Source organism: Corella eumyota, chromosome 1 (assembly GCF_963082875.1).
Source record: "Corella eumyota chromosome 1, kaCorEumy4.1, whole genome shotgun sequence".
In the NCBI taxonomy this organism is placed as follows: Eukaryota; Metazoa; Chordata; class Ascidiacea; order Phlebobranchia; family Corellidae; genus Corella; species Corella eumyota.
In genome coordinates, this window is record NC_137490.1 from 5,176,742 (window position 1) to 5,458,717 (window position 281,976).

Sequence of the window (281,976 nt, forward strand, 5' to 3'; positions counted from 1 at the left end):
TGTTAGAACTGCACAGGTCCAATTACCGTGTTTACAAAATATTTTTCGAAAATATTAATATTCATAAAAGTTATGAAACTTTTATTAAAAGTTTATGAAATCTCAAAACCTAAAATTTTATATTTAATTAGGCGCGCATTTGCCTAACTAACATTCAAGATAAAACATTTTGCAAAAATTTTCAAGAAAAAAAAACATAGAGGTAATTTTTATTTTGGGTTTCATTAGGTAACGTGATATTTTTGGCCAATGATATTGCATACAAATTTTTTGAAAAAAAATAAAAATATTTAAATCGAAAAATAATTGCTGTGTTAGAATTGCACAGGTCCGATTACCGTGTTTACATAATATTTTTCTAAAATATTAATATTCATAAAAGTTATGATACTTTTATTAAAAATTTATGAAATCTCAAAACCTAAAATTTTGTATTTTATTAGACGCGCATTGGCCTAACTAACATTCAAGATAAAACATTTCGCAAAAATTCTCAATAAAATAAAAGTTTGAGGTAATTTTAATTTTGGGTTTAATTAGGTCACGTGATATTTTTGGCCAATGATATTGCATACAAATTTAAAAAAAAAAAATAAAGAATTTTAAATCGAAAAATAATTGTTGTGTTAGAACTGCACAGGTCCAATTACCGTGTTTACAAAATATTTTTCAAAAATATTAATATTCATAAAAGTTATGAATCTTTTATTAAAAATTTATGAAATCATAAAACCTAAAACTTTGTATTTTATTTGATGCGCATTGGCCTATCTAACATTCAAGATAAAACATTTCGCAAAAATTTTCAAGAAAAAAAAACATAGAGGTAATTTTTATTTTGGTTTTCATTAGGTCACGTGATATTTTTGGCCAATGATATTGCATACAAATTTTTTGAAAAAAAATGAAAAAATTTAAGTCGAAAAATAATTGCTGTGTTAGAATCGCACAGGTCCGATTACCGTGTTTACATAATATTTTTCGAAAATATTAATATTCATAAAAGTTATGATACTTTTATTAAAAATTTATGAAATCTCAAAACCTAAAATTTTGTATTTTATTAGACGCGCATTGGCCTAACTAACATTCAAGATAAAACATTTCGCAAAAATTCTCAGTAAAATAAAAGTTTGAGGTAATTTTAATTTTGGGTTTAATTAGGTCACGTGATATTTTTGGCCAATGATATTGCATACAAATTTAAAAAAAAAAATAAAGAATTTTAAATCGAAAAATAATTGTTGTGTTAGAACTGCACAGGTCCAATTACCGTGTTTACAAAATATTTTTCGAAAATATTAATATTCATAAAAGTTATGAAACTTTTATTAAAAATTTATGAAATCTCAAAATCTGAAATTTTATATTTAATTAGGCGCGCATTAGCCTAACTACCATTCAAGATAAAACATTTTGCAAAAATTTTGAGTAGAACAAAAGTTTGAGATAATTTTTATTTTGGGTTTAATTAGGTCACGTGATAATTTTGGCCAATAAGATTGCATACAAATTTTTTAAAAAAAAATTAAAAATTTTAAATTGAAAAATAATTGTTGTGTTAGAACCGCACAGGTCCAATTACCGTGTTTACAAAATATTTTTCAAAAATATTAATATTCATAAAAGTTATGAAACCTTTATTAAAAATTTATGAAATCTTAAAACCTAAAATTTTGTATTTTATTTGATGCGCATTGGCCTATCTAACATTCAAGATAAAACATTTCGCAAAAATTTTCAAGAAAAAAAAACATAGAGGTAATTTTTATTTTGGTTTTCATTAGGTCACGTGATATTTTTGGCCAATGATATTGCATACAAATTTTTTGAAAAAAAATAAAAAATTTAAATCGAAAAATAATTGTTGTGTTAGAACCGCACAGGTCCGATTACCGTGTTTACATAATATTTTTCGAAAATATTAATATTCATAAAAGTTATGACACTTTTATTAAAAATTTATGAAATCTCAAAACCTAAAATTTTGTATTTTATTAGACGCGCATTGGCCTAACTAACATTCAAGATAAAACATTTCGCAAAAATTCTCAGTAAAATAAAAGTTTGAGGTAATTTTAATTTTGGGTTTAATTAGGTCACGTGATATTTTTGGCCAATGATATTGCATACAAATTTAAAAAAAAAATAAAGAATTTTAAATCGAAAAATAATTGTTGTGTTAGAACTGCACAGGTCCAATTACCGTGTTTACAAAATATTTTTCGAAAATATTAATATTCATAAAAGTTATGAAACTTTTATTAAAAATTTATGAAATCTCAAAATCTGAAATTTTATATTTAATTAGGCGCGCATTAGCCTAACTACCATTCAAGATAAAACATTTTGCAAAAATTTTGAGTAGAACAAAAGTTTGAGATAATTTTTATTTTGGGTTTAATTAGGTCAAGTGATAATTTTGGCCAATAAGATTGCATACAAATTTTTTAAAAAAAAATTAAAAATTTTAAATTGAAAAATAATTGTTGTGTTAGAACCGCACAGGTCCAATTACCGTGTTTACAAAATATTTTTCAAAAATATTAATATTCATAAAAGTTATGAAACTTTTATTAAAAATTTATGAAATCTTAAAACCTAAAATTTTGTATTTTATTTGATGCGCATTGGCCTATCTAACATTCAAGATAAAACATTTCGCGAAAATTTTCAAGAAAAAAAAACATAGAGGTAATTTTTATTTTGGTTTTCATTAGGTCACGCGATATTTTTGGCCAATGATATTGCATACAAATTTTTTGAAAAAAATAAAATATTTAAATCGAAAAATAATTGTTGTGTTAGAACCGCACAGGTCCGATTACCGTGTTTACATAATATTTTTTGAAAATATTAATATTCATAAAAGTTATGACACTTTTATTAAAAATTTATGAAATCTCAAAACCTAAAATTTTGTATTTTATTAGACGCGCATTGGCCTAACTAACATTCAAGATAAAACATTTCGCAAAAATTCTCAGTAAAATAAAAGTTTGAGGTAATTTTAATTTTGGGTTTAATTAGATCACGTGATATTTTTGGCCAATGATATTGCATACAAATTTAAAAAAAAAAATAAAGAATTTTAAATCGAAAAATAATTGTTGTGTTAGAACTGCACAGGTCCAATTACCGTGTTTACAAAATATTTTTCGAAAATATTAATATTCATAAAAGTTATGAAACTTTTATTAAAAATTTATGAAATCTCAAAATCTGAAATTTTATATTTAATTAGGCGCGCATTAGCCTAACTACCATTTAAGATAAAACATTTTGCAAAAATTTTGAGTAGAACAAAAGTTTGAGATAATTTTTATTTTGGGTTTAATTAGGTCAAGTGATAATTTTAGCCAATAAGATTGCATACAAATTTTTAAAAAAAAAATTAAAAATTTTAAATTGAAAAATAATTGTTGTGTTAGAACTGCACAGGTCCAATTACCGTGTTTACAAAATATTTTTCAAAAATATTAATATTCATAAAAGTTATGAAACTTTTATTAAAAATTTATGAAATCTTAAAACCTAAAATTTTGTATTTTATTTGATGCGCATTGGCCTATCTAACATTCAAGATAAAACATTTCGCGAAAATTTTCAAGAAAAAAAAACATAGAGGTAATTTTTATTTTGGTTTTCATTAGGTCACGCGATATTTTTGGCCAATGATATTGCATACAAATTTTTTGAAAAAAATAAAATATTTAAATCGAAAAATAATTGTTGTGTTAGAACCGCACAAGTCCGATTACCGTGTTTACATAGTATTTTTTGAAAATATTAATATTCATAAAAGTTATGACACTTTTATTAAAAATTTATGAAATCTCAAAACCTAAAATTTTGTATTTTATTAGACGCGCATTGGCCTAACTAACATTCAAGATAAAACATTTCGCAAAAATTCTCAGTAAAATAAAAGTTTGAGGTAATTTTAATTTTGGGTTTAATTAGATCACGTGATATTTTTGGCCAATGATATTGCATACAAATTTAAAAAAAAAAATAAAGAATTTTAAATCGAAAAATAATTGTTGTGTTAGAACTGCACAGGTCCAATTACCGTGTTTACAAAATATTTTTCGAAAATATTAATATTCATAAAAGTTATGAAACTTTTATTAAAAATTTATGAAATCTCAAAATCTGAAATTTTATATTTAATTAGGCGCGCATTAGCCTAACTACCATTCAAGATAAAACATTTTGCAAAAATTTTGAGTAGAACAAAAGTTTGAGATAATTTTTATTTTGGGTTTAATTAGGTCACGTGATAATTTTGGCCAATAAGATTGCATACAAATTTTTTAAAAAAAATAAAAATTTTAAATTGAAAAATAATTGTTGTGTTAGAACCGCACAGGTCCAATTACCGTGTTTACAAAATATTTTTCAAAAATATTAATATTCATAAAAGTTATGAAACCTTTATTAAAAATTTATGAAATCTTAAAACCTAAAATTTTGTATTTTATTTGATGCGCATTGGCCTAACTAACATTCAAGATAAAACATTTCGCGAAAATTTTCAAGAAAAAAAAACAAAGAGGTAATTTTTATTTTGGTTTTCATTAGGTCACGTGATATTTTTGGCCAATGATATTGCATACAAATTTTTTGAAAAAAAATAAAAAATTTAAATCGAAAAATAATTGTTGTGTTAGAACCGCACAGGTCCGATTACCGTGTTTACATAATATTTTTCGAAAATATTAATATTCATAAAAGTTATGACACTTTTATTAAAAATTTATGAAATCTCAAAACCTAAAATTTTGTATTTTATTAGACGCGCATTGGCCTAACTAACATTCAAGATAAAACATTTCGCAAAAATTCTCAGTAAAATAAAAGTTTGAGGTAATTTTAATTTTGGGTTTAATTAGGTCACGTGATATTTTTGGCCAATGATATTGCATACAAATTTAAAAAAAAAAAATAAAGAATTTTAAATCGAAAAATAATTGTTGTGTTAGAACTGCACAGGTCCAATTACCGTGTTTACAAAATATTTTTCGAAAATATTAATATTCATAAAAGTTATGAAACTTTTATTAAAAATTTATGAAATCTCAAAATCTGAAATTTTATATTTAATTAGGCGCGCATTAGCCTAACTACCATTCAAGATAAAACATTTTGCAAAAATTTTGAGTAGAACAAAAGTTTGAGATAATTTTTATTTTGGGTTTAATTAGGTCAAGTGATAATTTTGGCCAATAAGATTGCATACAAATTTTTTAAAAAAAAATTAAAAATTTTAAATTGAAAAATAATTGTTGTGTTAGAACCGCACAGGTCCAATTACCGTGTTTACAAAATATTTTTCAAAAATATTAATATTCATAAAAGTTATGAAACTTTTAATAAAAATTTATGAAATCTTAAAACCTAAAATTTTGTATTTTATTTGATGCGCATTGGCCTAACACACATTCAAGATAAAACATTTCGCAAAAATTTTCAAGAAAAAAAAACATAGAGGTAATTTTTATTTTGGTTTTCATTAGGTCACGTGATATTTTTGGCTAATGATATTGCATACAAATTTTTTGAAAAAAAATAAAAAAATTTAAATCGAAAAATAATTGTTGTGTTAGAACCGTACAGGTCCGATTACCGTGTTAACATAATATTTTTTGAAAATATTAATATTCATAAAAGTTATGATACTTTTATTAAAATTTTATGAAATCTCAAAACCTAAAATTTTGTATTTTATTAGACTCGCATTGGCCTAACTAACATTCAAGATAAAACATTTCGCGAAAATTTTCAAGAAAAAAAAACATAGAGGTAATTTTTATTTTGGTTTTCATTAGGTCACGTGATATTTTTGGCCAATGATATTGCATACAAATTTTTTGAAAAAAAATAAAAAATTTAAATCGAAAAATAATTGTTGTGTTAGAACCGCACAGGTCCGATTACCGTGTTTACATAATATTTTTCGAAAATATTAATATTCATAAAAGTTATGACACTTTTATTAAAAATTTATGAAATCTCAAAACCTAAAATTTTGTATTTTATTAGACGCGCATTGGCCTAACTAACATTCAAGATAAAACATTTCGCAAAAATTCTCAGTAAAATAAAAGTTTGAGGTAATTTTAATTTTGGGTTTAATTAGGTCACGTGATATTTTTGGCCAATGATATTGCATACAAATTTAAAAAAAAAAAATAAAGAATTTTAAATCGAAAAATAATTGTTGTGTTAGAACTGCACAGGTCCAATTACCGTGTTTACAAAATATTTTTCGAAAATATTAATATTCATAAAAGTTATGAAACTTTTATTAAAAATTTATGAAATCTCAAAATCTGAAATTTTATATTTAATTAGGCGCGCATTAGCCTAACTACCATTCAAGATAAAACATTTTGCAAAAATTTTGAGTAGAACAAAAGTTTGAGATAATTTTTATTTTGGGTTTAATTAGGTCAAGTAATAATTTTGGCCAATAAGATTGCATACAAATTTTTTAAAAAAAAATTAAAAATTTTAAATTGAAAAATAATTGTTGTGTTAGAACCGCACAGGTCCAATTACCGTGTTTACAAAATATTTTTCAAAAATATTAATATTCATAAAAGTTATGAAACTTTTATTAAAAATTTATGAAATCTTAAAACCTAAAATTTTGTATTTTATTTGATGCGCATTGGCCTATCTAACATTCAAGATAAAACATTTCGCGAAAATTTTCAAGAAAAAAAAACATAGAGGTAATTTTTATTTTGGTTTTCATTAGGTCACGTGATATTTTTGGCCAATGATATTGCATACAAATTTTTTGAAAAAAAATAAAAAATTTAAATCGAAAAATAATTGTTGTGTTAGAACCGCACAGGTCCGATTACCGTGTTTACATAATATTTTTCGAAAATATTAATATTCATAAAAGTTATGACACTTTTATTAAAAATTTATGAAATCTCAAAACCTAAAATTTTGTATTTTATTAGACGGGCATTGGCCTAACTAACATTCAAGATAAAACATTTCGCAAAAATTCTCAGTAAAATAAAAGTTTGAGGTAATTTTAATTTTGGGTTTAATTAGGTCACGTGATATTTTTGGCCAATGATATTGCATACAAATTTAAAAAAAAAAATAAAGAATTTTAAATCGAAAAATAATTGTTGTGTTAGAACTGCACAGGTCCAATTACCGTGTTTACAAAATATTTTTCAAAATTATTAATATTCATAAAAGTTATGAAACTTTTGATAAAAATTTATGAAATCTTAAAACCTAAAATTTTGTATTTTATTTGATGCGCATTGGCCTAACACACATTCAAGATAAAACATTTCGCAAAAATTTTCAAGAAAAAAAAACATAGAGGTAATTTTTATTTTGGTTTTCATTAGGTCACGTGATATTTTTGGCTAATGATATTGCATACAAATTTTTTGAAAAAAAATAAAAAAATTTAAATCGAAAAATAATTGTTGTGTTAGAACCGTACAGGTCCGATTACCGTGTTAACATAATCTTTTTTGAAAATATTAATATTCATAAAAGTTATGATACTTTTATTAAAATTTTATGAAATCTCAAAACCTAAAATTTTGTATTTTATTAGACTCGCATTGGCCTAACTAACATTCAAGATAAAACATTTCGCGAAAATTTTCAGTAAAAAAAAAGTTTGAGGTAATTTTTATTTTGGTTTTCATTAGGTCACGTGATATTTTTGGCCAATGATATTGCATACAAATTTTTTGAAAAAAATTAAAAAATTTTAAATCGAAAACTAATTGTTGTGTTAGAACCGCACAGGTCCAATTACTGTGTTTACAAAATATTTTTCAAAAATATTAATACTTATAAAAGTTATGAAACTTTTATTAAAAATTTATGAAATCTCAAAACCTAAAATTTTGTATTTTATTACACGCGCATTGGCCTAACTAACATTCAAGATAAAACATTTCGCGAAATTTCTCAGTAAAACAAAAGTTTGAGGTAATTTTAATTTTGGTTTTCATTAGGTCACGTGATATTTTTGGCCAATGATATTGCATACAAATTTTTTGAAAAAAAATAAAAAATTTTAAATCGAAAAGTAATTGTTGTGTTAGAACCGCACAGGTCCAATTACTGTGTTTACAAAATATTTTTCAAAAATATTAATATTTATAAAAGTTATGAAACTTTTATTAAAAATTTATGAAATCTCAAAACCTAAAATTTTGTATTTTATTACACGCGCATTGGCCTAACTAACATTCAAGATAAAACATTTCGCGAAATTTCTCAGTAAAACAAAAGTTTGAGGTAATTTTTATTTTGGTTTTCATTAGGTCACGTGATATTTTTGGCCAATGATATTGCATACAAATTTTTTGAAAAAAAATAAAAAATTTAAATCGAAAAGTAATTGTTGTGTTAGAACCGCACAGGTCCAATTACTGTGTTTACAAAATATTTTTTAAAAATATTAATATTTATAAAAGTTATGAAACTTTTATTAAAAATTTATGAAATCTTAAAACCTAAAATTTTGTATTTTATTTGATGCGCATTGGCCTATCTAACATTCAAGATAAAACATTTCGCAAAAATTTTCAAGAAAAAAAAACATAGAGGTAATTTTTATTTTGGTTTTCATTAGGTCACGTGATATTTTTGGCCAATGATATTGCATACAAATTTTTTGAAAAAAAATAAAAAAATCTAAATCGAAAAATAATTGTTGTGTTAGAACCGCACAGGTCCGATTACTGTGTTTACATAATATTTTTTGAAAATATTAATATTCATAAAAATTATGATACTTTTATTAAAATTTTATGAAATCTCAAAAAAAAAACTAAAATTTTGTATTTTATTAGACGCGCATTGGCCTAACTAACATTCAAGATAAAACATTTCGCGAAAATTTTCAGTAAAAAAAAAGTTTGAGGTAATTTTTATTTTGGTTTTCATTAGGTAACGTGATATTTTTGGCCAATGATATTGCATACAAATTTTTTGAAAAAAAATAAAAAATTTTCAATCGAAAAATAATTGTTGTGTTAGAACCGCACAGGTCCAATTACCGTGTTTACAAAATATTTTTCAAAAATATTAATATTCATAAAAGTTATGAAACTTTTATTAAAAATTTATGAAATCTCAAAACCTAAAATTTTGTATTTTATTTGATGCGCATTGGCCTATCTAACATTCAAGATAAAACGTTTCGCGAAAATTTTCAAGAAAAAGAAACAAAGAGGTAATTTTTATTTTGGTTTTCATTAGGTCACGTGATATTTTTGGCCAATGATATTGCATACAAATTTTTTGAAAAAAAATAAAAAATTTAAATCGAAAAATAATTGTTGTGTTAGAACCGCACAGGTCCGATTACCGTGTTTACATAATATTTTTTGAAAATATTAATATTCATAAAAGTTATGATACTTTTATTAAAATTTTATGAAATCTCAAAACCTAAAATTTTGTATTTTATTAGACGCGCATTGGCCTAACTAACATTCAAGATAAAACATTTCGCGAAAATTTTCAGTAAAAAAAAAGTTTGAGGTAATTTTTATTTTGGTTTTCATTAGGTCACGTGATATTTTTGGCCAATGATATTGCATACAAATTTTTTGAAAAAAAATAAAAAATTTTAAATCGAAAACTAATTGTTGTGTTAGAACCGCACAGGTCCAATTACTGTGTTTACAAAATATTTTTCAAAAATATTAATATTTATAAAAGTTATGAAACTTTTATTAAAAATTTATGAAATCTCAAAACCTAAAATTTTGTATTTTATTACACGCGCATTGGCCTAACTAACATTCAAGATAAAACATTTCGCGAAATTTCTCAGTAAAACAAAAGTTTGAAGTAATTTTAATTTTGGTTTTCATTAGGTCACGTGATATTTTTGGCCAATGATATTGCATACAAATTTTTTGAAAAAAAATAAAAAATTTTAAATCGAAAAGTAATTGTTGTGTTAGAACCGCACAGGTCCAATTACTGTGTTTACAAAATATTTTTCAAAAATATTAATATTTATAAAAGTTATGAAACTTTTATTAAAAATTTATGAAATCTCAAAACCTAAAATTTTGTATTTTATTACACGCGCATTGGCCTAACTAACATTCAAGATAAAACATTTCGCGAAATTTCTCAGTAAAACAAAAGTTTGAGGTAATTTTTATTTTGGTTTTCATTAGGTCACGTGATATTTTTGGCCAATGATATTGCATACAAATTTTTTGAAAAAAAATAAAAAATTTTAAATCGAAAAGTAATTGTTGTGTTAGAACCGCACAGGTCCAATTACTGTGTTTACAAAATATTTTTCAAAAATATTAATATTTATAAAAGTTATGAAACTTTTATTAAAAATTTATGAAATCTCAAAACCTAAAATTTTGTATTTTATTACACGCGCATTGGCCTAACTAACATTCAAGATAAAACATTTCGCGAAAATTCTCAGTAAAACAAAAGTTTGAGGTAATTTTTATTTTGGGTTTAATTAGGTCACGTGATATTTTTGGCCAATGATATTGCATACAAATTTTTTGAAAAAAAATAAAAAATCTTAAATCGAAAAATAATTGTTGTGTTAAAACCACACAGGTCCAATTACCGTGTTTACAAAATATTTTTCAAAAATATTAATATTCATAAAAGTTATGAAACTTTTATTAAAAATTTATGAAATCTCAAAACCTAAAATTTTGTATTATATTAGACGCACATTGGCCTAACTAACATTCAAAATAAAACATTTCGCGAAATTTCTCAGTAAAACAAAAGTTTGAGGTAATTTTTATTTTGGTTTTCATTAGGTCACGTGATATTTTTGGCCAATGATATTGCATACAAATTTTTTGAAAAAAAATAAAAAATTTAAATCGAAAAGTAATTGTTGTGTTAGAACCGCACAGGTCCAATTACTGTGTTTACAAAATATTTTTTAAAAATATTAATATTTATAAAAGTTATGAAACTTTTATTAAAAATTTATGAAATCTTAAAACCTAAAATTTTGTATTTTATTTGATGCGCATTGGCCTATCTAACATTCAAGATAAAACATTTCGCAAAAATTTTCAAGAAAAAAAAACATAGAGGTAATTTTTATTTTGGTTTTCATTAGGTCACGTGATATTTTTGGCCAATGATATTGCATACAAATTTTTTGAAAAAAAATAAAAAAATCTAAATCGAAAAATAATTGTTGTGTTAGAACCGCACAGGTCCGATTACCGTGTTTACATAATATTTTTTGAAAATATTAATATTCATAAAAATTATGATACTTTTATTAAAATTTTATGAAATCTCAAAAAAAAAACTAAAATTTTGTATTTTATTAGACGCGCATTGGCCTAACTAACATTCAAGATAAAACATTTCGCGAAAATTTTCAGTAAAAAAAAAGTTTGAGGTAATTTTTATTTTGGTTTTCATTAGGTAACGTGATATTTTTGGCCAATGATATTGCATACAAATTTTTTGAAAAAAAATAAAAAATTTTCAATCGAAAAATAATTGTTGTGTTAGAACCGCACAGGTCCAATTACCGTGTTTACAAAATATTTTTCAAAAATATTAATATTCATAAAAGTTATGACACTTTTATTAAAAATTTATGAAATCTCAAAACCTAAAATTTTGTATTTTATTAGACGCGCATTGGCCTAACTAACATTCAAGATAAAACATTTCGCAAAAATTCTCAGTAAAATAAAAGTTTGAGGTAATTTTAATTTTGGGTTTAATTAGATCACGTGATATTTTTGGCCAATGATATTGCATACAAATTTAAAAAAAAAAATAAAGAATTTTAAATCGAAAAATAATTGTTGTGTTAGAACTGCACAGGTCCAATTACCGTGTTTACATAATATTTTTTGAAAATATTAATATTCATAAAAGTTATGATACTTTTATTAAAATTTTATGAAATCTCAAAACCTAAAATTTTGTATTTTATTAGACGCGCATTGGCCTAACTAACATTCAAGATAAAACATTTCGCGAAAATTTTCAGTAAAAAAAAAGTTTGAGGTAATTTTTATTTTGGTTTTCATTAGGTCACGTGATATTTTTGGCCAATGATATTGCATACAAATTTTTTGAAAAAAAATAAAAAATTTTAAATCGAAAACTAATTGTTGTGTTAGAACCGCACAGGTCCAATTACTGTGTTTACAAAATATTTTTCAAAAATATTAATATTTATAAAAGTTATGAAACTTTTATTAAAAATTTATGAAATCTCAAAACCTAAAATTTTGTATTTTATTACACGCGCATTGGCCTAACTAACATTCAAGATAAAACATTTTGCGAAATTTCTCAGTAAAACAAAAGTTTGAGGTAATTTTAATTTTGGTTTTCATTAGGTCACGTGATATTTTTGGCCAATGATATTGCATACAAATTTTTTGAAAAAAAATAAAAAATTTTAAATCGAAAAGTAATTGTTGTGTTAGAACCGCACAGGTCCAATTACTGTGTTTACAAAATATTTTTCAAAAATATTAATATTTATAAAAGTTATGAAACTTTTATTAAAAATTTATGAAATCTCAAAACCTAAAATTTTGTATTTTATTACACGCGCATTGGCCTAACTAACATTCAAGATAAAACATTTCGCGAAATTTCTCAGTAAAACAAAAGTTTGAGGTAATTTTTATTTTGGTTTTCATTAGGTCACGTGATATTTTTGGCCAATGATATTGCATACAAATTTTTTGAAAAAAAATAAAAAATTTTAAATCGAAAAGTAATTGTTGTGTTAGAACCGCACAGGTCCAATTACTGTGTTTACAAAATATTTTTTAAAAATATTAATATTTATAAAAGTTATGAAACTTTTATTAAAAATTTATGAAATCTCAAAACCTAAAATTTTGTATTTTATTACACGCGCATTGGCCTAACTAACATTCAAGATAAAACATTTCGCGAAAATTCTCAGTAAAACAAAAGTTTGAGGTAATTTTTATTTTGGGTTTAATTAGGTCACGTGATATTTTTGGCCAATGATATTGCATACAAATTTTTTGAAAAAAAATAAAAAATCTTAAATCGAAAAATAATTGTTGTGTTAAAACCACACAGGTCCAATTACCGTGTTTACAAAATATTTTTCAAAAATATTAATATTCATAAAAGTTATGAAACTTTTATTAAAAATTTATGAAATCTCAAAACCTAAAATTTTGTATTATATTAGACGCACATTGGCCTAACTAACATTCAAAATAAAACATTTCGCGAAATTTCTCAGTAAAACAAAAGTTTGAGGTAATTTTTATTTTGGTTTTCATTAGGTCACGTGATATTTTTGGCCAATGATATTGCATACAAATTTTTTGAAAAAAAATAAAAAATTTAAATCGAAAAGTAATTGTTGTGTTAGAACCGCACAGGTCCAATTACTGTGTTTACAAAATATTTTTTAAAAATATTAATATTTATAAAAGTTATGAAACTTTTATTAAAAATTTATGAAATCTTAAAACCTAAAATTTTGTATTTTATTTGATGCGCATTGGCCTATCTAACATTCAAGATAAAACATTTCGCAAAAATTTTCAAGAAAAAAAAACATAGAGGTAATTTTTATTTTGGTTTTCATTAGGTCACGTGATATTTTTGGCCAATGATATTGCATACAAATTTTTTGAAAAAAAATAAAAAAATCTAAATCGAAAAATAATTGTTGTGTTAGAACCGCACAGGTCCGATTACCGTGTTTACATAATATTTTTTGAAAATATTAATATTCATAAAAATTATGATACTTTTATTAAAATTTTATGAAATCTCAAAAAAAAAACTAAAATTTTGTATTTTATTAGACGCGCATTGGCCTAACTAACATTCAAGATAAAACATTTCGCGAAAATTTTCAGTAAAAAAAAAGTTTGAGGTAATTTTTATTTTGGTTTTCATTAGGTAACGTGATATTTTTGGCCAATGATATTGCATACAAATTTTTTGAAAAAAAATAAAAAATTTTCAATCGAAAAATAATTGTTGTGTTAGAACCGCACAGGTCCAATTACCGTGTTTACAAAATATTTTTCAAAAATATTAATATTCATAAAAGTTATGAAACTTTTATTAAAAATTTATGAAATCTCAAAACCTAAAATTTTGTATTTTATTTGATGCGCATTGGCCTATCTAACATTCAAGATAAAACGTTTCGCAAAAATTTTCAAGAAAAAGAAACAAAGAGGTAATTTTAATTTTGGTTTTCATTAGGTCACGTGATATTTTTGGCCAATGAGATTGCATACAAATTTTTTGAAAAAAAATAAAAAATTTAAATCGAAAAATAATTGTTGTGTTAGAACCGCACAGGTCCGATTACCGTGTTTACATAATATTTTTTGAAAATATTAATATTCATAAAAGTTATGATGCTTTTATTAAAATTTTATGAAATCTCAAAACCTAAAATTTTGTATTTTATTAGACGCGCATTGGCCTAACTAACATTCAAGATAAAACATTTCGCGAAAATTTTCAGTAAAAAAAAAGTTTGAGGTAATTTTTATTTTGGTTTTCATTAGGTCACGTGATATTTTTGGCCAATGATATTGCATACAAATTTTTTGAAAAAAAATAAAAAATTTTAAATCGAAAACTAATTGTTGTGTTAGAACCGCACAGGTCCAATTACTGTGTTTACAAAATATTTTTCAAAAATATTAATATTTATAAAAGTTATGAAACTTTTATTAAAAATTTATGAAATCTCAAAACCTAAAATTTTGTATTTTATTACACGCGCATTGGCCTAACTAACATTCAAGATAAAACATTTCGCGAAATTTCTCAGTAAAACAAAAGTTTGAGGTAATTTTAATTTTGGTTTTCATTAGGTCACGTGATATTTTTGGCCAATGATATTGCATACAAATTTTTTGAAAAAAAATAAAAAATTTTAAATCGAAAAGTAATTGTTGTGTTAGAACCGCACAGGTCCAATTACTGTGTTTACAAAATATTTTTCAAAAATATTAATATTTATAAAAGTTATGAAACTTTTATTAAAAATTTATGAAATCTCAAAACCTAAAATTTTGTATTTTATTACACGCGCATTGGCCTAACTAACATTCAAGATAAAACATTTCGCGAAATTTCTCAGTAAAACAAAAGTTTGAGGTAATTTTTATTTTGGTTTTCATTAGGTCACGTGATATTTTTGGCCAATGATATTGCATACAAATTTTTTGAAAAAAAATAAAAAATTTTAAATCGAAAAGTAATTGTTGTGTTAGAACCGCACAGGTCCAATTACTGTGTTTACAAAATATTTTTTAAAAATATTAATATTTATAAAAGTTATGAAACTTTTATTAAAAATTTATGAAATCTCAAAACCTAAAATTTTGTATTTTATTACACGCGCATTGGCCTAACTAACATTCAAGATAAAACATTTCGCGAAAATTCTCAGTAAAACAAAAGTTTGAGGTAATTTTTATTTTGGGTTTAATTAGGTCACGTGATATTTTTGGCCAATGATATTGCATACAAATTTTTTGAAAAAAAATAAAAAATCTTAAATCGAAAAATAATTGTTGTGTTAAAACCACACAGGTCCAATTACCGTGTTTACAAAATATTTTTCAAAAATATTAATATTCATAAAAGTTATGAAACTTTTATTTTATGAAACTTTTAAGTCATTGCACATTTGCTCTCACATCTTATAAATAAATATCTTACTATTTGTGGTGCGTAATAATTTTAAAGAAATAGATTTAAAAATTTTACTTTTATGGAACTTTAAAAATTATTATCGAACATGTTAACTTTTGTTAAATTGTTCTTCCGTTGATATAAGTACGTTATCTAAATTTTTTTAAATCTAAGTATAAAAATGTTAGGAATTACCGCCCTTTTAAACTAAAGTCATAAGACATTAGTTTAAATTGTTGGGGGAGACCCCACGAATCATTGCACATTTGCTCTTACATGTTATAAATAAATATCTTACTATTTGTGGTGCGTAATAATTTTATAAAAAAATAATTTTAAAAATTTAACTTTTAAGGAAACTTTAAATATTATTACCATATTATATTATCAAATGTAATATGACACGTCCCCTTCAATCTAAAGTGATAAGACATTTGATTAAATTGTGGAGTGGGGGTTCCCACAGATAATTGCACATTTGCTCTTATATCTTATGAATAAATATCTTACTATTTGTGGTGCGTAATAATTTTAAAGAAAATAAGTTTTAAAATTTTACTTTCATAAAAACTTTAAATATTATTACCGTATCATATTATCAAATTTAATATGACACGTCCACTTCAAGCTAAATTAATGAGAAATTAGCTTAAATTGTTGACTGGGGGAACCCAACAGATAATTGCACATTTGCTCTTACATCTTTTAAATAAATATCTTACTATTTGTGGTGCGTAATATTTTTATAAAAATAATTTTAAAAATTCATCTTTTAAGGAAATTTTAAAAATTATTACCGTATCATATAATCAAATGTAATATGACACGTCCCCTTCAAGCTAAAGTTATAAGAAATTAACTTAAACTGTTGAGTGGGGGGACCCCATAGATAATTGTACATTTGCTCTTACATCTTATAAATAAATATCTTACTATTTGTGGTGCGTAATAATTTTAAAAAAATAGTTTTAAAAATTTTACTTTTATGAAACTTTAAAAATTATTATCGAACCTGTTACCTTTTGTTAAATTATTCTTCCGTTGATATAAGTTTGTTATCTAAATTTTAAATCTAAGTTTAAAAATGTTAGGAATTACCGCATTTCTACCATATCACAATATCAAATGTAATATAACACTTCCCTTTTAAGCTAAAGTCATAAGACATTAGTATAAATTGTTGGAGGGAACCCACGAATAATTACACATTTGCTCTTACATCTTATAAACAAATATCTTACTATTTGTGGTGCGTAATAATTTTAAAGAAAATAAAATTTTACTTTTAAGAAAACTTTAAATATTATTACCGTATCATATTATCAAATGTAATATGACACGTCCACTTCAAGCTAAAGTCATATGCCATTAGATTAAATTGTTGAGTGGGGGTGGGGCCCACAGATAATTGCACATTTGCTCATATATTTTATAAATAAATATCTTACTATTTGTGGTGCGTACAACTTTTAAAAGAATAATTTTAAAAATTTAACTTTTAAGTAAATTTTAAAAATTATTACCGTATCATATTATCAAATATAAAATGACACGTCCACTTCAAGCTAAAGTCCTAAGATATAAGCTTAAATTGTTATGGGGGTAACCGACAAATAATTGCACATTTGCTCTTACATCTTATAAATAATTATCTTACTATTTGTGGTGCGTAATAATTTTACAGAAATAATTTAAAAATTTTACTTTTAAGGAAACTTTAAATATTATTACCGTATCATATTATCAAATGTAATATGACACGTTCCCTTCAAGCTAAAGTCATAAGACATTAGATTAAAGTGTTGAGTGGGGGGGGGGGGGCCCACAGATAATTGCACATTTGCTCATACATTTTATAAATAAATATCTTACTATTTGTGGTGGGTACAACTTTTAAAGGAATAATTTTAAAAATTTAACTTTTAAGTAATTTTTAAAAAATAATACCGTATCATTTTATCAAATGTAATATGCCACGTCCCCTTTAAGCTGAAGTTCTAAAATATAAGCTTAAATTGTTTGGTGGGAACCCACAGATAATTGCACATTTGCTTTTACTTCTTATAAATAAATATCTTACTATTTGTGGGGCGTAATAATTTTAAAGATATAAGTTTTAAAATTTTACTTTTATGAAAACTTTAAATATCATTACCGTATCATATTATCAAATTTAATATGACACGTTTCATTCAAGCTAAATTAATAAGAAATTAGTTTACATTGTTAAGTGGGGGAGCCCCACAGATATTTGCACATTTGCTCTTATATTTTATAAATAAATATCTTACTATTTGTGGTGCGTAATAATTTTATAAAAATTATTTTTAAAATTTATCTTCTAAGTAAATTTTAAAAATTATTACCGTATCATATTATCAAATGTAATATGACACGTCCCCTTTAAACTAAAGTTATAAGAAATTAGCTTTTATTGTTGAGTGGGGGGACCCCACAGACAATTGCACATTTGCTCTTACATCTTATAAATAAATATCTTACAATTTGTGGTGCGTAATAATTTTAAAGAAAATAGTTTTAAAAATTTTACTTTTATGGAACTTTGAAAATTATTATCGAACATGTTAACTTATGTTAAATTGTTCAAAAATTTTACTTTTAAGGAAACTTTAAATATTATTACCGTATCATATTATCAAATTTAATATGACACGTCCCATTCAAGCTAAATTAATTAGAAATGAGCTTACATTGTTGAGTGGGGGAGACCCACAGTTAATTGCACATTTGCTCTTATATCTTTTAAATAAATATCTTACTATTTGTGGTGCGTAATATTTTTATAAAAATAATTTTAAAAATTCATCTTTTAAGGAAATTTTAAAAATTATTACGGTATCATATTATCAAATGTAATAGGACATGTCCCCTTTAAGCTAAAGTTACAAGATATTAGCTTAAATTGTTGAGTGTGGGACCCCACAGATAATTGCACACTTGCTCTTACATCTTATAAATAAATATCTTACTATTTGTGGTGCGTAATAATTTTAAAGAAAATAATTTTAAAAAATTAACTTTTAAGGAAACTTTAAATATTATTACCGTATCATGTTATCAAATGTAATATGACACGTCCCCTTCAAGCTAAAGTCATAAGACATTAGATTAAATTGTTGAACTGAGGGGTACTCCACAGATAATTGCACATTTGCTCTTACATCTTATAAATAAATATCTTACTATTTGTGGTGCGTAATAATTAAAAAAAAAATTTTTAAATTTAAATTTTAAGGAAACTTTAAAAATTATAACCGTATCATAATATCAAATGTAATACGACACGTCCCCTTCAAGCTAAATTTATAAGACATTAGCTTAAATTGTTGTGAGGGGGCCCCACATATATTTGTACATTTGCTTTTACATCTTATAAACATATATCTTCCTTTTTGTGGTGCGTAATAATTTAAAAAAAAATAATTTTATAAACTTAACTTTTAAGGAAACTTTAAATATTATTACCGTATCATATTATCAAATGTGATATGACAATTCCCCTTTAAGCTAAATTCAAAAGACATTAGCTTAAATTGTTGGGTGAATTTTAAAAAAATTTTAAAATTTAAATTTTAAGGAAACTTTAAAAATTATAACCGTATCATATTATCAAATGTAATACGACACGTCCCCTTCAAGCTAAATTTATAAGACATTAGCCTAAATTGTTATCGAAGACCCACAGATAATTGCACATTTGCTCTTAGATCTTATAAATAAATATCTTACTATTTGTGGTGCGTAATAATTTTATAGAAAATAATTTTAAAAATTTAACTTTTAGGAAAGTTTTAAAAATTATTACGGTATCATATTATCTTTTTTTTCATTTTTGTTTATTTTTGAGTTACCAATATCATGATAAACAAATGGCCAAGATTTAAAAAATAAATAAAAATCTTTAAATTTTAATAAATAAACACCTATTAATTAGTAATTAGTAATAATTAAATGTTGTAAATAGGAGAATGAAAACACAATCTGATAATAAACAACATACTGATATTTTAAAACTGTAAATGTTCACAAACAAAAGTTATTTTAACTCAAAATTTACAGCTTTTAAGACACTGGAAAAGATTAATAATAATAATAATACTGACAATAACAATAATTTTTCGAAATCTAAGATTTCGAACCATAATTAGATCCTATAAGCAAGGAAAATAATTTAAAACTTTGTCATCTACCCTGGAAAAAAATTAGTTTCCTTTACATGGAAATATAGAGAAAGGGTGTTAAAAGCCCTGCAGTTTATTAACTATAGTTTTATAAATCATAAAAGTAATTTAAAATTTTTTATTTTATTCAAAAATTTGTATGCAATATCATTGGCCAAAAATATCACGTGACCTAATGAAACCAAAAATAAAAATTAGCTCAAACTTTTGTCTACTAAAAATTTTTGCAAAATGTTTTATCTTGAATGTTAGTTAGGCGAATGCGCGTCTAATAAAATATAATATTTTATTATTTTTGAGTTATTAATATTATAATATAAAACTGACCAAAGTTTGAAAACCTAATAACGATCTTTAAATTTTAATAAATAAACAAGCAACTAGCAAATAGTGATAATTCAATTTTAAGAAATGGGGATTGGAACACAATTAAATTATAAACAACATACTAAAATTTCAATAGTTATTCTATTTTAAAATTCGGATAAGTAAGAATTAAAGTAATGACAATAACAATATGTTTAAAAATCTAAGATTTCGAACCATAAAAATATTTCAAGAATATATTTTTAGATTACTGAACTATTATTAGAAAGTTCAAAGTTAAATTTTAAAATTACATTTTTTTGAAAAAAAACTTGCAGGCCTACCCAAATTTAATGAACTGATGACGTCACACGACGCAGCATATATAAAACTGGTGTTACATTTGTTCTACTGAATATTTTACAATTTTTTTTTTTAAATGTTAGTTAGGTCAAAAGTCAAAATTAAGTTTTAAAAATAGAATTTTTTAAAAAAACTTTTTTTTTTAAAAAGAGCGGACCCAAATTAATGAACTGATGACGTCACACCACCCCGCATTGCTCAAATATAAATCTTCTGTAACTTTTATTTTACTAAAACCTTAGATTTTATTCACTAACAAATTATTAATTAAAGAATCCTTCATGCTTGACTATTTTATTAATTCACATTTAACTTAAGATCATATCACAATAGATTGGCAAAAAATATATACAACACATTTACGACATTAGCGGATTTAGCATCATAATTAATGTTTTAGTTGTTGGTAATCATCTTCAGATTCATCTTTGGTGTTATCCAAATTTAAAACCCCGTACCCATTTTTACCAGGGTCATTAATCACCTTGTCCTCCGACGCATTCTTTTTTGTATCATTCACGTCATTGTCGGGTGACGTCATATTAGTATTAGAAGCGACGCTGTAAGGTGTATCGAACTCCACGTGATACAAAACGTTGTAGTTTGTTTGTTTTATGGAATTTTGTGTGTTATCTAATTTCCCGTACGCAGCACCTTCCTCAGTTGGTATGGAGGCAAACAATGAATCATAAGTGGCATTTTTGCCGTTTTCTTTTTGTGCTGCAGGCCTTTTATTACTTCCGGCAATTCGGGGATTCTTTACACTAACTTGGTTTGAAACAGGTACATCAATAGATACACTGTATGTGTTATTAGGATCTGCTATAGACCAAAAAAAATATTTACCTTAAAAATAAAGGCAACTTAATTGTTATAAAGTTGCCTTCATAGTTGTTATAAAAAGATTTAACAACGACAATTTACCACTTTGCTTTCTTCTATTCGTTGTTATAAGACTGTCAGGCTTTTGATATGTGTTATGTTGGTTGTTAGGGTTTTGATATGCATTATGTTGCCCAAACCCAGATGTACTATCCAGCGAAACCGGGGTTAAATATAATTTGTCATCGTTTCTATTGTTTCTGTTTACAAAAGAAAGAAGTTATTTATTGATATAAGCATTTAAAAATTTATTTTAAGTATATTGGCTACTTCATTCATATGCTGTTGTGAAGTGAAGGTATATTTAAAATCTATTTTGTTCGAAAGTAGTAGCTTCTAAGTTTTACATATTTATTTTTAATCCAATCCACTAACACGTGCTACCTTTTAATGATATAAATAATAAGAATCATAATTCCGATTACAACTAAACTTCCGCCAATTGCAGCTCCTATGATTGTTCCTTTGACTGGTGAAACTAGATGTTATAAGTATATACTGTTTAGATTTTAATAAGGTCGACGATTTTGGCATAAAAATAATCTGGCTTAATTAAAAAAACGATTAATTTTAATAGTCAGACATATATTTTTGAAATAAAAAAACGTTTTGGTTTTAAAAGTTATGTCCCTAGCATAAACATGTCAATTTTTTTTTAATTTAAATAACAAAATTATAAAATTCATGGTAAACAAATAAAAAAATGAGAATTTAAGTTGTTACAATACCTGTATTGTCACCTACGATAAAATTTGCTGTGGTAGTTATTGAACTAGTACATTCTATAGTACAAGGTTGAAATGATTGCATATTACAAAGCTCAAGACCTTCATCCAAACACTCTTGGGTAGTTGTAATAAGACCTGGTACGTCACAAGTTGCATTGCACGCACTTTCAATAGAAGTATTGACGCACTGACTACATAACGTACCATCGACTTCATCCTAAATGTAAAAATAGTTCAAAATAAAAATATGCAAATAGGCTTTAGGTATGAAAGTACAAACTCTATAAAGTAAAGTTAAGTAACACCAAATTAATCAATTTATGGAAAGTCCACGAACTGTTGTTAAATTTAATGTTAGGCTCTTATTATAAAAAAGACCCGAGCACTTTTTGTAAAAATACCCGAATTTCTATTTGAAACTCTTCCGCACAGTAATCACCCCCATATAAGGTGGGTCTTTCACATTCTCTTCTATATCTTAGTTGACCACTACTACAATCATCACACGCGGTTTGAGTCCAACTACCCCATGTACTTCCTATTCAAATAAACAAATACCAGCTTATACTTCAACCTTTTAATTTAGCTTAAAACTGTAGTTAATTGGTAAAATATATATATTATATATTTTTCCTTTTAATTTAATTTATGAAAGCAAATAAGATTTTAAACAAGCATTGCTTTAACAACTATAAATTTGAATAGATTATTGAAAACAAGCAAAAATGTTTAACTGGTTACACACCTCTTGGTCTTTCACATATCAATCCATATGTATCATTGCAAATGACATCGTATAACTGAAAAGTATCCTCTCTACTTACATACAAGTAAACAGCGCAACTTGCATTTTCCGCGCGACTGGGACGACCTGGAGCCCAAACCGGAGAACTGGAATCCAAGGCTGATGCGGTACCGCTCCATGTAAACAGGACTTTTTTTTGATTAGGTCTTATTTGTCTTTTCAAGTTCACGTAAAAAAAAACGTTGCGACCTTGTAAGGAAATTGTTATTAGTCTATAGAAAATCTGTTTTTTTTAGAATCTTTTTAAGTAAAACGTTAAACAGTCTTTCAAAGATTGAGATTTGTAAAACGGTCTCAAGTCCTCTTTGTTGTCCGGATAAAGTTTCTGTAACTTTTTTATGGACAATTTGATGGCCGTATTAAGGGGCCTTACTTTATAATTCATAAAAAGCGGAATTCAATTCACAAACGTTGTCTGGCGATTGCAAAGGTTTATCTAAACAAAAAATGATGCTAAATAAATTAGAGAACTGCTAACCAAAATCTGCTGTCGTGAATTTTAATTTTTCAGTAATAAACATTCTCTTATTAGGTGTGGTTAAAGAAGCAAGGGTGGCATTTGAATCCCCGCAGAAAATCGCTGCATCTGCTTGGGACATTTTTTGTGAAGAAAAATAAAATTCACTGTCTTCAAATTTTATATTCCACACTGAAAAAATAATAAGTTCCATTTAATATTTCTTTAGTCGAATCTGTTTTCGAAATTGATTTACATTTTAATATGTCAAATTCTAAGAACTAAGGCACTAATCGATTTAACCATAACGTTTAAGCCTAAAATAAATTACCAGCAGCGTTTGTAGTTTTCAAGAAAAATAAACACAATACGCAGTTCCACAAAATATTCAACATATTCACTAAACTATTAAAAATATCACAAATTCTTGAAATATAAACAAGACTGCTAACAGAATTTATAAAGACGTGTTTAATGATGGATATTATAACTGACGGGCTGCTGTCTAAATAAACCATTCTATGTTTATTTTTAACTGGTTAACCACTACGTTCTAGCTAGCATAATACTAATTAGGGATTTATTAATTTTTTAATTAAGGCATAGTTGAGACATAAACATTTTAGACTAGTCCAATGGTTTCCTTTTGATGTTATTATCTTTAGTCGTAAAATAAAATTAATACAATGATTAATGACATAAAAAAACGTGATAGCAACATACATTTGATACAATACATATTTACGCACAAATCTTATATGCAGTAATACTATAGCTAGTTTACTCAACGCACGTTTGGCTGTTGAGTAATAACATTATCCCAATCAATCAGTTATTTTTAGCATTTTTATATATAAACTCTTTTTACATTATCTAGAAAATGTTTGCAATTTACTAACCATATTAAATAAGAATACGACTCATTTTTATGCCCGTGCTGTTAGTCATACGTAATAAACGATTTCTTGTTTCGATATGGTGATGCAAGTTATTAATTAATTCTTGTCCATCCGTCATGAGAATAACTAATTAGGCTATCACATTATAAATAAAAAAAAGTTAAAATTGATGCAAGAAATTAAGTAAAACTAAATATATCAATATGATAAAAAATAATTCATATTTGAAAAAATAAATAAAATATAATTTTTTTTATAAAAATGGCATTACAAGATGTATTTATTTCTGATACAAATAAACATAACAACTTCCTGAAACAAAAATACCATACACAGAATATTATTATGTTATTTGTATTGGCTTTACTTATATATTTACAAAACAATTAATAATTAACTAATAGGCTTATATACATTGTATAAAGTTTTTGTCTTTAAGAGTTAGTATAAGTTTTTTTTCTTATTTAGCAAATTTGTAAATATTATATAGCATAGATTTAGGTAATATGGAGCTAAATATAACTGTGATTGGCGCTGGCATTATTGGTCTGTCTTCAGCATTATGTTTAACAAAGCAATACCCGAATGCTTGTATGTTGCTGATGTATTTCATCCGAACACCACAAGGTAATTTAAACAATAAGCATACGCTTTAAACTTAATAAGATATTTTTGCCAAAAAACGTGCTGGATTGGAATTTTCTAGCAAAAAAAAAAAAAATTCTGAAAACGGTAGTGTATTAAATATGTAAATATATAGCTTTTCATTTTTACCAGTGATCACGATTATGGTATGGTGATTCAGCGAAATATGAACGCCCTAGATAACAATGACGTCATCGACAATTTGCGGAAGACAGCAGGGTACTGCAAACGGATGCACTCGACTACTGCAGAATTCGCTGGAATTCGCCAACGTGAATTTATTTATTTGGTCAACGAACCCGACAAAGAGAAACAACATGACATATGTATGCAAATGTGTTTAACACTATAAGACTTGATGTTCAAATATTTTAAATGTGATTTTAAACAACTGATTTACTCAAACCCAAAAACTGATTAACTCAAAAAGTTACTACATACACATTGATTTTATTTTACTAATATACACATGATAAACCGCACTTCCTATACTATTATAACATACAACATTTACTTTTGTACTTAAGTGGCCGGCGTTGAAGCTTTGAAGCCATTTATAAAGGTCTCTGAAGCTGAGATGAAGCAACTTGGCTTCACTTCATCCAATCAAAAACTTGAACTTATTTTTGAGAACCCAATAACACCCGAATCGCTTCACGCCTATGTATCATCAATTTATGTGATAGACACTTCAAAGTATTTACCCTGGTTACAAAATCAAATTAAAAACAGGTAGTGAAGTTTGCGCCAAGTAGTATAAAATATTTTGTCCAATTATGCAAAACATCTAAAGAGTATATGTTGTGCTATTGAAGAAATAACAAACATCGTGTTATCTTCAAAAAAAGGAAGTTGTCGAGCCTGAATGACGTTAGCCGGTCATGTGACCTTGTTGTTAATTGCTCAGGTTTTGGGGCAAAGCAATTGTGCAACGACGAAAATGTTTTCACGCTAAGATTTTTTACGCTGTATTTTAAAAATAACTAAACTATAAATTTCCCATTTAAATAATTCCATTGATGAAAAATTAACATTAATGTTGAATAATATCAAGTATTATCAATTTTCATTTATAGGCCCGTACGTACGAATACGCAATACTGAAGTAGGACGTATCTACTTGGCCAGTTCAACTGCTATTGTTCCTCGTATTAATGATATATGTTTGGGAAGTTTCTATCAGCCGGACAATGTGTCCGAATTGACCGACCCTGTGGAAACAAAGGATATTCTGCGACGCTGCGAGGCACTTTGTCCTTCGATTACTAAAGATAAAGCAATTGTCGAAGGTGTGGGGTTTCGACCATGTAGAGTCGGAGGTGCTAGAACTGAAGTGGAGTGGATAGAACGAAAACGTTTGGGAACAAATCACGGTGTTGAATTATTGCCTGTAGTTCATAATTATGGGTATTCAGGAAAAGGAATAGGCCAACATTGGGGATCAGCTTTAAAATGCGTAAAACTAGCCGAAGAAGTTTTACGCAGCAAAGGGTCGAAGCTCTAAAAGTCTTTGTTACATAAAAAATATGTTACGCGAAATTTCATAATATTTAATACAAAGAACTATAGTTACGGATTAAAATCTTCTGTTTATATTTTTAAATTGCGTCAATAAGAATGGTGACAATAGTATCAAGTAATAATAAGGGTTTACGGTTTCCTGTTTCTACAGGCTTTTCTCGAATATAGCTTAAACACAGAAAGATAAATGCTGATACATGTAGTAGTAGTAGTAGTAGTAATACAAAAAATACCAAAAATAACTTAATAAATAACTAAGCGCAGTTTGTCTAAATATTAAATGGCTTCCAAGTCAAACAAAACGAAAGGATGGAAAAAAGCGGATATTTGCAGGTATGTATACTAAAAAATAAAAACACGTAGAAAAGACAGATATGTTATTTTTAATGAACAAATATTATTTTACAAAAAAACTATTACTTAGAACCAGCATATTATATAACTTAGGATAAGTATATTAGCAAATAGAAAACTTCAATGATTTAATATTTTGTGCGCAGGTTTTTGGCGCAAATTATATATGCTACAAATGTAACATTTACTTTTATTTTGGTGTATCGTCAAACCAATCCACGTGTACGTTATAATTGTACTTTAGCAACTCAACCAAGAAACTATGAACCAAGCATTTATATAGGTAGGTTTTTTAAAATAATCATTTTACAAGTATATGTGCCTATCAGTAATAAAATCTTAATGCTTTTTAGGTATTATGTCAACAAGAGACAACCTAAACACCCGACTAGATGCTGCGTTGGGCACTTGGTTACAGTCAGATAACAGGCATATAAAAATAGAGGTTTTTGCGAATGGTATGGATTCTACTAGAAAAAATAGTTCAAGCTTTCAAATCGTGAACAGGAACGGAATTCAAGTTATACAACTGCCTGGTGTGAGGGATGATGAATATCCACCGCAAAGAAAAAGTTTTCTGATGCTCAAATATATGGAACGAATTCATTTAAACAAGTAGGTAGTAAAGTAAAATATACACAATCACAAAAACCTGGATTCACTAAGAAAAAAAACTTTTCCTATGTTTGGAAGTCTTCAAAGTAATACGCTCTTAATCTTATATTATCACTGATACATGTAGAAATATTATTTTATTTGTTAAATGGCTAATTTGTTGTTTAGATTTGATTGGTTCATTCGAGTTGACGACGATTCCTATATAAATTTAAAAAGGCTCAGAAGATTTTTATATGGTGTTAATTCTTCCCAACCATTTTATATCGGAAGAGCCGGATATGGGAAGCATGAAGAAGATTTTTTAAATTTCAAGGAAAATTACTGCATGGTAAAACCATAAGCGCCTTTTTAAAAGCTATGAATTATCTTTATCATAGTATTTATACCTTGTCTGCATTTCTTATTGATTAACCTTGAATAGGGTACTATAGTGACAAAGTACAAAATATTTTGGTAACAAATAATCCTAAGTTGCCTGACCCATTGATAAATGTCATTTAACAAGCTGTATTCAACATTAATCCTTTGATTAGTTTTGGGGATTGGCCGACTCAACAACGCTTGAACATGTCCCATTCATGCTTTCAGTTTTTTATAAAAATATGAACTATAAAAATATTTCCTAAAGCCTTTAATTCTTTATTATGTAAACATGCAATTTAAACAGGGGGGCTCTGGAATGATATTTTCCAAAGAACTTCTTCGTCAAATTGGTCCAAAACTCGAGACTTGTTTTCAAAAACGGCTTTCCGAGCACGAAGATATTGAGATAGGAAGATGTGTTCGGAAAATTACAAATATTCAATGTACGGAATCATATGAAACTTTGACACTTTTTCATCAGCACTATGGCAAAGACGGTCAGACTCTTAAAAACATTAGCGATATACGTGGTTCAACATTAGGTATGTACAATTTTAAACGGTAGGTATAGTTAAGTACAGAGTAATATAATTTAAATACCTTTTTGTTAATTTCAGAGCGAGTTATCACTTTTCATGCTATTAAAGACCAAATTTTTGTTTACAAATTTCACAAAGAAATATTACTGAAAAAAATGTATGCCTTACTGAAAAAGGCAAACATGTACGAAAATATTAATAAGGAAATGTTTTTGGAAAAGGTAAATAACATTTTATCTTAACTAATAACCAACTCTTCTCCATTTGATAATCATATTTTTTATGTAAATTAAATTTGATTTTAGCTTAATGATACAGAACCTGACGTCATTTGGAATAGTAAGTCAGGGATGTACGGAAAAGAACTTATTGCAACTTCATCCTATCCAATTCGACCAATAGACCAGACTAAAAAACGCCTTTATCTTACCGATCAATATCATTTAAAAAAGTATGTTAGTTTAAAAAATGTCCGTAAAGTACATTTGGATACATATTTCTACGAGAAACCTGTCGATGTACTTTCTTTGGAAAGGATTTACCTACTCAAATACAGGATAACGAAATTCACGTTAAAGAAAAAATGGAAAATAGTACAGAACTTAACTTTTTTTGAGGAATCTCATTTAAACGTTCCCTTGGATCTTAACTCCTTGCACGACTTTAATGGTAGCAACAAAACTGTATATTTTCTGGTCACTTTAAATAAAAGAGAAGACATATTTCTTCGGTTTATAAAAAAGTTTGAAGAAGGCTTTTTAAAATCAAAGAAAAACGTGAAATTGATTATTTCTGCGTTTTCCTATTCAAACAATAACTCAACTTTTCAACAAAATATTACCTCGAAGGTCCCTATAATTTTAAAATCACTGGAAATTTTATACGATAAATCCTTTTCCCGTTTAATCACATTTAACAGTAGTCAACCCTTTTCAAGGGGCCTAGGACTTCAACAAGCAGCGGACTCAATTTTGGACCCAGATGCTATATTATTTTTTTGCGATGTTGATCTAGTATTTAACGACAAATTGCTTGACAGAATTATGGGCAATACTATAAAGGATAGCACGGTTTATTATCCCGTGTTCTTTAGTAAGTATAATCCAACAGTCGTCGATCAGTATCAAGACAGATACGATTTATATGACAACGACATCAACAAATTGAATGGATTTTGGAGATATTTTAGCTATGGGATGCTATCTATATATAAAAGCGATTTTAGTAAAATCACGGGTTTTGACTTAAGTTTGGAAGGTTGGGGGAAAGAAGATCTACTTCTGGTAAATATTCTTTTAAGTAACATGTTATTTTGCTTTTATAAGTATAATTACAAAACATTGTATTTTTTTAGGCAGACAAGTTGACAAAGACCGGTTTAAAAATATTTCGAAGCAATGATGACTCCTTAATTCACCCTTATCATTATAAATCATGTACTAAATCTTTTACAACGGAAAAAAAAGATTGTGTTGCATCAAAGTATTCACACTACGGGTCGCAGTATCAACTTTCTAAAAATTGGATGGCCAAAAAGCATCAACACAATATTCCTAATATTTCAAGACACAACAAATTATTTTAAAAAGTTGCAATAATTTATTTATTTTATTTATTTACCAGACTACATTTAAAATAATAGTCTTTGCTATAATGTTTATGTACAATTATCGTCTTATAAAAAATCATGCATTGATAGTGGCATAATTGTTTGATAATATAATTTTTAAAAATGTTATTTTATTATTGTTTCTTGTATGATATTTAGACAACTAAAACGGCTTATAAACACCAAAGTTTAGATTTGAAACAATTAATTTATTATATATGTAATAGCAATTATTTGTTAAGTTATATGAATTTACAAAAACAACAACGATATAACATTTTTTAAATAAATTGCCTTGCGCAATTAAGTGATAAGACATATGTTATTTGAATAGGCAGGTTGTTCAAGACGCAAATTCAAATACGCGTACCCTACTTGCAAAGATAGGATAAATGTTATTTTAAATACCAATTCACTGCACTTAGTATAACTCAAATTTTCCCATAGGATTAATTTGTTTCGTCATTACCCGACAGCTGTATATAAATGCATCGACAGTCGTTTAACGAATTACAAAGTAATGAAACGGTTCTCTAATATACCGGTTGTTAGTTATTTTTAACACAAACCTTACGACCAACTAAGCAACAAAAACACAATTTGTTACAAAAATAGAAAAAAACATAAATATACAACCCAGTTTCTACACCAACTGACTTTTGTAAAATAGTTAAATTTATAACCCGCTTAGTAATAATTGAACAGTACTTTAATTTATTAAGTTTTTAAATACAAATAGGGTCGACTGTTATAAATTGTGCAATAAATGCATAAAACATCTATTGAAATAAAATGTCAATATAATATGATTTATCGACTAGTATTATAGCTAGGTATTTTAATTGTTTATATATAACACGACAAAACAACATTTAAAATGTTAATGTGTCAAAAATGTGTCTGGACACCTTCAAAATGTTTTTATCGCACCGAAATACGCAATGGCTATGATCGATAGCTTAAACCATTCGGGGCATTTAACCTATCTTCACATTGACAAGGGTTTAGCATAAGAATGAGCGGCATTAAATGCATGAACCATAGTGAAAATAATTTTACGTCACAAGAGAATATAGTGCATGACTACGTATTTCGATTATGACATCACAAATTTCACAAACAGATAATAACGACGCCGCGTGTCTGCATTTCTTAAACGTTCGAATTCGAAAACTAACAACCAAAAAGAATATAAAATCATGTAGTAGTTTATAGCGTTTTGTATACAAGTAATAATGGCATTGTTAACAAACGAACTTGAAGAAGAAATTAACATCGAAGTCCCTAACGAAGAACTAAGGTCAGTAAAAAACTTGAACAATACTGTAATGCGATTAATAGAACAAGTTTCTAACTGGTCGTGATAATTTAGGCACGATGAAAGCGACACCAATACAGAAGAGATTAGTATGGGTAAGTTTTGTTAAAAAATCTTTTATCTTGAAAAAATCTTATTAAGTACGGACATTACATATGCATTTTATGAGTATGCAGATTAGGTAGTTATATACTAAAAAGACTAGACATAAGCTTACGTTAATCGTTATTAAAGAGGAGTAGACGTATCGATGTTAATGATAAATGCAAGACTAAAAAGGTGTGAATGTATGTCAGCTGCGCGTATGTTGAAGACAGTTGAATAGAAACACTTTTTAAAAGTTTAATTCATATGGAGAAACGCCAGGAAACAAACGTAGCAGCAGAGACTGACTTGCACCTTCTAGGTTTGTACGAACTGACCTCAAGTAGAAATATTACAAATTTAGCCTAGGCTAGTATATAGAAATGCTCAACTAATGGTAGAAGTGAATCCTGAATTAAGTTTTTTTTTATTTTTCTTGAAGTTATATCTTAAGTTACCGCAATTTGAGTATAGTTTTAATATTAAATCACTATAAAATTTCCAATTTCAGTTGAAAACAGGGACTTGAACAACAACAACGCAAGGAAGGCGGGTAAAAATTTATCCAAACTTCTAAAGGACGGAAAGTGCAGAACACGCGGAGGTCGCATGTTTAGGAAAAGGAGAAGAAGATCAGAAAGGTTTGCAATCATTGGCTACGGAACGCAACCGGTAGAAGAGGACAAACACCCAAAAAGCGTAAGAACAGAATAACATCATTACTTGTCTAATTACTTCTAAATTCTCTTGACCTAATAATTAATTTTAGCAACAATTCCATGTGGGTTATATTACGCTATTAATTTTTTTCAAATGTTTTTGGTTTAAGGATTCTGAAACAGATAAGTCGGACTCGACAGTGTTTTCAACATCCTCGGGCGACGATATCCCTGTTTACGACAAACCAGGTCCAGGTAACGTTCTAGAGGTCGACAACAAACTTAACCCATCAGAAAAGGTGTAAATTTTAAATAAAAACTAAAAAATGAACATTACGTTGCAAGTACCTAGGGCGTTTATTAGCATCAATAAAAAATACCTCCTTTTCTTAGGATTTTACTGAATTTAATTGTAATATTTTGTTTAATTTTTAAGATTGTCCAGCGTCAGTTAAAAGGTTTAGCTATGGAAGTCGTTAACATGAAGGGTAAGGGTGCAAAACTTTTTGTAAGACGACAACGCCGCATGGAGAAGTTTGTGGTTGAAGCATCGTCAGACGAAGGTTCCAACATCCCAACAAAACAAAACGGGGCAGTTCAAAGTATTAAAACAAATAACGACAGGTCAAGTTATACGCCCGTTTCGTTTAACAACATTCATGCCAACTGCCAAACTAATGAGCTTATCGAAACTAGTCAAGAATTCAATCAAACATCCAATTCGCTTCAAGTTCACAAAAAAAGTAATTTTGCAAGCGCAGACTGGTCAACTGACGAAGAAGGTAGAAACGAGATACCAGGATTTAACAACATATCCCGCCCACTTTCTGTTGCACCTAAATCGCCATCAAGAAGCATTTTTAAAAGTGTCGTCCCGCCAAGCGCGGCCACTCCAAAAATTTTACTTGATAAGAAACCGCCAACTTTTGCTGAAACGCCTACCGTAGTCTTGCGTAGGCCAAAAGAAATTGCTGAAAACAAATCACCCAAACGATGTTGGTCTTCTGTTAAATTTCAGCCTAAGAAGCCTTCTGTTAGAGTTACAACTCAAGGTAAAAATTAAAAAAAATCATTTTTTCCTTAAATTCCACCGCAAAGTGTAATATACAAGTAGTTTTATTTTTTTGGTATTTTAGATCGACCCAGTCCTATGGTCAACTATCCAGGTTCACCCTCGCCACAAATTCTTACCACCGCATCACTTAATTCTCCTGCACAAATGTGGTCTCCCAAACCTAACCAATCTAACAACAACGAGGTAAAAAGTATTTTGCAAAAAAGTCAACAACAGTCCCCCTTTAAAACTACATCATCCTACTCTACGACAAAAAGTTCCAATATTGTAAAGAAAGAAAGTAATGAAGTAATTGCACTAGAAATGCCATCCAAAGTATCAAAACAAGATACTACGTCGGCACCGTTTGATGCTTCCAAGAGTCCATCTTTGCAATTGTTAAATAAACCAATGATTGCTCGAACACCATCTCCTATTCGAAGTTTCGATGCAATTAAAACGGAAAATCAGACAACTGCACATCACAGCGTTAACCCAAGTGAAGTTAATATTAATAGTTTAAATAAAACTTCTCAAGCTGATGACAGTCTCACGAACGAAATAACGCAACTTAAAATAAACGATGAACAGATTATACAAAGCTCAACCAACGGAACACTAAGTCCATATAATACCACGCATGGTACTGACGTAGACCACCAATACAAGCCAGTATCACCAAATCCTACTCCTTTACCGGACAACCAGCAAATTAACCAAGAAAAGCCAAAGGTCGCAGCGTGCTTAAAGCTATTGGACCCGGCAAAGGGGAAATATGAACCTAAAACTGAATTGGTATACAAACAAACTCCAAATATTGGTGCTAAACTAGACCAAGTTGAACCAGTACCCCGGTCACCTTCAAGAACAAGGTAAGTAAGTTGTACTTTTAGAATAAGTTGTAAGAAGAATAATGTAAATTACAAGCTTGGACCTTAGTATTGTTCTGTTTTTAGTTATATGCCTGTACAACAACAATTCAACAAACCTGTTGTATCACAACAACAACAGTTTAACAGACCTGTTGTACAACAACAGCAACAGTTTAACAAACCTGTTGTACCACAACAACAACAATTCAACAAACCTGTTGTACAACAACAGCAACAGTTTAACAAACCTGTTGTACCACAACAGCAGCAGTTCAACAAACCTGTTGTACAACAACAACAACAACAATTCAACAGGCCAATTTCACAACAGGGACATTCTTACACACCAAATAGTTTTGGAAGTCGGCCCCCATCTCGTAATAGTGAAAAACCTGTTGCCCTTGGTAGCATTGCTGGAGGTATGTTGCACTTAAAACAAAAACAATTAACAACTTAGTTTTTAGATTTAATAAATTGACTTATTTTTATTGACAGAGCTAAAAGGGAAAGGTGCTCGCATGTTTGCAAAACAACAAGAGCGAATGGATAAATACACGAAGGAGTGCAATGGTGCAAAGAAACCCGAGATAAATCAGTCGCAGATGTATTCCCGTTTTCCAAACGTGAAACCAGAGGAAAATACAAAAACCAACATGACGAGCGTTCTAGGAGAATTTAAAAAAGTTTCCAACAGTAATAAGCCGGTAAATATAATTGTTTTTATAAGTAGAAAAAGACATCTAAAGTTTGTGATTTTTAAGTATAATTTGTATTAGAAGAGACCAAGTGCAACGAAAAGAGGAAAGAGCAAAGATCCTTTTCATTACCAGCAATACTACGTCGTGCGTCGTCCTCCGTCATCCGCAGACTTTGTTGAGGACACTCCGTCTGATTCCAACACGTCTGCCACATCTTCAATGACGTCATTTGAGGCGTCGACTACGTCATCGCAGGGCAAAGGTAACGAGATGGAGGCAGAAAAGGGTCCACCACCGAGAGTGGCACCGAAGCCGAAAGTTAGAAGATTTACAAGTAACGAATCAAATCCATCAACACCAATATTAACAGGTAGGCAACAAAATAATTTGCCACAATTTTAAATGTTGCTTAACTTGGTTTTGATAGACACCCACGTAAGGTCAAACTTGCCTGGAAGTTAGAATCACGTTTTTTATCAAATTTTTAAAATGATTTATTTTTATTTCGGTAGATAATGTTTTTGAAGAGAGCAAGAATGTGTTAGATCATTTCGAAGGAGTCAAGGAAGTAGATATTCAAAACAATACAGAAAATGAAGATCATCACAAAAATGGAGATCAATTAATTACTTTGGTAAATAAGCCTGATCAAATAGAACAGGAAGCGCAAGAAATCGCGAATGCTCCAAAGTATAATGTATGGAAGCCAGGTCAGCCCCAACAAACTACTCCACAAATCGACTTTTCGAAGTTTCCACAGCTGCCTAGCTATCATGAGGTCACAAATCCAAGTAATCAAGCTTCAAAACTACCGTATCAACCTGGTACCATAACTAATACCAGCAACGTGGTAAACGGAAACGTTGCACCAAAAAAGTTTCAGAGTGTTTTGGCTCCTAGGCCAAAGTTTACAGCTAGCGTTAAGGTGCCTACTAAATGGCAACCGGGAAATTAAAGTACGGCTGTAATTAAAAGAAAGCTTCTGTTATGTAACTAATGTGCGTGAACTTGAATAAGCTGTGCGTACGGCTTTAGACTATTTTGACACCGTTACGTTTGTGCTTTACGTCAATTACAAAAAACACTTTAGCAAATGACGTTGAGATAATTTAATTTAAAAATTGCTATGCGAGTACGTATTTTAACTATAGGCGGTTAGCAAATGATGACGAATAATTTTTAAAAGTATTTTAAATTGTGATGTTTTTTGTTGTGTTATGCATGCTTAGTACACAAATAATAAAAATGTTTAAATATCTCCTGTTTTAATGTGTTTATGGTTACAAAACGGGTCAAACACATAAGCAAACAAAAACGTTATTAACTACTTTGCTTCACTAAAGCCTAAGACAGCAAATTTAAAACAAATTACTTCACATAGTTTTGTTTCAAATAAATGCTTAGCAGGGCAATTAAAAAGCATCAGGCTACTTAAAAAAGAAAACTTACCATGACATTACAAAGCAGTAACTCATAAATTCCGATTTGTTTCTTGTTAGGCTTTTACATCATGCTTAATTATAAACCAATACTATAAACTTAATAGTATAATTTCAGTTAATATAATAGAACTTCGTATTTAAATCAAGCAACTATTGGCCTTGTTGCATCAAACAAAACTGAAGTTCGTTTAAGGCAAAAAACGCAAAGTAAAGATTGCGACATAGTGCTTAACTGTCGTGTTAAATCCATGTAACGTTGTTCAATTTAATCATTAAGTTATAATTTTAGAACATTATAACATTTTTATTTTTAATATATTGTGTATTGGTTAGGTCACCTGTAGAATACTTTTTAGGGCTGATGAATCAATAATTAGGGAAGTTACGAATTGAAAATACAACGAGATTGCCTGCGCATATTGTTTAATGGTTAGGTATCACAAAATAATTTGTAGCACGTGACCTAATAACCAAGATCACGTGGGAATAAAGCTGCAGTCCCCAGCGACGAATATCTTAAAAGGGACATCGTCAACTCTCGAGTATTACGTTGACGGCTGTGCAGCTAGCATTCAATTTTGACCGCTGTAAAATTAGAACATGCATCATGCGATTTTGAATGCTTTGGAATAGGCTTACTCGGGCTTAAGCATGGTTTCAACTAAGTTTAATTACGACAATGTCGGCGCAAAGAAGTGGAGACCAGTAGCTAGACCGGTACCGAAACAAGACAGGTTAGGATTTACTAAACTCGCAGCACCCGTAGTAGCCTCAAAGCCAGGTGGTAAAGTGTTTGTGTATGTTTACGAAGAACCTGGCGCTAACCACGGCACATACCAAAGAGTGACAAGCAGTGGACGGTTACCGGCAAATGCTCAACTAGTGGTAGGCCAACAGCCCGAACCTGTTCAATACCCTTACGCAAACGAAAATAAGCCACAAATAACAAGTGGTAGACAGACCCCAGAGGTTCGAATTAGAGAAAGATCTAAAAAATCGGGAAAGGGCTACAAGTTGCTTGCAGACGTGGTAAGCTAACTTTGAAAGTTATTTAAATTAAGTAAGTGTGTGAGTATATACAAGGCTGTTGTTACTTAGTTATTACATGTATAATGCAATATAATTAAGTTGAAGACATTGCTTGGGGTTCATCAGTGATTTGGTTGTATATTTTTAGATGCCAAGAACGAACGAGGTCAGAAGTTCATCAAAAGGTGGTCGAATGTTTGTCAAACAAAAGAAAAGAATGGAGCAATATACAACTGCAGGGGCCGCTGGTAAACAGAAACAGGGCGAAGATATAGAACCAAAAACCGACTTTATTGACGATCGACCCACACCCTGGAACATAGCTAAACAGTCGTCAGAAGGCGTATACTACACGCCTGCCAAGTACTTCAACTCAGATCTATATAGAAACATTGGAAAATTAAGGGGCAAGGAAGCACTATCTCGCCAGTTAGGACCACCACCGGCCTGGCGTGCTAAGGTAGAGGCAAACTACGATTTAAACGAAAGCGGTCAGACTCTTCCACCACAGCGGCGTTGGAATGTCGACGATGCACGACTTTCTGTTAGGTCGCGATCTGACTCGGCACCGCCACCTATGGACGACAGCCACTTGGACGAAGCGTCGACAATGGATCAAAACGGAGACATATATCAAGATGATTGGAATACCAGACGTCCACGGTCACAAGTGAAGACATCCTTTCCAACAGCATCGCTTAATTTCAACGCAAGACAGCATCTAGAAGCACCACACAGAAAACAAGGAGTTCGAGCTGGTAGAAGTATATTTTGTACTACACCTCACGTACAACTGGATCTTAATGCCACGCCGGTTGGCTGGAGCAAGTCGTATCAATACTGAAAACATTACAGATTGATTGATGTAGAGTAATAGGAATTGCACAAAACGCAAAAGTTGCTTTAAAATTTAAGACGGCAACAGAAAAGTTATTATCATTGCTTCTCCACACTTGAAATATTGCATCACAATATTGTTCATGAACTAAATACCACTATCGCTTACTTAGTTTAAAAATAAAACGTGTATATAAAAATTGTTATTGTTTAAAGTGACTAGCAGTCCTGCCTTTACAGCATATTATTTTGCACGCTTTATTTCATAACTATACCACATTTAAAATAAACGTGTGCTACCCATGTTCTGTATATTGGCTTCGCATGTTAATTTAAACGAAAAATATAAAAATGAACTGCAGATTAACAGTCAATATTTTGTAACTTAAAAAAAACTTTACAAATCTTTCTAAAACTCGAGACTCGATAAGGCAGCCTGTTACATTAATAATATCATAAACTTTCTTTTAATAAGATTACAATAAAAATTCATCACAAATGGCGATTTCATTTTGACGAATAAAATAAGGAATAAAACAAGAGTTAAAATAAAATGCACGAGAAAAAAAAATTAAACAACGTAGACTGGCCACAGGGGGGCAGTGCGTTTGGCGCTACGATAAATACGACATTACAAAACACGTGGAAAAATTCGGAGTTGGTCAGAAGTTTCGTGAAAAAATATAACCTTGTTTTTTTCACTTGAAATGGTCATGGGTACAGCTCCGAGTAGATTAAAAATGATTTCCAAATTGGTCACAGAATGAAAGAGAGAAGACACGATTGGTTAGAAGGGAGGCACGGATTAAAATGAAATTAATAAAACAAGATTTTTATCGTGGAAATTCTGCCAAAAGCATGATGGCAAAATTTCGACATGATTATAGAATTTAATAAGGGGTAAAATCGTTAGTTTCTCAAAAAAAAAAATTCATTAAAAAAATATTTTAATACGTTCACAGAAACAACAGCCTTTATAAGTAGTGCAATAAACCAGTTAATCTGACCTTCTAACAGTATTTAAATGTACACCTGTCTTATCCTTGTTACTGTAATTTACAAGGGGGCAAAAAACATAATTCTTACAAAAAAAAGATTCGTCGAAAATCGATTGTTTTTTGTCATGAAATCTAGAACAACAACGACAACTACACGCACTTTACATGGAACTCTGCGCGATGACGTCATAGAACCGTGACGTCACAAAAATGGGGAGATTTTACACTTGGGACACCTGCTCCTGACTTTCATGGGGGTCTAAAAATAAAAAAATTAGAAACTACTTTTTCACTTTTATATTTTTAAAAATTGTATTTAAAATTTTATTTTTTTACACACCCATGTTGAAGGAGCGATAATTGGTTGAAATTGGAGATTGATAAATTGAGTTTTGTTTGTTGATATGGTGTACTGCCTCCCGGTATGACGGTAAAGAACCTAACGTAGCAAAAAATCGAGTTATTATACGCTAAAAAAGGTCAATGGTCCTACGACCAAATTAATATATATTTAACTTAAATAAAATGAACTTAAAACATTTTTTTAACTTACCAGTACTGTTTAAGCTTAAATTATTCCGATTAGTCACGTGGCCGTTCTGGAGAAGTTGCGAACTGTCGGTAAACGACGTCCCCTGTCTCGCGGCTGGCGACATCACGTGATTAATCCTAGTTTGGTCTTCTAAGAACGGGGTGGTGGGTGATTGAGGGGGGCTGCTAGGTGGCGTACTTGTAGTACTTAGGCGAAGTTGCCGAGTTCGAGCAATACTTTAAGAAAAAAAGAAAAAAATTTAAATTTTTGATCAATTAATAAAAAACCTCACTTTAAAAGAAATAAACTGTTCTAAATAATAAACTGCTACAAGCTCATGTAATAAAACAATAAAAAATTATTATTATTTTTTTAAATTAAAATTTTTTTTTTTTTTAATTTTAATGCAAAAAATTTTCAAAAATATTTACACACCTGGTAGATCTTTGTGGAACTGGAGGTTTCTTCGAAGGAGGAGCATCCACGACCTCCAACCCTCCTCCGTGGTTGCTTCTGTTTGAAGCTATGTGGAGAGATTGGTGGAGGAGCTGGGAGGACGATTTTGTGGAAAGGGGTGTTGCAGGAAGACTAGTACTACTCCCCCAAGCTAAAAAATAAATAAAATATTTAAAAAAAATTGGAAAAAAAAACTTTTTAAAAAAAAAAACTAAAACACCATTCAATATTTATTATTGTTTAATATTTATTATTGAAAAAAATAAATAACAAAATTAAATATACTGTCAAAAAAAGAACTATATATAAATACCTTTCATGGTCTGTTGTCTTTTCTCGCCATCCAAGTCCGTTTCGCTCCACTCCTGGCTTCCCACTCTATGATGTTGTATGTACTTTAACTTGCTCTGTGCCTCGGCGTTTTCTTGAAACTGACCCGAAGTGTTTAAATGGGGTGAATTGAATTTCGAAGCATACTGCTCGCGGGGGGTGGAATAATGACGAAACGCGTCGTCGTTAAAGTTATTTTCGACACTGTTTTGATGATGGTGGTTATAGTTAGACTGATACGAGTTTCTATGGTGCTGGTGCGTTACCCTTGTTATGCTATATTCCTGATAATGCTCGCCTATCGTCGGCATCGTAGCGTTATGGTTACTTATCTCGTAAGGTGTCCTGGGTAACCCGGCATCGCTAGCCGAACGGGAGTGTTTTTGTTCCGGATATTGCCAGTTAAAACCCATGTCGTCTGTGTAATGCTGTGTTCTTTGTATTGGCGTAGAGGTAGAATGAAAACTGGGTGTTTGCGAGTTGTTCATATACGTCTGCTCGCTATGATTGGATAATTGTAGGTGATTCGGTCGCGCAGTTACCCTTTCCTCGTACTGATGATGCTGATACATCACGGCCTCGTGATCGTGAGTGTGGTGATGACGTTGTCGTGACGTCACCGGTGATGACGCAACAGGACGTGCGGCCTCAGGTATTTGTTGTTCGGGCGTCGATTGTCCATTCAACGCCGGGTCGGATTTACTTAAACTAAAACGCCGCATATCCACAAGGTTGGACTGCATATCTTGCGCGTGCTGACTTTTCCGTTTCACCTTCTGCGTAGGAGGCTTTTGTTTTTGAAGCTCTAGAACAAGTTGTTCCTCCAGCAAGGCGTCCGGGGTTTTGCCGACGGGGTGTCGGGATTGCTGCAACAAGTAGAAATTGTTGTTGTTATTGTTGTTGTTTTGCAACATCCGGTTTCTCATCATAGCATGACGCTCGCATATTAGATAGTCCTTGATGCCCTTAACGCCGCTCTTACCCGAAAACCCGCGCGGGATTTGGTGATTGTGGTGCCCACCGGTGTAGGGCAGATGAGCCACGTTGTTGTGGTGGCTAGGTATCGAGAATTTGCGGTCGACGACCGCCGCAAAATTGTCGACGTAAGCAGGATCTTTTATTTCTGGTCGCGGGGGATCCCACTGGCCCCTACATCCAAATAAAAAAGTCTGTTCAACTTTTTCGTCGCCAGGCTGACCGGGGTTTGGACCCGAGCGAGGCTGCTGGATGCTGTTTTCACCAATCTCACGAGAGTGGTGGTGATGATTTTCGTGATGGTCGATCACAGCTCGTGATTGGTGACCACGGTGACCGCGAGCGAATAATTCCGACTCGTCCGTTTGACTGAAACGAGTAGAATCGGCCGAGACTGACCCAGTGCTCGCTACACCACTGTCCATACTAGGTGTTCGAGGTATTTGTGGAAGGTTGGGTAGAATCAAAGATTGCTGTTAAAAAAATTACCTTTTTTAAAAAGAAAAACAATTTTTTTTAAATAAAATATTTTTTTTTAATACTTACTTGTGATTGAGCTTGGTTTAAAGCCGGAGAGGAGGTCGAGTTTTGCATCTGAGATAATCTTCGATCGGTAGGTTTGGTTGAAATAACAATATTCGAACTTCCAAACGAACTACTTCGTCCGTTGCGACCACTTTTAATTTTTGGTGGCTCGTGGTAGTTACCCTGTTTTGGACCTACAAATTCAAATATTATTTTAAAATTTGATTTTTAGTTTAGTATATATTTTGAACAAGCATATATTATTATACTATCTGAAAGACCTAATATTTTTAAAACATAAAATACTTTAAATGAAATTTAATTTCAACCAAAAGTTGAAAATTAAATAAATTTTAAAAACTCAATCAAGAATTACCAGAAGACTTGATAGTATCAGCTGATGAACTTGAACTTGTTCTTCCTGGACTATTTGTGCTCTTTCTCGAATTATGGAGCAACCTCGGTGATCCGGATGTTGTGGTGGACAAGGACCCCACCGATCCCCACGGTACCGGTGATCCGGACCTCGGACTGTTGCTCCCTCCTCCGAGTGATCCCATGGAGGAGTGAGTAGGGTTGGAGGACATTGTTCCGATGGATGAGGAACTTGCAATGCTGGATCGGGAGCTGGATGTTGCACTTCCACTGTTGATAGTGGTAGGAAAAAACTTGCGATTGATCACAGGAGCACTATGAAGTCCGGATGTTGAATGATCATAACTGATGTCTAGTAAAAAATAAAAAGTTTTGTTAAAAATTTTTTTTTTAAAAAAAGTCAAATGTTTTTCACAAAATAGTTAGTAAAACTGTTTACAATAAAAAAAATTAAACTTACTTGGTGGCAAACTTAATCTGTTATTATTTCGATTTGAATTTTCCAAAGCTATTGTGTGGTTGTTCTCCATACTCTAAAAATGAAAATAAATTGATAATTAAAATAGTTTTATATTTATGATATTTTTTTAAATACTAAAAAGTTATGAAGTAATTGTAAATTTTTTTTTATCCGTTACCGTTTTTCCGGGAGCACGTTTTGGAGACATGTAAGGGGAAGTTGCAGGAGAAATCTCATGACTACTCGTGGAGGCACTTCTTCTGTTCATCTTTGACTTTTTACCACCTTCCTCGCCTCCCTCCTCCGATAATGCCATCAACTTCCGGAGAGCTTTCGGGGAGTTTGCTCCTAAAAAAAAATAATAATATAAAATATTTTTTTCGGATATTTTTAAAAATCAATAATAAAATTCCAAAACACAACACAAACTGTTGACTCTTCAAAAAAATGAGTTTTAAAAACTAACATAGATGGTAAACCAAAAAAAAACACAAGGAGTTTCCGTTATTTTTAAACAAAATAACAAAATATTTAACCAAAACCACAGCAAACCGAAAATACCAAAAGTTTTGAGATGAAAAGTGACATGGTAGCGAAAATTTACACCATGCTTTATGGTAAAAACACACATATGATTTTACCTTTAAATTGTAGAAAGAGTAGAAGGTGGATTTAAAATTTAAAAAAAAAATTTTGAGTGTTGAGTTTACCTTAATCTTATACAGAGAAAAGAAACCTTATTTTTAATACCGGATTTATTTTTTATAAATTATAAAACTGTTTAAACAACGGAAAACATATATATATATATATATATAAATATAGGAACAAAGATATAGACTGAATACTTTATATGTAATATGGCACTATAAAAGAAAAATGAAGCTCAAAATTCAAAAAACTTCATGAGGTAATCAGTCTTTCTTTCCACTGTATCAGAGCATCGCAAATTTCCTGATTTTTAAATTGCTTCCCATTTGTGCGATTACAGTCAGACTTATTAACCCGAATACTTCGGCAATCAACGCTTGCTTTGACATTTTGAACTACTTCAGGAACCACATATTGAACAAACAAAGGACGTGTTAAGTCTGAGTTTGAAACGCCGGAATAAGAGTTACTTCGTTTTAATTTCAGTTTATGAGTTGAGACAAAGTCTGGTTTTTGTTCAGGCAATTGTTGATCGTTATTTAATTCACATTTTGAATTATTTTTTGCAGTGTTTTTAGAGGGAGGTAAATCTTGGTAAACATATTTGGGTTCGGGTTCTTTTTTACCGCTAGGGGGTAGCGATTTCAAATTTTTTACATTTTTCGAATCGTTGTTTTGTTTTCGGGGTAATTTTTCTGATGACGTAAGTTTGGGGAGTTCACCCTCTAAATTCGAACCCCTAAAAGTTCGAGTCAAGGACTTTGACCTGGATTTTATTGACCTTAAAATTGACCTCGAGGTTGACCTTGATGACCTTTGCGGGGTGTCGTCGGTTTTCGACACTACAATTATCGGAACAGGATGTTTAAATGCTATCGGGCCACTCGATGTCCTTCTATGCAAAATTTTTCGTTTTTGCTCAGAATCACTGCCTTTTCGTTCCAACAATTTTTCGTTTAAACTTGGCAATCTTTTTACTAAATTTTTAGAACGTAAAGAATTATCATTTAGCGAGCTGTCATTTCTCTGCTGGCTTGTAGTTCGTTTAAGTAGTTTAGTGATACTGCTTGTAAAGGTTGGATTTGATGGATTATCTGATAACGAAGATCCTTGCAGAATGGAAAGAAAAGAAAACAAGAAAGGTTTAAGAGAATAAAGAAGTAAGAGATAAAAATATCGTTAGAATATTAATAAAATAATTTAAAAAAAATTACATTCTTAAAACCAACACCAAAAAGATAAAAATATTTAAAAAAAAACAATAAAAAAAATTTTTATTAAAATAAATTGAAATATTTATATCAAAAAAATATGATTTATTTTTTCTACAAAACTCACCAAATTTGGGCAGGGAAGAAACAGGGACCTTCTTTCTGCTGGGATGTCCAGGAGCAAGGTAAGGCTCCGAGTTGTTCCGGATGGTGATTCCTCCATTGGAAGCTGATCCTCCCATCCTGTTAGAGGCAGGAAGAGTTTTGGAGGACCTGGTTGGGGATTCGGTGTAAGTTGGTCTCCTCTTTGTTTGTGCAGATGTAGGAGCTAAAAAAAAATTAGAAAAATATTTAAACAAAAATTTTATAGTTCCACAAAAGAAAATTTCCAAAATGTCTGGTAGACATTATTTTTAACAAAAAAACTCTCTTTGTTTATAAAAAGAAAAAAAGTTAAATTTTTTTTTAAAAATTTGTTAAAACCAAACAATAAATACACCAGCCTGACAAACACACAATACTAAAAAAGTATATGACAATACCAAAAAAGTATATACAAGACTAAAAAGTATAGCTTTAAACTAAAACATAAATCATATATTCTTTAAATAACATTTCCCTAAACCTTTCCATACCTGGTTGGGGTTCGGCAATTTTCGACATTTCCATTAACTGATCTTCATCGGTTACAATCTCCTTCATGTATTTATCCATGTATTGTTTAACCCTTCTAACATTAACTTGGTCCTCGTACATTCTTCTCGCATTGTTAAACGATGAACGTCGGCCTCTGCGATTTAAAGTTTGGTATAAAGTACTGGATGTCCCTTTTTCGTTTTCTTTTTGGTTGCTGCTACGATATCTGTATTCAAGAAAATAAAATTAAAGTTAATTTTCTATAGAAAATTATATTTTTTTTTCAGTAGATTTGATAGAAATATTAAAATAAAAAAAATAAAAAAAAATAGAAAAAATTATTAAGCAAATGTGGTAGTATACTAAACCTAAATTTAATACAACTACAAATTGTTTTTCTTTAAAATTTAAAAATCAACGTTTAAACTTACGCCATGGCACTGGGAAGAATTTGTGATTTGTCGACTGCACAGAGTCTAAAAATATTTCTCACTTCCTTCCCAATCATTCTCATTTTCTCGAAATTAATTAATCCATCAACCGAAGTGTCATTGCCTAATAAAAAAATTTTAACTAGTTTTAAATGATTTTAATTAAAAAAACTTTAAATTTAGATCAGTTTAGTTAAAGAAGTTTAAGCTAAAGGTAAATTTAAATAAACTCACCTAATTTTATTTTTAATTTATTCCTATTTAAAAAAACTTTTTTTGTAAAATTTAAGTAAAAATATTTATTACATTATCAAAATTTCGTTTTTTTATATATGCCTAATTAATATAAAATTAAAAATTAATTTTTAATACAAAGAAAACAATTTTGTAAAAAAAAGTACCATGTTAAATAACAACCACCAACAAAAACACATTTTAATAGCTTACCTAAATGAAGAAAAGTCAGGTCCTTCTTTAACACAGGAACGTAAGGAATAACAGGAGGTTGTGAGATGTAATCATTCAACAGAGTTCGATATTTTGACATATTTCTTGATGGATCCATAAGAGCTTGTAGTTCCTCGAACATCTTGTTCATTTTAGCTGGCACTTTTTCCCAAGTCTGCTTCATTCTCGAGACAGCTCGATAACCGAGACCACTAGAAATTAGGTTGTTTTTACATATACAAACTTTATTTTTTTTATTTATTATTAACATACATTTTTTGTTTTCTATATTGTATGTATATATTTGATTTATTATTTTTTTATATAAAAATTTTCAAAATATAAAAAAATAATTTATATATATACACACAACTATTAATTAATTTACAATTTATTATAAGCTAAAAAAATTCCATTACATAAAAAAAAGAGAATTTATGTTAAAAAAATTAAAGCTCTCAATAAACTTGAATAATAAAGAAATAACATAAGTCATCTCCATTATTAAAAACTCTATTTTTTACCTTATTAAAGCGAACGTAGAATTCAAGTTTTTAATAATTTTACACTGATGAGCTATCTTCACAAAATGTTTGATTATTTTCGATCGTTGAATAATATTTGGTTCGTTACAAATTGTAGTTACAACCCAGAATAATTCTTTGTTCACCAAATCTATAAAAACGCAAAATTCTTTTAAATACCTTATTTTTAACAAAATTATGTAATAGAGGTTATGTATGTCAAATTTTGAAGGCATAAAAAATTTAAAACTGCTGTTTGTGGTCCGTGGAAAAATTAACGCCAGCAAATATTAGTTAAGATTTATGGCCTTATCATAACAATTAAAATCCCGACTGTAAGGCTGGCTATAGACCGGTTAAACAAAAATTTAAATTTCTTAATCAATAAGAAAAGTTTAAAAACACAAATCTTCAATAATTCTTCTAAAGATTATTTAAAATTAAGTTTAATGGGTTAAACGGTAACCCAAGACAGTAGCACTAATTGCCGTAAACACAATTACACTTACCTTCAAATTTGTTAAATTTTTCGAGGTCCGACTCGAGATGAAATAAATCCTCGATAAAATTTGCAGGTTCAGTTTGTTGGAACATTGAATAATCCTCTCTTGTCAAGTGTAGTGCAACCTAAAATTCGCAAATATTTTTTAAATAAAATCATACAAAATAAATATTTAAAATAAAACATATCCTTAAATTTTGTTTGAAGGAACATTATTTACATTTTAAACTAAATGCTTAAAGTGTTTCGTTACAGAGTTTTGCAATTTGTATATAGCATGTTAGTTTCGTTGAAAATGAATCACAAAATGGCTTTAGAACCTTTAAAAAATGCCTGTGGTACTTACATTTTAATTTTCAAAAATATTGGAAAATGATTAACATAAAAAACCAGGTTACCATATTTTTTTGTGTGACGTAGAAAGTACCAAGTGGTGTAGTGAATGTACACAAGCTGGTACTTTCTACGTCATCACAAACAGGGCTTCCCTTTTCTTTTTTTTAATTAATTTTAATATTTTTTTAAAGTTGTATAACTTAAAAAGTAGGTGAAATTATTTAAAGTTAAAATCATTTTTGTGTTCAGTGACACCAACTTTATCAATTTTTGAGTATAATAATATCGCTAATATATGACTTTAAGACTTATATAAGTAAACAATATACTTGGTAAATTTTATTCACCTCAAAACAGTTGAGATCCAGAAACGAAAAGTTTGCTTCTTTTAATAACTCTGGAATATTTTCATCAGGTAGAAGCTGCTCACTGTTCATTTTATTCTTCAAATAATATCTGAAAATCAAAATATTACAAAATAAAAAACCTCTAACTTTACTTTATTTTGGCAAAATCCAGGGTACGAATTAACCGTTAAAAAACGATTCGCTAAAAAGGAGGTCGCATTTTGAGAGCAATGGTTAGGTTCAAGTCATGAACTTCGTTTTTGAATAACACTTAACGCGTTGCGTGGCATTTTTAAAATGTAACGTATTGTTAAACAATCGTTAATTATTTTTTGCACAAAAAACAAGACATCAAGACTGTTATGTATATAAAAAATTGCGCAACTACTTAACTAAACAAACTGCGAGAGTGAAAAATACGCATTGTGATCTCATGAAAAGTTTTTGGTACTAAATGCCTTGTAGTAACCTACATTCACGCAGAATTATATTGATGTAATTATAAATGTATGGAACCGGTAAAAATAAATTGAAAAAATACACAAATAGACACGAAAGTTTTAATGTCGGTTGAACTTTTTTGGTTGATTCGCTAATTCTAATATATTTGTGAAAAATGATTCGCTAATTTTAAAAAAACGATTCGCTTTTAGCGAATAGCGACCCGTTATTTCGTTCCCTGAAATCAGATAAAGTTAAAAATATGTTTACCTTGAACCGAGTGGTATGTCAGCAAGTTTAACAAGTGGTTCTGGCAGTTTGGATTGTTTGACAAACTTTTCTCCTTGTACAGAAATCTACAAAAAATCAATTGATATTTACTCCAGAATATACAACAAAGCTATTGCTACCAAAGTTAAAAAATACTTCACCAATTTTCTACTAAAATTATAAAAAAAAACTGCATCAATAAAAGTGATATTGTGAATCTACTAGTTAAAATATTAATATAAATACAAAAAAAAATTTATAATAATTTTAGTATCATATTTTGATGTTTTTTCAGGGTTTAAACTTACCTTATAAAGTGCATAATTTTCTAATTCCTCTGTAATTCCAAATTCCTTACAAGCAGCCATTGCTGCTTCCCCAGCTGTCATATCCCGATTAACAAACAGAAATCTGTGAGATTGATCAGCCCTGTATACCTTAATCACATCTTCAGGTACCTCTGTAATTAGTACAAGTTAAAAGTGTGTTAGTGAAAATTCAAGCTATTATTTTATAACAAGTATGTATACAAGAAAATTTATTAAAATTTTTGTCTTGCCAAAAAATATTAAGAAAGTGTTTTGCATTGTAGTTTAAAGCCCAAATCTGATTTAAAATTGCCTAAATATTCAAGATAACCCATTCTGTATAAAAATATCCACAAAAATCTCCTTCTTTTTGACGAAGATTTTGGTTACCTGGCAATACAGGCATATCCGAACCTGCTTCCAACAAGTCAGGGTTGCTAAGACTTAAAGTAGAGGTTTGTCTAAAATTGCGAGCACTGTCAATCGTTGCCGCAGAGCCGACGCCTAACTTTCTACTCTGGGATTGAATCACTGAGTCATCAAAGGGTCCGGAAGACTCACTTCCACCACTAGAGTGTATTGTGTAATTGTTTTATGTGATGTTTGTGTGATTTCGCACAGGTTGTTTTTTGTTTTAATAAATATTTTTTGTTTTTTAATGCGAGTGTTTAATGATATTTTTGGGCAATTAAAGAATTATTTTTTTAAGAACAGAGCCCAAACCCGCCAAGTAAAGTATAAAAGGATATTAAGAATTTTATAAAAACAACGGAATGACAAAGTTTTAAGAAAGAAATTATAAAAATGGAAGTTTATAAAATATAGGAACACCAAAATTAGATGACAGAATGTGTACAACCCGTTTATTAACATGCGTTAAATGTACAACGAAATCGCGATAACGTTTAACAAAAATGTTGTGGTGGTTTGTGGCATACATTAATGTGATAAAATGTTTTATTTTGAATGATAAAGTGTTCAATGAAATGTTGTTATTTTTTTGTTTGTGTAAATGGTAATGGAAGAAAATCATGCAAAAAAGTTAATGTTAAAACAGCAATCTTTTATTTTTTTATAAAATATTACTCAATAAAACTTACAAAAAATTATTAATTTATTTTAAACAAGTTAGTTTTTAACTTAACATTTAACTTTTAAGTGAACTATTAATAATAATTTTTAATATTAAAAAACATGCATTCTATGTTTAGCAATACAATAACATGAAAGGTTAACAATTAAAATTTTAACATGCATAGACTTTAGTTAAAGTTAGTTTTTATTTTTGATGCAAAGCCGTGCAAAAATTGTTACTCAAATAGGCATGCAATATATTTACAAAAGTCAAATGTTAGTTTAAACTGTGATAGTGTAGAAAATGTTAAATTGTGTCATGCAATATTAAATAATAAGTGAAATTAAGATTGTGTGAATATGTCATTTGTATTTTTTTTAAATATTTTTTAACTGTTTTTCTTATTTTGACACAAAAAACAAAAGAGCCTTTCCAACAAAAAATAAACTTAAAATAAAATAACGACAAAATTGAATAAAAATCACAAAAAATGTCTTGGGAAATAAAATAGTTTCAATCGAAATGAAAGAAAAACTGATATTAAGTGACTTACATCCCCTTTATATAGTCATTGAAAGTAGTCTCTTTTTTGAAAATTTTCTTAATTTTTCTGGTGGCTTTTCGGCCTAGCGTTCCAGCTGTAATGTTAACATGCCATACTAATACAATGATGTGTTGAGGTATTTAAGACAAAAAATAACAAGACTTATAACTATGCCAAAATATCCCCAAAAAAAATTTGGTCTAAATTTTAAATTACAAAAAACTTGAAAAATTTGCACAAATTAAACCATATCGAAAATTGATATTTATCCCTTTACTAAAACAAGCAATTAACAAGTACAACATGACCCACTTAAAAACAACAATTCCGAACTAAATTAGCAATTAAAACTCCTCATCCTAACCCTAAAACAACACAAACCTATAAAACTAGTTTTGTAACATCTGTGTCAAATTATTGTGGAGGTATATGGTGTAATTATTATTCGGTGTGCCATGCTACTACTACCACTGCAATATCTACGTGACAGTTTCACATCCAACAAAACAAAACAACAAATTTCTGTTGGATTTCAACTGATTTGTGCAGACTTACTCGAAAGAAGCCATCTTTGGAAGGACGTTAAACTTGGATATAAATTTTTTCGTTTTTCCGCCGAAAGAGTAACCTTACAATAATGGCAATAAATAATTGCAAAATCACAACTTATTTCAGATCACTACATTTAAAACCCCATTACCAATCTAAACTACAGTACTAATGATACTATGTTAGAAGTATTAAAATGACATGTTATTTTCGAATGCTTTTTCTAGCAACTATTTGCCACCAAAAATTAGGCTTTTGTTATGTTGCATATTTACAGACTTACAATAAAGAGCTGAGATTATAAGGAACGCTGTGTATTTTTTCCATTAAACTTAATTTTCGTTGCCTATTTGCTGAAAAAATTACTTAAATAATATAATAGTCCGCTATTTTGAAAAATTGTACAAAAAAAAAGTACTATGTAAATTCTAAGAAAATATATGTACAACATTTTATGTACATTCAACCTTACGTAACAAAAATGTTTAAAATAGAAAAAAAATGCCATTTATTTTACAGGTCATAAAACTGATATGTTTTACCTAACTACCACTTATCAATAACCTTTTATTTTTAAACTTTTTAATTATATTAAATTGACTGAACAAACCTTTTCTTGGTTTTTCGAACGTTTCACCATCAGGCAGCATAGTAACTGACATTCCCCTACCACCTTTTGCTGTTGGGTAAAAAGTTTTCTCGTCAGCTTTGGAAGATTTTTTATGGGGGTTGTTTAAGTCAGCTATCATCTCTTTGAAAGCTGGAAACAACATTACTTTTAAAATTAAAAAAATAAAAGAAAAAATTTAACTAAAAACATAAAAATATGTTTGACAAATTTTTAGTAATTTTAACATAAATTGATTGCTTACCGAATAAACTAGTTTTTAGTAGAAGATTTAGGTTTGTGTTTTTGTTTAGAATTATAAGTCCTTTTTCAGTTGTGAGTTTCTCGAAATTTTGACCATTACATTGCAAAAGTTGATCACCTTAACATAAAAAAACATATTTTATTAAAAATTCTAAAAAAATGTTTGAAAGCAAAAACAATTTAGTATAAAACAACATTTTAAAATACTTTACCTCTTTTAATCCCCTGTTTTTCTGCAATAGAACCTTCCTGCACAGTTTTAATGAAAATCGGAAAATTATTTTCAGATCCTCCAATTATTTCAAATCCAAGATCAGCCTCATTTGACTCTCTTGTCTAAAAAAAATTACTTAAAATTAAACATTTAATTTTGGTTAAATATAGGATTTTTTAATATAGGGCCAAAGGTAAAAATAAATATTTCTTTAATTAATTATAAAAACAGATGCTTACAAAATAAATAGTAAAACATTAAAAAAAAAATTCATTAATCAAAATATTTTAGCAATAAACTAACTTTCTGACATTGCAAAAAATAAAACATTTAATCGGTATTTATCGCAAAGTAGACAGTATTTAAAGCAAATACTTTTATAAAGTAAGCCTATTTTAATGCAAAATCAACAACAAATTATCAGAAAAAATTCGAGAAACTCAAGCCGCAAGTATTTTAACCACAACAACAACAGCAGACAATCGCTTAAAAAATGCTGAAAATTTTTACCATGGTGACTGCTCGTGGTTTTGCTTTTGCAGAGCAAGCGATATTGAAAAGTTTTATTTCTCCCTTAAGTGAGTAGTTTTGTAATTTGTCCTCGAATTCTTCGAGCAATGCCATCATGTGCCAATCATTTTCGAAATCGTTGAAATGGTTGTTTACCCAAAGCAAAACAACCCTGGTGACCTAAAAATAAAAAAATTCATATTTTAACCGGAGAAAATCTAGAAAAAAAGGATATTTAAAAAAGGTTACTTTCTAGTTGGTAATATTAGGATATAAATACCAAAGCAAAAGAAAAATTATTTAAAATTTTCATTTTACTAGAAATAAAACTATATTTGCCATCTAGAAAGCAAATTTAAAAATTGGCTATAACATTTGTTGACTAAAACTTAATTTTTAACAAAGAGTGTTTTTTAATTAAGTTTATTAGTCAGATTGAATATACTTATTGTGGGTGGTCTTCAAAAAATTAATAAAAACAAAAAATGCATCAATAGTTCTGACTAAGAGCTAACATCATTTCACAAAAACTTATGAAATCATAAAAAAAAACAATAAACTTATTAAAAAAACAAGAATAGAAAAGAAAATTAAAAAAATACGTAATTCTCATGTAGTTGTTAGAACAAAAACAATCATAAAATACGTATTTTAACAATTATTACCTTGTCTCTGAACATTGTGTTGTCAAACCATTCTAATAGTTTGTTGCATATTTTCAATGGCTCTTTAATAAAAGCACGATATGTTAACAAAAAATCTTCTATATAAGTTGAATCAATCGAGTTTTCTTGAATTAAGTGGTTAATTAAGCTATCAGCTGTACCCTGAAATTGAAACAATAAAGTTTATATTATATTTGATACAATTAATTAAAAAATTACATCCACCAATATGAAAGTAAAAATAAGTTAATAAACTTTATTGAAATTATAGAAATTTCATAACATATTTAAAAAAAGAAATTAATATATGTTAGAACTATATCACATAATCTTATAATTAAATTTCCAGAAATTATAAATCGTTTTAATTAGATTTTTAATTAAATATGCAAAGAATTAATCAAAAACAGAATCATTCTTTATTTAATACTACCAAATCTTTAAAAAACTGTGTTATTAATATACAAAAAAGCGAATTAAAAAAAATTCTAATCATAAACCATATAAATATTTACAGCCAAATTTGCAAACAACAGTTTCACAAAAATAGAATTGCATATGACCTTTTGCAAGTTGAAAACCCACAAGTAAATATATTAAGCACTGTCAATCAAATATATCAACTTTTAAAAAAAATGAAACTAACCCTGATAACAATATTTCCCTTTTTCGCACCCCCGTCTAATTCTCTCTTTTCCTTAACCATAATAAGATCACCAGTATCAGCGTAAATATTTTGGATATTTTCTTGACCTTGATGCAGAACCTCGTAGTATTCTTGTTGGGCAATACAAAGAAACTAGAAAAAAATTTGGAGTTAAATTTACTAGAAAGTATTTGTAAAAAAATTAAAAAAAAAAGAAAGTATTTTGTAAAAAAAAAATAAGTCAAACTAGTGAAAAAAAATTTTAAGACATTATTTGGCAATATAAAAATTGTTAACATATTTAGAGCACAAATTTAAAGTAAATATTGCTCAAAAAATTTAAAAAAGCTTAAAAGATAAAAACAAAATTTTTGGGCTAATTCGAAGTAATAGATTTTGCTGTATAAATATTTTTTGTTGACATTTTGATAAGAAAAATTGCTGGGTAAATATTCACAAGATAAGATTGCTAATTACCCATGCCCAATTTAAAATATGTACATGTCAATTACATAACAAAATTTAGTTAAAAACACAAAAAAAAATTAAATTAGATTTAGCACAAATTACTGTAAAACTGTTTAAAAAAAATTAAAAAGCTAAAAAAACTTGTTTTTACTTTAAAAAAAATTAAAAAAATCAATCTACCTGGCAGTCATCGCAAGTAGTAACCATTACTCCTTTATGTTTTTGTTTATCTAATGTTGAATTAACTCCAAAACTATCTCCCATTACCAAGATTTCTTCCTCATTGTTGTGAGTCACTTGAACTTGGCCGTTGATGATTACAGACCAAGAATCAAGCTGTAATTTTTAAAGTTTTTAAGAATATGTTTGTAATTTCTAAAAAAATTAATTAATTTTTTAAATAAACACTAAAATATTAGATTCTAGCTAGATGCTACAATCATACTAAATTTTCTTGGTTTTCCAAAATAGTTAAATAAAACTAGAAAAAAGTAAAAAATGTTTTAGTGTAAATGCTTTTCACTATATTATTTATATAGGCCTATACAATATTTGCCTTAAAAATTACTTTATAATTTAAGATAAACTTACTAATTCATTATCATTTAACACAACAGTTGATTTAGTTTCGACCCAAGCAAACACCATCACTTTACACAATGCTCTTCTTATGGGTTCTGTCATGTTGGAAAATGCCCGCAAACTTTTGGTGAACTCGAGCAAAATTTCTAAACAAAAACATTTTTATTATTCCAATTATGAAAAAGCTTAAAATACTGTATGAATAGACTAATTACTGGTTCAAAACGAGGATTTATTATATATCTAATACATGTACAGTGTAAAAAAATTACTCTTATTTTGATTTTTCAACAATTACCTCTTTAAAATTTTTTTCATTTTAGAAATTATTTTTTTTATATATTCGATTTAGTTTAAATAGTTTTTACCTAGATCGTCCACATTTCTGTCGTTTATATCTTTTTTGAGGACATCGATCACAAGATCTTTGATGTAGATGGAGGAGTTGGAATGAAGAGAAAGAGAGTCTCCATCCATGTCATCATCTTCTTCATAATCTTCGCCCTCATCCTAAAATATTAATTTTTAAAATCAAAATATCCAGAAAAATTAAAAAATTTATTTCTTTTTTTAGATTACAAATGACAGAAAAAAAATGTTAATTAAAAAATACAAAATTTAACAAGTTTATTTTTTTGAATTTATACTGACAATAATTATTTACATACATTTTCCTTTAAACTTGACTGTGATAAACTAGATTGTGAAATATTGTCCAATTGTCCGTTGGCATTTTTAAGTGTTAAACTGTTATTTCTTGATCTGTGCAACGGAGAATCCTGCAAAAGTCATACACAGTTTATTGAAAAACAATTCAAAATACACAATTTTTCAAGTTGTACAATTTTAATTTATTTGTATTTTGGATTAAAAAAATAATTTATTTTCAAATAAACTACAATAAAAAGTAACATACCAAAAAAGTTGTTAAAAAACTAATAATCATTAGTTAAGTTACACATTAGAAAGAGCTACCAAATTTATATTAACCTCAGGTGATGATGTATCTGCTTCAGCCACACTGTCCAGCGTACTTCGTGAGTTTGAGTTTGAACTGTTATGTCTTAATGCGTGAGGTCTTAAACCTACACCACTGTTGTGAAGTGCCATGTCTGGGTAGTCCACCTATTTTGAAAAAAAAAATTAAATTTAAATTTTTTTAAATTAAAAAAAAGGCAAATCAGATTTTAAACATCTTAAAAAAAATAATTTTAAAACAATACAATTCTATATAAAAAGGTTAAAAAAATATTAATTTTTAATTTTTTACAGATATTAAAAAAAAAATAAAAAAATGCTATTATAATTTGAATAACAAAACTACCAAAAATTCCTTATGTTAATTATCTTGTCTTATAATGTGCAGCTTTAAATTAAGCATTGTTTTAGCTGATTAAAAAAACCATAATAAACATATATCCAAACTGTCAAATAAAACAAAAAATAAAAGATGAAAATCTCAAAAAATGACAATTTTTTTTTTGATATCTATCATATGAGATCACACAGATAACAAATCGAAAATTTCAAACTAAAAAACTTTCAGGAAGTTGCTTTTATACCCTGAGGGCTTAACAATAGATATCTTGAGTAGATAGAAAAGTAGCGTTAATAATAGGCCTCAGAAACAAAATATGTTAAAAAATTAAGAAACATGTAATTTAATATTATAAAAAAACTTAATAAATTGTTTAAAACGAAAACAACAGTTTTCAGTGTAAAAAAAAACAATATTCCATTAAAAATTACATTTTTTTCTACCAATAAACAACAAAAATTTAATTTTTTACTTACCGCTAGCATTTCAGAAGGTTCCAGAATAACACATTGACAACCTCTACGTTTGGTGCCTGGAATTTGTTTACCAAAGCTACAAGAAACAATAACAATAAATATCTACACTAAAATCTAGAAAACGTAAACAAAAACTACAGTTATCAAAAAAAGTTTAGTTTTAATTTTAAACACAGACCATAATAGCTTTAATGGTTTATGTAACATAAATTTATTTTTAAAAACAATTCTAAATGTTTGTATATTCTATGTATAAGTTTCTAAGTAATGCTTTCTTCTGATTATAATTTTAGTTCAGTTACGTAAGTACTGTCTTTCAAATAACAAATGCACTGCTTTATATATATTCTAACTGTTAATCCAAATGCCTAAATTACTACTTGGGTTGTTTTCTTTATGCTGTGACTGTTTGCAAAACAGACAAGATAGAGCAAAAAACAACAAACAAGGCAAAACAGGAAATAATCTGGTCATTTACTACATGCAGTCATTTGTATCAAAAGTGGGCTAAAAAGAAGCGTCAAAAACTTGACCTGACTGAATTACATAAATGTTTTGAAGTGTTTCACTTAATTTCAAATGACAAATTATAGTTAAGAACATAACATACTAATCAACTAGATAAAAAGGTTGTGGGAAAAGTTACATATTTGGTAGCATTTTGCTTACAATTTGCGCCAAAATAACATAGTAAGGTTAATTGCAAACAAAATCTATTTAAACAAATATGCTTGTTAAGGTTAGCAATGTCCATGTATTTCAAGGAAAACATTTTACATCCGTCTGTTAGCATTCATTGTTTAAATAATATGTTATACAACAGTTAGTCTGTTACATAACTGTTTCCAAAAACAATTGCATTTACTGCATAAGTTTTATAGCTTAGCCAATTCAACACAATATAAATTGCAAAGTTTGCAGTAAATAATCTGAAACTTCCTTAATAAAAATACATAAAAGATGTTGTGTAATTTATCATATCCTTACAGTATTGTTACAATAAGAGTCGTTTTGTGAAATTATGAATCAAATTAGTTAGCTGGTTAATTAGAATGATTTGTCAACTCCTTAAATGACGTCAATGGGCCAATTAGATAATAGACACGTTCTGAACAGCTCCAATTAAAAGATTAAATAACAACCTTGGCCATTTAAACTTAGAAATCCAAGCGCACGTTGGTTTACGCTTAAATCGCTTTATTATCCAAGGCAAATTGTTACAGAGTGAAACTAAACACTGGCTTAATTTAAAAAGAGCACTATAATGTAATTAGTGTTATGGCCAACGAATCATGTAATTATAATTAAAAATGGGCATAAGTTAATTCAAAATCTGCTGCTAACTACAACCATAAATAATACACAACGGATACCTTATATTATCCTTGCGCTAAATCGTTTAAATACATAATCAAGCGCGTGTCATACTATTTTGACCATTGCAGAGGATATTATCTTAACAACAAGCCGCAAACATGGAGTTAGTATAGTGAGCAATGGTTGTATGCATCAACCTAGTGCGTAAGTCCGGTTTATAAGGATGCCCATTGCACATTTAGTAAGACTGTATGACAGGAGTTTATTTCCCACACGGCAAACAACAAAAATATGCAAAATTTTCTGAATGAAATAATTTTTTAGCAACAAAATGTAAACTGTTATTTATCAATAGGTAAGTTTGCAAATGTCATGTCAGCGGAGTTACTAATTGCACAGCGACGGCAATATTACGTTGATAAACGTTCATACAAAGTGATTAACAAAGGCTACACGAAAAGGTCAGATTGTATCATTTGTAATCGTCACTTTAAATACAACCAGTCATCACTGTTACATGAAGGTTGACATAATGCGTTACAAAGTGACTATTTATAGTAAAACCCCACACATCACAAATCAATAACAACAACTATTAACTTTTATTAACACCAACAAACTAAGGCCATAGAAAATACATTTTAAATAGATGCTCGAAATTTCAAAGCCTGAATAAATATCACCACAATATTGGGCGGGCAATAAAACCGCGAAGTACCCTTTATAAAGCATGAGTAAATACGCGAGTATTATACATCAAAGTTCTAAACAAAAAATGGGAACATTCAAGAACAATTCAAAGGCATGATATAAGCGTTACCGCTGTTTGAAGGCCTAAACTTTTTAAGTGTACGCGGCTTAGGGTGTTTACGAAGAGGTTATTTTGAAAGAGATTAATTTGCGATTTTGGTTGGCATCGTATTTAATAACATCGTGATCCGGTTATCAACTGTCATAATCTTAAACCGCAATTTTTCATTTCTTATTCGTACAAAGTATTTTTCCCAAATATGTTTTACTCAAAATATAAATAAAATGTTTAAATTAAGTAACATAATTAAACCTAATGTGTAAAAAGTGTACATTACACTTTAAAAACATTTTAAGATTTTAGAGTAGTATCAAAGAGCCTATGCCCAACAAGGCATATAATCATAACACAGACACGTAAAAGTTGTGTTGACATTTTTACACATACCTAGGTCACTTTCTCAAAACACTTAGACACCCGTTCGTGTATTTACTAAATTCTAAATCGCCTTTCACTCAGCTTCAGATGCCATAAAAGGCTACCCTGTCCTTGTTTTTCTGTTACTCAAAATTTTACACACAGCTACAGACGGCAGCGCTGTTAAACTTCACCAAACTAGTACTTTAAATATAGTCCGACGAGCCTAATATAAACGTTAGTCTAGACAAAATCGAAAAATATATACAAAGCTGTCTTTGGCCTCAAAATATCGGTATGATAAAACGAACTTCAATCGCTATACTTTATCTGCTAGCTATATCCTAGGTTATAAGCGGATATAAATGCCATTTGGGACTAGGGCCGGGAAAGCGTTATTCATTTATTATCAGAAATGTGAATTTATTATATAAAAGCCACACGTTGACTTGTGGTTAGCGAGTCACTATATGATAAAGCTTTCCAACGATAGACCATGGTAAATAAATAAAGGTTAATAAGACCCTACATGTGACAGAAACTTGACGTTTCATAGGAACTCATCCAAACGCAAATCAAATAAATTTATTTCCAAATGTCGAATTTAAAAATAACTGTCATCTTTTATAAATAATTTTTAATTTAGCATTTTTTTTTCTTATTAAAAATGACAGTGATTTACGAAAAGATTTTTTTTTTAAATTACGTTTTTTTTCGAAATGCCACCTAACATTAACACTTGATCTAAATCCAGATTTTCTTTGTTGTTATTCAAAACAAGATTAACACGAACACACATAATCCATGCTAAAGGCAATTTTCCACGAATTGCCAGTATTTAGGATACTCCACATTCTAAATGTAACCGACATAAAACATATATGCAAAAATCAAAAAAAAAATCTATTAAACCTTTTAACAAAACTGTAGGGAATTTTCCAACAAAAATAATTAACAATTTAATTAACCTATAACCTTTAAATACTTCACTAAAATATTAAATATTTAAAATAGCATTATTTATTTACATATTAGAAACCCTGAAGGTTTTATTTAATAAATTAGGTATCAAAGTTCGCCTATAAATCACGCTGTAGTAGCTGACTATCACTTTAATTAAATTTCAGTTGAAGAAACTCAAAAAAAAGGTTTAAAGACTCTGATTCACAGACAGCTAAGTAATAACTGTCTAACTCTCAAATAGTGAAAAATCAACTACAAATTAAATAGGCTGTAAAAACTGGTCGTAGTAATCCAAATCAGTATGTGAATCACAAATAACTTCTTAGTTCATATTAGAATTACTAAGTATAGGTAAACGGTGAAATCTTGTTAAAAATATGCTGTGGGGCTACGTAACACTATTGTTTATCTGTATACGTGTTAAATCATTTAACGTTAATTAGTTAACAAGGAAGGAACTTGCATATATGCATAACAGTATATATCCCAATGTAGATGTATAGTAAAACTTAACACCCTTAAACTAAATCTGTAGTTTTTGCTGTCTAATATATAGTGCTGTATACAATGCTTTCTGGTGAATGCAAGTTTCGTAATGCTTGCGTAGTCGATTGTTTTGTTAATTTAATTCAAGTAATAAAACGCTTTCAATAGAGTTATACAAACAGTCAGAAAGTAGTTAGAAGTATAAATAGTTCATGCCTAATACGGATACTACGACTGACGTCATTCTAAAACAAAAATCAATTGATGCTGAAAAATTTACAAAAAATACATTTTTGAAATCAATGTAATATATAAGCATTAAAATGGTGATTACATTTCTAAACAATGCCCCTAACTGTTTCGCGTGTTAAAAATACATCCTAAATAGCACTTTATATATAACAAACAAAACTGACTATCTGATATGGTTTTAGTGACCTAATTTTGTACCAAAAATATTTTTGCTGGAAAAATGGCAAACACTGCACAAAAACTTTACGAAGTTATCTTTTATCGCATTGCTGTGCCTATCAAACAAAAGAGTGCCACATACACGATTAAATCGCGAGCACAACTAGTATTTAATTTGCCGTAACGCTGTAATACGCCTGGAGACTAGCGCCAATTACTTACTCGCGTATTAACTCTGCAAGACGATTGCTTATTTAGTTGTACACACTCGAAGGTAGACCGACGATAATTAAGTTTTACACCAAAAACTTACAAATATCTTTGCAACTCTTTTTACTTAAATAACCCTGTTTTTAAGCTAATTAATTTCTCTTTCTTTTGCTGTACAAATAATTGAATTTTCATTGGCTGTACTCCAATCTTGGTTAACTACTTCGTGGTGCAGTGACGTCACCAGTTTTCCTTATCAAAAACTACTGGGGCGTGTAGAAGATGGCGATTATTTATTTATCATTCCACTAACGACCAAATTAAATGGAAAATAAATCTGAAACTGCGTTAAAAGCGAGTTGGGTTCTTTTTTCTCCACTTGCGAACGCCAGTTCTCTGTTTACATTCCGTAGCAGGCCCAGTATTCGTATCACGCATCTCTAATCCTCACAACGATTCGGAACTATCTGTACTCGATCACTCACCGGTGCGAGTGAAGACAATGCTAATTCGCTGGCCCGTAGCGAAAAGCACACACACTAAAGTAAAGGTGTATAGTTGTCTTATCGCGAACCAATACAAACGAAATAAAATCTACCGTCGACTAAAGGTGGGTGCAACGCTATGCATCGCTGACTATTAACCGTGCCAGGTAATCAAGCGTGTCGCTGTAATTCGGGAAAGAAAATCAAATCAAATAGGTTCAATACTAACCGCATATACTACTTCTATACCACGTTATTATAAGAATTCCTAAACAAATTCCTTAATCAGAATTACTTAGTAACCTACTACCACATTGCTCGCAATTTAAGGATTAGAATCGTACGATTTTAACTTTTAAAAGCTTTGGCGAGAAATAAAATTTGAAACATTTTTTTCTTTCGTTTATATATTTTTCTTTTTGAAGATTCGAAAATTGCTGAATATCGGACGGCATTGTTTGAGTTGTGGTATCTATGCGTTTCCGAAACTTGACAGTTTCTTATCTGATTATTAGCTTATACCACGAGGACCTTATTAATGTATAACTACAACTACAGCGTGAACTCAATATCAAGATATAGCAATTTGATTGTATCAAAAATTATCCGAAAAATTGCCGTAACATCATAACGGATGCATTGAACCCTAATCAATTTCACATCAAAAAACTAGAGTTCTTTAAATTTGAATTAGAATTAGAATTGTTTTTATATTTACTAATATATGACGTCAAACCCATTTGGAAATTACCTTTTATTTTAAATTAATTGCTTGACTCGTTCTGCATTTCGGAAAATAACGCAACGAAAATAATGAAGGTAATTTTTGTACAACTGATAATTACACGCACAATAATTGTTCAAAAATGACCACAATTTTAAATTTTTCTACGAGCAGAATTAATTCGAACCACTAAATATTAAATTGTTGTTTTCTATTTAAATTTACATATATAGAATTGATTTAAAATAATTATATACTCTATTCAACACGATTTTAAGAAAATGCCTTAAGTATTTTTCAAATTTTACAAAAAATAAATAATAAATTACATAAAATACATTTTCACATTGAAAATATCTAAACTTTAGCTGGGTTGATATACACATAAACTTTCAATACAGCATCGCTCGTGCAAATCAGGTTAAATGCGTGTAAAACCACACATTCCTTAGGGCTGCTACAGCAAGTGTTTTACAAGCCGATTAAAAAGCTTTCGGAAACTTATAACCACGCAATTCGAGCTGCAATGCAAACTTTGAATGCAAAAACCATACAGTTACTGCAACTAGAAATTAATACCGCAAATCGGGAATTAAAATTTTGTAAATTGGCCAAAAAATATTTTTTTATGCTCGAAATCAAACGGTTCCTGCGCAGAAATGTGATTTTAAGACAGTTAAATGACATTATTGACATATTTCGCACTTTCTTACATAGAGCGTTGTTTTTACGTGACGTTTCCGACACCGGGCCATCACAATTTCATTTGATCACTTCCAGACCAATCAGGAAATTTGCAATACGTCATTTCGATTTGCGAAAATCGAACCCACCAAAAAAAAAACGCGAATTTTTTTGTTAAAAGCAGACGTTGTGTCTGTAAATCCAGGTAAACATTTGCATTTTGCAGGCGCACTAACCTTAACCTTGTCGTCAAACAAAATAAATCAAAATTTAATATTAAAATAATTGGTATATTCAATAAACAAATTATTGCTGGGTCACGGGTATATCGCCAAATGCAAAAATATAACAACCACAATGACTTATTATAATTTTACAAAACAAATTTGCTGTTTATTTTATAGACTGTTTAACAACAAACACGTTGTGTGTGCTTAAAACGCAATAAAAACACCAATTTGCAGCAATGAATGCACTCGCAATTTAACAAGTTATATTATGTGACCCTTTGCAGTTTAAACTTAGTACATCGAGCCACCATTGACGCAATTACATGTCCCGCTTGCCGACAATCGCCCAGGAAGTGTCAGGCAGCGTAATAAATTGCACGAAAAGGTCGACGGCGGGTCAGCATATGAGGTAATGCAAACAATCGCATGCAGAATATTTAACCCGAAAGCAAACGAAAATAACCTGACCGGCGTTTAACATTTAAAGAATAGGGAAGGAATGACGTCACATTTTCGATCTATATATATATATTATATAATGTTGCATGCCGTTTAACACGTATTCATCTATTTTCTATCTCGTTTCATTAAAGTTTCGTCGAAAGCCTGATGTTTTTCATTGTTTTATCGAATTAGAAACTGTAACCTGAAATAGACAATGGCACCGGTTTCTCGCTTCAAAATTTTAAATAAAAAACGATAAACTTTTAGTGATGCCGATACAACGTCACACAACAATGCAAAAATGACAAGTAGTTACAGTTTCTATAGGCTATCAATAAACAAAGCCAAAAAAAGGAAAATTTATTTTCAATAACATTACCATATATGAAAAAAAATTTGCAGTGAGTTTTTTCTCTTTAGTTTTAAATTATGTGTCTCTAATTCGTGGGCAAAAAACAATAAATTTTGACACCTGGGAGAATAATATGAGCCAAAAGTAATCGAAGTTCAAGATAGAGTAGGAAACCGGTAAAAACTTTGACTTGGCGATTGCTAGTTTAATTCGAAAGCGAATTTGTTTACAAAACTTTTACATCCAAATATAGTTTTATACAAAAAATCAAAATCGTAAGCTAAAATGTCAAATTTAATTTAAATTATTAATACTAATTTCGACGTCATAAGCTTTAAATTTAAATATTAAATAAATCGAATTAAATTTAAAAATGCGGTCTCCTTTTTTTAGGCCATGCAATTTTTTTTATGTAGCTAAAAATAGCCCAACCTTTAAATACAGCTAAAAACAATGTATTTTAAGAATTACAGGTTTAATTAATTGCAAATGCCAAATACTGAGCCAAAAACCCCCAATTCGAATTGAAATCCATTTATAGAAAAAGTGTTAAAAAAACGTGAAAAAAATAAAAAAGCGACATTACCATAATTTCAAAAGACAAATAAATTTATGGCAGACACAGACAGTGGGGAACACGATTTTTTAGATTTGTAATATTAATCTTAATTAAGGAAATCAAATAAGGTTTTATTCTTTTGTAATTATTTCCATAAGCGTTGTACGTCCAGACAAATCGCGCAGATTAAAAATGCGTCATGTCTACCCTTTCTTATATTAAAAAAACCCAAATAAAAAATAAAAACACGTGATTATGTTTATATTTAATTTAAACAACTCTGCCACGCCATCTTGCGGCAAAAAAACGACAAATTAAATTTTAGTTTTGTAATTTTAGAAAATTAATTGAAATTTTTTCAAAAAAATAAACTAAAACTTAATAATATATTTTGATGTTATCAAAATTTTACATTTTTAATAATACCTTATATTTAAAGACACTTCCTGTATGGTTGTGTTATATTTAAATGTGTAATCAAGTCATTGATCTAGTCATGTCATGAGCCTTGTGTTTTACATCTAGTATAACTACACTGTAACATTGTAGACTCAACATTGTAGAGGATGTTATATGTAACTTATAATACATTAAACAAACAAAGCGCTTAGCATATACTGTACACCAATATTATACAATTTAATATATATGCCAAACCTATTAAGCCAAATAAAACCTATTTTAAAATTTATGATTCACAAAAAAATTTTGAATTAAGAATCTGATGTTTTTGGCCTTTATTTAAAAATACCTAATAACTAAATTTTAAGAAAGCTTGGCATTTTTAGGTATATGGATTTAAATGTTGTGTCATTTTAACAAATATGACAGCTTCTGGAAGGCCTAAAAAACCAAAATGCCAGTTTAATGTCAATCAATAAGCAAAATCTATTTGTTATAAAAATTTGCTGTATTTCGTTATCCAAAATACATTAGATGAGATCACAGTACTTTATATGGAAAAAATATAATGTTTTTACAAAAAAAAAATAAAATTGTATTGTACAAATACAAGTTTTATTTACTAAAATGTAACACAACCTTAAAAATTTAATACATAACAATAAATATAAGTGCCTAAAAAAATCTAAAATTCAATTAATTTTACAAGAAATAGCAAATCAACGAAATGTGTTAATTTATTTGGGTCAGAAACTACAGTTTTTCTAAACAGCAATATTTTACTGCAGATGCAGTATACACAGACGTTATATCATGATATACGAACAATTAAAAGCAACAGAAATAGCACGAATAGCCTAACAGCGTGATGTGAGTGGTATTAGAGTGGTGAGCATATTTGTTTACGCTCTGGCTTTCAGTCGCAAAGCAACCACTTAAAACCTTTTCAACAGGCCCCTATCCATAGCAAAGTTAACTAACTTTGGATTGTATTACAGTACGGGCAAATATCAAGTATGTTGTGACGCCGATGTAACAACAGTATGGTACGAGAGAAGTAAATCCTCGCCGTGTATTGAAACTGTATCCCAAGTGTTTATATAGTGTCAGTAGCTGTACCATGTTGTACTACAAAATCATGTATAAAACCAATGTCTAAATGATCAAACATTGATAACGGTTTGAACTGTTTTTTGTATCATATTGACATTGTCCAAAAATATAAGTATCAAAAGAAGGATTTCACATTTAAACCACAGTTACACATTTGAAATTACTATTAATTAAGCATCGTATAGTTTAAACAATTAATAGCACATATACATTAGTTTACACGGTGTGTTTACGGTATATTGTGAATGTTGTGATCTAAAGCACTCTAGAAACAACTGTTTTGCTTATATTTAATCATACGACATCATCGCGTAAATTATAATCCCCTTCCCTGTCATATGACTGTGCTATTTTACGCGCACTAATAACTTTTTTCATTCGGTATTTTTACACATTACACAATTGGTATTTCTACTAATAAAGGATCGTTGGTCTAAATTTAAGCTTACGGAAAAAACACGTGATTTAACATCGAGGTGTCAATTATTGGAAATTTAACGGTGCATTTTATATTGACAAATCGATTAGCGATAGCGTTGGCATATAACGTAAACACAGGTGATAGGGTCGATGTAACAAGGTCTGGCAAAGCGATAATAATTCAGATATCGTTTCGCAACTATCAATCATAACGGTAAATCGAGTTTACGACCAACTAGTTAGGGCGCAATTAAATACGTTTATATGGCTTTGTTTAAAAATTAGAGTGGGGAAGATCAAGTATCATTAGCTGACTAGGTAGATACCAACACATAATTGACATACGCGCTCGGTATAAAGTCATAATTAAGCGTCAACCAAAATGGCTTAATGGCCTACGTTTCCTGCTTGTTGAATCTAAATAATTCCTAGTGTCGACTGCTTGTTGAGTAGGGTACCTACCAGCCCAATTGACATAACGATAACTTCTTAATTTGTGGCAAACGTGGAAAAACTTCCGCTGCCGAGTGAGTTTTGGGAAATCGAAATCGTCGCGACTGTTTTCAAATTTTTGTCGCTTTTGAATAAAATCATGAACAATGTTCGGATTTTCTTATAAATGTAAATATGTGCCTTTCTTCATTACTTGGGTTTTTTTTTTATTGTTAGTTTAATTGTTTAAATTGTTACCGTTATTGATGTGTGAAAAAAATCCAAACGAAATTCGTAATTCTCAAAAAATTTTCGTTTTTTTCAGTTACTGTACCACAATTGGCACAAAAAGTACTTATATGACATTTTTAGATTTTTGTTGCTTATTAAACGAGTATTTACATTAAAATTCGAATGAAACAATTACTTGAGTTTTTAAAGGGTCTTGGGGGAATAAATTCCTCGTCATACTTTTCCCAATTTCTCTAAAGCTTAAAACGCTTACACAGTTTTAACAAGAGATTTTCCATTCAAGATCCCAGTGGGACACAAAATATTGGCTACAAATTGAAAAACTATTGGCCTTAGTGCAACGCCGAAAGTTAAGAAGTCAATTAGATCGATTTTACGCAAGTTACATAAACATAAGTCTGTTATAAAATGTTTATTTTACACTTTGTAAAAACTGCGGGACGTATTCGTCATTGCTGTAACGTGCGGTGCGTTGGGGCAATTTAACAAAGAACTGCATTTTTTTACACTGAAAACAATGGGATAAAAAAGTTAACGAGAAAAAAGCGTGCTCACTGTCCATTTGATAATACACGTAAATAACGACTCTGCGTACACTGCCGAAACAAACAAATACGTAATAACGTTAATTAAAGCCATGCAATTAACGTGCTGGCTTAATGAGAAATACTAATTATGGTTTTTAAGAAATACAATAGACAATAAATAAAATTTCAGCATCAATCAATGTAATGAATAGTTCTTTTTCGCTTATAATTTAGCTTCGCAATTCATAAACAGGGCGTTATACGTAATAAAACAGTCATATCAGTCCATGCATATTGCGCATTGCATTACTAAATGTTTTCAACCAAACTAGATAGAAACGCGGAAGTGAGGTGCAATTCACCATAAGGTTATAGAGGCTCGATATTATTTACACCATGCAAAGTTCCCACACGTTATTTCACATCACATTTTCGCTCTATAGGGACCAGCATTAAAATCGTGTTCGATTACGTTTTTATTACAAAAAAGGTTGGTCCCAAAGGTCGATTCTTTTAATAAACTTTAGAAAATATCAAACAAGTAACGCTTTTCAATATAGTTAAGTGATTATGTTAGGAAATAAGCACACTTTACACACTAATGCCGATTACTAATTATTGCCACTCGCTATGTTTAACAATAATATCTTAGGTTTGAGTAGCAAAGTTTAAAAACAACAACTAACAAACTTAAATTCTTACATGTTATTTTTTTCATCCTAATTATTTAATGTAATTTACAATTGCTACACAAAAAAGACATAAACAATGTTAGAATTTTCTTTTTAACTTCAAGGTATGCAGATACCTATATTTATCATTATAAAACGTATTGCCATTCAAAAACGAGAATAATATTATAGTATATTAATAACGAGCAGCATATTAAACCTAAAGATGTCAATGATAATAAAATATAGAATATAGGGCGTGTATTCCTATCCTTCTATTTTACCTTTTACCTTGGACTTAGTTTTGTATAAAAAATTCATAAGCAAGCAATTTAAATATTAATTCACTTGTCTAGCATATGGTTCAAATTGTTTTTTTTTAGTCATGATCTTAACAAACAAAGCACCACATTTAAATTTTCATTAAAAAAAAAAAATTGGTGTTTCAACTTTTACAGCAAGCAGAGGAAAAAACACCACATTTTTCTTAACACGACAACATTTTTTCCGTTTATTTGGTGTAAGCAACATAGTAATAACTGGAATAAGGGAAGCGGGTCAGCATACACATTGTTGTGTTGTTGTATCATATTTCAATGGACCCACATTAATCAAAGAATTTAATATGAGGCGTTTGGTTGTGAAACAAAAAGCGCGCAATAACAAATTGCGAAAACAGAATTGAAAAACAACATAATTTAAATAACAAATTTTGTAATAATATTTTTAATTAATAATAACATAAAAACAAATATATATATATAACTATAGCTATAGATAAATTATTGTATTAATTAATATATTTTTATATACATTGTTTATTGATGTGAAATGAGTTTAATTTTAAATCGTAATATTTATTTTTAGCCTACAATATAATTTACAACAAAACAAATACGCCGTAAACCAATCCTTACGTAATACTAAGGGAAAATTGTCGTAGCTTTTACGACCTAGTTTTAGTTAGAGAAACAAGCGGGCAAAATTTCCAAGGACCATTAAAGCAACATCGTTATAAGCGACTATACACATATATGCGCGCTCGGAAGTCGGTGGGTTTAGTTTACATAAGCAAAAAATAGAAACTGCGATAGTTTAATTATGTGCACTGTACAGCAGGCAATACATGACGTAAGTAAGCCACAATTCCGTGCATAAACACATACTCTGGCCGAGCGATTCCGGTTTATGTATTAATAGAAGTAGCACACTATAATACCGTGGGTATAGGGACGAATGAAAACAATTTACTGCCCTAACATATTTTAAATTTGGTACATTTTAGCGTAAAAGCCTAACAAAAACTATAGCTTTTTGGATATTTAAAATATACTAAGACTAATTAAACATTATTTTAGGTATTGACTATTTTAGTTAACTCCTAGTGTACTAAATACATTTGTAAGTAAAGTATATACTTAAGTGCTAACTTCTAATACACAAAATAAAGCTCAACACATAAATCATGTAGCTATCCCTAACTTTAACTCTAAACAAAACCTTAAAAATCCCATAATGCATGCACTGCCATAGCTACATAAACTGTCTGTCGTTAAAAATCGAACTGAAATATTAATCACTAAATCGAGCATCAAAATGGAAAAGTAATCAAGGTTATACATAATTGATATCATGAATCATGCCACTAACCTTGCATATGGTAAAAACATAGATCCTTGTATAAAGACAGATCCAGACATGAGTAAATACCAGCAACGACAAGGGTCGTCTTTCCTATAAAACGCAATTATATATTAAAAAAACATACAATGTAATGTAAATCTTTTCTTGTAACACATTTTTACGTAAATCTTAACTTAGTAGGTAAAATTATCTGGACCAAAAAAGGTGAATAATAGTTCTATATATTATAAATACAATAAGAAAGTACTACATTACAAAAATCACACCTGTAAAGTATTTCATTTGCCTTGTGAGTTTCAAACCTCACAAAAGAGCACATGCTCCGTAAGTTTTGTTCTTTCATGCTTGACAGTGCTTCGATATTGTTTAACCGGGAATAAATCACATTTAATTCCTGACAAAAATGTAAATAGTTAGGTTTAAATTCAAGATGGCCAACATATTTATACACATACATAAAATTTATTATTGTTTTAACACAGTTGTGCTAATAAATAAATCTTCGTTCACAGACTTTTTAAGTTAGGCTTATGAAATACTTTTATATTATCTTTACAAAACTGTACAGAGTAAAAAATATTACCCTTTGATTACGCTTTTCGCCTGAAGTTCGCAGAGCGAATAAAAATTCATTGTCTAAGGTGCCCAGAGACATTTTGTCTTGGTATTAATATAACAAGCAATAATGTATTATCCAATCTCCGATATAGACATTTTTAAATCTAATAAAAAATGAACCTATGTGCTTGGCCAACAGGCTATTTAATAAGCCATGTTGGCGTTTCTATTTACTTAAAAATTTTAATTCCAGTAATCAATGTAGCTTTTTTTCTCAAGTAGTTTCTGTATTTTAAATTTTAAAAATAAAAGTTACATAAAATGTTGAAATAAAAGATAGATTTGCAATAACCAATAGCATAAAACATGTGAACATTAACTGAATTTCAGTTGTCAAACTAAGTCTATAGAAAGACAGAAAATTTTATGTAATTATAAGAAATAAACAAATTGAGAAGCTCTATTAGCGTCATCCGCGGGCTTAAACCAGTAGTACTAAAATAAATGCAGAAAAGGAGGGAATTCACAAGAGAATATTAGAATATTAGGGTAAGGTAATAAAGAATTCGAACCTTTTCGCATCCCTAAACCTGGCGGACAACGCTAATACAGCTTCCAAATAGAAATACCCCACACCACACAATATTCAGATATTTTAACAGATAAACACTAACAAGTAATAAGTGCTTTAAGTGTTAAGTAAAAGATGAACTCCCCAATCGGTTTACAGTAACCTGTCTGTATTAACTAACCAATTAATATAAAAATATTCCAATTTAAAAAAAAAAATAAGTGTGCTTAAATCAATTTTTAAAATCAGGCATCTTGTCCTCTTCTTACAAATAACTGTCTGACTGACTGCCAAACTGCGAATACTAACTTTGTAGAATATCGTCCTTCTATCAATATTTTGATTCTTCTTATTTAAGGTGAAGACGTTTTTAGATATAAAGATATCAACAGACAAACAATATTAGAAAAACACTCCAAACAACCAAAACAGACTGACATTTTACCAACTGTTTAGTTACAGGTTTTCTGATCCGCTCTACGTAAATGGCGGAGCAGGCGGAGAAACCGGAGCAAACGGAATTCGGAATAATTATTTATGGTGACGTGTTCCGCGTCCCAATTTTTGTAAATATAAAATTTTTATTGCAAATAAAATTAAACAACAAGTATAGATTTATAAAAAATTATTTAAATTTTAACACATTTATCCTTTTTTGGTATCACATATACATTTAATTTTAAATGGTTAAAATTAATTTTTAGATTTTTTAATCATCAAACAAGCTTTTGTTTTTCAATCAGTTTTAATCATTTTTTATTAGATTATACATTAGACAAAACTTTGAATGCCTAAAATTAATTTTTAATTTTAATAGATAAACCAGAATTTAAATATAATAAGCAAACAAACTTCTTTTTAAAAAAGTTTTTTAATTACTTATCTTTTAATATACATTAGACTAGATTTTAAATAATGGATATCAATCTTAGATTTTTAATAAATAAACAAGCACTAAAATGTATTAAACAAACAAAATTGATTTTTACATAGCAACTAGTATTCACCGTAGAAAACAATTTCTTTTGTTGCCAATTGTTACCTCATTTTAGACCCAATAAAAAACCAAAGTATTTTTATTTAACGTATATCTATTTTGCTATGTATTTAATAAAGTTTAGCTATTTCTACTTATTCGAATTAAAAATCAAAAAATTGTTTTAATTGAACTATTTTTAATGCGAGTCGGGGCTTAAATTTAAGATCTGATCGTTTATTAGCAAATTCTGTTTTTCGGTATCTAAAAATGTCTAAATACTTCTTTTAATAGCTTTATGTCAACAATAAACGACAGAAAATAAATTAATAAACAATTTTTTTTTTTAAATAGTGCATTTATTTTATTTCATTACAAAAAAAATCGTAAAATGTATTTAAAATATGATATTTCATGTTTTTTTGTGTGTTAGTTAAAGATATTATTATATAAATAAATTGTACAAGTTCCTCTCAAAGCTATCATACCAAAATGAGGTTACCAACAGCTAAATGGAAAAATATTTGTGTGTGTAAAAAAGTGCAAATAATAAGTTGTATGTTGTCGTTTAAAAAGTGCATTTAAATAAATTGTATGTTGTTGTCTAAGCTGCTATGTTGTATGGGAACCTGTAAAATATAAAAATGAGGTTAATAAGAAAAGTAACTTAAACTTCAAAATGTTAACTTAATTTTGATACATGCAAAAAATAAAATTAATTTTAGCTTGCCCTACCTAAAATCAAGCTCAGAAACAGCAGAAAATCTTTTTCTTTATCAAACCTTCTCCTTGTCTTGATCCTCTCCAACTTCCTCTTCGATAGTGGCCAGTACCATCCAGCGATCTGCATCCAGACTTTTCTTCTTCCTTCATCCCTGCAATAAAAAGAAAGTAAATTTTTATTCAATGACTGCGCTTTGCTTTCATTAATCACTTCATACAAAACACCAGAAATACCATTACTCGAACCAATCATATCAGGCAAACCACCACTCGAACAAACCATTCCAGTCACACCATCTACAACTTCTGGTAACTCCCCAATCAAAGCATTGTCCAACAAGAGGCACACTGCATCCTCCTCAGCAACCTCCGTTAGTGCCGGACTCAAGAGGTCCTTCACGAAGACACCCACAGTCCCACCAAGTCCAACTCCCAAGCAACCTTCTCTACACTTTCACACATCAGTCCTCCCACACCCCCACTTAAACCAACCATACCATCCACGCCACCGCATAAACCAACAATACCAGACACACCACTACTCAAATCATCCAATCCAGACACACAATCTACAACTTCCGGTAACTCCTTAATCAAGGCAATGTCCAACAATAGGCATCCTCTTCAGCAATCTCCGTTACTGCCTTACTTAAGAGATCCCTAATGAAGACACAAACAGTGTCTTCCACCATTTTCTCTCCTGCAACAACTGTTAACGCCTTGCTTAAAGCATCATAGATGAGTACAGACGCAGCATTGTCCTCCAACTCTCGTCTCACTGAAGAGGTCCTCCACGAAGACACCAGCAGTGCCTTCCACGTCCAATTCCCAAGCGACCTCCTCTACCGCTCAACACATCACTTCTCCTACCACTCTCTTCTCAACCTTACCACCTAACTCTGACACCACATCTATCTCAACCCTCTCTCTCACCCTCTTCGCAACTCTCTCCTCTCTAACCCCCTTCTCAACTACTCCTTCCAACTTCCCAACACACTCCTCGATTTTCTGTTAAAAATAATTAATAGCTGGTTACGCGATTATAAGTTACTCTTTAAAATAAAGTTAGCCTATTGTAAAGTATATTGCTTAAACCTAAAATCAATTAAATTACAGATCAAATGACTTCCTAATAGACTTAGCTGCCCTAACTGGGTAAAAATTTACTAGCTCTAGGCTAGGAACTCAATTCTAGTGTCTCTTTTTGCCTTAAAAGTTAACCTTTTCAGGTCTACTACACTAAAGGCTATAGGCCTAGGATAATTTTTTGTACGCCAGCCTAACAATTATAAAAATAAGACTAACCCTCATGGAAACGAGAGAATACATCTCCTTAAACGACACTCTGCTCATGGTTCTCCTTTGAAAAAGGAGTCCTTTGACTCCTTTGAAAACGCGAATAAACTCGAAATTCAAAAAAGATTTGTAAAAAATTTCCGAAAAAATTCGCAAATTTCAGTTTCAGAGTTACTTAGTTACGCATGGCAACGCATTTCAATTTTATTGCAAAACAATGCAATTTGACGTGTAATAATTTTAAACCAATTTCATTGCCTTTTTTCGCACCCCCGTCTAATTCTCTCTTTTTTTTCACCATAATAAGGTCACCAGTATAGGCTTTTTGGATATTTTCTTGACCTTGATGCAGAACCTCGTAGTATTCTTGTTGGTCAATGCAAAGAAACTAAAAAAAAATTGGAGTTAAATTTAGTGGAAAATTTGTAAAAATATTTTGAGGCAAACTCGTGAAAAAAAATTTTAAAAACATTATTTGACAATATAAAAATTGTTAACATAATTTAGGCGGGAATCCAAAGTAAATATTGCTTGAAAAATTTAAAAAGGCATTAAATAGATTACAAAATTATGGGGCTAATTCGAAGTAATAGATTTTGCTGTATAAATATTTTTTGTTGACATTTTGATAAGAAATGCTGCTGGGTAAATATTCATAAGATAAGATTGCTAATTACCCATGCCCAATTTAAAATATGTACATATCAAATACATGGAAAAATTTTGATTAAAAACAAGAAAAAAAACTTAAAATTAGATTTAGCACAAATTACAGTAAAAACGTTTAAAAAATTAAAAAGCTAAAAAAAAACTTTAAATTGTTTTTACTTAAAAAAAATCAATCTACCTGGCAGTCATCGCAAGTAGTAACCATTACTCCTTTATGTTTTTGTTTATCTAATGTTGAATTAACTCCAAAACTATCTCCCATTACCAGAATTTCTTCCTCATTGTTGTGAGTCACTTGAACTTGACCATTGATGATTACAGACCAAGAATCAAGCTGTAAAAAAAAAATCTAAGTTTAAAAAAATAAATTTTTTGAAAAGATTTTTAAAAGATATTAAATAAAAACTAAAATGGAGAAAAAAAATGTTTTAGTGCAAATGTTTTTCACTATATTAATTATACATTATTCGCCTTAAAATTACTCTATAACTTAGTATAAACTTACTAATTCATTATCGTTTAACACAACAGTTGATTTAGTTTCAACCCAAGCAAACACCATTACTTTACACAATGCTCTTCTTATGGGTTCTGTCATGTTGGAAAATGCTCGCAAACTTTTGGTGAACTTAAGCAATATTTCTAAACAAAAACATTTTTATTATTCCAATTATGAAAAAGCTTAAAATACTGTATGAATAGACTAATTACTGGTTCAAAACAAGGATTTATTATACTTAATACATGTACAGTGTAAAAAAAACTACTATTTTGATTTTTCAACAATTGCCTCTTAAAAAAATTTTTATTTTAGAAATTATTTTTTTTATATATTCAATTTAGTTTAAATAGTTTTTACCTAGATCATCCACATTTCTGTCGTTTATATCTTTTTTGAGGACATCGATCACAAGATCTTTGATGTAGATGGAGGAGTTGGAATGAAGAGAAAGAGAGTCCCCATCCATGTCATTATCTTCTTCATAATCTTCGCCCTCATCCTAAAATAATAAATTTTAAAATTAAAATATATATATAAAAAAAATTAAAAAATTAATTTTCCTTATTTAGATAATTTTCCTTACAAATTCTGAAAAAATTAATGAATTTTAGAGTCAAAATTTAATAAGTTTCCTTTTTTTTAATTTTTACTAAAAATAATTATTAACTTGCAGTAATCAAAGTTAAACGATTTTACAATATCGTGCTTCTTATTTTGTAACTTAAAGTAATGATGACAAAATGGAAGGAAGCGCACCAAAAGGCTACATAAAAAAGGAAAAAGGCAAAACGCACCGATACGCGTGCGCAATAAAACACACAAGCTTCGATAATAATAATGTTTACGCCACATAATCCCCCCTCAGAAGCGTCGTAAATACACAAAAAAATAGCAATAACAGTTAAATCAAATAAAAATGTTTGTATTAGATCTTTTGGGGTCTACCACGACCAATATGTTTGGTTACTTGGATCGGCTGAGTGGGATCCGCGTGCACCGGTTTCAAACGATCCACCGAAACTATTTGTTTGTTGGCACCCATTTCTAATTCAAAAGTTTTTGGGCCACGTTTTAAAACTAAATACGGTCCTTGGTATGGTGCGGTAAGTGGCGGTCGATGTAAATCCTTACGAACGAAAACGTATTTGCAAGTCTTTAAGCTGGGGGGAAAATTTGTTTTCAGAATAGCGTGGCGCGACATCGGCTGAGGAACAAAATTATTTACTTTTTCTTTTAAATACTTGAGCGTCGTTTTTGCATCATTTGAATTTGGTTCATGCTTTATTAAATTCCCAGGAACGGAAAGTGGAGTGCCATAAACCAACTCGGCAGACGATATCTTTAGATCTTCTTTCGGCGCGGTTTGAATACCCAAAAGTACCCATCGAAGTTGTTCAATCCAGTTTGGACCCTCTAGCCGTGTCATTAGTGAACTTTTAAGGTGTCGATGAAACCTTTACACCAAACCGTTTGCTTGTGGTCTGAAGGCACACGTATGATGAATTTGTATGCCAAGCGTCTCGTTCATATTTCTCCAGATACTTGAAGTAAATTGCGCTCCGCGATCACTAGACAGGTTGGTTGGTATACCAAAACGTGAAATCCAATGGTATAAAAACATTTTCGCACAAGTTGCCGTTGTTGAATTTTTCATTGGAATATCTTCCGGCCACCTAGTAAAACGGTCAACAATGGTAAGAAGATAAACATGGCCGTCGGAGGGCGGAAGTGGTCCTACAATGTCAATGTTTAAATCACTAAAACGATTCTGGGTTTCAGGATATCTAACCAATGGAGCGTGAACATGCCTTTGTATCTTGGATTTTTGGCAAGATAAACACTGCCTTGTCCATATTCCCACGTCTTTATTAAGCCCATTCCAAACAAACTTTGAGCTTATTAACTTCCGCGTTGTTCGTATAGATGGATGCGAAAGGTCGTGAATAATATGAAAAACTTTTTCACGCCACTTTAGAGGAACAATAGGGCGAGGCTTGCCGGTCGAAATGTCGCAAAGTATTGAAAAATCTTGTTTTTCAAATGTGACGTCGGCTACTTTAAGCTTCGTGTCGGCTGATCGATAACTTTGTACTTCTCGATCTAATTGGTCCGCAGCAAAAAGTTTATAGTCCATATCGATGGTTTGATTGACGTTGAATATATTGGCCCGTGACAAAGCATCTGCTACAACATTACTTTTTCCGCTGATGTGTTGGATGTCTGTAGAATATTCGGATATTGCAGATAAATGACGCTGTTGTCGACTGGACCAGGGATCAGAAGCTTTTGAAAAGGCGAAAATAAGAGGTTTGTGGTCTGTATAAATTGTAAAAATTCTGCCTTGAAGAAAGTAACAATAATGACGCACCGCCAGATAAATTGCCAACAGTTCTCGGTCAAATGTACTATATTTTTCCTCCGCCAGCCTCAAGTGTTTACTAAAAAATGCGAGGGGTTTCCGAGCGCCGTCGATAAATTGCTGTAAAACAGCACCTACTGCTTTTTGTGAAGCGTCCACAGTTAAAACAGTTTTAGCATTGGCTTGGGGATGATATAACATGGCACAATGCGCATGAGAAGCCTTTGCTTGGTCAAACGCGGACTGAAACTGTGGATCCCAATTTAACCTTGATGGCTTGCCAGCTAACTGTTTATAAATTGGAGTCATAATACGAGCAGCATCTGGAATAAAATGGAAATAAAAGTTGATCATACCGGCAAACTCTTGAAGACCTTTAATAGTGTTTGGTGGTTGCAAATTTTGGATAGTTTTTACTTTGTCTGGCAAAGGAATAATTCCATTCCGGCTCACTTGATGCCCCAAAAAATTAATTTGGGTCTTGCCAAATTGACATTTTTTAACATTAACAATTAAACCGTGACATGAAAGTTGTTTGGAAAGTTCTTGTAAATGCTTAAGGTGTTCAGTCTGCGATCTGCTGGCCACTAATATATCGTCCAGATAAACAAAAACGAATTTTAAGTGTTGGAAAATACTATCCATAAGTCTTTGAAAGGCTTGAGCTGCGTTTTTCAAACCGAAAGGCATTCTTTTAAATTCAAAAAGTCCAAATGGCGTGATGACAGCTGTCTTCTGAATGTCTTCTGAAGCTGCTGGTACTTGATGATACCCTCTTATTAGGTCAATTTTTGAGAATACGCAACATCCATCTAATTGAGAGGTAAAATCTTGAAAATGTAGAATCGGATAACGATCCGGTTCCGTAACAGCATTTAGTCGACGATAATCGCCACACGGGCGCCAACCTCCTGTAGCTTTAGGAAGTAAATGGAGGGGGGTGACCAAGGACTTGATGACCGTTGAATAATTCCTAAATTCAGCATTTTAGAAAACTCATGTTTTGCAATTTCTAATTTTTCTGGCGACAATCGTCGCGCTCGAGCATGCACCGGAGGGCCAGTTGTTGGGATGTAATGCTGGACTTTATGTTTGATAGTACCTTCATTAAAACGTGGTGTTGTTATATCAGGAAATTCTTTTATCAACTTGTCATATGATGAATTTATTTGTGAGAAAGTTGGTTTTGAAATATTAAAAAGCTTCCGGCCTTTTAAATCTACAACCAAGGAATGTTCGCGAATAAAGTCAGCACCTAATAATGGTCTCATGACATCAGCAATAACAAATTTCCATGCAAATGTGCCAGTAGGTAAGTGGACACGAATAATTTTTGAACCATAAGTTTGTATTTTTCCACCATTAGCAGCGATTAGAGGGTTTTCTTTGTTTTTCTTGTAGCGTTCATATCTTGTTGGTGGAATAACACTTATTTCGGCCCCAGAATCAACTAAGAATTTTATTTTAGATATTTTGTCGTCCAGGAAAAACAGGTTACTATGCTTGCCGGTTGCTGCTACAGACAACAACCGGCTTTCTAGTTTTCCGAATATTGACATGGTGGGATACATTTCTTAGCATTTTTGCCAAATCGACGATGGTAAAAACAAAGAATTTTTTTAGAATCAGTTTTAGATACCGCATAAGAAGAAAAAGAAGAGGCGCATTTTGTTAGCAAGATTGCAACTGCACGTTGCGCAAGTTTACGCATTATCTTCAAAGTTACTGTCGGCTAAAACCACACGCACGTCTTCAGGTAGAAGCTGCAAAAATATATGTTGAAAAAGGAAACAAGATTTGTGATTCCCTAAGAGAGCCAACATTTCGTCCATTAATTCAGAAGGTTTACGATCCCCTAAAGTAGGCATGTTTAGAATTCTCGACGCCCTTTCTTGTGGAGAAAGGCTAAATGTTCCGAGAAGACGCTGTTTGAGAGCGTCATACTTTCCAGTGGTTGGCGGATCTTCCAGGAAATCAATAAGACGAAGTGCGGTGTCCTGGTCTAATGCAGACACAACGTATAAATATCTTGTTTGGTCGGTAACAATATTTCGCAATTCAAACTGTGCTTCAGCTTGTTGGAACCAAACTCGAGGATGGGACGACCAAAAGTTTGGTAACTTAAGCGCAACGGCATTTTCTTCTTTCATTTTCTTAGAAATTACGTTTCTAAGCGTCGGGGTCACCAATGTAGTAATCAAAGTTAAACGATTTTACAATATCGTGCTTCTTATTTTGTAACTTGAAGTAATGATGACAAAATGGAAGGAAGCGCACCAAAAGGCTACATAAAAAAGGAAAAAGGCAAAACGCACCGATACGCGTGCGCAATAAAACACACAAGCTTCGATAATAACAATGTTTACGCCACAAACTTACATTTTCTTTTAAACTTGACTGTGACAAACTAGATTGGGAAATATTGTCCAATTGTCCGTTGGCATTTTTAAGTGTTAAACTATTATTTCTTGATCTGTGTAAAGGAGAATCCTGCAAAAATCATAAAGAGTTTAAATATAAAAAACAATAAATTAACAAGTTTTTTAAACTATTCAAGAGGTAAAAGAATTTATTGGTAATCTAGATAAACAATAAAAAGCAGCCTTAATAAAATTTTCAAATTTGAATGGTTAAATTTATATTAACCTCTGGTGATGATGTATCTGCTTCAGCCACACTGTCAAGCGTACTTCGTGAATTTGAGTTTGAACTGTTGTGTCTTAATGCGTGAGGTCTTAAACCTACACCACTGTTGTGAAGTGCCATGTCTGGGTAGTCCACCTATTTTGAAAAAAAAAATAAATTTAAACTTTTTTCAATTAAAACAAAAGCAAATCTGATTTTAAACATCTTAAAAAAACATAATTTTAAAACAATACAATTCCATATCAAAAGGTTGCAAAAACATCTATTTTTAACTTTTTACAGATATTAAAGAAAAATAAAAAAATGCTATTATAATTTGAATAACAAAACTACCAAAAATTCCTTATGTTAATTATCTTGCCTTATAATGTGCAGCTTAAATCAATTTTAAAAATAAGTGTGCTTAAATCAATTTTAAAAATAAGTGTGCTTAAATCAATTTTTAAAATCAGGCACCCTGTCCTCTTCTTACAATAACTTACCCTGTTTACATGGACAATTTTTGCGCGACTAATACCGTTAAATCACCACTGTCATTCTGCTAGAATTTTTTTTTTTTTAAATCCTAGCAGAACTCCGCATTTTTCCGCAAAACGTTGTGTTTACATAAAAAAGTTAACTCGGTAATACAAAAATGTTAAGCTAGTAAAGAAATCATTACCTTCTATTATTTAACCTACAATGAAAATTTATTCTATAGATGGTGTTACAGAAGGTGTTTTTTAAGTAATAAGCTGTTATAAAGAATTTATAAGCTAAATTTTGAGTTTCACACTCGTTATTTGCAAAAGTTGTAGAGCGACGAAAAAACATTAAAGAAACCAACATTTGCTCGGCCGTAATTTTAAATGCTTTCCGACGATAGGAGTTGAAAAAAAAATTAACATTGCATAACTCTTATAACAAAGATAAAGTATTGTCATTTTTAAGGGCCACAAATGTTAATTACGTCAGTAGTTAAGCTAAAACTTATCGAAAAAAGTTTGATAAATCGGCCGAACGTCGACATTTGGAGCTATTTTTAAATACTTTCCGACGATAGGAATCGAAAAAAAATTTTAACGCGGCTTGATTGTTTAACAATAATTAAAATAGCAAAGTTTTGAGCGCCACATTTTACGTTTACAGCAGTTATAGCAGTTATTTTTAACGCGGCTTGATTGTTGTGTAATTTTGTATGACTCGGCGGATGGTAGTAATTATTCACTTATTAATCTTATTAAGACCAACATGATTTTCTTGCTTAACGACTTAGGTTTTACCGACGAAATAAGTTTTTCGCAGCGTACGCTTATTGTACAGCGAGATGGTTATAATTGTGGAGCTTGTGTCTGTCTTACAACAGACATTTTATGCGAAAATACAAAAATTAAAAATGTTTTTTTTTAGGATTTAGATTTATACAGGTGTTGGGTGGTTTATACCTTGTTTAAAATTGCAACAAACTATAATTCTGGCATACAAGCTATTGTATCAAATGCACATTTGCGTTTCACAGGCTTATTAAACAGTGACAACATATGTTGGTTTTATTCCGTTATGCATGCTCTAATGTCAATAGTTGAACCATTTTCCATAACCGAAACCATGATAAATACTATAAATTCAGATTGGCTTAATCTTTTTCAATTAATTCATACAATTAGTTTAAACGATAACGTTGATAATCAATTTCATTTAGAAACCGTAAAAAAAGTTTGTACGATTTATAATTTACAATTCGGAAACCAACAGGACGCTAGTGAATTTTTTGTAAAAAGTAGTAATTTTTGTGACTTGTTAAATTTAATCGGCTGTGACACAGAAATTTCATGTAGTTCGGTTTTAACTTGCAAATCATGGAATTTTGTTCGTCCCGCAAACTTTCAAATAACCCCTAATATAATGTTAATTCCGATCAACCCTACAATTAAGGATAGTAAATTATCAAGTTATATTTTTAATTATTTTATAGCAAAAAATGAACCAGATAACTGTCAAGAATGCAACTGCAAAAATATTAATACTTGCAATTTTTTTAATACACCAAATTTATTAGTAATATCATTACTAAGAGCAGGCCTTCAGCTAAAAAATCAAACTACAATTCGTCCGGACAAACATTTAGAATTTTTTAATTCCGCTTGCAATACTCAAAAAACTTATGAGTTAAGGTCTGTAGTAGTGCATTTGGGCGCATCTCTTGTTTCTGGTCATTACATAACTTATAACATTTTGGACAATGGCAAAATTATATATAAATGCGATGACACTGCTGCTAAAGTAATCAAAACTGTTGAAACGGCTTACGACGACATTAATACAAACGGATATATATTTTTTTATACGTTAAAGGGTACTACAATATTTGGTGACAACAATCATAATTGTGATGTTTCCGAGAAAAATTTAATTCTAACTAAAAAAAGTCATGAAACAGAACCAACTAACATTCAAAAACCCGAGAGTTTTTTTTTTGGACTGTAATTACATTTATGCGAAGGATGTTTCTTGGCCAAAAACAAGTAGCCCATTGTTACAAAATGTGCAAAATCAGATTTTAACTATCATTGGATTACCATTTAATAAATCAAAAAACACTGTATTTGGTTATCGTCATTCTTTGTTTTTAAAGGGCCACAATTACAAACTTAGTCAATACAATATGTTTGGTTCCCACGTAACTGAAAATATTTATCGCAACATAACTTTTTTTATTAAAAATCAATTTTGTCTGGAACAGCATACAGAGCATTCCACAAAAAAAATCGGTGACCTCGTTATTCAAACCAGGATTCGTTTTTTGTTTAAACAATCAATCTTAAATAACAGACATGATCTTTATCATTATCTATTAAGCTTCGAGGAGTCAAACAAAGAAATAGGTTATTGTGAAAATTATGTAAGACAAGTTTTAGATTAATAATTTTTTATGCAGTTTTACAGAACAAAACATATACCCAGATCTGCCACGAATGAGGAATTCGTTGCTTAACCTATTGCGACAAACTTGACACATCTAGTTTATAGGTGCGCAACATTTAAAATGCTTTTCTATGGCTTTTCTTAAGAAATCAAAAACTTACTGTTCAGGTAAACGTTTATAATCTGATAATATATCAAAGTGATAAGGGCAACTTAAAACCGAATATTTTATTTTTTAATCGAAATGATTTGAAACAAATTTTTATTTCAGTTTTATATTTTTATTGTAAATTTTTTGCCTCTTATGCAAACAATCTTTTTTTTAATTCCTTTACGTTTAATCTATCTTTTAATTCATATAATTGTAATAATTCTATTATTATCTGTTCTTTTTTTGTTTTCATTTATCTAATTTTTTGTATTAACCGATTGACCTTTAAATTTTTTTACTGCTTTATTACTATCAACAAAACACCTTTTTATTTTTCTATTTTTTCTTCTTTCCCGGATGAAGAGCAACCCCTTGTCGTGGGATCCGGGCTTTAAACAAAGATTGCTCAATAAGTTAACTTAAAATTTAAAATTTAAAGCATTCGGCTTGAAATGCCGACGTTCGGCCGATTTATTAAAATTTGTTTTCTTTAGAAATTTAAATTTCTTCTGAACTACTGACGTAATTAACATTTGTGGCCGTTGTGCAGTGTTAAATTTTCTTTTAACTCAAACAACGATTGTGAAACTCAAAACTTGGCGTACAATGTTTATTTGGCATTACTTATTGATTGTTAAATTTTGGGCTGTATTCTATTGTCGGAATATACTTTCTGCTGGAGAGTGGGATTCGTTTTTTCGGGTAGGAGCGGGCCTTTGTTTCTCTTTTGTTATTTCTCGGGTCAATAACTGCTGTAAACGTAAAATGTGGCGCTCAAAACTTTGCTATTTTAATTATTGTTAAACAATCAAGCCGGGTTGAAATTTTTTTTTCGATTCCTATCGTCGGAAAGTATTTAAAAATAGCTCCAAATGTCTACGTTCGGCCGATTTATCAAACTATTTTCGATAAGTTTTAGCTTAACTACTGACGTAATTAACATCTGTGGTCCTTAAAAATGACAATACTTTATCTTTGTTATAAGAGTTATGCAATGTTAAATTTTTTTTCAACTCCTATCGTCGAAAAGTATTTAAAATTACGACCGAGCAAATGTTGGTTTCTTTAATGTTTTTTCGTCGCTCTACAACTTTTGCAAATAACAAGTGTGAAACTCAAAACTTGGCGTACAATGTTTATTTGGCATTACTAATTGACTGTTAAATTTTGGGCTGTATTCTATTTTCGGAATATACTTTCTGCTGGAGAGTGGGATTCGTTTTTTCGGGTTGGAGCGGGCCTTTGTTTCTCTTTTGTTATTTCTCGGGTCAATAACTGCTGTAAACGTAAAATGTGGCGCTCAAAACTTTGCTATTTTAATTATTGTTAAACTATTAAGCCGGGTTAAAAAATTTTTTCGACTCCTATCGTCGGAAAGTATTTATAAATAGCCCCAAATGTCGACGTTCGGCCGATTCATCCAACTTTTTTCCATAAGTTTTAGCTTAACTACTGACGTAATTAACATTTGTGGCCTTTAAAAATGACAATACTTTATCTTTGTTATAAGAGTTATGCAATGTTAAATTTTTTTTCAACTCTTATCGTTGGAAAGTATTTAAAATTACGGCCGAGCAAATCTTGGTTTCTTTAATGTTTTTTCGTCGCTCTACAACTTTTGCAAATAACGAATGTAAAACTTCAACTTTAGCATAAAATTGGTTTATACCAGCTTATTACTTAAAAAGCACCCTCTGTAAAACAATCTATAGAATAAAATTTACATTTTATTCTATAGCAGATTAAACAATAGTAAGTAATGATTTCTTTACTAGCTTAACATTTTTATATTGCCGAATTAACTTTTTATGTAAACACAACATTTTGCGGAAAAATGCGGAGTTCTGCTAGAATTTATAAAAAAAAAAATTCTAGTAGAATGACAGTGGTGTTAAATCGACCGCATAGTGACGTATTATACGGTTCATTACACATAAATCAAAAAAAGGATAATTTAAGCGGTAGTTCTCTCAAATTGCAAATGACCGCTTGCAGCGGGTTGTCTTAGTATCGGTTGTTTTTGTTTCGGTAATCAACTAATTAGAAATAGTTTAACTGGGGTGTTTTAGAAGGATTGTAGTGTACATTATTTTTATTAAACACACTTTTTACAGATTATACAATTTAATATACAAATTAATACCTTATTCACATATAATTACCTATAAATATATATATTAGTTTCGGTTCGTTTATATCATGTAAACGGAACAAGAACTAACACATGCGCAACAATTGCGGTGACGTCAAAAATATCGGTATTAGTAGCGATATAAAAAGTGTCCATGTAAACAGGGTAACTGTCTGATTGAGTGCCAATCCGCGATTACTAGCTTTGTAGAATATCGTCCTTCTATCAATATTTTGATTATTCAAAACAAACTGACATTTTACCAACTGTTTAGTTACAGGCTTTCTGATCCGCTCTACGTAAATGGCGGAGCAAACGGAATTCAGAATAATTATTTATGGTGACGTGTTCCGCGTACCAATTTTTGTAAATATAAAATTTTTATTGCAAATAAAATTAAACAACAAGTATAGATTTATAAAAAATTATTAAAATTTTAACACATTTATCCTTTTTTGGTATTACATATACATTTAATTTTAAATAGCTAAAATTAATTTTTAGATTTTTTAATCAACAAACAAGCTTTTGTTTTTCAATCAGTTTTAATCATTTTTTATTAGATTATACATTAGACAAAACTTTGAATGCCTAAAATTAATTTTTAATTTTAATAGATAAACCAGAATTTAAATATAATAAGCAAACAAACTTCTTTTTAAAAAAGTTTTTTAATTACTTATCTTTTAATATACATTAGACTAGATTTTAAATAATGGATATCAATCTTAGATTTTTAATAAATAAACAAGCACTAAAATGTATTAAACAAACAAAATTGATTTTTACATAGCAACTAGTATTCACCGTAGAAAACAATTTCTTTTGTTGCCAATTGTTACCTCATTTTAGACCCAATAAAAACCAAAGTATTTTTATTTAACGTATATCTATTTTGCTATGTATTTAATAAAGTTTAGCTATTTCTACTTACTCGAATTAAAAATCAAAAAATTGTTTTAATTGAACTATTTTTACTGCGAGTCGGGGCTTAAATTTAAGATCTGATCGTTTATTAGCAAATTCTGTTTTTCGGTATCTAAAAATGTCTAAATACTTCTTTTAATAGCTTTATGTCAACAATTTTTTTTTTAAATAGTGCATTTATTTTATTTCATTACAAAAAAAAATCGTAAAATGTATTTAAAATATGCTATTTCATGTTTTTTTGTGTGTTAGTTAAAGATATTATCATATAAATAAATTGCACAAAGTAAAGATTATAAAGTTTTAGAGCTATCGAACCAAGAAAAGGTTACCAACAGCTAAATGGAAAAATATTTGTGTGTGTAAAAAAGTGCAAATAATAAGTTGTATGTTGTCGTTTAAAAAGTGCATTTAAATAAATTGTATGTTGTTGTCTAAGCTGCTATGTTGTATGGGAACCTGTAAAATATAAAAATGAGGTTAATAAGAAAAGTAACTTAAACTTCAAAATGTTAACTTAATTTTGATACACGCAAAAAATAAAATTAATTTTAGCCTGCCCTACCTAAAATCAAGCTCAGAAACAGCAGAAAATCTTTTTCTTTATCAAACCTTCTCCTTGTCTCGATCCTCTCCAACTTCCTCTTCGATAGTGGCCAGTACCATCCAGCGATCTGCATCCAGACTTTTCTTCTTCCTTCATCCCTGCAATGAAAAGAAAGTAAATTTTTATTCAATGACTGCGCTTTGCTTTCATTAATCACTTCAGACAAAACACCAGAAATACCATTACTCGAACCAATCATATCAGGCAAACCACCACTCGAACAAACTATTCCAGTCACACCATCTACAACTTCTGGTAACTCCCCAATCAAAGCATTGTCCAACAAGAGGCACACTGCATCCTCCTCAGCAACCTCCGTTAGTGCCGGACTCAAGAGGTCCTTCACGAAGACACCCACACTGCCCACCAAGTCCAACTCCCAAGCAACCTTCTCTACACTTTCACACATCAGTCCTCCCACACCCCCACTTAAACCAACCATACCATCCACGCCACCGCATAAACCAACAATACCAGACACACCACTACTCAAATCATCCAATCCAGACACACAATCTACAACTTCCGGTAACTCCTTAACCAAGGCAATGTCCAACAAGAGGCATCCTCTTCAGCAATCTCCGTTACTGCCTTACTTAAGAGATCCCTAATGAAGACACAAACAGTGTCTTCCACCTTTTTCTCTCCTGCAACAACTGTTAAAGCCTTGCTTAAAGCATCATCGACGAGTACAGACGCAGCATTGTCCTCCAACTCTCGTCTCAATACCGCTACCGTCTCACTTAAGAGGTCCTCCACGAAAACACCAGCAGCGCCTTCCACGTCCAATTCCCAATCGACCTCCTCTACCGCTCCACACATCACTCCTTCTACCAACTCTCCCACTCTCTTCTCAACCTTACTACCAACTCTGACACCACATCTATCTCTACCCCCTCTCTCACCCTCTTCGCAACTCTCTCCTCTCTAACCCCCTCCTCAACTATTTCTTCCAACTTCCCAACACACTCCTCAATTTCCTGTAAAAAATAATTAATAGCTGGTTACGCGATTGTAAGTTACTCTTTAAAATAAAGTTAGCCTATTGTAAAATATTGCTTAAACCTAAAATCAATTAAATTACAGATCGAATGACTTCCTAATTGACTAAGCTACCCTAACTGGTTAAAAATTTACTAGCTCTAGGCTAGGAAGTCAATTCTAGTGTTTTTTTTTGCGTTAAAAGTAAACCTTTTTTGGTTTACTAAACTAGAGGCTAGACCTAGGGTATTTTTTGTACGCCAGCCTAACAATAATAAAAATAAGACTAACCCTCATGGAAACGAGAGAATACATTTCCTGAAACGATACTCTACTCATGGTTTGCAATTTGCTGATAGCTTTTGATGGTTTTTTAATATTTTGAAAATTTGGGACTCCTTTGAAAACGCAAATAAACTCGAAATTCAAAAAAGATTTGTAAAAGATTTCCGAAAAAATTTGCAAATTTCAGTTTCGAAGTTACTTAGTTACGCATGGCAACGCATTTTATTTTTATTGGAAAACAATGCAATGTGTCGCGTAATGATTTTAAAGCAATTCCATTGGTTGAAATAGGATTGGTTCAAATTTTTCGTTTGTTGACAACCGAATAACGTTAATCATAATGTCGTCATAAACATTTAAATATTAATTTTATGAGATTTCTATGTCTTAAATAAATACATATTGGTATGTAGGCGCATTATAAATAAACTTTTTAATTTTGCCATTAATAATTATTACTTTTTGTTTTAATATTAACATTGTTTACCTGGTATATGCTCTTTTTTTGGTTTGTTTGCCTTTAACTTAATATTTTGTTATAAAGTTTACGACCATATTTTTTAAGCAAAAATGTTTGATTTGATTTCCTACAAGTTTGACGTCACTATGAACCAAATCGTTGAGGAACGCCATCTTGACAATAAAATTAATAATTCTAGGCTAATTTAAACTAGTTGAGATTTAAACATTATCAATATGACGCGATTATAAGACACAATTGACATAATGATTTACAGCAATACTACATGCAACAATTACCTTTTTAATTACTTTTAGTTAAAAAAAAAACTAAAAAAACTTTGGTGACGTATTTTATCGAAAATTTTACGCTGAACTAAGCTCTGCACAATTTCCTCCAAAAGCCATTGTGATGTGTTTGCAGGCCATTGACTACAACCTAAATGGTTGATTAACTGCTAAAAAGTTACTCATTTTCGGTATTTTAAATAAAAAAAAAATTGATACGACGACGTTTAATTTTAAGTTACTAATTTTTGCTTGTGTTGGCACTGTTTTTTAAAAGCTTTAACTGTGACATAGCAACGTAAAATAAATACATTTTGTGTGTTGCGAAAAACAGTTTTATGCCCAAAAAGCACAACCGCAAAGTAACATGTAGCTTGCACTTTAAAAACTGTTTTATTCAACACTTAAGCCCAAAAAGAGGCTGTTTTAAGTAGTTTAAGTCCTAAAACTGCATTCCAAGCTACTTCATACGCTGAGGTCCAAATAGCCACCCACTGCCTTAAAAAAGCACATTGGAACGTGCGCTAAATTGCAAATCTACAGTGTACATTATCTACAATGTGACGAAAAATAACCGGTAGTAGAAGACAATTTGTGTTAAAAAGTGTTATGAAAAGTCAGCACAAGAAAATAATAATAATACTGACCAGTAGAAAATTATAGTCCCGATTAGCTTTAGCACCCGTAACATTTTTTGAGATATTAATATTGCTAGATTTGACATGTTTTAATTCAATAAATGTTGTTTTTTATAAGCAAACATCAATCAAAGCACTTTAAAAACAGAATAAAAGCCTGCAAACGCGCAATAATTTTTTTACATCGACTTTATTAAAAAAAAGAAAAAATTTGGTCACACACCCCCTATAAACCCACGTGAACCTTGAAATGCTATGTCTATAAATACAGTATATACTTTCACTTATCAGTTGAGTATTGCGCGTTTGCAGGCTTTTATTCTGTTTTTAAAGTGCTTTTCACTTATCAGTTGAATAGGGAAATAGAAAAGTTGTATGTTTAAAGAGATGGTTCGGTCGCAGAGTTTACTTTTTAATTATGTTAGAATTTTCCCAACTTGCACGAGGATATCATTAATTTAAAAATTGATCAAGTGGTTTTTGAGATATCGGGATTTAAAAGTATTAGGGAAAGTCCCAACGCTCGCGAGTCACGTGACGCACGACGTCATCGCCGTAAGATCATATGCTGGCAGACATGAGAGAATGACCCTATGTTGTCCTCTCTAAGCCGTAATGTGTTTATGTTTATAGGCGGAATAAGTTTGGGCTTATCATTACCACCGAAAACTTCGATGTAAAAGCATTCCCTTTTATTTTTAAAGCTACAAAACAAAAAAATAAGAAAAAAATATAACCGTAAAATTAGGATGTAAATGGGAAAATCGTTTGTGAGTTATTTCTACTGATGTTTTTGTAATATAATAGTACCTGTATCTCTAAATTAGAACTAACAAGCTAAATTATACTGGCAGCGAGGTGTAGTGGTAAGAACACTTGCTACACCACACATAAGATCGTGGGTTCAATCCCCACTGATCTCATGCTGTAGCGCCCTAGAGTAAGACGGTATAAACGGTATGAACTTCTGCTGAGCCAGCACTTAATCAGCAATATAATTATCGGGCAATTATAATCTATAATACCCCAAACTGCCACAGGCAACTCAAGGCTGGGTCGGAGTAACTGATGTTACTCTATGTTTAAGTCGCGCATTCTACCTTTCCCACATCGAGGATAAAGATATATATATACAAAAAAAAATTGTAATTTATTCAACACAAAAAATCTATTTTGCTACATTTTACAGTTACATAAAAAAAAATTATTTGGTATTTAGTTAAAGAAAGATTAGTTTACAGCTCGCTTTAGACCTAAAATAATTTACAGAAATTAAAGATTAAAGAAACTTTATTAAAGAAACTCTATCTTTGATTTTGAAGAACGAAGAGAAAGTACGCATGTTTTGTTTAAGGCTATAGTTTAGCACCGAACGAACATTTTTTCTTAATAACGTTAAATAACTATTAAAATTGCAGCATTTTATTTTTCTTTGAATGGTGGTCCAGGCCTATACACTTAACCCTATTTACCTATTAGCAACATGTATCCTTATAAGTGACAACATCTACAGTTTTTCAAACAACAGTAAAACAAAGTAGTTTTTTGCTATAAAAATAACTAACTGGGCATAATAAACACAATACACGTCACAAACAAAACAAATACTAAAGCGCCATAAACACCACTATCAACGTTTCACAAAAAATTTAAATCGTACATATGTATAAGTTTTAAAATATATTAAAGTAGCAAACGATAAAAACATTAGGCCTTTAATTTATTAAAATAAAAAAATGAACAAGAAAAAGATTAATCATTAGCAATACTCAAAATAAATACTCTGTACCATGTAGTTTAACTGTTCATTGCACAACAAAGTGTAACAAATAAACATTGAGCAGGTTAAATGGTTTTTTAAATTTGTTCAATGTCACAACATACACAGTTTTATTGTTTTTTTAACTAACAAATTATTCCTCGTTGCAAATTATTAACGCATTTTAACAAGTTGTGTTCATAATTAAGGCCATTTATTATAGGTTTGAAAGGTAATTTTACAACAAATTTTAAAAAAAGTAAGCATAACAAAATCTAGAAGCATACTAAGGTTAGAAAGGGTCAAATAGTAAATCAATTAAATACCTAAAATTGTCTAAAAAAAAGTATATGTTACGTTTGGGCAATATGAAATATATTAAAAAATTTTTATGTTAGACATGTTGTATGACAAATAGGCAAAGGTGGGCACTAAACCGTTAATGCGTTAATCGTTAATTAACGAAGTTAAATTTTTCGATAAAATTTAACTTTTAAGTTAACTTTAAAAATCGTTAACGGACCTGTTAACTTTCGTTAAATTGTGCTTCCGTTAAATTAAATCCGTTAATTTAATATTTTTACAAGTTTACCATGGTAATATAAAAGTATATATGTTTTATTTTGCCGTTTATTGGGTTTAATCGTGTCAATTTTAAAGGATGTATTGACGATGTATTGACTGACGTATAAACGATGTATTGACGACGATGTATTGAAATTTTAAACGATGCAGTTTTGAAAACGTCATTTAAACTTACGTTCGTGTAGTTAAAATATCAACTAAGATAAAAACTGCTGTTTTTTTTTAAAATAGGGTCGTTTCTTTGTTTGTTTTATTTAAATTTTAACGTTAACGTTTATCGATAACTACCGTTACATTTTGTTTAAATTAACTTATTAACGTTAACGAAGTTAATATACTATGTAACGAATTACCACTTAACGAAGTTACTTTTTCGGTTAACTGTGCCCACCTTTGCAAATAGGAATATGGAAAATAGAATTTTATAGAAAAAGGTAAGTTTTTTAAAAAAATTTGTTGCTTTTATTTTTATCTTAACGTTTAATAATTTTATTAAATATTAAAGTTTCAACTAAACAATTGAAACGCCTATAAAAAACGGTAAATACGGATCGGAAAATGTTCTATTTGAAGATACTGTCATATGATCAAAAATCAAATACCGACATGAACACTTTTTAATAACCCATAAGTTTACCCCAATTCTCTTCTGGAAAATGCCCTTTAATTTCTAAATTACTATTCGAGAGTCAATGCGGTATCCGCGTTTTCCTTGGAAGTCGAATGCGATATCCGCCTTGTCCGTTTCTTCCACTTTTTGTTTAGTCCAATACCACGTGTTTTTTTGTCTGTGATATTGTATAGTGAAATAAATATCAGTTTTTAAACATAATATTAAAAACCGCATTCCTAGAATAATTTCCTATTGTATGCATTTGTAGTATAATTTTCTATTGTAAAAAATATAAATTAAAAATGACTCTCTCTTCGCAAATGATTGCATATTTAAATGAAATGTTAAGTCCTGATGAGGTAAAATCTTTTTAAAAAAGAATTAGAACCATATTTTAGTGGTAATTGCGTTTTTATATTATTTATAGGAAGAAAGGCTTAAATATTTCCTAAAGACGGAAATCTTGAGAGGCGTAAACTATTTTTCGGTCTGCATTTATATTTTCAGGTAACTTAGCTTTATTTTTTTAAATTTGTAAATTATTCTTATGTCCAAACAACAAATTTTCGAAAACTAAATTTAAGGCCTACGGTAATGAGGTTTTATGACATTTTAACTCCCAACATTCAAACTTTTTACGAATAAGCCCCCTTTAAACCTTTTAAAAGTGAATCTCCTTATTTGAACCCTCATATTTTTAAACACCTTGCAACTAAACCTTTTTATTTAAATAACTTAAGTTTAACCTTAACTGAACCTTTGAAAGTTTAAATATAGCAGTTTTACATGTATGGAATTTAAAAGTAAAAGTCTTATTTTTCTATGTGGTTTTAGTTTAACCAAAATGGTTTACTTGCAAAAGATTTAGAAGTAATAGGTTTTATGAGGAGTGTGGGTAAAATTGAACACAAATCTATAAAAAAAGAGTAAAATTAAAAAATACATAGACATAAGCTTGATTAAAACAGCTTCAATTCAAACAAATTTTTTTAATATTATTTAATTTTGATATGGTGTTTAGTAAGTTACAGATTTTTTTCTCAAGATAACCTTCCTTAGTTGGTTTAATCTTAGTCCGTTTAGAGTCGTATTGTTTTGTTAATTAAACAATCTTTCTTCTATTTGATTTGTTGGTTCATTTTAATAAGTCATGAACCATATTTCTTATTAAATAAAATTTTACCTTTTCGTTTAGTTGTTAAAAGAGAAATTTTTCAACAAATTTTAAAATAAGTAAACTTAGCAGAATTTCAGTTTCAGCAAAGGAGTTAAATAAGGAGTTTATATTTAATAGGTTAAAGTGTAAGAGGATTAAATGCAGGTGCTTATGTAAAAATGTTGAAATTCAAGGAGTTTAAATGTAAGGCATTTAATTAAAGAGGTTTAAATGTATGTTTTTAAGGAGTTTTAAATATAAAAAGTTAAAAAGAGCTTTAGATATATTTTTCCACCATATTTAACGATTATTGTTATTTCAGGATTTATTATATAACGTTGATTGTAAATTGACAACGTGAAAACGTTTATAAAATGCAAACAGTTAAATTCATGATGCTTAAGAACTGTGAAATTTGATAGTTAATAATGCTTATAAATGATTAACTTACAATATATAGTCCTTATACAACTTCAAGCTGTTAAAATTTTTTATTTAGCATTTTATTTTTTTTTTAAATTTTTTTTTTTTTATTTAAATTTTTTAAATTTTTATTTTTTTATTTAAATTTTTTATTTTTTATTTAAATTTTTTATTTAGCAACTCACATGCTTTTGAAGGCAATTTTTTTAACCCGGGTCAATTGAACAATTATAGACTAGGTAAAAAATATGACTACATATTATTTTTTGTTGAAATTCGGGTCTACATAATGTTAGACATAAAGAAATTGTTAAAACCATTTTTACAATGATAAACACTTTATTACTGGTATTGCTTAATTCATACTTTTAACGTATCATTAAAATGTCAACTAAGTTTCTAATGAACGATGGTTATCGTTACAAAAACAAAATAATTTCTGTAATTTTTAGATTTCGCGATTGGATTGCGCCGTGAAATAGTTTATAGAAGGGAACTAATAGATGACTTTGTTGAAGAAATATTGGAAGAAATTGTGGATGACATTAAAAATGGACTTTTCTTTTTGTTAAGTTAAGTGCAAAAAATGTTTATCTGACTTTTGTATTCACAAATGTATGTCTTGTCTATTTTACCTTCTCCAAAGCTATCTAACATATACCATTACAACACCTTTTCCTTTGTTTAAAACTATTATGACTTATTAGGTTTCAACATTATTTGTATATTTTGTACGTTTAAAAAAAGTTATGACAAAAATTTGACATTTGCTGCCATCATTCTATTTATAATCCAAAAACTGTTTTTTAATGGCAAGGTGTAAAATAAACTTTTGTAATTTTATTGTCTAAACTTTTTCGTAATTTTTGTAAACTTTTCGTAATTTTTTTATAAAAACAGCTAAACCCTAATTTAATTTGCACCCAAGCTTTAAAACTAAACGTTTTAATAAAATTATAATAAAAATCAAACATGTTTGGTTAAAAAAAACATTTTTTGCATTAATTAGCTAAAATTAAGAATAAAATTTTTACAGTAAAAATATAAAGACATAAAATCTTATTTAAGACAATCTTAACAGCAAAAATAGATTTTATAACACAAGTTTGGGATTCTAATCATCTATCAGTCAAAATTGAGCCTACAAGTTTTGCCTTAAAAAAACAAAAATTTTCAAAAAATTTTATTAAACAAAACAGGCCGGCTATTTTTTTTTTTATTATTGGTAGTATAATTTTTTGTTAGTGTAAATAAAACTTAAGACCATTATAAATAATCCTTAGACCAAGTACCCTTCGTCTACACTCTCTACTAATAAAAAATCAACCATTAATGATAAAGATCATAGAATCTGTGGTTAAATTTCCTTGAATATTTTAATATCACTTTATTTTAATAATATATAAGAATTTTATTTTTTTAAATCGTTTTTGTTATATATATTTACAACATTGAAATGGGTAAAATTGAACACAAATTTATAGAAAAAAATAAATCAAAACTTTTGTGGTGTTCATTGTAGTTTAGTAAGTATGTTTTGTTTTATTTATTTGTATCTTAAAACTAATATTACATTAATAAAATGTAATAGACCAAATAAAACAAAAAAAACATATATGTAAAAAAACATTATAAACATAACGTAATGTTTTATTCTTTCTAAATGTTAACATTTTAATATTTAGTTTATTTTTTACACAAAGGTTATTCATTTTTTTTTACAAAAGGTTATCCATTAAGGATTGCTTGGTAACTCATTTTTGATTTAAGAAATTTTAACTAACTGATTTGTAACGCTTATGATTTTAAAAGAGATTTGTATAATTACTTGTTACTAGGAATATCACCATAAAGGAAATATCTAAATCTGTTTTTAAACCTACATAACAGTATAGTTTTTAGCGTCTTCCTACGATTAAAATTTTTTCTAAGTTACGTTAAAAATATGATAAACAGAAAAAAATGCCTAGTAGAAATAGTAGCGTTTATGGGAATTCTTAGCTTGACAAATGGCCAGCGCACGTTAATACAAACCGCCATTATCTATGACGAATTCTACATGAATTCTTTACCGAGTTTTCGGTTGGCAATTGATAGATCAAGCCTAACAGTCACCCATACTGAATTTTACCAAGAAACTATGACCAACATTGTCGGTGGGTATAAAGGAATATGATTTAAATACTTGTACATATAAAATGGTCGTATTTGTTGTTGTGATACAGAAACTATCACCGCTGAAAAGGTTTCGAGTTTATTTATAATGACAAAACACATAAACTGCACTGCGATGATTGAACTGAAACAAGCAGTAACAATCTTTTACATCGGTAAAATGAGAGATGTAAGTAAAACGTTTTAAATGAACAATTGACAATTTTAAAAAGCGTATGGTGTAATAGTAAGAGCACTTGCTACGCTACAAGAGGTCGTGGGTTTAATCCCTCACTGCTCCTATGCTTTGGCGACCTTGAGTAAGGCGCTATAAACGGTACGAACTCCTGCTAAGCCAATACTTAATCACCAGTTTAATTATCGGGCAATTATAATCTATAATATCCCAAACTGCCAAAAGCAACTTGATACTGGGTCGGGGTATCTGATGTTACTCTATGTTCAGGTCGTGCAGCAGTCCTTCCCATATCGAGGATAAAGATATATATTAAATAAAAGCATTAACCCATTTTTTAAGCTACAAGTTAAAAAATCGACAATGTTTTAGCACTGCGAACCAGGAGATGACTTTATGATGTACATGTATCCATCCCATTCTGATATAATGAGGGCGATGTATAACGGCATTGAGAAATATGAATGGAAAACTGCTGCTGTATTTTACGACGGTAGCGCAGGTAATTTTGCAACTTAATTTACATTATGGTATGATAACGTGTTAGTAATTAACTAATAAGTTCACGCTCTTTCGAATTGACTGTACTTAGACATTTCTTTTAGAGTTCGCTTTCGATTACAGTGACTTGGATATAGCGAGACAACGTGGAATTAATTTTAAGGTTTGGGTTATTCCAGAAAACCAAGATGAAATGTGGGGAATTTTAAAAGTGGGTTTGCTATTTATGCAAAATTTATTAAAATTATCTGTTGAATTTAAACTCAAAAAACAATTTGTGTCTTTCAAGGCTTAAAAGGGAAAGCTTTGTCTAAAGCTATCGTTGCTAAGTTGGCGATACGCTTTCGATTTAACCAAGTAAAATATTATGGCCGTGAAAACATTAGCTTAATTATGACCGCGAAACATTACATTAATTAGTTTTTGTATATACATTCACACAAGTACGCAGTTAATAATATAAATCCATGGCAATGTCATGGTATCTATGGCGAATTCAGCGCTAATAACTTAATTAAAATTACATAATAAAACAGAATGGTACGTTGGTTCTTTTTTAATATTTCGTTATTGTTTTTTAACAATGTTAACCACGTACTATGTTAAAAATTCAAAATGATCACATTTTTTATGACACAAATGACATTCTTTCACATTTCAGTCAGTTCGCTTACTTGGTTACCGAACATATATATTGCTGTGCGATCAAAATATTGCAACATCTGTGCTGACAAAGGCAGTTTTTCTATCGATGGTCAGCGAAGTTAATCATTGGGTTTTGCCAAACTTGGTAAGCTAACTAATACTTAATTAGAATTTAATTTTAACGAACAAGTCAAGTAATAAACCAAGAAAAATTCGACTTAGTATCTAACATTGTGTTTTTAAATTGTCGCTAGGAAACTCATCCTATATTGCTGGAAGACTTTTTAGAGTCGAGCGTTCGGCTTACAATATTGAGTGCAGTAACGATAAGAGATGTTTTAGAGAGAAATTTCCAGCATGGCATTCCCTTGGCAGTGGCAGCAGACGAAGCAATAACAGGTTAAAATACTGTTTAAAACAATAAAAGAAATATTGCTACTGAGAAAAAAATAAATTTAATTGTTAACAGTTTTTACAATTGTAAATGTGTTAATATGTTTATATAGCTGTGACGAGTGACGCATTGGAACGCATTTCTACATCGTGTCAGAAAGCAATATCAATCGGTTGTTTCGATATTGCCTTATCAGATGACAGGCAATGTGGAGTCGATCAAGGAGCTAAAAGTTTTTCTGAAGGATCGGTAAATGTGTTATTCTAACATAATTAACAACTTTTGCAAACCAATTATTAAAAGTCATACAATTCACCAAAACTTTTTAGTATTGACAAGTTTATTTCGAATAACACGCTAGGTTTTTTTAAGACATGTTTAATTATCCATTAAATTCATAGTTGGTAGTACTCTACAATGCAGACAATAGGTTACCATTGGTATTGTTTTTTTTGGAAATATAAGTCAAATTCAGCAAATTTTAACATTTGTAGTTTTATTCGATTGGAACATGTACTGAGTTATATATGAGAGGAGTAAAAAATCAAGGACCTACAAGAATCGAATATTTAGAGCATCATCTTGAAAATCCAAAAGGCCAGATGTCCCTAGTAAGTTTATAAATAAAACTAAGACAGCTCTACTATTGCAGCTTACAATTTTTAGAGGATTTTTTGTTGTTGTTCCAAAGAATAATTAAAAACAATTCAATTATAGCACGGTTATTGGAACGATGATCCAATCGAATTTATTCCTGGTTACATTCCTTTTGTTCAAGCCGCTGTCGTTTTTCCTGAAGAACCTTTACAAGTTGGAATTGTTTACGTAAGCTATAAATGCAAACTGTAACTGTCGTTTAAAATTAAATTTTAAAATTTTTGTTTATCAAAAATTATCATAACATTTTTAAATACATAAAACACCATTCAAAATATAAATTAGAATTGCAGTTATAAAACTTTAAATTATTTTTTATGTTCTACTAGGAACCACCGTGGGTAAGATGGCATACTAATGAAGTAACTGCAGAAACCACTTACGAAGGTTTTTTGATTGACCTCTTAGAGACTTTGTCGCGTAGGCTAAACTTTAAATACGAACTTCACTGGAACGAGTTAATTGGGCCAGATAAGAACCACACTTTAACTGTAGATGCAGAAGTAGATCGTATGTTAACCAACAAAGAGGTAATTTTTCATATTTTTTACAGCACATTTTCAAAAGAATCGCATAGTTTAATGCTCAGGCCAAATATGCAAGCAGCGTGATGTAGTAGTCAGAACACTTGGCTTCATTACATGAATTTCTGGGTTTGATCTCCACTGCTTTCATGCTGTAGAGCCTTTGAGTAAGGCGCCATACAACGGTATAAACTCCTACTGAGCCAATACTTAGTCAGCAGCTTAATTATCGGGCAATTCTAATATAATATTATGTTTAGGTCGTAAAGTCGACCTTCCCATATCAAGGAAAAAAAAATTTAATATTTATCTTAAGGTTGAATTTGTGCTGTATACTCGTCCAATTTTAGGCGGAAATCTTGGACGACAAGAACAGTCAATCGCCTTCCAGCAAGTGGCGTATTACATGGTTACTTTATCATCTGGTAACGCACAGCCAGTCGATATATGGCAGGTCAGTATTTACGAATATGTACTTTAGAATAGATATGCTTAATAATATTTTTTTCTTTATAGTTTTTAGCGCCATTTACATTTGATTCCTGGATTGTTTTAATCTCGGCATTGGTTGGTGTAAGTATCATGCTTGCGATCGTGAATCGATTCAATCCCTTCGAATGGCGCAAGATGGCGCTAGATGAAACGAATGATGATGTCGACGTGGAGGAATTTAACAAACTAGGTTTTTAAGAACAAATTATTATTAGTAAATTTTTTTGAACTATTGTAAACATATAAGTTTTAACCACGTTTAGGCCACAAAACGCACCTTAAAAAATTAATAAATATATTTAAGGATTTGGAAACAGTGTTTGGATGGCTTATGGTGGCTTAGTGCACCAAGGTGTTGACATTGAACCCAGATCGTATGCTGGTAGAATGATAACCGGGACTTGGTGGTATTTTGCCATGCTTGTAATAGCTGCTTACACTGCTAACCTTACAGCTTTTTTAACCCAAGAATTTTCAGGCGAAGTCAAAAATATCGAAGAGCTTTTAGCGAAGGTTATTTTTATGCTAACAAAATGTCATTAAAAATAATATGTTCCTATTATCTTTACTTCTGAGGTTAATATATTTTTGCAGGAGCATTTTGATTATGGAACAACAGTCGATGCTCACATTTTGAAATATTTTCTTCCATATGCCGAAGAACACCCCTTTTCTACTATTTGGACACATTTAGAACAAAATCCAAAGAATATTTTTAATACAACCGAGCAAGCCTTCGAGCGAATTTCAGAAGGGAGTTTTTACTTTCTTGCCTCATACAGAGATGTAGCTAAAGCCGAGCAGATGAGCTGCACATATGCAAGTGTGGGTGAAGGTAACTTAGAACAATTTTCCTAAGTAAAGTTAAAATAGCAAAGTGAACAACCTAAGGTATGTTAAAATACTTGAATGGAACTAAATTACCAAGTTTTACATAGGATTTTGGGAGTACCAATATGCCCTGCCGTTCCAACTTGGATCTAGGTACACAGGCGTGTTTAGTGACGCTATTGCATCTTTAAGAGATGACGGCACTCTCCAGGAACTGGAAACAAAATGGTTTCAATTCAGGTAGGCTTCAAATATATATATTTTTTGCATTCAACTATAAACTTATCGATTAACACTTAAAAAAGTAAGTTGTCGGCAGCCTGAGGTAGTAGTCAGGACACCTGGCTTTACTACATAAGGTCTTGGCTTCGATTCCCGCTGCTCTTATGCTGTGGCGCCTTTGAGTAAGGTACTATAAACAGTATGAACTCCTACTAAGCCAACACTTTACCAGTAGCTTATAATTGGCGGGCAATTATAATCAATATTATTCCAAACTGCCAAAGTCAACTCAAGACTGGATCGAAGTGACTGATGTTACGACACTCCCAGACCAAGGATAAAAATGTTAAAAAATTTAAACTTAATTATTGTACATGATATTTTCAATGTTACAGAACTGAGTGTACCGAAGCAACATTTGACATCGAAGCAAATCGACTTGGAATAGGAAATCTCGGAGGAATGTTTATTTTGTTGTTGCTTGGTTCGATTTTAGCTCTTTTTATACATTTTGGAGAGGTAATGAATGATTGGTAAAATATGTTGATTTTAAGCCAATTGGCATTTGATATGACTTAACACAGGGTTCAATATATAGATTAGAAAAGGTTCTAATTTTTTAATAGAAAGTAGATGCGGTGTATTTAAGCACGATCTTAGTTAAATTTCAACCTAAAGTCTTTTTATATTCGATTAAAGGTTAACTGGGCAAAGCGTGCCAGATTCAAGTTCTTTAGAAATAAAGATGTTCAAAAGGCGACCAAAAACGACCCGCTCAGTGAAATGAAACGAAAACGAAAGAAGGAAAGAGAAGAGTTGGATCAGCAGATTGAAGAGTGGGAAGGGGGTTATGATTACTGGATTAACAGGTTTTAATATATTATTAAATGTGTTAGCTATGTTTTATTTTAACTTTTTTCAAACTTTTTGACTTATTTCATGTAGGATGAACCAAATAAACGAAACCCTTGAAAACATTGACCAAGAGACAAACAAGCGAAAACCAGAGAGTGGTGGTAATTTTTTTTATATATATATTTATCCTCGATGTGGGAAGGTCGAATCCGCGACCCAAACTTAGAGTAACATCAGTTACTCCGACCCAGTTTTGAGTTGCCTGTGGCAGTTTGGTATAGCAGGAGTTCATACCGCTTCTTAAGGGCACTACAGCATGACAGCAGTGAAGATTGAACCCACGACCTCGCATGTGTGGTGTAGCAAGTGTTCTTACCACTACACCACGCTGCCGGTTTAAAATAAAAAAGCGATTTTAAATAGCACAGTCGTATCAAGCTCACGTCAACTACTTGTCTTATACAAAATATTCAATTTAAAATATGTTTTATACCATAAACGCTGAACTATCTTATTTTAGATGTAAACGAGAAGGAGGATTTTTCATGGTGGACGAATGCTTATCAGTCAATGGTTAATACAATATCCGGAAAGGCACACGCGGCTGCAAAAATAGCAAATGAAGAAGGCTTGGGTAAGACAAAAACACGAACTTTGAATACAAAAGTTAACATTATTTTGCTTATTGGCACTTATAGAGTTAGTTCAATGATTTTGTGACTTTAATGGTGTTAGCTGTTAATAAAAAAATACGTAATTTTAAACTAAGAAACAATTGTTTACAGATATCTCTGATAGTGAAACAATTGTGGAGTCAGAACCTTCAACTGTTGGCAAGTTTTCCTCCACTTTTATTTTAGATGATAGTCGAAATTAGTATTATTTTTTTTAAATTTTCTATTTTACCTATAGTTGAAAATTTTGGAACGCCGAGTGAGTTTGATGACGACAGCGTTTCGAGGTGCGACGTAAAGGACAACAGACCCACGTCATCGGGAGAGTCTGCGTACGAATCAATCGTGACCGAAACTAGTGCGAAGGTAGTACAACCAACAAAACCACGTGGCCGAATCGGAAGAATGCAAAGTTTTAAGGAAAAGCGAAGACGACAACCGGATGACGACATCGTGTAAAATTTCAGCAACGATTTAAATTAAAATAACAGTTTAGTTTTTGTAATTTGTAGTTCTGACTTATAATTTTTAATATATTAATTTTTAATATCAAACGTAAATTAATAACTCAAAACGTTAAGATATTACTTAAAACATAAATAATACTTCATTAAATATGTACAAACAAAATTATAATAACAGTAGTAATTGTTGTAACTTGCAATATTTGATATTGGGTTGGTATATATTCGTTAAATTGTGTAGTAATTTACGTTTTTTTACGTTTGTTAAATGCATGCAGCTTAGCACTTAATTGGGTTAAAAATATTGTTGCAAAAAATTTAATTGTTTTTTAACTGTATATATATAACTTTTTCAAAACATTTTTTATGTGCACTTAGTTTCTGTAGAATTAGTTTAGTCAACATTTCTTACCTTACCACAAAACCAATATAAGTTTGGATAATACATTTAATTCGTTATCGATAATGTAATCAATACTGCAAATTAGAATAAACTTCCAGTAAATTACGGGAGTCGTGCGCGACTTAATTTTTGTAACTTTGGCCGCTATCCAGCTGTACATTTCTAAACAGGTCGGGCGTGAAAAAAGGCGGCAACGACAACAGATTTAAACGCCAGACAGTCAACAACTAATTATATCCAACTGTGTTTGCAATGTTTCGCGAATTGTTAGTCTCTTAACGGATATCTTAATCTGGTTTACCAAAAAACGCGTTGGAATGCGTTTTAATTAAAGGCGCGAAAGTTGTCCTAATGTTTCGCAGTTCGCACTGTTTTACAATTGCAAATCTTACAAAAATGTTTGCCTAGTAGATCAAGTTGTTTATCTAGGCTGGTTCAAAGTAACTAATTTTAGAAAATGCAATTTATTTCAATTCTCATTAATATCAAAAGTGTCAACAGCACAGCAAGCCAGTAGTTTACTTGCAAACGTATGGCTTTTTAATTATTATGTTAGCATGGATAAGCAAGCCTAAGATAGCTAAAAGCTAATAGCCTCTGTCTTAGATAGATACAATACTAATTAATAAAAACCTATACGAAACATACAGTTTTTTCGGTATATCATATTTGTAAAAGGTTAGCAACAGATATTAAGGAAATATAACGCAATAGTAGTCTCACAACATTAAACCATTTTTGATAACAATTTGATTTCTTAGGAATCAGTCGTTTTAAGTTTTTTTTTTCAAGAACAACGTTTATTATTCTGTTAAGCAAGTTCCTAGATTATTGTGGGTATACTTAGTAAAGGCCTAATAAAACCGAGATTAAAAAAACTGTTCAGCAAATGTAAGTCGAAAATTCAGGGCAACTCTATAATTACGACTGCTAATCCGATTTGACCATTTGACGTATATTGAAGTTGCTTAATTTTTAGCAAATAATTTTAACAAGTTGGAATTAGGTTACTCTTATAAAAGGCACATGTTTTTCGTTGCACAGTATTGTTTTACAAGTTGCCAGTTTTCACAGAAACCTATCAAAGTTTGGTTTAGAATTCCAAAGCAATTGGAATTGTAAGGAGGTTAATTCTCGATAGTTTGCTTATTTGCCTGATAAGAAAGTTAAACAGAAAATTGTGTAAGATTGCGGTAATGGAAAATGTAAATTTTTTAAGGTGATTATGGTATATCCAATGCCTGTTAAATCACAATCACGATTTTTTATGTCCATTATTGCGTCGTTAGGTATTGTGTACTAACTTAAAATAGGAATTTTAATATAACTATTTAAATTTCAAGAACGTTACTTTAAATTAGTTTTGAAGTCTATAGAATTTATAAAATTCAAATATTTAATTTTGGAGTACCTAAAACTGTCGAAGTATTCCCACTTTAGAGACCGAGCTTACTTGCAGTCAATCTATCAGCAACTAGTGTTTAGAAAATTGAAAAGATATGTGGCCTCTCCTGGTGAAAATATCAGAACATGTAAGTACTCTTTTATTGGGCAGTATCTTAATATTGTTTTTTTTTTTTAATTTTGTTTTTGTATTGATATAGGTCACAAAATACGGATCATTCTTTGGCCAACTTTGGTACATTTTTGTGTTTTTATATCGGCTTATTGTTGTCATTACAATTGGTGCCCCAGGTAAGCCACAAGTTAACACTTTAAAATTTAGCCTGAGTTCATTATGGTTTTACATTTGTTAGCTAGTAAAGACCGTACCTTATATGTTATACAGAGGTAGGACTAAACCAATTATTAGCAAATCTGTTATATTGTTTTAATAACATATGTGTTTCGAGACGTTAACAACTGTTTTGTGTTTACATCTAGTTTATGGCGATGAACAGTCGCAGTTCCAATGCAGTACAAAGATTGTGGGGTGTCAAAATATGTGTTATGACAATTTTACTAAGATATCGCATATGAGGTTCTGGTCATTTCAGGTATCAGTAATTTTAACTTACTTATTACATTGTTGTTTTGTGTTGCCACATTATAGGTATATTATTACTACATTAGCACTACAAAATCCAGGCTTTCCTAAAAGTTAAAATATCCATTTTTTAATAGAATTTATTTTTAGCTACTTGCTGTGGCGACGCCGACTATTTTGTTTCACCTTTACTCCATACACGTTAACGGGGAAATCGCCAAAGTTAAAGCTTCAGAGGAACAAATGAAACAGTTGGAAGACGGAGGGAATTACAACGTAGTAAGTGTAATATAGGGCGTGAAATCAAAAACGTTAAATTTCACAATGAAAATATATTACGTAATTATAAATAATTCCATTGGAATAGCAATTTTTTGTAAACATTAGGGATATGGACATTTAGATTATGCAAAAATGTATTTTTTATTGCATGACGTTTTTCTGTATAGGACGATTGTACGCTAACTCGTCATGACCTTATGAAGTTTACTACAAAAAAGAAACATCTTGGAAATGTAAAAGTTAAAAAAGTGTACACTGATATGAAACTAGAAGAAGTAAGTAATGTAGAATCTATTATATTCGAAATAATTAATTGTGTTATTTAAAATTATGGTCCCGATATGTGAAATTTACTAAGCTCTATTTATTAGGTTATGTATACGGGCAAACTTCACTTCGCGTATTTTTTCAATATCGTTTTACGACTAGCCATTGAAGGAACATCCCTTTATCTTGGATTTCTATTATTTCGACATCAAAATACAGTGAGTTTAGTTGCATTACCATTTTTAAACATCAAATAAAATCGAAATACATTTTACCAAATTTGAATTAATTTTTTGTTATTTTTTTATAGGTTAACAGTATCTGCAGTGAAGATAATATTTCGTGCTCGCAACACCCCATGCATTTCTTATGGATGGACGTGCCTGGTAAATATAGTTGTGCTGGTCCCGTAGGTTCAAAAGTTTACGATGCGTGTACGCAACATTTTATACCAACACGAGTCAATCCAAATCCTGCTGGATATATTCCCTGCTTCGTATCAAGGCCCTTCGTAAGTTATACACTTGTCTTTAACCTAGCTTACTTAGTTCATAAAGTGCTTTAGCAATCTAAATGTTTTTTTATTTTAAAATTATATTTTTACAGGAAAAAACTGTGTTTTTGCGCTATATGACAATTATGAGCGCACTTTGCTTCATCTTATCAGCCTTGGAACTCTTTGTTATTATTGGAAGAAAATTATTTAAACATAGCATCGAAAAACAAAAGTAAGATACTATAGTATAGTGTTAATTAAAGTTATATTCTAATTTTGTAAAGTATACGAATTTAATTTTGGTTGTTTTTAGCCGAAACCCACGCCACAAAAAGCTGTCTCATCATTCGATTCGCGACGAAGTATTTTTTTCACCGTCCCCTTCGGCTCCTTTAAAATATCACGACGAAGCTCATTTTTATCCAAACTTGGCAGTACCGGTTCGCATTTCAAACAGTAAGTTTTAGTGTTCACGCGAAAAATAATAGGTTTTATTAATTCTTGGTGTACGATATTTATTAAAATTTCAAATAATTTTTTATGATTTAAAGTCTGATAATCTATGCAATAAAAGTGCATCGAAATTAAAGTACTTAATTAACAAAATTAATTAAAAAAAAATATTTTCTTGATAATTAGAAGAATCTCCGAGGGAAAGGAAATCAGAGAAAAAGGGAAACCCCCCAGACGAGGAAAAAGAATTTTCGTCAACTGCTTCGGTTAAAAGCTACGTGTAATATACGACGCACACAAACACAGCATACACAAAATCAAGCAATCCAGAATTAAAACTACGGGCAATATGCTTTCTGTTGTTCAGCAAGGCGCTCAATTTTTATTTAAAATCTTTGTATATTGTAATTTAAATAAAACTCACGCAATACATATTGCAAAATATTCACCCACTGTTACGTTATTGTATGTTTTTTTGTCCAAGTATATTAATGTGTTAGCTGTTAGGTTGTCTTACTTTTTTAGTTCAATGTCGGCAAGTTTTTTTCCGCTGTTTTTTTAATTGAAAAAAAAACCTTTGGGATAACGACTTACTTAAAAACTGGATATCTAGTAAACACATCTGCGTTAATATTGTTATCTTGAAAGTACTGATAACAATTACATAACCGCTATATACTCGCAATCTGTGATTAATCTGTGCCTATTTTTCATACAATGCTAATGTAATGTCGTGTTTAGTCTAATAAAAGAATGCCGTGCTTTATACGATGTGTTTATATTTTAGCACAATGTTTAGTTATCCAGATCTTAAACATTTTTCTTTGGGTAGTAGGAGAATACGAAATCAAATAAATATATTTGTAAAATAAGAGCAACTTGGATTTAATTTTAAAAATAATTGTGAATATTACCAACTATTTTTTTACTCTGAATTTGGCTTTTGAGATAAGTGTAGTAAATATATTAAAATAGATAAATACCATATCATAAAAAACACAATTCGGTTTCTATAGCAACATAAACTTACTTAATTAATTACTAAACAGTTTAAAAATTAGAATCAATAAATTATGAACAATAAAACAAAATATCTTTAAGTGATTAGACAAAATTGTATTGAATAAAACGAAATACACAATAAAGAACTGACATCAGGCTTACATTAAAACAAATGGGGCGTCGTTACATCGATTTTATTGGTATGAATAGTGTCGAATTCTGTAGCTGTACGCCAATTTTGTTTTGTTAAAGCTTGAACCTAATTAACCTAGCGCATACCTTTGCCATTGTTAATTCCGCTTTAAAATCATTTTAAACAATAGGATATAATTAGATATTAGAAAATTTGTCAGGCCTTTAAAACCCAAACTGTACATATACATAAGATAGGCTATAGAAGTTTTAGAATCGTTTGAGAAATTTTAAAAGATTTTATTCTTAAAAAAATTTGCACGAACTTATGAAATGCCTTCCATACCCGGTTTGTCAGTTTGTCTAGGTAAAAAACAGTCAGAAATTTTGACAACAGAGAGTCTAGGAAAGGAGAATTCAAAAGGAAATGTAAGTTATTATTACTAATTAACAGTTTATAATAATTAAATAAAGTTTAATTGTTTGTTAAAAGTAAATAAATAAGAATGCTTGTTGCTCTTATTTAAGTAAAACATAAGTTTTGGTTTCTTTTTTATGATATATGGTTTAAGTTTTATTGAATGTGTTTTTAGTTTTTAACACAACCCTACGAACATGCAATCAAGAAAGCTATTCGCAGCAAGCGGATTTCAAACCTTGAAACTTCGCTGGCCGAAGCAAAATCTAGTGGTTTTATGGCGCATTCAAAAACATGGGCATCAGCACACACTCTGTAAGCACTGCTAATAGTTAAGAAATTACGAAATATGTAAATAAATGGTTTTATTTTTTTGTATATATCTTTATCTTGATTTGGAAAGGTCTACTTCACGACCTCAACATAGAGTAACAACCGTTACCCCGACCCAGTCTTGAGTTGACACCGTTTATAACGCCTTACTTAAGAATGCTACATCATGAGATCAATGGGGATCAAAGCCAGGACCTCATGTATAAGAAGTGTTTTAAACACTACACCACGCTGCTACTACACCACGATTATATTTATTAATGTGAAATTGTTTGTATAGTTTATTAGAATGGAAGGAAGCAGAATCTGGGTTAAAATCAAAAAATGGCATAAATGATTTAAAAGCCTTGACTTTAGCAATTACAGCGTTCAACAAGCTAAAGTTAATAGACGAACATGGATATTTAAAACATGCTAAAGCTTTGGAAAACACTTTGCAGGTAATTAAATTGATTTAAACTTATCAAAAGTTTAAAAAATTGATAAAAAATAAAATATTATTAATGGTGTTATCTATATATACATATAACAAGTATGACTTTAAATTCAGTTTAAAATATTTCAACATTAGGTTATTGATAAACTTCAGCTTGCTATAAAACTGGAAAATTGCGAGTCATTGAAATCTGCACTAGAAGTTTCAGATGACGTCACAAGTCTTGACGGCGAGAATGACTTGAACGAACGCTTTAAAGATTTAGTGACGTCAGCTAAAAATCTGCTCGAAGTTTTAAAAAAGGAAAAAGCTTATGTCGCAGAAAATCCACGATTTCCAAAAGAGGTTTGTGCGCCAATCAGACTAAACCCACAATATTACTTTATTTTATTATTTTTCTCATAGCGATGTTGTTGCACGACTTATGGGTAAACTATTTTTTAATTTACATTGTGTAAAAAAAATTGTTTCGGTGAAAAGTTGACTTGACCCAGGTCTGGTAAAGTTAGGTTATCTATTTTTCGCGGATGAGAACTTTTTAATTTATATCTTTTTATAGGAAATAGAAAAAGCAATTGAATCAAGAGTTGTTATTGATTTAAAAAAGGCACTCACAAGATGGAAGCGAGTCGGATTTTCACGCCAAGATCCAACTTTTCATAACGGAATACGGTAAACTATTAACAAATTTTGATTTAAATTTATACCACTAACACCAATCAAAAAGGTAATTTCTAAGAAATGTTCTTTATAGGGTGATGCGTGAACTATTAGAAAGTCAGCGTGCGGATGTGATAGAGGGGTTACAAAGTAGCCTACAACAACGCAACGTTGAGACACTAAAGCAATTTTTAAATCAAGCGAAAGTGAGTTGAAAACGTTTCTATATATACTAAAGCTAAAGTTAATAGGTGACAGAATAGATTTTCTATGAATAAAATAGTGCGTTAATATGTCTTTTCTAACAGTTTTGTTAAATTTTTAAAAAATATTTGATAGAATGACAACAGTATAAAACAAATAAATTTTAGGAAGTGGAATTGCCAGAGAAGGTAATACGAATATACGAAACAATGGCTTTGCCAACATTGGAAACCACTTACAAGATAGCCGAAGAAATGGTGCTGTGCTTGTTTGAAAGAAAATTCGAGAAACTTCAATTTTTGGTCGAGAAGGACAACGACGTTTTACATTCAATCCAAACGGACGAAGAACCTGTGGAATTTTTTCGCGAGAACAAAAATCCACTTTCCGAGTTTTTAGCAGAATACGGCAGTCTTGAGATTTTAACATCACGTGATGAACTCATCGACGACGTTAGAACGGTAACCTGCTCAATACGCGAGGAATGTAAGTTAATATTTTCCCTCTCTCAATCTATATCACATGGATTCGACTCGCAGAAAAAACAGATTCAAATTTTGGACGACATAGTTTCTAATTTTGTTTCTGAGCTTCAATCTATTGCACACCAATACGGTCATTCTTCTAGTGCTAGTTACAAGTATTCTGAAAGTATAAAATCCAAGTACTTTTTAGAAAACCGACCTATTACTATAAGGGAGTTTATATCAATATTCGTTGTCAACTCCGAATCCTTAACAAAAGCCATCGAAATCGCTAGATCATCGATTCAGGCCTTTACAAATTCGTTTCGAATGACTTTGGAAAACATTACCACATTCTATCGCAAAGAACCTGAAATTCTGAGCTCCAGCGGAATTTTAATTTCAGATTTCACACCGGTTCATGGAGCCGAGGCTATTTTAGAGATAGTCAATCGATATATTGACGTCACGAAATCCCAGAAAACGCTTGGGCTGTTTGCAGAACCGGAGCTGGTTCCTAGAAATTCAGCGGAAATATTGAAAGCTATTTCGAATCTAGAGGGCGCAATATCGACGTTGTGTAATTCAAAGTATTACAGTCCGCCTGACCCTGGATTCGTTGACCTTTGTTACAATCGACCGCAAGAATCAAATATTCTTCTTGCTGTAAATTCGAAAAACGTTGACAAAATAAAACTTGTTTTAAATTCGTTGCAGAGGATTTTTCCCGAAAAATTAATCTTGGAAGACAGAAAGGTGGCTGAGCTTAGGCTGGTGGAACTTCGTCTCCGCCAAGCGGACGAAAATGCCAAACTTAATTCGGCGAAATACGATTTGTGTCAAGCAGTTAACTCGAAATGTGAGAGCGACTTGGTGAGAGCATTACAAAACAATTCACTTTGCAAAATAAACAGGGACGACCCATTACTGCACAAGGCTGAAACAGAATTACAAAAACTAAGGTGTGACAAATCGGCATGTATTGAATATTTAAAGCAAGCTGTTTCAGATAAAAACATCGAGCATCTAGACTCCGGTCTATTTCGTGCCGAAGAACTGGGAATACTGCCAACAGATTCCATCGTCGTGAAAGCGAAACAGGAAAAGGAAAGCATTATTTTTCTACAAAACAGAAGAATGGGCGCACTTAAAGAATTAGGCGATGCCTGTAACTGTATCGATCTTCACAAGCTTCGTTTTGCCCTTGCTCGAGCCAGGGTGTGTTGCATTTCGAACCTTGACCCGGCGTATGTTAAAGCCATGACCATGCTAAAGCGTATTGAGGCTGAATCAGAAAGTATTGCTGTTAACCATGTTAAAAGAATAAACCGACGCATACTTAATGACCAAAAAGACAATTCAAATCCTCTAAGGCTAATTGGTGAATTGCAAGGAAACGCTGAAATGATATTTAACGAAATAATTTCTGAGGAAAGGTATCAAAACATTTGTGGCAATTTAAAAACATTGAATGAATTAAACGTCACAATACCATCTGATATAAGTGCTGAAGCTTTAAGAGCCTTGTCGTTGATACACGACCGACAGGAACAACTTATTAAACTAACAAACGATATGCACAACGCTCTTAACGCGAAGTCTCTGGAAGGTTTAGCCAAAGTGATTTCGTTCGCCGAACAACTTACTCAGGTCTTAGACTTAAACGTTTTAGCTAACGTTAATGAGACTTATGACCTATACGCTACCGTGAAAGAAGTATTCGCATTGGTTGAATTGCAGCACAAACGCGAAGGCGAGCAAAGCAAAAAGAGAGATATCTCTAGCGCTAGACGACAACTGAAAAAAGCAATTTTGGAGAAATCGTGTTCGCGACCACTTCGAGAAGCAGTGGAAGTATTTAAAATGGTTTGCACACCTCGTCAGGATGGTGTCAAAACAAAATCAGGAGAAGTTCTTACCACCAAAAATGTAAATGTACATATTCAATCCCGCAAGCCAGTCATTCCAGACAGCAAACCAATCAGAAGAACTAGAAGCAGTGTAGGTCCGAGGCAACCATCAACCAAAAGAAAAGTTGGACAACAAAATGCTTTAAGTAAATCCAACTCATTTTACATGGAAGGTCGAAGGTCAACTTCACCTCATAAACAACCAAAACAAAATCTAAAAAAGCGGCCTTCCAGTGCATCTCGCGCTACCAGTAAACAGTCTGACTTGACTCCGCTGCGTCTTGTTTATAAGAATGCATGGGAGGACATAGAACAGAAGAACGTTTCGCTTCTTCGTAAGGCCGAGAAAAGTCTTCGAAAGCTGGAAAAGGAAGAAGAAAGTAGAAAGAAAGAAGAGGAAGCAAAGCAAGTTTGGGAGGAAATCCGAAAAGATTTGACAGAAAAATTAAAGCAAGCTATGAAAAGTGGAGACAGGTAAGGAGTGTCGAAATATAATCTAAACTTAAAATCTTTTAAATAACCTATATAAAAGCAATAACATAAAAAATGTATAGTTTGTATTGTCATTTACGTTATTTAAAGCAAAGAAAAACCAAAAGGGTAACAACGTGGCAAGCAAAAGTCCTTAATATGTTTTCTTACTTTAGTTACATAATTAGGGTTTAATATGGTGTATATATTTTTTTATTTACAGAGCTGATATGTGGGAGGCCATTCACGAATTTACTCGATGTTTCGGTTCTGATAATTTAGAGGAAGGCGATCGACTTATACTGAACGATGCACACAAGGCTTTTAATCGTATAACTGCCAACCAGTACAAGTTAAATCTTGAAAACGCTATAAAACAGCGAAACCCAGATAGCCTTGAACACATCTTATATCAGGTTAGTGGTAGGACAGTTGCTATACCTAGCCATTTATACATAATTCTAGCTATTATTCTTTAAATAGCCATATCTATAATTTAAAATCATAAACTTTTTCAGATTGATAATGAATGCGAAGAGTACTTGCCCGAAAATGACGAAGGGAAATTTAAAAGTGAAGTTAAACGAGCTCACCGTCTACTTGAGCACTTAGAAGAGTTTAGTAAACTCAGGTCTTCGGTTGGATCGATGACACGGTCATTGATATCTGAAATTCAGAGCTACCCCTGCCCTCCTGATATTGTAAGAAAAGTGATGTCGGCAACGTATTTGCTATTGGGAGAAGATCAGGCAACAATAAAGGTTGGTTTAAAGTTTTCATGTACTAAAAAATAAACATCTATGGAACTATGTGTTTTATAAATTTGTATTATTTTTGGAAATCCAACACAGAAATAATTTCAACATTTATTTACTGCAGGAATGGAAATCAATTGCTCGCTTAATGAGCAAGGTAGGAAGATTTTCTCTTACTAGGAGAGTTGCTAGTTGCGATGTTTCAACTATCTCCCTCCAAACAGCAAAACAAGCTCGTTCTCACATTACTGGCTTAAGTTTTGACCGAGTATGCCTTATCAATAAAGGAGCAAGCACCTTTTATTCATGGGTAAGCTAGTATGACAAGAGTGGTTATAAATAGTTTAAACTTTTGTTTAAACCGCCATTTAACATGGCGAAAAAACAGTCATGTGAAATTGATACTATAAAAAACGTAATTGTTTTTACTTTATATTAATAGGCTAAATGTACTATCCATGAAGTTATGGGGTGTAATGGAAATAATATCGAAGCTCACCCACCAGATACTCCCAAACCTAAACCAATAAAAGCGGCAGCCAAAAATAGATTCGTACAAAGACTAGCACGTCCAAAAACATGCCAACCTCTGAAGCGTAACTTACCGCAAGTAGAAACACTAACAAAGCACCAAGTTGCAGTGGAAGTAGACGAAGTTGTATCGGACGAGTTTTATCGTCGATTGGCAAGACCGAAATCGGCCGAGCCTGATTACAAACTGCCTCCTAATAAAGTCCCCAAAAAAGTGAATACCGAAACATTGGTTCAACGTTTGGCGAAAGTCAAAACCAGCGACTTTATGAATGGTGACAATATTGAGTGGAGGAAAATAAATAACTTTTTTCCATAACAGATATTGGCATTTTTTGTAAATTAATATTTTTTATAAGACTTCTGATTTATTTATTTATATTGCTCAAAGAGACAATCTTTTAGAATAAATAAATTAAAGTAGTTTTAAAGTAATTTTTCCAAAACACTAAAAAATTTTTTTTAACAATATTACATTTATTCATTAAATAAAAATAATGGCACGTTACCATAAGGAAAATATGTTACAACAAACAAGAATGGGAATATCTCGGAAAAGGTACAGCATCTCTAATGTTATGAATCCCCAGAAAAAAACGCACAAGTCTATCAAACCCCATTCCATACCCACCATGAGGGGCATTACCATATCTTCTTAAGTCTAAATACCACTGATATTTTTCAACGTCCATATTCAGATCATTTATTCGGGTTTCTAGTAAATCTAAGCGGTGTTCGCGTAGACTGCCACCACATAGTTCACCACAATGTGGAAAAATAAGGTCAACTGCTGCTACCTATTATCAACAAAAAAATGGACATGACCACATAATGCCCAAGATCAAAACCTACAATTGACCTGGAATTGAGCTACAAAATTTATTTAATTAAGAATAAAATATCTTATGTTTTTTCTCCCGAAATTTTTTCAATAACTTACAAATGACAACAGCAGCATGGTGTAGTGGTCAGATCACTTCTTACACTACATGAGGTCCTGGGTTCAATCCCCAAAGCTCTTATGCTGTAGTGCCTTAAACAGTATGAACTTCTGCTGAGTCAGCACTTAATCAGCAGCTTAATTATTAGGCAATTATAATCTACAATATCCTTGCAAATGGCAACTCGAGACTAGGTCGGAGTAGTTGATGTTAGTCTATGTTAAGGTCGCGCACTCGACCTTTTACACATCAAGGAGAAAGATATATACAAAAAAAAATAAAAAAGGGTATATTTAAAAAACATATTTTACTTACTGTTTTATTATCAGGATTAGTAAGCATATAAAATGGCTTCACAGTAGCAGGAAAATCAGTTATAAATAATGGTTTGTTTCCACAATATTTGATTAAAAATTCTTCTTGCTCATTATTAAAATCAATACCCCATGATGCTTTGGCTGTCTTTAATTTGACAGAATTGTTTATTAAAATGTCGATTGCATCTGTATATGACATTCTAAAACATTAAATACAATTAAAAAATAATAATAATTACTTAATGTTTACCGGCAGTGTGGTGTAGTGGTTAGAACACTTCCTACACTACATGAGACCCTGGGTTTGATCCCCAGTGATTTTATGCTGAAGCACTCTTAAGTAAGTCCGCTATAAACGATATAAACTCCTGTTTAACCAGCAACTAATTAGCAGCTCAATTATCGGGGAATTATAATCTATAATATGCCAAACTGCCAAAGGCAACTTGAAATTGAGTCGGGGTAACTGATGTTATGCTATGTTTACGTCGCGCATTCAACCTTTCCACTTCAAAGATAAATTTGTATACAAAAAAAATGTCGGTTGTTGTGGAAATTAAAATGGAATCCTATATAACAACACTTGTTTTAAAATTTTACCTAGTATAGGGGGTATTGGTTGTAGCATCAGTTAGCATTTTTGCATATTCTTTGGTGTGAAAATCACCAGTCTCTGCTTCACAAGATTCAAGAGTATCAGCAACACAAAATTTAATGCTTTCTTCCATAATTCTCATTATATCCTCCAATGACTAAGCATAAAATAGTTGTCATATATTAATATAAGAAAACACAAACTAATTACGATTCACAAAAAAATGATTACCTTGGAAAATGCAGTTTCTACTTCTAACATACGAAATTCACTTAAATGATTTCGCGACAATCCTAATTCTCCTCTAAAAGCTGGGTTTAGGGTATAAACCTGTCCTAAACCTATAGCACATGCTTCTAAGTGAAGCTGGCTTGAAGCTGATAAATGAACAGGAGTATTAAAAAAATGTCCAGGATTTTTTTCTTCGGATTTATCAAAATTACTTATATTATCAACACTATCTTGGGTTGACTCCCCGTTATTGAATGACGTGACATTAAACCTTTCACCAGCACATTCACAGTCACTTGAAGTTATAACTGGAGTGTGAATGTGAAGAAACCCATTTTTCTATAATTTAAAATATGTAAATAAAAAGTAGTAAAAAAATATTTTTTAAGTTAATTGTTGGCACCTGAAACTTACCTTTTAAAGTTAAGTCAGTATTTAGGCACAATTAAAATATACTAAGCTATAATTACAGTGATAGTAAAAAAAATAAAAAAAGGTTTAAAAAATTGCACAGTAAGAATAAAATTGCCATGTATGACACAAACAATTGTGATATTCAGCAATTTGGTTAGGCAATATAAATATATAATATACTTATATTTTATGAATATTTTATAAAATTGTAAACATAACAAAACCTGAAAATATTGATGTAGTGACATCTCTAGATTGTTTCGAACACGTAAAACACTTCCAAGTTGCCTCTGTCTTGTTCTCAGATGTGGAAACAATCGTAAATGTTGCATTTCATGATCCTTTTTATATTGAAAAGGGTATTCCTACGATCAGATTCAACACAGAAAATGTTTTGTACTTTTAAAAATATTTTTAACTAATTTACAGCACACTATATTAAGTACACATCAATATGTTGGTTCTATAACAAAAATCCTTTAAAAAAAAGTAAAATACATATATACATCTGGATCACATTGTCCTATTACTGTTATTTCCTTGCAGACCATTTCTATTCCATCCTGATGCAAATTGGTTTCTATAATATTTCCTAGAGCAGCTACACTTGAGCCATATTGTATTTTACTTAAAAAAAATTGGTAGTATTATATATATATATATACAAACAATATAAAATAACATTAAAAATATAAAACCAATGTGTAGTGGCTTTATATTTTAATTTAGCTGACAGTATTTTAACAAATTTGAATTTTTTTTATTAGATAAATCGCCCTTACTAAAAACAACTAAAAACACAAAAATTAGCAATCATCATGTTTACTCAGTGGCGTTACAACTTTTTAAGCAATTTGAACCAGTAAACACTTGTGGACAATTAATTATTTGCCACAAAAATTAAATATTTTTAAATAAAGACCTTTCATATAAATTAGCAGGTAATACAATCTGCAAAGATTGAAAGCTGGAGCCATCATTTACATCAATAAAAACTTTTTGTTTGTGATTTCTAACAGATCTAACCCAGCCCTTAAAAAGTAAGTTAAAGATAAACTTGTTATACAAAATAATCTATTTTTGTCATCTGTTAGCATTTAATTACACTAAAAATAAAAAGTGTAAAAAACTAAATAAATAAACATTTTAATAATAGCAAAATAAAAAAAATATTTGATTATTTTAAAAATTGAATAAAGTTATTTAAAAAAATTAATAACATACGTACTTTTACAAGAGCCTTCGGTGACTTATTTGTTTTACTTAATACATCTTTTATTTTTACATGATCTATCGCAATTTTTTTAGAGAAATATCTTAGAGATCCCAATTTAAACATACTTAAAAATTTAACATATTTTACTAATGTACCAAACAATAACAAAGCACGTTTTGTTCGCACATGTTTGCAGGGTTGTCAGATTATATTTAGAAATATTTCGTTTGTTGTGTCCAATAACATTTAACAAACATATATTATTAATTTATAAAAAATCATTAGTTGTGTGCTTTTTTTAAAATTTAATCGAATTATAATTTTTTTTAAATAATTAAATTAATTCGAAGAGCATTTTTAAATGTAATAGGGGTTTGTATTTGTTATTTTTTTTATACTTTAAAAAAGATTTAATCGTTTTTACTTTTATTAATTAATTTAAATAAATTCTTTGTTTATAACTATCATTTTGTTGGTTTTATGTGGTAATAAATCAACGTAACAAAATACATTTCATTCTTAATGTTGTTGATCCAGATTCCACCGATGCTGTAATTTCATCACATACAGGTTTACGATCAGGCCTCGAGGCAAAAAAACGAAAAGTATTTGTTGTCATATCCACCTATTACTTGCCATGTTATAAGTAGAATTTTATTTGATTAGCTTATATAGTTTTCTATATACTTACAATCTAATGAAAGATTTTATTATATACTCATATATGTAATTGAAGAAAGAAAAATGTATATTATCAACTTTCTAAAGAGTTCTAAACTTTTTTATACAATTATTAACTATTATTCCATTCATGTAGGATTATGTCGTTAATCTCAAGGAATCGTATTTTTTAATGGAACAAGATAAAACAAATTCAGAAAACAAAGAAGAAGAAGATATGAATTCTACGTACGGATTAAAGTAATTTTTTGAATTAATTTAATGCTAATTTAAATAATAAAAAAAATATTGTTTTTAATTATTTTTTTTAGATTTAATCAAATTAACCGTTGTTAACCTAAAAATGTTTAATGATATTAATTTTGATTGGTTACCGTTGTAGTCATTCAAGGGAAAGTACCCCCACGTTTTTTTTGAAATTTAAATGTAGTTTAAAACACTTTTAACTATTTAATCAATGGGTCTGTTTGCCTAAAAGTTTTCTCCTTAAGCTGTTACTGGTCTAGGCTTACAATGCTACATCTAACTTGTTTTAAACGTTTTTAACCATTGAAACTTATATCAAAATTGTAATTTGTTTTAAATGTTAAACCATAGATGTTTTGAACCATGTATTCGCACGAAGCATTCTGGGAAAGTTTTGAGGACTTTAGTCGTTATTTTTAATATTTTATTATGGGTAAGATAAAATTTTGTCAGTATTGACTCTAACTCTTTTGCTCTTAATTCTGAAGTTTTTAGTTTTAAACTCTAACCTTTATTTTTTTATTTTACAAACCTATTCTTAATGCAACTTCAACCTTAATGTTTTTCAAAAATATATAGGCCTATCTGCTGTTTAAAAAAATGTATAGGCCTATCTGTGTATTGTTGTATTGGTTATATCTTTTTTACTATCTTTATTGTTTAGTTTGCTGGATGTGCTGTTCTTAGTATATCAGTTTGGTTGCTAGTGGTTGATCATGGCCCACTTTCCTATTACACGACATTTGAAACATTACAAACAGGTAAATTTTTTTTTTTTTTTTTTGTTAAAAAAATGATGGAGAAGATTTCTTAAACTAGGCAAGTTATGCACATATTTTAATTAACATTGTTTTTATTTATCTTAAAGCACTGTACATCTTGCTGGTGGTATCAATTTTGATATTGGTTATTTCATTTGCTGGAACGTGTGGGGCAAATTTAAAAAACATGCTGATCATGATTTTGGTATGATTTTTGTTTTTATTATGTTTCTAAGCTTTTTTTTATATATAAATTTATCTTCAACGTTGAAAGTTCGAATGCGCGACTTAAACATAGATTAACACCAGTTACTCTAATCCAGTCTTGGGTTACCTTTTAGCAGTTTGGGATATTATAAATTATAATTGCTGGTAATCATGCTGCAGATTAAGTGCTGGCTCAGCAGGAGTTTTTACTGTCTATAGCACATTGCTCAATGGGTTTGGGGTTAAACTTAAAGTTTGTTTTTAAGTGTATATATAATATATAAAGTGTATATATAATATATAAAATGTATATATAATATATAAAGTGTATATATAATATATAATGATTTAAAAACAACTATTTAGCTACAATTAAAACAAACTTATTCTGTTTTTTTAGTCAATTGCTGGTATTTTGTTAATTCTTATTGGAGAAATTGCAGGATTGATTATTTACATACAAAATCAATCGTGGGTAGGAACTAATTTTTCTATAATTTTTTAGTTAATAATATACAAATAAAAGTTTTTTTTTCAATGAATTTTTAGATTCTGACTCAGACTGAAAAATGGTTTTCTGAAGAGTTTATTAAATATCCAGTGGAAAAATCAAGCAGAGAAACTGTGGATAACCTACAAGTATCTGTAAGCAATATCCTAATTTTTATCTAAAATAAAAGCTAAAACAAACTAATAATTGGTTTGTTTTGATAGGCTAAAAAAGTTTTAACAATTTTTTTTTATATAGTATCAGTGCTGTGGTTTAAATGGCCCAAAAGATTTTGAACAACGGTTAGGACAGTATTCCAATATTACCGGGCCACCAGCTTCATGTAAAAAGAGAATTTTAAAACCTCTTCTAATCAGACAAGATTTATTTTCGATTGTAAGTATAGCCTATACCTATTTTAATATATTAATTTATTTATAAATTTTGTATAAAATATATATATACTCTTTTATTAATATTTGTTAAATTTCAATTCTTTTTAATTTTGTATTGAATTTAAAAAAATTACAGAAATGGTCCTTACATTTAAATTTAATACAAAACAATTTTTTAATCTTTTTAAGGGCTGTCTTGAAATTATACAAAATGAAGTCAATTATTTTCTTTATGGATGGCCAATTTGGTTCAGTGTTTCTATGTTGTTGTTTTTTGAACTTGGACAACTTATTTCAACTTTTATTTATCTTTTATATTTAGGTAAGTTTTTACTATACCATTAAAGTTGAGTTCAATAATATTTAAAAAAATAACTTTGGTATTTTTTTTTGGTAAGACTAAATAATTTTTTTATATTCAAATTTTACATTAACCTTTAGGTAGCAGTCTAATGATCACTTATAACAAATATATTAAATTGGCCAAACCATCTTAGGTTTGGGCCAAGTTTGAGTAGGCCACCTTACTAAAACATACCCTTTAAAGTTTTGTTTTTAAATTTATGTTAATCGAATTTTATTGTTTAGTTAAAAGAGGAAAGTATGAATATGATGACAATGACAGTGAAATATCTGGCCTAATAGAGTAAGATTAAAATCTTTTATTGAAACTTTAAACTTATGCTTTTAAATTCTAATTGCGATCAAAAATTTGTAACAATAAATATAACTAGAAATTTTGTGTTTAGTGCAACAGATACAACAAGTTTAAGAGAGTTTGAAGACTTTGGCAAAATTCTTCCAAATATTGGAGGTTTGTTTTAATTTGAAATATTTTCTTGAAATGATTAAATTTAGTGTCATAGAATAATTTATTAATTTGTTAAATTTATTTAGGTTTTGGCTGTGTTACTTTATTTATTGTATTTTCAGATTTACCTCGTCCAAAAATCTACCGAATCATTAGAAAATCTGAAAACGCCGACTTTGGTTTTAAAATTATGTTTGATGACGTTAGAAAGTGTCATGTCATTGTTTATGTTGAACCTGAGTCACCATCTGACTTTGCTGGCCTCTGTGTGGGTTCTTATGTCATTGAGGTAAGAGTTTATATTCACTTATAATTAATTGTATATACATCAATTTAAAAAAAAAAAAAAATCTTGAATAGTTAATAAATTACACAAAGGCCAGTTTGGGCTTGTACATTTTTTTTTAAAAATGATGGGCAACAGGAAATAAATTCACTGTGTTTTATTAAAATTCAATCTTGTTTCTGGTCTTTAGGTCCATGGGAGCTAAAACGTTATTTTTGTTATTAGATAAATGGTTTAATGGCTGATATGGCAACAGCTGAAGATATAAATTACACGCTTGAAATGGCAGGGTCTGAGGTTCGAATCCTGGCGGTAGACCCAATTACAAATGCCATATATGAGGATAACCAAGTTTCAATTAACTTAAAAAATGTTGAAGGTTATTTCGAATTTTTTTGTGTTCGTACAATAACAAAATTTTTGATTGGACTTACTTGATTTTTGTTGCCAGCTTTATAACTAGGCTTTTTCCCATAAAACAAAAGGAATTTAAATTTCAACAAGATAGATTGATTGTTTTTAAAATAAAAACAGACCAGGCTATGCTCGTAAAAATATTCATCATGAATTTAAAAAAAAAATTTTACCCACTTAACAGATCTAAAGTAACATTTAAGTCTTTAGCTATATATTGAATAAAATATTCGATTAATAAATTTTTTTGTAAAAGTTCTTACATAGTTTAAAGATTTATTTTGTACTAATTTAAATCTTAAAATTGAATTTTTACAATGCAGGGGTGACAAGAGGACAAGTTGAGTACTTTCCAAGGTTGTGCAAAATTGTTAAAGAAGAGTCGGGATATGGATTTAACCTTCTTTACCTGGAGGACAGAAAGGGAGAATTTATCGAAGATTTAACTGTGAATGGTGCTGGGTCAAAAGCAGGTAAGATGTTGATTATCTTAATTGTAATCAAGTTACATGTTACACTTAGTTACAGACTATAACAGTCATTTAATAACTTGTTACCATTATCATACAGTAATACAATAAAGATTACTTAGTTTTTAGCGATATGTTAATTTAATTAAAGTTATAAATATATAAGTTTTTTTTTTTGTATATATTTTTATCCCCAATGTGGGAAGGTCGAATCCGGGATCTTAACATAGAGTAACATCAGTTACTCCTACCCAGTCTTAAGTTGCCTTTGGAAGTTTTGGATGTTATAGAATATAATTTCCCGGTAATTATGCTGCTGATTAACGGCTGGCTTAGCAGGAGTTCATAGTTTAAAGCGCCTTACTTAAGGTCGCTACAGCTTGAGAGCAGTAGGGATTAAACCCACCACCTCACGATGGTGTAGCTAGTGATCTTACCACTACACAACGCTGCCGGTAAGTGGTAAAACTATGCAAATTAATTTTTTTTTAATTTTATGTTTTGAGGTTTAAAAATTGGGGACAGAATTTTGGAGGTAAATGGAGTAAATATTGAACGTGAGAAATCTCGAGATGTTGTCGAGCGAATAAGAATAAGTGGAACTGTGGTATTTCTGCTTGTGGTAGACCCCAAAACTGATGGCTATTTTAGGTATTTTTAGATTGATATTGTTTGGTAAAGTGTTTAATACAAAAACACGCTCTCGTTTATTTTTTAGTTTTGTGATATTTTATTTTGGTGTAAAAAGGTTGTCTTTTTTTGTATATATATCTTTATCCTCGATGTAGGAAAGTCGAATACGCGACTTAAACATAGAGTAACATAAGTTACTCCGACCCAGTCTCGAGTTGCCTGTGGCAGTTTGGGATATTATAGAGACTATAATTGCCCGGTAATTATGCTGCTGATTAAGTGCTGGCTCAGCAGGAGTTCATACCGTTTATAGCGCCTTACTCAAGGACGTTACAGCATGAGATCAGTGGGGATTGAACCCACGACCTCTTGTGTGGTGTAGCAAGAGTTCTTACCACTACACCATGCTGCCTTTATGACCTAAACATATAGTAACATTTGTTACCCCACTTAGACTGGAGTTGGCCTTTACAAGTTGAAATATTATTGATCATATAGCCCGATATCAAGCCTGTTGTTTGGTTTTTGTTTTTATTTTAGTGTTTTAATGTAAGAGCTGTTTTTTTTTTACAGAAAGAAGGCTGTGACCATCACTGCCTCATTATCAGCTGACTATTTTAGTGGAAAAGCTGGACTTAATGCACTAACACCTAAACGTAATAATACTTCACCAAATTATTTTAAATTGACTGTTCAATTAAGTTTTTTTTCTATTCTAAGTCAATTTTTTGTTATATTTTTACAGCTAAGAAAAAGAGCAAGCGAGATGTAAAACCAAGATATTGTCGTCTTGTGAAAAGGGCAAGAGAAGAATTTGGTCTTTATGTGGTTATTGATAATACCAGAATTGGGCAGGTAGTTAGAATGCACAAATAAAATAAATTTAAAAGTAGGCCTATTGAAATATTATATCATAGGACTCTTTTGTAGGCTATAAATTTTGTGTAAACAGTTTATGTTTCTTTTTTTGAAATTTAACTATTTTTTATTTATTTTAATTTTTAGTGTTTTTGCACAATTTTGTAAAAGTAACAATTTAAAATTAACCTATTTACAGTCACTAAACTTTATTTATAAAATTCACCAGGTTATAAGATGGGTTGATTGTGGAGGTGCAGCGGACAGAGCAGGTTTAAGAATCGGTGATCGAATTGTTGAAGTAAACGGGCAAAATGTTGAGTACGAGGCTCACCAGCGTCTTATATCTGTTATCGGGAGTAACAAAGATGCTGCTCATATTCTGGTGGTTGATGAAGATTACGATAATGTTTATAAAAGGTTTGTTGTAATATATAATTTTTTGTTAGGATGGAAAAAAAGCTTATTTAGTGCTGTAACATTTAAAATTATTGTAAAAAGATATTTATTTGTTATAATTTACTAGATTTTAATTATTTTGTAATTGTGTTTTTAACTTATTTAAAAAAATTATATTAAAATATTTGTATCGATTTAAACTACTAGTCATTTTAAAAAAGAGCAATTTTTGCCAAAAATTATTGTTATGTACATAAAACAAATTTAGAAACTTTTTGGTAAAATGTTTTGTTATATTTTGTCAATAGAAACAAGCCAAGACTGTGTCGCATATTTAAGGAAGATGACATATTTGGATTCTGTGTGGAATATCATCAAAACAAAGAAGGGCATTATGTAGAGGAAGTGGACCCTCGTGGTCCTGCTGAGAGAGCTGGCTTAAAGGTAACAGCCTTTTGGTTCGGATCAATGATAATCAAAGTTTATTTTTTTAGTAAAATTAATATTTCCTTCATTCCGATGTTTATTGTTTAATATGCCAGTTCATTTTACCTAAACCCAGTATGTGCCTGCGCTACTAGTCAGCCTTTTAACTATTTGGATCATTAATATTTAATTGGTCCAATACCGTTACAGCAAATATTTTCTAGTAGTCATTTGTATTCACATAAGACCTACACATTGAACTTAATTACATTTACATTCAATTAAGCTCTATTATATTTAAAAAACATCTGCTAAGTTTTATTTGTAAGTTAAATGTTATGTTTCGTCATCATTTTACTGATTAATTTTTCAGATCACATCATATTAGCTTATATGATTTTTGTGGCTGAATATTATTTATATTATTGATAACTTGTTTTTAGGTTGGAGATAGGGTAATTCAGTTGAACGGATCGAACATAGAAAGACTTTCCCAACATGAAGTTTTAAACTGTTTGAGAGCTTGCAAGAAAGAGGCGGTGCTTCTGGTGATTGACAGCAAGTCATCCAAACATTACAAGCAATTAGTTCTATTTAAACAAACAGTAAGTAAAAGAAATATTATAATACAAAAGTGTTTATGGCAATTACCTTAAAATGGCTATTTTTGAATTTTTTTAAAGTTAATTTTGGAATTTTTTCTTTTAAGTGTTTAAATGTCACAGTTACTTCAATTTAACAGGGAATGAATAACATTGACTACGATGCAATTTCAATCCCCGATGAGCCAATATTTATTCCAAGGGATAGTGATTGGTACAGTGATACAAGAACTCACCAGTCTTTAAGTATGAGTGATTCTATTTCTTTATCAGAGACAAGAAGTTATTCAACAATTAGAAGTCAAACATCGCTTAAAGGTAGTTGTAATATTTTTATGTAGAGTAAAGTTGTAATTAATGTTTATATGTAATAGTACTGTTAAAAGTTTTAATTTTTTTAGTGTTATAATGATTTCCTAATGCTCTAAGGCTAAGTAAAGAAAAATTATTTGTAAAAATTTAATTTGAAGTATGTCAAATTTATTTTTAATTAGAACCAACACATTTTAAAACTAACAATCATGTCATTAATTTCATTGTTTTTAATTAAAATTCATGTGCATGATTTATAAATCCAGGTGCAACAAGAGATATAAATGGTAGTGGCTTACCGCGCCAATGTATTCTCCAACTTCATGAAAACGAGGAACATGGATTTTTCTTAGCTGTCGATAGAGACAGAAATGGTCAAGTCATCAGAAGGTATAATTAATTAGTATCACTGTTTTTTAGTCTTATAGATAGATATTAGTTTTACATTTTTTTTGGTTATAAAAGGATTATATAAAGTTTTATTGTCAATTTTTTTTATTGTCAAAAAAAAAATAATATGATATGAATAGCATTTTTTTTTAAATACACAACAAATGCTATTTTTATTTTAACAAATTAATTAAAATTTACGACAGGATTGTGAAAGGAGGGCCAGCTGATCAAGCAGGTTTAATGGAAGAAGATCGAATTATTTGCATCAATGATGAGAGGGTGGAAGGATTGGATCACGAAAAGGTTAAAAGAAATTCTTTTGTTTTTAAAAAGTTTACTAAATTATGTTTTTGTTGTAATGTAATTATTAGTCTAGGTTGTTTACCCTAATCTATTAATTCTCTTTTTATTTGATAATTGCAATCAAAATATTTTCTCAAAATTACTGATATTTGGGCATGGTAACTTGCCTCACAAAAAGTATTTTCTAACACTTAAAATTGGACGTACTTACTTTACTTATAAGGCTTTGTTATATAAAAGTTATGTTGCTTGATATTTAAATTTTTGTGTGCTATCAGCTTGCAGTATTTAAATAATTTTGTTATTTTTTCGACAGTATTTTTAAAAACAAAATTTTGTTAATAATTCTCAGGTTGTATCCCGCATCAGAGAAAGTGGAAACAGGATAGTTTTTACCGTCATTGATCAACGATCCGATGAACAAAGTCATCAAGGTCGACCTTATCTGTTTAAAATAATGAAGGACAAAGGTGGATATGGATTTTATTTGTGGTATGATGAAAATGGACATTATGTTCAAGATATCACTATTGGATCTCCAGCAGATAAAGCAGGTAAATGTGTAACTATTTAATGACTTAGATAAAAATCTGTAAATAAAAAAGCTTAAACTTAAGATTCATGCATTTTAACTGCAAAAGGCATATTTACATTTTTTTGTTGATCATTGTTTGTAAGTTTTTTTGTTAATTATTGTTTGTACCGGCAGCGTGGTGTAGTGGTAAGAACACTTGCTACATCACCATGAGGTCGTGGGTTTAATCCCAACTGCTCTCATGCTGTAGCGCCTATTGGTAAGTCACTATAAACGGTAAAAACTCCTGCTGAGCCAGAAGCAAAATTACCGGCAATTATAATCTCTATAATATCCCAAACTGCTAAAGGCAACTCGAGACTGGGTCAGAGTAACTTATGTTACTCTATGTTTGGGTCGCGCATTCGAACTTCCCATATCAAGGATAAAGATATATATATACAAAAAAAAGTTTTAGGTTTAAATTTAAACATATATTAATAACGTAACTTTTACATTTATGTGCTAAATTTGCTATTTTCACAATTTTCTAAAAACCAAATTCACTTTAGGTTTACGAGCTGGCGACCGCCTAATCGATATCAACGGCGTGAATGTTGAATCAGACACTCATGAAGATGTATTTTATCGAATTAAAGCTTGTGTCAACATGGTAACTCTACTTGCTGTTGATGCAAAAACTTATGCTTATTGTAAGAAGAATAATGTTGAGTTGACTGCTCGTACTGCTGAGAGCAAATTTTCTGGCGAAACTGGCTGGAATTCAGGTAAAATTAATTTGTAGTTTTAATTTTTGTTACAATTTGCTTTTTTTATGTTACTTGAATATTAAGTATCATGTTTTTAATTTTTGTAATATCTTGTTAAACATAGGTCATGCTACCGCTGATGTTGAAAAGAAAACGAAACAAAAAACTAAAAAAATTAAACAAGAAATTGTTTTGAAGAAAAGAAAAAGCACAGATGAGTAAGCAATTTATTTATTTATTTTTTTTAAACAATATAGGGTGAATATTTCTTTTGAACTTTGTGGATTAACTCAAACATTTTTAATTTTTAAATTTAGTTATGGGTTCCATCTTGCATATTCTAATTCATTTATGGGCGATGGCACCTCTGGTGGCCATGTTGTTCACTGGGTGAAGAAAGGAGGGGTGGCTGATTCAGCAGGTGTGAGGGACGGAGATAAAATTATATTTGTAAGTTCAAAATAGCTTTAACATAAAATTTAAGTAAAGTTAATGTTTAAAAAGTTTTGTACATGCCTATATTTAGATTACTAACACAAACTTTTAAATAAATACAATTTGTTTATTTACCTAAAATTCATAAATATTTATATTTAAAGTCTACAACATTTATATTTTAAAATTGTCATCAAAAAATTGCAAAATGTTTTTGCTATTAAATTCTTTAGGTGAATGGAGTTAATGTAGAAGATGAAGACCATGAACAAGTTATGGAAAAGATTCATGTCAAAGGAGAAAAAACTCTTGTTCTTGTAATTGAATTTGAAGAAGGTAAAAAAATGGAAAAATAGAAATTCTGAAATGTGATTTATAGATAAACCTGTTTAAATATAACAGTAAACAGCCTAAGCCTAAAGTTTAATTAATTAATCTTAAAAAAAAATTGATTTTTAATATTTTAAATTTGCAAAACTATACTGCAAAACCAAAAAAGTAGGTTACGTTAACCTTAGCAGCAGTCCTATTATTATTTAAATTATTTTTTTAGACAAGAATGTACCACATGATATTACAATAGCAAAAGAAAACGACTCTTTTGGATTTTATTTATGGTTTGATGAGAATGGACATTATATTGAAGATGTTACGCTTGGTTCAACTGCTGATACCGCTGGTCTGAAAATAGGAGATCGCTTAATTGAGGTTAGTTATAAATTTTGAATAACTCTTATGTCTAGAATTAGTTTTTGACTTGATTTTTTAAAGGTTGACCGAATGTAAACATGTGATTATTTAATTTAAATAAACAAAGTCAGTTATCTAATAAAAAATGAATATGTTAAAAGTCCTAAAATATTCAAAGAGAATTTATTTGAAGTAACATCAACCGAATACATAAAGAATTTTCTTTTTAGATTTAAAATCTTTAAAAAAATTATAATGTCTTACTCTATATAAAATATACCTGTTATTTTTAAGGTAAATGGGGAGAATATTGAGAGCGAAGGTCATGACGCAGTTGTGTCAAGAATGAGGGATGGTGGTGACAGTGTTACTTTAAATGTGGTTAATGTAAGAAAAGGAGAAGTTAAGGAGGCTGTACTACCACGAACTTGTCATGTAAATTATTTCTTTAAAACATATTTATATTAGTCTTATTAGAACTATGTTTATAATTAATTATCATGATTTGCACATTTGTTGTATAATATTGGTACTGATACAAAGCTTTTATAGTAACTTTATAAAACAATTACTTTTTTTTTGTACATCAATTAAGTTTGTATAAAACAAACTTTTTAAAGCACAAATTTTTATTAATTTTATGTTTTTTTAGTGATGTTTTTATTTATTTTTTTAACAGATAACGAAGAGGTATGGTTCATATGGATTTAGTATACAGCAAGACAGTGGTGGACTTTATATTGAGTTTGTTCAACCTAAAAGTGCTGCAGATAACTCTGGCTTGAATATAGGAGACAGATTGCTGGAAATTAATGGAAAAACAGTTAAAGGTATTTAAGAAAAAATATGTTTATTAATTTTTTTGTATATTTTATCTTTGATGTGGGAGGGTCGACTTTACAACCTAAATATAAAGTAACATCAACAATCTCAACCCAGTCTCGAGGTACGTTTGGCAGTTTGAGATATTATAGATTATAACTGCTCGATTATCAAGTTGGTGCGTGAATGTTGACCCAACAAAAGTTTATATCATTTATATTAAAGGGCGTTACAAAATGAGAGCAGTGGGGATCGAACCCAGGACCTTATGTATTGCAGCCAACTGTTCTAACCACTTCACCATGCTACCAGTTTTATAGTTTAATACTTTTATAAAATTAAAATTGAGCATATTAACATTTTTCGAGTAATATATAAAGATTTTATTACTTATTATTTAGATCTCTCTCATTCTGCCGCTATTTCTATGGTAATAGAATCAATTAATTCTATTGATCTTACAATATTGTCTTCTAAGAAAGAAGTTGATAAAAAGTAAGACTTTACTATTTAAACAATTGAATTTATTTTTCCTAATTAATATTTTTTTATTTTGTTTCAATTTATTTTGCAAAACTTTTTAACTTTTTTCTGTTTTTATCAAATTTCATATTTTGGGTTTAATTTTGGTTTAAATTTTTATTTAGAAAAAATCCTGATGAGTTTACTCCAATATACCAACAATTGCTGGGCAAAAATGAGTTGGATTATGTGGTTGAAAAGAGAGAATATGGAAGAAATAAAAACAAAGAAGGCACTGATTTGAGAAATTCTGAAGAGAAAAAGGAAAATGAAACTGAAAAAGAAGAAGTGTAAGATTAGTATTTAGACTGTTTGTGTTTTTTTTTTTTTTTTTGAAAGTTGTATTTTAAAAAATTTTTTTAAAGCTATACATGATTTTCTTTACTTTTTTAGAAAAATACTTGATATTAAACTTGGCAAGAAAGTTAAAAGAAGCATCAGCAAGAAAAAGCGAAAAGTTTCTCGAAAAAAGTAAGACTCTTGCCTAGCTACCCAAAGAAATTATTGTTTCACTTGTTAGAAAATAACTGTTGTGAATAAAACTTTTCAATTCTTTCTAACTTTTTTATTTTTAGATCATTAAAAAATCTTGCAATATCGAAATACACGAAAGGAAAAGAAAATATTGCTTTTGTAGAGGCTGAAAAAATAGAAGAAGAGGAAGAACAACAACCTGATGTTTCTGAAGTAAAAACAATTTTTTTTACAAATACTTAAAATCATATTTTATGAAATCTTATAAATTTGTTTCACAAATAGATTGATATTGTAGATATTTTTGCTTAATTACATTAGGATTTCAATATAACTTATTAAAAATGTAGGTCGGATTTTTGGACTTTACGTTGAAGAAGGTCGAGAAAACATCCACCGCTGGTTGGCGCAACACGACAAGAAAGTCGTCAGAATCAGATTCAAATACTTCTCGCGCAATTTATCGCAACGAAAACAAATCATTTGCTCCCGTAAGTTTGTAAATGTAAAAGTTATTCTACGAATATAAAAAAATTGGTTAAAACAGAGATAAAGCACATTTTTTAAAACAATTATATACTCAAGATGTTCATATACCTGCAGCGTGGTGTAGTGGTAAAAACTCTAGCTACACCACACATGCGGTCATGAGTTCAATCCCCACTGATCTCATGCTGTAGCGTCCTTGAGTAAGGCGCTATAACTTCTGCTGAGCCAGCACTTAATCAGCAGCGTAATTATTATAATCTATAATATCCTAAACTGCCACAGGCAACTCGAGACAGGGTCGGAGTAACTGATGTTACTCTATGTTTAAGTCGCGCATTTGACTTTTCCACATCGAGGATAAAGATATTTAAAAAAATATATATATTTTTGATTAGATTTCGGTAAGAAGTCCCCGGAAGTTTCACATGGGATCGTCAACCGGAACCTTAAGATGGCAGTTCGAGGAGACCGATTCTCGGCGCCCTGGTCACGTGATCACTCGGACTATCGAGGACAACGCCATCATGGAAGTAGCTGAAGAAGACGACGATGACGTCACAGTGACGTCATCAGACTTGCCGAATGTCGATAATGTTGCGTCGCCGGAACGAGATAACGACACCTTTAACTATGACTTCATGTCATCACAAAATGCTGATGATGACTTCGTGACGTCACAAAGCGTTAAAAATGACGTCACAGATAACATGGAGGATCTGATGATGACAAAGAAAGAAGAGATCGACTACGAAAGGTTGGAAAGGGAGGATAACGAAGAAATTAGAGAAAATTTGACAGAAATTGTAATTTAATGATTCTAGTTTGGGTATTTTTTACTTAAGTTTGCATTGCTTATTGCATTTATTTTGTCACACTTTATTTTTATGTTTTAGATAAGTTAATTATTTTAAGTTTTATTGTCTGATTTAATTTTGCTTACTTTTTATGTTTTGTGCATGTATTTATGCTTTTTGTTTGCATTTTAGATTTTATTAAATTTAAGTTTGGCTTTTTATTTTTGTGTATATTAAGTTAGTTTAAATTTAGCAAAGCACTTTATTATTTGATTTGAATAATTTTAGCATGTTTTCCTTTTGGTATTAATTTATCAACAAAATACACACATAATTACCAACATTACTTTCCCTATTCAAAATAGCACCAAACTATACATACATTTGCTCATCTCTTACAAAACATCTAACTCCAAAAAAACGCGATTAAAATATACATGCTCAATAAATTAGCAACATAAAGATTACAACTTTTCTAAAATGAACGTTTTGCAGGCCAGTTGTGGGAAGCTGAAATACCTCAGTTATTTATCACAACGTTCAGGTTTGCCTCGCTTATGGCTTTACCGCTTGGATTTTTGGCATCGCAGCGATATAAACCAACATCTCTGGGCCTACAGTCGCTGATGGTAAGAGTGCAGACACCGTAGTGATTCCTCATTGAATATTTGTGGTTGGCTTTAATGCGAACATCATCTTAAAAGTAAGTAAATGCATTACTTGTTTTGTTTTTAAATATTTATTCTTGATGTGAGAAGGTTGATACACGCCCTAAACATAGAGTACCATTTGTTACTCCTACCCAGTCTTGAGTTTCCTTCGGCAGTTTGGGGAATTATAGATCATAATTGGACGATAATTAAGCTGCTAATTAAGTATTGGCTTAGCAGAAGTTCATACTATGTTTATAGCTTTTACTTAAGGGCGCTACAACATGAGAGCAATGGGGATCGATCCCAGGGTCTCATGTAGTAAAACCAAGTGTTTTGTCCACTAAACCACGCTGGTTTAAATATTGCATTTTTAACATGGGCACATATTTTTTATTTTGACATAGGCAAATAAGGTTTATCTTGGTTTGCTAAATCACGTTCAGTACATACGTGCTACTAACCTTTGTACCACTGAATTTCGGGTTCTGGTTTTCCATTTACAGCACAAGTAAATTTTGCCGATCCGTGTTCTTTTATAACAATCGGTTTTAAAGTCAGACTAAAACTGGTCGGTTTATTCAGGTTCAGTTTACTGTATTTGCATTTTTCAACGTGGAAAGGACCTGAAATAGTTATAGAATTTTCTGCTACATAAATGTAATGGATAGTCGTTGGAATTAAAATAAAATTATTATTTCGAAAAATATTTTTCGAAATACTTACTTCTCTTTTGCACAACTGTTAACAAGTTAGATTGATTTCCGTCGCCTCTTCCCATTTCGTTTTCCGCAATAACCCGGAAGTAGTAAGTACATCCGGGTTTCAGGTCTTTGACGAGATGTTTTGTCGAAGTGATTTTGTCCTGGACAGTCTGGAAACTTCGACTGTAAGCATCTCGTTTCTGTATATAAACCAGTTTTATTATCTTCAGAAAAAAATCATTTTTAAAGATGGCAAGGCGTAGTAAAAATCAAAAAGTATTTCTTGTGGATCAGCGCTTGAATAAAACACCACTTGCCATTAAAAATCACCAAAATACTTGGATGAAATTGCACTATGTTGTACCTGTAGGCAGTAATGTTTAATTGGATTACCACCATCGTTCTTGGGGGGATCCCACGTGATTAAAAGTGAGCCGTCATCTTGTAATTCACCGAGAGTTATGTTACATGGTGGGTCTGGTGCATCTAAATAATAAAAACAAATTGCAAAAGATCAATTTAAATTTGTTTGGAATTTGTTAATAATAATCAACTTTACTGTCTTAGCAGGTTAACCAATATTAAATTCAGTTTATTAGGTATAACATCTAACAGAATAACCTACCATTGACAACCAAGGTAACTGCTTTTCTTATAACACCGCTTAAGTTCTCAGCCACTAATGTGTACACTCCAGAGTCCGACTTTGTTAAGTTTCGAATGGTGAGTTGAGTTACTCCATCCACGTTTGATATTACTCCCCGCTTATCAAGATCGACTCCGTCCTTTTTCCAAAAGATCACAGGTTTTGGCTTACCCTGTATAAATGCAAATAATATTAGAAACAAATAGTAAAATGTAGTCGGCAAAATATTGTGCCTTTCTTTCTTTGTAACTACAAGTGTAAATATCTTACCGAAATGGAAGCCATTAAACGCAAGGTGCCGCTTGCTTGTGCTATCAATGTTTGGTTTACTGAAGAATCGAAGTTAATTTTTGGCTTTTCTGCAATAAAAAAGATTTAAACAAATTTTTGGTAATATTCTTATACAAAAAAAATTCATTGACAGATGTTTTACCTTGCAATTGTTTGACTTCGATAGTTTCAGCAAATCTGCAAGCGTTTCCGTAACCACCGTCATTCACCGGTCTTACCCGAAAGTTGAATTTATCTCCAAGCTTTAAATTACTAACCTATGGAAACAAATAAAAATATTGAAACGACTAATATTTTATTTTTTTGAAAAATACTTTTAAAATAGTTAAACCAAAATTTCTTACAGTGTACTTGCAAGATCGGATTGGTAGGTCGTGACACTTTATCCAATTTTCCGTCCCAGTTGGATTACGTTCCACATAATATCCGTTAAACTTCATTGGATCCAACTTGTCCGGAGCTTTCCACGAGAGTTTTACCGACTTGTCGGTAACATCTTCAACAACCAATTCAGCAGGAGGAGGCGGAGGAGCTAAACGAGGAAGTACATGTAAATCAATTACATCTAGGTTGCATTAAAGTTAGTTACTAACTTATCATAAGGTGATATTAGTTTGATCTTAAAAAAATTAGTGTATTACAATTTTTCTGATAAAAACGGCTTGTGCTCACTTAAACATTACAAAACTTTCTTTGTACTTATTACTTGCTGTTATAGTCTAGCAAAACGGTAAACTTACGCATTGGGTCTTTTGTTGTAATGACTTCACTTTCTTTTCCCGCAGGACTGCTACCCCCCTCGTTTTCTGCAGTAACACGGAACACATACTCGCAACCTTCGGTCAAATCTTTAGCCTTGAAGTTATTGTCCAGTACAAGTCGGCCACTGTTTAATGTTGTCCAATTTCGACGGCCTACTCGTTTTACTTCAACCATGTAACCTGTAATGTTTAAAGTTTTTACATCGTAGCTAAATAAACAGGTTTATGTACAACAAAGTTTACTGAAATATCAAATGTGGGGTAGCAATTCCAATAACGTACCGTTAATGGGGCTTCCCCCGTCATTAGGGGCCTTCCAAGACAAAGTACAAGTCTTTTTTGTGACGTCACTAACTTCTGGTGCACCGACTGCCTCTGGTGGTTCTATACCAAAATTTTTGTAATATTAATATTTTCTTGATAAAGTTTTGCATATAAGTAGCACAATACTTACTGTATTTGTCGTCAGCTACTACCTCGTCGGATACAACAAACGGGCTGTGGCCCAAGGCGTTGTGGGCATTAACCCGAAACAAATAAGAAGTTCCCTTATCGACGTGGTCAGAACTCATACGAAGATCCTCTCCCGGATATACCTTTCCAAGCTAAAACAATATTTAAATGTTTATTTAAAATTTCCTTCTGATAATAAACTAACCTAAAACGCTCAATAAATAATATAGTCTTTATAGTGTAGGCCTCTGATTGTTACAATTTTTGGATTATCTTACCCTAGACCAGTCGTCGTCATCTGACCCTTTAATTTGTCGGTCAACAACGTACTGGGAGATGTTCATACCGCCGTCGTCGATAGGTGGTGACCAACCGATGGTGATCAGTTTTGATGAAGCTTTTAACACTCTTATCTTCTCGGGAGCTCCAGGTACATCTGAAACAACATAAAATTTAGATTTTTTTAATCAAAGCAGAAATTAGAATGAAGTTTTGCTGAATATAAAAACGTATAAAAGTGTTTAAAACGGTTGTTTAGTACTTACCTGTCACTTTAACTTTTATCTCCATTTCAACTTCGCCTTCTGTGTTTTTAACTACGACCTTATAAACACCAGAGTCAGCTCTACTAGCATTTGATAACCGAAACTGAGCAACACCCTTGGGCGACTTCAGATCAACTCTCTCTTCTATAACAACATCATTAAAACAATAAACTTAAAAATAATCTAAGTTTTTAATATTTTTCACCTTCTGGTTTGATCTCTTTTCCGTCGCGACTCCATATTGCAGTTGGTCGGGGAATACCCGAAACAGGAACTGACAGCAAAACATCGTCCTCGGCTTTGAAGACGACCGGTTCTTTAAATTTCTCTTTGTCCATGTCAGATATTGAAGGTGGTTCTATCATCAAAAATCAATTTTCAAAGATATTTAGATTGTACTTAACCAATTAAAGAAATGTTTTAATTTCTTGGGCTCTATAGTAAAGCCTTTTAAAGATTAAGGTGTTTGGGCCTGTTTGGTTCTTCCAGTTACATAAAAATTAAGTTGTCATTAACTAACATGTTGTCAGACTCTGACTTCATTTTTACCTGGTTTGTCCATAGCAGTAATTGGTTTATCGGTTGTGCTCCACGGGCCCTTTCCAGTTGAATTCCTTGCCAAAACCCGGAACTCGTAATCGGATTCAGGCATCACGTTTTGGACATGTGCTGAATTGTCTTTAACATGTGAACTGGAAACCTGTTACAACGTTTAAGTAGTTTTTTTATAAATATGTTGATTTATCCTCGATGTGAAAAAGTCGACTTTACAACCTAAATATAGGGTAACATCATTTACCCCAACCTAGTCTTTAGTTGACTTGGCAGTTTGGGATATTATACATTATATTTACCTTAATCTAGTCTTTAGTTGACTTTGTCAGTTTGAGATATTATAGAGATTAAGTATTGGCTCAGCAGGAGTTCATACCGTTTATAGCTTACTAAAGGGCGTAAAAACATGAGTAGAGATCAAACCTAAGACCTTGTGTAGTGAAGCCAAGTGTTCTGACCACTACATTATGCTGCTTTGTTGAAACATATTTATAAAATTAGAAATCCCTTAATGCAAATTTAGCAGATGTTTCTTATTTATAAAAATTATTACTACAAAAACTGACCGGACTCCAATCTCCCCCAACTTCTCTCATCTCGACCAAATACCCAGTAACTGGGCTTCCTCCATCGCTACTAGGTTCCTTCCACTTAATCTCGATACTTTTTGAACTTACTTTCCCTGGCATAATTGCACCAGGTGCCAATGGTGGACCTAAAGATTTTAAAAATCTTGTCAGGGTAGAGAAATATATATTAAAATTAGCTTAACCTGGCAAACAAGCTTCGATTGCCGTTTAATACAGAAACATTACACCACATATTATAAACTCTGGTTCAGTTTATCTGTTAACTGAATTATTTTTATGTAATTATTAATTTAGTTCTTTAAAAATAACGTTTTATTTTACTAACCACTTGCTAAGGTAAGAGCTGACATAAGTGGTTTGCTTTCACCCTCGGAGTTGAATGCTTTGACTCTATAAGAATACTTCATGCCTTTGACCAGACCAGTTGATTTAAAGGATGTTGTGTCAGCACCGACCTATTATAAACATAAAAAAGTTGTAGTATAATTCAATACACTAACAATTTAGAAGTCTGTGGTAACAACTTTTTACTTGTCCAAGAGATTTCCAGCTTGGAGATTTTGTATCCTTTCTTTCAATGACGTAACCTTCAAGTTGTTTGCCTCCATTGTTAGTTGGTGGTTGCCACGAAAACTCCATGAAGGTACTTGTCACCACGTCCATAGATAACGGTCCCACTGGTTGGCTAGGGGCATCTTAACAAGAACATCAAAAACCACTTTTATTACATAACATACGATGTCAAAGAGTATATATATACCAATATGGTTGACAGATAAAGTCAAGATATAGCAAGCTAAGTGAGCCGTACCAATAATAACAACGTTAAATGAAGCTGTGGCACTTCCCTCTTTGTTTTTCAAATTCAAGCTGTAAACTCCGCTATCTTCTGCATTTAAACCAACCACTGCGAATGCTGTTGATGTATCTGTGGTTTCACATGAAACTCTTCCTTTAGCAGCTAACTTCTTTCCGTTCTTCGACCATTGCGCAATTGGTAAAGGAAAGCCTTTGTAAGGTATCTGTAAAATACCAAACAATTTATAAGGTAGATATTATATATACCTATTAAGTTGTTGCACGGAAAAATTGAAGTTGTTGCACGGAAAAGTTTTTTTTGATGTTTGATTGTACTTGCTTACCTTGAGCCTAAAGTCTTTTCCTGCTTTCAAGTTTTGATCACCTTTCAATTTATCAAGAGTGGCTTGGTCTAATTCAGGAGGGTTGGATGGTTTCTGAACAGTAACCGCGCGCGATTCTAAACATTCACTCTCCCCAACTGAGTTAGTTGCTTTTATGCGGAACGTGTATCTTTTTCCAGCTTCCAAGTCGCCAATCCTTATTTTCTTTTCACCAGGAGCAAACGATGCACACTAACATCAGAAAAATTGGAATTTTATGTATATTAATTTACAAACAAGATTTACTTAGTGGAAATATTTTATCTAAATTGTTCTGAGAGGATGTACTGAAAGTCCTATATAAATTATGCATCTATTATTATTGCAAATCTAGTTTTGGTGGGACCTGAACCATATCAATGTGATTATAAGTAAAATATTGAGATGTTGAAATTGTTTTTTTCAATACCTCTTGCCAACCGGCGCCATTGCTTTTCTCAATAATGTATTTGTCAACGTTTCCACCCGTTCCTGTTGTAACAAATGTGATTGCGAAGTGGTTGGAAGACATGCTATCAAACTTGATGTTGCCAGCAGGCTTTGCTGGAAGTTCTGTTAACAAACCAAATTGTTTTAAACAAATAATTGTAAAATTTAAAAGAAAGTGTGGTTAAAAATATATGTCGAATGTCTTTAAATATTTTATATGCAAGCCAATATATTTAGATTTAAACAACTACAGCTGTCGGCATTAGGCAATATAACCTGAGAAAGATGACGTCACAACCCTGCATGTTTCTATCTCATGGGAAAAGCAAATTGCGCTGTAATTAATCATAATACAATGCGGCTAATTGAGAAAAATTTAACGTCGTTTTTCTTATGTAACTTTACCAATTCTTTTTTAAACTTGCCTTGTGTCTCGATGGTCATCGTTGTTGTTTTGGTTACAGTTTGCCCAGGTGTTGTTACAGTTTCGAATTTGACTTCTGATACGTCGGAAAGAGAAACCTCGACCGGTATCTTTAAATCTCCAAACTGATTAACCAAGGTTACCTTGAACACAAATAAAGATTTTAAAATTTTGGTTCTTTTAAAACAAATACAACAGTTTACTTATGATTGTGAAATATCCGTTTTATTCATACAATTATTTTGGACGCTAGTTGCAAAGTTTCTAACTTATAAAATAAATTTAAATTTAATAAAATGTAAATAATAATCGCAAGTTAAAATGCTTTTTTTTACCTCATATGTTCCACAGTCTTCTTTTTCAAACTTTTCCAGTGCAATTTGCGTCGAAGAACCGGTTGTTATTATCTTGTATTTTCTTCCAGATGTGACCTTGTTTCCATTAAAACTCCAACTTGCTTTGATAGTTGGTGCCCCAGAAAACGGAACCTTTAGTGTCATGGGACCACCTTTGATTAATTTAAACAATAAAATCGTTTATTTTAATTCATGGATATTTTAAATATAACTGTTTATACTTTTTACCTGTTTGCAGGTTATTTAATGACTCGGCACATTTTTGAAATTCGTCGTTGTCAATGGAAGGCGGTTCTGTAAAGTATATCTAATTAAGTTTATGCTTGTACAAATAGATGAAAAAAAAGTATTTGATAAAGATTTAGAAAGTATCTAATAAGTAAAAGCAAAGCATATGTTTAACTTGCCTGTGACAATAAGTTTGAATGGGACTTCAACATTCCCCTTCGTTGTCTTGAACGAAATTTGACCTTCATCTTGCTTTTCAGTCTTGGAGATAACTAAAGTTTTTTCGTTGTTGTCCTCGCTAATTATTATCCTTTCACCATCATGTCTCAAGGTCTTGCAATTCTAAATATGGATTTCTCATTAAAAATAAATATCCAGGGCAAATTTAGACATTATTTTTAAGTCATTTTGTCTATAGATTTATTGTTGTCAATAGGTTATAAATTGAAATGCTAAAAATTACCTGCATCCATGACCCGGAATACGAGGCATCAGGCAACTCACAGGTAAAAGTTGCTCTTCCACCTTTAGCAACAACTATCTCAGACATATTTACCCTACCCTTAAAACAAATAGAGCTTGTTTATATTAGCATAAAACTAATTTGTCTTAAACAGAATTTCTACAAATGGATAACCTTCCTATTTCGTCAACTTTTCAAATTTATGTTTAGGTAAAAAAAAACTTGTATCTTATAGCAATTAAAAAAAACAAGTTTAACATGAATGCTTAGCTTAAAACAAACTTGTATTTTATAATTGCAATTTCGACGCCGTATGCCGGTTACTTTCCATATGTGTTTAATGCGTGGATGCCAACTCACGTCGTTGTCTATAAAAGGTCACACTTTTTTTTCCCTGGGGTAATAAAATATATATTAAGTAATGACGTATATTTTCCGATGAAGTTGGGATAGTAAAAGGGTTTATCTTTAGACTTGTACATGCGTCTTTAAACATTTTTGCAGATATTATAGCTTTAAAATTTTTTTCTAAAATTTTTATTCGGAAAATAGGCTAATAGCAAACCTAATAAATTAATTTTTTCGAATTTTCTTTTTTTGGCAAAAAATCGATTTTTTTTTCGAGGTAAATTCGTCATGAATTGTAATATAAACTATCAATCATTTCACTACTACATAGCGTTGTTACGTATCACCAACAAAAGTAGATCCGTGCCAACCCGTTTGTCTTCGAAATTGCAATAAAAATATCCTGTTTTAAATGCTTAAGGAAGCTGTCGCAACAAATATGTAGCTGTCTAATGTATACGGAAAGACACATTTAGACGTAACACTGCGCTATGCGATAAATTATAAATGAAAATTGAATGTTTTTTTAAATTATAGTGAAATTATATGTATACTCGGTTTATAAATACTATTATAGAAGTAGGCGGTAACTGCCTCCGTATAATGTTAATTGCTATAATGCATTACAATATACAGGCGTTTGTTGTAAATATAACGTGTTAAAATGTGACCTATTTCATGTAGGTGAATTTAAGGCACGTGATATTTAAACTCTCCAATATATTACCTGCATTTCCAACCATACGTTTTCTTGGAAATTGTTAAGGTTTTGTTTAAATTAAAATTAAATTTCAAAATTCGTAGTAGAAGGGAAATCTTAATACCATACTTTGTATACTAAATGTCAGTTTTAGGAACAATATTTTGATAGTGATGGTGTAGCATAATCATAGCTAAACTAATAGTTATAACTGTTAATCATGGATTTGGACAAAACACTAGTTATAAATGAAAACGATTCGGAAGAGTTGGACTTTGCTATATTGGAATTGGATGATATGTATGCATCGTTAAAGAAGCTGAAAGACGTTAGGACAAGTAAAACAAACAATGTCACAGAAATTGATGAAGGAATTGGCACCGCTGAAAGAAAGGTACATCAATAAAATGTATTTATAAATTTGAATCAGATTGGTTGTGATATTTATTGAATTTATTTAATGAAAAAGTACAATATAATTTGTAAAAATTAACACTTGCTCTCAGTTTTTAATTGTTAAAACTTAATGGTTTTTTGGTAGATTTTGTTTAAAATAACTATCAATAAGTAATTAACTAAAAAGACCTGCTCATCTAATGCATGAAAACATTAGCGGTTTAGTGGTTAGAAACTTGGCTTTACTACAACTTGTCTTCGGTTTGACCTCCGCTGCTTTAATTTAGTATCACTTTTAGGTAAGCAGCTTAAAACCGCGCAAATTCCTTCTCAGCCAAAAACTATAGGCTAGATTGAAAAAACAATGTAACTATATGTTCAGGCTGTGAAAGTTTGTCTTGTCAAATCAAGCACAAATAAATACGTACCAAAACCTTTGTGAAACTTTACGGTAGTTGCTGTTTCTTATCCATGTATAAACTGTTTTATTACATACATTCGAGACATTCTTTAATTACTAAAAGAACGTAACAATTTGTTGTCATCAATGTTGTTTTTGTATACAATCTTCACAGCCTAAATAGTACTAAAGATCTCTATTGCTTTGGTTATGTCAGTTTCATACACTCATGATATCAGTTTTACTATTAAAATTTTGCGAAAAGGGTTTAACTTTGTATTTGAATGTTTTATGTATCAGCGCCATACACATAACTTCACATTTGTTTTAAATAAGAAGTATGTAGACACATTTTTTTATATATATTTTTTCACACGGAAGTCCGTCATACTTTTTGCTATTGTAATTCCTAATTGCGTAAGGAAGAACATACGTTTTAAACAATTTCTACGTTTTAAACAATTTTATTTTTCTAAATCAGAAGAAAAGTGCCAAGCAGCTTACAAGAAGTTTCAGTCAAATAGAAGTTGTCATTTTCGATAAAGAAGGAGAATACACTCAAACAATAACAGAAGAAAAACAGCAAAGCATGTAAGGGTAAAACTTAATTATTAATTACTAAAGTAAAGGTCTAATATAAATCTTTATGGGAAAAGAAAGCGCATTAAATAAGTTTAACATTTTATATTTAATTTTAGGAAAGTTCCTCCTTTTCCAGTTAATTTAAACAATCAATCCAACTTTGACAGGGCAGTAGAATCTCATTCCAGGTAAAAAGCATTGTTTTTGTTATTATAAAAACTAAGTAAAAACAAGAAACCTTACTAACATAAAATTAACCTTAAGTTATTATTATTATTATTTAAAAAATGTTAATATTTTGTGAACTTGAAGAGGTTTTGAGAGATCTTCGAGCATTACTTTTAACCTTCCACCAAGAAACAATATCCCAACGCCTAAGCCTCGTCGCAATCCTTTTATTCAGTACGATTCTGACTCCGATTATGACGAAGTACCTGCTGAGAATGACGTAATAATTATTGTTTTAAATAAGGTTTACAATAACTCAGTAACGGGTTAACAGACTTTTTTGCATACTTTAAAAATAGTAAACAAAATTTGAATATGCCGAAAATCAAATTTAATTTTCTGAATTTCTTATTTTGTATGAGCATTTTCTTTCTGTTCCATGACACTGCTTACTGTAAGTTTATTTGTTGTAACAGCTTGAGCAACAAAATAACGAGCCAACTTATACTTCTATGCAATCTATGTCACCTATACCCGACTATGAAGAAGTTCCTGATAAGTTGGACGATCTAAATTACACTTTTAACAACACATTTCCTTACAAACAAAACCAACCTCCGAATGTACAAAGATCATCATCCTCAATTTCTGCTTTGGCAACTTCGCCGAAATATGGAATGGTTAATTTTGCAGCTAAGACAAGAATAAGAAATATATCTCCAGAACCAGGTTGAAAAAATGAAATTTTAGAGAATATTCATGTTTTAAAAATACCAGAATATAATTTGTTTAAGTGTTTTTGTGTTAAAACAAACAGAAGTTTATGCACTAATTTAATTAATTGATTTATTTATTTTTGTATATATTGTAGCACCTGTAGTATTACAAATGAATCGTTTGAACAGTAACAACGGAATTCTTAACCTGAACTTTCAAGAGGACCAAGAAACAAAATTTGGTATTTTGTTTAACCATCTGACCAATCAATCATCAATTAGTAACTCCACACTTTAAAGCAAGCGAGTTCATTTACCCAACTGTATTTACAGGTACAAAAACAAACGACAGTGCGCGAGCGGAAATGACATCAGACGACGAATGGGATGAAATATCTGTTGATGACAACAATGAAAGGTTCATTGTTTAATTTACTTTAACGCCAACAATAATAAATGACAATTCTATATATATATAATTGCACCTATTAATTCAAACAACGCCCAATGTATAAACAACTCTAAATAGTTTTATTTAATCTTGGTTTGACCTTTAAAACAAGCTTAAAAATGTATGAAATGGACAGAATGAAGCCCTACAATTACATGTAAATCAATGTCATAGAATATTTAATATTAAAAAATACAAAAATAAAGATAGAATTTTTATTTAAGTTTGTAGTTTAGATTTAATAATTATTTAATTAATAGGGAAGATCATACTTCAGCGCAGTACAGAGATGGTCAAGCGCAACCCAACCACTATATTTATAGAAATTCGATGGAGTTTGATCCGAACCCAGAAGGTGACGACGAGTCAGGTAAAACATATTAAAATTAATTTAAAAAAAAAGTTTAAAAATTCGTTTTAATTTAAATGCATTGACCCTTAATCGACATGGCAAAAACACTTAAATTTTGGCAACTTTACACTTCGCATTTAATATACATTATATGTCTACCGATGTTTTTTTGAATTTTTATCTGTGTATATACCAATAGCAAATTACAGCAAGCACCACAAATAAAATAATTTTTTAGGCAATAACCTCTGTTATGTTAAAGTTTCGATTTACAGTTCGAGAATAGGAGGCCTCCCACGCAAATGGGAGGCCGACTTGACTCCCCTATATGGTGGATGTTCATTGAGCAATTAAGACGAACTTATCAGCTAACAATTATTATTAGATTTGATTCTTGGTCACTTGCTCTGACGTTCACGTTAACATATAGGTACAACTGTATTCACAGTGTTTAGGTAATTAATCTTAGTTCAGTATACACACTAGTTTAGTTTGGTTCAGTATTTATTTGCAAAATTTTAGAAATCTAAGGCAGGAGAATATAGTTACGAGACTATAGATTTCAATTTTAGACTTTGCTTGGTCATGTTATGTTGTAAGTGTGTTAACATTCACCTATCGACAATTATTTGACTTATAGTGTGATTTTTATAGGTTGTATACATGAATGGCTTTACTTTTGAATGTTTTAAAGGTTTTTTTTTAAAAAAGGAAATTGTTTGCATGAGAATTGGTAAAAACATGTGCAACATTGTTTAAAACTAAGTAACATCTAACTTATTATTTTTAAAGCAAAGTGTTAGTTTTTAAAAGAAATACAAACAGTTTTAAATTTAAATTAGTTAGTAGTTAAAAGAACAGAACGCTTGCAGATCAAAATGTTTTTTGTTTTTGCGCAGGAACTGCGACTGAGGAATGTACACGCACTTAATTTGTTTTGTTTGCCCGAGTAATTATGTTCTTTGAGGTGAATTCAGTTTCTAGGTGGAAATACTTTGAGCATTCGTTCTGAGCGCAAATTTAAAACAATATTATTATTTGTATAAAAAAAATGTTCAAGTATTACAAACTACTTTTTTAATTTTAATGCAAATTTTTACTGTTTTTTGTTTTAGCTTAGTTTGCAGCCAACTGTTATGGTTATGTTTGTAAGTTTTCTCTTTTTTTACAGAACGAAGCCGATGTTCGTGTTGCCACAAATGCTGTCAGATCTTTATGACCACGATGGTTATTTTTTGTTTAGCTATTTTCTTGGGGGTTCTGATATTTTACATTTATTTAGGTAAGTAAACATGTCCTAAATTAAACGGAATAATGTTGAATATTTCTGATTGCTGAGATTTTTGGTATTATTTCATTTTTGACAAAGAGTAAATTAATATTGTGAAATTCCCGACAGAACCGGATGCACTTTGGCATGTTTTATTATTTGATATTTTATGTCATTAATGGTTTAATATATACATTTTTTGGCAGGAGTTGAAAATGAAAAATATTTAGCTGTTTGGGAAATGAAAAATGGTAAAAATGTTTAATCTGACTAAAATGTATTTCAATTTATGTCCAGTTTTTTTGGTATGTAATAAATCTTTTTGTTTTATAATTTGTGTTAAAGGAAATGGTGGTGGATAAACTCTAAGCAGAAATCTATCTTTAAACGGAAGGTGCAGAAAGGAAAGCAATAAAAGTTCAAAAGATTATGGTTATCCCATATTATTTTGAATCAAAACTGTTGTTATTTCATTATTTTGTTTGGCAATTGCATAGCGAAAATAATAGTATTATAATGTATATGTAAAATGATTGTTTAAAACACGTTCTTGTTACTTTATTTTGTTACATGTTGCAGTTTATGTTGCTTTTATTTGTATTTAGCGGCTTTTTTAACACTATCTTACTACTTTAAACTATATTGTTTTTGTGCGCATTTGGGCTTTGTAATTTGCAGCTTGTTGTAAATAATTAAGTATTATACGTAATTATACTAACCACTGTGTAAAAAATAGCAATTTCGATTTTCTTAAAAATGAGGATAAACTTATGTTAACACAAATTGACAACACTGCAAAACATTGCACATGACAACAGTAACTAAGGTAGCGAAACACAATTTATTTCTTTACGTAAATTGCGTTTGCTCTGTGTATTGTTAAAGTAAGTTTTAGTGGTTAAAAACAACGAATATTAAAGTGATACTTAGTTTTGTTTATTTATAAAATATAAAACTAATGTTAGGTAAACTTATATTGTCAATGTAATTTAGTTTTGTAAATTTATTAAACCTAGAATATATAAAAGCGTATTTTTTCAGGTGCCTTAATTTTTAAATAAACAAATTAAAAATGGCAACCACAAGAGCTGAAGGGCTACCTTTTTTGCCAGGAAACACGTTTAATGACCCAACGGTAAGTGCAATTTACCAGTTTTTTTTTCTTCTAATAATGGTAAATAAAAGTAGCCAGTCTGTCAGTCAGCCAGTGGTAGTGCCTGTGGAAGTTAAGTAGAAAAAGTTTAAATAAGGATATCAGGTAGCGTAAGATATATACGTTTTTGTAGTCGACTGTTAAAAAAAGGTAAACCAGTTGCATCCATATTATCTTTATTCATTAGTTTAAAAAGATGTTTTTTTAAATTGTGATGATAAAACCGATTGTAAATTTAATTGTTTTTACAGAAAACAAGGTACCATGTTTCCAACACCCTGAAGTTTAAAAATGGGTATGCTCAACAACATTCTCCCTCTGTTGGTCTGGGGGGTGAAAGATTAAAATACAATCAATTATCTGAAGCTGAACTGGATGAACTGGCAAACAAAATGCCAACTTTGACCTATGGACAAGCCCAACAGGCTCCCCCTGAAACATTTGTTCCAGCTCACCTTGCTTTCGATAAAAAGGTAAATCTTTAATTTAATTAGTAATTAGTATTAAATTAACCCAAAGTTGGTTACTAATTGCAATAAAAGTTTAATAGGCCTATAAAATTTATGAAATGACTGAAATTAAAATTATATTTTTAAAATTAAATTTATGTCATTTAAGTCACTTTGTCCCTCTAACAATTAAGTTCATATATTTGTTTTAAAAACAGTGGCATACTTTTTTTCAAAGTTTGATAAAAGTTTTTTTGTTGTACACAAGGTTTTGAAATTCACTGGCTACTTCAAAGAAACAGTTCACGAATCTCCTCAGGAATATTACAGAGTTAGGCCGGTTGAGATATTTTACTATTTGGAGGATGACAGTATTTCTGTTGTGGAACCCCATGTTGAAAACTCTGGAATGCCACAAGTAAAACAATTATTTAAACATTCTCAATCCAGCATAGTGTATAATAATTTATTTTGAAAGCCTTGTTTTAAGTTTATTTTATTTGATAGCAGTCCTTTAACATACAACATTTTTAATAGGTATATGTATATATAAGTGTTTCTCTCTTTATTTGTTTATATAATGTCAACACTTTTAAAGACATTGCGTACACTTTTTAAATCACACCTTAAATCTTTTTTTGAAATCCCAATTGCTAGTAAAATGTAGCTGTAACTTAAATGTAATTTTTTTGTTAACTGTAATAGGGAAAGTTGATCAAGAGACAAAGACTCCCCAAAGATGATCAGGGAAATAATTGGCACTGGAAGGATCTCAATCTTTCAATGAATGTTGTGTTTTATGGAAAGGCTTTCAGGATTACAAACTGTGACAATTTTAGCAAGGTTAATTTTTGCAACAAAAAAATATAGGCTATTTACCATTTTGTTTGATCTTCTAACTGTAACATGACCAAGCAGAAATGCCTTTTTTTAAACTAAAATATATATACGTTAACATATCTTTAGTAATAATTTTTTTTTACAGAACTTTATGGAGAGCGAAGGTTTGATTATAAATGAACCAGAATCAGTTCCAAGAGATCCTTATACTGAAACAAGGAAGCAACCGCTGAGATCTTACACTACTCGATCTGATTTCGACAAACTGAAGAAATTTTTGATGCTTGACAGAAAAGTAAATTTAATTTTAAACATAGGCCCACTCATATATCAACAATATACATTTAAATAAGCTTGAATTTAATTGTAAATTTTAGATGAACGAACAATCTATTAATGAATTTTGATAACAATACAGTCCAACTTTAATTTTTTACAAATATTAATCCAGTAAAACTGACTTGGTTAAGTAAAGTTATCTTAACAATTTTAGTTGTTTAATTAATTGGGCAATATAAAAAAATGTAATCTAACATTCTCTATATAGGTTCTTCGTTTTTACTGCGTATGGGACGACAGAGATTCTATGTTTGGTGAAATGAGACCATATGTTCTCCATTACTTCCTCGTGGACGACACGATCGAGATAAGAGAAGTTCATAAACCAAATGATGGGCACGACCCATTCCCAGTCCTTCTTAGAAGACAGAGACTTCCCATTAACAGAAATGATGTTCACTGTATGTAAAGTTCAAAAAATGTTAAATAAATTAAATATTATTTATTCATTAATTTTTTACATTTACTTATCCTTGATATGGGAAGGTAGAGTTCATGACTTTAACATAGAGTAACATCAGTAACTCTGACCCAGTCTCAAGTTTGGGATATTGTTGCTTAAAATCCCTTAAACTGCTGATTAAATTATAAGCTGCTGACTAAGTGTTGGCTTAGCATAGGTAGATACCTTAAATCGCGCCTCACACAAGGATGCTACAGCATGAGAGCAATGGGGATCGAACCAAGGACTTCATATAGTAAAACCAAGTGTTTTGACAACTACGCCAAACTGCCGGTGTATAGTTACCTTAACTTTAAATAAACATTTCATTTAAAACTTGGGCTTTAAATTTAGGTCTAAACATGTAATAAAACTTTTCTTTTTGGTTTGTTGCAGCTTCTTTTCCAATGATTGTTATGGAATTGACCGACCATGAGGTCAAAGAGTGGTTTACACCACGTGACTTCGAGATCGGCAAAACCTTGTTTATTTACGGACGACGTGTCATCATCTACGACTGTGACGAGTTCACAAAGAAGTAATTTACAAACTTTTAGATTTTATTTTTTATTGTAACTCTTGCTTATTGTAAATTTGTATTTTAGTTACTACAGAACAATGGGCATTTCGTCGACGTTTGAACCCATTCCTGTTACAGGATTTGCAAGGGAAGTTCCAAAAATGGTTAGTTTGTATATTCGACAGAACTAGCATTAAGGTTCTATAGGCTTGACTTGCAAAATGATTTAGTCATTTATCTAAAAATTGTGTGTAACTTATAACAGTATATTAGATGTTAACCTTAACTATAAACTGTCACCTTCAAGTTTATCATAGCCATTGAAAAAAAGTTTACAAAGCAACTTCTATGTTTGATTTGTTAAATTTAAACTACAGGAACTTCCGCCTTACAACGGTTTTGGTTCGTTGGAGGATTCTCTGCAGAATTGTTTGAGTTTGGTCCCACAACCACCCAAAAAAGACTTTATTAAAATGTTGGAGAACGATCACAAGATTTTAAGATACGAAGCTTGCATGGTTTGTCGATTTCTTAACCTTTATTACAATTTTGGTAAAGATTTGCCGATACCAATCTGAGAATCATTATATTTTTATGCTGTAGCGCCCTTAAGTAAGGCGCTATAAACGGTATGGACTCTTGCTGAGCCGGCACGTAATCCTGCTAAGCCAGCATGTATACAGCTAAAAGCAACTTTAGACTTGGTCGGAGTAACTGATGTTACTTTAAGTTAAGGTCGTGAGGTCGACCTTCCCACATCAAAGATAAATTTATATATAAAAGTATCATAACTAATTTGTTAACTGATTTCATATTTTAAAAAATATGGTTATTTTTATTTGTTCAGGAATCTGTTCGCCTTGAAGATCGTAGTCGTCGATTCATTATCTCCTATCGACTTTCTGACGACATGGTTAGTATATTCGAACCACCGCAACGTAACTCGGGTATAATTGGTGGCAAATTTTTGGAGGCAACTCGAATCTCCAAACCAAACTCTGACGTCGAAAATCCAGAGTTTTATGGACCAGGCGACTTTGCCATTGGAGCTACAATTCGAGGTTTGTAATATGTGTCTTGTTTAGCGATCTTTTATGTTTGTTCTTTTTTAAACGGGTCAATTTAATAACTAATCAGTTTAGAGAAAGTGCTAACACAGATTTAGGCTAGATATACCCAGATGGATAAAGCATTTTAAAATAAGCAATGTTTAACTCGATATTGCTGCATACCTTAGATGCAGCAATATGCAAAGGCTTTCCTAGCCTTAAACCGATATTGCTGCATACCTTAATGTCTGATACATCTTTTTAAAATAAAATTTTTAAAAATTCACAATTGAAAATTTACCCAGTGTTTAAACACCGATTTACTATCACCAACTGCGACGAGTACGTTCTCAAATATCTTGAGTTGAACCCCGATCAATATCCGGTCAAGACCATCGAGAGTATTCGAGAAGTTCACCGAAAATCGGAGCCGATTTCCCCGTCGACTAAAACCGAGGAAGCAGCGGCGTAACTTTTTTGTTTTGGAATCTGATTACATGTAAAGCATTTCTTTTTTCACTGTATATTATAGCTTTAATAAACAACCGTCTTGTAATTTATCGGCGCTTCATTAGGAGTGGTTATGTCTACTATAGATAGTCTATTATGATTAACCGCTGATATATTCAAAAAGAAATCAATAGTTGTATCATTGTACAGGAAATTATTCACGGATTATGGTATGTGTTTAACCTTGCGCAGTTGTTTAGGTCATATAACGTTGTCAACTAATATCATTAATCACGCAAGCGCACACATATTAATCGTTATCAGCGTGCATGTTAGTGTCACTACAACCATTCGTGTTATAAATACGTGTTTTCTAATTTACCAGTACCTGTAAAATGTAATGCACTGAACAGGTAAGTTGTAATTGAATACAAGGGCGTTTTACAGCGATCTTTATTACAGTAATTTACACAATAAACAAAATAAATAAAACGGGGCGACACATTCTTTGGACAAAAAAGGTTGTTAGAGCTGTACAAGTTCATTTACAAGTTGTAGGTATTGTATTTTGCCTTTTAAAATTAAATTCTTATTTCTTGACGAATATTGCAAGTTTAGATTAATTTACTTGTTAACTTTTTTCATAACTTCCATGTAAAAGTATTACAGTTTTACAGTAAGTTCAGTATAACAACGAACATCACTAAAAATCCAGCAATTTGTTTCTCTTTAACGCACCAAGTGGTGGGGAAGAGTCATGGTGCATAGTCTCAGGCCAGCCAGACCTCGGGGAAGGTTGCCGACTCGCTCCCATTCGTCCTTCTCCGGATCGTATGTCTGGATGACTTTGATGCACCTTCGTGCTGACCAACAGTAACCACCCACCACGTAAACTCGATTGTCCAACTAAAAAAATAACAAAATCAGATACAACACTTTTAAGCAAACATGCTGTAAGGCAATAGTACGATATAAGTAAAGCCTTAGCCATTCTATTTACCACACAGGCTCCAGCCTCGCTCTGTCCCATGGAAATAGGAGTGACCGTCGTCCATTGGTCAAAGTCTGGGCTGTACACCTCAGTCTCAAGCACATCGATACGCTTGTTGATGCCAGCATTGCCTCCAATCACATAGATTCTAAAGATTTCATACAAAGATTAAAAAATAATAGGACTTTAATTATAAAGAACAAAACTTTTTTTGTGCATAGAAAGTAAAAGCTTTAGAACCCTACAATGAAATACAGTAGCATTACAATATATTAAAAATGGATTTACTTTTCTTTCAATGTCACTTGGCTGTGCCATCCTCTTGGATACTGTAATGGCGATCTTCTTTCCCAGATGTCATGCTTGGGGTTGTAACACAACATCGCATCACTAAAATGGCCATCGCTAAATCCTCCGCTGACGTACAGCTTGTCGTGGTGTACTGAACCGTTGTGATCACAAAGTGCATTCTATAAAAAGAAAAGGAAAATAAGAACATGTATATTTATATGTTACATAATCGCAAGATAATTTTGTATATGTGATATAATTAAGAGAAGATGTTGCAATTTAATTTTCTAATAAAATTTAACTAAAGCTGCCTTTAATTGAAAAAAAATAATAATGGTCTCCAATAGGCATCTATTTTTAAAAGAACAATACGTTACTAGTTTTATATACCGGCGCCTTTTATGATTTAATAACTACCTGCGTCGAAGCCACGTACTTCCATCTATCTTCCTCAACGCAATAACATTCCACAGACGACAAGCGGCCAACTGAGTTAACTCCGCCGACGGCATACAACCTATTATAAGCAGGAATGGCACTAACATGAAAACCAGCTCGGTTCTCGTTCATGCTGGCTATTTTCATCCAAGTGTTAAAACGTGGATCATATCTATGTAAACAAACATGTGATGTTAATTAAAACATAAAATTAGTGAAATAAATATTGTTGTCCAATATGCAGTCTACTTTACAAAAAATTTATAAGTAGCTATTTTCCATTTTTCATAAAATAAAAAGGGGCAGCTTCCGAAAATGTTTGTGTTTTTAAGAGTAGACAAGCGTCAATTATAAATATGCAGTCATATATTTATACTATTTAACATATTTTAACTACCTAGTAACTGTAGAAACTGATGTTTTCCCCCTCTCTTCAAAGTGATTCTGGCCACCCAACACGTATAGAAAGTTGTTTAAGATAGCAACACAATGAGAATGAACTCCGGTGTCCATACTAGGCAATAAAGTGTAAGCTGTCAATTCTCGGTTGAACACTGTAAAAACAATTATAAAATTAATTATAAAATTAGTTTTATTAGTGGTTGAATTCTTATAAACAACCGTGGTAATACCTTAAATAAACTGTGTGTTTACTAAATTTACATAGTTAGGTCTTGTACATTGTCAATCTATTTCTATAAATAGATAATCGTAGCCTATGCTACATCCAATAACTTTACTTGTGCCTATTTAAACAGCTTATTACAGAGTTATTAACATAATTCTAAACTCGTTTTTTATAAATAGATTTTACCTTTTAATTGGTTCGATACTTCGTCAGTATTGTCAGCTCCACCTAACACAACAAGTCGAGTATCACTTGATCGGATCTTAGTTCGTGATGATGGTACGATTGGTTGGGAATGTGGAAGCATATGATAACTACTAGCCTAAATAAATGTGTCATTATCTTGTTAAATATTCGTATGTACCTCAATTATGAAGGTGAATAAATATTAACTTACCTCAAGTAGCAAATCGTTGCATTTAGTTCTCATAAAGTCGACAACATTCACATGAACCATAAGGTCACGTGGGGGCATAAGAGGAAAGCGAATTTTTTCCATCAGTTTACGGATAAACGCTTGTCTAAAATAAGAAAATACAAAATCAATCATAAAGTACTTATATTTAGAAAACTTATCTAATTACATTGCTCTGCAATTTTTTAACATATAAAATTTGCAGTCTTATACCTGGAATGATCATACATGATCCATTTCAAAGTAGCTGCAAACACATCCAGTTCCGACATGACCTTTAAATCGTTGCTATCCAACAAGAAACTCATGTTCTCATAAGTTAATTTCTGTAGTTGGTTTGATTTAATAAAATCAGGGAATCTGTACAAAAAATTGTGTAAGTTTTATAAATTAGGCATGTATTATATTTGTAATACTTTTGTCTTTTTTATAAAGTCGAAAAGGCATTCAAACTGGTTTATATACAGTTTATTAGTGGCTCACCTTTCTAGCATGTATTTGTAAGCCTTTTCTTCCAATTGGGCCATGCTAAAAACCTCGGCAATATGAATAATGTCAACACATGTATTTACTTCAATGGCAGATATCAGAAACTCCATGCAAAAATCCAAGACCACTTTAATCTAAAACAAAAAAAGTTTTTTTTTATGGTCAAAAAAGAAACCCTACATAATAAACGAAAAATTAAACAGTTTAAATGCTTTGTTTTACCTGCATGTGTCTTCCTACAGCCAGAATATTTTGCACAGATTGCATGTTGATTGGTAGTTTACCGGTGTACATAAACTCGACGATATGCTTCAAACCATCGCTGCTTATTCCACGAAGTTCAATCGATTCGGAAAACCAAGTGTACTTGGCTCCTTCGTTTCTACCAATTTGAGCTAAACACAAAAGTTTAAATTTGTTTTTTAATTAGAATTTTTTACTAAGTTTAATGAGTTAGTTATCATTGTTTCCTTTGAAAAGCAAGTGCTTGCGCATTAGAACATTCCAACGCTGATTCGCTTGACCAAACAACGCTTTTACTGTAAATTTGCAACAATTTTTCCTTAGTTTGAAAGAGACGATTTGTTATGTAAAACAGCATTTAGAAGAAGTTTAACGTTAGATTTACATGTTTATAACTTTATATATAAGTGTTATGTACTAATATTACAGAAAACTGCACTTAGATTAAACATTGGGATAACTATATTTACCGTTTTGGTTATCTTTTGTGAACATATTCCGAAAGTACGGACTACATGCTGCAAGTAATGCTCGGTGTACTGGAAATCGAGTATTTCCAGCAATCAAAGTGACGTCACAAAGCAAGTTTTGTGACCTCAAAGAATCGAAGCCATCCAACAAAATGTTGTTGTATGCGTTTGATGTAAACGTGGTCTCTGGATGACCGCTTTTTAACTGAGGTTGCGTGAAACTGGAAAACAGAATAAGGTTAGGTAAATGGGTTTAAATTGTTTTTTCATTGATACCAAAACCTGTAAGTATTACGGTTAGATTTGTTATATAAGCTTAAGGTTTATATGTTATGGTATATTGCAAATTACCTTTCAGTTGATGTAGGGAAACTAGAAAGTGACGACAAATCCATTGAGGTCTTAGCCATTAGTTTGGAAGACATGACAAATTTGTTAAAATTTTACGATTCTGTCCTACTTTTGATCCTGTAAATAAAAAAATACTTATCAGAAGCTGCTAAAAACGGTAATGTATTCGTTTTTTTTTCTACTAACATAATTGTCAATTTAAATTATTAAATAATTTCTTAGGCTTAAACAATCGCTTGTAAAAAATAATTTTGCTTATTATTATGCTATAAATACACGTAGGCGTACACTACGTTTTGCTAGAACTATATTAAAAGCGATGTTGGTGTTTGCAACTTTCTCTTTTCTAAAAACGATTAAATACCGGTTTTGTCGAGAAACCACGTTAGCGTTAGATGCCTCTGGGCAATATAACACAAAAGCAACATAGTCGCTGACCTATGAAATATTACAACTCTGTAACAACCTGATGCGTTGTCTTAAAAATGCGTCAGATTCGCGTTACTATTAATAGTATCATCTCTGGAATTTTTTTAATAACCGTCTGCTTCGAGACTAAACTTTTATTAAATTACAAGTAATAGGACGACTCTAGTTAAATTTACAAAGAATTAAAGTTTTTGAAAATACAAGAAAAGTTTAGTATGTATATTTTAAATATAAAACACATTTAAAAATTAGATATCTCTGGGTTTGTTTCACTATGCAAATATCATAATTAAACCTAAACAGTTTTATTCCAAGTAATACTATAATTTTATAAAACAAATCAAAAATATAAAGCACTTTATACTAAGAAAAATGTAAGCACAATGCTTTTTGCATGGTTAATTGCACATTAGATTAACACACTATTCTTATTGCTTGACATCAAAATCAAGATAATGTCGTTTAAAGTTGTTATCTTAAACTGTTCCATTTGTTGCATTCCCAGTTGATGTAGATTCTAACGTCAACACCGTAGTCGAATTTGCTGTGGTTGTTTCAGGCAATGTCGTTGGATTTGTTGTTAGAACTGTGGCATTGGTCACAGGGGGCGTCTGTTTAAAAAATAGGTTTTAATATTTGCTAAGTAGTTTTAATATTCTAACACTTTTTATAAAACTTTTTTATTGTCTAAAAATATGTTCGCGAAGTCGATACTGTTCGTATAATAATACAAAGTTTTTTTTTTCAACTGTATTAATTACAAACTACGTTCAAATTTTATATATTAACAGTCATCATACCATTACAGTCGTGTTAGTTTGAATACTAGCTGTCGAATTGGGCGGTTCTGTTGATTGCATTGTTGTAGGTGTTGTCTGGGCTACAGTGGTTGTTGTTGATTGTGATGTAAGGGTTGTTTCAGGCACAGTGGGAGATGTTGTCACAGTCGTTGAAGACATAGATGGGGAAGGCGTAGGTGTAGTGGTTGGGTTGGTTGTTATCGTAGTAGTAGACATCGCAGTGGTTGATTGTCCGCCACCCTGTGAACCGCTAGTTGGCGCAGGAGAGGCTGTAAGAAAAATAAGTAAATTAGACCCTTCAAGACGATTAGTTGTTTAAATTTTATATTTAACGTGATTGTATTGGGTGATTATGTAATTCAAGGTTAAAAAATATTTCTTTTACTGTCAATCTTTTATATTATATTTCTTACTTGTAAGAGTTGCGAGTAATATAATAATCACAATCAGGAGAACCAATATAACAAGTCCGATAATTATTTCTAGTTTGTATTTTCGTAAAAGCTCAACCCAGCGACTTCTCTGAGTAAAAGTGACTCCGTCTAAAAATAATTTGTTTAAAGTTGAACTCGTATTTAAAACAATAAAGGCGCACTGTTTTTAATTCACATAGCATATTGCAGACAGTAAGCAGTAGCTTTACGTTATTGTGTTATTCATTGATAGATTCTGAGTGGCGCTAGAAAAAGAATAAAGGAAGTAATACGGTATTTAGTACAAAAACAAGCATAGCAGTAAGCAACAATATACTCACGATCACTAGTTGCTTCATTTCCTTGTTCAATTATTAAAACTTGTGAGGTTTCTTTTTTATCTGGTAAAATTTAACAAAACTTTTAAAATAACTTGCCCCACTAGCTAATGTGAGTTTTAGAACACTTTTTTATAATTTTTAAAACCTTTTTTTTTTATCTTAGAATTATAATTTTTTTACCGTTTTCTTCGTTGTCTGAGTTTTCATCGTCATCGCTTGGGCTTTTCATTAGTTGAGCATCTTGTGAAGTTGCCGTATCCTTCTGCTCTTTGTCCTCTGTAACGTCGTGCTGTGAGGCCGTACTTATTTCTTCTTCACTTTCTTTGTCATTACCTTCTTCTTCTTGTTCTTGATCTTGCTTCTTTTCTACTTCTTTTTTTTGTTCTTTTTCTTCATTTTCTTCTTTGTGTTTTGGGCTTTCTTCTTCCTTTTTTTCTTCTTGTTTTGGGCTTTCCTCTTTTTTTTGATCTTTTTCCTCACTTGACTTGTTTTCTGCGTTGTCCTTCTTTTGGTCTTCAATATTCTCCATTTCAATCGCCTGTTGGTCTTCTTTATCCACCATGGTTAGGCCGCGTTTTAAAATATAACTTTTTACTAAAATAGATGTTTACCGTAATTAAAACCTGAAATCCACTGTTCACATTCTGAAACAATATTGTTTATTATGTAAACAGAATAACTTATAAGACAACACTAAACGTTGAGCTACGATTTATGTTGTAACTGTAACAGAAATCGTGCTATATGGTAATACATAAAATCGACTTAGCCTGATACCATAAACAAATAAAAGTAAGCACAGCATTTCACAAATAAGCCTGTCTGTAATTGTAAAGCTCCTACTGGATTACACAAACTAATCCTGTTTTTAAACCTAACGTCGTTGTTTGTATTATATTTTTACACTACGTTATTTTTACAAGTTTGCAAAATGTAGCGCCCCACACAATTGCTATTTTGCTTCCTTGTTTAAAGGAACTTACGTCATTTCACGATGAGGCTTACTTACTATGTCCCGCTGAATGTTGTTCAATCAAAGTTGGGAGAACTCTGGTGCTCTAGACTGCGCCTTGACTTGTCATATACGACTCATGTTTCACTTCCTTGTATTATATTCTGCATTTTATTTGTTTTTGTTGTTAATTGCTAACTTTTAATAAAGAAACAAACTTGCCTAAAACCTTTTTTTAAGAACTCTTTGCTAAACCCGCGCCATTTTTCCATCTCATTACTTAATTGTAAAAAAAAAATACCAAAACTGTGTTTCTTTTAGTCTATTTTTTTAAGTACAGAACGATTTTATTGTTTTAATGTTTGGGAATTTTTCTGCCTGATGACAATTAAAAGTAAAAGCGAAAGTGTTTTTAAGTATTTTATTTCATCATATTTGTATACAAATTAAAATATGATCTACAAATGACAATAAAACAAAGCGTCAAAACAATAAAATAGATATCAATATAAATATAAGTGGTTAAAAAGATCGTGCTAAAAATAGCAAAATTGCATTTTAATAAATATATGACGCAAAAAATTATTAAAAAGAATTCTCCGTTTTGTTTAGTACAACTTGTTCAAATATATTATTTAAATATATGTATTTGTTTTATTGGTGTATATATATCGTATCCTACAAGGCACACAAAAAAAACGTAATTTAAAGATTGGAAATAGGTTTTTTCAACACGAAAAAATCAATTTATAATATATATATATATATATGATACTAAAATAGTTTTTTTCGGTGAATAAATCAAAAAAAAGGACAGTGAATTAGGTAATGGTTTCTGTTCAACTGTTGACTTGCATTGTTTTTGTCAATTTTTGTTTTTTCCTCAGAAAAAATATAAATAACAATAAATTACGTCATTGTCTATAACATGTCCATTACTGTTGAGCACGTGCCGCACTTTATTGCTTGCTCAGCCCTTTCTTCGGTTGATTTTAAAATAAAAATTTTCCAACCAATCAGGTTCATCCATTTCATCTGTTCACGCGTACTGGTAGCGTACATGTAATAAGTGCGGTCCGAAAACACGAGTCTGAGTGAAAATAAGATACATTTGTTTAAACGTTAAAGTAAAGTGCAGTGTGTTTAGATTAGTTAAATTTTTTTAGGGTTTATTATTAATTGAATAACAGCATACCCGAAGCAATTTGGTTTAGATAAATTGTCACTTTCTATTATAGCTTTTGATTCTCTAATATCAAGAGTACTGAGTGCTTTTTCGTCCTAAACAATAAACAAATGTAGATTTTTAAAAATCTTCGTTTCATACAGAAAATGTAGATTTTTTCTAAATTTTTTAAACTATTTTGAATGTAGGTCAACAATTTTAAAATATCGGTTTATTTTAAGAAAACATCAACAAAATTATATTTACCACAGGTTCGTCGAAATATTTTAATTCGTATCCCCTTAATTTAAACCATCGAATTTTCCAACTCTAGAAAAAATAATCAATAATTAAGCGGACGTAATATTATGTTAGAGTGTGCTATATGCGTCTTGGTAAATTTGGGCGTTCGGTTGTATCTAGTTTTTTTTACCTTTACACTGCCTCCTCGTTTAGTTAAAAATCCCTCCTTGTTTCCCAAGTCCTCGTTTTCCCATTTTCGTTGCAAAACGTCACATATTCTGTAAGCTTCCTGCAAAAACTTTTTTCTTAGCCCAGATTCGATGGAAACAAGAGTTGAATGCGTCGTCTGATAGGCTTTGATCACGTGATCTAGGTCGGTTGCCCCGTGTGACGTAAACACAGCAATCGTCTGTGACGTAGAAAATTAAATGTAACATTTTGACAACTGTCTGTTTTTTATACTTTAGTTAGTATATTATCTACTTAAGACTTACTTTATACATATTTTGCGTATATAAAAATTTGGGTTAAAACTTGAAAAATTGAAAAGAACATATCTTTATTGTTTTGTATATTCATTGACTTGTCTTACCTTTAAAAGAACGCTTAATCGACTTAAATATTTAAGTGGCTCCATTAAGGAACATTGTAAAATTGTGGAACTGCAAATTTGTTCGTCTAAAAACGGATTTTTTGATTTCCATTTCTGTTGTGGTAAAATTAAAATAATTTTGTTTGTGGTATTTACTTGCATTTTAAATTATTTTTTATTTTTTTATGTAAGTTATAAAGTAAATTGTCATAAGTTCAAGGTACCTCAAATATTGGGTTTAGTGACGTCATTTTTGTGACGTCATTTGCAACTTTTTCTGCTCTGGCGTAGTTGCCACAATATATCTCGTACAGTTTAAAAGAATCTTTCTGTAAAAAAAAGAATATAAGACATAAAAAGTTGAAAGTTTTACTTTTAACAAATTGAGGATAAATTTAAAAAATATTTTATCTTACCATATCGTCGTATATTTTGCCAACCGCGACGTTGTAAAAATTTGTGCAAGGTGTTTCCCCATTTGCGAGATCGTTTTTTGATACCGACGATGACTCATTGAGTTTTTTTAACAAATTAACATGGATGTCCACAAGGTCGGTCACGTTACCGAACAAGGCTCTCACGTGACCCTCGTCAATCTCATACTGAATTTCTTCTGAGCATGACGTCAATTCCGGTTTCAGAACCTAGTTAAAGTAAACGTTATTGTTGTTTGCTTTAAACTTCTATTGCAATTCACGTAACAGGTAAATCAAACATGTTAACTAATTCAAAATATCCAATAACTCAATTTAAATAGGCCAAGACTTTAAAATGCTGGTTAATAGCTATGTTTTAATAAATTTAAGAACACTTAATAAACTTTCACCAAAAATATAAATAACTGGCAGACTTTGGACTACGGCCATTACTATTAGAATAGATATTGTTTTACTTACTTCAACCATAAAATTTAATGTTCTAAGGTAATCTTCTTCATCGTTAATCATTCGTTCAACTAAGGTGGCCCTTATCTTGCATTCGTTGCTTATGTTCATTATATTAGTTTTTTAATTGTTACTATTGAAAGATTAAAAAGGTTAATTTACCTTTAGTTAGTTTATAAGTATTGCAAAAAATTGCCACGTTAAGTTTTCATATTTAAAACGTTAATCAAAAAAATCAAACCGCCTGAAGCAATGTTATATATAACATTTAATATTTCAAGTTAAACTGTTATATCCAAACTACTATTTAGTATATATCGTTTGTTTACATTTTAAAAACATGTTAATATCTTAACCCTATAATGCACTACAGACTAGCCTACACTTTTATGACTGCAATATACTATTAGATACAAAAACTCTTTAGTAACAAGCTGCTTTAAAACAACGTAAAACATGCACCAAAAGCTTTATAGTCTGTCGTCTAAGAGTTATGTATGTTATACTGCATTACCTAATGGATCTACAGCGAAATATTGTTACAGTGCAAAAGACAACGGAAACAATTACAAAACCCAGCATCTCTATGATAAAAGAAATTCTAAACACTGCGCTACTATCTAAACTAGTTTATTACAGGACGTTGTTTAACTATTAAAGCAAGCAATATATTAATCACTTACAACATATTTATATATTTACCAAGTAAATCAGTCACATGATGTTCCCACACTTCCTATAGTTATCTTTAAGTTATAAAAGTTGCTTACCTTATTATTTACTGTAAAGCCTTTCCTTATAAGAACTTTTAAAGGGGAAATTAGACTTGCCAGATTACGCATATGTCGTGATGTTATGCCTTTATTTATTATATCGTTAAAAATTTATTTGTTCAAAATAAAAACCAAGCAAAACTTATTGTTTTTTCACTTACTAGCTATTAATCATAGTAGCGTTTTCCAAATTTAGTTTCAGGTATCAAAATGTTATTTACGAGTATTGTAAGATACTCTAATACAACTTTATGTATTACTTTTAAAATAATAGATTTTATAAAAAGTAGGAGGCAATGTTATAATTTAAACTTTTTTGTATTGATTTATTTTAATGGGTATTGGCATTTTAAAAACGCCGATGTCGATAATTATATGCTGGATTTTTGCCGTGGTTGCATTTTTACCTTTATGATGTAGTGGTTTCGCCAATTCACCACACCATATACTTGATTGTTATTTTGATCATACTTACATCCGATTAGATTACAAATACAAATTAGGCGATACAATCATATCACGTATTGTATTGTAAAAATACGCAAAACCTAACACTATTTTTTGTAAATATTTTTGATTTAATTTTTTTTTTTGAAAAACAATATAAAAATATTTAGTCCGTTTTTAATTTTATTATTTTGAAATTTGTTTTTAAAATCGTAGGTGTAAAATTTCAAAAACATGTTGTTTTATATTATAGGTGAGCTCAAGCCTACGCTGATAACGTATTACTTTTAACATAAATAATTGTTTTAACCTAAAACACGAAAACCGTGTTAAATTATATTATCTACAGTGTAATATAAACTTTGGTTTTCCAAGTTCGTCGAATGCCATGCCTTTTAGACTTCAGGTTACCATAAAATAGCCCTAAGCAGCGCTTGAATACGCAAATGGTTAAATAATATTTATTTGTTGTAGAAAGGCCAGACATTTTTGTCGTAGATTAATTTACAGGGCACGTTTTTTGCAACCACAGGCTTGGTCTTGCGGTCAAGGTCAGTGTTTTCTGTTTCTAAAAATACAGGAGAAGAAAACGTTGTTGTGCAGAAAAAAATACCTTTTGCCTTTATAAGCTGAAAAGTTATTCCTGATCTGATAGTTTATCAGAGTTCGTAAAACGTATTTAAAAAGTTAAATTTAACAAAAACACACGTTCATAGTTCAGGTTTAAAGTTATTGCTTAACAGTTTTTTGTTCCATACATAAAAAAAATATAATTTTTTTTAATAAAACTAATTTCAAGTTAAGATTAAATTTTTTGGTTAAAAATGAGTGGGTTGACCTTTTAAAATCCTAGGAAAAAAGAAAGGACCTAAGAACTATTTTAATCCTCGGAGTGCGGTTATAGGTTAATCAATCAACTATAAAAGGCGAAATTTTATTAATAATATTTTTGACTGCAGAGCGTAGTATTAAATATTGCAACAGAGATTTAGTAAAATGTTACAAAAAATAACAGTTTTTGCATTTTTATTGCTATCTGTTTACGGCCAAACGGAAAAAAGAAATAGTAAGTTATTGTATTTTATCTTAGTACAACCACTACTTTTACATTAAATATATTAGGTATAATTTTACAAATATATTAACTACAATAAGCAAGGTTTTTTTTTGATAATTAAATTTTTTTTAAATTAATTTTTTTTATATTAAAAATAAATTTATAAAATGTATTTATAGCACAAAGAACACGATGTGGCAACATGGGATTGGTTGCACATCCGGACAGAATAAGAACACTGACATATCCGGAAGAACAGCAAAACTACACTGCGAATCTTTCATGTTGGTGGATGATACGAACATCCTTCCAATACAAAATTCAAATCAAAATCAAAATTTTTGACACCGAGCAATGCTGCGACACTTTGAAGGTAAAACTTATTTAAATATTTGATATGTTTCAGTAAAGAATAATGGTTTTTTAAATGTATATACCTTATATCTGTTTATTTTTTTTTAATCATTGGTAATACAGGATTTATTAATTAATTGTGCAAGGTGAATTTATTTACATACAATTTTAATGAATTTGCTTTTATTTAAACAAATGATAAAATATGGCACGCAAAAATACATTTACATGTAAATACACTTTTTAAATATTTATTAATCTGATTATAAAAAATTAGGCCTCTGGCAATAAAAATACCATTAACATTATTTTATTTTTATTAATAGATTTTGTATTTTTATGATTAATCACATAGATATGTTTTTTAAGTTTTACAATGTTCCTGGTATCACAACTAGAAGGGCTTTTAGAACTCTCCGCGGTTCTAACAACAATATTAACTTTGTATCTGAACGACATTATATTAGTTTTAACTTTCAAACTGATGCTGACGTGTTTGGAAGGGGGTTTTCCTTAACATTCCAAGCTGTTGGTAAAGCTTTAGATTTATATTTTGAAATTTAACATGAAATTTAATTTGCTAAAATTTATGTAAGACTACCTTTTTTGTTAATAGATGAAAGCAATTTGGAGGAAAATACACTTGATATCTCAACAAATTTACGAAAAGGTTGGAAGTTTTACAATTTTATAGATTTTATTAAAAAAAATGTAAGTTTAGTTTAGCTTTTTTTAGTTAAAAAAAATTAAATAACTATTTTATTGTAGATTCATCAAGCCAAAGAGATGAAGCTCAAGACAATAATTCTCCCTCAAGTAAATATATTAATAATAAAGTATAGAAAATAAGCTATTAATCTTTGTTTAACACTAAACTCTAGATATGTAAAACTGTATGTAATACTCTTATCAACATGCAATCAACCTACACGTTATAAATACAAGATATACATCACATCATTACATAACGTTACTCTGTTTTAATCAACTTTCAAGATCAAGAATTATGTGGTCGTTCTGCCATGACGGCATTACCCCGGCGTCGTCTGTCGTTTGTTCAAAATTTTGAACCCGTTAGCCCCAATATGGAGTGCTGGTGGGTCATCAGCGCACCTTCAGGGTATGACGTGGTCTTAGTCTTTTCTCAAATCACGTTGAGCGAATGTTGCGACACAATATCGGTTAGTTTTTTTGAAAAATTTGATTTAATCTTGAAGTAAAAGGAAGTAAATGTAAACTTTTAAAGAATCATGTCGGAAATGTTTTTGTAAAAACATTTTTCTGCGTTCAAGCAATGTAAAGATATCCATTTTAATATCGATTTCACAACACGTTCAATTTAAATTTAAAAATGCTAGTTTCCTAAATTTTTGTGCGGTCAAATGATTTATTTATTATTTATTATTAGTCAACCAGATAATAATCTTGCTTGTTTACAGATTTACAATTCCCACCAAAAAGTCGACAACTCTTCGTTGCTTATACGCGAAGTAAGCATGAACGATAGCATTCCGGTTAGGGTGCACGCCAGTAGTTCGTTTATGAGTGTCAGATTAAGGGTCAAAGATATTGGTGGGGAGAGAGGATTTCGGTCATATGCAAGAGTTATACGCGGTATAGTCTAACATAAATTTGTTTTTTAACTCATGGTGTTTTAGTGTATTAAGAAAAACATTTACATTTTCTTGATTTTTAAAGAAGCCTAACGCCTGAACCTAAATATATCACAACTATTTTTATTTTAGTTAAATGATTTTACTTTGAAATTGTAAACTCAACTGAGCTATTTTTATTTCAGTAGCTGCTTCGCCTGCTTCCAGTGCTACGCCGATAAAGAAAATTGAAGGTATAAATTATTTCCACAAACGCAATAATTTAACCTACTACTCATTCTTTATCGAATCTAAAATCTTTTTATAATACAAGTAAAATGCACGTTTTAACAAATAAAATTTTGTAGGTCGTAATTGTGGTACACCGCTAATATCAACCACAAGAGTTCAATTTTTAAACTCTCCTGGTTATCCAGGCTTATATGGAAGCAATCTTAATTGCGAATGGAAAATCACTGCTTCTGTAAAATATGTGGTTCAGTTGACGATAGGCGACATTAACACGGAAGAGTGTTGCGACTACCTTGATGTACGTATATCAAAATCACTTTTGTTGTCTTGATGTTTTTTTAATTGCGTGGTTAAAGGCGTGGTATGGCATTTTGTCACGTTGTTGCGGTGGCATAGATGTGTTGTTTTTAATCCGCGATTGATCTATTTAATTGCAAGGTAAAGTGTAATTTAAAGTTGGTGTGACATTTTAACCAACACAGATCTAATTATGGTAATGTCATTCTTTTAAATTTTCACCTAAGGCCTTAATTTTTTATAGGATTTCGGGTGACATTTCAGTAAGCGCACGGATTTCTTGTAAATACATGTTTACTTGAACACAAACTGATATGTCATTTAAATCACAAACTTATAACAGATTAACAATTTAACATTTTTGTAGATATATGAATCGGGAAAGCGGCTTCGTAGGTTTAAGGGCAAGGTTAGTACAAACGAAACATTTATTTCCAAATCACGCGCAGGTTTCGTGGTTCGATTCCACTCGGACGCAAATGTGAACAGAGTCGGATTTCGAGCCATTTACAGAAGCAGTAAATATATTTTAAATTATTTTTTATGATAAGGTTTTTTTTACAATTTTAAAAAATATTTTGTTTTTAGTTTTGGCTTCAAAACCAGCGTCATTTTTACATTTACCAGGTATTGTACTTTATTCACATTTCAAAACCAGGTATTGTACTTTATTCACATTTTCAAAAACAATTTATTTTATTAACCTAAAAATTAAAATTATTATAATTTATCCGTGTTAGTAAACAAATATGTATATTAAATATATTTAATACGTTCAGTTGAATGTGGAGAAAACATAAAAGCAACACCCGAGATCAATCGTCTGACGTCACCAAATTGGCCGAACTACTACCCAGCAAACCTGGACTGTGAGTGGAATTTAAGACCTGCAGACGACAACGCACAAGTCCAGTTTGAACTTCTAGAATCAACAACTGAAACATGTTGTGATTATGTCGAAGTGATTATATTAATTATGTACTTATTACAAATTACTGTCAAAAGATATAAGTCTTGTAAGGCATAACTAAAATAGTGTTTTTTAGCTAAAAAAAAGTCACATCGACTATATAGTCAAGTTGAATTTTAAAAAATAAGATTTTTATTATGTTATTGAGTTAATTTTTTTGTAATTTTTGTAACTTTAACAGATATTTGATGGCAAATACACGACTAAGGTTGTTGGCACAAGCAAAGAAAAACAAGTCTTTACTTCAAAGAGTGGATTAATCAGGATTCGATTCCATTCTGATTATTCAATATTTTCCAAAGGTTTTAAGGGGGATTATTACCAAGGTTATTTTCATTACTTTTATTAAAAACAGTTCTATTTTGTTTTAGCAATTTTATAAATTTTTTGTTTGTTTTTCTTTGCTCTAGTACTAAGTGTTCAAAGAGGTCAGTTTCCACAATGGGATGGAGGTAAAAAATGTTTAAAATTTTAAGTTTGTTTTTAATATACCTTAAGGTTAAAGTTTTTCATATTTTATTGTGTTATTGTATTTAATCTATTCCTGAACGCCAGGCTTCATAGTAAATGGTGCGGTAGTGGTGTATAGCACAATTCGTCATGTAATCCGGTACCTTAACCGGTTTAGTAATTTAAAATCTACACCATTTTCCACTATTTCACACTTACCAAGCTTTGTTAAATTAAATAAATATAACTTACTAAGTATATGCTTAAAGATTGAACTAGTGATTTTGTGCAGACCTAGCAACATGTGGTTCTAAAAAAACTGCTTCAAGTGAACTCCAATATTTTTCTTCGCCCAATTTTCCGAGCTTTTACAATCCCAACGAGAATTGCATTTGGTTTTTAAATTCACCTTCTACTGACACTTTCGTTGAGCTGAACATTTTGGAATTTGTAAGCGAGGCATGCTGCGATTATTTAGAGGTAAATATAAATTTTACAAAAATGTTAACATTAAACAATGATACTGAAATGTTAGAGATAAATAGTTTTTTTCTATTAAAATTTAAATAAGTTATAAGTTCATCATTGTTTGTTGTATACTTTTAACTAGTTTTTTATTTAAATTTATACCAAACCTTGTAAGGGTAACGTAGCAATTTAATTGGCATTTAGATATACGAAAATAATCGATTGGTCTCGACATTAGCTGGTAAAACAGAGAGGCCTCGACAGTTCACATCTTTCGGGAACTCGTACGCTTTGCTCTTCCACACTGACGGGAGTTCGCAAAGACGAGGATTCAGAGCAAGTTTCAGATCTGGTTAGATTTTCTACATCGTAGACAAAACCTCCTTTTTTATATGCCTATGCTTAATTTTTGCACTCGTTTTATAAAAACTTGTATTTATAGCGCTTTTTTAATAATTTTGAAATAGTGGGAATACTTGCTAATTGCTTATAAATGCAAATTGTTTTACGTCATGCAATTGCTTTACAAAAATGTAATAAATCGAAAATTGCATCTTAGAATTTAATAATTGTATAAACACAAGTAATTGAGCCTTAAGGCAGACATAAACAAATCTGACATTTATTAAACTACGCAATAAACATTAAGATTTAGTGATAAACTATTTTTACATACAGTAAGGTACCGAGGAATTTATCTTGATCCCACAAGAAACTCACGCGATCCTAGAGGTAAAATAATTTGATTCTGACTCACTGGATAATAATTAGGCTTTTTGCAAAAAAGTTGGTGGTAAATATTGAAAAATTGAAATTTTGCAAAAAATTGTAAATGCTGTAGATTGGTTTTCCCCTTACCTGTATCTAAGTTTGATTTAAATTTATTATATTATTTTTGTCTATTTTTTAAGAATGTACGTACGATATTGATGTGGAGTATATCCCGGAACGACTTACGTCACCCGGCTGGCCGGGTATGTATTTAAACTCCTTAAATTGTACCTGGACGATTAAGTCCCCGATTGGAAGCAGGATTCAATGGAATATAACACGATTCACAACTGAAACTCATTACGATGTATTGCAGGTAAGCTTTACAAACCGTTGTATATATGTAAGAACCATTAAAGTTTGGTATAGGTTTATAATGTATATGTATTGCATTTTAGATTTCAGATGGGCTAACTTACACCAACGATTTTAGCGGAGTTGTAAATTTTACGTCATCCAGAAGTGAAAAAAATGTCCTTTACATTTCGTATAAATCTGATGCAAATATAAGAAGGGGTGGCTTTGTCATAGTATTTGTAGCAGGTTGGTAAAAAAAATAAGTTAAAAAACACAAGTTTAAAGAGTGTGTAATTTTATTAAAATAGACCATTTGTTACTTAAGAGGGTATTCCGACAACAACAACTACCACTACAACGACAACGACTACAACAACAACTACCACAGCAATTACAAGACCTACAGCACCTACAACTGCTAAACCTGGTAAAACTAATGTTTCATCAAATGTTTAACACCCAACTAATGTTTAATTAAAAAATAACACTACAAACTTAACACAAATACCAATTTCGACAAGAAATATAGAAAATAAAACAAATTTATATATATTTTTTGCAGGACCTACTTGTGGTTCTAAGTTATCTACCTCTAAAGGCGCTGGTCGTCTTGTGTCTAAAAATTACCCACTAACTTATCCAGATGATCAGAATTGTACTTGGATCATAGAGGCGGCTAAGGGCGAAGTGGTTCAACTTACCTTTGAGGAAATTGGGATGGAAACTTGCTGCGACTTTATTAAAGTAAATAAAAGTCATGTATTAAATTTAACATAAGTTCATACATTTCTACATCTTTATCTTTTTATTGATAGTTTTTATTAATTTCATTAATTTGTTCTTTTTGATTATTAGGTTTATGATGGAAGTGACCTTCGTTTAATTTCACAAATCAATGAGCCTCGTAGAAGAAGGGAAATGACTTTTACATCTACCACAAATGTTATGAACGTTAGATTCACATCGGATCAATCACAGGGCGGAAAAGGATTTCACGCAACATTTACCGCCGTTCCAGGCAAGCCCTAAAAAAAATTTTAACGCTGAATGCCCAATTTAATTTGCATTGAAATAAATATAGTTGTATAAAAAAATAAAAGTTTGGTTTTTCGTTTTTGAACTTTCATTTAACAAATTTTACTGTTATATTACAAACAGAAACAATGGTAAACAACAACGTTTGCGGATTCACTCGAAAAGTGAATGAGTCTACAACTATCTTCACTTCACCGAACTATCCAAGAGAATATTCTTCCAATACTGAATGTCACTGGCTTTTTGAAGCTGAGGACCCTAATTATCAACTAGAAATGGTTATAAACGATGCCCACGTAGAAAAGTGCTGTGACAATGTTGAGGTACATAAGTTCTAGCAATTTTCTCTATAACAAGATTGACTTTTGTTATCAATTTTTTTGCGTATTGGGAAATCACTGTCTCTTGCATATAAACATTTAAATACTTTGGGTTGGGATGGGCCGGAAAAATGGTAAACTGTTTGTTTTGTTGATTAGATCAGAGATGGTCGAAACAGATATGCTCCAATTCTCCAAACAATTGAATTTACTGTGCCTGCAATTTCCAAGCTAACATCAACCAACAAAGCTTTGTACATTATATTTAAATCTGATTCCAGTGAAAATTTCCGAGGTTTCCAAGCATCGATCAAATCAGGTAAATTGTTAGTTTTACTGTAAATATTAAACATGAGTAATCTAATTTGTGACCAATGGATTTACTTAAAATAGACATCTTATTTACATTGCCATTTATTTGTTTAAATTATTCGTTCTGTGTTTTAGTTGATACTACAAAGTACGCGGAAAAATGCCACGAATATCTTGTTATGGAATCAGAAGATGTTGTGCTCTATGAAAACAACAAAGAAGTTAATTGCTCAGAAAAGTCGGTTTGTTTGACAATGTCAGCAGAGGCAAGCTACCAAAATTCCACTTCTAGTATGACAGGTAGATATATATATTTTGTTTAATTTCCAGCACTAACACTTTAAAGTTTTGCATTTTTTTGAAAGTAAACATAGGTAAAAAAGTAGAATTGTAATTGTTACAATTTGACTTACTTGTCTCTATCAACTTATTAAAAGGTTAAATAAGAAACTGGTACGTATTAACTAATTTAAATTAAAAATTGTTGGGTTTTTAATTAAAAATTGTTTTGTTTTTTTTAAATGTAGATCATTTTAAAGATTAACTTTTTTGTCTAGGGAAAATTTATTATGGTTCTTGCGTTCCGTTGCAAACCTGTGATAACCGAACCTGCCAACCTATCATAAACACACTTAAAGATCATTCGTACTCTGATGTCGTTGTGACGTCATGTGATACGTCATGTTGCCATACAAATTTTTGTAATCATGATACACAAAATATGTTAGTGCCTGAAGTCACAACTGCTGCTCCTACGCAAGATAGTCTTGGTAAGAACATTTTTTTGACAAACTTGTACAAACTTTTGTATTTTAAATTTCTTAGCACTGTGTTATTTTATAATGTTTTTAAACTTTTATTTTTAGGATGTTTTTTCTACAATCTGGACGTTATGTTTCTTATTGATGGATCCGGGTCGGTCAATACAGCAGAATTTTCTTTACAGATCCAATTTCTCGAAAATGTTATAAAAAATATGGATCTTGAAAGGATACATGTTGGAGTTATGCAGTATTCTCATTGGTATCGACAAAGGTATTATAAATATATTTAAAAAAATGTTAAACCTAACTAATAAGATGATAATTATTTTCTTTATTTTTTGTAACAGGCCAATAACTGCCCAATCTTTACTACAAACGCACATTCGAATTGGTCAATTTTCGTCATATGCAACATTAGTGGTAAAACTAAATCTATTTTAAAAAGGTTTTGTTATTAAATATCTTGTTAATACTTAGTATATGTTTTTTTAATTCACATAATATTTGTAGCCACAGTTAAAGAGAATAAGACGTCATGGATATACTTCATTTACCGCACATGCAATCGAGAAAGCGATCACTTTTGATCTAAGATCATCACCCCGATTTACTGACGAGTGTACAGAAAAGGCGATCGTAGTAGTAACTGATGGCGCGTAAGTACCAGCTTATTTTTTGCATAAAATAATTTTTTTTAGCATTGTAAATGATCTTAGGTTTAATATTTTACGGTATAGCAACGATTCAACAACCATTTTATTAATGTTTTTATACTGTTTTTGTAGTGTAGGTTAATCCTATTATTATTAATAATTAAGCTATTACTGATATAAATCAGATATATTTATCCTAACTGTCTTAATTTAATAGAGCATCTGACAACTTATATTTACGGAGTGTTGTGCCTCTTGCTAGCGCTTTTAAAATTACTATGTTTGCTGTTGGAATAGAAAACTATCAGGAATCTGAACTCTTGGTAATTATTCTAACATTTTGTATTAAAGTAGTTTTTTAAGGTGTCAAATTGAAATGTTGGAATTATTAATAAATTTAAATTGATAAAAAACTAAAATTGATTTTATTTATAGACAATAGCTGGAAGTGATTCGAGAGTTTACACAACAGAAGATTTTATTTCGCTGCAAGATATTGCTCCCACTGTTTATGATGATATCGTTGGTTTAATATAAAATGTATTTAGTAACTAAAATTTTTATTCGTATTCTTTGTTTCGCTTCTGTACTGTACTTTTATGTTTATCTGGTTCTTTTATTTTTGTCAGTGCGTTTATTATGTGGCTTACCTATATGTAATAGTCAGATAATTTGTAACATGTTGTTACATGAAATAAAACTGTAAAAACTGTAATAAAATATTGATAATTACTTATTTTGTTTTCGAAACACTGTACAATAAATATAAAAACGTCTTTACTAAGTTGAAGGACAGCGTAAGTTACCAACAAAAGAAAACTTGGTCGCAAAAAAGAGACATTTATTCTTTCGTAAATAGGTTACAACTTCCACTCAAATTTACTTCTACAGATTTTCCAATAACAGATACTGATGTAAAGAAAGGTTAAGTGTGTTAGTTTGATCGAAAAGCTTGTTTTTATTTTGTATTTCCCTGTTTAAGGTGTATTTAAATAAGTTCATATACAATGAGTAAACGTCGTAAGAATAGAGTTGTTTCTGATTCGGACGACAGTGATATCAACACAAACGAAGTAAGTTATTTATTTTTAAAATAAATTTCTTTTTTTAACCTAAGTGGTTTTATAATAAAAAACACCACTAAAGTCATTTTGTAATTTAAGTGGAATAGCTATTTTATAAAATTGATTGTTGGCTAGCATGAATGTATTAATATTGTCATGAAGTTTATTAGACTGTTAGGCTAGTAAAATAATAATAATCATGTCGTGGTCACCAAAAATAAACAACCATCAGCGTGGTGTAGTGGTAAGAACACTTGCTACACCACCATGAGGTTGTGGGTTTAATCCTCACTGCTCTCATGCTGTAGCGCCCTTGAGTAAGGTGTTATTAATGGTATTACCTCCTGCTGAGCCAGCACTTAATCAGCAGCACAATTAATGGGCAATTATAATATATATAATATTCCAAACTGCTAAAAGGCAACTCGAGATTGGGTCGGAGTAACTGATGTTACTCTATGTTTAGGTTGCACATTCAACCTTTCCACATCATGGATAAAGATATTTACAAAAAAAAAATAACAATTTATACATATGTAGGTAAATATTAAATCCATTTGTATGACTATTAGCTTTAATTCTGTATGTTTAACTTATAAAACAAACTTACACTAAATTTATTTGCGAAAAATACATTATTTAGATAATTTTTTTAATGATGTTAAATGTTTTAGGCATCTGTAAAAAGATTTAAAGAAAATGAGAAATCAAAGAAATATCAGACAGCAACAACCACAGCGAGTAATACTTCTGACTCTGAAACTTCGGATGATGATGACGATGTAAGTAATACATCTTTTTTATTTTTACTATTACAAGAAGAAATTATTATGATTTTTACTGGCAACACGGTGTAGTGATCAGAGCATTTGTCTACACCGATGTGGTCCTGGGTTTGATCGCCACTGCCCTTATGCTGTAGTGCTTTCAAGTAAGGCGCTATAAATTGCATCTTGCATAACCAATTCTTATTCAGCAGCTTATAATTAGCGGGAAATTATAATCAATGTTATCTCAAACTGTCAATAGCAACTCAAGTCTGGGTTGGTATAACTGATGTTACTCTATGTTTAGTCGTGAATTCGACCTTCCCACATCGAGGATAAATAAATATTAAAAAAATGTTGATTACTTAAAAAAAGCTGTCATGTTATTTATGGTATTGTACAATGACGTTTTAATTTTATGTGTTTTGTTAGTGGACAATGGGTAGTAAGAGCAAAAAGAAGAAACCGATGAAGAAAGGAAAAAGCAAAAAAGGAAAATCAAAGGAATTAATAAATAATGAATCAGATTTTTCAGACAATGAAGTTAATAAATCAGAACCTGAAGACGGTGACTAAATATTTTTTAAAATAGTTTAATTTAGTAGATGTAAATAACTAAATCAGAGCATGTATATATTTGTTGTATTGTTTAAACTTTAAAATACTTTTTTATGCCATTATGATTATTTGTGTTATATAGATTTTTGCTTGTTCAAAATATCATTTTTCAATGATGGTATTAGTAGACTAAATTATTTGCAAAACTGATTTTTATATTTTAGTGAACAGTTTTTTAAATTATTAAATTAGTAGTGAATTTTAAATCAAAATTTATAGAATAGTTTTTTTTTTAATTTTAGGAGAAATATCATCTAGCGCCGGATCAGGTTTCTCCTCCTCGGATAGTGACTTTGATGAGGAGGCTCTCAGAAAGGAGTTTGATGACGGATATGACTCAGAATTGGTCGGAGACAGGGAGGACAGAGAAAAATTGGAGAACATGACCGAAAAGGAGAGAGAACAAGAACTTTATAATCGACTTGAAAAAAGAGAAGCACTACAGAAAAGGTGAGATTGTAATTATTGTATTAAATAAGGTTATTTTAGTTGCAATAACTACATATATATAAAAGATTATACTACTTACCCTTATATATAGACAGTTACTTTGTTTTGCGTGAACTTAAAATCAATTTTTTATATTCTTTTTTAATTCTTTTAACGGAGAAATTTTCGAAACCGGCAGCGTGGTGTAGTGGTAAGAACACTTGCTACACCACACATGAGGTCGTGGGTTCAATCCCCACTGATCTCATGCTGTAGCGCCCTTGAGTAAGGCGCTATAAACGGTATAAACTCCTGCTGAGCCAGCACTAAATCAGCAGCATAATTACCGGGCAATTATAGTCTCTATAATATCCCAAACTGCCACAGGCAACTCGAGACTGGGTCGGAGTAACTTATGTTACAGTATGTTTAAGTCGCGCATTCGACTTTCCCACATCGAGGATAAAGATATATACAAAAAAAAATAAATAAATACAAAATTGTTTTTCAACAATATATATATATTTTTTTAAATCTTATAATTTTATCAGATTTGAAATTGAAAAGAAGTTGCGACTTGCAAAATCACATCATGCAAGAGAAGAGAATAGAAAAAAGAAGAAGAAAGTACAAAAGTAAGATTGTTAACCTTCTATTTTGTTATAACTCATAACTAAAGTTTTGGTTTGTTTGTTTATGAATTGAAAATAGTGCGGGCTATTGTTAATAAAGTTAAAACAATAACATAGGATGGCAATGTAGATAATCCTATACCAGTATTATTACTATTCTAATATTAATTTTCTACAAAATATTTGTTTTAGAACCTCGTCATATTCTGGCAAAAATTCCTACGTTCCACCATCAAGGATGGATCGAAGAAGAAAAATGGAGGAAAAAAAAGAAAACAAAACTTTAGAGGATTTGAAAGCCGAGCGTGAAAGAAAGAAAAATCGAGCAGGTAGATTTTTAAGTTAGTTTTGCCTTATTTTAAGTCATTTTTAAATTTTATTGGATCACTTGTACTTTTCGGTTCTTAGAAAAAACTTTTGTACCTTTCGTTTCTAATTCTCTCTTGTACCTTGCGGTCCTCGCTAATTCTCTCTTGTACGTTACGGTCCTCAGTTTTTCATAGAACCAAAAAAAACAAGTTTTTGTTTTATTTAAAAAAAATCGTTGTTTGTTGTCAGCCGAGATTGAGAAGAAGATTCTGAAAACAAGTGAAGTTTACAGTGATGACGACGATGATGAGGAAGAAGACGAAGATGACATCCACATCAGTAAGAGTCGATCAGCTGGAAAAGTCTCTTCCTCCGACTCCTCCTCATCGGATGACAGCGATCAGAGGGATTCTGATGATGAAAAGGCTGGGTTAGAAAATTGCTTTTTTAGGGGTCTTAATGGGCTACTAGACAACCAACTCTGAGTATAAACCTTTTTTTTGGGGGGGGGAGGAGTAAAGGGGTTATGGTTACTATGGCAACTACCAACCCTCCTTTAGATAATTTCTCCTATTTTTAGAACCAGTTCAAAGCGATTTCAACCTGTTCAAACCAAAGAACAAATTAGCAAAATCCGATTATCCAGATTCAAATTAGAAAAATGGGTTCATCTTCCCTTTTTTAAATTAACAGCTACTGGTTGTTTTGTTCGAATTGGAATTGGAAATCATGAGGGAAGGCCTGTATACAGGGTAATTTTAAACTTTTGTTGTTATTTTATTTAAATCTATTATTAGTAAATTGTTTATATTTATTACCGTTATTGGTGCTTGTACTGAATGTTGTTTATTGCTTAAAAATAATAAACTTTTGTTATGCAGTATTTTTAATATTTTATTAGATTTGTTATCGTATTGTATTTACATAAAGATTTTACTGTGTTATTATCTGTATACTTATAAATGGCTTTACTACATGAGGTCCTGGGTTTAATCATTACTGCTCTCATGCTGTAGGAACCATGAGAAAAGCACTTTAAGCAGTATAAACTCCTAGTGAGCCAATACTTATTCAGCAGCCTAATTTTTGGGCAATTATAATCAATAATATTCGAGATTGCCAAAGGCAACTCGACACTGGGTCAGGATAACAAACGTTATTCTATGTTTAAGTAGAGAATTCAACTTTCCCACATTAAGGACAAATAAATACAAAAAATAATTACTCAGAAATTAAAAGAATGATCTTGTCTAAAAATCAAAACTAATTAAATATTATTTTATATTTTTAGATTGCAGAAATTTTAGATGTTGTTGAGACTGCTAAGATATACCAACTTGGTAAAACAAGAACTAATAAAGGATTAAGATTAAGACATGGACAACAAGAAAGAGTTTTTAGATTAGAATTTGTTTCGAATTCTGATTTCACCGATTCAGAGTTTTTCAAATGGAAAGAAACGGTAAGATTGTTTACTAAATATTTTTAGTTTAAAATTATTATTGTATTTATATTTTTTAGTAATTATTTTTGACATTTTTTATTTAAATTTTTTTAGTCATCAGTTTTTTTTTCAACTATTAGCATTTTTGTTATGGTTATATTTTTATGATTCGTTTTAAATTTTAGATGATGTTAGCAGGACTGCATTTACCTACTGTAGATGAAATTGAAAAGAAAAAAAATGCGGTCACAAAAGCTGTTACTTATAGCATTAAAGACACAGATATTGACCATGTAAATATGATTTCGTCATAAAAATCAAGTTTTTTTTAATTTGTCGTAATTTAAAACAACTTTTAGTAAAAAACCCAATATTTTTTATATTTTGTATTCCAATACCTCCAGATCATCAAAGAAAAAGGAAAGTTCCGGAAAAATCCTTTTAATTATGCGATCCGAAAGACCAACCTAATGAAGGAGAAGGAGATGGCGGAAGCACAGGGAGATGGGGAGAAGACAACTCAACTGAATGGACAGTTGGAAGAGTTGGAACAAAGAGCTACTCACCTCGATAAACAACGACAAGAAAATATTGCTGGAATCACGTAAATCAAATTTAGTTTAAATATTTCTTTTCTGAAGGGAACACTAATTGATAAATTCCAATGGTGTATTTTTTCAACCACTTTTTTGTAAGAATATTCTAGATGTTAGAAGGTTGACTTTACAACTTAAGCATGAAATAACATCAGTTACTCCAACCCAATCTCGAGTTCCCGCGGCAATTTGGGATATTATAATTAAAAGCTGCTGATTGCAGTGGCTCAACAATAGTTTATACGAAGTACATTGCCTTACTTAAGAACGCTACAGCATGATAGCAGTGTGAATCGAACCCAGGACCTTGTGTAGTGAAACCAAGTGTGGCTCAACAATAGTTTTTACGAAGAACATTGCCTTACTTAAGAGCGCTACAGCATGATAGCAGTGTGAATCGAACCCAGGACCTTGTGTAGTGAAACCAAGTGTTCTGACCACTACACCACAGTTCTGTTCATTTATAGTTTTTTTTATATATATTTTTACTATGCAATTTTAATGGTTTTATTTTCAATTACAGATACATTAACGAGAGAATAAAAGCTGATAATTTGCTGAAAGAAAAAGCTTGTAAGGAGGAATGGAAATTGTTGAGAGAACAAACTGCTGATCCGTTTACAAGAAGAAGATGTAATCCAGTCCTTGTGTCCAATGTAAGTAAAAAAATTATTTTCATTTTTGTTACTTAAAAAAAAAAGAAATTTTTTTCACTTAAAATTTTTTTTCTCACATTAGACGGAAGGGGGTGAACAAACGCAACGTCTTCTACAGGAGATGGAGAAACGTTATGGAGGATCGGTATTTTAATTCTCAATTTCAGAATCACTAACTTAAATTTTCAAAACCCTTAAAAAATTTCTTTATCATTTTTTTAGGTCAAAAATAATATGAATATGCCTGAGAAGAACAAGGAAAAAGCAGTGGTCAACAAAAAGGGAAATGTGGGAGGGGATTTATTCGACGTTCATGATTTTGATATTACACTTGACCTACAGATGCCTACCTCTGGTAAAGACAACACTTTAATATATTTCTATATTATTTTAATGTTAACTTATCTTCAAAGTCTATATTCTTTTTATTATTACATTATTCTTTTTATTATTAATATTACTGTTAAATTCATGATATTATTTAATTTTTAAAAATATATTTTTTTTGCTTTGCTCTAAAAGAAGTTATGCCTTACTACAAAAATCTACTTTGTTAGCAGGCAGAGGCAAACTTGAAACCCCAAGTTTAGCAATATTTGATTATATTTATACTTCAAGTTTATTTTTTATAATTTTTAACTTTTTTTTATTATACTTATATCTGTGTAGAACGTTCATTGGTTTCACCTAAAACGACAATATCGATGCCAAATTCTGATGCCCCACGCCGTTCCTTGAACCTAGCAGATTACAAAAAGAGACGAGGTCTTATTTGAATTGTTTCAAACTAGCATAAAACTTGTGTTTTTTTTAATCTTTTCCACAAAGAATGGTCCACAATAGCAAACCCTGGACTAGAGAAATTTAGAAATTTTGTTTTTATATTAACAAATAGCATAAATTTCAGTTTTTATTTTATTTGAAAACTAGGTAATAGTTTTTTATTAGTACTGCCGTATTACGAAAAAATAAAATCGATTTTTTAAAGGATTTGTTTGTCAGTGAGCAGACCAAAATGCTTACAGCTTAAAGCCTGTTTTTATTGCCTGGCTTTTTGGTAGCAAGAATTGATACAATCAAATCAAAAACTTTATTTTATTTGAATTGTTTTTTCTTTTTTGAATCACTTCGTATTTTTAATACATAAAAAATTCAACTGGAACATAAGGTGTTCTTCATTTATTGAACAGCATTGTTGAAGAAAAATAAAAAGTTTTTTTTAAAATATTTGTTTATTTCTGGTATTGGCGTATTCTAATTCATAGTTGTTCATTAACAACTGAATAGGGGTAACTGTCGACATATATTTTAAGAAAAAGTAATTTAAAAATATTTGCTGTTAGGTGGCGCAAAAATGTAACTTGCACCATTTTAAGTTTGGTTAAACAAAACATGTTTAATTAAATTAAAACTGTGCTACATTAGGAAGCTTTTGGTGAAAAAATGCGTTTTTAAATAGGCGATGTAATAAAAATAAATTTAGGCTCTATGAAATTTAAATATTAATACAATTTTATAAAAGTTTTGGTTGACAAAAACATACAATAAAATTAAAGTTTGTGTGTGTGTTTGCAACCTTCTCTTAATTCAAGTAAATATATTGAAATATTAAATTAAATACCTTAGTAAAAACATTTTAAGAACCCATTCTTATTTCCATTGCTTGCAAATTTTTCTAGAAAAAAATCTTCGCCCCGTTTTGGTGCTTTATTTAAAAAATTTAGCTACAAATTTAATTTTAAAATTCAAGATATAAGTTGTTTTAACGGAGTTGTCGTAAAATAGTTTGTGGTAAACCTGTTTGCGGATATACGGGTGATCTCTTATGTTTAGCCTAATGTTTTTAAGTTAACTATAAACCTTATTACGGCATAGCAAGACATTACTACTAACGAAATGCTTTTTTGGTTTCCGTAGTTAAGGAGTTAAAAATCTCTGATTGTTTTAATTAGCTTGATTTTATTTCGGTTATAAATAACTAGAGTTGTATTTTTGGTTAGTATAAATTATTAATAGTGTTCTTTTTTTCAGTGGGCGTGTTTTCTTTTTTTGGCGCCCACGAAAATTTATTTTACGTTGGTTATTGAAATAATTATGTTAGAGATCATTATATAATGTTACATGCATTTTACAATCTATATATTCCGTGAAGTCGAAATCACGATGTCTTAGCTTTCTCGGAAAATCGCTTTTCCAACCAAACAAACGAACCTACGTCAACGTCGTTATAGAAACGGGTTGCAAACCAAAAATTTGTCAGTTTATTATAGTCCTGCTAATCGCTAGTCTATTAACTTTATGCTGCAATTATATTTGACGGTCGATTGTTGTAACATGTACAAACATGTGTAATTAATGTTAATCCTCCCACACGTGCTTTATAAATATAAGGTACGTGTAAGAATTAGGCAAAGGCAAAATAATTTTGCCCATGCCGCATTTACTTGGTGTTTAAATTGTCGTTAGTGATTTGCGATGACGCAATTTGAAATCTAGGAAGCGATCTTAATACCATGTTAAGTTCCAGGCTCAAATTAGCTGTTGGCAATCGTTTTATCCGATTTAGATCTAAGAAAATTAATTTTTGCGGCGATATGACCGTATATGTACCTTGTAGCGGCCATTTCTATTTGCGGACGAATGTACCAAAATAAGACAGTTATACTTTAAAATCCTACAACAAAAAACGAGGCGAGGCGCCGTTACTATAATAGCTATACCTGTCGTTTACATAGCTAATTAATTTATTTTAGAAAACATTACATAATTTGATATTTTTGTATAATTGATAAAAAATTTGTAATAAAATATTTGTTAGATACTACACTACAGTATTTAGATCGATTACCTAACTTTGCCAAGGTATGTAGCGTTCTACAACAGTAGTTAAGCCATTTATTGTATTTAAATATTTTTCCTATTTCTAGAGTTTACCCTTTTTTATAAACTTGTAAATTTACGGGGTAAATTTCCAAGAATTCAAAAATTAACCTTTGTTAATAAATTCTAATTTTTAATTAAGCTACTCTAACATTGGTATTAAAAATCATATAACTAAACAAAAAATGCTGTTTCTTGATTTTATTTCGTAAAGTTGTTCTTAATCACGACCTCTTAAATTTCATTTTTGCAAAAAAAGCCAAAGAAAAAAAAACGAACGAACACACGTAAAGAAAGTAACACAAAAGTAACCTCAATTGATCACTGCAATATCTTGAAAGTAACTTGAAGACAGACAACGCACAAGCTTACTTAAATAACGTACGAGAAAATGATTAGTAAAATTCAAAATAAAAATCACCGCCATGTAAGACTCACTTGTTTAAGTTTGTCAATGGCGGATCGGTTTGATTGGTTAGTAAAATTTGCAATCACGACACTATAAAAAGTACGCAATCACTAGTACATATAGAATTAGTCAAAGAAAGTCACAGGCCTTAACAACAAAGCTAAGGCTGCGACTTTACTTTTCGTCAATTAAAAACAACATAAAATTAAAAATGCACGATCTTGTAAAATAAAAATTATATAAATAAAAATTTTTCAAATTAAAAATTACACGATTCGACGATTACGAATCATCTTTGTCATTAGAACAAATGTACAACGGATAAACAAGCTCATTAAAAATGCAACTTTAACGCGCTTGGTTATAGACAGCATAAGCAAGCACCCCTTCAGTGCTTAAAATTTGTTAGTGGTAGACTGTTAAAACGTTTAACATATTCAGAAGTTATAGTTCACAGTAAACCATGATGTATGTTTGTTAAAGTAAGAACAATTTCCTTTTGGCAAAGCTAAATCTGTTTGTTTTTGAACACAACAAGGGGTTATTACATAGAAAACTTTTATAATGGCCAGTAATACAATGATTGGCAAAAGACAAGGGAATTAAGGCGTTGTATAAAAATTAAAATAAAAAAGCAGCTTACTAAGCAGAAACCTCTTATTTGAAACCAAAAATATAGAATTTGTACAAGTGCAGTAAATTAGAAAAGCAATAAAGGTCATGCGAACAACGTGGAACATTACATAGAAAACTGGAGCATTGCAAAAATAGAAAATGTTAATAAATATTTCTCGGGCACTTTGCGCACCTTCGGTTGGATTTTAGTAAAAACAACAAAAAAACGCGATTTTCAACTTACATTGCAATTGCGTGTTTCAAGAACAAAAAGAGAATAAAATAAAACTCGTAAGAAATTTTGAGCTGATTCTGAGGGAAGAACCGTGTCGCCGTTTTGTTCAAAAACGTTGAAGAAAGGGCCGAACTTTTGAAGAAGTTTTGTTTTTTTCTTGTGTAAGTTTTGGAGTAAATCGAAACTTGGTTGTGGAAAGTTAGTCTTCGTCCAATGAAAATTAAAGTGAGAAATGACGCTCAGGTATTAAGCAGCACCGGTTAATAAAAGAAGCACCAAAACTGCCACTTTTTGTTGAGTTGCAAATATTAAACGTTGAAACCGATTTCAAATTTTCGTGTTCGGCTAAAAATTTCTTTTCTTAAAAAAAAGCTCCTGAATCTGGTGGTTATCGTCAGGCAAAAACCCGTCATGTGAAACCAACTGATGCACACTGTTTTTCCTATGTGGTCGCGGGCCTGCAACCTTATGCTTTCTTGCCGCACGAGCAAGTTGTTTACGCCTGATGTCTCTTCATGTGTAACGAAAGGTGATCCGAACGCGAGAAGCATCGTCCGCAAACCAAGCATTTGAACGGCTTGGCGCCGGTGTGTTTTCGCATATGGCGAGTCAGTTCGTCGGACCTCGCGAAACGCCAGTCGCAGCCTTGCCAGTTGCAGGTGTACGGTTTTTCTCCTGAAAAAAGCAAAAAAAAGAAATTAATATCATGGAATGAATCATAAAGTTGGAGAATAATATTTTGAACGATAAAATGTTGTGGGCGATCGCTAGAGTTGATTGCCGAGCGCACGCGACATAAACAACATTTAAATATATTCACAACTTTAAGAGCATCCGGATACAATTAATTGTGTGATGAACTCACGTAAACAAACCAAAAAATGTCGCCTCTAGCGTAACGATATAAGTAACATAAACAAACAGTATACCAAATTTCGTAGTTACGCCCGACCTAGTCAGTTACTTAGAGTTCTTTCCACGAAAAGTCAAAGGTTTTCGGATTCTTAAGCGGCAGTTTTAATAGGTCGATGTGTCTCATTCAAATTTCAGGCGAATTTCATGGGCCAAGGCCGGTGAAAAGGTGACGTCATAGCCTGTGAACTCTAATGGGCATTGTGACGTCAGACTTAAAAAATTGGGAAGCAGAAAATTACATAAACCTAGGAATTTAGTTTCTCCTTCAATTGTTGTCAATAACTTTTATCGCACTGACAATAACAATGTTAGAATAATAATAACGTGGTAGGATAAACACAAATGGTCGTCTGTGTGGCACGTATTCACGTCTTATAATTCATCTGAGAACTTCAACCGACAATTAGGTGAAAATAAAAAGGAAGAACTGACCGAAGCCGACAATTAATGACGTCAGGTTCCCAACTCTGACTTCACCTGTTATCTTCAGGTGGCCTTGACGCTTTTAAACCGTGTAGGCGTTAATTACAAGCATGTGTTTAGCATTTTTGCGTGTTACTTCGTTTATAAAGGGTTGTATAGTAGAAAGCGGCGAAATCGTCTCATAGCACGGATATTACGACACAGACGCAAGGTCTAATACACAATCATAAAAACGTGACTGTGCGAATCGGTAATCTAAGTGTTACATGGGCATTAGATCATCTCTAATTGGCACAATCAACTGCGTTTGATCGTCTTTTACATATTTTCAAATCGGACATAACAAAATGAATATTTTTCTTACCTGTATGTGTTCTTTGGTGGGCCTTCAAGTGAGAACTTTTCGTGTATGCTTTTGTACAGCCTGTAAAACAAAGGATTGATAAGTGGTTTTGCCTAAACCTAACCATAAGGTTATTAAGTAATATCAGCAACATAAATAGGTTTGCTTTGTTAGTATTTTTTTTGCTAGTCATATATGCACCTTCAAATTTCCAAACTTTTGTTTACGCAAGAAAACCATTATTTTAGGAGTGTATTATTTATACATGGCTGAACAGTGTGCGTCATAGATTATAGCAAGATATGCGCGATACACACTTTTTTACCTATTTAGGACGAGTCGAAAAACTACCTGCTTCGTTTCGGGGCTTAAAACTGCTAAAAATAAACCGTCTCTCAAAAATTTACATTGAGCGGTTGGTACCCTAAGCTTGAGGTACAAAGAGATAAATCGTTTGTTATTCTATGCCGTCATCTTATCCAATTTTATTGATATTTCGTTTAGGTTTAGATAAGATAGCCGGTCGCCCACGCAACGCGGTTAACACTGAGTTTGTTGATATTGCGAATGAACGAATTATTATTATCGACGATGCCGATGATCGGACACGTTTTGCCTGCAATCCAAACAAACAGAACGATCTCCTTGTGCATTTAATTTCGCACGATTATTTCCGATTTTAGAAGCGGGCAAGGTAGTTTACGAAATAAACAAAACACGATGGCAGGAGATAGCAGAAGGTGCTTTTTCAAGCCTGCCACGCGTCACGACTGGTAAAATGATTTTATAAGATCGTAAAGCTAGATTGTGAATTTAAGATCCTCTGGCTACAGAAGCTTAATTGTTTCGCCATTTTTAATACTAAAGTGCTATGCAAACTATGTTAAAGTTTGAATAATATTGTGTGTAATTTTTAAAACAAGCGAAGTGTATCCGACACATACACCCCTGTAATAACCGTTTCTTAACAACTAAAAACTCGCAGACCGTAACGCCGATGTGTCAATTACCGAGTCTCAAAAATGTTGATGATATTTTGCTGGTGGGAATTTAAGCCGTGCCGCGTTTTGGCCTGATTTAGAACTAATTTAAATACGCAAAGATTAAAACGAAAGATAAAGTCCGAGAATGTATTTCTCGTAAACTTACCCGTGTGGTTGCACTTATGAACTCTTTTCTTTTCTAGGTCGGGGTTATTTCGTCGACTGTATCTTGGTCTGTATGGAATGGTACCATTCACAGCCATGGAATAAGCAGGAGGGACCGAGAGGTAAGGGTGAGCTCTTCTGTGCATTGACATCTCTGTTACATCGCGACTCTCGTGATGATGGTTTTGGTGGTGGTGGCTCATAAAGTGAGTGTGGGACATTAATTCGTTTTCGTTTCCATCCATAACTGGTGGGAAGTTGATTTGGCTTGGTGGGAAGAATGGTTGGGAGTTTGGTTGGTATCCATTCTGGTGGTTCATGGAGGAGCAGTACGACATGTTACCGTTGTATTGGTCGTCGAAATTCTTCTCTTGTTTTGGAACCATTTGGCCATTCATGGAGAGAGGGGAAATGTTGTTTTGGGTTAGGTTAAGCCCATTGTCGTTGCTGTACCTTCGGCTGTTGTCGTAGGGGGATTGTGTTAAAACACTTCCGTTGTAATGATTGTTTTGCATTCTCGAGTTTTGCTCCGTCCAGCACTGTGAGCTAGGCAGACATTCTGCGATTTCTGACTTAATCGGATAGGAAGGGTTGTTCATCACTCTGTGAGGCGAACAGGGATGTCGGTTGGGAGACATGGCGGGAAGAGGGGAGGAGGAAGGAAGGGAGCACTTGTCGGTTGACAAACTGGTCGACCTCGATCTGTGGAACTGTTGGTTCATCGCCACTCCATTGTCTTCCGCATGTTGCGCTGCAATGCATGGAAGAGAGGTGTGTCTTCGTTGGTCGAAGCACATCATTTCGGACTCGGATGGAACTCGAGTGCGGCAGTAGGTCTCGTGGGCATGCATCACGTTATTGTTGTTGTACGAGTGTGTCGTCATTGGTGATGACGTCACGGAGGACGGAGAGGGAGGGTGAAGGACGGCTTCGGAGTTTTTAATAAAACTCGACACTGGGGGGATGTTAATCATGTTGGGACTGCTGGGTGGCGTTCCAACATTGTGGATGGGTTGTACAGCTCCGTCGTGGATCGGGGAGTGTTGTGGGGAATTGTTATGGTAGTGATGTGTGTTTTGTTGTTTGACTACAACGTTGAAGTTGACGTTGACGCACGATCCGTTGTTGGACTCGATGTTGTTGTAATTATTAGCTTGTTGAAACATACCGTTGCTCTGGGTATTTGTACTTTGACTGTTGTAACCTGCGACGTAAAGTTAGAAAATGTCAAGTGTGTTTACCTAATGATATGTGCAAAAAACGTAATCACGCAAAGGTTAATATATTAATAGCATTTTAAGTGTTGTGTACCTGTGAAGTTTGATCGAGGTGCATTTCCGTTTAGGATCTCGTGGATATCTGATGCACTTTCACGTCGGAACTGGCTCGGGTCAGAGGCAAAGGTCGGCCTCGTTGAAACGGAAGGAGGGGGCATCATGGCTTCTTCATTCTTCATTGAAGAGGTGTTGTCGCTGTTTTGGTTGAGCATGTAGTAACTGTCCATCTGGTACTGTAAAAAACAATACAAGTGAAAAGGTGTGATATAAAATTATGACTTTCAACTATGCGTAAGGTTATCGTTAAATTATGAATTACCCAGCAAAAAAATTATAAAACGAGAAAACAATCTGTTTAAACAGTCCAAGTGTTTGCTTTGGTGGCATTATTATTCCAGGCGAACGATCAAACGAAAAATTATAAAGAGCCGTAATCAAACCCGAGAAAGGGGCTATTTTTCTTTAAGTGATTTGTTTGTTGAATTTACTCAGAGTGTCATGCTGTACGTACGCTATAGCACAATGGGGTAAAGTAAATTTAAACTGTTTTACATCAAACCAGATTGATTGCTATTTCATTAAGCCACCACAGATGAAAATAAATCTTTAATCCACGTAAGATTGCGTAAAGGTTTGACTATAAAACTTTTAATAAAACTTTATACTGTTGTAAAAATTGACATAAAGATTAAGCAACGAAGTCGAAAGGCAAATATTATTTTTTAGGAGTTCAACAGCATTTAAAAACTGCTGTAAAGGTGTAGTTGCATGTGTTTGGTATGCAATCATTATGTATAAGATTTCGTGTATTTTAGTGCGTGCGTAGCGATGTTGTTTTTTCACCTTTTGGACCCTACTCCATTATCTAAATTAGGTACAACATCTTTGATTAGTTAGTTACGTAAATGACTACGCAACAGTCTATGCAATGTAAACATACGGATCACTCACCGCCGCATTGCCGTTTGTACAAACTTCAAGTGGTTATTAATTACCGATCTATCGAGCTATTTTTGATTCCGTCATTTCAATGTCACGCAAAGCGATGTCGTACATGCGATAGAAATTAGGACTTGACATAGAACAACACTTAGCGCTAAGTTGCCTTACCGCATAGGCAACATTGCGAAAGATTCAAATTAAGCAAGTCCTTGGTTACATCAAGGCGAATTTTATTGCCAATTAAATGTTGTTTAAGTAGGCTACCACATCATAATAAAATGTTTCGCTGCTTGCAAACAATTATTTTAAATGTCAGATAACTTAACTTATATATATTTTCTAACATTCGAGGTAGAATTGTGAAGTACTTTATTATATAGGAAGTGGCTTTTTGTCTAAAAGACGAATTGTTTTACACGAAAAGTATTAAAAACAAAGATTTTCGAAAAACCCTCAACTTCAAGCATGCTGCGAATTATCAGACATGGGCAAGCAGTATTCATCTTGAAATTTCAGTTTGTGTAAAACACAAACTTTGTTTGGCCAGGCGTCTCTAAGCTGGCGGTGGTGTACGCTTCAATAAGTTTTAAAAGCACTGGTTTCTATCCAACTCTATGCGAAATGGCATGTTGTAGCAGTTGTTTTCTTACTTTGGTGTGCAGACGTGTAATTTACTTTAATTTTGAAATTCCGAAGCACAGCATGTATGGATTTATAATAATAATAATATTATAAACTAAATATCTTTGGTATTAATACTGATGCAAAAAAACACAAATTTAATTAAACATTTCTAGGAAATTAAATGCGAATCAAACCGCGTGATTATAATTCGCAAACCGCAATGCCAGTTTATCCATTTGATTTAACTGAATGTTTATTTTTTTCGATATGAAAAACAAACATAAGAAATCGTTACCTTAAACCTAAGACATGAACTTAAACTGACGAACACGAAAACAGTCAAATCCGATTAATTTTTAGCGAAAATCGTCACGTTTTTTCGATTTCGGATAAGTAAAAAATGATTTTCACTAGAAAGATAAATCATAGACATTAACCTATATTCAATTTGATTGGCAACGTAGCAAAGGTGTTAAGCAACAACGACTTAATCCAAAACGACAAAACCGATATCCAAGCCTACGGGGCAATATTCAAAACAGTTGTATAACAAAAATGTGTTGTTTTCGACGAATATGCATTTGCTTTAAGCAAATTTGAAATTGAGCTTTTAAATCGTGTGTTCTACATTCTATACATAACTTGCACGTAAATGTGGTTGAACAATCTCTTGAGATAAAACCTTAAGAATGGTCGACTGGTGACTGAGAAAATAAACAGAATTAATTCGTGATTAAAGGTGAGATGACTTTGCGAAATTAGCCACCGAGATAATCCAAACAAAATTGCACGGTCGCGGTTCATTAATTACCATAGAAACAATGATGGTGTCTATTCTCTTATATGGAAGGCTGTAATCAAAATTTAAACTGCTTGGAGGCATACAGTAGTCACAGTATTCAAACTATTACGTTATAGCAAGAATGTGTATTTTTCAATCACCATTGATAAATTATTTTAATTTTTAGTAAAAAATAAATAATTTTTGGAATACTGTGTTTATTGAATTAATTCTCATAGATAACTATTAAGCATTTAATCCTAACCCCTCCCCCCAATATTAACTTTATTGAATTACCCAAATTATGTTATGATCAGCTCCAACGAAATAACGTCAAGGGTTGAAAAATATAATGAGTAAATTTGAGTGAGTCACTTTTTAAACATTTTAAAATTAACTTCAGGCTTCGAAAAATAACTAAAAAACACGCGTAGTTCCTTAAAACTTAAAATTATTTTAAGCATAGGCTTTTTATTTAAAACAAATCACCAAATCCATTGTTTTTTTATAACAAATTGACTTCCCATTGTTAAGTTGTCAAGTGGTGACGTCCGTAAAACACAAACGGGTTATCACCCGTATCCAAAATTAGCGCCAAAAATTAACAAAAAACATTGAGCGTAGTTTACACAGTAGGCAACTGTTTCCTTACCTCTAATGTGTTTTCTAATGACTGTTGATCAAAGGAAATAAACTCTGGAGACGACACGGGCGAAAAAGTCGAAGCTTCGGACGAGGTGATCGAAGTTTGGTCAAGGGATTGGGTTGGAAAATGGTTTCCTGCGGGGTTCAGGTTGTTAAAGTTCGGCGCGTGATAATTCAAAGCTACGGCAGCGGCCATTGGTGAGCTTTCAATGAGTAGTGTACTTGTTAAGCACGCTTTCCAATATACTTAAAATCGGTCACCTGAAAAATAAAAAACATTAACTCATTAACTGATATCTTAAAACAAGTTAATTTCTAATACTATATATTAATAGTTGATATATACTTGGCTTATCCTTATACCTGTGTCTTATAAACTGAACTCTGTTCTGACTAATCATTTTCATTTATACTCTACTCTGAATTAAGTTTATTTATAATTGCTCGATGAACAATCAACTTAATCACTGTGGCCGTTGTCAACCAATGCTACAAATATGGATCATTTCGTATATATAGAGCCCTGGCCCAGGTATGTTTAATACATTTTTTTCCTTCTCGTTCTTTATTTGCATTAGGCCTTCACACGCTCGACCACTTATCAACACATAACCTGTCATTCCGATAGGCTCTCTTTATTTAAACAAAGTGTCATGAAAAGAAAAGCCGATTTATTAATGTCCGTTTTTTTGGGCCCTTTTATTCTAACTTTTAATTTTCCTACGTCTTCGCATACCATAAAATGAAAAAAGCCAAGTTTCATTGGCCAGCTTTATATGCGTTTTAAAGTTTTATGTGTAAGAATTTAATGGAATTTTAAAAGTACACAAAAATACGTCACGCACAAGTCTAATGTTTAACAAGTTGCGTCAAAAACATGTCGTTATAAAAAACGCTATTTTTCTCTCGCACGCGATTTCCAAGGCAAATAGAAGTTGCCTGCGCGACGTGCATTATGCAGCTTGTAACTTTATTGAAACCCGGGCAAATATTAACTTTTTAAATTAATTCCGGTGTTTTTCAAAAAGTTGGACTTCAATTTTTGGTGCCGCGTGTTTGCCTACAGCTCTCGGCCGCACGCAAGTATACCCTTTTCCGTAATAAAGACCGCATTTCTTTTATCTCGGTTTTCAATCGAAAAACATTTGATCCTGCGCTGAACAATCATACAACGATTTGGTAAATGAAACTCAATACTTTATATTACCCAGCACACTGCAAGTCACAGTTTCTGTTTTCTAATAGCCAGTCTGAGTTTCCTCATCCTGTAGTCGGCAATAATTACAAACTAGCTTCAACCTGTGTGTTGGGTTGTGAATGGAACTGTGCGAAATTACCAGTGGCTGGTATATACTTTTAATTGCGACCTGTATTATCCGTATTTAGACAGTGTGAAAATTAAAATACTTACTGGAAATTGACGCGTAATTGCAGGGTTCGTTTTCGAGTGTTGAAATGATAATGGTAGATTATTCTTCTTGCTAAAATGACTTTAATGACACGGCTTTAAGTCGCTGAAAATGTTGATTGAACTTCTTATTATTTCGATGAAAATATCAGCCCTCGAATTGAGGAGCTTCGTAGGTAAAATATGGCGAAAAATAAGAACGTTTTCTCTTCGTTTATTGCCCTTCGGCAGTCAGCTTTGCTATGGCTTTGGCAAAAAGTAACTGCCAAAAGCCGGTCTATAAAGTTTTTTCTAAAAATTAATAAAAAAGTTTTTATTTACAAAATGTTATAGTATTTTTTATTACTTTCTATTTTTTCATGACCTCAGATTTTAGACAAAAATTTTTTCACTTTTTTTATTACTAATTTAATTTTCAACATACAAAAATACAACAGATTTCATATACCTGTAGCTAAAATATAACCTAACACATTAATAAACGCTGCGTAATTCACAATATTGATATAACCTTAAAAAAAATACTTGTTATAAAAATATTCGCGCGTTACAAAACTTGACTCTGTCTTATCTTTTGGCGGCGCTCACTATCAAGTACAATTTGATGTACAACATTGCTACGGCAAGACGAAAATAAACTGACGAGAGGCTTCAGGCTTACATCTATTCCGACAGCACCAGTTGGCTTTCAACATAGTTCTGCGTTTTTCTCGTCTTCGGAATACCAACACAAGAATTATTTCGCGTAAACAACGGCTGCCAAATTACAGGGTAAGTCTTTTTTTATACTATCTATATATTTTTTGTAATAACCATAATAAAAAATCATGAAAATAAATATATTTATTTAGCATCAAATTGTTAGGCTAAAATTTTATCTTCCTCTATTTTTCGGAGAAAAATCTAGAAATTAACTTTTTAATTTAAATAAAACACATAACAAAAGTTCTATAAAATAAAGCCTCCAGTTTACCACACAATGCCTGCTCTAATACGCCTTGATTCCTTTTGAAATCAATTTTTTGATGTGAACCCCTATTTTCCTTCATCGTCACGCATTTTACGCTTGACGGAAAACGGTTTCTTTCCTTGTGACGTCAGCAGCGTGTGTCACGCAAATTGCCTGTTGTGGTGACGGCAAACATATAGGGCTAGATTCTCGTAAAAAAACAAATAACTCCCTAACTAGTCGGTAAATATAACTTTTTGTGTTTGTGTATATATATGTATACAAGTAGAAAGTTGTGGATATTGATTAACGTACCACTTGACCAGTCCTTAACTTCACTACTGGGCACATGTTTAATTAAACTTTCCACTTTTAAAGTTCGATTTTGAGTCCCTAAACGTGGCATACTAAAAATTTAATACATTTTGTAGTTTTTTAAATGTAATTCCCTATCCGTTGGTACCAGAATGTGCAATCAAAAGTTTGTTTAAAAATTGGAACGATTTTATTTCCAAACAGCCAAAATCATGCAACTTTTTAATGAATTTATTTATTTTTTGTGTGAATATTTACAAATCCAAAAGCATATTACCTGGTACAAATCCGACGGAGGCGTTTTATTGGACACGAATCTCATACACGACTCGCCCAGGCTTAATTACATAGAAACAATATCATACGCTGTCTATCACTGGCGTTCGTATGCTATGCTATGGCGATGCGGAAAACAAAGTCGACCATTGTGTTTGCATGGGAATAAGGATCCACGTACTATACAGGTAATAAAACCTGATAATAAATTATACGATGGAAAAAGGGGTATAAAAGCGAAATGTCGCAATTAGATCGCCGCAGTTGGAAAAGTAAATGCTGAATTGGACTGTCTGGGATTAGGAAAATAATAATAGAATAAGGGTTGCAACATAATTAGGTAATAACGCATTTCTTACGTAACATCGCTAATGGTATTATGGCGTTTCTAAAGTTGGAATTTTTTCTCTTGTCTTCTCGCTTCGTTGATAATGTTTAAAATTCTGGGATTTGAAAATCTAAAAATAGGGAAATTGGCATTGTATGAGCCTGACTATTGTGAATATTGAGGTCTGGTATTTGTACCCCATATAGGTCTAAAAATATTTCTATTAATATGTTAAAAACGAACCACGCGACAATTAAAAGAACATTAAGCCAATTTATATGTGCCACTGGGCTACAATAATGGTTCTATTTTTAGAATAATGAAGAATAAATCCTGGCAATGTCACGACATAGGACTTAAATATATTCACAAACTCTAAATACACAAATACATTGCATATGTGAAAGTGTAACATTTACATTGGGTGTTTATGGTTATTCTAACGTTAACGCCCATTCGACGTATAGCGTAACAATCCTAGACTTTTCCGATCACGTATTCTGTTTATTTAGATGTCTTACGTAAACTTGTTAGTTGATTGGGAGAAATTTCAAGGTTACATCGCAAAATTTATAACGTCGTTAAACAAATGATATTGTACACGTTTTATTATTCCGTATCCTAACAAAGTTAAATTAAAACAAATTTGGCATATTTGTTACATTAAGCATGTTTGAAGTTAGCATTGCGTAATATGAATTATAAAATAGAAATCCAAACTCACAAACAAAAATTTGAGAATGGTTAGCCAAACCTCTTTTTAAATTTTCCATTAAAATCTTTTAAAGTAAATTGTTTACCATTTTATTCAACTCCATTTTTAACTTTTTTAGAATAATTTTTAGTGACATTTTTGGACATTTTGCTTTTTAGTGACATTTTTGGACAATTCCAGTTTTATATTTAGCAATAGACAATATTTTTTCTTATAAATATCATTAAAAATATTTATATATGGTTAACTTGGTTCTTATTTAAAATATGACCTTGTTTTTGTATTTACACTTATGTCTAGATATGGTTGGTTTTCTCATTGGGTAAACCGATTAAACGGTAACACACCCGCTTACGTTAATATAATGTGGTGTGGGAAAATCGAGATTTTTTCGAGTCTAAAATTCAGCACCGGAATTAATTTTGTTATAATCTTGATTTTGGCGTCTAATAGGCGCTTAATTTTGTCAAATTTGTTTGAAATTAGGATTTAAATCGAATATAAGCAAAAATGCTGTTTTTAGATTTTTGTTTGCCAATAACGCGTGTGACTTTAGACAGATTAAGATTTGGAGCTTCAGTAATTATTCTTTCCAAGTTTGTCGATGGATTTTTACTATTAAAAGGCTATATTCCCCAAGTTTTTTAATTTTTGTAAGATAATTTAAGATTTATAGGTTTAAAACTTTACCAAACTAACATATCAGATAGTCATGTGTAATACAAATGGTAACCATCATTTTTTAATTTAGAAAAAAACAAATTCTCCTGTTTATTTATTTTTTCTCCTTTAATAAATCAAATTGATTAAGTCCGGGTTAACTTTGACGATATTAACCGGAAGATCAAATAAAACTGTAACGTTAAGTAACGTCTTAAATTAGCCCACGTTCAGTATTTCACACACGTTTTTTCAGGTAATCGCTTCGCCATTTATCAAAGAGGACTCTATAGAATTTATCACGACTTCATTCTATCAGCATGTCATATCTTTACGCGTCATTTTCAACGAAAATTGAAAAAAAATCCCTAGTTAACTTATCACTATAAAAATATAGACCACAACATTGCCCTTCGTTGTAAAACAAAATTTTTGTTCTATCTCGGTTTGGAAAAGTCAACAAAAATGCATAAATTGCTCTTTTTTTAGCATCCCACCACAGTATCCAAAATAGAAATATTTCGTAAGTGATCGTGGTGCAATTATGAATGAGTTTGCATAAAATACGATCAACATCTTTCATGCACCTTTACCAAATTACAACACGAAAAAAAGTTAATTCTATGTTTAATCATAAAGCAATACATTGTGTTAGTAATATACACTTGAAGAAAAAAGCTAGGCTGTAATTACGGAGAGTTGTAATTTACTTACAGCTAGCTTGAGACGTTTTATCACAATGGGGTGGTTTTAATAAACTGGTTGAATATGCTCTTAGAAGGGAAACTTGGCGTTAAAAACGTGATCTTAGCAATGACCAAATCGACGTAAATACTTCGCGGTGTAGACGTGAGAAAATATTCACAATCGTCGTTCAGTCCAACTCGGCCTTGCAGCTTTACCAAGTCGCGAATATGGGCGGATTAAACATGTTAATTAGCCACTTCTGCATCGTGACGTTCTTAGTTGTGTCTGGCACCAGTTGTAGATTTCGGTATCGAGTCTGCTGGTGTAATGACACAACATTATATAAAGTCCCAATTTGCATTTTTTTGAGATGCTTTTCAGGTGTTGTGTCCTGTATAGGAAATCGTGGTTTAAATGATGGTGTATACATGTTAAACGTCTGGTTTATGTGTTATGATAATACACACGAGTTGTTGTTGCGCTTCAAATTCCAATAAGCATTACCCAAAGTCCATATTAAGCCCGCTTTATATTGTATATTTACGTGACATTGTAATAATTTTAAGTTGTTCAAGGTGTATTCATTTTTTCCCATATCACCACTAAAACAAACAACGTAAAGCTCACGGAGAATACTATACACACTTCGCTATAACACGTGGTCTGCTGGTGTGTTGGTTACTAGATGACGAAATCAACTGGGTAACCGAGGGGACGGCTTCTCACGCAAAGTTTACGCAAGCTCCGAGCGTAAATATAGACTTTCCAACGGGGCCATTGTTCAAGGTATACGTAGGCGTATAACGAACGCCGGGCTTGAACAAGAATAAACAAAACGTTTAGTCCGTTTGGCTGTACGAAAAAACTGTTTTTTTTTACATTACGTTATCTTTTAACCGATCAAGATAAAAACGGTTTAAAAAATAAAGACTTCTTTTGCAACGGTTTTATACCATAAAAGGCTCTATAGATCATAATTATAATCTATATATAATTGAAAGCATTTATAGTCGCTGAATCTATATTTAATTTGAAACGTTATAGACGCTTTAGCGACAAGGCGTGCTTCAATGTTATGGTGTGTTTTATATTTAGAAAAATACGCAAACTAAGAGAGCATTTTTATTGTCTTAGTTACACGCCCTTCTGACCTTCATGCCTACACACAGATTACGGTTGACGTAAAATTTAATTTTTCCCAATTTTACGAGGCTATTCTTATTTTCTTGTACAGCTTAATGTCAATCTAAATCCAAGAAAGTAAAATCCAAGAAAGGTTTTTATTTGTGTTTCTTTAAATGCCGTGTTTAACATGGAAATTCAGTTCCTAAAAATATTAAATCTGTTTTACTACGAATTGTTTGTATTGTCTGGTTGTCACATTTCATTTATCAACTTTGACATTTCTTCGTCCAAGCCAAAATCTTCTAAACAAGTCGGCAATACGTGATCCACATCATTTTTTGTTTTAAGAATTTGTGCGATTCTCTTTCGTGCCAAGCAATTACAATCGTGTAATAAACATTTTAAAAAGTTTTCCGCGCACACAGAGTACATGGAGCAACTTAACCGCCATGGGAGAATGGCTCGAGTTTTTCCCCGACTGGAAAGTTAAACAAATTAGAAATAGGTAATGACACGAATTCTCAATCTTCTTTTAGGCCGGCGCGGGCTGCGTTCCATTGCCAGTCTAAACATTCGTCGAGGTCAGAGACCGTGACCCAGCTTCGCTGCAGTCACGTGGCCGGCATTGCGAAATGAGTCGCCTTCTCACGGAAGCAGTTTGCAATCAAGCGGAAACTCGTCGTCGCGGTCACGTGTTCTAAGGGTGGGGGTTTGTTCTTTAATGCAAAACGGAGAAAAGTGGGTTTGCACCAAAAACGGGCCACACAGCGACCACGACACGCGAACAAATTGTAAAAATAGTAGAAATAAATTCTTAAAAATAAATTCTTCAATTGTTTTTTTTGCGAAAGTCAAGAACTAAAACGGTCGCTCAAAGTTGTAAAAACCCCCTGATCCCACCCACTCTGCGTTGTGTAAGTTCGATGATTGAAAACGATAAGCTGTGGCGATGCGTATTCATTCTAGTCAGCGTTTACACAATTAATCAGATTATACCAGCTCACGCAAATCGAAATGACTCCGCAAAACGTGCGCCAATATTTGCCCAAAATCTCTGGTCCGTTGTTTGGTCTGTTGTCGGTCCAAATCGAAGCTTATTGTGTTAAAACTTCGCACTCTATTTTAAGCTTCACAAATAAGGTGATGATTAGAATTTGATTTTGATTTGTATTTGCACAATATGACCGCAATCAAAGCAGACTCTGCGAGATTTATCATATGATAAGCTCACATTATGAGAAATGTGTATTTTGTAATTTAGGTAGTGGGTCATCCTACAAAGTAAAAAAAATCTTTCTGGCATAATTTTTAAATCTTACGCATTTCCAAATACTGATTTATTTAGTTAATATTTAGATTAATTGTATGAAGTATTATATTGGAATATTGGAATTTGTTTTATATAAAAGTAATCGAGTGACGATATAAAAAAGGTCATCCAACGATCTGCCAAAATGTCACAACAATTTTAAAAGCTTTTGCGGTCTGCTATTTTTGTCATATTTACGATTTTGTTCAAGATTTCGGAAAACTAACCCTGAGGAAGGGATGGGTGAAATATAATACACTACTTTATTCTCGCATGTGGTGTATTTTGCTAAGAATTTTAGCTCGAAAAAGTAAAAGTAAGACTCTTGTATCCATCTAGCGGAAAAAAGGAATTGACTTTATATTTTTATTTAGAAAATTAGATAAAGGGTAATGTTTTATTTCATGGTTATTATTTGTTAATTTACTATTTTATATTTATTTATGTATCTATAAAATTGTTTTATTAAATAATTTTAGTAATGAAAAACATTAATCCAAACAATATTTAGATACCATTTCTCATTACTCTTGGAAAAAATTAAACTAAACTTATTTTCTTGCTATTTTTTACGTCAACGTCTGTTTGTGCGATATGAGTTTAAATCAAAAATTGTTCGAGTGATATCAATGATTCAATAAAAATCTAAAAATCTTGCTTTTTAATTATCTATTACCTGGTGCTCAAGAAAGTTTAAGAGACCAACTGATCAAACAACAAACTGACAGAGATCGAGCAAACGCATCGAGTGGTTGAGGATGTTTGGTTTATGTTATTAATAAAGACAAACTCTTGAATGAAGAGTTTATTAACTGCGGTGATAATAATTCCGTCATTTTATTTACAAATCGATAAAAATTCAACTTCAAAGCTCTGGCGCTGAAGAAAAGCGGAACATCACGGCATCACTTCCGCTTTCGAATTTTCTCCTTTATTTTACGTTTTTTAAGTATTTGCCAAAGCATTAAAACAAACATTTTTTAATAAAGTCACCTATTTTTTGACCCCATAGAATATTGCGAAAGTTTCGCATTAATGGTTTTAACGTGAAAGGGGTCAAAAAAGGTTGCTGCTGAGTCACATGGGGCTTTCTCAATGAAATACGCCCACGCATAATTCACGGTTAGTTTGTTTTATTATTCAACGTAAATACATGTTTTTTATTGAATATTTTGAGGTTACTCGGCTTTATTTTCTAAAGAATGGCATTGATAGTCACATATCATTACGAAATTTATGCCGCAAAAGATCATGCTTTTTTAAAGGAATTAAAAAAATATTTTTAGTACTTTTTTTAATTTTTGGGTTTTTAATTAATTTAGAATTAAACGGTTTGACGAGATTTATTTATTACACATCAGATTCGACAAACAAATTGTCAAACTTTGTTGTTTATCAAATTTGTGGACCAACAAATTTCACGTAACATCTTTCGTTTTAATATTTAACTTGACAGTTATACGAGGTACGAGGCTAAAAATAAATGTAGTTAGTGAAATGCTTTTTTTATTTTCAATAATATTTAAACATCCGATGTAAAATTTGTTTAATTACAGTAAAAAATGCAAAAAATACACAAATCTATAAAAGTATTTCCATGAGTTCTCGTCGAATTTTTACTCAATTTTCATCACACTTAATTACTTGTTAACCTATATATGTTAATAACCAATTAACAAAAGGTCCTGTGAAGCATTATAAGTGAATAACTTTCGAATTACAACATTACGAAGAAGCATTTTAAATCGTAGTAACTCCGAATATACCTAAAGGTAAAATGATGTGAACGCCCTTGGAGCCAAAACCAAATATTGTCGTTTCTATGAAAACATCTCATTAAATTTAAGAGATGTCAAAACCATTGTTTGGCAGTAATATTGGAATCCCATTGTAAGCCTATTTACCATTATCTCAATATGAGGTTTAATGAGCTGACATCGCTGTTTGTTGGTCGATGACGTCACGATCAAACACGGCTCGTAAAATTTTAAAGGTCTTCACCTCGTTGCTTCACACCACATAATTTAATATAGAAAATACTTTAGTAAAGCTAAATTTTTTAAGTTTAATAAAAACTGATAATATTGCTACCAAACGTTTTCTAATATGTTTTAAATATTTTTTACTTGAGGCAATCTGAAAGTGCATTAGTTAGTTTGCGAATAACTTAAAAGCTAAACCTAAGTGTTGAATAATTCAACACATTTTAATTTTGATCGTTACAATTTTTAAGTGACCATTGACAATTTATTTCAAGTGAAATAAATACATGATCAATTGTCAAGTGTTTCTGTTTAGGTGGTTTGTTAAATTAGATAACTTTGAGTGGAAAATTGGATATTTCTGTTAACTAAAACAAGTAAGTTTAAATCAGTTTGATAAATATATTTTTTACTTAAATTATTATTTAACACTGCGAGTATATATTATAAAACGTTTAAAAACTTTTTTGACTAACTTTGCAATTATACAACGTGCATTTTTTGAAAAATTTATAAATTTTTTAAGATAAGTTAGTTGAAAACTAAATTTTGTATTTATATTTAGCTATTTTGCATAATTTTTTGTCTTTTCGAAGTTAATTTGAACTTTTTTAAAAAATTTAATATGGAATTTAATTAAAAAATTAGCCTAGTTTTTTTTACAAGCAAAGATAAAAATTTATTTGGTTGTTATCGTTAATGCAACGGAATGCAATAGAAAAAGTTATTTATTTTTATTTCGTTATTAATTTGCACTATAAATATAGTCAGAAGACTTATTAAAAAAAATAATGCAAATTTATTAAAGAGATGGGTATTTTGTGTATTTTTCGTCTTCAGAAATGTGTATATTTTACTACCAAAAAATTAAAACTCCCGGTGAGTTCCTCGTGTTGTTTTAGAATGATAAAAGAACACGTAAGACAAATAAATAAAAATAGTGAAATGTGAAACCTAAATATTAGTTTAAATTAGGGCACTTTAATTTAATTAAGTCATTTAAAATGTCATGTTAGACGATTTAAATTGCTAACTACACAATAGACCCCGACAGCCGTATTTGATTTTAACAAACAAAACCATTTTATTACAGAATAATTACACAAAAACTTAACCACTAGTGACGCTGTTAAATAGCTCGCAAATGTCAAACAAGCTTTCCAGCATAAATTCTGCATACCGCAGATAAATATTGATTAATAAAATATCGTTAAAGCTTGGTATAGGTAGGCTATGTTAAGTGTATATAGGCCGGTAGCCTGTACCGTGCCTAACGACAGTCAATAGCGTCACATAGTAACGCCCATTATGCCTCAAGTGGGTAAACAATCGAATGTTGACAATGGTGGAATTGTGACGTCATCGTAAAGCGGGCATTTAACAAATGAACGAGCTTAGGTCTGGACTCGCATCGAATACAGGCGATACAATGTATACATTTATAATTAATGAATTGGATTAATGTGATATGTGAACATTGTAGCGCAGTTCGCTTCCCTTTAATAAGGAAGGATGTTAATAGAATTATAGGCTTGAATTTGTAACCAACGTTCAGTTAAATCAACATGGAATGACCTATACGGCGTTATTGTATAATAGCGTGTAACGTGTTAGTCAGAATATTGCGAAATTTGAATTGTGTAGAATTTGGGCAGATAGTTGTCAACAGGCAGAAATTGTTATAATAAAGCATAAGGAAATATATGATTATTTAGTTAGGATAAATTAGTATCATGTTTTATTTTAACCAAATGTAATCAAGTAAAATTCCTAACTTTAAATTTAAGAAGCCCAGTTGACTCTATTTAGTTACAAAATAGTAATTTGCTTAAACTTTAATTATGCCTACTGTTACTGAAACTCGATGGGGGCATTGGGGTCTACCTAGCCCCACCCCTGCTTGGACAGATTCACCTCCAAAGGTAAAACAATTTTGGGAGTCTTTAACAAAACGTTAATTTAAAATATTGCTACAAAATTTGGAACAAACAAAATTGTTTAATAATGTTGTTTGTTATTACAAATAAACGATATAAATATAAATAAATCATCACTAATACTACCTTTGTTTTTAAAATTAAATTTGTGTATTTTTTTAATCTTAATTTTAATATTAGGTAAAAGAATACAAAATCATGTGATTTTGTAAAAAAATCGATATGATTACTTGAATTACTGTTTAAAAAGCGAGAACGCAAATAGTTTATTCAATGCAACTGCTTTGATGATTTTAAATTATATCTAATTTTCTAACAATACGCTTTAAGTGCGTAACAATACCTTTTAATTCACCATAAAGGTAATGTATTTTGTTGCAGTTGCATGGTGAAACTGGGGGTTTGCTTAAACATGGGTACGAAGACACTCTGAAGTGGTATTATAAACGAGCCACGAACCAATCCGACAAAGATCACTGCGTAAAACTTTTAACACAGTTTCAAGTACAGAAGGAAGCGAAGCGTATAAAGCGTTTGGAATTACCTGAAAGACCGCGCACTGCTCCCAGACGAATACAACAAGATAAAATTCCAGTGAAGCCAGCTTTAACTCCCACTGTAACCAACGTTAACTTAGAACAAATTAAGCGCGACGCTTACTTGAAACAACTCCAGTCTATTCAGCGACTGTCAAGGCCGAAATCTCGACCTAATTCTTCGAGGCAGGCTATTATTAAATCCGAGCGTGCTAAAGATTACAAAACTTGTCCGAGACCAAAATCCGCAATGGCAGACATAGGTATATTAAAATTAACTTCTTTATAAATGATTACATTCATAACTAAGTTTAACGATTGGTTTACGAAGTAAATTAGCGTAATTTTTTGCAGCAACGATTTTATTGTATTTTTACATTTCTTATAGCATTCTTTTAACAGCGAAATAAAATAGCAACAGCGAAATAAAAACCGCTTAATTTTTTTAAAACTTAATTGTTTTGGTACTCGAAATTTGTTAGGTTTTGGTTTTATTTTTTTTAAACCTTTTTATACATATTTATAATCTAGGAAGGAGACGTGTAAATGATCCTTATCTTACCACCCACGAGTCTGAGTTTTCAGGGTATCCGACTGGTTTGTATGCAGAGGCTACTAGGCCAATGTCTTCCAAGGGTTTCACAGCACCTTTTCAGATTGGTGATCCCGTTGGGGGTACGACCTGTCAGGACGAGTTCTCTTGGAAAACCTGCAAACCAGTAGACCCGATCAGATCCGGAACATCGTCTGGAAACAGGAATAATAATCCTCATCCTCACGAGGTTGTTATGATAAATGATTAAAAGTATTTGACAAGAATAAATCGATTTTTTGTTGTCTTCTTTGTTTGTCTTCTTTTTTTCCAGAAATACATCTCTGGCTTGTCAGCCTTATCATTTTTCTGTTTTTTTAAATTAAAGAGGCTATTGTTATATTCTTTTTTTATAGTCGTTTATGGTTTGGAGACTTCCAAACAAAACAGCTGATGGCATGCTAGCGGCACCAGCCAATAATCTTGGATACAAAGCTCTTTGCAATGGAGTACTTGATCAAATTATAAAAGATCAACATAAGTCTACCTATCAGAATGATTATCTTGGTATACCACAAGGTAAACTCAAACTGCTTAAACATTTTTTTTAAACTTTGACTGTTGGATATTCAAGTGTTAAGATAAATTTTTTTTTTTTAATTTTAAAACTGTTATTTGTTTAGGATTTATGGCTTAATGAAATGTTTACTTAACTTAGCGAAAATATGAAAAAACGATGTTACTAAAATATATTTTTGTTTTTAGGTTATCAAGTTAAGGAAGCAATCGATGCACCAAAAGACTGGCGACAGTCAGTACCACGACCGAAGCACACAACTGTTCGTCATTCGTACGGCAAACCTGTTCAACAACCTGAACTAGCTGGAAACACCTCAAGATATGGTTGCAATAAAAAGAAAATGATATCAGCTCTTGGCGCAGGTTGGTAAATTTGCTTTATTTTAATAAAGGGTTTTATTATTATATTATATTGATTTTATTTCATTTTGTATTTACATATGATTTCTGTATGTTGAATTTTGGCATTGGAAATGTTTGTTTTTAAATATATTACACTTGTAAGTTAAACATGAAATCTGTTTGATGTTAAATTAAAACAACTCTTTGATTCACCCTGTTTGTGTTTAGTGCCAACTGTTACTAGAGACCATGTGCTAAATCGTGAGTTGATCAAGGGAAAAACTACTTACGATACTGCTTTTAGACCAAGCTGTAGTCAGCCAGATCTTGATAAACTTTTAAAAGCTTAAACCAACCAGAGAGTTCTGGATCGATTTTTACGTTACTCTAAAGTTGATGGTATGTATTAAGAATACTTCTTACGACCAACGACATTGACAACACAAAATTTTGTGTACAAAATAAGCGATGTATACTGGCAGCATGGTGTAATGGTCAGAACTCTTGGCTCCACTACATAAAGGTCCTGGGTTTGATCATCACTTCTCTTATGCTGTAGCGGCCTTAAGTTAGGCGCTAAAAACGGTATGAACTCTAGCTGATCCAATCAGCAGTTTAAATATCAGGCAATTGTAATCTATTAAATCCCAAACAGCTAAAGGGTACTCAAAACTGGGTCGAGGTAACTAATATTACTCTATGTTTAAGTCGTGAAGCGGATCTTTCTACATCCGAGGATAAATACATGGTAAAAACTAATCTTGTAAATTTTATTTTAGTTAATCAAGAAAGGGAAACTTAGAAAAATCACGAAGCAAAATACACAAATAAAAAAATTGCTGCCCATTATAATTACACTTTTAGATTACTGATACAACTTTAAGCTACTTTTCGCACGAGATTAATTATTCATTTTATATGATTAAATTTATTTTAATAAAAAAAAGTAATTAGCCATTTGATTATAATATAATTAATACAATACAATTAATAGAGAAAATTTATAGAGTTGATGTTTTTTGGCTTATAACTTTAATATAAAAAACTTTAATTTAAAATGACAATAAATGCAAATCAACAAAATTTTAAGAACGTTTGTTTTAAAATGAATTTATAAAATCGACCTTAAAAAATTAGCAGCTTTTTTAAAACAGAATGTATAAAAACAATTAAATAGTGTGATGTAACATTTGCTAAAAAAGTTTTAAAATTATAAATTTATATTCAAAAACGATAAAATTTGAATTTTTGATTTTTAAAAAAAGTTTCGACGACTAAACAATTCGTTATGTCAGGTAATTTGTTTTAAAATTAGTGGTTTGTTTATTTTTATGCAAAAGTTATTTCTAAACTAATATAACGCCGGATAGGCTAGCCTTATTCTACTTCCTTATAAACGTTATCTAATTTAAAGCTAAACTGCTACCTCAAAAGAAGCTGTCGTCACTTGGTATAAGCACCTCACAAGACGATTACTCATGGAAAGCTCCATCTTCAATAGTTAGGTCAATTAACAGATCAAGAAATAACCCGCATCCCTTAGAAGTAAAAATGCAAAACTTTGGCTATAGGCTATCTAAGTTTTGTTAATAATTGTGCACAGACTTTACTTTTTTAGTCGTTTATGGTTTGGAGGGCCTCATGAAGTACATTAACCTCAATATCAAACTCTACGTCTACGCTTCGACCAGAGCGACAGAAAAGGTGGGTTCAAAGTGACGATATGGACCAAATTACAATCGAAGAACCGAAGACGACTTATCGAAATGATTACATTTACGAATGGATAGTAAAAAGGCCAAAGAAAAATTACAGTAAACTAAAATTTTAAAGGTTTATTTAGTTAATGTTAAATAATTTATTTATTTCTTATCATAGCCCTATCTGCCAGGCCTGACTGTCTTCGAACTCCTAAAAACCCTTTAAATACAACGACAAGAATTTCTTATGCAAAACCCGAATCATGTCTTTTATTGACAGGCAACACTTCTAGATATGGCTGCAACAAAAATAAAATGTTTCCAGCATTAGGGGCAGGTATAAATAATTAATTATATTAGGTTTAAATCAAAATACGATTAGCAAAATAAGTCATTTTTAAATTAAAATATGCCATTAACTTAGTTCCTGCTGTCACTTTGTCAAATCGAAAAAATGGTAATTTGTTTACTATGGAGACATCTTATGAACATGCTTTTCGGAATGCATTCACAGACAAAAATGTAATAAGCTTGCCCAATTTCTCTCCACATTCTAATTGCAGCACGCAATCTCTAGAAACATGTGTTTGATATTTAAATAAAATAAACTTATACATTACATTGTGTTATATTATATAAATTGAATATATTAAACTAAATATAAAAACATGTCAAACGGTTTTAAGATGACAACCTTAATAATAAAGTTTTAGATAGTTTGTAAGTAATATTTGGAAACACTGGATAGATAATACGCATGACTTAGTTCTGATTTGTTTATTTTATTGTCTTTCGTCTAATTTTTTTTTGCAAGTTTGTTGTTAAATTTTTAAAGATAAAAGTAATAAGTTCGGGTTTTTCTTAAATTTTTAATATGTTCTACGAATAAGAATTATTTTTTAATATACAATGTTGTAAAAATCTCAATAAACTTACGTTGTCTTTAGTTTAAAAGGGCAAATCCTGAGATTATATAAAGCCAAAACGCGCGAATTTTTAAACTAAGAAAATAATCTTAAAAATTATGTTGAATTTTGCAGATTTATGCTATAAGCCGTTTTAGTTAATTATTATAAGATTTTAATTTTATTAAATGCCACCAAGAAGTTTTAAAGTTTTAAATGTTGCTGAAAAAAATGATGCTGCAAAAAGAATTGCTGACATTTTATCCAACCACAGTTTTAACAGAGTAAGTCTTGGATCTCTATTAGTTTCGCACGCCCTACATAAACAGGGTGTGTAACCAAAATGCGGCACATGTAATTAAACAAAAAGGTTGCATAAATTAAACCCTTACCCTAACCCTCACATGTTCAGTTTACCCATTAACACATCTGACTCGTAAAGCGGACTAAGTTATACTCATTGAAACATATTTCAACTAATTTTTAATGTCTGGTTGAACAATTGCCATACTTTGGTTATAACGCCTTGTTAAATTCGGGCGTGCGAAAGTAATAGAGATCCTAAGTCTTTTGTTTAGGATTTAATTCTAAAAAACTTTTAAATCAATAAAAATTAAAATAATGTTTTCATTTTGCAAACCCTAATTAAATGAAAAAATTTAAATATTATAGTTAAGCCAATAACTGAATAACCTATCTTCAAAAAGAAAATTTTATTTCCACTGCTCCTATGCTGTACAGCTGTAGCGCTCTTGAGTAAGGCGTTATTAACCGTTTAAATTCCTGGTGAGCCAGCACTTAATCAGCAGCATAATCACCAAGCAATTATATTCTATATATTATTCCAAACTACTGAAGGCAACTTGAGGCTGGGTCGAAGTAACTAATGTTACTCTATGTTTAGGTTGCGCATTCGACCTTTCCACATCGAGGATAAAGACAATATACAAAAAAATACAAAAATTGAATCTAATTATATATTATACTGTTTATTAAAAATTTAAAAGTATTTTTTATTTTATTGCAGCGAGAAGGCTTTTCTCGTTTTAACAAAATATACGAGTTTGATTATTTTATGTTAAACCAACAATGTCAAATGATTATGACTTCACTTTCTGGTCATATGATGGGGTATGATTTTGAGGGAAACTATAGAAAATGGTGGGTGAATATATTCTGTGTTTTAAATTAATAAAAGGGCTTTGAAAGTAATTTGATTGTAGTGGCTGTTGTTATAATAAATAATTTTTTTTATATTGGATAATTTTAGTTGTGCAAATTAGTATATAAATAATATATTTAAACTAGGAATGGATGCCACCCTGTTAGTTTATTCGATGCCAAATTAAGAAAGCAAGTAAATGAAGGCATGGTTGATATTAAAGTAAGTTTGATAAATTAAGTATTTTTTAACTCTTGAAACAAAAATTTTCTTTCTATTATAATTTATAAGTTAGACTCGGTTTCAAAAATTGCAATAAGGCAGGTTAATTATCATCAAAAAAATTTTATTTTTGGTATGTGAAAAATGATTGGTTAACTTACCTTTGAATATGATTAATGGTAGTGTAATTTACTTATTGAATTCTTTTTAGAGAACTTTGGAAAAAGAAATACGATCATGTAAAGTGTTGGTGGTGTGGACAGATTGTGATAGAGAAGGAGAGAATATTGGTTATGAAGTGATTGATATTTGTAGAAATATTCAACCAAATATACAAATCTATCGAGCAAAGTTTTCTGAGATAACTCATAGGTTTGTATAATCTGCTTTACCTGTATAAACACAATAACAAAGATAAAGAATCTAATACTATCACTAAATATGCTTTTTTGTAAGTTAACATGCAATCGTTTTTTTTTTTTTTTTAATTTTTGTTTGCTAAAAGTATTTTATTTTTATAGATCAGTAACAGGGGCTTGTAGGAATCTTGCAATACCAGATGAAAGAGTTAGTAATGCTGTGGATGTACGACAAGAACTCGATCTTCGTATCGGTGCAGCTTTTACAAGATTCCAAACCTTGCGGTTACAAAAAGTTTTCCCCAACAAGTTATCGGACAGATTAATCAGTTACGGAAGTTGTCAGTTTCCAACTCTTGGTTTTGTTGTGGAAAGATATAAAGCGAGAGAAAATTTTCAAACAGAAGTTTTTTGGAAAATTGAAGGTATAAAATTATTTTTTTTTAAATAGTAATAACATTTCTGTTGTAAATCTGATTATTACGAAATCTAAATAGAATTATTTTTTAAGTTGACCACATATCTGCTAATGAAATTGGTGAGCAAACTAAAGCAAATTTCTCTTGGAAGCGGAATCGACTTTTTAATGAGCTCGCTTGCCAAATACTTTATGATCAATGCTCAGAAGAACCCAGGATAGCCAGAGTGATCGATATTAAAAGTAAACCCAAGAGAAAATGGAGACCTGTAGCAATGGACACTGTAGAGCTGGAAAAATTGTCCAGTCGGAAGTTAAGAATAAATGCAAAAGAAACGATGAAAATTGCAGAAAAACTTTACACGCAAGGGTGAGATGGCTTTTAAATTCATTTATTTTTTTAACATAACTGTTTAGTTGTTAGTTAAAAATTTTTTAGGAATTTTATATTTAAAGTTGTAGTTACTTTATATTTACCTGAAAGCTTCTTAAAAGTTTGTAGGCTTGTGCAAAAAATCCTTAAATCGCTACGCTATAGCCTACATAAATTTTATACAGAAAAAGTTTGTCTTAATTTTCCAGCGAATTTAGAAACTTTACTTCAATTTTTGTAGGTTTATAAGTTACCCTCGTACAGAAACCAACATTTTTCCCAAAGATATCAACTTATCCAATTTGGTCGAAGAGCAAACACAACATAATAATTGGGGAAATTTTGCACAGAGTTTACTCGAATTAAATGAAGGTCCCATCCCAAGAAATGGCAACAAAACTGACAAGGCCCATCCACCTATTCACCCAACTAAATTCACATCTAGTTTGTCTGTGAGTAGTTTGGATAAACATTTTTGTTTGTTTATATATACTTAATAATTTTTTAAAAAGGCAAGCGAGTTTTTTTATCTGTGTTATAAGTAACAAAGCATTGTATTTTTTTTTTATATATCTTTATTCTTGATGTGGGAAGGTTTAATGCTTGACTTAAACATAGAGTAACATCAGTTACGCCAACCCAGTCTCGAGTTGCCAATGGCAGTTTGGGATATAGATTATAATTGCCAAATAATTAAGCTGCTGATTTGGTGCTGGCTCAGCAGGAGTTTGTACCGTTTATAGCGCCTTACCCAAGGGAGCCACAACATGAGATCATTGGGGATCGAATCCTAGACATCATGTAGTGTAGAAAGTGTTCTGACCACTACATTACACTGCTGGTTATTTGCTGTAATATAACATAGAAAAAGTTGAATTGTAATTTATAGTACTTATAATATAAAAATTTTTTGTTAAATATCTTACAGGGTAATGAGGCCAAAATTTACGAACTTATTGTCAGACACTTTCTAGCTTGTTGTCATAGAGACGCAGAGGTATAAAACCTATTTTCCTATTAACTAATATCAATTATTCAAAAATGTTTTCTTTTATTTAAATTGTTGTTTTTCCTTCAGGGCCATGAGACGGTTGTAGAAATAGAGCTAGGTGGAGAGAGATTTACTGCACAAGGTCTTGCTATAATTGCAAGAAATTATCTGGAGGTTTATCCTTATGACAGATGGAATGCTAAGGTAAGTAACTTAATATGAAAAAAATTAAATAGTTTTGTCTCATTAAAAGTGTATAATATCTTACTTATGGCCACTACAGCATGGAAGCAGTAAGAATCAAACCCAGAATGTTTTTTTTATTGATGACTTGTTGTATTTTTCACTATGTATTGTTTTAGGTAATTCCTGTGTATTCTATGGGACAAGAATTTGAACCAACACAAATAAATTTAAGAAATGGAGAAACGAATGCCCCACCTTTACTGTCAGAAGCCGACCTTATTTCTCTTATGGATAAACATGGAATCGGTAAATTTTTTCATCATTACAAAATTTTGTAAGCTGGTTAGTTTTTTTTTAGATACATATTTTTTAATGTATTTTTTTAGGTACTGATGCTACACATGCTGAGCATATAGAAACCATCAAACAGAGAATGTATGTTGGGTTAACAAACGATCAAAAATTCTTGCCAGGAGAATTGGGAATGGGATTAGTAGAAGGTAAACTGACATTTTTTAAATTTTTTATTTTTTTTATAAACTCCTTTATATTGTATACCATTATCAAACCTGTATTCTTCAAAATTTTAATGAATACTTTTGATATTTAAATCGATTTGTCATAGTTTTTGTTATTAAATTTTTTTATACTTCTTAATTATAGTCCACCACAGCACTTTTTGACATCATAATTTATTGTTTTCTGCTACAGGATATGATTTGATGGGTTACACGATCTCCAAACCCGAATTAAGAGCCGAATTGGAGGCTGATTTACAGAAAATATGTACTGGTCAGGAACAAAAAGAAGTTGTACTTCAACGGCATATTATGAAATACAAAACTGTCTTCGAACAAGCTGTTACTAAAGCAGATAGGTAGGCAAAAATATTTAAAACAAAATCTGACTAATATTTTTTTCCAATTTTTTTGTAGTTTACTAATTAATTTTGTTTTACTTATATCGATTTAGACTTGACACGGCTCTTGCCCAGTATTTTGGAAATGCGACAAATGTTGTTCAAACTGAAGTCCTCAACCCTAGCAACATATCAGTCCCACTTCGAGTTTGTCCATATTGTGGACAAGATATGGTGGTTAAACAAAAGCGAGATGGCGGGTAATTTATGTTCCAAATAATTTTGTTATTTATTAAATACATTATATATTAAAGTGACAAAATTTTTAAATTTTTTGAGGTTCATGGTGTCTTGTATGGGGTACCCAGAATGTAAATGTGTTTGTTTTTTGCCCAAATCAGTGCTGGGAATTTCTGTTGATGAATCTATTTGTAGAAACTGTAGACCACAACCTGTACACAAGTATGTTAATATTTTAATATTTAACTCATTTTGGGAAAACAATATCACCGGCTGTGTAATGTTTAAAATACTTCACTATATGAGATCCTGGGTTTTATTCTTACTGGTTCCATTTAAGGGGGCCCTTTAGTAAGATGATATACAGTGTATGAACATCTGCCAAGCAAAAATCAATTAAATTGCTAATTGGCCAATGTATTTAAAATTATTTCAAATTGCCAATAGCAACTTGAGGCTTGATAAGTGCTACAAATGGTACTCTATATTAAGGCTGTAAAGCCCTCGCACATATTTAGAATATATATCAAAGGAATATATATATAATATTGCGAAATATAAAATAGGTGTAATCTTTTTAAGATTTTTTTTAAATTTTTTTAGTGTGAAATTGAAACTTCAGCGTGGAAGTGTTCCAGCTTATTTTGATTTAGAACAAGTTGTTTGTATTTGTGGATGTGATCAGGACATCACCAACATACTGGATATCAGGTATTTATCTTCAAAAAAAAAAAATAAGATTTTTTATTAATTTTTAAATTCCTTTTAATTATATTTATGATTTTAACCCTTTGTTTAAATATGCTTCGTGAGTTTTTTAAGTAGACAAATAAAATAAAACCTGTTGGATTGAGTAAATTATTAGGTTAGCCATTCAAGAATTAATCTAGTTATTATAAGTCATAGGAATCAGTTTTTCGAGAACCACTAGTCAATTTTAATTGTTATGTAATATACTTTTTGTCAAATTTTATTTTGAATATCGGTAAAATATGGTCTTAAGCTGGCATTTTCGCGGCAATTTCGTTACCGACCCCGCGCGTTTTTTGCAGGCCGAACCTTCTGGCCGAAGCTTCTAGTCCCCACATGGTTACAATTCTCAACTTACATTTGCTTGCAATAATTTACCTGTGCACCACAAACCGCGGTTTTAATTATCTCGTAGGCCTTTAATATGGACATATATAGATTAATATATATATCGTCCACCAAGCTTCGTTACGTATAAATGTTTAAGCATACTCTTACTTGTAGATTTAGAAACAATCAGAGTAGTACAAACACCACTACACACACCAGTCGTCGTACAAACACCAACAATACATCAAACCATGGTAACCAGAGAAGAAACCAACGACCACCCTCAGCTGGTGTTTTACAAAGTAGAGGGCAAAACACCAATCGACGCTCGCCTGGTGTGAAACGGACGTCGGATGGTAAAAAAAAGAAACCAACTACTGGTTATAATAACAACCAGCAGGAGAATGGTACAGAGGCACCAAAATGCAATTGCAACATGGTTGCGATAGAATTAACAGTGCGCAAGGAGGGTCCTAACCAAGGTCGACAGTTTTATAAATGTGGGAACACTGGAAATGAAGGTTGTAACTTTTTCTCGTGGTCGAATGCGCCAGAAAGGAATAGTTCAAGGACAAATCCACCTCAGAGAAGACAACAAAATCCATCTACGAACACTAACCAAAGGTCAGTTAGCACAATAATAAATTAAAAATTAAATATTAAATGACTAACAGTTTTTTAATTTTTAATTTTTTTTTGCAGTAATACGACAACTTCTCGTCAACGTAAACCACCAACTTGTGGAAACTGTCGTGAAATTGGACATAACAGAAGAAATTGTCCCAATAATTAAATTGCACCATTTTTTTAACTTGATTTTTTAGGTATTTTTGTTATTGTTCCGTTTTTTTAATTTTTTAAATGTTTTTAATATGTATAATGTTTTTTATGCATTACATTTTTTCTTATGTCGATTTTACTGCCTTTACTTAAAGAACTACAAAATAAGCATTTTGCTTTACAAATATATATTTTTATTTCAAATTTTGGTTTGTTTATTTTATAAAAATAGGTATTGAAATATAATTAACTATTATTTTAGATATTTTCTATAGGAAAGCTTACTTTAGCTTTTGTATACAATATCCAGGTAAAACTTTTTATATTTTTGATTTTTTTAAGTATTTTTGACACCTTTGGTAAGTGGGCCTGCCTCTTCTTAGAATGCAATTATAATCTAATCAATGTCGACAATACGATTTTAATCTCTGTCATGGCTGGTGTTCTTAAAGTAAGGCGCCTACGATCTTTTTTTTGTTGTGTCTACATAAGGATTTTTGTTTAAATTAACATAATTTTGTTAATATAAAGACCACATGCAATTACGCCTAACATATAAATACTAATCCAATTTAATTTGTAGTAGTTAGGAAAAACAGCTCGCAGGATGGCGCACAAGATCAACACAAACCTTTTTGACATTTTTTCTTCTTTTCAACATCATAAGGTAACAATTATATAACTTCAATTTAAAGAAAACATTTAATATCGTATTGGCAATAATTTAATTTTAATTATTTTATATATTTTTTAAATTTTGATAATCTCAATCAGTTTAAAAAACTTAATCTTTTTCGTGTTAACGTCTTATCTTATGTTTGTTTATATTTTCGGGAACGACCTTGGTTAACCTAAACATCCGTCTTGTATGCATTTTTTATTTTGTTCAAGGCTTTATGTAAATTCAGTTGTTTATTTTACTTTATGCAAATTCCAAAATTTTTAAAATAATTGTATTTGCATAATTTTTTAGTTATGTACTTTTTTAAATAAATATTATTTTTAGGTACTAATTTTATTTTTTTTAATTTATTACAAATACAATCAAAAATTAAAATATCGAAAATCCTCTTTTTACATTTTGGGAGTTTTTTTTGAAGACCAAATATGTATGTGCAATCAAAGTAAATCAACGCTAGTGGGCGCTCGCGACAAAACGTATTAATAGGCTACGCTCATATTTGTTTATGAGCCGGTCCGAGTTATTTTTTTCCTTTATTTTAGCCGACGGATTGTTTAGCGAGAATACTATCAGTTGTCATTTATTAAAAAGGCCTCGTAGCGGCAAGTGAGCGTAATTTTGATTTATCAATATGCCAAGAACCAAGCAACAAAAACCAAGACACATAGCCGAAACAGAGAAGGCAAATGAAGGTAAGTTTGTTTATATTAATTCTTGGTTATTTATTAAAAATTTAACTTAAAAATTTGTTGTTATTTATCTTTACAAAGTTTTACTTACAATTAAATTTAAATTCTGTTTGGTAAACTTTTTGTATTTAATTACGTTTGCGATTGTTTATATTCGATAGGAACATATAAAATTGCGACGCCATTTTTTTATTACGTTTCGGGTGATATAAATAACAAAATTAAATATAATTGTGTTATTGATTTTCGGGTGTAGTAAAATAATTACCCTTGTTTTTTGAAGCATAGTAATTACTATTTTTCGCAACCTTTATACATATATTTCAATTTTGAATTTTTGTTTGATTGATACCCAATCAATTTTGGTTTGTATTTGATGCGGTGTATGGTTCATACATTCAGAATCATAGAGATAAGCGAATAGGCATCCGGTGGTTGTAGCTATAACCCGAGTTAAATTAACAACCCCCGCCCTAGATTTGTTTTCCCTAACTCGATTGGTTACTAATTGCGGTCCCCAGTTTCCTTCATCTCCCAATAAATACACAAGGAACGACTCGGTCGGTTCACCGCAAATTAGCTTTATTGAATCTTCACTCATAACTGGGAAGGGTCGAAAAATTTCAAGTGGTTTTGTGAGTGTAGGTGAAGTTAAATACGCCCTCGTGTCAATTTAATCCGTCATGTAATCAAACCTGGCTTGTTTAAATAAAACTGTTACTGTTAAGCTGTCGTAAAATCCCGCTTAGTTATTTTAAGGTTATTGCAATGTTACTATTTTAACTGCGCTAATTTTGGGCAAGACGTTTTCGAAATTACCGTTTAAAATAAATTACACAGGACTCTTTTAACTGGACTTTTTTTGGTGTTTTTATTTTAATAAATTAAACGATTAAACGTGTATGTCTATGAAATTGCAATGTTATTTTTGTTAATGATGTTTCAAGCAACGTTAAATCAATAAGTGCACAGCATCGATGTAAAAATTCGGTAAATTTATTATATAAACAGTGATATAAAGTAGAGCAAATGCGCCTTGTAATGCCTTGTGTTGTTTCTCATAACCCTTAAAAGGATATAACCATACTTAACTCCCACTCTTTATCCTACGTGAAACTAAAACACGGGATTGCCTAAGCACAGAAATATTACGGAGGATTGGTGTTAGCTTTACATGACGTCATAATAATAATAAAACAATAAACCCGCACAACAATAAAGTAATGCTAACGAGTCGATAGATAAATAGAAATGTGACTTGGTTTGATTGGTGTACTTTGAACTAAATGTTGTGAACTCGCTGCTTTCCGATTAATTATTTAATCTCTTGGTATACGTAAACGCGTTTTGCTCTCGGTGTGGCGGTTAGTTCCTATTAATAATGTGGTACAAAGGGGCGGGTGTGAATCAAATTTTTATATAACCAAATCAGCATTAACCTGCCTTCGTGCATATGCGATTATGAATCACAAAACTAGTTCAAATTCCAACTAGTTAGGGTTTAACATTTTCGCATAAAAATCGAGTTACAAAAACGCCAGTAAATTCGGTTCAAATAAAATTATTTTTGATATTATTTACTCGGCTGTCGGGGTATAATTGGGCTTATAAAATCTTACTGTCATCAATTTTCGCTTGAGTTCCCACCGCTATTTCCACATATTAAAACCAAGTGCCCTAAGGTCTTGTTTACCTTTGCGAAATATGCTCGTTAAATAATGGGGGCCTATTCACGCTTTATGATTCGGGGTGGTAGGGATCGAGATGTATGTATACACAATTCGGGCCGAGTAGTTTATCCCAAGACTAACTAAAAGCCCTGAGCGGAAGACCGGGATCGAACCAGTGCCTTTTTAACGTCTGAGTGTTGATACCCGATATTCTGGTGGTAGGTAACCGTGCGCCATTAACATAGGGCCGATATAATTAATTCAGTATTCGTTGCAATGTGGGTAAACCGGCCTGCTCGTGTTGCAACATAATATACCCTTACACCCTTACTGACATTAGAGACGTTTTCATGCCGCGCGCACTGACGTTTACCGAGTGTTTATTTGAAAACAATCAGAGGTGATCCTTTTAGGCTAGGGTTAAATTATTCTTGTCACGTGATCTCAAAAAATATAGAGCACACATTTTTCCGTGTCAAAAATAAAATGAATTTTCTTTGAATTTATTGGTGGTACGACAATTGGCATTTTTTTACCAGCTACTGTAGTTGGTTAGATTAAATTCTATTGTTTTTTTTTATAGAGAAATACAGTAATAAATCGTTCACCATTTTGTATTGTAATTCAACTAATCAAACTTCCCTATTAAGTCGACATTTTAATTTAATACTTGCGCACAAAAAATTACGTCTTTTATTTCTAAAAATAGGTTTCTTGTTTCGTATGTAATTATGTGAACAGACGTTACCGTTGTATGTGTTTATAGCAAATAAACAACTTTAAAGATTACGATAAAATCATGACATTTAAATATTATTTTCCGCAGCTCCGTCTTCCTCAATAGCAGAAAGTTCCAAATACATTTCTGAAAAGCAAATACCGGCGACTACAAAAATGGTAAGTAAAAAAATAATATCATATTTGAGCTTTTCTTAAACACCTTTTTCTTGCACATCCAGGTTGAAACTGATGAGGTAAGCAGCTGTAACAATACATGTGATCAACGTCAATGTGACGTCATAAGCAAGGATCGCTTGACAGGTAATAAATGTAATTATAATATTCAAAACACACTGCCCGATTCCAGTCGTGCGATTGTGGTTCGGGCACTAAATTGTGAGACCTGAAGTTAATATTGTTTTTCTTTTTAGACTCACCACAGAGCCTGCCAGGCGCTTCTGTTTCTCCACATTTAATGAAACATCAACAGAACACAGAAAATTCAATTCACAAAAAACTTGACCTGCCTTCCTTTTTTGAAACTAATCTGAATAAATCACCAGTGGCCAAAAGTGAAACAAATTTAAACCCAAGTAGCTTGGTTAATGTTAAACAACCATCATCACCTTTTCAACATCAACCAGTTGAATCAGAAAACCAATTTGACACAACAAGCAATCTAAATAAACTTACTGTAAAGAACGATCAAGAAACTGCAAAAACATGTGAGTCTTTGAAAAGAAAAGATAGTGTGGATCACAATACAGCTAACAGGCCACCATATATTGGCTCACAATCTACAAACTACGCTGATGCAGCTTCAAAATACATGGAGAATCTGAGACTGCTGATGGGACAGGGGCCTACACCCACAATGTTTAATAAACCACTTCCAGATTATGCAAGGGACTATGCCTTACATAACCAAGTAACAAGTTTTAACAACAAAGGTGTTCACCCACAAACTGTTAATTATTATTTGTCTGAATTGACCGAGCGATGGAATCAAATTATGCTCCAACAGCTTTCTAAAGTACCTGGCCAAAATCTGTTGGATGGATCTAATAGCCCAAATCTAAAACCAAATCATGCTGGCTCTGGGCAACATCATTCAACTCTAGGCATTCCTTATCCTAATGCACCCAAGATATCTCCAAATCCAATTTCAACTGAACAACAGCCTGTTGATTTAAAAGTGGAACATATCAGACAAAACTATGAACCGACATCACATTTTAATCAATTTCAGCCTTGGCCTGCACATCAACGTTGGTTAGACTATCAAGCATCTTTAGCTAAATTTACTCCAGGTATGCATGGTGTTGCACCACCATTAAACCTGCCTGAAAACCAAGATAGAAAGTTAAGGACAGATCTTCACAGTTCAAGTTTAAGTACAGATATTTATTCACCAAGACCAAAAACCAATTCACCATTATCTAAATCACGTCGACAGAGTGAAGTGAAATTTGATGGTGATTTTTTAAACAGAAAACATTTGGACATACCAACTTCTATCTATCCTTCGTCTAGCATGTTATCTTCCCCTGCCCCGAACAGTGGAAATAATTCTCAGAACTTAGTTTCTCCTGGAATGCAAAATCTGTTTTCTTTACCGACTTATTCTAGCCTTAGTCCACAATCCGCAGGAGACTTTACACGGGATCCTTATTTTTCCACCTCTGGAAAAATTCCACCTGTCAAGAAATCAAGGTCACGTGGTCAACCTATTGATAACATCCATGCTGCTATTGTAAGAGAAGCTAAGGAACAATTCAAAGGTTTGGACCCGGAAAACATGTACATCCAGTGCCCGATTTGCCAGAAGAGAATCAAGCGTTTGTATCACTTTCAAAGGCACATGCGGATTCACACCGGTGAAAAGACGCACCATTGCAAGTACTGTCAATATAAATCAGTCAGAAAGGATAACCTAAAGAGTCATATGAAAACTCACAACAAGCAGAATGTTGACACAAACAGAAGGCCGGGAAAGTCGACCACATCAAGCCACCATCAGGAGCGGGAAAAGGCCTCAAGAAACGTATATACAAACAAAGAAGAGATTTCATCTTATTCATATTCAGATTCGAGTAATTCATCTACAATTTTAGGGGAAGCGCACGGTTCGCCGTTAAATTTGGCAAATGCCAACAAGTTCCCACCTAGTTATATGCCATATCCTTGTTTTCCTACTTTTAACACGTTCACGCAAAAGTTTTATTCTACCCAAGGTAGTAGTGGGATCAGAGATATTAGTGACTTAACTAAAGATGAACCAAAACTCAAAGAAAATCAACGTACAACAGAAAATGTCACATTCCATGATACCGAAACAAAAATAAATGGAGAAAGCAGTATCGTAATGTCAACAACGTCTCCAAAGTTGGCGGGCTTTGGTCACTCGCCAGGCCGCCAAACTTTCGAAAGTAATCTCGGTGTTGTAAGCAATCGTTTAACAAAACGCGACAGTAAAGTATTGGAATCAACGCATACTGAATTAAACACAGAAGTTGAGGTTTCAAAAAAAACCAAACTTTCTACTAATATTGTTTCGGGTTTAATTCGTGCAGGTGATAAGAATGATTTTACGACGAAGTCAAACGAAAACACTAACAACAACAATAAACAAACAGCAATTCATGTAGGTCTTAGCTCTGTGAATCAAACAACAAATCAAAATGATCAAAAAATAGATTTGTTTGCGAATCGAAGAAAATTATCAGTTATCGAATCTGGCCAATTTTACAAAAGGTAAGAAAACTATCTTTTTACTACGAAGCACTTCACAAATTTTAAATAAAAAAATTTAATTTGGTAAAATTTGGTAATTATTTTTTCAGGTCACCCATAAGCAAAACAACAGACTCGGAATCCCCAAATTATTATAAATCGCCATTTCAAATCGAAAAATTTCAAGAATTTTTGCCAATAAAAAAGCAAGGTAGCCTAAAGTTATTTTTTTTAATTGGATATCCATGTTTTATTTTTAATAGGATGTTGTGTATCTTATCAGATTTTTATTTAAAATAATAATTTAGTTTTAAATATTAACTGTAGTTTTTTACAACAAATGTGTTTAATTTAAACATTATTAAATTGTGTGATTAGTTATTTTGATTTTTTTTTTAATTTGAAATTCTTAAAGCTAAATGCCATCGCTTTTTCACATGTTATTTTCACACGGTTTGAAACTTAATTTTCTCTTTTAATAATATTTTTCCGCCAATCACGTACGCTCCCAAGAACAATGAACGCGTTAATTTAAACTGATTGCAATTCGGTAATGTGGGTACGATCGAACGCCCTGGGACACTATGTTTGAACGTTAACAAACAAAGCTGAGTGTCGGCCACTTAAAGTATGACCGCATCTACCAGGCTCCGGGTAGGACTCCATAGAAAGAATGCGGCGCATAACCGGTAATTTACATCGTTTTTCCGCTATGTCTTTTAAACATTTAATTGCTAAGGCGACGTTCGATGAAACACTAAAACCTGTCCTTAAGCGCCTGTATGTCAATGCACCGACTCCCAATTAATCTCTTAATAACAAGCGGCCTCGACCCGAGCGAACTTTTCACTTTAAATGACGCTTTTAAGTTCCTACTTTTTTGAATTGTTTCTTATGGCGAGCTATGTAATCAGATTACAAGTGCCCTGTCTTCTGATGTCTTGTAAACATCGTGACAAATCGTTTTGATACTTCATATTTTAAGGGTTACATCAAATATGGCCGCTTTAATCTGTCTTATATTCGATGAGACGCCGTGCCAGTGCCTTTGCTTCGGGTTAAGGATTATTTTTCTGTCCAACCTAAACTTACACGATAAGCAGAATTGCAATCCTTGCCACAAAAAATCTTAACACCAGCACTTGAAATGAAAAATTAAAAAAATTTAAAATTTTAGACCTCGAGTCGAACTCCGAACGAAGTGTGGCGTCATCGAATAGTTTGACTCCGGACGAGTTTAATAAGGAAAGTCCGCGTTCCCAACTAAGTTCAACCTCGAGCGATGACGAATACTCCAACCACAACAATGTTTCACAATGGCAAGACCAACCGTGTAATAATGTGGTAACCAGTGGTAGTGAACGCCCGTTGTACTTGCTTACACCCTACAACAAAAACGATAACGCACCTGCAAAAAACGGGGAGATGATTAAAGATTTAGTTATGAGAAAAGACTCGATTTCAAACTCCATAGTTTCAGGCACAAGTGAAAACAGTCCACTGCCTTCATCTGTCGGTATGTTAAAATTTACGTTAAATAATTAAATAATAATTTATTAGTAAATAAAATAACGTTTTATTTAAATTTGGTTTTTATTTTTTTAGGTGAAATTAACTTTACCACTGAAAGGGAAATAAATAAGGAGTTCAGTTGTCGGCTTTGCAAGTTTACTTTTAACTCAAACGTCGATCTGCAAGGTCACATGTCTTTAAACCATAAACAAGACGGTTTTTACAAGTGAGTGCTTCTTGTCATAAGGTTAAAGGGATATTTATGTTGCCTTGTTAAAATTTATTAACTACAACAATGTAGCATTATGTTTTTTTTTTTTTTTTTTTTTTCATTATATGCTCAGTAGCTTTTCCAGAATTATTGTGACTTTTTGGTGGTTCAACTTTGCGCTTGCTCTTCTATATTTACTTCTATTAATAGTATGTCTTTTTATTAAGTTCTTTTTTTAGATGTAGCGAGTGCATATACCTTGGCAAGAATTTAAGCAAGTTGGTTGAACATATAAGAATCCATACCGGTGAGCGCCCGTTCAAATGTGACCAGTGCAACTACGCTGCTAAACGAAAGGACAACCTAGCCCAGCACAAGGCTGTTCGTCACGACAAAAGAAAGGGCAAACCCTCTGGCTTATACCCCGTTTATGATCAAAACAGTGCCAGTGAGTTGCAGCAACTTGACTTCAGAAAACTGTCAACTGAGCGTTCCCCAATAGTTCAACACAAAAAATCTATAGACTATCCCCAATTTTCGAAATTCCCCTTTGACTCTAACTTTTCAGCGTTTTCAAAAAACCATCTGAATAGGTGTGATTTGGAATCCATGCCCTCACCCACCGGGCCCCTAACCCCACCTTTCCAAATGTTTAACCCCGTTATGCAGCCGAGGTCGCCCACAATGTTGCATTATCCATTTTTTGTACCCCCCTCTATTATTCACCCTCTTGGTCTTAATTCGGTTCTTAATGGAGTTGGTTCCACAAACGGAAGCGAAAGAATATCTGGAAGATATTCGCTTAACGTTCGCGCAGCCTTAATTTAATTTTTACCCTTAACCACCCTTATTTTATAACCCCATATCAATATCGTTACACTGCAAAATTAGATGGTCTGGCGTTGGCAAGGTTTTGAAATTGGATCAAGCAAAATAGTTTCATTATGAAGGTAAAAATTAAAACATTTTAAACAAAAATAACATTTGACTGAATTGTTGTAGCTAATTATTTTAAATAATTTGATCTCGCTTCTTTATTGCGATCAAAACAGCCTTGTAATTATATTCGTATAATTATATGGCAATTAGCGAGCGAGCTATTTTTGTTCGCATTTTCTTTCGATCCAATTAGGTCTCAAGTTTATAAACTCCCGAATAAGGTTTGGTATGTGAAAATTTTATAAGATTTGTGGCTCCTATGGCCAGACTAAGGGTTGCGTAAAAAAATGTAGGATTTTTCCACTTATATCACCTTTGATATAAAGCGCCTTTGGCAATAATTTATTTACTTCAAAAATTGTTATCATTTCAATTGATTTCGATATATTACATAATCATTAAAATATTTGGAAATTCTTGCATTTGCGATTTAAAAAATAAATTAAATTGGAAAATTTGTCGTTTATTAAAGTAAAATCCGCCAAAATTTCGTTAAAAATTTGCTGTTTTGCAGCGAAATCGGAGACATGCAGTGACATCGCCTTAAACTTGCCTACCCTAACATCTGTTTGGCCAAATGTTTAGAGTTGGGGAGGATAAAAGCGTATACGATGCGCGCCGAGTTTAGGCGTAAATATACAAACGAGATAACTGGTCGGCAATCGCGTTTTCTGTAAACTGTTCCAACACGGCGAAAAACATGTCAAGGGGTTTTACAAATCTATAAAAAGCAAACTTTTACAATTCAAGTCGCCATTTTGATTTTTATTTGCCTTGTCGTTAAGTGAGTCATCGTGATGTATTGTTTAACTTAAGCATGTTATTCTTTATTTGGCCACACAAATGGTATTAAATTAAAAAAGAGGATTTTTGGCGCTGTTAAACCCTGCCAAGTTAAAAACTCGGGCGAGTTCGTTTGTAAAATGAATAATTTGATTGGTTCAGGGCCAGTGACCCCTGAGCCTATTTGTAGCAAAGTGTTTAACTTTTGGACAACGACTTGATGGGCCTGCAAACAAAATATCATCTAGAATAAACAACGGACGTTTCTTTGTTGCGTCACAAACCCGCTTTGAAACGACCGTTCGATTTTATTTCGATCCCGTGCCATCGAAAACAAACTAAAAAATGGGCCCCGTACCTCAAACCCTAAGCATACACGATTTCGTTTGTTTTAGTATACTTTGTATGACCTCAAACAAAACAACGCCCAGTCAAACTCCTAACTTTCGTTGCCTTATTTTTTTTAAGTTGTGTAGTGGGCGAGCGTTATCCGTTTCAGCCTAAGAAAACAAATCGCATCTGGGGTATCAAGAAGTCAAATAACATGTTATGTCCCTTCGTTTTTATTAGTCATTGAAAAAGCTTTGCCTTCTCAGTTGTTTTTCCGTTTAATTGTACTGGCATTTTGCAACAGTGGCCATATTTACGTTAATCCCTGTGTACATCCATCATAAAAACTAAAACGCGTCGATTCATAGAAAATTCCGATGAAATGCGTTATCCTACACTTGTGTTTATATCTATTAAGATCGCTTGATTATCAACAAAAAGTCAGCTTTCGATTGCAAAGTTTGGTATAAAATCCGCCCAGATAAGCGTATTTGTTCGGGGTAATGAACGACCACTCCTGTAATCTCGCTGGTTGTTTATTGACTCGTCCTGGGAGATAACACGGTGGCGCGTATTAAATTATGAAGTTGGGGTGTAGTTTACAGCTGCGCGGGATCGCTCAACCACGCGGAAGTTATAAATCAGACGTCACATCTTAATCAAGCTGCACACAGGAGATGTATATCGAGTCCGATCAACACGTATAGCGTAATTCCAAGCGCACTCACGTACCCTGGCTTATACTTAATGGGCTTAGATCGTCTTGAAACAATAGCGAGTGTTTACATGTTTGTTAAGGATAATCTATAAGGCGATCAATTTGACCTTTTTGTCTGTCAGTGTTCGCATAAAGAACTTTTCGTACCATCCTAGTGCTGCGACCGGGCATTTATTTTTGCAACACTGATCGTACTTAATCGGCTGCAAAACCTACACGAGGCCAATGCAGGGGTATTTCCGAATTAAGTCGTCTTACAATTTTTCATTATAAACCGTTTACGTTCCGAATTCGGCCCGTCAGACGACGCACTTCGCAACGCGCTCATAAAATAAACAAAATCGCGGCGGTTGCATGTTTACAGCGCTCGCTGGTTTGTTCTTGTTAATCCGTAAAATCACGCGTCACTTTCCTTTGTTTGATTGTTTAACTGATTAAACAGAATATTTTTAACTTGAAATTACATGATATTAAAATTGAGTAAAATGAAAACACATTTATATGTGGAATTACTTATTCCATTGGTAACATGCAAAAAAATTACATTTGACAATATCGTTTAGAATAAATATATCATTTTTCGCAATTTTTTTACAGCAAAGTAATAAATTATAACAAAAGCTTTACGAAGGGCTCTAAAAATGCTTTTTAATTAACTAGCAGATAAAAAAATTACGTAATTGGGAAATGAAGGCGTTATAAAGAAAGAGTCGATTGTTTAATGAAGTTAAGTGGAAATTCACCTTGTACTTGGTGCATTAGGGCACTACCCGTGAGACGCCCCTTAACAAACAAACATGCAATTAAAACAATATTACAAATCGCTCAGCTACCCTTCGTATACCAAAATTGTGGTAAGAACCGCACAGTTATTACCAGTACAGCATGTAGCACGTTGGTTTTACTCGATAAGAGGATTGGTTCAATTCTCGACTTTATTAATAAGTTTCGGTGTATGTAATATAGAAGGTATTACTATTAATACTGGGTATATCTATTTTCGTACATAATCCGATTCTAAAGTTAACGCACTGTATTGGGGTCACGTGTTTATATGCTTTATTTAACATACCACGTGGTATTATTTTTTGCTTAAAAGAATATAACCTCGTCCAGTGAATACAATATGAAATTCAATTTATTTCGGAAAAAAATATTTTTTTACATTCATCGATGTTTTGTTTGGTACATATTATATAAACATGCAAAAATATTATGTAACTTTTGTTGACAATTTAAACAACCGATCGCATATTTGCTAAAAAGGAATCCAATTAGGTCCAACCTATAGGAAACTGCGTATAGGGTGCAATACATTTTATCAGCACACCACTTTTTCTTCCTATATCGCAACGGCTGCCAAAGATATCATTCACTTAACGATAAAGGCATTTCCCCCCTGTTTCGCAGAACCTTATCGACATCGTGTGGGGTAGAAAAGACTTTTGTATTGAGCAAAAAAGTTTTATGACTACCGGGAAAGGGAAGGCTGACTCCCCTTTAGCGAGAATACACAATACATTTTATCGAATTGGGCGAAAACAAAAACGGTTTCACATCGCAATCCCTTGCCTAATAACCGCTTTACGCCGAGTAAAAGTGCCCTCGTCTCACGCGGAAAAAAAATTTCTTAATAATTTTTTGATACACATTTCTTTGAATCGGGATAAGCAATAAAAAACCTTTGCGCGAATACTTTTAATTTTAACTTTGATGATTGTTTATCTTACTAATATTGAAACAAGGTTAATTAAGACTACGACTGATATGTATTTTAGCAAAAACAAAAAAAAATTGCGTTGTCATAGCGCCGAGCCTAATTCCGGGAAAATAAAATATAAAGTTTTTTTAAAATCCATTGTTTATTTCCATTTTCTATGGCATTACCATCGACGTGATTACTTTCGGGCCTCCATCTAAGGCTTATAGGAACTTGTTTATATTTTGGGTAGATCTCCTCGCCATGTATAGCTGCACCCGCGTTAAACCTCGTATTAATGGCACAGCCAGTGTCATGGTACTGCATATTTGGCCCTAAACACAGACTATTTAGTTATATTACTCACGCAGGGTGAGATTAAAGGTTAGGAAATATGTCCGAGAGGGAGTTTCCAAAATTTAAAACTGAAACTATTTCTTCGTGGAAACAGAAATGTTCTTGCAGATTCATTGGTCTCAGCCTATAGGGTGATCGACGCCAGCTTTGACTGGATGTTTTTGTTGGGTAGTTGCGTCATGAACAAATACCGTTTATCTGTTTCCTCGTATTTACGTTACACTTACTTAAACGGAAGCATTCTAAACGTGACTTAAGCGCTTGTAGGTGCGTCACCGAATGCCGCAATTGCGAGTTAAACGGATGCAATATTTCGACAAACGCAAGCAAATTTGTCGCCTTTCCAAACCCGCAAAACTTTGCATTTCAAAACACGAAAATCAAAATAAAATTTGACGTGTGTCGTAGTGGATCAAATACTTTCGTGTAGGCAATTTTTATTATTGACATCACTCACTAATAATAAGAACACCTTTTATTTACCGTCAATAATTATACTGCACCAGGTCAAATTTCTTATTTATTTTTAGAGACTTTGAAAACGTGCCACACTGCTGCCACCATGCGATGTTTAATTTAAACAAAATTTTGTAATGTAACAGTTTGCATAAAAGGACAGCGCTATATCGAAATTGTATTAAGTTATTTTACGTTTTTATATTTTTTTGCATTTTCTTATACACAATATGCACTTTTTTTATTGTAAAATAAATCGTATAAAACATGTAGAATATGTCATTTTGTATCATAGAAATATATCAAGTGTTTGTTTATTGGAAAACGGAAAATGCAGTAAAATTTAATCAGTTTCTATTTAATGTTATTTATTTTTATTTTTATAGCCTGTTCAATGTTGTCGAACAGCGGGTTGCTAACAAATTATAAAACCGTACTAAATTGTAACGTATGTCTATAACTTTAATTTTTCAATCTTGTATCACTATGCATTGTAGTTTATAACCACGCTTTCTAACGTTAATCCAACCTGCAGTGTTATATTGTAATCGCATATATATTTTATACACTCAACTATTTGCATGTATTATGATGTTTTTAACATACTACGTAATAAAAAAAAGTAATAACTGAAAACATGTCATTATTAGATAAATTTATAATTATAGTTAGGCCTATTATTATGTTGCTTTATTTAGTTCTTTTTTGATTATCTATTAAGCAACAATTATATCGATGAGAGGGCTTTAAGTGACAGCAAGCTTTTGGTCGACGCGTTTTTACCACAGGCAATTTCATTATCTTAAACAAAAATACTACCTTTTTTAAACGATCTTGCTAGTTCTAAAAAATATCAAAATACTTGCTTTAAGTTTTACTATTCAAAAGTTGAATTACGTAGGTTTATACTGGGTACGTTTTGTCTTCGTTTAAATATTTATGTGTCGTAAAGAAAAATACACTGTTTAATAATATTTTGTATTTTTTAAAAAGTTTTATAAAATTTAAAAGTTTTGGTAAAAAACTTTGTCTAAAACCTTAAGTATGTTTGTATTATAGACTTCGACAATCATCAAAAAAATTTGAATTTTTGCAGGAAAACAATAAACCATTTTTTTCTTATTTATTAAAATTTAAAGGTTGTTATTAATTTTTTAAATCTTGGTCAATCGTATATTATGATATTACTAACTCAAAAATAAATTAAAATTTTAATTTTTATCACTAATTACTTAATAATAGGTATTTGTTTATTAAAATTTAAAGGTTGTTATTAATTTTTTAAATTTTTGTCAATTATATATCATGATATTAGTAACTCAAAAACGAATTTAATTTTTGTCACTAATTACTAATTAATAGGTGTTTGTTTATTTAAATTTAAAGATTGTTATTGGGTTTTTAAATTTTGGTCGGTTTTATCTTATAATATTTATAATTCGAAAATAAATTAAAAAATAATTCTTGTTTGTTTTTTATATTTAAATCCTGGTTTGTTCATTAAAAATTAAAGTTCGACATTAAGCATTAAAAATTTGGTATGATGTATTTTATAATATAAGTAATTAAAAAACATATTAGAAAAATAACTTTCGTTTATTTATCATATTTAAATGCTTGTTTATTTAATAAAAATTAATTTTAAGAATTTAAAATTTACTGTAATTTATATCCTAATATCACCAACTTAAAACTGGGTTAAATATTAGTTTTTGTTTGTATTATATAAATAAATGCTTGTTTGTTTATTAAAAATCAAAGGTTTGTAATATTCTTAGTTAATGTTTATGCATATCTTTTTTTATTTATAAAACTTTATGTAAAAATAATCAAATATTTTCGAACCATATTTTATTTATCAAATAAATCTAGTTTTTTTTATTATTACAAGTGCTTACTTAAGCTATGTATACAATTTTACATCATTGAATGGTCGTGGTAGTTAGCTCAGTGCGAAAGGCCCACAACTCTCAGTACTGAGTTCTGAGGTTTGGTTCCCAACTTAGACTCCTCAAAATAATCAACTTACCAATTTTTTGTATTTTGCGTACATAGGGCCGGTCATATGATCACGTGACCTAGCACACTAGTAAAAAAGTTTTAAAAATTTTTTTTTTTTTTAAATCAAAAGATAACTATACCAATAAAACCGCACTGTTCTAACAGCCGTGCTAGCAAAAATTTTTAGCAAACATTAATATTTCCGAGAGTTATGACAAATTTATGACATTGATTTTTAAATTTTTTTAGAACTGTTTTGGTATAACTAATGCTCAAGATAAAGAAATTTTCGAAAATAATTAAAAAAACAAAAAAACATTTTTTTATTTCGCGTACATTGAATTGTTCGCGTGACCTATTGACTTAATTAAACCCAAAATAAAAATTACCTCAAACTTTTGTTTTACTGAAAATTTTCGCGAAATGTTTTATCTTAAATGTTAGTTAGGCCAATGCGCGTCTAATAAAATACAAAATTTTAGGTTTTGAGACTTCATAAATTTTTAATAAAAATTTCATAACTTTTATGAATAGTAATATTTTCGAAAAATATTTTGTAAACACGGTAATTGGACCTGTGCGTTTCTAACACAACAATTATTTTTCGATTTAAAATTTTTAATTTTTTATCAAAAAATGTGTATGCAATATCATTGGCCAAAAATATCACGTGACCTAATTAAACCCAAAATAAAAATTACCTTAAACTTTTGTTTTACTGAAAATTTTCGCGAAATGTTTTATCTTGAATGTTAGTTAGGCCAATGCGCGTCTAATAAAATACAAAATTTTAGGTTTTGAGATTTCATAAATTTTTAATAAAAGTTTCATAACTTTTATGAATATTAATATTTTTGAAAAATATTATATAAACACGGTAATTGGACCTGTGCGGTTCTAACACAACAATTATTTTTTGATTTAAAATTTTTTATTTTTTTTCAAAAAATTTGTATCCAATATCATTGGCCAAAAATATCACGTGACCTAATTAAACTCAAAATAAAAATTACCTCAAACTTTTGTTCTACTCAAAATTTTTGCAAAATGTTTTATCTTGAATGTTAGTTAGGCCAATGCGCGTCTAATAAAATACAAATATTTAGGTTTTGAGATTTCATAAATTTTTAATAAAAGTTTCATAACTTTTATGAATATTAATATTTTCGAAAAATATTTTGTAAACACGGTAATTGGACCTGTGCAGTTCTAACACAACAATTATTTTTCGATTTAAAATTTTTTATTTTTTTCGAAAAATTTGTATGCAATATCATTGGCCAAAAATATCACGTGACCTAATTAAACCCAAAATAAAAATTACCTCAAACTTTTGTTTTACTGAAAATTTTCGCGAAATGTTTTATCTTGAATGTTAGTTAGGCCAATGCGCGTCTAATAAAATACAAAATTTTAGGTTTTGAGATTTCATAAATTTTTAATAAAAGTTTCATAACTTTTATGAATAATAATATTTTCGAAAAATATTTTGTAAACAGGGTAATTGGACCTGTGCGGTTCTAACACAACAATTATTTTTCGATTTAAAATTTTTTATTTTTTTAAAAAAAATTGTATGCAATATCATTGGCCAAAAATATCACGTGACCTAATTAAACCCAAAATAAAAATTACCTCAAACTTTTGTTCTACTCAAAATTTTTGCAAAATGTTTGATCTTGAATGTTAGTTAGGCCTAAGCGCGCCTAATTAAATATAATATTTCAGATTTTAAGATTTCATAAATTTTTAATAAAAGTTTCATAACTTTTATGAATAATAATATTTTCGAAAAATATTTTGTAAACACGGTAATTGGACCTGTGCGGTTCTAACACAACAATTATTTTTCGATTTAAAATTTTTTATTTTTTTTCAAAAAATTTGTATGCAATATCATTGGCCAAAAATATCACGTGACCTAATTAAACCCAAAATAAAAATTATCTCAAACTTTTGTTCTGGTCAAAATTTTTGCAAAATGTTTTATCTTGAATGTTAGTTAGGCCAATGCGCGCCTAATTAAATATAAAATTTCAGATTTTGAGATTTCATAAATTTTTAATAAAAGTTTCATAACTTTTATGAATATTAATATTTTCGAAAAATATTTTGTAAACACGGTAATTGGACCTGTGCGGTTCTAACACAACAATTATTTTTCGATATAAAATTTTTTATTTTTTTAAAAAAAATTTGTATGCAATATCATTGGCCAAAAATATCACGTGACCTAATTAAACCCAAAATGAAAATTACCTCAAACTTTTGTTTTACTAAAAATTTTCGCGAAATGTTTTATCTTGAATGTTAGTTAGGCCAATGCGCGTCTAATAAAATACAAAATTTTAGGTTTTGAGATTTCATAAATTTTTAATAAAAGTTTCATAACTTTTATGAATATTAATATTTTTGAAAAATATTATGTAAACACGGTAATTGGACCTGTGCGGTTCTAACACAACAATTATTTTTCGATTTAAAATTTTTTATTTTTTTTCAAAAAATTTGTATGCAATATCATTGGCCAAAAATATCACGTGACCTAATTAAACCCAAAATAAAAATTACCTCAAACTTTTGTTTTACTGAAAATTTTCGCGAAATGTTTTATCTTGAATGTTAGTTAGGCCAATGCGCGTCTAATAAAATACAAAGATTTAGGTTTTGAGATTTCATAAATTTTTAATAAAAGTTTCATAACTTTTATGAATATTAATATTTTCGAAAAATATTTTGTAAACACGGTAATTGGACCTGTGCAGTTCTAACACAACAATTATTTTTCGATATAAAATTTTTAATTTTTTTCCAAAAATATGTATGCAATATCATTGGCCAAAAATATCACGTGACCTAATTAAACCCAAAATAAAAATTACCTCAAACTTTTGTTTTACTGAAAATTTTCGCGAAATGTTTTATCTTGAATGTTAGCCATGCCAATGCGCGTCTAATAAAATACAAAACTTTAGGTTTTGAGATTTCATAAATTTTTAATAAAAGTTTCATAACTTTTATGAATATTAATATTTTCGAAAAATACTTTGTAAACACGGTAATTGGACCTGTACGGTTCTAACACAACAATTATTTTTCGATTTACAATATTTTATTTTTTTTCAAAAAATTTGTATGCAATATCATTGGCCAAAAATATCACGTGACCTAATTAAACCCAAAATAAAAATTACCTCAAACTTTTGTTTTACTGAAAATTTTTGCGAAATGTTTTATCTTGAATGTTAGTTAGGCCAATGCGCGTCTAATAAAATACAAAATTTTAGGTTTTGAGATTTCATAAATTTTTAATAAAAGTTTCATAACTTTTATGAATATTAATATTTTCGAAAAATATTTTGTAAACACGGTAATTGGACCTGTGCGGTTTTAACACAACAATTATTTTTCGATTTAAAATTTTTAATTTTTTTTCAAAAAATTTGTATGCAATATCATTGGCCAAAAATATCACGTGACCTAATTAAACCCAAAATAAAAATTACCTCAAACTTTTGTTTTACTGAAAATTTTCGCGAAATGTTTTATCTTGAATGTTAGTTAGGCCAATGCGCGTCTAATAAAATACAAAATTTTAGGTTTTGAGATTTCATAAATTTTTAATAAAAGTTTCATAACTTTTATGAATATTAATATTTTCGAAAAATATTTTGTAAACAGGGTAATTGGACCTGTGCGGTTCTAACACAACAATTATTTTTCGATTTAAAATTTTTTATTTTTTTCGAAAAATTTGTATGCAATATCATTGGCCAAAAATATCACGTGACCTAATTAAACCCAAAATAAAAATTACCTCAAACTTTTGTTTTACTAAAAATTTTCGCGAAATGTTTTATCTTGAATGTTAGTTAGGCCAATGCGCGTCTAATAAAATACAAAATTTTAGGTTTTGAGATTTCATAAATTTTTAATAAAAGTGTCATAACTTTTATGAATATTAATATTTTTGAAAAATATTATGTAAACACGGTAATTGGACCTGTGCGGTTCTAACAAAACAATTATTTTTCGATTTAAAATTTTTTATTTTTTTTTTAAAAATTTGTATGCAATATACCATTGGCCAAAAATATCACATGACCTAATTAAACCCAAAATAAAAATTATCTCAAACTTTTGTTTTACTGAAAATTTTCGCGAAATGTTTTATCTTGAATGTTAGTTAGGCCAATGCGCGTCTAATAAAATACAAAATTTTAGGTTTTGAGATTTCATAAATTTTTAATAAAAGTGTCACAACTTTTATGAATATTAATATGTTTGAAAAATATTATGTAAACACGGTAATTGGACCTGTGCGGTTCTAACACAACAATTATTTTTCGATTTAAAATTTTTTATTTTTTTAAAAAAAATTTGTATGCAATATCATTGGCCAAAAATATCACGTGACCTAATTAAACCCAAAATAAAATTACCTCAAACTTTTGTTCTACTCAAAATTTTTGCAAAATGTTTGATCTTGAATGTTAGTTAGGCCTAAGCGCGCCTAATTAAATATAATATTTCAGATTTTAAGATTTCATACATTTTTAATAAAAGTTTCATAACTTTTATGAATAATAATATTTTCGAAAAATATTTTGTAAACACGGTAATTGGACCTGTGCGGTTCTAACACAACAATTATTTTTCGATTTAAAATTTTTTATTTTTTTTCAAAAAATTTGTATGCAATATCATTGGCCAAAAATATCACGTGACCTAATTAAACCCAAAATAAAAATTATCTCAAACTTTTGTTCTGGTCAAAATTTTTGCAAAATGTTTTATCTTGAATGTTAGTTAGGCCAATGCGCGCCTAATTAAATATAAAATTTCAGATTTTGAGATTTCATAAATTTTTAATAAAAGTTTCATAACTTTTATGAATATTAATATTTTCGAAAAATATTTTGTAAACACGGTAATTGGACCTGTGCGGTTCTAACACAACAATTATTTTTCGATATAAAATTTTTTATTTTTTTAAAAAAAATTTGTATGCAATATCATTGGCCAAAAATATCACGTGACCTAATTAAACCCAAAATAAAAATTACCTCAAACTTTTGTTTTACTAAAAATTTTCGCGAAATGTTTTATCTTGAATGTTAGTTAGGCCAATGCGCGTCTAATAAAATACAAAATTTTAGGTTTTGAGATTTCATAAATTTTTAATAAAAGTTTCATAACTTTTATGAATATTAATATTTTTGAAAAATATTATGTAAACACGGTAATTGGACCTGTGCGGTTCTAACACAACAATTATTTTTCGATTTAAAATTTTTTATTTTTTTTCAAAAAATTTGTATGCAATATCATTGGCCAAGAATATCACGTGACCTAATTAAACCCAAAATAAAAATTACCTCAAACTTTTGTTTTACTGAAAATTTTCGCGAAATGTTTTATCTTGAATGTTAGTTAGGCCAATGCGCGTCTAATAAAATACAAAGATTTAGGTTTTGAGATTTCATAAATTTTTAATAAAAGTTTCATAACTTTTATGAATATTAATATTTTCGAAAAATATTTTGTAAACACGGTAATTGGACCTGTGCAGTTCTAACACAACAATTATTTTTCGATATAAAATTTTTAATTTTTTTCCAAAAATATGTATGCAATATCATTGGCCAAAAATATCACGTGACCTAATTAAACCCAAAATAAAAATTACCTCAAACTTTTGTTTTACTGAAAATTTTCGCGAAATGTTTTATCTTGAATGTTAGTTAGGCCAATGCGCGTCTAATAAAATACAAAACTTTAGGTTTTGAGATTTCATAAATTTTTAATAAAAGTTTCATAACTTTTATGAATATTAATATTTTCGAAAAATACTTTGTAAACACGGTAATTGGACCTGTACGGTTCTAACACAACAATTATTTTTCGATTTAAAATATTTTATTTTTTTTCAAAAAATTTGTATGCAATATCATTGGCCAAAAATATCACGTGACCTAATTAAACCCAAAATAAAAATTACCTCAAACTTTTGTTTTACTGAAAATTTTCGCGAAATGTTTTATCTTGAATGTTAGTTAGGCCAATGCGCGTCTAATAAAATACAAAGATTTAGGTTTTGAGATTTCATAAATTTTTAATAAAAGTTTCATAACTTTTATGAATATTAATATTTTCGAAAAATATTTTGTAAACACGGTAATTGGACCTGTGCAGTTCTAACACAACAATTATTTTTCGATATAAAATTTTTAATTTTTTTCCAAAAATATGTATGCAATATCATTGGCCAAAAATATCACGTGACCTAATTAAACCCAAAATAAAAATTACCTCAAACTTTTGTTTTACTGAAAATTTTCGCGAAATGTTTTATCTTGAATGTTAGTTAGGCCAATGCGCGTCTAATAAAATACAAAACTTTAGGTTTTGAGATTTCATAAATTTTTAATAAAAGTTTCATAACTTTTATGAATATTAATATTTTCGAAAAATACTTTGTAAACACGGTAATTGGACCTGTACGGTTCTAACACAACAATTATTTTTCGATTTAAAATATTTTATTTTTTTTCAAAAAATTTGTATGCAATATCATTGGCCAAAAATATCACGTGACCTAATTAAACCCAAAATAAAAATTACCTCAAACTTTTGTTTTACTGAAAATTTTTGCGAAATGTTTTATCTTGAATGTTAGTTAGGCCAATGCGCGTCTAATAAAATACAAAATTTTAGGTTTTGAGATTTCATAAATTTTTAATAAAAGTTTCATAACTTTTATGAATATTAATATTTTCGAAAAATATTTTGTAAACACGGTAATTGGACCTGTGCGGTTTTAACACAACAATTATTTTTCGATTTAAAATTTTTAATTTTTTTTCAAAAAATTTGTATGCAATATCATTGGCCAAAAATATCACGTGACCTAATTAAAACCAAAATAAAAATTACCTCAAACTTTTGTTTTACTGAAAATTTTCGCGAAATGTTTTATCTTGAATGTTAGTTAGGCCAATGCGCGTCTAATAAAATACAAAACTTTAGGTTTTGAGATTTCATAAATTTTTAATAAAAGTTTCATAACTTTTATGAATATTAATATTTTCGAAAAATATTTTGTAAACACGGTAATTGGACTTGTGCGGTTCTAACACAACAATTATTTTTCGATTTAAAATTTTTTTATTTTTTTTTAAAAAATTTGTATGCAATATCATTGGCCAAAATATCACGTGACCTAATTAAACCCAAAATAAAAATTACCTCAAACTTTTGTTTTACTGAAAATTTTCGCGAAATGTTTTATCTTGAATGTTAGTTAGGCCAATGCGCGTCTAATAAAATACAAAATTTTAGGTTTTGAGATTTCATAAATTTTTAATAAAAGTTTCATAACTTTTATGAATATTAATATTTTCGAAAAATATTTTGTAAACACGGTAATTGGACCTGTGCGGTTTTAACACAACAATTATTTTTTGATTTAAAATTTTTTATTTTTTTTCAAAAAATTTGTATCCAATATCATTGGCCAAAAATATCACGTGACCTAATTAAACTCAAAATAAAAATTACCTCAAACTTTTGTTCTACTCAAAATTTTTGCAAAATGTTTTATCTTGAATGTTAGTTAGGCCAATGCGCGTCTAATAAAATACAAATATTTAGGTTTTGAGATTTCATAAATTTTTAATAAAAGTTTCATAACTTTTATGAATATTAATATTTTCGAAAAATATTTTGTAAACAGGGTAATTGGACCTGTGCGGTTCTAACACAACAATTATTTTTCGATTTAAAATTTTTTATTTTTTTCGAAAAATTTGTATGCAATATCATTGGCCAAAAATATCACGTGACCTAATTAAACCCAAAATAAAAATTACCTCAAACTTTTGTTTTACTAAAAATTTTCGCGAAATGTTTTATCTTGAATGTTAGTTAGGCCAATGCGCGTCTAATAAAATACAAAATTTTAGGTTTTGAGATTTCATAAATTTTTAATAAAAGTGTCATAACTTTTATGAATATTAATATTTTTGAAAAATGTTATGTAAACACGGTAGTTGGACCTGTGCGGTTGTAACACAACAATTATTTTTCGATTTAAAATTTTTTTTTTTTTAAATTTGTATGCAATATCATTGGCCAAAAATATCACGTGACCTAATTAAACCCAAAATAAAAATTATCTCAAACTTTTGATTTACTAAAAATTTTCGCGAAATGTTTTATCTTGAATTTTAGTTAGGCCAATGCGCGTCTAATAAAAGACAAAATTTTAGGTTTTGAGATTTCATAAATTTTTAATAAAAGTGTCATAACTTTTATGAATATTAATATTTTTGAAAAATATTATGTAAACACGGTAATTGGACCTGTGCGGTTCTAACACAACAATTATTTTTCGATTTAAAATTTTTTTTTTTTAAATTTGTATGCAATATCATTGGCCAAAAATATCACGTGACCTAATTAAACCCAAAATAAAAATTACCTCAAACTTTTGTTTTACTGAAAATTTTCGCGAAATGTTTTATCTTGAAGGTTAGTTAGGCCAATGCGCGTCTAATAAAAAACAACATTTTAGGTTTTGAGATTTCATAAATTTTTAATAAAAGTTTCATAACTTTTATGAATATTAATATTTTCGAAAAATATTTTGTAAACACGGTAATTGGACCTGTGCGGTTCTAACACAACAATTATTTTTCGATTTAAAATTTTATTTATTTTTTTTTTAAATTTGTATGCAATATCATTGGCCAAAAATATCACGTGACCTAATTAAACCCAAAATAAAAATTACCTCAAACTTTTGTTTTACTGAAAATTATCGTGAAATGTTTTATCTTGAATGTTAGTTAGGCCAATGCGCGTCTAATAAAATACAAAATTTTAGGTTTTGAGATTTCATAAATTTTTAATAAAAGTTTCATAACTTTTATGAATATTAATATTTTCGAAAAATATTTTGTAAACACGGTAATTGGACCTGTGCGGTTCTAACACAACAATTATTTTTCGATTTAAGATTTTATTTTATTTTTTTTTAAATTTGTATGCAATATCATTGGCCAAAAATATCACGTGACCTAATTAAACACAAAATAAAAATTACCTCAAACTTTTGATTTACTAAAAATTTTCGCGAAATGTTTTATCTTGAATTTTAGTTAGGCCAATGCGCGTCTAATAAAAGACAAAATTTTAGGTTTTGAGATTTCATAAATTTTTAATAAAAGTGTCATAACTTTTATGAATATTAATATTTTTGAAAAATATTATGTAAACACGGTAATTGGACCTGTGCGGTTCTAACACAACAATTATTTTTCGATTTAAAATTTTTTTTTTTTTAAATTTGTGTGCAATATCATTGGCCAAAAATATCACGTGACCTAATTAAACCCAAAATAAAAATTACCTCAAACTTTTGTTTTACTGAAAATTTTCGCGAAATGTTTTATCTTGAATGTTAGTTAGGCCAATGCGCGTCTAATAAAATACAAAACTTTAGGTTTTGAGATTTCATAAATTTTTAATAAAAGTTTCATAACTTTTATGAATATTAATATTTTCGAAAAATATTTTGTAAACACGGTAATTGGACCTGTGCGGTTCTAACACAACAATTATTTTTCGATTTAAAATTTTTTATTTTTTTTCAAAAAATTTGTATGCAATATCATTGGCCAAAATATCACGTGACCTAATTAAACCCAAAATAAAAATTACCTCAAACTTTTGTTTTACTGAAAATTTTCGCGAAATGTTTTATCTTGAATGTTAGTTAGGCCAATGCGCGTCTAATAAAATACAAAATTTTAGGTTTTGAGATTTCATAAATTTTTAATAAAAGTTTCATAACTTTTATGAATATTAATATTTTCGAAAAATATTTTGTAAACACGGTAATTGGACCTGTGCGGTTTTAACACAACAATTATTTTTTGATTTAAAATTTTTTATTTTTTTTCAAAAAATTTGTATCCAATATCATTGGCCAAAAATATCACGTGACCTAATTAAACTCAAAATAAAAATTACCTCAAACTTTTGTTCTACTCAAAATTTTTGCAAAATGTTTTATCTTGAATGTTAGTTAGGCCAATGCGCGTCTAATAAAATACAAATATTTAGGTTTTGAGATTTCATAAATTTTTAATAAAAGTTTCATAACTTTTATGAATATTAATATTTTCGAAAAATATTTTGTAAACACGGTAATTGGACCTGTGCAGTTCTAACACAACAATTATTTTTCGATTTAAAATTTTTTATTTTTTTCGAAAAATTTGTATGCAATATCATTGGCCAAAAATATCACGTGACCTAATTAAACCCAAAATAAAAATTACCTCAAACTTTTGTTTTACTGAAAATTTTCGCGAAATGTTTTATCTTGAATGTTAGTTAGGCCAATGCGCGTCTAATAAAATACAAAATTTTAGGTTTTGAGATTTCATAAATTTTTAATAAAAGTTTCATAACTTTTATGAATATTAATATTTTCGAAAAATATTTTGTAAACACGGTAATTGGACCTGTGCGGTTCTAACACAACAATTATTTTTCGATTTAAAATTTTTTATTTTTTTTCAAAAAATTTGTATGCAATATCATTGGCCAAAATATCACGTGACCTAATTAAACCCAAAATAAAAATTACCTCAAACTTTTGTTTTACTGAAAATTTTCGCGAAATGTTTTATCTTGAATGTTAGTTAGGCCAATGCGCGTCTAATAAAATACAAAATTTTAGGTTTTGAGATTTCATAAATTTTTAATAAAAGTTTCATAACTTTTATGAATATTAATATTTTCGAAAAATATTTTGTAAACACGGTAATTGGACCTGTGCGGTTTTAACACAACAATTATTTTTTGATTTAAAATTTTTTATTTTTTTTCAAAAAATTTGTATCCAATATCATTGGCCAAAAATATCACGTGACCTAATTAAACTCAAAATAAAAATTACCTCAAACTTTTGTTCTACTCAAAATTTTTGCAAAATGTTTTATCTTGAATGTTAGTTAGGCCAATGCGCGTCTAATAAAATACAAATATTTAGGTTTTGAGATTTCATAAATTTTTAATAAAAGTTTCATAACTTTTATGAATATTAATATTTTCGAAAAATATTTTGTAAACACGGTAATTGGACCTGTGCAGTTCTAACACAACAATTATTTTTCGATTTAAAATTTTTTATTTTTTTCGAAAAATTTGTATGCAATATCATTGGCCAAAAATATCACGTGACCTAATTAAACCCAAAATAAAAATTACCTCAAACTTTTGTTTTACTGAAAATTTTCGCGAAATGTTTTATCTTGAATGTTAGTTAGGCCAATGCGCGTCTAATAAAATACAAAATTTTAGGTTTTGAGATTTCATAAATTTTTAATAAAAGTTTCATAACTTTTATGAATATTAATATTTTCGAAAAATATTTTGTAAACACGGTAATTGGACCTGTGCGGTTCTAACACAACAATTATTTTTCGATTTAAAATTTTTTATTTTTTTTCAAAAAATTTGTATGCAATATCATTGGCCAAAATATCACGTGACCTAATTAAACCCAAAATAAAAATTACCTCAAACTTTTGTTTTACTGAAAATTTTCGCGAAATGTTTTATCTTGAATGTTAGTTAGGCCAATGCGCGTCTAATAAAATACAAAATTTTAGGTTTTGAGATTTCATAAATTTTTAATAAAAGTTTCATAACTTTTATGAATATTAATATTTTCGAAAAATATTTTGTAAACACGGTAATTGGACCTGTGCGGTTTTAACACAACAATTATTTTTTGATTTAAAATTTTTTATTTTTTTTCAAAAAATTTGTATCCAATATCATTGGCCAAAAATATCACGTGACCTAATTAAACTCAAAATAAAAATTACCTCAAACTTTTGTTCTACTCAAAATTTTTGCAAAATGTTTTATCTTGAATGTTAGTTAGGCCAATGCGCGTCTAATAAAATACAAATATTTAGGTTTTGAGATTTCATAAATTTTTAATAAAAGTTTCATAACTTTTATGAATATTAATATTTTCGAAAAATATTTTGTAAACACGGTAATTGGACCTGTGCAGTTCTAACACAACAATTATTTTTCGATTTAAAATTTTTTATTTTTTTCGAAAAATTTGTATGCAATATCATTGGCCAAAAATATCACGTGACCTAATTAAACCCAAAATAAAAATTACCTCAAACTTTTGTTTTACTGAAAATTTTCGCGAAATGTTTGATCTTGAATGTTAGTTAGGCCAATGCGCGTCTAATAAAATACAAAATTTTAGGTTTTGAGATTTCATAAATTTTTAATAAAAGTTTCATAACTTTTATGAATATTAATATTTTCGAAAAATATTTTGTAAACAGGGTAATTGGACCTGTGCGGTTCTAACACAACAATTATTTTTCGATTTAAAATTTTTTATTTTTTTCGAAAAATTTGTATGCAATATCATTGGCCAAAAATATCACGTGACCTAATTAAACCCAAAATAAAAATTACCTCAAACTTTTGTTTTACTAAAAATTTTCGCGAAATGTTTTATCTTGAATGTTAGTTAGGCCAATGCGCGTCTAATAAAATACAAAATTTTAGGTTTTGAGATTTCATAAATTTTTAATAAAAGTGTCATAACTTTTATGAATATTAATATTTTTGAAAAATGTTATGTAAACACGGTAGTTGGACCTGTGCGGTTGTAACACAACAATTATTTTTCGATTTAAAATTTTTTTTTTTTTAAATTTGTATGCAATATCATTGGCCAAAAATATCACGTGACCTAATTAAACCCAAAATAAAAATTATCTCAAACTTTTGATTTACTAAAAATTTTCGCGAAATGTTTTATCTTGAATTTTAGTTAGGCCAATGCGCGTCTAATAAAAGACAAAATTTTAGGTTTTGAGATTTCATAAATTTTTAATAAAAGTGTCATAACTTTTATGAATATTAATATTTTTGAAAAATATTATGTAAACACGGTAATTGGACCTGTGCGGTTCTAACACAACAATTATTTTTCGATTTAAAATTTTTTTTTTTTAAATTTGTATGCAATATCATTGGCCAAAAATATCACGTGACCTAATTAAACCCAAAATAAAAATTACCTCAAACTTTTGTTTTACTGAAAATTTTCGCGAAATGTTTTATCTTGAATGTTAGTTAGGCCAATGCGCGTCTAATAAAAAACAACATTTTAGGTTTTGAGATTTCATAAATTTTTAATAAAAGTTTCATAACTTTTATGAATATTAATATTTTCGAAAAATATTTTGTAAACACGGTAATTGGACCTGTGCGGTTCTAACACAACAATTATTTTTCGATTTAAAATTTTATTTATTTTTTTTTTAAATTTGTATGCAATATCATTGGCCAAAAATATCACGTGACCTAATTAAACCCAAAATAAAAATTACCTCAAACTTTTGTTTTACTGAAAATTTTCGTGAAATGTTTTATCTTGAATGTTAGTTAGGCCAATGCGCGTCTAATAAAATACAAAATTTTAGGTTTTGAGATTTCATAAATTTTTAATAAAAGTTTCATAACTTTTATGAATATTAATATTTTCGAAAAATATTTTGTAAACACGGTAATTGGACCTGTGCGGTTCTAACACAACAATTATTTTTCGATTTAAGATTTTATTTTATTTTTTTTTAAATTTGTATGCAATATCATTGGCCAAAAATATCACGTGACCTAATTAAACACAAAATAAAAATTACCTCAAACTTTTGATTTACTAAAAATTTTCGCGAAATGTTTTATCTTGAATTTTAGTTAGGCCAATGCGCGTCTAATAAAAGACAAAATTTTAGGTTTTGAGATTTCATAAATTTTTAATAAAAGTGTCATAACTTTTATGAATATTAATATTTTTGAAAAATATTATGTAAACACGGTAATTGGACCTGTGCGGTTCTAACACAACAATTATTTTTCGATTTAAAATTTTTTTTTTTTTAAATTTGTATGCAATATTATTGGCCAAAAATATCACGTGACCTAATTAAACCCAAAATAAAAATTACCTCAAACTTTTGTTTTACTGAAAATTTTCGCGAAATGTTTTATCTTGAATGTTAGTTAGGCCAATGCGCGTCTAATAAAATACAAAACTTTAGGTTTTGAGATTTCATAAATTTTTAATAAAAGTTTCATAACTTTTATGAATATTAATATTTTCGAAAAATATTTTGTAAACACGGTAATTGGACCTGTGCGGTTCTAACACAACAATTATTTTTCGATTTAAAATTTTTTATTTTTTTTCAAAAAATTTGTATGCAATATCATTGGCCAAAATATCACGTGACCTAATTAAACCCAAAATAAAAATTACCTCAAACTTTTGTTTTATTGAAAATTTTCGCGAAATGTTTTATCTTGTATGTTAGTTAGGCCAATGCGCGTCTAATAAAATACAAAATTTTAGGTTTTGAGATTTCATAAATTTTTAATAAAAGTTTCATAACTTTTATGAATATTAATATTTTCGAAAAATATTTTGTAAACACGGTAATTGGACCTGTGCGGTTCTAACACAACAATTATTTTTCGATTTAAAATTTTTTATTTTTTTCGAAAAATTTGTATGCAATATCATTGGCCAAAAATATCACGTGACCTAATTAAACCCAAAATAAAAATTACCTCAAACTTTTGTTTTACTAAAAATTTTCGCGAAATGTTTTATCTTGAATGTTAGTTAGGCCAATGCGCGTCTAATAAAATACAAAATTTTAGGTTTTGAGATTTCATAAATTTTTAATAAAAGTGTCATAACTTTTATGAATATTAATATTTTTGAAAAATGTTATGTAAACACGGTAGTTGGACCTGTGCGGTTGTAACACAACAATTATTTTTCGATTTAAAATTTTTTTTTTTTTAAATTTGTATGCAATATCATTGGCCAAAAATATCACGTGACCTAATTAAACCCAAAATAAAAATTATCTCAAACTTTTGATTTACTAAAAATTTTCGCGAAATGTTTTATCTTGAATTTTAGTTAGGCCAATGCGCGTCTAATAAAAGACAAAATTTTAGGTTTTGAGATTTCATAAATTTTTAATAAAAGTGTCATAACTTTTATGAATATTAATATTTTTGAAAAATATTATGTAAACACGGTAATTGGACCTGTGCGGTTCTAACACAACAATTATTTTTCGATTTAAAATTTTTTTTTTTTAAATTTGTATGCAATATCATTGGCCAAAAATATCACGTGACCTAATTAAACCCAAAATAAAAATTACCTCAAACTTTTGTTTTACTGAAAATTTTCGCGAAATGTTTTATCTTGAATGTTAGTTAGGCCAATGCGCGTCTAATAAAAAACAACATTTTAGGTTTTGAGATTTCATAAATTTTTAATAAAAGTTTCATAACTTTTATGAATATTAATATTTTCGAAAAATATTTTGTAAACACGGTAATTGGACCTGTGCGGTTCTAACACAACAATTATTTTTCGATTTAAAATTTTATTTATTTTTTTTTTAAATTTGTATGCAATATCATTGGCCAAAAATATCACGTGACCTAATTAAACCCAAAATAAAAATTACCTCAAACTTTTGTTTTACTGAAAATTTTCGTGAAATGTTTTATCTTGAATGTTAGTTAGGCCAATGCGCGTCTAATAAAATACAAAATTTTAGGTTTTGAGATTTCATAAATTTTTAATAAAAGTTTCATAACTTTTATGAATATTAATATTTTCGAAAAATATTTTGTAAACACGGTAATTGGACCTGTGCGGTTCTAACACAACAATTATTTTTCGATTTAAGATTTTATTTTATTTTTTTTTAAATTTGTATGCAATATCATTGGCCAAAAATATCACGTGACCTAATTAAACACAAAATAAAAATTACCTCAAACTTTTGATTTACTAAAAATTTTCGCGAAATGTTTTATCTTGAATTTTAGTTAGGCCAATGCGCGTCTAATAAAAGACAAAATTTTAGGTTTTGAGATTTCATAAATTTTTAATAAAAGTGTCATAACTTTTATGAATATTAATATTTTTGAAAAATATTATGTAAACACGGTAATTGGACCTGTGCGGTTCTAACACAACAATTATTTTTCGATTTAAAATTTTTTTTTTTTTAAATTTGTATGCAATATTATTGGCCAAAAATATCACGTGACCTAATTAAACCCAAAATAAAAATTACCTCAAACTTTTGTTTTACTGAAAATTTTCGCGAAATGTTTTATCTTGAATGTTAGTTAGGCCAATGCGCGTCTAATAAAATACAAAACTTTAGGTTTTGAGATTTCATAAATTTTTAATAAAAGTTTCATAACTTTTATGAATATTAATATTTTCGAAAAATATTTTGTAAACACGGTAATTGGACCTGTGCGGTTCTAACACAACAATTATTTTTCGATTTAAAATTTTTTATTTTTTTTCAAAAAATTTGTATGCAATATCATTGGCCAAAATATCACGTGACCTAATTAAACCCAAAATAAAAATTACCTCAAACTTTTGTTTTATTGAAAATTTTCGCGAAATGTTTTATCTTGTATGTTAGTTAGGCCAATGCGCGTCTAATAAAATACAAAATTTTAGGTTTTGAGATTTCATAAATTTTTAATAAAAGTTTCATAACTTTTATGAATATTAATATTTTCGAAAAATATTTTGTAAACACGGTAATTGGACCTGTGCGGTTTTAACACAACAATTATTTTTTGATTTAAAATTTTTTATTTTTTTTCAAAAAATTTGTATCCAATATCATTGGCCAAAAATATCACGTGACCTAATTAAACTCAAAATAAAAATTACCTCAAACTTTTGTTCTACTCAAAATTTTTGCAAAATGTTTTATCTTGAATGTTAGTTAGGCCAATGCGCGTCTAATAAAATACAAATATTTAGGTTTTGAGATTTCATAAATTTTTAATAAAAGTTTCATAACTTTTATGAATATTAATATTTTCGAAAAATATTTTGTAAACACGGTAATTGGACCTGTGCAGTTCTAACACAACAATTATTTTTCGATTTAAAATTTTTTATTTTTTTCGAAAAATTTGTATGCAATATCATTGGCCAAAAATATCACGTGACCTAATTAAACCCAAAATAAAAATTACCTCAAACTTTTGTTTTACTGAAAATTTTCGCGAAATGTTTTATCTTGAATGTTAGTTAGGCCAATGCGCGTCTAATAAAATACAAAATTTTAGGTTTTGAGATTTCATAAATTTTTAATAAAAGTTTCATAACTTTTATGAATATTAATATTTTCGAAAAATATTTTGTAAACAGGGTAATTGGACCTGTGCGGTTCTAACACAACAATTATTTTTCGATTTAAAATTTTTTATTTTTTTCGAAAAATTTGTATGCAATATCATTGGCCAAAAATATCACGTGACCTAATTAAACCCAAAATAAAAATTACCTCAAACTTTTGTTTTACTAAAAATTTTCGCGAAATGTTTTATCTTGAATGTTAGTTAGGCCAATGCGCGTCTAATAAAATACAAAATTTTAGGTTTTGAGATTTCATAAATTTTTAATAAAAGTGTCATAACTTTTATGAATATTAATATTTTTGAAAAATGTTATGTAAACACGGTAGTTGGACCTGTGCGGTTGTAACACAACAATTATTTTTCGATTTAAAATTTTTTTTTTTTTAAATTTGTATGCAATATCATTGGCCAAAAATATCACGTGACCTAATTAAACCCAAAATAAAAATTATCTCAAACTTTTGATTTACTAAAAATTTTCGCGAAATGTTTTATCTTGAATTTTAGTTAGGCCAATGCGCGTCTAATAAAAGACAAAATTTTAGGTTTTGAGATTTCATAAATTTTTAATAAAAGTGTCATAACTTTTATGAATATTAATATTTTTGAAAAATATTATGTAAACACGGTAATTGGACCTGTGCGGTTCTAACACAACAATTATTTTTCGATTTAAAATTTTTTTTTTTTAAATTTGTATGCAATATCATTGGCCAAAAATATCACGTGACCTAATTAAACCCAAAATAAAAATTACCTCAAACTTTTGTTTTACTGAAAATTTTCGCGAAATGTTTTATCTTGAATGTTAGTTAGGCCAATGCGCGTCTAATAAAAAACAACATTTTAGGTTTTGAGATTTCATAAATTTTTAATAAAAGTTTCATAACTTTTATGAATATTAATATTTTCGAAAAATATTTTGTAAACACGGTAATTGGACCTGTGCGGTTCTAACACAACAATTATTTTTCGATTTAAAATTTTATTTATTTTTTTTTTAAATTTGTATGCAATATCATTGGCCAAAAATATCACGTGACCTAATTAAACCCAAAATAAAAATTACCTCAAACTTTTGTTTTACTGAAAATTTTCGTGAAATGTTTTATCTTGAATGTTAGTTAGGCCAATGCGCGTCTAATAAAATACAAAATTTTAGGTTTTGAGATTTCATAAATTTTTAATAAAAGTTTCATAACTTTTATGAATATTAATATTTTCGAAAAATATTTTGTAAACACGGTAATTGGACCTGTGCGGTTCTAACACAACAATTATTTTTCGATTTAAGATTTTATTTTTTTTTTTTTTAAATTTGTATGCAATATCATTGGCCAAAAATATCACGTGACCTAATTAAACACAAAATAAAAATTACCTCAAACTTTTGATTTACTAAAAATTTTCGCGAAATGTTTTATCTTGAATTTTAGTTAGGCCAATGCGAGTCTAATAAAAGACAAAATTTTAGGTTTTTAGATTTCATAAATTTTTAATAAAAGTGTCATAACTTTTATGAATATTAATATTTTTGAAAAATATTATGTAAACACGGTAATTGGACCTGTGCGGTTCTAACACAACAATTATTTTTCGATTTAAAATTTTTTTTTTTTTAAATTTGTATGCAATATCATTGGCCAAAAATATCACGTGACCTAATTAAACCCAAAATAAAAATTACCTCAAACTTTTGTTTTACTCAAAATTTTCACGAAATGTTTTATCTTGAATGTTAGTTAGGCCAATGCGCGTATAATAAAATACAAAGATTTAGGTTTTGAGATTTCATAAATTTTTAGTAAAAGTTTCATAACTTTTATGAATATTAATATTTTCGAAAAATATTTTGTAAACACGGTAATTGGACCTGTGCAGTTCTAACACAACAATTATTTTTCAATTTAAAATTTTTTATTTTTTTTCAAAAAATTTGTATGCAATATCATTGGCCAAAAATATCACGTAACCTAATTAAACCCAACATAAAAATTACCTCAAACTTTTGTTTTACTGAAAATTTTCGCAAAATGTTTTATCTTGAATGTTAGTTAGGCCAATGCGCGTCTAATAAAATACAACATTTTAGGTTTTGAGATTTCATAAATTTTTAATAAAAGTTTCATAACTTTTATGAATATTAATATTTTCGAAAAATATTTTGTAAACACGGTAATTGGACCTGTGCGGTTCTAACACAACAATTATTTTTCGATTTAAAATTTTTTTTTTTTTTTTTTTAAATTTGTATGCAATATCATTGGCCTAAAATATCACGTGACCTAATTAAACCCAAAATAAAAATTACCTCAAACTTTTGATTTACTAAAAACTTTTGCGCAATGTTTTATCTCGAATTTTAGTTAGGCCAATGCGCGTCTAATAAAAGACAAAATTTTAGGTTTTGAGATTTCATAAATTTTTAATAAAAGTGTCATAACTTTTATGAATATTAATATTTTTGAAAAATATTATGTAAACACGGTAGTTGGACCTGTGCGGTTGTAACACAACAATTATTTTTCGATTTAAAATTTTTTTTTTTTAAATTTGTATGCAATATCATTGGCCAAAAATATCACGTGACCTAATTAAACCCAAAATAAAAATTACCTTAATTTTTTGTTTTACTGAAAATTTTCGCGAAATGTTTTAACTTAAATGTTAGTTAGGCCAATGCGCGTCTAATAAAATACAACATTTTAGGTTTTGAGATTTCATAAATTTTTAATAAAAGTTTCATAACTTTTATGAATATTAATATTTTCGAAAAATATTTTGTAAACACGGTAATTGGACCTGTGCGGTTCTAACACATCAATTATTTTTCGATTTAAAATTTTATTTATTTTTTTTTAAAATTTGTATGCAATATCATTGGCCAAAAATATCACGTGACCTAATTAAACCCAAAATAAAAATTACCTCAAACTTTTGTTTTACTAAAAATTTTCGCGAAATGTTTTATCTTGAATTTTAGTTAGGCCAATGCGCGTCTAATAAAAGACAAAATTTTAGGTTTTGAGATTTCATAAATTTTTAATAAAAGTGTCATAACTTTTATGAATATTTATATTTTTGAAAAATATTATGTAAACACGGTAGTTGAACCTGTGCGGTTCTAACACAACATTTATTTTTCGATTTAAAATTTTTTTTTTTTTTTTTTTAAATTTGTATGCAATATCATTGGCCAAAAATATCACGTGACCTAATTAAACCCAAAATAAAAATTACCTCAAACTTTTGATTTACTAAAAATTTTTGCGCAATGTTTTATCTCGAATTTTAGTTAGGCCAATGCGCGTCTAATAAAAGACAAAATTTTAGGTTTTGAGATTTCATAAATTTTTAATAAAAGTGTCATAACTTTTATGAATATTAATATTTTCGAAAAATATTATGTAAACACGGTAGTTGGACCTGTGCGGTTGTAACACAACAATTATTTTTCGATTTAAAATTTTTTTTTTTTAAATTTGTATGCAATATCATTGGCCAAAAATATCACGTGACCTAATTAAACCCAAAATAAAAATTACCTCAAACTTTTGTTTTACTGAAAATTTTCGCGAAATGTTTTATTTTGAATGTTAGTTAGGCCAATGCGCGTCTAATAAAATACAACATTTTAGGTTTTGAGATTTCATAAATTTTTAATAAAAGTGTCATAACTTTTATGAATATTAATATTTTTGAAAAATATTATGTAAACACGGTAATTGGACCTGTGCAGTTCTAACACAACAATTATTTTTCGATTTAAAATTTTTTTTTTTTTAAATTTGTATGCAATATCATTGGCCAAAAATACCACGTGACCTAATTAAACCCAAAATAAAAATTACCTTAATCTTTTGTTTTACTGAAAATTTTCGCGAAATGTTTTAACTTAAATGTTAGTTAGGCCAATGCGCGTCTAATAAAATACAACATTTTAGGTTTTGAGATTTCATAAATTTTTAATAAAAGTGTCATAACTTTTATGAATATTTATATTTTTGAAAAATATTATGTAAACACGGTAGTTGAACCTGTGCGGTTCTAACACAACAATTATTTTTCGATTTAAAATTTTTTTTTTTTTTAATTTGTATGCAATATCATTGGCCAAAAATATCACGTGACCTAATTAAACCCAAAATAAAAATTATCTCAAACTTTTGTTCTAGTCAAAATTTTGGCAAAACGCTTTATCTTGAATTTTAGTCAGGCCAATGCGCGCCTAATTAAATATAATATTTCAGATTTTAAGATTTCATAAATTTTTAATAAAAGCTTCATAACTTTTATGAATATTAATATTTTCGAAAAATATTTTGTAAACACGGTAATTGGACCTGTGCGGTTCTAATACAACAATTATTTTTCGATTTAAAATTTTTAATTTTTTTTCAAAAAATTTGTATGCAATATCATTGGCCAAAAATATCACGTGACCTAATTAAACCCAAAATAAAAATTACCTCAAACTTTTGTTTTACTGAAAATTTTCGCGAAATGTTTTATCTTGAATGTTAGTTAGACCAAAGCGCGTCTAATAAAATACAAAATTTTAGGTTTTGAGATTTCATAAATTTTTAATAAAAGTGTCATAACTTTTATGAATATTAATATTTTTGAAAAATATTATGTAAACACGGTAATTGGACCTGTGCCGTTCTAACACAACAATTATTTTTCGATTTAAAATTTTTTTATTTTTTTTCAAAAAATTTGTATGCAATATCATTGGCCAAAAATATCACGTGACCTAATTAAACCCAAAATAAAAATTACCTCAAACTTTTGTTTTACTGAAAATTTTCGCGAAATGTTTTATCTTGAATGTTAGTTAGGCCAATGCGCGTCTAATAAAAGACAAAATTTTAGGTTTTGAGATTTCATAAATTTTTAATAAAAGTGTCATAACTTTTATGAATATTAATATTTTTGAAAAATATTATGTAAACACGGTAGTTGGACCTGTGCGGTTGTAACACAACAATTATTTTTCGATTTAAAATTTTTTTTTTTTAAATTTGTATGCAATATCATTGGCCAAAAATATCACGTGACCTAATTAAACCCAAAATAAAAATTACCTTAATTTTTTGTTTTACTGAAAATTTTCGCGAAATGTTTTAACTTAAATGTTAGTTAGGCCAATGCGCGTCTAATAAAATACAACATTTTAGGTTTTGAGATTTCATAAATTTTTAATAAAAGTTTCATAACTTTTATGAATATTAATATTTTCGAAAAATATTTTGTAAACACGGTAATTGGACCTGTGCGGTTCTAACACATCAATTATTTTTCGATTTAAAATTTTATTTATTTTTTTTTAAAATTTGTATGCAATATCATTGGCCAAAAATATCACGTGACCTAATTAAACCCAAAATAAAAATTACCTCAAACTTTTGTTTTACTAAAAATTTTCGCGAAATGTTTTATCTTGAATTTTAGTTAGGCCAATGCGCGTCTAATAAAAGACAAAATTTTAGGTTTTGAGATTTCATAAATTTTTAATAAAAGTGTCATAACTTTTATGAATATTTATATTTTTGAAAAATATTATGTAAACACGGTAGTTGAACCTGTGCGGTTCTAACACAACATTTATTTTTCGATTTAAAATTTTTTTTTTTTTTTTTTTAAATTTGTATGCAATATCATTGGCCAAAAATATCACGTGACCTAATTAAACCCAAAATAAAAATTACCTCAAACTTTTGATTTACTAAAAATTTTTGCGCAATGTTTTATCTCGAATTTTAGTTAGGCCAATGCGCGTCTAATAAAAGACAAAATTTTAGGTTTTGAGATTTCATAAATTTTTAATAAAAGTGTCATAACTTTTATGAATATTAATATTTTCGAAAAATATTATGTAAACACGGTAGTTGGACCTGTGCGGTTGTAACACAACAATTATTTTTCGATTTAAAATTTTTTTTTTTTAAATTTGTATGCAATATCATTGGCCAAAAATATCACGTGACCTAATTAAACCCAAAATAAAAATTACCTCAAACTTTTGTTTTACTGAAAATTTTCGCGAAATGTTTTATTTTGAATGTTAGTTAGGCCAATGCGCGTCTAATAAAATACAACATTTTAGGTTTTGAGATTTCATAAATTTTTAATAAAAGTGTCATAACTTTTATGAATATTAATATTTTTGAAAAATATTATGTAAACACGGTAATTGGACCTGTGCAGTTCTAACACAACAATTATTTTTCGATTTAAAATTTTTTTTTTTTTAAATTTGTATGCAATATCATTGGCCAAAAATACCACGTGACCTAATTAAACCCAAAATAAAAATTACCTTAATCTTTTGTTTTACTGAAAATTTTCGCGAAATGTTTTAACTTAAATGTTAGTTAGGCCAATGCGCGTCTAATAAAATACAACATTTTAGGTTTTGAGATTTCATAAATTTTTAATAAAAGTGTCATAACTTTTATGAATATTTATATTTTTGAAAAATATTATGTAAACACGGTAGTTGAACCTGTGCGGTTCTAACACAACAATTATTTTTCGATTTAAAATTTTTTTTTTTTTTAATTTGTATGCAATATCATTGGCCAAAAATATCACGTGACCTAATTAAACCCAAAATAAAAATTATCTCAAACTTTTGTTCTAGTCAAAATTTTGGCAAAACGCTTTATCTTGAATTTTAGTCAGGCCAATGCGCGCCTAATTAAATATAATATTTCAGATTTTAAGATTTCATAAATTTTTAATAAAAGCTTCATAACTTTTATGAATATTAATATTTTCGAAAAATATTTTGTAAACACGGTAATTGGACCTGTGCGGTTCTAATACAACAATTATTTTTCGATTTAAAATTTTTAATTTTTTTTCAAAAAATTTGTATGCAATATCATTGGCCAAAAATATCACGTGACCTAATTAAACCCAAAATAAAAATTACCTCAAACTTTTGTTTTACTGAAAATTTTCGCGAAATGTTTTATCTTGAATGTTAGTTAGACCAAAGCGCGTCTAATAAAATACAAAATTTTAGGTTTTGAGATTTCATAAATTTTTAATAAAAGTTTCATAACTTTTATGAATATTAATATTTTCGAAAAATATTTTGTAAACACGGTAATTGGACATTTGCGGTTGTAACACAACAATTATTTTTTGATTTAAAAATTTTTTTTTTTAAATTTGTATGCAATATCATTGGCCAAAAATATCACGTGACCTAATTAAACCCAAAATAAAAATTACCTCAAACTTTTGTTTTACTAAAAATTTTCGCGAAATGTTTTATCTTGAATGTTAGTTAGGCCAATGCGCGTCTAATAAAATACAAAATTTTAGGTTTTGAGATTTCATAAATTTTTAATAAAAGTGTCATAACTTTTATGAATATTAATATTTTTGAAAAATATTATGTAAACACGGTAATTGGACCTGTGCCGTTCTAACACAACAATTATTTTTCGATTTAAAATTTTTTTATTTTTTTTCAAAAAATTTGTATGCAATATCATTGGCCAAAAATATCACGTGACCTAATTAAACCCAAAATAAAAATTACCTCAAACTTTTGTTTTACTGAAAATTTTCGCGAAATGTTTTATCTTGAATGTTAGTTAGGCCAATGCGCGTCTAATAAAATACAACATTTTAGGTTTTGAGATTTCATAAATTTTTAATAAAAGTTTCATAACTTTTATGAATATTAATATTTTCGAAAAATATTTTGTAAACACGGACGGTAATTGGACCTGTGCAGTTCTAACACAACAATTATTTTTCGATTTAAAATTTTTTATTTTTTTTCAAAAAATTTGTCTGCAATATCATTGGCCAAAAATATCACATGACCTAATTAAACCCAAAATAAAAATTACCTCAAACTTTTGTTTTACTGAAAATTTTCGCGAAATGTTTTATCTTGAATGTTAGTTAGACCAATGCGCGTCTAATAAAATACAAAATTTTAGGTTTTGAGATTTCATAAATTTTTAATAAAAGTTTCATAACTTTTATGAATATTAATATTTTCGAAAAATATTTTGTAAACACGGTAATTGGACATTTGCGGTTGTAACACAACAATTATTTTTTGATTTAAAAATTTTTTTTTTAAAATTTGTATGCAATATCATTGGCCAAAAATATCACGTGACCTAATTAAACCCAAAATAAAAATTACCTCAAACTTTTGTTTTACTAAAAATTTTCGCGAAATGTTTTATCTTGAATGTTAGTTAGGCCAATGCGCGTCTAATAAAATACAACATTTTAGGTTTTGAGATTTCATAAATTTTTAATAAAAGTTTCATAACTTTTATGAATATTAATATTTTCGAAAAATATTTTGTAAACACGGACGGTAATTGGACCTGTGCAGTTCTAACACAACAATTATTTTTCGATTTAAAATTTTTTATTTTTTTTCAAAAAATTTGTCTGCAATATCATTGGCCAAAAATATCACATGACCTAATTAAACCCAAAATAAAAATTACCTCAAACTTTTGTTTTACTGAAAATTTTCGCGAAATGTTTTATCTTGAATGTTAGTTAGACCAATGCGCGTCTAATAAAATACAAAATTTTAGGTTTTGAGATTTCATAAATTTTTAATAAAAGTTTCATAACTTTTATGAATATTAATATTTTCGAAAAATATTTTGTAAACACGGTAATTGGACCTTTGCGGTTCTAACACAACAATTATTTTTTGATTTAAAAATTTTTTTTTTTAAATTTGTATGCAATATCATTGGCCAAAAATATCACGTGACCTAATTAAACCCAAAATAAAAATTACCTCAAACTTTTGTTTTACTAAAAATTTTCGCGAAATGTTTTATCTTGAATGTTAGTTAGGCCAATGCGCGTCTAATAAAATACAAAATTTTAGGTTTTGAGATTTCATAAATTTTTAATAAAAGTGTCATAACTTTTATGAATATTAATATTTTTGAAAAATATTATGTAAACACGGTAATTGGACCTGTGCCGTTCTAACACAACAATTATTTTTCGATTTAAAATTTTTTATTTTTTTTTTTTAAATTTGTATGCAATATCATTGGCCAAAAATATCACGTGACCTAATTAAACCCAAAATAAAAATTACCTCAAACTTTTGTTTTACTGAAAATTTTCGCGAAATGTTTTATCTTGAATGTTAGTTAGGCCAATGCGCGTCTAATAAAATACAACATTTTAGGTTTTGAGATTTCATAAATTTTTAATAAAAGTTTCATAACTTTTATGAATATTAATATTTTCGAAAAATATTTTGTATACACGGTAATTGGACCTGTGCAGTTCTAACACAACAATTATTTTTCGATTTAAAATTTTTTATTTTTTTTCAAAAAATTTGTCTGCAATATCATTGGCCAAAAATATCACATGACCTAATTAAACCCAAAATAAAAATTACCTCTAACTTTTGTTTTACTGAAAATTTTCGCGAAATGTTTCATCTTGAATGTTAGTTAGACCAATGCGCGTCTAATAAAATACAAAATTTTAGGTTTTGAGATTTCATAAATTTTTAATAAAAGTTTCATAACTTTTATGAATATTAATATTTTTGAAAAATATTATGTAAACACGGTAATTGGACCTGTGCCGTTCTAACACAACAATTATTTTTCGATTTAAAATTTTTTATTTTTTTTTTAAAAATTTGTATGCAATATCATTGGCCAAAAATATCACGTGACCTAATTAAACCCAAAATAAAAATTATCTCAAACTTTTGTTTTACTGAAAATTTTCGCGAAATGTTTTATCTTGAATGTTAGTTAGACCAATGCGCGTCTAATAAAATACAAAATTTTAGGTTTTGAGATTTCATAAATTTTTAATAAAAGTTTCATAACTTTTATGAATATTAATATTTTCGAAAAATATTTTGTAAACACGGTAATTGGACAACCTTTGCGGTTCTAACATAACAATTATTTTTTGATTTAAAAATTTTTTTTTTAAAATTTGTATGCAATATCATTGGCCAAAAATATCACGTGACCTAATTAAACCCAAAATAAAAATTACCTCAAACTTTTGTTTTACTAAAAATTTTCGCGAAATGTTTTATCTTGAATTTTAGTTAGGCCAATGCGCGTCTAATAAAAGACAAAATTTTAGGTTTTGAGATTTCATAAATTTTTAATAAAAGTGTCATAACTTTTATGAATATTTATATTTTTGAAAAATATTATGTAAACACGGTAGTTGAACCTGTGCGGTTCTAACACAACAATTATTTTTCGATTTAAAATTTTTTTTTTTTTTAATTTGTATGCAATATCATTGGCCAAAAATATCACGTGACCTAATTAAACCCAAAATAAAAATTATCTCAAACTTTTGTTCTAGTCAAAATTTTGGCAAAACGCGTTATCTTGAATTTTAGTTAGGCCAATGCGCGCCTAATTAAATATAATATTTCAGATTTTAAGATTTCATAAATTTTTAATAAAAGTTTCATAACTTTTATGAATATTAATATTTTCGAAAAATATTTTGTAAACACGGTAATTGGACCTGTGCGGTTCTAATACAACAATTATTTTTCGATTTAAAATTTTTAATTTTTTTTCAAAAAATTTGTATGCAATATCATTGGCCAAAAATATCACGTGACCTAATTAAACCCAAAATAAAAATTACCTCAAACTTTTGTTTTACTGAAAATTTTTGCGAAATGTTTTATCTTGAATGTTAGTTAGACCAATGCGCGTCTAATAAAATACAAAATTTTAGGTTTTGAGATTTCATAAATTTTTAATAAAAGTTTCATAACTTTTATGAATATTAATATTTTCGAAAAATATTTTGTAAACACGGTAATTGGACATTTGCGGTTGTAACACAACAATTATTTTTTGATTTAAAAATTTTTTTTTTTAAATTTGTATGCAATATCATTGGCCAAAAATATCACGTGACCTAATTAAACCCAAAATAAAAATTACCTCAAACTTTTGTTTTACTAAAAATTTTCGCGAAATGTTTTATCTTGAATGTTAGTTAGGCCAATGCGCGTCTAATAAAATACAAAATTTTAGGTTTTGAGATTTCATAAATTTTTAATAAAAGTGTCATAACTTTTATGAATATTAATATTTTTGAAAAATATTATGTAAACACGGTAATTGGACCTGTGCCGTTCTAACACAACAATTATTTTTCGATTTAAAATTTTTTTATTTTTTTTCAAAAAATTTGTATGCAATATCATTGGCCAAAAATATCACGTGACCTAATTAAACCCAAAATAAAAATTACCTCAAACTTTTGTTTTACTGAAAATTTTCGCGAAATGTTTTATCTTGAATGTTAGTTAGGCCAATGCGCGTCTAATAAAATACAACATTTTAGGTTTTGAGATTTCATAAATTTTTAATAAAAGTTTCATAACTTTTATGAATATTAATATTTTCGAAAAATATTTTGTAAACACGGACGGTAATTGGACCTGTGCAGTTCTAACACAACAATTATTTTTCGATTTAAAATTTTTTATTTTTTTTCAAAAAATTTGTCTGCAATATCATTGGCCAAAAATATCACATGACCTAATTAAACCCAAAAAAAAATTACCTCAAACTTTTGTTTTACTGAAAATTTTCGCGAAATGTTTTATCTTGAATGTTAGTTAGACCAATGCGCGTCTAATAAAATACAAAATTTTAGGTTTTGAGATTTCATAAATTTTTAATAAAAGTTTCATAACTTTTATGAATATTAATATTTTCGAAAAATATTTTGTAAACACGGTAATTGGACATTTGCGGTTGTAACACAACAATTATTTTTTGATTTAAAAATTTTTTTTTTTAAATTTGTATGCAATATCATTGGCCAAAAATATCACGTGACCTAATTAAACCCAAAATAAAAATTACCTCAAACTTTTGTTTTACTAAAAATTTTCGCGAAATGTTTTATCTTGAATGTTAGTTAGGCCAATGCGCGTCTAATAAAATACAAAATTTTAGGTTTTGAGATTTCATAAATTTTTAATAAAAGTTTCATAACTTTTATGAATATTAATATTTTTGAAAAATATTATGTAAACACGGTAATTGGACCTGTGCCGTTCTAACACAACAATTATTTTTCGATTTAAAATTTTTTTATTTTTTTTCAAAAAATTTGTATGCAATATCATTGGCCAAAAATATCACGTGACCTAATTAAACCCAAAATAAAAATTACCTCAAACTTTTGTTTTACTGAAAATTTTCGCGAAATGTTTTATCTTGAATGTTAGTTAGGCCTATGCGCGTCTAATAAAATACAACATTTTAGGTTTTGAGATTTCATAAATTTTTAATAAAAGTTTCATAACTTTTATGAATATTAATATTTTCGAAAAATATTTTGTAAACACGGTAATTGGACCTGTGCAGTTCTAACACAACAATTATTTTTCGATTTAAAATTTTTTATTTTTTTTCAAAAAATTTGTCTGCAATATCATTGGCCAAAAATATCACATGACCTAATTAAACCCAAAATAAAAATTACCTCAAACTTTTGTTTTACTGAAAATTTTCGCGAAATGTTTTATCTTGAATGTTAGTTAGACCAATGCGCGTCTAATAAAATACAAAATTTTAGGTTTTGAGATTTCATAAATTTTTAATAAAAGTTTTATAACTTTTATGAATATTAATATTTTCGAAAAATATTTTGTAAACACGGTAATTGGACCTTTGCGGTTCTAACACAACAATTATTTTTTGATTTAAAAATTTTTTTTTTTAAATTTGTATGCAATATCATTGGCCAAAAATATCACATGACCTAATTAAACCCAAAATAAAAATTACCTCAAACTTTTGTTTTACTAAAAATTTTCGCGAAATGTTTTATCTTGAATGTTAGTTAGGCCAATGCGCGTCTAATAAAATACAAAATTTTAGGTTTTGAGATTTCATAAATTTTTAATAAAAGTGTCATAACTTTTATGAATATTAATATTTTTGAAAAATATTATGTAAACACAGTAATTGGACCTGTGCCGTTCTAACACAACAATTATTTTTCGATTTAAAATTTTTTATTTTTTTTTTTTAAATTTGTATGCAATATCATTGGCCAAAAATATCACGTGACCTAATTAAACCCAAAATAAAAATTATCTCAAACTTTTGTTTTACTGAAAATTTTCGCGAAATGTTTTATCTTGAATGTAAGTTAGGCTAATGCGCGTCTAATAAAATACAAAATTTTAGGTTTTGAGATTTCATAAATTTTTAATAAAAGTTTTATAACTTTTATGAATATTAATATTTTCAAAAAATATTTTGTAAACACGGTAATTGGACCTGTGCGGTTCTAACACAACAATTATTTTTCGATTTAAAATTTTTTATTTTTTTTCAAAAAATTTGTATGCAATATAATTGGCCAAAAATATCACGTGACCTAATTAAACCCAAAATAAAAATTATCTCAAACTTTTGTTCTAGTCAAAATTTTTGCAAAATGTTTTATCTTGAATGTTAGTTAGGCCAATGCGCGTCTAATTAAATATAAAATTTCAGATTTCGAGATTTCATAAATTTTTAATAAAAGTTTCATAACTTTTATGAATATTAATATTTTCGAAAAATATTTTGTAAACACGGTAATTGGACCTGTGCGGTTCTAACACAACTATTATTTTTCGATTTAAATTTTTTTATTTTTTTTCAAAAAATTTGTATGCAATATTATTGGCCAAAAATATCACGTGACCTAATTAAACCCAAAATAAAAATTACCTCAAACTTTTGTTTTACTGAAAATTTTCGCGAAATGTTTCATCTTGAATGTTAGTTAGGCCAATGCGCGTCTAATAAAATACAAAGATTTAGGTTTTGAGATTTCATAAATTATTAATAAAAGTTTCATAACTTTTATGAATATTAATATTTTCGAAAAATAGTTTGTAAACACGGTAATTGGACCTGTGCAGTTCTAACACAACAATTATTTTTCGATATAAAATTTTCAAACTTTTTTCCAAAAATTTGTATGCAATATCATTGGCCAAAAATATCACGTGACCTAATTAAACCCAAAATAAAAATTATCTCAAACTTTTGTTTTACTAAAAATTTTTGCGAAATGTTTTATCTTGAATGTTAGTTAGGCCAATGCGCGTCTAATAAAATACAAAATTTTAGGTTTTGAGATTTCATAAATTTTTAATAAAAGTTTCATAACTTTTATGAATATTAATATTTTCAAAAAATATTTTGTAAACACGGTAATTGGACCTGTGCGGTTCTAACACAACAATTATTTTTCGATTTAAAATTTTTTTTTAAATTTGTATGCAATATCATTGGCCAAAAATATCACGTGACCTAATTAAACCCAAAATAAAAATTACCTCAAACTTTTGTTTTACTGAAAATTTTCGCGAAATGTTTTATCTTGAATGTTAGTTAGGCCAATGCGCGTCTAATAAAATAAAAAATTTTAGGTTTTGAGATTTCATAAATTTTTAATAAAAGTTTCATAACTTTTATGAATATTAATATTTTCGAAAAATATTTTGTAAACACGGTAATTGGACCTGTGCGGTTCTAACACAACAATTATTTTTTGATTTAAAATTTGTTATTTTTTTTAAAAAAAATTGTATGCAATATCATTGGCCAAAAATATCACGTGACCTAAATAAACCCAAAATAAAAATTATCTCAAACTTTTGTTCTAGTCAAAATTTTGGCAAAATGTTTTATCTTGAGTGTTAGTTAGGCCAGTGCGCACCTAATTAAATATAAAACTTCAGATTTTGAGATTTCATAAATTTTTAATAAAAGTTTCATAACTTTTATGAATATTAATATTTTCGAAAAATATTTTGTAAACACGGTAATTGGACCTGTGCGGTTCTAACACAACAATTATTTTTCGATTTAAAATTTTTTATTTTTTAAAAAAAAATTTGTATGCAATATCATTGGCCAAAAATATCACGTGACTTAATTAAACCCAAAATAAAAATTACCTCAAACTTTTGTTTCACTAAAAATTTTCGCGAAATGTTTTATCTTGAATGTTAGTTAGGCCAATGCGCGTCTAATAAAATACAAAATTTTAGGTTTTGAGATTTCATAAATTTTTAATAAAAGTGTCATAACTTTTATGAATATTAATATTTTTGAAAAATATTATGTAAACACGGTAATTGGACCTGTGCGGTTCTAACACAACAATTATTTTTCGATTTAAAATTTTTTATTTTTTTTCAAAAAATTTGTGTGCAATATCATTGGCCAAAAATATCACATGACCTAATTAAACCCAAAATAAAAATTACCTCAAACTTTTGTTTTACTGAAAATTTTCGCGAAATGTTTTATCTTGAATGTTAGTTAAGCCAATGCGCGTCTAATAAAATACAAAATTTTAGGTTTTGGGATTTCATAAATTTTTAATAAAAGTTTCATAACTTTTATGAATATTAATATTTTCGAAAAATATTTTGTAAACACGGTAATTGGACCTGTGCGGTTCTAACACAACAATTATTTTTCGATTTAAAATTTTTTATTTTTTAAAAAAAAATTTGTGTGCAATATCATTGGCCAAAAATATCACGTGACCTAATTAAACCCAAAATAAAAATTACCTCAAACTTTTGTTTTACTAAAAATTTTTTGCGAAATGTTTTATCTTGATTGTTAGTTAGGCCAATGCGCGTCTAATAAAATACAAAATTTTAGGTTTTGAGATTTCATAAATTTTTAATAAAAGTTTCATAAATTTTTTGAATATTAATATTTTCGAAAAATATTTTGTAAACACGGTAATTGGACCTGTGCGGTTCTAACACAACAATTATTTTTCGATTTAAAATTTTTTATTTTTTTTCAAAAAATTTGTATGCAATATAATTGGCCAAAAATATCACGTGACCTAATTAAACCCAAAATAAAAATTATCTCAAACTTTTGTTCTAGTCAAAATTTTTGCAAAATGTTTTATCTTGAATGTTAGTTAGGCCAATGCGCGTCTAATTAAATATAAAATTTCAGATTTCGAGATTTCATAAATTTTTAATAAAAGTTTCATAACTTTTATGAATATTAATATTTTCGAAAAATATTTTGTAAACACGGTAATTGGACCTGTGCGGTTCTAACACAACTATTATTTTTCGATTTAAATTTTTTTATTTTTTTTCAAAAAATTTGTATGCAATATTATTGGCCAAAAATATCACGTGACCTAATTAAACCCAAAATAAAAATTACCTCAAACTTTTGTTTTACTGAAAATTTTCGCGATATGTTTCATCTTGAATGTTAGTTAGGCCAATGCGCGTCTAATAAAATACAAAGATTTAGGTTTTGAGATTTCATAAATTATTAATAAAAGTTTCATAACTTTTATGAATATTAATATTTTCGAAAAATAGTTTGTAAACACGGTAATTGGACCTGTGCAGTTCTAACACAACAATTATTTTTCGATATAAAATTTTCAAACTTTTTTCCAAAAATTTGTATGCAATATCATTGGGCAAAAATATCACGTGACCTAATTAAACCCAAAATAAAAATTACCTCAAACTTTTGTTTCACTAAAAATTTTCGCGAAATGTTTTATCTTGAATGTTAGTTAGGCCAATGCGCGTCTAATAAAATACAAAATTTTAGGTTTTGAGATTTCATAAATTTTTAATAAAAGTGTCATAACTTTTATGAATATTAATATTTTTGAAAAATATTATGTAAACACGGTAATTGGACCTGTGCAGTTCTAACACAACAATTATTTTTCGATATAAAATTTTCAAACTTTTTTCCAAAAATTTGTATGCAATATCATTGGGCAAAAATATCACGTGACCTAATTAAACCCAAAATAAAAATTATCTCAAACTTTTGTTTTACTAAAAATTTTTGCGAAATGTTTTATCTTGAATGTTAGTTAGGCCAATGCGCGTCTAATAAAATACAAAATTTTAGGTTTTGAGATTTCATAAATTTTTAATAAAAGTTTCATAACTTTTATGAATATTAATATTTTCAAAAAATATTTTGTAAACACGGTAATTGGACCTGTGCGGTTCTAACACAACAATTATTTTTCGATTTAAAATTTTTTTTTAAATTTGTATGCAATATCATTGGCCAAAAATATCACGTGACCTAATTAAACCCAAAATAAAAATTACCTCAAACTTTTGTTTTACTGAAAATTTTCGCGAAATGTTTTATCTTGAATGTTAGTTAGGCCAATGCGCGTCTAATAAAATAAAAAATTTTAGGTTTTGAGATTTCATAAATTTTTAATAAAAGTTTCATAACTTTTATGAATATTAATATTTTCGAAAAATATTTTGTAAACACGGTAATTGGACCTGTGCGGTTCTAACACAACAATTATTTTTTGATTTAAAATTTGTTATTTTTTTTAAAAAAAATTGTATGCAATATCATTGGCCAAAAATATCACGTGACCTAAATAAACCCAAAATAAAAATTATCTCAAACTTTTGTTCTAGTCAAAATTTTGGCAAAATGTTTTATCTTGAGTGTTAGTTAGGCCAGTGCGCACCTAATTAAATATAAAACTTCAGATTTTGAGATTTCATAAATTTTTAATAAAAGTTTCATAACTTTTATGAATATTAATATTTTCGAAAAATATTTTGTAAACACGGTAATTGGACCTGTGCGGTTCTAACACAACAATTATTTTTCGATTTAAAATTTTTTATTTTTTAAAAAAAAATTTGTATGCAATATCATTGGCCAAAAATATCACGTGACCTAATTAAACCCAAAATAAAAATTACCTCAAACTTTTGTTTCACTAAAAATTTTCGCGAAATGTTTTATCTTGAATGTTAGTTAGGCCAATGCGCGTCTAATAAAATACAAAATTTTAGGTTTTGAGATTTCATAAATTTTTAATAAAAGTGTCATAACTTTTATGAATATTAATATTTTTGAAAAATATTATGTAAACACGGTAATTGGACCTGTGCGGTTCTAACACAACAATTATTTTTCGATTTAAAATTTTTTATTTTTTTTCAAAAAATTTGTGTGCAATATCATTGGCCAAAAATATCACATGACCTAATTAAACCCAAAATAAAAATTACCTCAAACTTTTGTTTTACTGAAAATTTTCGCGAAATGTTTTATCTTGAATGTTAGTTAAGCCAATGCGCGTCTAATAAAATACAAAATTTTAGGTTTTGGGATTTCATAAATTTTTAATAAAAGTTTCATAACTTTTATGAATATTAATATTTTCGAAAAATATTTTGTAAACACGGTAATTGGACCTGTGCGGTTCTAACACAACAATTATTTTTCGATTTAAAATTTTTTATTTTTTAAAAAAAAATTTGTGTGCAATATCATTGGCCAAAAATATCACGTGACCTAATTAAACCCAAAATAAAAATTACCTCAAACTTTTGTTTTACTAAAAATTTTTTGCGAAATGTTTTATCTTGATTGTTAGTTAGGCCAATGCGCGTCTAATAAAATACAAAATTTTAGGTTTTGAGATTTCATAAATTTTTAATAAAAGTTTCATAAATTTTTTGAATATTAATATTTTCGAAAAATATTTTGTAAACACGGTAATTGGACCTGTGCGGTTCTAACACAACAATTATTTTTCGATTTAAAATTTTTTATTTTTTTTCAAAAAATTTGTATGCAATATAATTGGCCAAAAATATCACGTGACCTAATTAAACCCAAAATAAAAATTATCTCAAACTTTTGTTCTAGTCAAAATTTTTGCAAAATGTTTTATCTTGAATGTTAGTTAGGCCAATGCGCGTCTAATTAAATATAAAATTTCAGATTTCGAGATTTCATAAATTTTTAATAAAAGTTTCATAACTTTTATGAATATTAATATTTTCGAAAAATATTTTGTAAACACGGTAATTGGACCTGTGCGGTTCTAACACAACAATTATTTTTCGATTTAAAATTTTTTATTTTTTAAAAAAAAATTTGTGTGCAATATCATTGGCCAAAAATATCACGTGACCTAATTAAACCCAAAATAAAAATTACCTCAAACTTTTGTTTTACTGAAAATTTTCGCGATATGTTTCATCTTGAATGTTAGTTAGGCCAATGCGCGTCTAATAAAATACAAAGATTTAGGTTTTGAGATTTCATAAATTATTAATAAAAGTTTCATAACTTTTATGAATATTAATATTTTCGAAAAATAGTTTGTAAACACGGTAATTGGACCTGTGCAGTTCTAACACAACAATTATTTTTCGATATAAAATTTTCAAACTTTTTTCCAAAAATTTGTATGCAATATCATTGGGCAAAAATATCACGTGACCTAATTAAACCCAAAATAAAAATTACCTCAAACTTTTGTTTCACTAAAAATTTTCGCGAAATGTTTTATCTTGAATGTTAGTTAGGCCAATGCGCGTCTAATAAAATACAAAATTTTAGGTTTTGAGATTTCATAAATTTTTAATAAAAGTGTCATAACTTTTATGAATATTAATATTTTTGAAAAATATTATGTAAACACGGTAATTGGACCTGTGCGGTTCTAACACAACAATTATTTTTCGATTTAAAATTTTTTATTTTTTTTCAAAAAATTTGTGTGCAATATCATTGGCCAAAAATATCACATGACCTAATTAAACCCAAAATAAAAATTACCTCAAACTTTTGTTTTACTGAAAATTTTCGCGAAATGTTTTATCTTGAATGTTAGTTAAGCCAATGCGCGTCTAATAAAATACAAAATTTTAGGTTTTGGGATTTCATAAATTTTTAATAAAAGTTTCATAACTTTTATGAATATTAATATTTTCGAAAAATATTTTGTAAACACGGTAATTGGACCTGTGCGGTTCTAACACAACAATTATTTTTCGATTTAAAATTTTTTATTTTTTAAAAAAAAATTTGTGTGCAATATCATTGGCCAAAAATATCACGTGACCTAATTAAACCCAAAATAAAAATTACCTCAAACTTTTGTTTTACTAAAAATTTTTTGCGAAATGTTTTATCTTGATTGTTAGTTAGGCCAATGCGCGTCTAATAAAATACAAAATTTTAGGTTTTGAGATTTCATAAATTTTTAATAAAAGTTTCATAAATTTTTTGAATATTAATATTTTCGAAAAATATTTTGTAAACACGGTAATTGGACCTGTGCGGTTCTAACACAACAATTATTTTTCGATTTAAAATTTTTTATTTTTTTTCAAAAAATTTGTATGCAATATAATTGGCCAAAAATATCACGTGACCTAATTAAACCCAAAATAAAAATTATCTCAAACTTTTGTTCTAGTCAAAATTTTTGCAAAATGTTTTATCTTGAATGTTAGTTAGGCCAATGCGCGTCTAATTAAATATAAAATTTCAGATTTCGAGATTTCATAAATTTTTAATAAAAGTTTCATAACTTTTATGAATATTAATATTTTCGAAAAATATTTTGTAAACACGGTAATTGGACCTGTGCGGTTCTAACACAACTATTATTTTTCGATTTAAATTTTTTTATTTTTTTTCAAAAAATTTGTATGCAATATTATTGGCCAAAAATATCACGTGACCTAATTAAACCCAAAATAAAAATTACCTCAAACTTTTGTTTTACTGAAAATTTTCGCGATATGTTTCATCTTGAATGTTAGTTAGGCCAATGCGCGTCTAATAAAATACAAAGATTTAGGTTTTGAGATTTCATAAATTATTAATAAAAGTTTCATAACTTTTATGAATATTAATATTTTCGAAAAATAGTTTGTAAACACGGTAATTGGACCTGTGCAGTTCTAACACAACAATTATTTTTCGATATAAAATTTTCAAACTTTTTTCCAAAAATTTGTATGCAATATCATTGGGCAAAAATATCACGTGACCTAATTAAACCCAAAATAAAAATTATCTCAAACTTTTGTTTTACTAAAAATTTTCGCGAAATGTTTTATCTTGAATGTTAGTTAGGCCAATGCGCGTCTAATAAAATACAAAATTTTAGGTTTTGAGATTTCATAAATTTTTAATAAAAGTTTCATAACTTTTATGAATATTAATATTTTCAAAAAATATTTTGTAAACACGGTAATTGGACCTGTGCGGTTCTAACACAACAATTATTTTTCGATTTAAAATTTTTTTTTAAATTTGTATGCAATATCATTGGCCAAAAATATCACGTGACCTAATTAAACCCAAAATAAAAACTACCTCAAACTTTTGTTTTACTGAAAATTTTCGCGAAATGTTTTATCTTGAATGTTAGTTAGGCCAATGCGCGTCTAATAAAATAAAAAATTTTAGGTTTTGAGATTTCATAAATTTTTAATAAAAGTTTCATAACTTTTATGAATATTAATATTTTCGAAAAATATTTTGTAAACACGGTAATTGGACCTGTGCGGTTCTAACACAACAATTATTTTTTGATTTAAAATTTGTTATTTTTTTTAAAAAAAATTGTATGCAATATCATTGGCCAAAAATATCACGTGACCTAAATAAACCCAAAATAAAAATTATCTCAAACTTTTGTTCTAGTCAAAATTTTGGCAAAATGTTTTATCTTGAATGTTAGTTAGGCCAGTGCGCACCTAATTAAATATAAAACTTCAGATTTTGAGATTTCATAAATTTTTAATAAAAGTTTCATAACTTTTATGAATATTAATATTTTCGAAAAATATTTTGTAAACACGGTAATTGGACCTGTGCGGTTCTAACACAACAATTATTTTTCGATTTAAAATTTTTTATTTTTTAAAAAAAAATTTGTATGCAATATCATTGGCCAAAAATATCACGTGACCTAATTAAACCCAAAATAAAAATTACCTCAAACTTTTGTTTCACTAAAAATTTTCGCGAAATGTTTTATCTTGAATGTTAGTTAGGCCAATGCGCGTCTAATAAAATACAAAATTTTAGGTTTTGAGATTTCATAAATTTTTAATAAAAGTGTCATAACTTTTATGAATATTAATATTTTTGAAAAATATTATGTAAACACGGTAATTGGACCTGTGCGGTTCTAACACAACAATTATTTTTCGATTTAAAATTTTTTATTTTTTTTCAAAAAATTTGTGTGCAATATCATTGGCCAAAAATATCACATGACCTAATTAAACCCAAAATAAAAATTACCTCAAACTTTTGTTTTACTGAAAATTTTCGCGAAATGTTTTATCTTGAATGTTAGTTAAGCCAATGCGCGTCTAATAAAATACAAAATTTTAGGTTTTGGGATTTCATAAATTTTTAATAAAAGTTTCATAACTTTTATGAATATTAATATTTTCGAAAAATATTTTGTAAACACGGTAATTGGACCTGTGCGGTTCTAACACAACAATTATTTTTCGATTTAAAATTTTTTATTTTTTAAAAAAAAATTTGTGTGCAATATCATTGGCCAAAAATATCACGTGACCTAATTAAACCCAAAATAAAAATTACCTCAAACTTTTGTTTTACTGAAAATTTTCGCGAAATGTTTTATCTTGAATGTTAGTTAGGCCAATGCGCGTCTAATAAAATACAAAATTTTAGGTTTTAAAATTTCATAAATTTTTAATAAAAGTTTCATAACTTTTATGAATATTAATATTTTCGAAAAATATTTTGTAAACATGGTAATTGGACCTGTGCAGTTCTAACACAACAATTATTTTTTGATAAAAAATTTTTAATTTTTTTCCAAAAATTTGTATGCAATATCATTGGCCAAAAATATCACGTGACCTAATTAAACCCAAAATAAAAATTACCTCAAACTTTTGTTTTACTGGAAATTTTCGCGAAATGTTTTATCTTGAATGTTAGTTAGGCCAATGCGCGTCTAATAAAATACAAAATTTTAGGTTTTGAGATTTCATAAATCTTTAATAAAAGTTTCATAACTTTTATGAATATTAATATGTTCAAAAAATATTTTGTAAACACGGTAATTGGACCTCTGCGGTTCTAACACAACAATTATTTTTCGATTTAAAATTTTTTTTTTTTAAATTTGTATGCAATATCATTGGCCAAAAATATCACGTGACCTAATTAAACCCAAAATAAAAATTACCTCAAACTTTTGTTTTACTAAAAATTTTCGCGAAATGTTTTATCTTGATTGTTAGTTAGGCCAATGCGCGTCTAATAAAATACAAAATTTTAGGTTTTGAGATTTCATAAATTTTTAATAAAAGTTTCATAAATTTTTTGAATATTAATATTTTCGAAAAATATTTTGTAAACACGGTAACTGGACCTGTGCGGTTCTAACACAACAATTATTTTTCGATTTAAAATTTTTTATTTTTTTTCAAAAAATTTGTATGCAATATAATTGGCCAAAAATATCACGTGACCTAATTAAACCCAAAATAAAAATTATCTCAAACTTTTGTTCTAGTCAAAATTTATGCAAAATGTTTTATCTTGAATGTTAGTTAGGCCAATGCGCGCCTAATTAAATATAAAATTTCAGATTTCGAGATTTCATAAATTTTTAATAAAAGTTTCATAACTTTTATGAATATTAATATTTTCAAAAAATATTATGTAAACACGGTAATTGGACCTGTGCGGTTCTAACACAACAATTATTTTTCGATTTAAAATTTTTTTTTTTTTTTAAATTTGTATGCAATATCATTGGCCAAAAATATCACGTGACCTAATTAAACCCAAAATAAAAATTACCTCAAACTTTTGTTTTACTGAAAATTTTCGCGAAATGTTTTATCTTGAATGTTAGTTAGGCCAATGCGCGCCTAATTAAATATAATATTTCAGATTTTGAGATTTCATAAATTTTTAATAAAAGTTTCATAACTTTTATGAATATTAATAATTTCGAAAAATATTTTGTAAACACGGTAATTGGACCTGTGCGGTTCTAACACAACAATTATTTTTCGATTTAAAATTTTTTATTTTTTTTCAAAAAATTTGTATGCAATAAGATTGGCCAAAAATATCACGTGACCTAATTAAACCCAAAATAAAAATTACCTCAAACTTTTGTTTTACTGAAAATTTTCGCGAAATGTTTTATCTTGAATGTTAGTTAGGCCAATGCGCGTCTAATAAAATACAAAATTTTAGGTTTTAAGATTTCATAAATTTTTAATAAAAGTTTCATAACTTTTATGAATATTAATATTTTCGAAAAATATTTTGTAAACACGGTAATTGGACCTGTGCGGTTCTAACACAACAATTATTTTTCGATTTAAAATTTTTTATTTTTTAAAAAAAAATTTGTGTGCAATATCATTGGCCAAAAATATCACGTGACCTAATTAAACCCAAAATAAAAATTACCTCAAACTTTTGTTTTACTAAAAATTTTTTGCGAAATGTTTTATCTTGATTGTTAGTTAGGCCAATGCGCGTCTAATAAAATACAAAATTTTAGGTTTTGAGATTTCATAAATTTTTAATAAAAGTTTCATAAATTTTTTGAATATTAATATTTTCGAAAAATATTTTGTAAACACGGTAATTGGACCTGTGCGGTTCTAACACAACAATTATTTTTCGATTTAAAATTTTTTATTTTTTTTCAAAAAATTTGTATGCAATATAATTGGCCAAAAATATCACGTGACCTAATTAAACCCAAAATAAAAATTATCTCAAACTTTTGTTCTAGTCAAAATTTTTGCAAAATGTTTTATCTTGAATGTTAGTTAGGCCAATGCGCGTCTAATTAAATATAAAATTTCAGATTTCGAGATTTCATAAATTTTTAATAAAAGTTTCATAACTTTTATGAATATTAATATTTTCGAAAAATATTTTGTAAACACGGTAATTGGACCTGTGCGGTTCTAACACAACTATTATTTTTCGATTTAAATTTTTTTATTTTTTTTCAAAAAATTTGTATGCAATATTATTGGCCAAAAATATCACGTGACCTAATTAAACCCAAAATAAAAATTACCTCAAACTTTTGTTTTACTGAAAATTTTCGCGATATGTTTCATCTTGAATGTTAGTTAGGCCAATGCGCGTCTAATAAAATACAAAGATTTAGGTTTTGAGATTTCATAAATTATTAATAAAAGTTTCATAACTTTTATGAATATTAATATTTTCGAAAAATAGTTTGTAAACACGGTAATTGGACCTGTGCAGTTCTAACACAACAATTATTTTTCGATATAAAATTTTCAAACTTTTTTCCAAAAATTTGTATGCAATATCATTGGGCAAAAATATCACGTGACCTAATTAAACCCAAAATAAAAATTATCTCAAACTTTTGTTTTACTAAAAATTTTCGCGAAATGTTTTATCTTGAATGTTAGTTAGGCCAATGCGCGTCTAATAAAATACAAAATTTTAGGTTTTGAGATTTCATAAATTTTTAATAAAAGTTTCATAACTTTTATGAATATTAATATTTTCAAAAAATATTTTGTAAACACGGTAATTGGACCTGTGCGGTTCTAACACAACAATTATTTTTCGATTTAAAATTTTTTTTTAAATTTGTATGCAATATCATTGGCCAAAAATATCACGTGACCTAATTAAACCCAAAATAAAAACTACCTCAAACTTTTGTTTTACTGAAAATTTTCGCGAAATGTTTTATCTTGAATGTTAGTTAGGCCAATGCGCGTCTAATAAAATAAAAAATTTTAGGTTTTGAGATTTCATAAATTTTTAATAAAAGTTTCATAACTTTTATGAATATTAATATTTTCGAAAAATATTTTGTAAACACGGTAATTGGACCTGTGCGGTTCTAACACAACAATTATTTTTTGATTTAAAATTTGTTATTTTTTTTAAAAAAAATTGTATGCAATATCATTGGCCAAAAATATCACGTGACCTAAATAAACCCAAAATAAAAATTATCTCAAACTTTTGTTCTAGTCAAAATTTTGGCAAAATGTTTTATCTTGAATGTTAGTTAGGCCAGTGCGCACCTAATTAAATATAAAACTTCAGATTTTGAGATTTCATAAATTTTTAATAAAAGTTTCATAACTTTTATGAATATTAATATTTTCGAAAAATATTTTGTAAACACGGTAATTGGACCTGTGCGGTTCTAACACAACAATTATTTTTCGATTTAAAATTTTTTATTTTTTAAAAAAAAATTTGTATGCAATATCATTGGCCAAAAATATCACGTGACCTAATTAAACCCAAAATAAAAATTACCTCAAACTTTTGTTTCACTAAAAATTTTCGCGAAATGTTTTATCTTGAATGTTAGTTAGGCCAATGCGCGTCTAATAAAATACAAAATTTTAGGTTTTGAGATTTCATAAATTTTTAATAAAAGTGTCATAACTTTTATGAATATTAATATTTTTGAAAAATATTATGTAAACACGGTAATTGGACCTGTGCGGTTCTAACACAACAATTATTTTTCGATTTAAAATTTTTTATTTTTTTTCAAAAAATTTGTGTGCAATATCATTGGCCAAAAATATCACATGACCTAATTAAACCCAAAATAAAAATTACCTCAAACTTTTGTTTTACTGAAAATTTTCGCGAAATGTTTTATCTTGAATGTTAGTTAAGCCAATGCGCGTCTAATAAAATACAAAATTTTAGGTTTTGGGATTTCATAAATTTTTAATAAAAGTTTCATAACTTTTATGAATATTAATATTTTCGAAAAATATTTTGTAAACACGGTAATTGGACCTGTGCGGTTCTAACACAACAATTATTTTTCGATTTAAAATTTTTTATTTTTTAAAAAAAAATTTGTGTGCAATATCATTGGCCAAAAATATCACGTGACCTAATTAAACCCAAAATAAAAATTACCTCAAACTTTTGTTTTACTGAAAATTTTCGCGAAATGTTTTATCTTGAATGTTAGTTAGGCCAATGCGCGTCTAATAAAATACAAAATTTTAGGTTTTAAAATTTCATAAATTTTTAATAAAAGTTTCATAACTTTTATGAATATTAATATTTTCGAAAAATATTTTGTAAACATGGTAATTGGACCTGTGCAGTTCTAACACAACAATTATTTTTTGATAAAAAATTTTTAATTTTTTTCCAAAAATTTGTATGCAATATCATTGGCCAAAAATATCACGTGACCTAATTAAACCCAAAATAAAAATTACCTCAAACTTTTGTTTTACTGGAAATTTTCGCGAAATGTTTTATCTTGAATGTTAGTTAGGCCAATGCGCGTCTAATAAAATACAAAATTTTAGGTTTTGAGATTTCATAAATCTTTAATAAAAGTTTCATAACTTTTATGAATATTAATATGTTCAAAAAATATTTTGTAAACACGGTAATTGGACCTCTGCGGTTCTAACACAACAATTATTTTTCGATTTAAAATTTTTTTTTTTTAAATTTGTATGCAATATCATTGGCCAAAAATATCACGTGACCTAATTAAACCCAAAATAAAAATTACCTCAAACTTTTGTTTTACTAAAAATTTTCGCGAAATGTTTTATCTTGATTGTTAGTTAGGCCAATGCGCGTCTAATAAAATACAAAATTTTAGGTTTTGAGATTTCATAAATTTTTAATAAAAGTTTCATAAATTTTTTGAATATTAATATTTTCGAAAAATATTTTGTAAACACGGTAACTGGACCTGTGCGGTTCTAACACAACAATTATTTTTCGATTTAAAATTTTTTATTTTTTTTCAAAAAATTTGTATGCAATATAATTGGCCAAAAATATCACGTGACCTAATTAAACCCAAAATAAAAATTATCTCAAACTTTTGTTCTAGTCAAAATTTATGCAAAATGTTTTATCTTGAATGTTAGTTAGGCCAATGCGCGCCTAATTAAATATAAAATTTCAGATTTCGAGATTTCATAAATTTTTAATAAAAGTTTCATAACTTTTATGAATATTAATATTTTCAAAAAATATTATGTAAACACGGTAATTGGACCTGTGCGGTTCTAACACAACAATTATTTTTCGATTTAAAATTTTTTTTTTTTTTTAAATTTGTATGCAATATCATTGGCCAAAAATATCACGTGACCTAATTAAACCCAAAATAAAAATTACCTCAAACTTTTGTTTTACTGAAAATTTTCGCGAAATGTTTTATCTTGAATGTTAGTTAGGCCAATGCGCGCCTAATTAAATATAATATTTCAGATTTTGAGATTTCATAAATTTTTAATAAAAGTTTCATAACTTTTATGAATATTAATAATTTCGAAAAATATTTTGTAAACACGGTAATTGGACCTGTGCGGTTCTAACACAACAATTATTTTTCGATTTAAAATTTTTTATTTTTTTTCAAAAAATTTGTATGCAATAAGATTGGCCAAAAATATCACGTGACCTAATTAAACCCAAAATAAAAATTACCTCAAACTTTTGTTTTACTGAAAATTTTCGCGAAATGTTTTATCTTGAATGTTAGTTAGGCCAATGCGCGTCTAATAAAATACAAAATTTTAGGTTTTAAGATTTCATAAATTTTTAATAAAAGTTTCATAACTTTTATGAATATTAATATTTTCGAAAAATATTTTGTAAACACGGTAATTGGACCTGTGCGGTTCTAACACAACAATTATTTTTCGATTTAAAATTTTTTATTTTTTAAAAAAAAATTTGTATGCAATATCATTGGCCAAAAATATCACGTGACCTAATTAAAACCAAAATAAAAATTATCTCAAACTTTTGTTCTACTCAAAATTTTTGCAAAATGTTTTATCTTGAATGTTAGTTAGGCCAATGCGCGCCTAATTAAATATAAAATTTCAGATTTTGAGATTTCATAAATTTTTAATTAAAGTTTCATAACTTTTATGAATATCAATATTTTCGAAAAATATTTTGTAAACACGGTAATTGGACCTGTGCGGTTCTAACACAACAATTATTTTTCGATTTAAAATTTTTTATTTTTTAAAAAAAAATTTGTATGCAATTTCATTGGCCAAAAATATCACGTGACCAAATTAAACCCAAAATAAAAATTACCTCAAACTTTTGTTTTACTGAAAATTTTCGCGAAATGTTTTATCTTGAATCTTAGTTAATAATTCTTGTTTGTTTGTTATATTTAAAAAAAAATAATTCTTGTTTGTTTGTTATATTTAAATGCTGGTTTGTTTATTAAAAATCAAAGGTATGTAATATTATTGGTTAATGTTTATGCATATATTTTTTATTTATAAAATTTTATGTTAAAAATAATCAAATAATTTCGAACCATATTTTATTTATCAAATAAATCTAGTTTTAACAATTTTTTTGTAAACATGCTTATTAGGCTAACTGGGTTGTTTTAAACCGATTCAATTTAGAATTAAAAAAAAAAAATTTCAAATTTTTTGCATGTAATATTTCATATAGCCTATAGCATAAGGGTTAAAGGTCGTCTTTATAAAATTTCTATAACTTTTGTTCTATAGCATACTTTTTGAAAATGTTTGATCTTAAATGTTAGTTAGGCCATGGCGAATATATTAAGGTCACTAAAATTAATTTTTGAGAATTTGCAAAATTTAATATTTTACGTCATAACTTTTGTATATATTAATAATTTTAACAATTTTTTTGTAAATATGCTTATTAGGCTAATTCGTTTTTTTTAAACCAATTGAATTTAGAATTTTAAAAAAAAAATTGAAATTTTTTGCATGTAATATTTCATATAGCCTATAGCATAAGGGTTAAAGGTCGTCTTGAAAAAATTTTTATAACTTTTGTTATATAACATGTTTTTTGAAAATGTTTTATCCTGAATGTTAGTTAGGTCATGGCGAATATATTATATATTAAGGTCACTAAAATTAATTTTTGAGAATTCGCAAAATTTAATATTTTACGTCATAACTTTTGTATGTATTGATAATTTATCATATTTTTTGTAAATGCGCTTATTAAGCTAATAGGGTTTCTTTAAAACAGTTGAATTTAAAATTTGAAAAAAAAATGTTTTGAATTTTTTTGCATGTAATATACCATATAGCATAGGGCATAAGAGTTAAAGGTCGCCTTTAAAAAATCGCCACGATATAGCAAAACGTTACACGAACACGAGTATATATTGGGCAGATTACATTTCAATAAGCGAAAATAAATAATAAGTTGTTCGTATTTGGATGGGTTTGAACTTTAGATATCAAGAGTGACAGCAGAGAGTCTTACCTCTATACACCATTGGGCCAACTAAAAAAACATTAAGTGATGCGAATATATAAAGTGCGAGTTTCATTTAAATAAACAAAAAAAAATCGGTAGTTTTTATTTGTTTCCGATAACTGATACACCCAACATTCATGTTTGTTGACGTCACTCTATTCCATAACTTGTTTTTAAATGCCGAGAACCGTTTTCATTGTTGACATCAACTGTAATACAAACATATTAAGGTTATAAAATTGGTCTTCAAATTCTATAAAACTGCTGTAACTTTTGTTCTATTGCCTGTTTTTTGAAAATGTTTCATCTTGAATGTTAGTCAGGCTATTGCGCAAATAATAAAGTCACTAAATTTATTTTTGAAGATTCACAAAATTTAATATTTTACGTCATAACTTTTGTATATATTAATAATTTTCATATTTTTTTGTAAATACGCTTATAAGGCTAATGGTGTTTCTTTAAAACAGTTGAATTTATATTTAAAACATTTTATTAATGAATATTTTGCCTAGAGTGTTATATATACCGTAGTATAATAATTCTTAAGTTGTAACCTCGTTTCAGTTTCAGATTTGGTAACCAATTTTTCTTGAAAGGTATATATTTCCTAAAAATTAAATAAAAATTTTTTAATGTTTTCTGTAAATACATAAGTTAAAATGGCGGGTTTTAATAAGACAGATTTATATGTTAAATAATTTTGTGATTCTAATTAAGATCCAGAAATGGTGTAATAATGCTTATACACAAACTATTACATTTTATATTTTATTTAAAAAGGCAATTTTAAATTTTAATTATTTTATTTTGCTTCTTTATAATATGATACAAGGCATATTGGAAAGCAACAGTTTCACGAAGAATAAAATTGTGTTTATTGCTCTTTCAGCACAACTAAAACTTCGATTGGAATTTTTTTATTTTAACGAAAAACTTATGTTTGTTTTACTACGCCAATTTTTAATTATGCAAAGTGAAACGTTGTTTAATGAAAAATTTAATTTTATCTTAAAAATTAAAAAAGTAACTCTAACACAACAGTGGTTTGTTTTTATTTATCAAATTGACAGTTTAAATAACTAAACTCTAACCTAAAATACATTCCCACGTCGAAATTACTAAAAAATTTGCACTAATTTTTTTTAGTTTCAACCAACTTTAAATAGATATTTCTTTTTTATAAATATTTTTAAAAAAGGTCAAAAATTTTTATAACGAAGTATATACGGTAGTGCAATTTACTTACTTGCTTTTTTTTAAATTTTGTACTTCTGCGCAGGTTATTAAGAATGCCAGAAACTCATTCTGTCAGAAAATATAGATGTGTTTGTCTTGTCAGGCAGGTTATATTATCGGATTTAAGAACATCCCAAATACGTCCACCTAATTGTTTTTTTAGAATATATTGCCAATAACAGTCTGTTGTTTAAATGAAGGTACTTTTCATTGTTTGTATTGTTATTTAATTATGCTTTTTAGTACCACAACTGATGACTGATCCGTTTATTGTATTATGAAAACAAAAACATAAACTATCGGGCAGTGTTGCCAAATGATTTAGATTTTATAATTTAAAATATAATAATTTATCCTGCCTAATTCAAAATAAGTATTAGACAAAATTTTTCAGGTAAAAAAGTTTTATATGTTGTTGGTAATTTTCTTTAAATTGTAAATAAAGATTAAGTGTTATCTTAAATATTTGTACAGATCATGTTTTAAACAATGTTGTATAACATTTTGTGTTAATCAATTTTCAATAAGTAATTAGTTTATTTAAAAGTGAAAATAGTAATTTTTAACCACAAATTAAATTTTTTCACAAGCCAAAAAAATTTTTAACCATATCCTTACATACCAAGCACACCGATAAATATTGCTGGGTTGAGTCAAAAACTCGTTCAATGTTTGTTATATGTGCTCTGGTTGTTTTAGTTTAATATAAAACCCACACAACAAAAAAACTTAACGTCAAATTACAAAAAAACATTAAATGAAAATTAAACCTGTAAATGTAATATATATTTTACAGAATCTAACATATTTGCAAAAACTTTAAACGTTTACAAATTATACAGTACCAGAAAATAATAATATAATCCCATACTAAAAAAATATTAACAAAATTAGGAATTAATTGCGTTGGTATTTATTGACTTGGTGTAAACTGGAGTTAGCTATAGGATTATTGTCACTATATAGACTTCCGTTGCTACCTAATTTCGGTATATCGCTTTCCGTGGGTGTGGAAAGTCCGTTTGAAAACGAACTAGGAAAAAGACCACTGCCCGACATTGAGTTCATATTCAATAAACTGTTCTGAAAATTTGAAGATATAGGCTGTGAACCAGTTGAAGTTGAATTTAACGAGCTCTGATTTCCGGGCGTGTTACGCGATAACACGGAAAGGACATCGGCGAACGGGGTTGTGTTTAGCGGGTTTGCTACGTTGCTGTTACCGCCGGATAGTAACCAAGACACCGAGGATGCTGCTTGATGTTGCGGCCTGTGATGACCTAAATACATTTTTTACAACATTAAAAAAATATTTATCAAATCATAAAAAAAATTACCGAAGCTAATTACATTGTTGAGTTATTTCGATTTCATTAACATGCATCGTGGAGAAAATCAACTAAAAACGCTAATTCATTTGCATAATATATATTTGTCACAATAAAATACTTATTGAAGTATAATTACCACCACAACGAACCTTGAAACACGTGCTGATTATTGCTGTTATGTTGCTGAGTCATTTGAAGTTGATTATTGAAACTGGAAAAGTGTTTGGTCCGAAATCCGCACAAAGTTGAATTATCCGAGGTCGAAATTTCTTGGGTCGGAGTAGTTGTGTTAGAATCGGACAACGGACGTTGCTCAGTATGTTTTTTTCCTAGTGAAAATAAATAAAAAAAATATACTTGTAAAAATATATATATATGTACATAGAATAAATTATGTCTAATTTTTGTTTATTATTTTTATATATTTTTATATTTTCAATTAAAAAGCTGCGTGTAATTAAAAATCTACAAAACATTTAAAAACCTATAATGGAATTCTTCAACGTGATGATGTCATCGTGTATCGATTCTCGCAAACTTTCCTCTATCAACGTTGAATTACTACCCGAACTAATATTAGAACCTAAATAACAATTTACAAACGTTTTATACAACTTAAAAAATGTTCTATGTAAATATATTTGTAAAGTTCTGTTAAATTGATTTACAAACTGCAAACTAATGCAAACGAATTTAAAATCACGAAGTTAACTATTTAATTTTTCCTTACTTATGGCATTAGTAAAATACATATGAATTAATTTTATTTCTAAACAATTTTGTATAAATAAATTAAAAATGATGGATATATAAACTAAAACCTATTTTGAATCTGATTTTGAATTAATCGATTCTAATAAAATCAAGTACCTAAAACTACTGCAGTGACACATAATATAAATATTTATTTACTACCTAAAATTATAAATTCTAAAAAATTTACCGATATCTCCGATAGGACTTGATGAAGCATTGATCGAATCATTTCCATCAACCCCGGGTATTTCCTTGCTACTATCCGGCGAGTGTTCGGTTGGTGAATGTTGATGCATTGACAAAGGTTGTTGTTTTGCTCTCTCCATTTTTCGCCATTTTGCTCGCCGGTTTTGGAACCAAACCTAAGAAATTTTAAATTCAGGATAATATATTGTTTAGGAAATTTTAACAAGTTTTTAGTTGGTATATAAGTTATTTCTTTTTATAAAATATATCTAATACAAAGATAAAAAAAAATAACTTAATTTTAAAATGTTTGGTCAAAGTTTAGGAATTTTTTTTTATTTTCTAAGGCTACACTTTTTTGCGCTTTTTAAATTTTTATGTAAAACTTTTACTCGAGTTACTATCATTACATTACAGTGATAAAATAGCTCTTAAATATATCTGCTCCTTGCTATATTTTGGTTTAAAACCACAACTAATTTATTTTTAATCAGGGCACATTTTAGTACCTGAACTCTAGCCTCTGTCAAGTCAATTTTTAAAGCTAATTCTTCGCGAGTGTAAATATCTGGATAATGAGTTTCAGCAAAAACTCGTTCCAGTTCTTTCAGCTGCGAACTGGTAAAAGTTGTTCGAATTCTTCTTTGTTTTCTTCTCTCGTGTAAGCCTCCATAACCAGGATGTGATTGAGTGTTTCCATCCGAAAAGAATTTTCCAGGTATGCCTTTATAAAAGTCACAAGTAACTTAATTAGGTTTTAATAAAAAAGCACAAATTTATTTCTTTATATAATGAACCACCATTTTGTTTTAAACAAAATTTCTTAGATTAAGAATTGAAAAATCTTAACATCCCGCTGTTCAACATATCTTATTAATATTTATTATAAAACTTTAACTGTTTACCTGTAACATAAGGCGATGCATCCCGCAAGGAAGCGACCCCATAAGCCGAAGGAGAATGAATATTTTGTTGACACTGTCCTCCCACGAATGCCGAGCTTCGCATTGGAATAGTCGGGGCGTAAGCAGAAGGAAATGTCGATTGTGTGGTTTGCTTGAAAAACAAAATTAAATTTTAAACAACATAAGCAAATCATTCAATAATAAACTTAATCCCAAATAAATTAAGTTAATAAATCAAGGTTAAGTTTATGTGAATGTCTAAACCATATGTTATATAATTATAAATTTAAATAATTTTTTTTTAAATTGTATGTGTAATTTTTTTTTAATTTAATGTGGGAATTTTTACCTGATTGTGGGCACAAGAACTAAAATCAGCATAAGGTGTTGGCCCGAATGCTGAATGATTATCAGTATTACCAACTGAAGCAACCATACACGCTGTGCCATCGTAGTTTGAACCTACTCCCAAATAAGAAGGGTAATCCATCATATATTCAAACAAGATAATATCTTACAAAGACTGTAGTTAAAGTGTCTTTTATAATAAAAAAGATTTTATTGTGTTCAAGGATATCTGTAATTAAAAATAATTTTAATTTTTTTATTTAAAAAAAATAATATTGTTATTTAAGTTTAGAATTATTTAATTACTGTATCTTAATGTATTTTAATAAAACTTGCATAAAACAAATAATTTATAATAACGTTATTACAAAAATTCTCAACTCTAATTTTATAATGTCGTAAACCAGCTAACTATATTATAAGCGTAAACGAATTTTTCTGTTCTGTTTAGTCAAATAATCTATGGAAATAGAATAAAACAAAATTAAAACGAGGAATCTAATAGAAAAGCGCGAAAATTAGAAATTACATTTTCCCTGCAACTTGGAAGCATAACTGCATAATCGCAAAATTCAATTTAAAAAAAACGAAACTACATTATTTTGTTACAATGCTTTGCTTGCCCACGAAGAAAATGTCGTTATCTAAGCTGATTTCCAAAAGTCAATTGCCATTTTCCCCCTTTTTTCTTCGCTGGGAGAATTTTCGCTTAAGTGTTTTTTCCGTAAGCTTCTGGCACGCGTTTAAAATAAATTGGATTATAATTCACTTGTCTTAGAAGCTCCGAAAGTGGGAACGGGTATATTATTTTTTCGCGAACACGCTGAAATTTTGTTTGATTAGGAATTAAAGTTAGTTTTTATCATTATTTGATTACTAATAAATTAATCGATACTGGTCAAATGTGAAATGACTAATAAATGGTCATTTATAATTTCATTTTTTTACAAAATAATACAACATAATGTATGGTATAACAACTGTACTTAATATTTCATTATAACATTAGTATAGTTGAAAGTAACTTTACTAAAATCAAAACTTTAAGTTGGAAAACAAATTATTTAATTACATCATCCCATTCTGTGTTCAAACACAATAACAAAAAGTCAATACTTTTGCAATATTGCTGAAATTTGCGGCAGGTGCGCGTCGTAGTAAATGTTTAATAGACTCCACTCTTGGATCCTAATGACATTTCTAACGACCTGTCGTCCCAGGGCTTGGAAAATTTAACTTTATTAAAATCGACTGAATGTTAGCACTCACGTATAACAAGTGTGCAATCTTCAGCGAACAATGTTTAATTTTATTGAAATTTAAATTCGAAAAAAAACGGAAATTGGACTTTTGACGTTGGTTTGATTAAATATTTCAACAGCTTTAGATGGTAAAAAGTTGAATATAACTCATAATATATATAAGGGGTTACCAATGCCTTATTATAACTTACGTTTATTTATTTTAAATTTAAAAATATTTTTGGTTGTTTTAACAAAAAGTCGAAAAAATTAGTATTGTGCTTGCTAACACCCAAAACTTTGTACAAATCTTTTATAAAAAATTACAGAAAA

At 29.8% G+C, this 281,976-nt stretch overlaps 24 protein-coding genes and 1 pseudogene across 32 annotated transcripts; 14 read left to right on the forward strand and 11 right to left on the reverse strand.

The window, feature by feature from the left end:
* Nucleotides 1-20,928: 20,928 nt before the first annotated feature.
* Nucleotides 20,929-23,897, reverse strand: LOC145763524 (uncharacterized). Of its 2 annotated transcripts, none has more exons than XM_082574984.1 (8): nt 23,786-23,897; nt 23,476-23,646; nt 22,938-23,186; nt 22,594-22,730; nt 22,193-22,409; nt 21,849-21,942; nt 21,507-21,664; nt 20,929-21,401 (listed from the first exon to the last, which is right to left on the reverse strand). In XM_082574984.1, the coding sequence occupies exons 1-8, from the start codon at nt 23,847-23,849 to the stop codon at nt 20,971-20,973; spliced, it is 1,521 nt and encodes a 506-aa protein (XP_082431110.1). In that variant the 5' UTR covers nt 23,850-23,897; the 3' UTR covers nt 20,929-20,970. The 2 variants fall into 2 exon arrangements, with proteins under 2 accessions (XP_082431110.1, XP_082431109.1); XM_082574983.1 differs by having other exon boundaries at nt 20,929-21,404.
* A 962-nt stretch (nt 23,898-24,859) lies between these two features.
* Nucleotides 24,860-26,502, forward strand: LOC145745386 (D-amino-acid oxidase-like). The gene is made up of 5 exons (XM_082563487.1): nt 24,860-24,957; nt 25,131-25,324; nt 25,526-25,694; nt 25,814-25,940; nt 26,053-26,502. Exons 1-5 carry the CDS (start codon nt 24,860-24,862, stop codon nt 26,500-26,502), a joined length of 1,038 nt encoding a protein of 345 aa, XP_082419613.1.
* Nucleotides 26,503-26,799: 297 nt separating this feature from the next.
* LOC145745478 (chondroitin sulfate synthase 3-like) lies at nt 26,800-29,978 on the forward strand. Its single transcript, XM_082563605.1, has 8 exons — nt 26,800-26,852; nt 27,020-27,156; nt 27,227-27,488; nt 27,657-27,819; nt 28,159-28,396; nt 28,472-28,614; nt 28,699-29,676; nt 29,748-29,978. The coding sequence occupies exons 1-8, from the start codon at nt 26,800-26,802 to the stop codon at nt 29,976-29,978; spliced, it is 2,205 nt and encodes a 734-aa protein (XP_082419731.1).
* Nucleotides 29,979-31,145: 1,167 nt separating this feature from the next.
* On the forward strand, nt 31,146-38,356 carry LOC145763877 (uncharacterized). Of its 3 annotated transcripts, none has more exons than XM_082575418.1 (10): nt 31,146-31,302; nt 31,375-31,415; nt 31,916-32,103; nt 32,234-32,362; nt 32,500-33,115; nt 33,200-33,989; nt 34,074-34,408; nt 34,485-34,693; nt 34,766-35,057; nt 35,200-35,932. In XM_082575418.1, the coding sequence occupies exons 1-10, from the start codon at nt 31,238-31,240 to the stop codon at nt 35,640-35,642; spliced, it is 3,108 nt and encodes a 1,035-aa protein (XP_082431544.1). In that variant the 5' UTR covers nt 31,146-31,237; the 3' UTR covers nt 35,643-35,932. The 3 variants fall into 3 exon arrangements, with proteins under 3 accessions (XP_082431544.1, XP_082431545.1, XP_082431546.1); XM_082575419.1 differs by having other exon boundaries at nt 34,769-35,057; XM_082575420.1 differs by lacking the exons at nt 34,485-34,693; nt 34,766-35,057; nt 35,200-35,932 and adding exons at nt 36,887-37,158; nt 37,307-38,356 and having other exon boundaries at nt 31,155-31,302; nt 34,074-34,366.
* Nucleotides 38,357-38,431: 75 nt separating this feature from the next.
* Nucleotides 38,432-70,999, reverse strand: LOC145763872 (rap guanine nucleotide exchange factor 6-like). 4 transcript variants are annotated; one of them, XM_082575410.1, is made up of 35 exons: nt 70,746-70,999; nt 70,429-70,556; nt 70,169-70,252; nt 56,669-56,744; nt 55,865-55,999; nt 55,543-55,653; nt 55,243-55,384; nt 54,884-55,020; nt 54,473-54,628; nt 53,825-53,977; nt 53,179-53,340; nt 52,514-52,693; nt 52,002-52,125; nt 51,791-51,907; nt 51,529-51,678; nt 50,379-50,463; nt 49,141-49,319; nt 48,751-48,902; nt 48,443-48,528; nt 47,732-47,840; nt 47,056-47,173; nt 46,547-46,697; nt 46,023-46,234; nt 45,576-45,699; nt 45,144-45,370; nt 44,636-44,836; nt 42,825-42,994; nt 42,647-42,719; nt 42,188-42,538; nt 41,833-42,005; nt 40,295-41,759; nt 39,961-40,132; nt 39,547-39,761; nt 39,334-39,432; nt 38,432-39,252 (listed from the first exon to the last, which is right to left on the reverse strand). In XM_082575410.1, exons 1-35 carry the CDS (start codon nt 70,815-70,817, stop codon nt 39,215-39,217), a joined length of 6,327 nt encoding a protein of 2,108 aa, XP_082431536.1. In that variant the 5' UTR covers nt 70,818-70,999; the 3' UTR covers nt 38,432-39,214. The 4 variants fall into 4 exon arrangements, with proteins under 4 accessions (XP_082431536.1, XP_082431537.1, XP_082431538.1 ...); XM_082575411.1 differs by lacking the exon at nt 50,379-50,463 and adding an exon at nt 50,925-50,997; XM_082575412.1 differs by lacking the exon at nt 50,379-50,463 and adding an exon at nt 51,202-51,271.
* A 1,618-nt stretch (nt 71,000-72,617) lies between these two features.
* LOC145763362 (rap guanine nucleotide exchange factor 2-like) lies at nt 72,618-80,962 on the reverse strand. The gene is made up of 9 exons (XM_082574797.1): nt 80,945-80,962; nt 80,463-80,597; nt 80,196-80,306; nt 75,815-75,956; nt 75,461-75,597; nt 75,134-75,289; nt 74,545-74,674; nt 73,003-73,142; nt 72,618-72,896 (listed from the first exon to the last, which is right to left on the reverse strand). The coding sequence occupies exons 2-8, from the start codon at nt 80,580-80,582 to the stop codon at nt 73,015-73,017; spliced, it is 924 nt and encodes a 307-aa protein (XP_082430923.1). The 5' UTR covers nt 80,583-80,597; nt 80,945-80,962; the 3' UTR covers nt 72,618-72,896; nt 73,003-73,014.
* Nucleotides 78,692-79,966, reverse strand: LOC145763625 (uncharacterized; annotated as a pseudogene).
* Nucleotides 80,963-96,265: 15,303 nt separating the features above from the next.
* On the forward strand, nt 96,266-103,397 carry LOC145763879 (glutamate receptor 1-like). 2 transcript variants are annotated; one of them, XM_082575421.1, is made up of 21 exons: nt 96,266-96,525; nt 96,595-96,713; nt 97,092-97,221; nt 97,325-97,431; nt 97,882-98,010; nt 98,120-98,264; nt 98,372-98,508; nt 98,754-98,870; nt 98,977-99,084; nt 99,246-99,446; nt 99,757-99,894; nt 99,957-100,122; nt 100,237-100,445; nt 100,527-100,767; nt 100,871-101,003; nt 101,381-101,504; nt 101,685-101,854; nt 101,931-102,001; nt 102,361-102,474; nt 102,626-102,673; nt 102,753-103,397. In XM_082575421.1, the coding sequence occupies exons 1-21, from the start codon at nt 96,315-96,317 to the stop codon at nt 102,971-102,973; spliced, it is 3,039 nt and encodes a 1,012-aa protein (XP_082431547.1). In that variant the 5' UTR covers nt 96,266-96,314; the 3' UTR covers nt 102,974-103,397. The 2 variants fall into 2 exon arrangements, with proteins under 2 accessions (XP_082431547.1, XP_082431548.1); XM_082575422.1 differs by lacking the exons at nt 96,266-96,525; nt 96,595-96,713 and having other exon boundaries at nt 97,203-97,221; nt 97,344-97,431.
* A 1,483-nt stretch (nt 103,398-104,880) lies between these two features.
* LOC145745570 (gap junction beta-1 protein-like) lies at nt 104,881-106,880 on the forward strand. Its single transcript, XM_082563722.1, has 9 exons — nt 104,881-104,913; nt 104,986-105,076; nt 105,266-105,378; nt 105,519-105,647; nt 105,818-105,925; nt 106,022-106,135; nt 106,228-106,428; nt 106,524-106,645; nt 106,727-106,880. Exons 1-9 carry the CDS (start codon nt 104,881-104,883, stop codon nt 106,878-106,880), a joined length of 1,065 nt encoding a protein of 354 aa, XP_082419848.1.
* Nucleotides 106,881-108,284: 1,404 nt separating this feature from the next.
* Nucleotides 108,285-114,681, forward strand: LOC145763875 (uncharacterized). The gene is made up of 11 exons (XM_082575416.1): nt 108,285-108,429; nt 108,594-108,733; nt 109,032-109,191; nt 109,323-109,532; nt 109,747-109,859; nt 109,942-110,053; nt 110,219-112,899; nt 113,120-113,312; nt 113,415-113,657; nt 113,776-113,961; nt 114,094-114,681. The coding sequence occupies exons 1-11, from the start codon at nt 108,334-108,336 to the stop codon at nt 114,499-114,501; spliced, it is 4,542 nt and encodes a 1,513-aa protein (XP_082431542.1). The 5' UTR covers nt 108,285-108,333; the 3' UTR covers nt 114,502-114,681.
* LOC145763881 (asparaginyl-tRNA synthetase-like) lies at nt 114,563-118,037 on the reverse strand. Its single transcript, XM_082575425.1, has 8 exons — nt 117,909-118,037; nt 117,603-117,712; nt 117,187-117,307; nt 116,905-117,045; nt 116,267-116,605; nt 116,041-116,192; nt 115,439-115,640; nt 114,563-114,979 (listed from the first exon to the last, which is right to left on the reverse strand). The coding sequence occupies exons 1-8, from the start codon at nt 118,017-118,019 to the stop codon at nt 114,707-114,709; spliced, it is 1,449 nt and encodes a 482-aa protein (XP_082431551.1). The 5' UTR covers nt 118,020-118,037; the 3' UTR covers nt 114,563-114,706.
* Nucleotides 118,038-118,717: 680 nt separating this feature from the next.
* On the forward strand, nt 118,718-132,542 carry LOC145763874 (uncharacterized). Its single transcript, XM_082575415.1, has 36 exons — nt 118,718-118,817; nt 119,175-119,256; nt 119,488-119,584; nt 119,692-119,789; nt 120,192-120,266; nt 120,341-120,436; nt 120,540-120,677; nt 120,866-120,998; nt 121,265-121,322; nt 121,426-121,490; nt 121,610-121,776; nt 121,999-122,152; nt 122,511-122,660; nt 123,164-123,308; nt 123,864-123,946; nt 124,036-124,145; nt 124,378-124,568; nt 124,856-124,991; nt 125,417-125,578; nt 125,716-125,893; nt 126,154-126,277; nt 126,484-126,583; nt 126,936-127,137; nt 127,670-127,885; nt 127,992-128,085; nt 128,185-128,317; nt 128,536-128,638; nt 128,856-129,010; nt 129,287-129,427; nt 129,672-129,822; nt 130,216-130,309; nt 130,462-130,626; nt 130,730-130,807; nt 130,912-131,023; nt 131,161-131,301; nt 131,695-132,542. Exons 1-36 carry the CDS (start codon nt 118,750-118,752, stop codon nt 132,109-132,111), a joined length of 4,812 nt encoding a protein of 1,603 aa, XP_082431541.1. The 5' UTR covers nt 118,718-118,749; the 3' UTR covers nt 132,112-132,542.
* On the reverse strand, nt 132,328-140,490 carry LOC145763876 (immunoglobulin-like and fibronectin type III domain-containing protein 1). The gene is made up of 26 exons (XM_082575417.1): nt 140,370-140,490; nt 140,086-140,248; nt 139,907-139,972; nt 139,658-139,830; nt 139,324-139,465; nt 138,879-139,021; nt 138,431-138,661; nt 138,100-138,310; nt 137,820-137,983; nt 137,614-137,743; nt 137,265-137,413; nt 136,693-136,843; nt 136,349-136,501; nt 136,144-136,287; nt 135,877-136,034; nt 135,600-135,750; nt 135,428-135,529; nt 135,125-135,325; nt 134,729-134,916; nt 134,527-134,641; nt 134,364-134,452; nt 134,073-134,265; nt 133,812-133,933; nt 133,470-133,647; nt 133,208-133,369; nt 132,328-132,789 (listed from the first exon to the last, which is right to left on the reverse strand). Exons 1-26 carry the CDS (start codon nt 140,454-140,456, stop codon nt 132,614-132,616), a joined length of 3,942 nt encoding a protein of 1,313 aa, XP_082431543.1. The 5' UTR covers nt 140,457-140,490; the 3' UTR covers nt 132,328-132,613.
* A 1,147-nt stretch (nt 140,491-141,637) lies between these two features.
* Nucleotides 141,638-146,410, forward strand: LOC145745665 (uncharacterized). The gene is made up of 11 exons (XM_082563839.1): nt 141,638-141,811; nt 142,695-142,804; nt 142,912-142,983; nt 143,108-143,243; nt 143,440-143,692; nt 143,835-143,921; nt 144,013-144,097; nt 144,391-144,500; nt 145,654-145,764; nt 145,959-146,003; nt 146,098-146,410. The coding sequence occupies exons 1-11, from the start codon at nt 141,638-141,640 to the stop codon at nt 146,112-146,114; spliced, it is 1,200 nt and encodes a 399-aa protein (XP_082419965.1). The 3' UTR covers nt 146,115-146,410.
* A 202-nt stretch (nt 146,411-146,612) lies between these two features.
* LOC145751603 (EF-hand domain-containing protein 1-like) lies at nt 146,613-151,104 on the forward strand. The gene is made up of 12 exons (XM_082567788.1): nt 146,613-146,636; nt 146,794-146,887; nt 147,157-147,378; nt 147,623-147,772; nt 148,060-148,197; nt 148,340-148,489; nt 148,742-148,934; nt 149,372-149,513; nt 149,581-149,659; nt 149,873-150,013; nt 150,343-150,556; nt 150,850-151,104. Exons 2-12 carry the CDS (start codon nt 146,825-146,827, stop codon nt 151,014-151,016), a joined length of 1,659 nt encoding a protein of 552 aa, XP_082423914.1. The 5' UTR covers nt 146,613-146,636; nt 146,794-146,824; the 3' UTR covers nt 151,017-151,104.
* A 335-nt stretch (nt 151,105-151,439) lies between these two features.
* Nucleotides 151,440-155,429, reverse strand: LOC145763880 (kelch-like protein 13). The gene is made up of 12 exons (XM_082575424.1): nt 155,311-155,429; nt 154,960-155,180; nt 154,469-154,641; nt 154,241-154,380; nt 153,971-154,117; nt 153,740-153,863; nt 153,529-153,664; nt 153,112-153,268; nt 152,694-152,886; nt 152,274-152,455; nt 151,995-152,133; nt 151,440-151,900 (listed from the first exon to the last, which is right to left on the reverse strand). Exons 1-12 carry the CDS (start codon nt 155,382-155,384, stop codon nt 151,724-151,726), a joined length of 1,863 nt encoding a protein of 620 aa, XP_082431550.1. The 5' UTR covers nt 155,385-155,429; the 3' UTR covers nt 151,440-151,723.
* Nucleotides 155,430-155,858: 429 nt separating this feature from the next.
* LOC145760599 (uncharacterized) lies at nt 155,859-158,004 on the reverse strand. The gene is made up of 5 exons (XM_082574521.1): nt 157,474-158,004; nt 157,294-157,353; nt 156,953-157,081; nt 156,540-156,808; nt 155,859-156,350 (listed from the first exon to the last, which is right to left on the reverse strand). Exons 1-5 carry the CDS (start codon nt 157,853-157,855, stop codon nt 156,216-156,218), a joined length of 975 nt encoding a protein of 324 aa, XP_082430647.1. The 5' UTR covers nt 157,856-158,004; the 3' UTR covers nt 155,859-156,215.
* An 848-nt stretch (nt 158,005-158,852) lies between these two features.
* LOC145761942 (phosphatidylinositol 3,4,5-trisphosphate-dependent Rac exchanger 2 protein-like) lies at nt 158,853-161,970 on the reverse strand. The gene is made up of 9 exons (XM_082574618.1): nt 161,900-161,970; nt 161,142-161,262; nt 160,662-160,889; nt 160,470-160,574; nt 160,246-160,359; nt 159,844-160,062; nt 159,678-159,740; nt 159,441-159,526; nt 158,853-159,335 (listed from the first exon to the last, which is right to left on the reverse strand). Exons 2-9 carry the CDS (start codon nt 161,238-161,240, stop codon nt 159,167-159,169), a joined length of 1,083 nt encoding a protein of 360 aa, XP_082430744.1. The 5' UTR covers nt 161,241-161,262; nt 161,900-161,970; the 3' UTR covers nt 158,853-159,166.
* A 1,336-nt stretch (nt 161,971-163,306) lies between these two features.
* On the forward strand, nt 163,307-172,673 carry LOC145749853 (cubilin-like). 2 transcript variants are annotated; one of them, XM_082565728.1, is made up of 31 exons: nt 163,307-163,415; nt 163,586-163,779; nt 164,130-164,292; nt 164,377-164,430; nt 164,529-164,576; nt 164,757-164,941; nt 165,200-165,374; nt 165,559-165,606; nt 165,721-165,902; nt 166,269-166,419; nt 166,490-166,528; nt 166,681-166,862; nt 167,053-167,197; nt 167,282-167,323; nt 167,614-167,801; nt 167,994-168,141; nt 168,468-168,521; nt 168,701-168,876; nt 168,959-169,103; nt 169,183-169,284; nt 169,420-169,601; nt 169,713-169,875; nt 170,016-170,215; nt 170,372-170,531; nt 170,660-170,824; nt 171,082-171,294; nt 171,391-171,559; nt 171,636-171,708; nt 171,799-171,944; nt 172,159-172,264; nt 172,377-172,673. In XM_082565728.1, the coding sequence occupies exons 1-31, from the start codon at nt 163,346-163,348 to the stop codon at nt 172,476-172,478; spliced, it is 4,170 nt and encodes a 1,389-aa protein (XP_082421854.1). In that variant the 5' UTR covers nt 163,307-163,345; the 3' UTR covers nt 172,479-172,673. The 2 variants fall into 2 exon arrangements, with proteins under 2 accessions (XP_082421854.1, XP_082421864.1); XM_082565738.1 differs by having other exon boundaries at nt 165,562-165,606.
* Nucleotides 172,674-172,851: 178 nt separating this feature from the next.
* Nucleotides 172,852-179,662, forward strand: LOC145750238 (RNA polymerase-associated protein RTF1 homolog). Its single transcript, XM_082566224.1, has 15 exons — nt 172,852-173,014; nt 173,680-173,787; nt 174,205-174,340; nt 174,633-174,840; nt 175,371-175,454; nt 175,644-175,780; nt 176,010-176,190; nt 176,341-176,512; nt 177,052-177,222; nt 177,390-177,497; nt 177,609-177,808; nt 178,324-178,456; nt 178,539-178,601; nt 178,679-178,811; nt 179,126-179,662. Exons 1-15 carry the CDS (start codon nt 172,949-172,951, stop codon nt 179,230-179,232), a joined length of 2,007 nt encoding a protein of 668 aa, XP_082422350.1. The 5' UTR covers nt 172,852-172,948; the 3' UTR covers nt 179,233-179,662.
* A 1,860-nt stretch (nt 179,663-181,522) lies between these two features.
* LOC145748962 (uncharacterized) lies at nt 181,523-191,414 on the reverse strand. Its single transcript, XM_082564997.1, has 6 exons — nt 191,105-191,414; nt 189,701-189,954; nt 186,736-186,934; nt 185,426-186,628; nt 184,298-184,357; nt 181,523-183,270 (listed from the first exon to the last, which is right to left on the reverse strand). Exons 2-6 carry the CDS (start codon nt 189,887-189,889, stop codon nt 183,092-183,094), a joined length of 1,830 nt encoding a protein of 609 aa, XP_082421123.1. The 5' UTR covers nt 189,890-189,954; nt 191,105-191,414; the 3' UTR covers nt 181,523-183,091.
* Nucleotides 191,415-201,060: 9,646 nt separating this feature from the next.
* LOC145761479 (testis-expressed protein 26-like) lies at nt 201,061-204,323 on the forward strand. The gene is made up of 7 exons (XM_082574585.1): nt 201,061-201,369; nt 201,766-202,183; nt 202,452-202,702; nt 202,869-203,031; nt 203,218-203,394; nt 203,602-203,772; nt 204,153-204,323. Exons 1-6 carry the CDS (start codon nt 201,289-201,291, stop codon nt 203,721-203,723), a joined length of 1,212 nt encoding a protein of 403 aa, XP_082430711.1. The 5' UTR covers nt 201,061-201,288; the 3' UTR covers nt 203,724-203,772; nt 204,153-204,323.
* A 1,806-nt stretch (nt 204,324-206,129) lies between these two features.
* On the forward strand, nt 206,130-212,707 carry LOC145745757 (DNA topoisomerase 3-alpha-like). The gene is made up of 17 exons (XM_082563951.1): nt 206,130-206,262; nt 207,006-207,139; nt 207,287-207,362; nt 207,574-207,734; nt 207,884-208,146; nt 208,233-208,509; nt 208,754-208,964; nt 209,441-209,509; nt 209,591-209,707; nt 209,866-209,995; nt 210,076-210,189; nt 210,401-210,566; nt 210,662-210,808; nt 210,888-211,010; nt 211,392-211,499; nt 212,043-212,492; nt 212,571-212,707. Exons 1-17 carry the CDS (start codon nt 206,167-206,169, stop codon nt 212,659-212,661), a joined length of 2,733 nt encoding a protein of 910 aa, XP_082420077.1. The 5' UTR covers nt 206,130-206,166; the 3' UTR covers nt 212,662-212,707.
* A 1,254-nt stretch (nt 212,708-213,961) lies between these two features.
* Nucleotides 213,962-226,663, forward strand: LOC145745855 (uncharacterized). The gene is made up of 9 exons (XM_082564067.1): nt 213,962-214,022; nt 216,516-216,586; nt 216,649-216,730; nt 216,841-219,163; nt 219,253-219,353; nt 220,320-220,658; nt 220,748-220,880; nt 221,105-221,815; nt 226,222-226,663. The coding sequence occupies exons 1-8, from the start codon at nt 213,962-213,964 to the stop codon at nt 221,691-221,693; spliced, it is 3,699 nt and encodes a 1,232-aa protein (XP_082420193.1). The 3' UTR covers nt 221,694-221,815; nt 226,222-226,663.
* Nucleotides 226,664-277,773: 51,110 nt separating this feature from the next.
* Nucleotides 277,774-280,544, reverse strand: LOC145745955 (uncharacterized). The gene is made up of 7 exons (XM_082564168.1): nt 280,404-280,544; nt 280,055-280,205; nt 279,659-279,873; nt 279,151-279,325; nt 278,692-278,790; nt 278,357-278,536; nt 277,774-278,156 (listed from the first exon to the last, which is right to left on the reverse strand). Exons 1-7 carry the CDS (start codon nt 280,542-280,544, stop codon nt 277,774-277,776), a joined length of 1,344 nt encoding a protein of 447 aa, XP_082420294.1.
* Nucleotides 280,545-281,976: the final 1,432 nt, after the last annotated feature.

What these genes read in the sequence shown, in the direction of transcription:
- LOC145763874 (XM_082575415.1), top strand. Translation starts at nt 118,750, where the DNA reads ATGGAACAAGATAAAACAAATTCAGAAAACAAAGAAGAAGAAGATATG. An exon ending in TGGATAACCTACAAGTATCT is followed by an intron (nt 120,437 to 120,539) that starts GTAAGCAATATC and finishes TTTTTTATATAG; the next exon opens with TATCAGTGCTGTGGTTTAAA. An exon ending in TGTAATTGAATTTGAAGAAG is followed by an intron (nt 128,639 to 128,855) that starts GTAAAAAAATGG and finishes TTATTTTTTTAG; the next exon opens with ACAAGAATGTACCACATGAT.
- LOC145745757 (XM_082563951.1), top strand. Translation starts at nt 206,167, where the DNA reads ATGCCACCAAGAAGTTTTAAAGTTTTAAATGTTGCTGAAAAAAATGAT. An exon ending in CCAACCACAGTTTTAACAGA is followed by an intron (nt 206,263 to 207,005) that starts GTAAGTCTTGGA and finishes ATTTTATTGCAG; the next exon opens with CGAGAAGGCTTTTCTCGTTT. An exon ending in AGACCACAACCTGTACACAA is followed by an intron (nt 211,011 to 211,391) that starts GTATGTTAATAT and finishes AAATTTTTTTAG; the next exon opens with TGTGAAATTGAAACTTCAGC.
- LOC145763876 (XM_082575417.1), bottom strand. Translation starts at nt 140,456, where the DNA reads ATGTCTGAGATAGTTGTTGCTAAAGGTGGAAGAGCAACTTTTACCTGT. An exon ending in AAAAGAGATCAAACCAGAAG is followed by an intron (nt 136,288 to 136,348) that starts GTGAAAAATATT and finishes ATGTTGTTATAG; the next exon opens with AAGAGAGAGTTGATCTGAAG. An exon ending in TTAAACATTACTGCCTACAG is followed by an intron (nt 133,648 to 133,811) that starts GTACAACATAGT and finishes GTTTATATACAG; the next exon opens with AAACGAGATGCTTACAGTCG.
- LOC145745665 (XM_082563839.1), top strand. Translation starts at nt 141,638, where the DNA reads ATGGATTTGGACAAAACACTAGTTATAAATGAAAACGATTCGGAAGAG. An exon ending in TTGGCACCGCTGAAAGAAAG is followed by an intron (nt 141,812 to 142,694) that starts GTACATCAATAA and finishes TTTCTAAATCAG; the next exon opens with AAGAAAAGTGCCAAGCAGCT. An exon ending in AAGTACCTGCTGAGAATGAC is followed by an intron (nt 143,244 to 143,439) that starts GTAATAATTATT and finishes TTGTTGTAACAG; the next exon opens with CTTGAGCAACAAAATAACGA.
- LOC145763362 (XM_082574797.1), bottom strand. Translation starts at nt 80,582, where the DNA reads ATGGCACTTCACAACAGTGGTGTAGGTTTAAGACCTCACGCATTAAGA. An exon ending in AGTCAAGTTTAAAAGAAAAT is followed by an intron (nt 75,957 to 80,195) that starts GTAAGTTTGTGG and finishes TTATTATTTTAG; the next exon opens with GATGAGGGCGAAGATTATGA. An exon ending in AGACGGGGGTGCGAAAAAAG is followed by an intron (nt 73,143 to 74,544) that starts GCAATGAAATTG and finishes TTTTTATTGCAG; the next exon opens with GGATGAAGGAAGAAGAAAAG.
- LOC145761479 (XM_082574585.1), top strand. Translation starts at nt 201,289, where the DNA reads ATGCCTACTGTTACTGAAACTCGATGGGGGCATTGGGGTCTACCTAGC. An exon ending in GGACAGATTCACCTCCAAAG is followed by an intron (nt 201,370 to 201,765) that starts GTAAAACAATTT and finishes ATTTTGTTGCAG; the next exon opens with TTGCATGGTGAAACTGGGGG. An exon ending in TTATCTTGGTATACCACAAG is followed by an intron (nt 203,032 to 203,217) that starts GTAAACTCAAAC and finishes TTTTGTTTTTAG; the next exon opens with GTTATCAAGTTAAGGAAGCA.
- LOC145745478 (XM_082563605.1), top strand. Translation starts at nt 26,800, where the DNA reads ATGGCTTCCAAGTCAAACAAAACGAAAGGATGGAAAAAAGCGGATATT. An exon ending in TGAACCAAGCATTTATATAG is followed by an intron (nt 27,157 to 27,226) that starts GTAGGTTTTTTA and finishes AATGCTTTTTAG; the next exon opens with GTATTATGTCAACAAGAGAC. An exon ending in GGAAAGAAGATCTACTTCTG is followed by an intron (nt 29,677 to 29,747) that starts GTAAATATTCTT and finishes GTATTTTTTTAG; the next exon opens with GCAGACAAGTTGACAAAGAC.
- LOC145763881 (XM_082575425.1), bottom strand. Translation starts at nt 118,019, where the DNA reads ATGTTTAAATTGGGATCTCTAAGATATTTCTCTAAAAAAATTGCGATA. An exon ending in TAGAAACTGCATTTTCCAAG is followed by an intron (nt 116,193 to 116,266) that starts GTAATCATTTTT and finishes TTTTATGCTTAG; the next exon opens with TCATTGGAGGATATAATGAG. An exon ending in ACCAATACCCCCTATACTAG is followed by an intron (nt 115,641 to 116,040) that starts GTAAAATTTTAA and finishes TTAATGTTTTAG; the next exon opens with AATGTCATATACAGATGCAA.
- LOC145763879 (XM_082575421.1), top strand. Translation starts at nt 96,315, where the DNA reads ATGATAAACAGAAAAAAATGCCTAGTAGAAATAGTAGCGTTTATGGGA. An exon ending in ATTTTACGACGGTAGCGCAG is followed by an intron (nt 97,222 to 97,324) that starts GTAATTTTGCAA and finishes CATTTCTTTTAG; the next exon opens with AGTTCGCTTTCGATTACAGT. An exon ending in TATGATTACTGGATTAACAG is followed by an intron (nt 101,855 to 101,930) that starts GTTTTAATATAT and finishes TATTTCATGTAG; the next exon opens with GATGAACCAAATAAACGAAA.
- LOC145763875 (XM_082575416.1), top strand. Translation starts at nt 108,334, where the DNA reads ATGCCTTCCATACCCGGTTTGTCAGTTTGTCTAGGTAAAAAACAGTCA. An exon ending in ACTTTTCATAACGGAATACG is followed by an intron (nt 109,860 to 109,941) that starts GTAAACTATTAA and finishes TGTTCTTTATAG; the next exon opens with GGTGATGCGTGAACTATTAG. An exon ending in AATTTTTAAATCAAGCGAAA is followed by an intron (nt 110,054 to 110,218) that starts GTGAGTTGAAAA and finishes AATAAATTTTAG; the next exon opens with GAAGTGGAATTGCCAGAGAA.
- LOC145745570 (XM_082563722.1), top strand. Translation starts at nt 104,881, where the DNA reads ATGTGGCCTCTCCTGGTGAAAATATCAGAACAT. An exon ending in CTGATATGAAACTAGAAGAA is followed by an intron (nt 105,926 to 106,021) that starts GTAAGTAATGTA and finishes TCTATTTATTAG; the next exon opens with GTTATGTATACGGGCAAACT. An exon ending in GCTTCGTATCAAGGCCCTTC is followed by an intron (nt 106,429 to 106,523) that starts GTAAGTTATACA and finishes ATATTTTTACAG; the next exon opens with GAAAAAACTGTGTTTTTGCG.
- LOC145751603 (XM_082567788.1), top strand. Translation starts at nt 146,825, where the DNA reads ATGGCAACCACAAGAGCTGAAGGGCTACCTTTTTTGCCAGGAAACACG. An exon ending in ACCTTGCTTTCGATAAAAAG is followed by an intron (nt 147,379 to 147,622) that starts GTAAATCTTTAA and finishes GTTGTACACAAG; the next exon opens with GTTTTGAAATTCACTGGCTA. An exon ending in TAACAGAAATGATGTTCACT is followed by an intron (nt 148,935 to 149,371) that starts GTATGTAAAGTT and finishes GGTTTGTTGCAG; the next exon opens with CTTCTTTTCCAATGATTGTT.
- LOC145745955 (XM_082564168.1), bottom strand. Translation starts at nt 280,544, where the DNA reads ATGGATTACCCTTCTTATTTGGGAGTAGGTTCAAACTACGATGGCACA. An exon ending in TGCATCGCCTTATGTTACAG is followed by an intron (nt 279,874 to 280,054) that starts GTAAACAGTTAA and finishes ACTTTTATAAAG; the next exon opens with GCATACCTGGAAAATTCTTT. An exon ending in TGACAGAGGCTAGAGTTCAG is followed by an intron (nt 279,326 to 279,658) that starts GTACTAAAATGT and finishes AAAATTTCTTAG; the next exon opens with GTTTGGTTCCAAAACCGGCG.
- LOC145749853 (XM_082565728.1), top strand. Translation starts at nt 163,346, where the DNA reads ATGTTACAAAAAATAACAGTTTTTGCATTTTTATTGCTATCTGTTTAC. An exon ending in ATATGCAAGAGTTATACGCG is followed by an intron (nt 165,375 to 165,558) that starts GTATAGTCTAAC and finishes TTTTTATTTCAG; the next exon opens with TAGCTGCTTCGCCTGCTTCC. An exon ending in ACCTACAACTGCTAAACCTG is followed by an intron (nt 169,285 to 169,419) that starts GTAAAACTAATG and finishes TATTTTTTGCAG; the next exon opens with GACCTACTTGTGGTTCTAAG.
- LOC145745386 (XM_082563487.1), top strand. Translation starts at nt 24,860, where the DNA reads ATGGAGCTAAATATAACTGTGATTGGCGCTGGCATTATTGGTCTGTCT. An exon ending in AATGCTTGTATGTTGCTGAT is followed by an intron (nt 24,958 to 25,130) that starts GTATTTCATCCG and finishes CATTTTTACCAG; the next exon opens with TGATCACGATTATGGTATGG. An exon ending in AGAGAAACAACATGACATAT is followed by an intron (nt 25,325 to 25,525) that starts GTATGCAAATGT and finishes TTTGTACTTAAG; the next exon opens with TGGCCGGCGTTGAAGCTTTG.
- LOC145760599 (XM_082574521.1), bottom strand. Translation starts at nt 157,855, where the DNA reads ATGGTGGATAAAGAAGACCAACAGGCGATTGAAATGGAGAATATTGAA. An exon ending in AAATGAAGCAACTAGTGATC is followed by an intron (nt 157,082 to 157,293) that starts GTGAGTATATTG and finishes AATTATTTTTAG; the next exon opens with ACGGAGTCACTTTTACTCAG. An exon ending in AAACTAACACGACTGTAATG is followed by an intron (nt 156,351 to 156,539) that starts GTATGATGACTG and finishes TTTTTTAAACAG; the next exon opens with ACGCCCCCTGTGACCAATGC.
- LOC145750238 (XM_082566224.1), top strand. Translation starts at nt 172,949, where the DNA reads ATGAGTAAACGTCGTAAGAATAGAGTTGTTTCTGATTCGGACGACAGT. An exon ending in AAGACACAGATATTGACCAT is followed by an intron (nt 177,498 to 177,608) that starts GTAAATATGATT and finishes CAATACCTCCAG; the next exon opens with ATCATCAAAGAAAAAGGAAA. An exon ending in CCTACAGATGCCTACCTCTG is followed by an intron (nt 178,812 to 179,125) that starts GTAAAGACAACA and finishes ATATCTGTGTAG; the next exon opens with AACGTTCATTGGTTTCACCT.
- LOC145763524 (XM_082574983.1), bottom strand. Translation starts at nt 23,849, where the DNA reads ATGTTGAATATTTTGTGGAACTGCGTATTGTGTTTATTTTTCTTGAAA. An exon ending in TATCGTAGGTGACAATACAG is followed by an intron (nt 21,943 to 22,192) that starts GTATTGTAACAA and finishes TATAACATCTAG; the next exon opens with TTTCACCAGTCAAAGGAACA. An exon ending in GAATAGAAGAAAGCAAAGTG is followed by an intron (nt 21,405 to 21,506) that starts GTAAATTGTCGT and finishes TTTGGTCTATAG; the next exon opens with CAGATCCTAATAACACATAC.
- LOC145761942 (XM_082574618.1), bottom strand. Translation starts at nt 161,240, where the DNA reads ATGAACATAAGCAACGAATGCAAGATAAGGGCCACCTTAGTTGAACGA. An exon ending in AACGAGGAGGCAGTGTAAAG is followed by an intron (nt 159,741 to 159,843) that starts GTAAAAAAAACT and finishes TATTTTTTCTAG; the next exon opens with AGTTGGAAAATTCGATGGTT. An exon ending in TCTAAACCAAATTGCTTCGG is followed by an intron (nt 159,336 to 159,440) that starts GTATGCTGTTAT and finishes ATTTTCACTCAG; the next exon opens with ACTCGTGTTTTCGGACCGCA.
- LOC145763880 (XM_082575424.1), bottom strand. Translation starts at nt 155,384, where the DNA reads ATGTCTTCCAAACTAATGGCTAAGACCTCAATGGATTTGTCGTCACTT. An exon ending in TCAGTTTCTACAGTTACTAG is followed by an intron (nt 152,887 to 153,111) that starts GTAGTTAAAATA and finishes TTGTTTACATAG; the next exon opens with ATATGATCCACGTTTTAACA. An exon ending in AGTACGTGGCTTCGACGCAG is followed by an intron (nt 152,456 to 152,693) that starts GTAGTTATTAAA and finishes TTCTTTTTATAG; the next exon opens with AATGCACTTTGTGATCACAA.
- LOC145763872 (XM_082575410.1), bottom strand. Translation starts at nt 70,817, where the DNA reads ATGTCTCTGGGCACCTTAGACAATGAATTTTTATTCGCTCTGCGAACT. An exon ending in AGTCAAGTTTAAAGGAAAAT is followed by an intron (nt 55,385 to 55,542) that starts GTATGTAAATAA and finishes TTAATATTTTAG; the next exon opens with GATGAGGGCGAAGATTATGA. An exon ending in CTACTTGCGATGACTGCCAG is followed by an intron (nt 53,978 to 54,472) that starts GTAGATTGATTT and finishes ATTTTTTTCTAG; the next exon opens with TTTCTTTGTATTGCCCAACA.
- LOC145763877 (XM_082575418.1), top strand. Translation starts at nt 31,238, where the DNA reads ATGGCATTGTTAACAAACGAACTTGAAGAAGAAATTAACATCGAAGTC. An exon ending in GTCCCTAACGAAGAACTAAG is followed by an intron (nt 31,303 to 31,374) that starts GTCAGTAAAAAA and finishes GTGATAATTTAG; the next exon opens with GCACGATGAAAGCGACACCA. An exon ending in TACAGAAGAGATTAGTATGG is followed by an intron (nt 31,416 to 31,915) that starts GTAAGTTTTGTT and finishes TTCCAATTTCAG; the next exon opens with TTGAAAACAGGGACTTGAAC.
- LOC145748962 (XM_082564997.1), bottom strand. Translation starts at nt 189,889, where the DNA reads ATGGCCGCTGCCGTAGCTTTGAATTATCACGCGCCGAACTTTAACAAC. An exon ending in TCATAAGTGCAACCACACGG is followed by an intron (nt 184,358 to 185,425) that starts GTAAGTTTACGA and finishes TTTGTTTTACAG; the next exon opens with GCTGTACAAAAGCATACACG. An exon ending in CCACCAAAGAACACATACAG is followed by an intron (nt 183,271 to 184,297) that starts GTAAGAAAAATA and finishes TGCTTTTTTCAG; the next exon opens with GAGAAAAACCGTACACCTGC.
- LOC145745855 (XM_082564067.1), top strand. Translation starts at nt 213,962, where the DNA reads ATGCCAAGAACCAAGCAACAAAAACCAAGACACATAGCCGAAACAGAG. An exon ending in AACAGAGAAGGCAAATGAAG is followed by an intron (nt 214,023 to 216,515) that starts GTAAGTTTGTTT and finishes TATTTTCCGCAG; the next exon opens with CTCCGTCTTCCTCAATAGCA. An exon ending in TCTGGCCAATTTTACAAAAG is followed by an intron (nt 219,164 to 219,252) that starts GTAAGAAAACTA and finishes TTATTTTTTCAG; the next exon opens with GTCACCCATAAGCAAAACAA.